Source organism: Parambassis ranga, chromosome 6 (assembly GCF_900634625.1).
Source record: "Parambassis ranga chromosome 6, fParRan2.1, whole genome shotgun sequence".
NCBI lineage: Eukaryota > Metazoa > Chordata > Actinopteri > Ambassidae > Parambassis > Parambassis ranga.
The window spans coordinates 11,389,732-11,623,907 of NC_041027.1; the positions used below are offsets into that span (position 1 = coordinate 11,389,732).

Sequence of the window (234,176 nt, forward strand, 5' to 3'; positions counted from 1 at the left end):
CAGAGCAACACAATGTAGAGCTGCTAACACAACCTAAAATTACAGGAATCCAGTGACATGTCCAGGATTCTGGACATTAAATATTATTAATAACTACTATTCAGAGCATACACTGCTTATTTGATTTTCAAATAATAATTAACCTAATGTTTTCCAGTGCCATAAAAATGTAGAAAATGTGGCAATTTTATGAGCAATAAAACCATATAAATCACATGAAACTTCAAATCATGCACCCCCTGTAGATCATTAGCTAGCTGTTCTATAAAAACATTTTTCTAAATACAGTTACACTAAGAAAATTTAAGATCAAGGAATCAAGCTGCTGACATAAGGATAAGTTCTTTAATGTGCATTAACTTGTTATAAAGTAGGCTCAGAAAATTGCACTTGATTATAAAGTTTGACTGAGCTATGGAAGATGGACAACATGGTTTAACCTTCACTCATTGCCAAAATATCTCACTTATGGGTGCTGCCATGTTGGAAAAAGATACCATCTTGGATCAAGAGTCTGTGCAGTATTGATTGATTGATTGATTGATTGTTGAATCTGCATTGTTGCCGTTAACCTACTGTAAATGCTGCTCTAACTTATACAAGAACAGTTCAGTGTTGTTCAGGTGCTCGCAAATGTACATGGATAACTTGCACAAATTAGTTTTAATCCACACATGATTAACTTAGTTGTGGGTACACAAAACTCCTAAGTGGTTGCTTGAGTTTGTGCTTGTGTGGCTTGATGCCTGCATGTACACCAGGTTAACTTTCGGATGCGGTTTTCTTTCAGTTGTGTGAGCACTAGAAGAACTTTGTCTTATCAATAACTACATGAATTCAAACTGGATTATGTGACTTGCTAATATTCGATTTCACACAATTCTATTCCAGGCATTCATCATTTACAAGCACAGAAATTACACTGTTGTGGTGTCAGTAATTTTCCTTTCAGCGCTTGTGGTTTGGCCTTGTGTATCCAATATTCCCTCAGACCAAATGTCTTGATGTAACGCCTGTGACAGACATTGTGAAAAAGAATCAACATAAACACTTTAATGGTGACCAAATGGCGACACATCGGCTCTCTGTGCTCGGGGGCCCTTCGTGATCACAGCGTTTGCTGGTGTCATTAGTGGACTGAGTCAGCGTGAAGGCTACAGTGGAGGAGGCGCCGCTAAGCGAGGCGGAGCTACGGTGAGATAAAACTCGAGACAAAGTTTGGCCGCTCATGGTGTGTGTTGAAGTAAGCAGGGAGCTGTGAACTGTGGTGCTCGGTGATGTTTATTATTATAACACATTGCACTTATACCCCCCACACCCCATCACTCCGTCTCTGTTCTCACTCACTCTTGATGCTACATAATGAAATCCAATCCATCCATCAATTAGGAGGTGTCGCAGTTTGCTGGAGAATATGTGTGTGTGTGTGTGTGTCATTGTTTTGTCTTTCAAACTGGGGCTCAACATATGACAAATATTAAAGTGTGTATACAAAACAAAAATGGGATGAAAGCTTTGTGTATGGCTCCAAATGCACATGTGTGTCTGCCCACGTATGTGAGCATTAACACACACAGATCAATCACCCCCACACACATGCAGCAGTAGGGTTGTTTTTGTTTTGAGAGGAAGAGGGGTTAATTACTTACATTCTTCAATCGGAACCACCTTTCCACCTTCCCCCTATGAGATTCAACAGCTTCTTTTTCCAATCTACACTCTAAAAACAGTCTGAGGACACTTAAAAGATGAGTTTCTCTAACATAAAAGTTTCCCTGCTAACATTGACTTAATAAAAAAGATATTTAAAAGAATCTTCTGTTGTTTATGTAGGTCTGTTAACCCGTTGTGGAAGGAGTTGTAAAGATTTTTGGAAGGATTGTGTTATTTTTTTTTTTTTTTTTTTAGTGTAAGCTAACGATGTAAAAAGGGGCAAAGAAGAGGAGATGAGAGGGTTAAAGTCCCAGGGAGGCTCAATGGGGACCAGCTGTAGGGTACTGGGCAAAGGCCAGGGAACGTTCCGGATGGATAGAAAGAGGACGACATACCCCCAGGAAAGGAGAGGAGGAGAGATTGCATTGAGGAGAGGTATTCTGAATACCGGTGAGAGATCACCAAATCCACAACTTTGGTACACACATCTTGGCTCAAATTGTACAACTCTGACTGAGCTTTGCATCTTTTCTGTAAAAAGTTGCAGTGCTGATTTTGCAAAAGTTCATTAAAGTGTTGATTTTGTTTTTTTGCAACACAACTCTTTTCTTTCTCGAGGCTCCGACCACCTCTGTACAGCTGCAACACAAGACTGCTGTTGCTCTAGGCTGGGATTATTGCTGTTTTCTTGCAGGAGGTGTCTGCAAGTTGGTATAATCCACACTGACACACATTTGTTGTTGCACATTTGGATATCTAAAATCTTGTCAGGACAAATCATGCGGAAGGAGGGTGGAGAGCTCATCATGAAGTGTCTCTTTATAAAGTGATGCCATGTATTTTATCTCTTCTTAAAATAATGCTTAGAAAAACATTTTCATGGCAGATCAACACATAAAAGTGTGAACGGTCCCTCCTCCATAGCCTGAGCGTGTCCTGGTTAACTCTATTTCAGGTCAGACCACACAGGGAGATACACAAGACCTTCTTGACGGCATCCATCAGGCATACGTCACCGAACATGTACGCTCAAAGGTAGAGTTAGCCGGCAGCTAACTATAAGATGGAGCTATGCAGCTTGTTATTCTTTCAGCAGATGTTATGGCAGAACCAGCAAAGAAACCACAGAGAAGAAGAATCTTGCCTGAGGAGACAAAGATAAGGACGTGAGAACTGAGAGAGGGAAAGGGTTGCTAGTAGCTTTCATAGCTTTAATTTTGAGATTATTTGACGTTCGACTAGGACAGATTGTACATAAAAACATGAAAGGCGTGATTCTACCTCTGCACAATGTGCAACAGTGAAGCCAAAATATCCCCCTTATGGGTGCTGCCATGTTGGAAAAAGATGCCATCTCAGAACCGGGGGCCTAATTCACAAAGATTTGTAGAATTCCCTTTTATCTTAGCCTAAAAAATCTTAGTAAGAACTCCTAGCTTAAAAGTGATTTAAGAACATTCTCAGAGTGACTTAGACACGCCTCCTCACTAAGATGAAACTTTTAGTCTGCTCCTTCCTCATCGCTCTGAAAATGTTCCTAAATCACATTTAAGATAAGAGTCCTTAGTAAGATTTGTAGTCTTCATAGTCAACCACAAACATTATTCCACTCGTTCTAATCTAGAGCATTTTATGAGTTTATAGCGTCATTCATAGTTTGAAGAATGTTTCTCCTCTGTCGCTCATGCCGCATCATGTTCTCCCTGTTCAAGGAACTATTAAACCTCTTAAAAGTCCTCCTCTCCACTCTTAACAGTTTTTTTACCTTAAGACCTCTTTTATCTTTACTAGGATTTAGTCTTAATTATAAAGGGAAATTCTTAGAAAATGTCATAATTCTAAGAATTTTCCTAGAATTTCACCACTAAGGGAAACTCTTAGCGCTAAGAATCTTTGTGAATATGGTCCGAGGTCAACACATGTCTCAACTTTTTGCTTAACTTGGTTGCTGACTGTAACAGGGACAATCGAGATGGTTTAGCCTCGCATTGTGGGGTGCTGTCAAGTCGTCTATCTTTATACACAGTCCACAGGTTGTGTTAGTGATGTTGTCCACTTCAAGTTATGGAGTGCTTTAGCCAGTATAATAGCCAGTATAAAATATGTATATGTATATCATACATACTGTTAATACGCTTATGCCATACTCATTGGGGAGGCTCCCACTGCAGCAAATATTTATAACAGTGCCATTACGCAAATTTCCCATTAAACTCCAATGAATTGCTTTAAAATCATTTTTCCTCTGTATGTATACAAAGGGCTGCATAGTCTGGCATACAACAGTTTAATATCAATTCCACATTGCACCTGTGTTAGGCCCTGCGTGGTGGCCTTACCCTCCTTTTCCCACGTGTGTGTGCACACTACTCAACAAATGTATTTTATCAACTGCATTTCTCACATTTGGTAGATACTAAGAATACACATGTTTTCACCTCTGAGGGCAGCTTAAACTTTAAACAGCCAGGAGGAAAACCCTGCTTTACCCTGAACATTCCAGTAAGAGCTGACAGCTCGCTAAAGAAAACAAAGATACGTCAACAATACCTGAGCTAAGACGTCTCACCATCCATTATGTAAGCAGCCAAAACACATAAGCCTGAGGTCAGCCTCTTGACTGTTCAGGTCTAACCATTTATTCTTCTAGCAGCACAGCTCTGTGGCAACATGTTCACTGTATAAGGATGGTGGATATCTAAATAAACAGCCGTTCACCGACGACAGATTTATATTGTTGGGTATTTAATTTGTGGCTGATTTGGCCGTCAGTAATGACAGATCATGAAAAACTACATTTCATCACAAGCCACTCCTTCACAGAGCCAGCGAGAGAGAGATCTTTATCTCTACCCCTGTGAAAATCAGCGTCCTGGTTAATAGCTAACCTGGAGATAAGATGTATGAGGGTTCAGCAGACACCACTCTCTTTGTGGAGCTTTGCTGCCACCATGTGTTATGTACACAACACTGCAACCATGGTCAACAACACACTCTATCCTGTCCGCTATTGGATGATAAAAATACACCCACTTTAAGACACTTGCTGTATTTCTGGTAAATAATTACTCCATATTACAGATCCAAGTTCTTCATGAGTTGCCATCATTGAACCTGACTGAAAAACAAGTACAGATATCTAAGGAAAGGACTTCAATTCAATATTTTAATGTCACATATATTATTGTTCATATCACAGGGATCCTGAGGAGTATGGAATTTAATTTTAGTAAGTCTGAATATGTTTGTGATTTCAGACTTCTGAAGTTTACAATACTAGGGGCATGCACACAATTCATTTGTGTGTGCATACATGATCAGTCTTGTATATTGTGTAAAAATAAACTTTTTATGCCAACTTTAAATGAGTCTTTTGCACAAGAATGACTTTTTGAGTACTTTTATGAGCAGAAATCTATTCAGTTGCACGAACGTGAATCCAACTTAGTCGAATCTTTTACCCTCAGCAGCCTGGCCTGAAAGAACAACACTGATGCCATGTATTTAAAAAAAAATGTGATGAGCAGACTTCTACCAGTTACTGTGCCGTGGTCTGCTCAGGGGAGCAGCAGCTGCGCCAGCGCAAGATGAACATCTTGGAAAGAACTTGGAGACGTTTGAGTCAGTACTGAACCGGAGGTCACTGAACAAACTGCTCTCCATCATGGGCAATCCATCCCACTCACTGCACAGACAGCAGACATTATTCTCAAACAGACTCATTCAGCTATAAGAATACTGCAGGAAATCAATACTATTGCATTAACACTGTACAACAGCTCACCTCTATGTGAACAGTTAAGCACTACTACTACTTTGTGGGCTTCTGCTGTAACAAAATTACCCTTGTTAGAAAAATAACGTATATCTATCCATCCATCTATGTGGCTATTATACTTCTATCACTTGTTTTTGACTATTCATTTTCAACTTTCTGAGTAACTTCCTGTCTGTGTACATAGACACAAGAGGCACTAACCAGTCACACTTTAGCAGGCTGTCTCTGCAGGTGAGCAGTCCCATGTGGAGTCCATCATCATGAAATTGATCACTATAATCTTTGTTGTTTTGGTGTTGCTGGTTACACACTACTCCCTGTTTTTTTGCCACACACACACACACTGTTCACAGTCACAGGGTCCTCACAAGGATCTCGAGTCCTGATCTGCAAATTGAATGAGTTGTGATGATGTAAGAGACTCTTTACTAACATCAACATACAAGACACTTCTGATAACTCTGCTCCCAAACCTGTAAACTCAAAACCTGACATGTGGTGACACCTGCTGACTATTTGCAGTATTACATCCAGCACTTATGGGAAGCAGTGTTTAAAATGATGTACTAACCTGATGGCAAGCTTGTAGGAAAAGGTCTGCAGGGTCTTTTTTGACAGGCTTCTTCTAAGCCTGGATATGTTTCTACAATCCCAAAATCATTTTTTTGTGTGGGCAGACCTCAAAATACCACCAAAAAAATCACCCCTGTCTTTTATGCCACAGGTCACTAAAACTGAAATAGAGCAATCAAAGAGGTTTCTTGTAATAAAATGCCAATAAATGACGTAAAAAAACAACTGTTACAATCGGCTTAGTCTGTATCTCTGACACAAACCCACTCCATCCTTTACACCCTCACTACTATTTCAGCAGGCGAGACTCCATTTCTGAGAGTACGCCCACCACAAACCTACGGAGACTCTGCGTATTGATGAAGGATGGATGCACTCGCTGCTGCCAAGATGCAGCTATTTTTAGGAAACACACAGAGAGCCTGGGAATGTCAACCAATGGAAGAGAGGCAACTTCAAACAAAAACACAGATCTATCAGGATCTTTCACTCACACACTGTACAGCGTCACAGTGTAAAACAAGTTAGCTGCTTTGCTAACTGCTGTATGTGCATTACACAAGTACTGTAACCACTTATTTAGAATAAAAGCAAACATCATACTGCATGGTTTCCTCAAATGTGCTTTAGTAAAAAAGTGGGACTAAAACAGCTTATACAACTGAGCTACAAACCTTAAGTGTTAAAGGTAGGGTAGGAGATTTTGAAAACTCAGTGAGAGTCAGCCAGATTTTGAAAGTAAACACACGCCCCTTTCTCTCGGAGCTCACCTTGAAGCCACGCCTCCCAATCACATGGACGCGCATTACCTGAAGACGAGCCGCGGTCTGTGACTTCAGCCATCATGCACGTACCTCTCTGGTGCACAGAGCAGGAAGAGAGTGACAACCAGCCAATACTCCCTGCAGGGTCCACCCGGAGGATTGGCTGATTTTTTTAGCGTTTTTTTATAGCTTCCACAGATTATTAATATTCTTCGTTTTAATGCGAAACTGCCAACTAATTGGTTGCTATCGGATTGTAAAGAGAAGTTACACTAATTTAACAAAAAGCGCATCAGAATAAAATCTCCTACCCTACCTTTAAAAAATTCCAAGTCTACTATTCAATTTTCTTTGCATTGGAGTTGAATTGAAGCAGCGGCAAGAAAAAACTCCCCTTTAACAGGAAGAAACCTTGAGTCGGACTCCTGGTAAAGAAGGAGAAGACAGACACAAAGCTGCACAATGGATCACGCTGGAATCGCCAAGCAGAGAAGGCTTACGCTGGGCTTAGATTAGCTTTTGTTAGAGATGAAGGTTTGAAGCTGAATCTTGAAGGTTGTAAGGGTGTCTGCTTCCTAACCTGGGATTTGGTTCCACAGCAGGGGTGCCTGATAGGTAAAGGATTGGCCTCCTGTTCTTGGAAGAAGGCCTGTGCTCTGAGAATGGAGCATACAGGACTTGCAGTCTTTTTTGGATTTAACAGGGGGTCAGTGACCTTTCTTGTTGACCCCTGTCAGGACTTTTGCTGCAGCATTTTGGACCAAGGTTTCAAGCTTACTAGCCAACCTAGTGCTTTAAAGCCGTATTGTATGAAAACATAATTCATGGTTAAAGTCAAAAGATAATGCATCACTACAACACGATATAGACAACCAAACACAATGCTGGACAAATTGATTTCTATGTCAAGCTGGCCGTGAGACCGGAGCTCAGACTGCACACTGCTAAAGCGTCACAAATGATTGAAAATAGAGTGCCTTTGTTTTTCAAGGACGTGCTCCAGTGCACATTCAGGCTTTCCAGGAACAACTTTTTGCAAATTTGCTGGAGCAGATAAATAGAATAAGTTGAGCAGTGCTTAAACTGAATGAAAAGACATCACAGTAGGAAGGCGGGTCACTATTCAATGCAGGTATCAAGAGTCCCAGGGTCGCAATCATTCGGCTCAGTCATCAGAATATGACACAGAGTCTTGGTTTCAGATTGCCTCCTTCAGACTCCATGTGTTTCAGAGGTGGTTGACACTAATTTTAAGGTGTAGTAAGATGTAGTGGTGGAGCTCATGACTTCATACATTTAAACAGGAAGCACAATGCAGAGATAGTCTGCGACCCCTGGGCACAGAACAGTTAATTTTACATGTTAGAGATGCTCTTTGAGTGTTTCTATTAAAAGGAAACACAGCAATCTTTTCCCAGGAAATGATCTACTACGATTCTGCCCTTGCATCAACACAGCAGGTCTTAGAGTCACTCCCTGGTCTTTGGAGGGAAAAAAGCCTGTGCTATGAGCAAGTGATACAGCACAACATTTGTCTAAATTCTGGGAAACTGCCTAATAATTCTGGCAAATCTCATGACTGACTCATGGCTGACAGAGCTGGCACTCTTCTTTGTCCACCCTTTCCTCTCCTCGAGGGACACAACACTCAGCCACAGGTCTCGCAGCCTTTTTAACCATTGTCACTCCTCAGGGAACACTTCAGAAAAGTCTGTCTGTCTCAGATGATTTCCCCCCTTCATTCCTTCTGTAGTGAAATTCTTCAGGGCTCTTTCACTACTTTTCTCCATGATACACCTCTAGCTATTTCCTAATGGCTTAGCACTCAAACTTTTAGGAAAGACTTTACTTACACACTTGAGGATGTGCAGACCTATCCATCCAAGTACTTGAGTGTAATGTTACGATTTCTACATGTTTACATATATGCTGCAGACATGATAAGAGAGAAGTTTGAAGAGCTGCACCTTTGATTCCTGGAACAACCTGGGGTTCCTCAAGGAACTGTTTTAGCTGTTTGTGCTCTACCAACTTCAAGTATGTGCAGAAATAGTTGGACACAGACAGACAGGAGTACATGGACCTGAAGTGTTCTGTGACTGAACACTTCCTAGACCTAGGACACCTTGGTGGATTTCCAGAGGTCTCAACCCTTTCTTAATCCATCCACTGACACTGAGGTTTGTCAGACATACTGTACAAGTAGTAAGGTGCTCATGTTCACATACTTTACATCCAGCCAAAACAATGAAATACTCGGATAATACTACCATTCAATATTCATCAGATATTGGTCAATAACATGGGGGCCTGAGTTCTTCTCTGACTGAACACCTGTAAGACCAAGGAGATACTGGTAGATTTCCAGAGGTCTTACCCTCCTGTGGACATTGAGGTTGGTCATTTTAAACAAGCTATAGTGGTGACTTTCCAAAGTTTATTGTTTTCATTAGAAAACATAAATGCCAGGAACATAAATGCCAGTATGACACTGAAGTGTCTGACAAACTCCACACTGATGAAAAAGGTTAAATGCCAGTTTAAAACTAGTTTTTCTGTTCTTGTGCATCTCATCAACATGTCTTTCAGTCATTTCTAACAAATTCTGACAATAGCTTGTTTCCAAAGACAACCTTAACAAAAGGACTCGACAAAGAAGTTGGCAACGTGTCATTGGCAGAGCTGTGGGTTTCAAGTGTGATTCAGAAAGCATAGCAACACTCGACGTGATTAAATTACCATAAATAACCTCTGTCCGAAGCCAATGAAGGATTTATGTTTTCTGAGATGGATCATGTCTCTTAGTCCAAGCAGTTTTTCAAGAGCACAAGCAAAGGGGTCATGGCCACCCTCTTTTCATTTTGAATGGTTAAAAAGAAGCAGCACTGCTGCTACTGCTGCTGCTGAGATTAGTGACAGAGTCAATTTCACACACCTCACACCTTGTGATAGAAGAGGACCTGGAAAAACACCACATCACAACCTCACACAGCATGGTAATCACCCAGCTTTACAGTCTGTGATTAAGCTTCACAAACACCACAAAAAAAACATGACGACTACTACACATGGCAATCTCTGCTCTTTTAGTGTAGTTTATTCACATCCAATTGCTACTTTGTCAGCGTTTCTGGCAATGGAGGACCAAATCTGAGCTGTAGTAAACTTCACTTCATAGCCACCAATGATAAAACACCAACAACATTCAATTTATTTAGGGTTTAGTTATTGTTTAAGTCACTAGACACACTTTGGACTAGTATGCAGTCCAGGATAATGTTAGCTTAAAAGCAAGTTATAATATTTGCCTGTTCAGAGCATTTAAATAGAGACGTAAGCCTTGTTTGAAAGCTCATGCATGTCATTTAGTGTCTGTACTGTATGTAATTCAGTGACAGCATGATTACAAATGGAGCCATTCATCCCAACTGTGTGACTCATCACCCCTCCACTCCTGCTTCATCTGATTAGTATCAATAATGATATCCTGCTGTCACACCTTTTCACAGCCACTGTGATTCTGAAGGGCTTTAATCTTTAATCTGGATCAACGTCCTGCATATGTGTGTACTCTGTTTCTTTTCATTCAGTGTGTCCTTGGTTGTTTTGATGCTCCCATTATGTGGTGATGTTGAAAGATAAGGTTCACAGGTTTACTCACCAGGGAATGTTCCAGCCACCAGGAGCAGGTGAAACTTCTAGTAGAGCAAGCAGGTAGTCCAAACTTTGAAAATAAAAGTCATGGCGTGTGGCTGCGTGCACGGAGGAAACCTGTTAATGTGTGAGGAGCAGCTAGCTCGGTGTACGTAGCCTAGCGTGTGTGTGATTAACAAGACAGCTGATGTAAACACTGGCAGGAAACGGAACGAATACAGGTAAGAAGTTTCAAAATAAAACAGGAAGTGAAAATAAAATGTCTGTTTTTGTTTTTTTTTGTTTTCTCCCGAGCGGCAACATCCGGGGCTCTGACGTAAGCAAATGCGGAAGTGTTGCAGTTCACGCAATGCAGCGTGAGTAAAATAATGAATAAATAAAATAGAAAATTAATAACAAAAAATATAACGTCAATATAATAAAATTATAAAATGTTATAATACAATAATACAAATACTATAAAAGGAGTCTAAAGGTATAGAACATGATTTGATCAATAATTTATTGGTTTTGCACCATAAAGCAATTAGCTGTGTAGCTATTTATAATGTTGTTTTATTGCCTTGTTGTTTAGAGGATAGCAAAAATGTACTGTTTTTGAGAACAATGACTCTATTTTATAGTTCTCTTGAATTTAATTAGTCATGTGATCAGCAAGTGCAGCTCTTCCCCTGTACAATCTTCAATTTAGGGATGAGTCTAAAAATTGCTGTATTCAAGGATATTTTAATGAGCTCAGTCTCAGCCCCCTTTAATTAATCAGGTTTTGTTTTTCAGAGGGGGTACATGTGCAGTTCAGAGGTCTAAGAAGGAGGATAATTTGCATATTATCTGGGTGCCGTGGCTCACGCATTGTTGTCATGTTTGTGACTCTAAAAACAAAGCAAAATCAGCCACTGTAAGTGTCAGCTATCAGGCTAAAAAGGACCAAAAACCCAGCCAATTAGCGCCGCAGCAGCAGCAGCATCCTTCCACGGCATCATTGCCATCACTATCATTATCTCAGTGGCTGTGGCGACCTCCGTGTGACCAGTGTGCGCTGCATTTTTATTAGTTGTGTGCACGGACTGCACTTAGACACCCACTCCCTCTCCTCATCTGAGTCGTGATCATTTGTCTGTTTATACTTTAGAGTATTGCATGAGTCACTGGAAGTAGCTGGTGACAAGTGGGGAGCAGAGACTGATTTCATGGGCGTATCGGTGAGTGTGTGTGAGTGTGTCTGCTTTGTTTACTCATCTGAATTCTGATTTTCTAAGTCAAGTAGATAGTAATGGAACAATAAGGGGCCACTTTAATCACATGACAGCAGCAGATCCAATCCATAATTGGCTTGTGGACACATGATGATGATGATAATAATAATGTGTGAATAGAATCACACATTTAAATGTCATCATAGCAGCTTACATAGCAGTTTCTGTCTATTGACACAAGAAGTAACGTTTCAGGTAATGTCAATTTATATTCCATTTATAAAACCAATCTCTTTAATAAAGGCACCAGTATCAGTGGTTGCCATGGTTTTCTCACTTATGGAAGCATGTTTAGGGTCTGAAAGTGTCATATATATATATATATATATATATATATATATATATATATATATATATATATATATATATATATATATGAAGCAGAGGGTTGCGTTTGGCGTCAACATGGCAGGTTAACCCAGAGACACCATGACTCCTTTTGTGGGCTGTAGAAGGGGCAGGACATGTGACTTTTGCATCTTCTGCTTGGCAGATCTCCAGAGGTCTACAAAGGCACCTCTGTAGTTCCCATAAATAAGCCAATCAATCAATCACATGACCTCTGCAACTGACAGTTTTTCAATGATGTCATCAGGCTATCATTGCTACATATCACTTTGCGAAAATTGCCAAACAAGGAAAGCAGCTAATAAAAACACCTTGCCAGAGCTGGATGAGTTAACGTTAGCTCTGCTTTTCAGGCTAACTCACGTGTTTTTTATTGATTACAGCAAAACATATGCACGCAAGGAACGAAGTGTATGCATATCAATCTTTCCTGAAAGTAGGTCAGGACACCTAGTTGGTTGGGTTGCAGCTGTGTCCCAGTTGAAGGGCTGCATCTTTAAAAGGGCTGAGACATGCATCCGATGTGGGAAGTGTTTAAAAATTGCAGTTCAGATCATAGCCTCTAGGGACTGATCGCCCACTTTCCATAAGGTCTATAGAAATTAAGCAACCAATATGGACACTGTCATGATGACTTTCTCAGTTGAACACACAGTCTGTATATAAAAGTTTGAATGACAGCTGAAGCTGTAGAGCTGATCCTGCAGTCCACACAGGAAGAAGCGTGGGTGGGGTTCCTTTGTGGGTGGGGCTATCCTCCAAATGTTCAGTAAAATACATGTCAAACTGTGATAGAGAAGTATTCAATATGGAGAATACAACATGATTTAGTTCTTCAAAATGACTGTTTTTATTATAAAGTTTAGATAAAAAGACCAGAGTTTGGTGAAAACGCATTGAGGGAAGGAGAACTATAATAAGAATAGTAATTAAAAGGAACTATATTCTTATTCCCAAGCTTCAATCATGATGGCTTATTATAGAACAATGCAAATATACTGGTAAAAAAAATCTGCCTTTATGTCTGTATCTGTGCATGACCCTATGGTCATTATGTTTACATGTGGGCTGCACTGGATGTATAAATTGCTATAAACGATTTCCAATAATTACCAGGGTCATTGATCGTCTAACGAACTGCCTGCGGTGCAAACCAACCACACAGAAGCGGTGGAATAATTATATCTCAGATGAAATGATCGGATGCAGGAATGGATAATTGAGCTTCCATCACCACTGTGTTACTATAACGTTTAATTTTCACAACATATCATTTTATTGGTTACATACAGGTTGCCATAGCGATAGGAGATGCAGATATTGATGCTCGTTCTTTGTCTGTGTGGGTAGAAAGAGCGATCGTGCCTATTTTCCCGCTGTCAGTACAAACTGTACCAGTGAAGGTGAGGGCGTGTAAGAACACTTTTCTTCAGAAACTTTTCCACAAATATAATAATATCAATGCAGATTTGAAATCTGGAAATTCTACAGGTTAAGAATTACATGTAATTAGACCTTGACCACTAGGAAATCTAAGATTATGAGCAGTATGACAAGAGAGAAGTAAAACTAATCTCAGGTTCATTTGATTGATGAAAATCTCAATTTAAAAGGGATTTGGTAATAAGTTAAAGAAAATGTGGTTTGCCAAAAACTACTACTGGTACCAGATACATGGAGAATGTGCCAAATCTGCCCAGAAAGGCACCAGCTGGATTCAAACCAGGTGCCTTTTTGCTGTGAGGCATCACCCTTTCCATGTCGATCCCATGTTAAAAAAGGAAGACAACAAACACGCAAAGTTATCATCCAAATATTCATCATGTATTTAATAAATGGAGCACATCATTGCAGTCAATTAATCAATGATAAGCTCTTGAGACCAAAGCTGATCACTTAAAGATCTGAAGTGAAGGAGGTGTGGTTATTAGGCGAATGAAGCTGGACTCCCTGGTGACAGTGGCAGAGCGGAGATCACTAAGAAAACCTTTGGCCATTGTGGATGATGCCAGTCATCCTCTGCACACTGTCATCAGTGCTCAGAGGCGCCTGAACAGTCACAGGCTGCTCCTCCCCAAGAGCAGGACCAACAGACTCAGAGACTCCTTTGTCCCCCGATCCATCAAACTTTACAACTCTGCATTTGGCAGGAGGGGGAGAATAAAGGAGAATGTGCAATAATCCATCTGTACCATCTATGCTGGTGTGCAATGTTTGTACATAATTCCTCTTATCTTTTATTTTATTATACTATATTCTGTTTTATTGTATTTAATTCTTGCTCTAACTGTCGGTGTTGTATTGCTGCTGGTACCCAAATTTCCCTGAGGGACCTTCCCAAAGGGATTAATAAAGTATATTCTATTCTATTCTATTCTATTCTATTGACGTGATAAAGTGCTTCAAATACAGATTTAATCTTACAGAAACTTTTGTCCTTAGTAACACAACACCCACATCCTGTCTCACTCAATCTCCTCGCTCTTCTCTGCTTCAGGTTCATTTAATGTCAAATTTTAATTATTCACTTTATTTCTTTACTGTGTGTTGTTGTTTTCTTCCTCTCTGTGTCAATTTCACTTATGTCTAATTGTTTTTTTATTGCAGTACATCTATTTATAACCGCCCCACTCCTCCAAACAGGTTACAATATTTATCAGTTTTTCTCATGTTAAACACCACAGTTAGAGTTACTGTGTGTGCAGGCGGGGGGGGGGGGGGGGGGGGGGGGGGGGGGGGGGGAATCACAACCTTACAAATGGAGGAAGGAGAACTTAAAAGAAGCATTGTTCCCTTGGGTGTGCGGGCGGGCGACGTGAGGAGGCGGGTTCAGACGAAGTTTAAAGAAGTAATCTGCAGCTACTTTGTATTTTCTGTATTTTCGCTGCACTTCACACTTGTTACACAGTGTGGGCTCTGCTGTGATGTTCTTTTTATTTGATTTATGGTTAAAGTTTCTGGAGGCGGTGCTTGCTACATTAAAGAGTCTATTATGTAAGATAGTGAGGCCAATTATATCTGGTATCTAGACGCTTAATGGCATTAGGTTCAGATTGCATATTGATGACTGAATGAGTGATTCCTACACTGATTTAATCTGTATTATGAGACTGCCACAGAAATGTGCTGATGCACCATCTCCACCCACTCAGCTTTAGTGATGAGTGACTTGAATCATGGTTTTTCTGGGTGTGATTTAAACTGTAATATTAAAGAAGAGATGGTGTGATATTGATGAACAGACACACAGACTTTTATAAGAGGAGCTGCTAATATACCACTGAAACACCACAGGAAGTCATTCAGAGCAGTGATTGGATGAATTACGGGCAAATTTCAACCAATCACAGGATACAGCTGAACTACAAATATTCACCAAATAGAGATGAGGTCATGTTTTTCTTTGCATATTACCAGTGGTAGAATGTATTTGTACTTCTCTACTGTACCTAAATACATGTTTTTTCAATCAGATGGCTCTCAGCTCCAATAATAGCAGAACTGGTGTTTGGCAGCAGCACAGCAGCAGACTACTAGGCTGTCTAGCTAACCTTACTATTAAACATGGATCCAGTCAGCCTCCACTGAACTGAGCCACCAGGGGGTGTATTTAAAAAGATATGTTTGAATCTAGAGGGCCCAAAAATGATTGGTGGATATTAGTTATGTCCCAATCTGATCACGTGATTGGAAATCGGGCCCGTTTACGTGATTTCAGACTCGATCGGAATCGGACGTTACCTCCCGATCAGGACTCGGATATATATTTATTAGGGCTGTCAAAGTTAACGCCTTCTGTGCAGGGTGGCTCTGTGTCTTGTAGTGTAGGGGTATGACAGTTGCCTTTGGTGCGAGAGGTCCTGGGTTCGAGACCTCAATGAGCTGCTGCGTTTGTGAAATGTCGTAGCTTGGGAAGGCTGAAGCATTTAAAGTTGGCGGCAATGTGTTGCAGGCAGTTTGGCAAAGCATCTACAGTCGATGCGACAGCGATGAACAGTCAGCGTGAAGCACTCTGGACACACACACACACACACTCACTCAAGTTTTGCTTGCACAAATGACTGCAACGAGTGACTGACAACTGATTTGCCTTTGTAGAGAACCCTAAAATTATCCAATCGGGACTCGGAATCGACAGATACTCAAAATCAAATGATTTGGACTCGGACTCGAGGGCAAAGAAACCTGATCGGGACATCCCTAGTAGATATACCAGAGCATTCTGTGTCTGCCTGCTGGCAGGGGTTTACTAGCAGTGACATCTGTAGAGCCAGAAGTATCACCTCAGGAGCTACACCTGCACTCTTTATCAACATGGCCCCACCTAGATATTGAGAGGAGAAGCCGAGGTCACATCCTGAAAGTGTTCATGTTGATGTGGGCAGCATAAGCGAGGCTGACAGGACATGATTTGGCACCACTCACTGCCAGATGGGCTTGACAGCATGAACCTCAAGGCAGCAGTCAACCTGCCAAGGCCTATCTCTGCACCACACCGATTTCCTGTCCATCCAACAGGCCGTCCCCAACATGTTGTGGTGGCCGATTTGGTAAGACTGTGCTGGCAACTTTCCAACACACAGACAAGAAAGAAAGATGCGTCATCTGAGCTAATAAATAACAAACAAATGGCATAAACATGACATAAATGTAGTCATTGTTTTTTTTTTGTTTGAGCAAAAGTCCGTTTAAACCTTTAGTCTCACATCAAAGAACAATTCTTTCTATTTGTGCCTTTTGTAAACAACACATTACAAAGTAAAAATATCTGACATGGAATAATAATATTTAGCTGTGTATCTGCATGCTTATTTATCTTTATTTACAGTCTATGAATTAAATGTCTTTAACAAATCTGTGCACCAGCTAATAATTGCTATATGGGAATGAATGAGCACAAAGGTCAGAAGTGCTGCGACCAGCCCGTTAAACACTGTGTGAATGAGCTCACTAACTTCTAAGGGAGCTGACATGTCCTTCATCTTTATACTGCACAGCAAACATGTGATAAATGGGATGGATGGCCTCAGATATGAGTTACTATGCGATCTAGAGGGAACGAATAACAGAAACTTAATAGTGCAGTGTCTTTATATAATGAAATCATGTCATGTGAACACACACCCCACGTTTAACGACTGCTTCCCACGCCGAAGTCCCTTTGCTGGTCTCACCTCTTTAAAATCATCAGCTCCCCTGACCCACTAGGAATCTGCATTTTGTGTGCATCTGCACACTGTGGGTGGCTGCATGTGTGGGTATGTGTGTCCGCGCATGCCTATCTTCGGCACAAAGCTCCTCATTGTTGCAGAGTGTGAACGGGTGACGGCAGCGCAGCGGACAGTAGCATGTAAGATCTTTCTATAGCGCTCATCCATTCATCCTCCACTTCCACCTGCCTCCACTTTCTTTTCTTTGTGCGTGTGTGCTCACCCATGTGTGCTGAAACAGTCACACTGTCCATTATTAGAGGATTGTGTTATAAGAGTGACCTTTTTCACCAAATGGAGACACAAAGACAACAACCTGTGCCTAGCCACATTTTTGGTAATGGCACAATATCACCTTCACCGTTGGCGTTTACATTCCAGTTATGAAGGGGAATTACATGGGCTTTCTTACAATGCCATTAATTGAAAACTGTGAAATTACATGCATGAGACCAAACCCACTAAAAATATGGTGTTTTTCTTTTACTGCAAATTTGCTGCAGTTGCTCTGATAAATAAAGCAGCGGTCCCCAACCTTTTTTGCACCACGGACCGGTATCATGTAAAACAATACTTTCACGGACCGGCACAGAAAAAAAAGTGCATAAAGAGACAACTTACTCTTATGCTTAATTAGTGGGAGCCTTTGAGCTTTCTCAGCAATGAGGCGGTCCCATCTAGGGATAATGGGAGACATGACACCCGAAGTGTGTTTCTTATGTCCAGTCCACTCCGTAATTTTGTTTTGGCCGTCATTAATTGCTTCAGTCGTTCTTGTTCATGTTTTCTTCCATGGCTTGTCTTTTAATGCAGGGTGCTCGGTCTCGCAGTTTTGAAGGCTTCGTTGCCTCATTTGCGAGTCTGTCGCCACATATCACTCAGAGCGGACTTGGTGTGTGAGAATCACCTGTTGCAATAAATCCGTATTTTAAATAGGACTCCTGATATAGTCTTTTAAATGCGGGTTTCTTTTTCTTTGAAGGGGTAGGCTCCTCTTCTTCTGTCTCCACGTTAGGTCTTTTCCCCTTTCCGAAGAAGCTCTCCAAAGACGTTTGTTTTTTATTCATTTTTGCTGCTTGTGGGCTTAATTTTGGGGCGCCGTGACCGAGACAAGCGTCTGGGCAGGTGCTTAAAGGCATAGGCGGATGGATCTGATCGATTTATAAATGAAACAGCTTTCAGACTCAGATAATGAATAATATATGTTTTGCTCAGTCTTTCTGTGCGGCCCGGTACCAAATGACCCACGGACCGGTACCGGTCCCCGGCCCGGTGGTTGGGGACCACTGAAATAAAGCACAAGTAGGTATATTACTATCATGTTCAGGTCACAGTGAGGAGCAGTAAACTATGAAATACACATCTAATGACTGTGTGAAGTGTAGATAGAAAGGCATCGCCATAGTTACATACAGATACGTGATGGAAATACCGAAGATGATCCAGGTCAAGCAAGGAATCTAAAGTTACAAAGTCCCAGTGCCAAATTTCAAAATAAAAGCTCAGAATATTCAAGAGGTCATTGTTGTATGGGGTTAATAATAACCTGCAATGATATTGGTCTGTCAGTAATATGTAGGAAAAGACATAAGATTAATTATATTTAGCACAGCTGTGTTCTATGTTAGCCAGCCAGCTATAGTTTGTCAGCTGATTCATTGAATAATCCCCATATCAGTCAGGCTCTGTTTAGCTGCAACAAGCCTGACCGGCTGCATCAGCCTTTTTTTTCTTTACAAACAATTCAGCAGTGAGAGCACAAGTGCAATTAGCCATACATTATTAATGACTACATTGTATTTTGTCATGCAACTTTTAGCGTCCCCGCTCATTCTGGCTACATGACACATTTTAATGGAAGCCATCTTTAATGCTTTAAATGCCCGCATTCGTCTAATCCTGCACTGATAAACTGAAAATGTCACCTCTTTATGAGGGATGAGGTTCGGCAGCATTTTGTGGATTTGTAGAGCAACAGCCCGTCTTAAAGGCCAGAAGATGAATCTCATTTGTACTTCTTCACTGAGGCTACACACAGTTAGAGAAATAAACAGGATCTCCTCTGACAGACAGTGTTGTTTTCCACTTTTTTGGGGGGGTACAAGCTGCAAGTGCAAGGAGTTAACCAGGAGTTAAATTAGCAGCATCTCCCACTTTTCTGCCTCCTGGGCATCTGTACCTGTGAGAGGTCAGCTAAAAACACATAATTAAAGCGTATTGTGTATACTGTATGTACAGCTCAAAGCATGCTGTACAGCGAGCCGTCTCCAGAGGAGCATGGCGATTGGCTCGTGTGTCTCGCTTTCATTGTCTGGGAGTAGAAACACAGGAGGGACGTATAGTTAGGGAATGTGACAAAGACAGCTGAGTGTAGCTGCTCAGGAATGACGCACAGGACGAGGTACAACAGCGGGAGAGAGAGGACAAAGAGGAGAGAAAGAGCTACGTTTGAAATTCTTGAATCCTGAAGTACACACACACACACACACACATAGATCAATGATGTCTGCAGGTTCTGCTTCTTTTCTCATTTCTGTGAGCAGTCTTCTTTTTTTTCCATTGTGGTGAGCGTGAATGAGCCACTACCTACGAGGGCGTCTCAGATGCCTCATCGCACTAAATAATGAATTAATATCACTGAATGAGACCACTGAAGAGTTAACCCCGCCTGTCCCCCCCACCCACCCACCCACCTCCATAAAATCACTCAGCAGAGGTAGCCAATGGCATCGTCATATCCCGTCTAACACTTCCCACATGCCCCTCCTCCACCCTTCTGAGGTTATATAGTCTGCGAACGTCGGCATCACAACACACACACACACACAGCACACTCTGCTGCTGCTGCTGCTGCTGCGAGCAGCTCCGGAGATGAGGCAGGAACCATTCATCCATTGATGGACACTGAAAATAGAGCGTGAGTGCTTGTTCTCGGTGCAAAAAAGGATTCTCTTTACTCATCTCTATGGAGACGTAAAAACTGTTTGCCCAGTTTTTGTGTCGTCTTCTTCATCTTGCTGTAAATTTTTTCCCTTATCTCCTGCTCTCTGCACCTCTCCAGTTGCAGGCACATGCTGGCAGCAAGTACCAAGAGCAACAACAACAGCACTGGCATTGACAACACTAAAAGCAGCTTCAAAGAAACCCCCTGTAGCGTCGTAAGCAATCACCGGACCAGGAGAACCACAGCAGCCAACAGGCAGCCTTACTTGCGTTGTTACCCAAGGACAGCAGCTCCGAGATGGGCTGCTCCTCGGGTCGTCAGCACCCGGCCCCGGTTTTTCACCCAGACCTGGATTGTGGGGAGACCAACACCTTACCCCAGGACTGCGAGAACCAGAACCATGGTTTGAACGGCTGTGGAGAAGGAGCGGAAGTGGAGGAAAGTGTAGGTGGAAGGGGTCAGGGGAAACCTCCGGAGTCTCTCCCCACGCTGGAGAGACTTGCCCAGGCCACAGGAGGGACAGAGAAGTCCTGGTACCGCTGTGTGTTCCCCTTCGGCGTCATATCCTTGGTGATCGGCATGGCCGGCACCGGGGTGACGTTCACCTTTAACACTCTGCTCCAGACAAAAGTGGTGTCCGTGGCGCTGCTGTGTGTCGGCGTGGTGATGCTGCTCGTGGCGGCTGTTTGCTGGAGGGCGCACAGAGTGAGGAAGAAGAAAAAGAAGGAGGGGGGATTCTTCACTGCCGATCAGAGCACATTGTGATGGAAGGTTGACTTGATTTTGTGAATGAAAAAGAAGTTGTAGTGCCGTGTGTGGTGGCGTTCCTCTCTGCATTAGAACATGCTCTGCCACTTTAGCAAAGGTACCACCACCACCACCACCCTCCACAGGTTAATATAACCTAGCCTATTGTTATCTTGTTCCTTCCTGTTATGGATTTATCTGGAAATCCAGTGGAGAGCAGATCACACAGTGGATCAATGCTCCTTTGTGTGGCCTCTTTGTGTCAGGGAAAAATGCTCGAGTGACCTCAGGAATAGTCATTTAATACCTCCTGAGCAGCTTAATGGAAAAAGAATAAACAGTGTACGGCTGTCAGGGTAAGTTCAGAAGTGAGCGTTAAACAAACCATCAGGCGTTTGTGTCTGCTTGTGCCTGCCAGTTTAAGTGAGCTGGCACGCAGAGGTAAACAAACCATGGTTTCCCCCGTACGGCAGAAGAGGTGCCACCACCACTCCAGAACTCTCAGCAGGAAGTTTGTGAAAAAAGAGAAGGAGAGAGAGAGAGAGAGAGAATCCTAGAGACACACATGTGCAGCTCAGTGTAGATTTAGTGGTGGCTATTCAAATTCGAAGTCACCGTGCTGTGAAGTATTAATCTTCAGATTGCTTTTAAAATCAATCCCGGACTTAGAAAATCCCATCATAGACCAGCGACCACAAATCTACCCGCCTGACTCGTCCACCCTGCTGTGGAAAAAAACACAGGCGACAGGTGTGAAGGGAACAAATCAATTCCATGCACACTCCATTCTCCGGCTCTCCGTGGGATGACTTGTTTATAAATGAAATGAAGTTTCCCGGGTGCAGGCTTTTAAACATGTTGTCATTTCTTATTGATCAGAGAGTGATGGCTATTGTGAAAAACCCTGTCTTGTGGTGAATATTATAATTTCATCCTCCGCCTTGATGGAGCCAAAATGTAGCATAAAGTAAAGAGGAGAACAACAAGCAGATTAATACCGTCCTTAACAGCAGCAGATGATGTTTTTAAGGAAGACCCAGCAGCTTCTTGTCCTCTGTAGCGATGTACTTGTTATTATTATGATTATTATTTATTGTATTTTTTTTTCATTCAGTTATCACTACAGTGGAGCAGCAGCTGTAGGAGTGTGTTTTTACATATGTGTGAGCACACTTAATCTTTTTATTCTGTCGGATTATCCAGTTTCTTTGCTCATAATAGCCAGGATAATCTAAGGTAATCCCTCTCAGTATTGATGTGTGTGCACACACTTCTCAATGACATATCATCAGTAGATACTGTAGGTGTCTAAATGAGGGTGTAGCCGCCTTTCTGAATGTATGACCATCCATGTACAGAATGTAAAGGCTATTTATGTATCATCTATTTTAGGTAGATGGAGATTTAGACGGTAAGGTCTGAAATTTCTGTTCGCTTGTGATCAGGTGTGTTGCCGTGTGTGTACAGTGTCACATAACACATGTTGTTATTTTCAACACTTTTTCGGATGGTGGAGCTTGTTTTTTTTTTTTTCTCTGAGTGCCTTTTTTCTTGCTATGTCAATATTTCTATGTAAGGTGCAGTCACTGTAAGCCGGTGCCAACAATAGAGTAGCCTAAAAGACAGGTGGAAGTATTGCAGTCTATGTGAGTAAGTACCATGGTGTGCATGAAGCTGCCTTTGCTGTCAGACACACAGTGATAGGGTTCCTTAGTAAAAACTGCTCAGAAATACCAAATATATTTATCGAAAAGTTTATTTTGTGTCTTTCTAAAGTGTGTGTAAGATGTGTGCATTTTTTCTTGTTCACTGTTAAGCTTCAGAAGCAGCAAATTAAATGCAAAGGTTGATTTTGGAAACTCTGTGGTTGTTATTTCTTCACACAATGACAGGGAGATTATTGCTGCTGAGTTACCATTAGTCAGTGGTGGAAAGTAACTAAGTAATTGTACTTAAGTAAAAATAATAGTGCATACTTTTACTCTATTACATGTTGCAGCTGTTACCTGTACTTTCTACTGCACTACATTTCTACAGTGTTTGTAGGTACTTGTTACATGTGATGAACACAGTGCTGGACTGATGTGAGGTCAGACTCTGCATGGAGGTGGTGTCACGCTGCAGCTGTGTTTCTATAATGAGCCTCAGTCATGATGCCGGTGCTCTGGCTCAGTTAGCTAACTAGTTAGATGCTGTCTGCTAACACAGGTCCATCCATTAATGTCTGATTAACATGAATCATAACATGAATCTACAGCAGGAACACTGACACAGTAAAAATGCTGAATGCCTGTTTTTTTTATCACCAGCCTCTCTGTTCACTTGATGCCCACAGCCTGACTCATGACACACAGACCTGTGCATAGCTGCTTCTGGACTGAACATGTACATTAACTACACATGGGCCATTTTAATTTGAAGATGATTTCTTTGATTATTTTAACCTGTTCAGATCCTTTGCAATGGAAATCAATAATATATTTATTACTTTTAATACTTTAAGTACATTTAAAAGTACTTAAGACTTTTACTTAAGTAGGGTTGTTGATGTAGCACTTTTACTTGAGTATATATTTTGCTGGGTAATTGTACTTTTACTTAAGTACCAAGCTTCAGTACTTCCTCCACCTCCTCCACTGCTATTAGTGTAATTACTGAGGTCATTCGCACAGTGTGTATACAGAGCTGAGCTTCCTGCCCGCTGACCTATCTGCTTGTACGCAATGATAAACACTACACATTTGCATTATAGAATGTATATAAAGATGGACAAAATAACAGCTCTTCAAAAAGCGAGGCCAAATATATATTCATTCATATATTCTGGTTGGAGTATAGGAATCAATCATTTTCTGAGCTGATGCTAGTGCTGGATTAAACATGAAGGGATTACATAGCACAGATTTTATGGCAATTCAGTCATCAAACATGATATTTCATTTAAAAAAACGACCTCATGGTGACGTTAGTGGGGAAATCAGGGGATCGTGACCATGCCACAAGCCATCTTCTTGGGGAGCATGTGTATCGAATTTTATAATAATCTAGATGGATCACCAAAACTTTAAGTAAGGTAAAGGGCAATGGTTGCCATAGCAATAGACACACATTTTGTGGAAATCTGGTTTATATCTATTTTTTTTGTCTTTCTTTTATGACAAACTTTCCTTCAAATGACTTCTGGTTTGCTGACAAAATCTTTTCTGTGGAATTCCCTCATAATAAAACTAATAAATCAAATATGTCAGCAAGGCTCAGATTACTGCATCAAAGGACCTTTAATTTCAACACAATATATTTTTTTTCACTAAGGGCAAAGAATTCATCTCTCACTTTTAGCATGCATGAGTACGTTAACCTCTGGTTAGTGTGCTTCATTTATTAGTCACGCCAATCATCCAAAACTCTCTGCGGTGGTGGAGCCCTCCATTGATTTTTCACCACCATCCCAGCACCTTTGTGAGCACAGCTGTCTCTATGAATATGCAAATGAGCACCCGTCCTGAATGCGCCCACGCATTTTTTTCTCTCTCCTCTTCCTCCTCTCATCCACCCATCTATAAGGGATCGTGTCACTCCCACTCTCCCTGGACGAGGCTAAAAATATCTCGGGCTGATGTCGAAAGCAAAATGCAGCAAGAGGGGTGGGCTTCTGGTGTGTATATATGTGTGTGTGGGTGTGTGGGTGTCAGTGAAATGTGTGGAAGCTGTAACCACACAATTTTCATTGGAGTAAATAGCCAGTCGATTATTCTTACACCACATCAAACTCCATTTATATTGACTTCCCCTAACTTTTAATTACGATCTCATAAACTGATCTTTGCACTTAAAGTGGATTTCAATTAAGCATGCAGCCCTGTGCCAAGATGACAATAAGGAGGGAGTCTGATCAGAACAATCCAAGTGCATCCCTTAAAATTAATGAGGATGATGACGGCCATGTTTTCAAGGAGCCAGAAAATCTCAGAGCCAGAAAAAACACTGGCATTCAGCAGCTGAACCTACAGCTAAGGACTAAATCCTCCAAAAGCAGATGGATTCTTAGAATATCTTTGATCTGCTCATAAAATTCTGCAGAAACGCTGATGCAATTAACCAGAAATACGGAAAGTGAATCGTGTTATTTTAGTTGGGTCGTAGTTACAGCAAAGTGTGTACAAGAGAAGTCTTATGAATAATTTCATTAATATACTTTGAAGAAAAAAATCTCTCTAGAGCTGAAAAATGAAGTTAATGCAGTTCCTGAGGTGGCCACTTGAGGGTGACTCACACATCTGTATAATGCGTTATCATAGGTGTGCTACTAAATAACAGCCTCCCCCACAACAGCTTGACAGCTTCACAAATATGAAGCCTAAATATGGCACGCGCCCCCTAGTGGCTTGCCGCTGTATATGTAATCAGTCAATCAACACTGACAAAGGCTACAATCCGGAAATCTGGACGGAAAATTAATACAAAGTACTACAAATGTAGTTGACATATGACATCACGACATCACTACCTTAGCAATGTGGACCATTAGCACTAAAAATGCTAATTATATATAATAATTATTATATATAATTATTATATATAATAATTATATATAATATATATAATATAATATCTTATTTTTTCTTGGTGGAGGTGAGAAAATTGATATTGTTTCTGCATATATAAAGCATGTTTAGCCTAGCTTAGCAATAGGAGGAGGAATATAGGTAGCTCAATGAAATTTACTTAAATAATTGCACTAGTTACACATGATTTCCCCCTGCGTTTGAACGCCCCACCGGAGTGCAGCTTTAGTAAATTAGCTCTAATCACATTTAAATATCACTCCATGCTGATTGCTTCTCTCCGCTCCTCCTCCATCACCTTAGCTTTACCCTTGTCATTTTCTCTCTTCAGTACTTACAGCCAACATCATGAACAAATCAGCTCATTAGCATGCTCTGTTAATTAGCCTGCTAAGGATTCCTTCTGCTTAGTTGCTGCTTGTCTGTGGCAGGTCCAGCGTCCAAGGTTGCTAATTATCACGGCGGGAAGTCGCCTCACATGTTCTGATCAGTCTCTGCCCCTCTGCCTTCTGCTTCTTCTTCACTCACTTTTGACTGTGCAAAAGCAGGTTTGATCATTATAAAAGGTGACTATCATCAACACACACACACATGCACAAGGCTAATGGCACAAGCTCAAATCTAAAAGCTGGGGCGGAGCGTGCATGAAGGGTAATTACAGTATGTAGCAGTGAATGCCTGCATCATGCTCAGCTCAGTCTTCCTCATAGACATCGTGAAGTGAAGACAATGAGCATCACCAAAATGACCAGGAATGCACTTCATCGCCTGCGTGAAGCTTCTTGAAGACGATGGTGCGGGAGAAAAGGAACGTCAGCTGTTTAAAGCCAATAATCATCCCATGAACATCCACCTCATTAGCTTGGCAGCATGACATTAGATCTAAGCAGTTAGAGGGTTAAAATGAGCCTTTGTTGACACAGTTTTTTCTCATTTTCTCATCAGTGATTGTTCCCAGTGACCTTATTTACACCTGATATTGGCATAATGTATTGATGTCACTGTAAATGTCATAGACTAGGGGTCAGCAACCTTCAGCATTAAAAGAGCCATCTGGGCCCCTTTCACACCAAATTAAAACACACTCCGAGCCACAACAAAAGCTATTTGATTATTAAATTAAATATATATTATTGGCAGATTATTTTATTTTAATAAAAGTGAATTTATATGTGCCGTCAATCATTAATTTCCTCTGTGCCATACGTTACTGTTGTCAACCGTCAACCTGAATATAAAACACATTACTTCAGGATCTGAATTATTATATGTGATTTATGCTCCTGAGCGTCACTGCACAGTGTATCATATCGGGGCTGTGAGACATCACAGGTTCGGGAGCTCTCCTCTGTGAGGCTCAAGCAATGTTTCATTTTGATGTAATTCATGATTTAAAAAGAAAAAAAAACCTGCTCCCACAAGTCTGTGGATCCAAAGATCAGCAGGACTCCAAATGCATGCTTATTTATGTCATGGGAGCCGCTGCAGAGGGATGAAAGAGCCGCGGGTTGCCGACCTCTGCCATAGACTGTATATAAAGATGGACGACATGACAGCCTCCAAAATTATTTATGAAATAGTTATTCATTGACAACCCTCACTCTCACTCACATGCTTAAAAATTGCAGACAGGAACTAATTACAAGCGGGGCCGTATAAGACTTGTTCCCAGCCTCATGTATGCCAATAATCTACCAGCGAACTGGGGTGAACGTCCGCAGCCAAGCCTGGTTGGAAAGAAAAGAGTAGTGATGGCTTAGTTCTGAGATGCAGACTGGAGACAAACACACATTTAACAATCTACAGCCATTAAAATGCAGTGAAAGTGCTATGGTATGATTAAGGCCGAGGTATGAATCTTATTCTGATTAAATGCACTTATTCAGCTTCAGGTCAGAGCTTTGCTGTGCATGCAAACACGGTCATTGTTTTTCAGGCCAAGCACTGGCAAGCTTCATATGGAGGAATACATTCATAAAATACACTCAGAACTCAGAACAACGCTCATCAGAAAGTAACAGTGCTGCTGTTGTTGCATTAACGGCCCAGATATCCTCATCCCATGTGGGCTCTTTAAATACACCGGTTCACATCTTTCATTAGAACGTGTCTCGGCACTCGTAGATGGGTTCTGCCGCTCTGTATGTAAATAAATGCAGAGAACGTTCGCGTTTTAATTCCAAGAAGAGGGGAAAAAAACCATAAACCATGAAGTGCTTATAGTGTTTAGTTGTGTTCATTTAATAAGGTGGGATTTATGGCCTATACTACATCCAGCCACCAGGGGGGCAATATTTTACGGACACTTTTGGGGCCAGACTCCTCCTACACCAAAGTTCGGCCAATAAAAAGCCCAGGTCAGTGCATCCTCTCCACACCCTGCACCTGTACTCCACACCTCTACTGGGTGTGTGTGTGTGTGTGCATCACTGACAACTGACATATAAGGACAATTTTAACCCTATCACTGCTTGCTCATCAAGAAGCTTTAATGTCCGACTTATCTCTCCTGAGAGAAACTGACCACACATGCTGCTGCTGATGCTGCGCTAACTGCCAGTGCTGCAAGGTCATTTCACACCTTCAGAACTCATCAATTTGGAACAGCCACTGAGCCCACCCAGGTGTCACTCCAGGTGTTTCTTCGCTGATAATGTGAGGGACATTTTCCCCTCTCTACACAATATGGTGTCTTGTCCATCACCGATGCATTTAGATATTTTCCTTTTCAGTAGCTGCATGAAAAGCAGGTTGCAAATGTGACTTTTATCCAATATTGTGTTGAAAAAATGACATAAGAAACACAAACAAGGTTAAATAAATAAATCACTATTCTTTTTTCTCTTATTCGTTTTTTAATCCCAGCCCAGGAGCTCCGCAGCTTTCTGTATATTTCCAGTCTTCCTTCCCTCTTTATAATTGAATCTGTATTTATTCATTGAACTTTTGAGGCTCCCCCTGTGGATTGTACACATGCAAAAAGTCCCTTCCCGATCTCCAGGATGCTGTCAATAGTGCCTGGAAAAGCCTACAGCAGCAGACATATTGAATGGCTTTATTTTTCTCCCACAGCGACGTGTCATCGATGCCCTCTGTGATGCACTGTAAGGCTTTTTTTTTCCTCCTTTGTGTCCAGCCCTGCATTCTGGCTGCCAGGTTCATTATTTTTACATTAATAACCAGTTGCTTATTTTGCATTTCACCTCTGCAGGTTTTCCAGCCAAAACACCTTTGTTCAGATGACTGATGGAAAAAATAGAGAGACACACAGAGAGAGAGAGAGCGAGAGAGAGAGAGAGAGAGAGATGAGATCTCCTGGCTGGATCTTTATCTCAGCCCATCTTTCTCTGTGTGTAGCATTTGCGTAGGAAAAGCTAATAAAAGTCATGGTGGGATCTGATTCGCTAATCAATGAACATCCTCTCGCTCACTCACATGCCGGACAGTTCAATTACAGGGAGGCTTTGCCTTGTCACTGCCTGCAACTGAGCTATATCTCATATGGCTGTTGGTGCAGATGCACATGGATGTACAGGGGCAGAAGACTATTTGTTTGCAGAATGCACACTTGCACTTGGTAGTACAAGCCGTTTTTTTTTTGTATTTTGACGAGAAGGCTGTAATTCAATTCAATTCAATTAAAAATAGGCATTCACCCTTTTGTACGTGTTCTGCATAAGTACTCCATCAATGTCCCTGCGCTCTGCAGGCAGCAATAATAGCTTTACTTTTTCATTGAATTTTCTCCTGATGGAATCAATATGAGTTTTATATAATGTCATAACACTGTATTAGAAATGGCTCAGCTGTTAGCGTTGACAAATACAGAAATAATCCATCACACAGTGCGGCTTGACATTTTTACAGGTATTCAGTTTTGCTGCTGGACATTCTGCTATAAAACAATCATGACCGTTTTAAATGGTTTAACTCTTTGGTTAGCGATGTCAGCCCAGAACAAGCGGTGAATGTGTTGGTGTTTCAGCACGGCTTTGACTTCTTATTCTTCTGAGCTGATTTCAATCATCTAATTTTTCACTTTAGAAGTGAGCAGCATCTGGAAAATCTGCTTTCAAGGGGCAATCTGGTTTAGAAGAGGGGTTGTATGACGTATCTGTTCAATGAAAAAAAAAGCTGTAGTTTGGTCTCACAGAACACAGCGGTGTGTAGATCACATCAGAAGCCATTTTTTCAATGGAGTCTGGTACCTTTGAGATTAGCCTTTCTGCAAGAACCATTGACAGTAAAAACTATGGACAGAGCTTCCGTGACGTCACCTGTTTGTTTGTGAAGAGTCGTTTTGAGGCTCGGTGGGAGGCTCCGGGACGCTCCGACCGCCGCCATGTTGGCAGCTTCACAGTCCGCCAACACTCCAAATACAGACAAAGAGGGGGAGCACAAGCGGAGTTGAGGAGGTCGGGCGATTGTGGAAGCAGGAAACTCGCGCTGTGATACGGCAACCACCTGTCACTCAAAGCGGCAACACCCATAATTCTGCGTAATTTTTATTCCTACAACTGACACTATTAGAGAACCTATCATTTGAGACCAGAATGTTTTTTTTGTACCAGGCTGTAAACATGTTCATTTCTGCTGTGAAGTCGGCCATTTTAACATGGGAGTCTATGGGAAATTACTCACTTCTGGAGCCAGCCCCCAGTGGTTGTGGCATGAACTACACGTTTTGACACTTCCACATGGGCTGAGCCCTGAAGGCTGCTGCTTGGCAAGAACATAATGAAAATTCATACACTACAATCTGCTCACTATGAATAAGTACCTCATCGCTTCAATGAAACTGAACTGTCTTGTGTAACCAGCAGCATGGCAATGAAGGGAGCTGGTTCCTGTTTGTGTACACCAAGGCTGTGTGTTGTACACTTAGGTTGAAGACCCTCCAGCTAAGCTGCACTGAAGAGTGCAACGACACCTAAAAATACCCTTCTCTCTAAAAGGTACCTCTGGCATTGGAAGGTTACAGACAGCCTGATCTGTTGCACACAGAAAAATAGTATTTTCAGTTTGTTACTATTGGACCAGAGGCACAGTTTAAAGTATATATATCTCATCATAGGAAGACAGCAGAGCTGTTTATAAGCCCTGATTTGAGTCAGCATCCTCTGCCGTTACGCGACCACCTCAAGACATCAGTGATGACGTAATTTCACACCACTAAAAAAAAACTCATTCAGAAACCCAACTGCATGCTGGTGTCAAATATTAGTACGACAATATGTGGACCATCTGCTGCCTTTCTGTTTGAAGAGCTGTTCAAGAGCCTGAAGTGGGAAGGTTGCCATGGATCCTTGAGTAGCTGAAGATAGCATCCAGACTTCTCTCTCCCACTTTTGCTTCCTCTTTATATCTTCGTCTGATTCACAAAAAAATAAATTAAAAAAAAAAAATCTTCCTGCCCGACTGGGATGCTGAGCCTCTTTGTTTTTGGTAACTTCCTCTGCGTCCTTCCCCCTGACATCCAATTCCACCTTCCGCCCCGGAGATGACAGTTTACCCAGGAGGAGGCCACTGGGGTCAGTGCCGAGTATCTGGCATCTGTGTTGTGTGACACACATTTTTGGCACACGGGCAGTGTGTGTGGTCTTGACAGCCTATTAGGGCGGCCTCTTCAGTACACAAATAACACAGCAGATGCTTTCAAAACTTTCAGTTAGAAGGCCTATTCAAACTTGTTGAAGCAGTCTGGTAATGTTTTAGTACTTTTGCTTTTCAATTCAACTCACATGCCCACTTGAGGGTGCCTCCAAAAGTATGTCATGTTCTATAGACTTCAATGTTAAAATATCCAACTTAGCAGCACAAATAAACATGTTTAGACTCATTTAACAACACTAGAACCAGCAAAGGGTTAATTCTACCTGCTGTCTGATAAAATAAAATTCCTTCATGTGTCAGTTCATGACTTCCTAGAAAATAAATATGATTATTTATACCTGGAAACACCGCTGTATATGGCTGTGCTCAACATCCCTCCTGCACCTGGTTGCCTAGCAACGTATATGGAGCTTGGTAAATTATGTGCATTAGCTGACTAACTATAGCTATAAATCCTCATGCAGACATGCTACATGGATACGGAAACATGAGACAGCAGCTGGCGTGTGTGACGAGTGTGAGTATGCTAATCACAGTGTGTGTGTGTGTGTCCTGTATGGTCTGGACACATCCTCTCTTATTCTCAGTGACTTAGCAAAGGTCGTTCAAGTTAACAAAAAAGAATCAATATCAATGTGGTGTCAATTTTTTTCATTATGTGTAATCTGGTATACTTTTGAAATATGTGATTATGTGATCCCTGCAGGCAGAAGAAGAGTTAAACTTTAAACTTCAGTGTGACTCCAAAAACTTGCTGTAAAAATAGAACGTTTTTAGACAGATGATGCATTCTGTTGCATTCCAGCCCCTGCAGGCTCATGATGAGGAAGACGCCATTTCTCTGCACTTATTTTTAAATGATAAGCAGAAACACTTAATGTTTTTTTGCTGGTAGAGAGATTAGGGTTCTTTTACAGTAGCTCATAAATCGGGGCTTTGTTCTGCTGTGATAGTCATCCTTTTAAGAGGATCTATTTTATCTTAATCTAGAGTTTTCCAAACGGACTCCCCGGTGCCAGATTGATTGACCGCTGATATGGAAAAACAGACATTTTACTTCCCTCCCTTTACGCAGCCTTGTCTTGTGTGTAGGTGGGTTGTAATGTGCGCTCGTGGATCGTCTGGGAAAGTGTCACAGGAGACATAGAGGAGCGGTGCTGGAGTTGACATTGATCCTCCTTTTACACTGATCTACGCTGCCATGACTCACTCATTTATAGCAGGGCGTGTGCGAGTGTGGGCGTGTGCACAGCTTCTTGTCCTGATGTGCATTTTAACCTGATTTGATGTACAGTATGGATCCATTTTGTGTTTAGAAGTGTCTCTAATCATCATCAAGTGTCTCCCATGAGCCCGGACTGTATATTACTGTACTGAAATTGGTTGCTCCTCATGGCTCAGTCACAGTGGGAGATGAAAAAAAAAAAGATTAAATTGAAGTACAAGCTTGTAACACTTCACTGAATCAAGCAACGGACACTAAATCAAACTGTAACACCTATTAACAGAACAGATTGTGTGTGAGTAGGAGGAGGGTGTATTCAAAGAGAAAAAAAAAACTCCTCTCCTGGTTTTGCATCATCCCATGCGGGGCAGAGGGAATGGCCGCCCTCGTGGTCCTACCGCACACTCAGCTTCTTCACTGGTCCGCCCACGTGTGCGGCAAGTTAGGTGTGAATTAACATCAAGAGTCATTACCAGCATGGTCCTGTTCTGCCTCGCCAGCATATGTGTCAGATGGTTTCTCCATATGCACAGTGTGACCAAAGATTTGATGGAAATGAAAGATCTTGCAAATTGTTGTTACTGCAGTGTTGACTTTGAGTTTTAGGCTTCAGAAAAATGTTGTAAACTGAAGCGAGGTCAACAAAAAGTGACTGTTATTGTGCATAACAATGCGTCTGCAGAGTGTGTTGAAGCCACTTATGGAGGGATGCTGGCAAAATGTTGTTGAAGCACGGCGGTGGTAGTACCATGGTTGAGGCCTGTTTTGCTGCGTTTAAGCCAGGGTGGAATGAATTATTGATTACATTATACATAAAAAATGGCCGACATGACAGCTCCCCAAAAACACCTAGATTGCCCCCTGGTGGCTGGTTGCATTGTCATTAGTCAATGGACCAGCTAAGCAACACAAAAAGTTGAAGGAGGGGTGGATGTTTGGGCAGAACAGCAACCACGTGGCTCCACCTTTTGACCTCCACTCCGCAGAAATGGTGTCTTTTTCCAACATGGCGGCACCTGCAGTATAGTTTGGCCACACTTTTGTGAAATTGGCAGAGGCAGGGCAACGTCATCCATCTTTATTTACAGTCTATGTATCATACCTGCGCCACCTAAAGGAAAATCTCAACATCTATCTGTCTCACAGTAAAAAACAGTTTAATTAAAAGCTGAAACATTAAGACTACAGCTTGATTTGCTTATACTTAATACTCCCACGTAGAAAACAAGATGGCTACAGCTGCTATCACATGACAGTAAGAAGAAACATCACAAACCCAGAGCTGGTGCTCTGCATCCACAAGCTTATTTTCAGGCTGCTATCATTTTGCAATTTAGTCCTCATCAGTGGCTCCGAGCCACCGTCTCTCCCTCTCTCTCATCCATCTGCCTCCTCTACACCTACTCCCTTTGTTCTTTCTCATACCTCAAGTAGCTCTCATGGACAGTTCATGGCTTTTGTAAATGGCAGAGAGGGAAGCAAAAAACACAGAAACCGTCTTTCTGTGGTTTCATGACACTCACTGTTGAATCACATACATTACTCACACTTTTCATTGAGGCAGCCCAGGCACAAAGGTACCTGCAAACTTTTTATGGACTCTACCCTCTGTGTGAGTCACTGGATAATGTTTGCAAGATGTAAACATGTGTGGTTTGAGTGAGTCCTGACCTTTACCTGCTTTGACTACCGATACTCTCTCAGTATTGACTTTGTACTAAATGGATTGATGATGGCTTAAAGACGATTGGCTTGGATTAAGCGACATTTTGAGCTGTTAAAATAGCCCCAAATGAACATATTTACATACAAAATCAGTTCTGGGATATGATGAACCTGCAACCAAACGTCCATCCTTGCATCACAGGTGAAGGTGAAAGTCAGAGGAAAAAAAGCAATGAGATGGGAGAATGCAGGCGGCCTTGTTAATCACACCTCCTGTCTGGAAGATGGATGTATAATGCAGCCAAGGCTCAGCGGCTCCGCAGGCTCATCAACCCAGGCTCGAGCTTATCAAGAGACACAATCAGATGTATCCATCTATAGCACACAGCATGTTGCCATGTGCGCACAGAACGTAAGTGTAGTTTCAAAATAAAACAGGAAACAGGAAGCAAGGATTAGCAGGATGTTAATTATAACAATACTGTTAGGCAAAAACTACAACAACGAGCTAAGACGCTAAAACTCCAAGCTTAATTTAATAAAAAAAAACAAGCAGCAAAAGTAGGCAGATTTATTAGCATAATTAAATTATTATTATTGTTTACTGGCATATCTGAGCTAGTAATTTGTCCCATATTGAAAAAAGGGGGATATTTGCTTCATATAGATGCATTGAAACACACACACACACACACACAGATGTGTTTTTCATCAGCTTCTTCTGAAATTGCTCATTTTGACTGTGGCAAAAATTGACTTGACAGAGAAAGTGACTAAAAGAAAAAACACAATCTGTGATATTCTGTGTGTGTGTGTGTGAGAGAGAGAGAAAGGGACAGAGGACAGAGATAGGACGGGCTCAGCTGTGATGGATGACTCATACAGTGTATGGGACCCGCTTGTGGACAAATGGGCTGCGTGTTATTTTCCTTCATTCAATCCTCACAGATTTTTTTTTTTTTTGCTTCGTGTCACTTTGCAGCTTCCACATATCATAAATAATGCAGTGTAATGTGTGTGATGTATGAGTGAGGAGGTCATATGATGTGTGTGTGTGTTGAAGTTGCACCTACAGATGGGCGCTGACAGATGTCACAGCCACTTCATGTTTCTGCTCATCTGTGTGTGTGTGTCCACTACATCTTATAAAATAATACCTACACAGTGTGTTGTTTGATGTTTCTCTGCTCTGCAAACTGTTTCATCTGTGCCACGCGTTGGCTTTTTGTCTGAGCCAATTTATGTGAACTAGCGTGGAAAGCAGAGACGTGCAGTCAGGAGAGGCTGGGTGAGGCGGCGGAGTTTTCACATTTCCCTTTCAAATACAGAGAACAGACGCAAGCTGAGCCTCACCTTGGATTGATGTATATAATGTGTGTTTCGTGTGGCAGTAGGTGTGGCAGGCAGTTCTGCAGATTAGGTGACAGCGAGCTAGCAACTGTCCGTGTTTATGAGTCAGGGGTGGCGATTCATTTTTTTTTTCCATGCGGCCCGCCTGTAGGACCACCCGGAGCTGAAGGTTTGCTTCAGACTACGACACAGAAGATTACCCATTTGTACGTGTAAAGAACGCTGATATGAGATATGAAACATAACCCGATCAAATGGTGAATAATCTACTCTGTCAGTGCCTCACCGGCCATGAACCTCTTCGCACATCACAGGTGGAAAGAGGCGGAAGCAACAGAATTGCATTTGTTGAGGAAAATAATAAAAACACAACATTTGTAGTCAAAGGCTGTCCTTCCATTAAGCTCCACAGGAAATGTGGGATTAGAGCTCCCATTGTGGTCGTCTGACCATAAGTGCATATCACTCGAGTGACATTTGTTTCAGTGCAAATGGAAGAGCAAGAGAACCGACAATACTGCCTCAGCATAAATTATTCACACTAGTACAATTCTACCATAAATATGATATATGTACATGTGCTACATGCTGCATATTAATCCCATTATGGCTCTGTGGTGGATGTTGTTGAGTTGGCAGCTCTCACCTACGGACGTAACGATCCCACTGATCCGGCCCTCTCCCAGCTGTTTTCAGCTGCTGAGGACTATGCTGCGTTCAAGACACAGTTGGAAATCTCCATTTTCCAACCTTCAAACATTTTAAGACTTCATCAATGATGAAATAATAATGTTAATGTTGCTGCTAGATGTGTAATTAGAAAACTATTTGTTAAGAAGCTCACCACACATCACGCCTATAATGTGTTTACACTGTGTTCCTCCAGTGGTCACCAAAAATCAATGAATAGACGTAAAGTTCTAAACTACTCACATTCTAACTGGATCATGACACTGCCCTTAGGATTCACTTTAGTACTTCACAGCCAACAAATCTGCCCTGAAACGATGCAGGAGCTGCTAAATATACAGTGTTTGAATCAGTCTCTCTACAAAAGCCTGCTGAGTGTGTTATTGATTCAGTAATGCATCAACAGTCAGTCTTTTTTCCCCTCTCCTCCTCTCACTCTGTTTGTTCTTTTCTTCACAGAATCAAGCTAATTATATCACCGACAGGATTAATGGACGACTCAATGATGCTTCCTTTGTCAGAGCTCCATCTTTTAAATGGTGTTATCCATAATGTTTTTTTTTCATAAGAATTTTTGCCATATTTACTCCTTTAGTGAAGCCTCGGTGAACACACCGTTGTGAGATCCTGTTTGTGTAGTGGGATTTAGCGGTTTGTCAGGTCGCAGCAGGTCTGCGGAGCCGTCACACAGGTTTCCACGTTCACACTTCAAAATAAAACAGCAGGTGTCACCACACAAAAATAATGCTATTACTATTTCCTGCACTCTGACATTAGCAGATAATAGGATTATGGTTATGGTTATGTTTAGGATTAGGATTAGGCACAGATTACACAAACTGGGATCATCATGCGGCAGAAACACATGGTGTGATCAGGCTCCACGTGTGTGGGTATTTTTCATAGATGTAAATACCGAACCATCATTTCGAATCTTCATTGACATATTCAGGTTGAACCAGCATTAGCGTTAGCATTAGCAACAATCCGCAGCCGGTAAAAAACGGTTTAGAGAATTGGACACATAGTGGAGACTTTCAAAATAAACACATGAAAACTGACATTTCAAAACAAAACTGACACTGACACTAGGAAAGTCCGTGGGACTCGCAGCCGCCGCCTCCCCTAACGTCTCGTGGCTTCTCTCCCCCGTAACTCGCACAAGCTTAGGTCTGCAGGGCATAGAACTACACCAAAATACACATGTACAAAAGACAGGTCCTCCGGCCAGTAGGTGGTGCAGTGAAAGTGGCATATCAACATATCAATCTGTTCAGAGTCAGCTGTTCAGCATGACTGCAAAGTTTCATCCATATAGGGTGAAGTATGTGGGAGAGAGAGGCAAAAACGCATCCATTGCCTGTGCATTGGCGAAGGGTCAAATTCATGGCGCAGCCACGAGCAGAGCCTGTAATAAAGCTCTGCGCTTTTGTTTTCTGGAATGAGGCGGTACAATTTTCCAATTTTCATGGCCGCAGCTGTTACACTGATTATTTACAAGTTCTAGGGGGCGCTGCAGAGCCATTTGGCAAGACAGTTTAGGGGGTCAAATTTGCGGCCAATGACATGGAAGAAAAATAGGGAACTATAATAATAATAAAATAATAATAATAAATAACCCCTCTCATACATTTCGTTTCGTACTCTGGCCCTAATAACAATGGGAAACCTGAGTACGAATGCTGCACCATTACCTACCTACCACCTAATATTGTCTTTATGCAACGCAGTGTTGGAAAGTCGAACAATGACCCAATTTAACAGATCATCTAATATCTGCCTGCAAGGTATCCGCTCTAAAAATCTGTCTGCTGGTTGTAATTAAAGTCAATTTTACGCCAGGAGTGAACACAGCATAAACAGACACAGCATCACAGACATGCCATGGACGTCACACACTCCTCACCTGACCATAATCATATTCATTTTGCTATCATAGACTGTGACGCTCACGTGTGTCTTTATTAGCGGCTGATTAGCTCCCAGCTGAATCTTTCCTGGATTCTTTGAGAGGTCCTGCTAAGAGCAGAGCCATTTCTGTTCTGTTTAACCACATCATCATTTGCTGTAATTGCTCGATTCCTTCACATAAGTGTCTCTGACTCAGCAGACACATGCAGCTAATTGTTAATTCAACCTAATTTACCACACCTTTATAATCGTGTTTACAACAGTAATGAAGTTATTCACAATTGAGGCCCCGCTCGTAACAGTGATTTGATTTTTCTGTTTGTCTGCTGCAGCATTAACCGTGTCTCCCGTCTGTGTCCTTGGATGCCGTACATTAAGAGCTGTGTTTTCTCCCCATCCATCACCTCCACCACAGCCTTTACGCCGCTGTTACAGGGCGACATTATAGATTACAGACAGCAAAAAGGGCTTTCTGGTGACTCATCCCAGGACTCCAGGAAGGTCTACACTTCTCTGGATTTGGGCAATAAAGCAGAGAACAGAACTGGCTAATTTCTTACTACTTCAACCCCAACATCACTTTATCTAGATCTCTTACTGCTTATCTTCCCCCAAAGTCTGGTGGTCTGCAGGATAAATGCTTTCCAACAGTGCAGAGTGACTCAGCACACGTTTCCCCATGGATGTCACTGTTATAATGCAGACTAGTGGTCGTGTGGCCAGATGGCCAGTGGAGCTTGGCACAAGGGCAACAACAGCACTACAGGAAACTAGCAGACAGCACGGCTTTTCCTGCAGTCAGAGAGGGAGGAGACGGCAACATAATATTTAAGACATGCATCCAATTAAAATGAACAAAAGGTAGCTTTGATGCTAAATGCTCTTCCCTGGAAATATGGGGACAGCTGCTTCTGTGGTATGTGTGCATGCATTGGCCTCCTACCGTAGAAATAAGAGGAGAGGAGCTCTGTTTGAGATTGCATATCCTATTTGGCACAAAAAACACCTCAGGATTTCCCAGGAGGAGTGAGAAAGGCATGAGACATCCTTGCTAAGGTTAACAGATACGGAATTAGGCGCAGAAAATGGATGAATATACACAGACAGACAGACAGACGTGCAAGGTTTTTAAATGAGCTGGAGAGAAATGGATGATTGCAGAGTGTAAAAACACATTATAACACAAAAATGACTTGTTGTTGTGTCTTGCTGTGCTTTAGAGTAAAACAGGAAGTCACTTTTGTGCTTTTATTGTGAGCTGCATCCAGATCCAGAGATGTGTGAGTTACAAATGGACTACGGGACTATTACCGTATTTTCCAGACTAAAGGTCGCACCGGAGTATAAGTCGCAGCCAAAAAATGCGTAATGGAGAAGAAAAAAACATGTATTAGTCGCACCAGCGGGCCAGCGTAGATGATGTTTTTAGCGTAACGTTGCCTCTTGAATTCCTCTTAACTTAAGTGGTGCGGCTGCAGGACAATGAGAGTGAGACACACGCATTTCAACAAGTCCTCACATGGAGAAATGAAGGCAAGGCAGACTACTGTGCGCTCATATAGCTGTCTGGAATTAGCGACCTATCGACCAATCAGAAAATAGAATTCCGTGTTGCCAGGTGAGGTCTGAGGCTCAGCTGCAAGCACACGTTCCATGAACGTGCGCGTCACCTATGCTCAGAATGCAAAGTGTGGACAAGCTGGAGGTGGAAGAGAACCATCAGGAGAGGGACAGAACAGCTACCATGATATTTGTAATGGGACGTCAGGACACAAGGATAAATATTATAACTATATTATATATTTTAATGTATAAGTCGCACCTGAGTATAAGTCGCATCCTCAGCCAAAGGATGAAAATAAGTGCGACTTATATTCCGGTATTTGGCCTCCTTGCAGTGAAGCACGGCAGTGGTAGTATCATACTATGGGCGTCTATCTACTTTAATTGAATGGTTTCTCTTTGTCCTTATTGGCAAATGAGAACACGATGAGAAATCATACACTACATGATGGTCTTTATACTACAAGCAACACAGAGCAGAACTGTGCAATAACACTTCTGTAAGGTGAAGGTAAGACATCAGGGAAATGCCTTGTGAGTTACATCTTAAAGCCAAAAAATTGTGCAACGTGCAGACATATTACCCCTTCTGTCTTCCCTGTAGCTATCAGACGGCTCTCTCTCTGAGACTTAGAAAAAAGTGACAAAGAGAAGTTGGGCTGCTTCAACCAGTGAAGGATTGTCATTGGTTTTGAGCAGCTGGTGGTTGCTGGGGCTATGGGTGGAATTGTAAATGAAGTCTATCCATCCCCCTTTTATTGCTCATCATGAATCATTTTCAGATTACGGGAATAATGATGGTGGAGAATGATTGTGTTTTCAAAGATAATGGCTCTGCTTCCAGTGGGATTTCTTCCTTCTGCAATCAAAGAGCAGACTGCAGTGACAGGAAATCACAGAGACACAAAATAAGATTGAAGGTAATGTTGAAAAAAATCTGAATGTGAGCTGATTCTGCTTCATATATTCCCCAACGTCTGTAATTTTACACAGAGGTAGCAAGAGAGAGCTCCTAATGTCAGCAGAATTAACAGCATGCATGATGATTTAGCTGATGTTAGCTTAATCAGATGGTTGAAAAACTGTCTCTGGCTTCATTATGATACAAGAAAAATGAAGGAGATGATGCTATCGTACGTGCTAACATCTGGGATTGTGAACCATGATACCTTTTTGGACAAATTAACACCATAATGTACCTTGCATTCTCATATAGATGCAGCTAAATATCATAAGCCTATTACGGGGTGAAGCAGGGCTGTGATTGGATAATTAAATATTACTGACCTTTGACCTTCTGCATATAAAATCATCTTCTTATTATCATCTTATTCAATATTAATGTGAAAATCAGAAACTTATTACAGGGTGGAGATTGGATAATTACATGAAATTGACCTTTGACCTTCTTATTAGCATCTTATTAAATATTAATGTGAAAATAATGGTTTTCTGTCATATTTATGAGGCCTGTCTCTCATTTTTGACCTCCAAAACTTGCCTAAACACGACGAGCAAACAACAACAACAAGGCATTAGGAGCACACACACCAACTGGTGATTCTGATGAGAAATTGGTGGAGATGACGAGGGCGAAGCAGCCAATCACAAGGGAGGAAAACAAAAGTTAACTTTGAGACATAATGTCAACATCAGACATGAGATCCAGGAGTCAGAACTCATCATCATCATCTGGAAAAAAACAAGCTAGAAGACACTAAAATGCTCCATATGAATGACAGCAGCTTTTCTGCATTATTAGTCTCAACCATTGTGACTGTCCCAAAGCCTGCAGGGACCGTCTTTATCTTCTGCCTTACAAAACTGTGTAAATTTTACACATTTAGGCATCTGACTTTTCATTATGTTGAGCTGATGATGGCTACAACCTAATTGGATGAAAATCTGCTGTTGGAGTGCTTGCCAGGTGTCTCATTATGGTTGCAATGACTCTCATTCACTGCTAAATGCATTCTCTAAATGCAGTAGGTGATGAGGGAGAGAGAAATGGGCCGATCTTTCTCCATCATCTTGTCATGATATTCACAGAAGCCTGCAGGGAGGGGGGGGGGGCTTCTACACTGCCTGCTGTAACTGCCTCCTCCTCTGGCTGAACAGCATCAGTCATATCCCCTAACATGCCTTGGGTGCCAGCAGCCATATTGTAAAAATGAGAGTGTGTCCGTTTACTGTTCTTTTACTTCTACCTGTAGCTTTTAAAGATTCATCCAAAAACCATGTAACATTCTTGTTTGACTGGCTGGCAGTCAAAAACGCCTCCAGCAGTTTTATAACTGCTCTAAATCACTGCTTATGGTGCTTAGATTATTAAACTAAAAGTCTCATATATCATTAAACTGAAGCTATTTAGACAGCCTAACAGAAGTTTTTATTTTCCTTGGTTGGTAATCCAGCTAGCAGACACAAAGCACTGATGTGAGCTAGGTTCCAATCACCATGTTTCTGTAATGTCTAGTATATGCCAGAAAAATAATTAGTATGTCCCAATATATGGCATATGTAGCACAGCAAAAAACCAGGATGATGTTGAATTTTGTATAGTGTGCAAGCCAAGATAGACACGTCACATGACCTGGTTGCCAAGTAAGTGCATGACAACACCTTGACAAATGTAATTTTGTTTTATGTCAGATAAAAGACATGTGGTAACAACCGGTATTTAAATTATGTGGACAGGAATTATGTGTTCTGAAGCGCCTAATCATGCAGAAGACATGCAACACACTTATTAGCAGTAAAAAGTACAAGTATGGATACTGAAAAATGATCATACAATTGAACAAAAATGGAGGACCAAAGACTATGGCTGTGTTCGAAATCACTCCCTAATCACTATATATGGCCCTATATAGTGCCTTCACCATTTTGTAGTGCTGTCTGAATTCTTAGCGATAAATTATAGACCCCATATAGGGCCCTCAATATATCCCACAATGCACCTTGAAAAGTAGTGTCCATCCGATGGTCACTACTTTTAGCGATATGTCCCATCATGCATTGCGCAGACCGGCTTAAGGAACAGGAACAGAAGTGACGTCACCTGTCCTATAAATATAACGATCGTTTGAAGAATGTAGCATGACCGGCTGTGTTTGTTTATGTTTTGCCATAAAATGTTTATTGGCCTATAACGGCACAAATTAGAACTGCTAACAACAGAGATTGTTTAACCGGCAGAGATCGGCTCGTTTAATTTGGGATAGCAACGACGTCATTTGCGATGACTGAAAATGACAGGTAGTGTCCGAAATGTCCAAAAATGCTTTCACAATGAGTTCACTATAGGGTGCCCTACATTGAACTCCCCATAGGGGAGTAGGGAGTGAGTGAGTGATTTCGAACAAGGCCAAAAACACAGAAAAAGGAACAACAGGTGGAGACAATTTGGGCAGAGCGGCCAATCAGAAGGGAGAGGAAACACACAAGGACCCTGACATTTCAAAATAAAACAGGAAACCCAACTAGCCACCTGGAGATAAAGTTTTAATACAGTCAGAGTGAACCAAAACAGTTAAGGCTGAATGACCAAAACACTGAGCTGAAAGGGGTTAAATCGCTCCATAAGACTGACAGCAGCCACTACTGCAATGGTTATAAATGACTGTCCACTTGATTGATTAGCTCCTGTGTTAAGTTCTACCGAGACCCACCCACTGAGGTCTGCAACCACATATAAACCATGTTTCCCCACCAAACAGTTAGAACTGATGAAGCTGCTTGGATGAGCAGCGAAACGTCTTCAAGAAAACTCTACAAGTCCAGACGCCTTGCTTCAATCGTCTCTACGTATGATGACCTGGATGACTGAGAATCTTCATCAACATGACACAAATCAGGTTTGGTTACAGGTTATCCTGACTGCTGGTGTAACATGCTGTACAATTCATGCAGTTTAATAAAACAGTGTGTTACTCTGCGCTCTGGCTTTCCCAAGACGAAAGGTCAAACTGTAATAAGCGCACAATTTCCCCATGCTATCTGTGAGTTTCTGCAGACCAGCCCGATAATGATGAGGCTCCCTCACAGGTCCGCTGTGACCTGCTGTCTGCTTCATAATAGCATCATCAGCCTGTTTTGTTTCAGAGCTGCATGCAGAGGCTACACCTCTTACACTGCCTTTATTATTAACATGATGTGCAGTGAGCCACATGCTATTCAGAGGCAGGGAGGCATCTGATATTGTTTTCTTTATGCTTTCTCACATCACAGCTCAATTGCACATCACAACTAAATTTTCTCACACAGGTGCCTGGCAACATGTTTGAATGGTGTCTGCATTGTAACAAACAGGAAGTCCATTTAAAACCAAAGCTCTCAACGCCCTCAGTATTTCAACACACTACTTCTTGAAACCTGCGTTTTCCAGTCGAGGACAGAGGCACAAACACACACACATCCAGTCCCTCATTGTCACCTCTATTTTCCCAACCACTTCACGAGCCCTCTTTGACCTCATCTACAGACACAGAAGCACCACTTGGCCACTAAAACAATGACAGCAGGTGCATCTCTTTGAACCTGTATGCATTAAATTGACATTCACCCTCACAAAGTACTTCTCTTATGTACAGATCAGACATAATTCACCGCTGTCTCATATGATATAAGCTGAACTTCCTGTTTACAGCTGAGTTTTTATGAATATTAGACATAAATGTATATTTTACATGTCATATGTTGACCACAATTGATCATTGTCCAACCGATGAGGGATGTTACATATTTGAGACCTCTATCCAGACATTTTCTTAACCCGCTCTGTTCCTATCCCACCTGTCAATGGGCAAAAAACAGGGTATGTAGAACAGAGCGAGCCAATGATGATGGCGACATCTACTGGCCGCTTCATAGAGCTGCCTTCATAATAATAAGGCAAGTTAATAAATATCCTGAAAGGAAGTCATGCACATAAAAGGAGATAATCTAACTAATGTAGTTAAATTAAACATGCAGTCCAGCTGATGCATAAATAAGTGAAATAAATCATCCCCAGTGGATCAATCAACAGAAACATACATGGGCATGGTTCACTGAAGTACATCATAAACAAATACTGTTATCTATCCAGTGCAGACGTGTTGAATTAACATGACGTCCAAATGATTGTGCACTCCAACACAAACACAGACCTTGTCAATAAAATCAATTTTGTCATTTCACCATTTTTGGCTGCAATTCACCTCATGAAATAATCCTGATTGTTTACAGCAGTTGATTATTTTTTAAAACAGCTACACAGGAGGCCTATGTGACCTATCTTGCAAACACCTATTATTATAACACGTGACTTATCAGCCATTACAGTGATATCAGTTCTACACATATCGACAAACATAGTGCATACATGTATATAAAGGCACTGCCTGATGAATTTCCATTTTAACTGGACTTTAAACTTTAGTTGCCGTCCTTCAGGTCAGGGTCTGGGTCACTGGTGAGGTCAGTGAAGGAGCAAGCTTTACCCAGCTGGTAGCAATCCCTTGGGGACTCAGCAGCATCCTTGTCTGAGCTTTCCTGCAGTTTCCCTCTATTTTTCTTATCAAACTCTGCAGTAATCTGAGCCAACGTCTTACCCTTCGTCTCTGGCAAAGTGAGCCCCAGAAACACAGCAGAAACCAAACACACGGCCAGAAAAGGCAGGAAGCAGAAGTTACCCAGGTTTTTGACGATGAAAGGGAACAGCATTCCTAACAAGAACAAGCTAATCCACATGAGCGAGCCGGCCACCATGTACGCTGCTGGACGGGCCGTCTGATCGAAGATCTCGGTCGGTAAGATCCCCGTGATGCCTGCGGGACCCAAACCAAAGCTGAGGATGTAGGCGAACACGCACGCCATGCTGAGGTAAGGCATCCCCGGCACCCCGTGGCTCTGAAGAACCAGAGCTACAGTGAAGACTATAGTCCAGCAAGTCATGAGACTGTAGCCCCCGATAAGAAGGTACCTACGCCCCACATGTTCAATCAGGAAATTACTCAGAATGGACGCAGTTAGCTCAGATGCACCTGTGCCGATGGTCACATACTGGATTTTCTGCTGAGGGATCCCAGCTTCCAGGAAAATGTAAGAAGCATAGAAGTAGAAGGAATCATTGCCACACAGCATCATAGCGCTACTGGCGGCCATGACTGTTCTGAGCTGGGCTCGCAGGTCCGGATCCTTAAACAGGGACCAGGGTGTCTTGGCAGGAGCTGCTGATCCAGAATTTAAGGCTGCAGACATTTGCTGCTCCTGAAGCATTTCCTCAATCTCCAAGACAGGAGCCACTCCGCCACGGAGTCTCCCGAGCGCCTGGATGCCCGCTTCCCTGTCTCCTCTGTCAATGAGGAGGTATCTGGGGCTTTCAGGGAACCAGGGTAGGGTCACCAGCTGGATCAATGCTGGCAACGCATTACTAGCTAGTAAGTAAGGCCAAAGAGGTTCTGTGCCGAGCAGCTCAGTCAGTCCCACCACTTGACCCAGGAAGATACCGAATGCAGTAAAAACAGCAGAGGAAAAGGCCACAGCGCCTCTGAGGTGTTTGGGAGCACTTTCCCCAAAGTACATGGGCTGAATGTTCATGCTGACACCTGAGTTCATCCCCACCAGGAAGCGAGCCAAGGTGATCATCTCAAATGCTTTCGCCAGCCTGCACGTGAGCACAAGAGCAGCAGCGACAAAGAGGAAGGAGTTATTCATGAGGGGTGACTTCTTCCTGCCAAAGCGGACCGCCATCGGCCCCGCTAACAGGGCCCCTAGCAGACCGCCTAGCGGAAATGCTGACACAATATGAGTCCACATCAGGGTCACCTGAGAGGTATCCAGGCCTGTGCCCCAGCGCTCCACGTAGGTGTCATTAATGAAGGTCTGTATGTAGCTGGTGGGAGCGTTGATAATAGAGATGTTGTAGCCATACTGGAAGGTGCCTCCAATAGCAGCAGAGCAAATGGTCAAAGCGAGAGTCCAGGAGCTGCCTGAGGGTTCGGTGCTGTCCTCTGGTTGAGTATCCTCTGAGGAATTCATCTGAAATGTGGCAAAGTTGTGCCTTTTCCTCAGGGTCCTATAGCTCTTACTTAATTACACACGCTGAAATTAGCTAGGGACAGCTTAGCTTAATAAATAATATGTAATACTTATCTTTGTCTTGCCTAGCAAACGTTGTCCTTTGGTCGCTTTGAGAGAGGAGTACTGTGCACAGATTCTGCTCTTGAAACCGGTTTTCAATTGTGCTTTTTTCCCTGAGTAAAACCTGTCAGGCTGCCCCTTTCCATTTACCTACAGGAGTTTTGACCTCCAAGCTAATCTCAGTTGAGGTTAAACCGAGATACGTTATGTAGAATTTTTATTAAATGTCACATTTAATAATATTAAGCTTTGACAACGAAATAAACAAAACTATAAAACGAATTAAATACAAACGTTTCACCTGACAGTCCTAGTTGAGGGAATTTTTTTCCAGTGTTATCACACGTTGTAGCACGTGTGACGTGAATACAGGCTTCTGATTGGTTTACATCAACGCGGTGGTGCGTCATCTTTCTGCGACTGTCACAACGGCGAGTAAGAAAGATGTAAGTAAAGTACGATTTTAGCCAATGTTCCTTACATGTGAATGATTAATTAATAGTTACGTAATGTGCTAAAGCGACAAAAGGTGGTGTATTTTAGGTTTAAATTTGCATGGGGTTAAAAATGCAACATAAAATACGTAAATTAGCTTCTTAGCTAATGCTGTCACGTTAGTGTCAGGCGAGCTAGCTAGCTTGGATACAGTCTAGCAGTTTGCTCGGCTTTGTGATGAAAATGTGCAAAAACGTACAAACGTGCACGTTTTGTGTGTCAATATGTGGTGTACTTAACGCAGCATAGTTGTTATAACAACTGTTATATGAAATATAGCTTAATACCTGGCAGCTTTGCAGGCTTGATGTGTGCATACTGTATTGTATTTATACCTACATGTGGATTAAACTCTAAATGTATTTCTCCTCTTCCAAAAGGGCACCTTCCCCAACAAAGAGGAAGGAGGATGACAAAAGTAAACAGCGTGGTAAAGACAAATCTGGATCCACAAAGGAGGGAGGTGACAAAGAGCGGGGCCGAGACAAAAACCGTACACGGCGCAGTGCTTCCAGTGGGAGCAGCAGGTCAGAAGCTCTTCATACAAAATAAAGTCAAATGCTGCATTTCAACTTGACTTGAAAAGATGCTGCGAGGGAAAGGGATGATTGAAGATGTCTGGTAATCACCTTCCATCTTCTGCTCCAGAATCAAATCTTTCTCTTTTTTTTCTCAGGTCCAGCTCCAGCTCCAGCAGCAGCTCAGGTTCCAGCTCTGGCTCCTCCAGTGGCTCCAGCTCCTCCGCCTCCAGCCACTCTGGGTCCTCAAGTTCCCGGTCCTCTTCCTCTTCATCCTCATCCACCTCACCGAGCCCCAGTCGTCAACGCCACAACAACAGACGACGCTCACGCTCGAAGTATGGAACTAATTGCTGTGAAACACTGAAATGTAGTACAAGTACAGAAAAGTGTGTCTGGGTGTCGTTGATATCTGATTTATTAATTAAAACGTCCTTGTAGGTCAAAATCAGCAAAGAAGGATGATAGGGATAGGGATCGACGACGCAGGAGCCCCACACCCAAACCTACCAAGGTGTACCTTGGCCGGCTGACCAGAAATGTCATCAAGGTAAATTTTTTTACCATAAGTTCCTTAAAAGATTTTAGTGTTGCTTATACTAACATGTTTGGATCACACAGCTGAAAACATGCTCATATTATCACATGATGCCCATAAACTCAGCCTCTGTTGTGCCTTTCAAGGAACATATCCAGGAGATCTTCTCCACCTATGGCAAGATCAAAATGATTGATATGCCCATGAGCCGCATCCACCCTCACCTGTCCAAGGGCTACGCCTATGTGGAGTACGAGACCCCTGAGGAGGCAGAGAAGGCCCTGAAACACATGGATGGAGGTAGGAAGGATGCAGAGGAGCGTGAGATGAGAGACTGTATCGGATCTGTGCTCTGATGCGTTCGCCGATGTCTTCCAGGTCAGATCGATGGGCAAGAAATCACCGTCACGGCAGTGCTGGCTCCCACAGTGCGTCCTCCTCCTCGCAGGCTGTCCCCTCCCCGCCGGATGCCTCCTCCACCTCCGATGTGGAGGCGCACCCCACCTCGAATGAGGAGAAGGTAATCGGCATGTGATGTGATGAGCGGGTGATTAATGCAGGAAATGGCGGAGCTATGGCTCATCTGGGAAACATAATGCTAATTTTAGCACCACTGGTGACTGCTGTCGTATGAGACATTTATATTCTATTACACTGCATATGTGTAATTGATAAGAAGGTGTTTTCTTTTGTTTTTGATCTTTCTTGCTTCGCAGGTCCCGGTCTCCACGGCGACGCTCTCCAGTAAGGCGTCGGTCCCGATCGCCTGGCCGCCGCCGCCATCGCTCACGCTCCAGCTCCAACTCATCCCGCTAGTTATACCCTTCCCCCTCTGAATCCACTCCTTCTGTTTTTGTCCTTTTGTTTAGTGCAACAAAGCAAACAGGCAGTTTTGTGTTTTTGGTCTGTTAATTATTTTTAGTTGTATTATTCTAAGTAATGTATGACTGTAAATGCTAAGATGTTAAAAAATAAGAAGACTTACAGCTGTCCTAAAGTTTTTACATGCTACGTTTTGTAATATATTCTTTATTAGGAGTTTGCTTTAATACTTATTTCCTGTTGTGCTGGTGATTGTGTTTTAGAGGAAGTTTCTCAAACCTTTTCTGCTCAACACATTTATGAAACTTGAGGTTTATGAGACATTTACAGAGAGGTAATCAGTTCAAGCCCAAACACTAAATCATCTCAATTTCTTTGCAGCATCGCAGCACATTCAGGCCAAATGTGAAGTCTATATATTTTTATTTTTATAAGCTGCGTTGCATTTTAAAATATATAATATACAAATCAGCTGTTAATCACTGATCCATGTCCAGTGTCATTTCAATAAATGATAGATTTTATACACACAGTTACTGGAGAGATTTTATATGCAGTAAAGAGATAAAGGGCTGATCCCGTATTTAACATCATTGTTGTAACATTCCTTGAAATCACATGATGAGTCAGAGTGAGGTCAGCAGAGGCGCCGTCTGGGTTGTACATGTATGTTTATGTCCCTCCTCATATTGAAGCCTTTGTTAGTCATTGTGTATTTTTCACTTTATGCACTGCTGTTTCTTTGCGTGGTCGTGATAATAAAGTCGTAGATTTCACCATTAGTGTGGGGTTTTCTGAGGAATTCTTGAGCAATCCTCCTCTAGAACGTCCAATCAGGGACGTTTCCTCATTTTAGATGCATTTATTTAAAGTAAGACATCACACAGAGAGGGTCAAGCAGCCTGTGGTCGCTACGGTAACATCACATCAGATTCGTCTGCTCCCACTCAAGGACCAAAGATGGCTTTCTCCACCTGCCTGGTTTTTATGTGTGCTCTCGGGCTCCAACTTGCACAAGGTGGGTAAAAAAATAATAATAATAATAATAATAAATGACAATAAATGCTACATAACTGATTGATGTGTGTTTACACTGCAGGGAAACGTGCTAGCGACCACGAACTCTCGCCTGTTCATTCCAGCTGCTGTGTTCGAGTCTCAGGCGCCCGAATCTCTGAGCCTGTCAAAGAATGTTATGAGCAGAAGGCACATTCATCTTTGCACTGTAGCCTGCACGCATTCGTGTGAGTTTGATCACAGATGTGTGTCTACTAGTCGTTACCCTGTGTGTTCATACACACCTTCACCTTTTCTTTTGAATAGCTTCGTCACTGAGAGTAACAAGAAATATTGTGTGGACCCAAAAGCCTCCTGGTTAGAGAAAAGGCTCAAGACACTAGAAAAGGTAAGTGTGAAGAAATGTGTTGTGTTTTAATTAAACATAGTTTTACATACTTTCTTTTTTTTTTTACTGTTTTCTCAACAGAGAGGAATATTCTGTAAAGTTGACAGACGAGGCCGAGCGAGGTTTGAGTCATGAGCATCTGAGCAGACATCTCATCATCATGTCACTCTCACCTGTCATTATTCTGCTAACACGTAATCAACTTTTATGTCCTCTGTTTAAAAACATTTTTAAAAATGAAATCTTTAATTTTCTTAACTAATAAAGATGAATCTGAACGCTATAACCTGGAACACTCTGTGTTTTATTTTTTTTTGTGTACATGGCTCCTGACAAAAAATAAAATAATACAAACTCAAAAAAAAAAAATGACGAGAGGACAGTGACTTGAGTCCTGCAGGTCCATGTTTTCTTCATATATGCAACTAAAATGAGGAAACACCCATCACTGGATGAGCTCTCTGTGCAGGTTGCTCAAGTTCCCTTCTTCAGAAAACATCATTCACCAACTAGGCCACGCCTCTGAAGCTCGCAGCTCTATTTGTATAGGGGAATATAGGGAGAGGGGGGGGGGGGGGAGGAGTCAGACAGTAGAGAGAGGAGCAGATGCATCTATATATATATATATATATATATATATATATATATATACACTGCTCAAAAAATAAAGGGAACACTTAAAGAACACAACGTAACTCCAAGTCAGTCACACTTCTGTGAAATCAGCCTGTCCAGCTAGGATCAACACTGATTGTGAATCAGTTTCAGCTGCTGTTGTGCAATTGGAACAGACAACAGGTGGAAATGAGAGGCAGTTATCAAGACAAGCCCTATAAAGGAGAGGTTCTGCAGGTGCTGACCACAGACCATTTCTCTGCTCTCATCCTTTCTGCCTGATGTTTTGCTCACTTTTGCATTTTGTCAGTGCTCTCAGCCCTAGAGGTAGCATGAGGTGGTGTCTACAACCCACACAAGCTGCTCAGGTAGTGCAGCTCATCCAGGATAGGACATCAATGAGAGCTGTGGCAAGAAGGTTTGCTGTGTCTGTCAGCACAGTGTCCAGAGCATGGAGGAGACACCAGGAGACAGGCCAGTACACCAGGAGACGTGGAGGGGGCTGTAGGAGGGCAACAACCCAGCAGCAGGACCGCTACCTCCTCCTTTGTGCAAGGAGGAACAGGAGGAGCACTGCCAGAGCCCTGCAACATGACCTCCAGCAGGCCACTAATGTGCATGTTTCTGCTCAAACTGTCAGAAACAGACTCCATGAGGGTGGTATGAGGGCCCGACGTCCACAAGTGGGGCTTGTTCTTACAGCCCAACACCGTGCAGGGTGCCAGAGAACACCAAGATTGGCAGATTCACCATTGGTGCCCTGTGCTCTTTGTGGATGAGAGAAGGTTCACACTGAGCACATGTGACAGACGTGACAGAGTCTGGAGACACCGTGGAGAACGTTCTGCTGCCTACAACATCCTCCAGCATGACTGGTTTTGTGGTAGGTCAGTAATGGTGTGGGGAGGCTTTTCTTTGGAGGCACAGCCCTCCATGTGCTAGTCAGAGGAACTCTGACTGCCATCAGGTACCAGAATGAGATCCTCAGACCCATTGTGAGACCATATGCTGCTGCAGTGGGCCCTGGGTTCCTTCTGATGCATGACAATGCTAGGCCTCATGTGGCTGAAGTCTGTCAGCAGTTCCTGGATGATGAAGGCATTGATGCTAAGCACTGGCCTGCCCGTTCCCCAGACCTGAATCCAATCAAGCACATCTGGGACATCATGTCTCGTTCCATCCACCAACGCCACGTTGCAGCACAGTCAGTCCAGTTGACTGATGCTCTAATCCAGGTCTGGGAGGAGATCCCTCAGGAGAGCATCCGCCGCCTCATCAGGAGCATGCCCAGGCATTGTAGGGAGGCCACACACACTACTGAGCCTCATTCTGACTTGTGTTGAGGAACTTCCACTCAAGTCGGATCAGCCTGTAATGTGATTTTCTACTTTTATTTTGAGTATGGTTCCAAAACCAGACCTCCATGGGTTAATAATTTTGATTTACATTGATCGTTTTTATTTTATTTTGTCCTCAAACGTATTCCACTATGTAATGAGTGAAGATTTTCAACTGGAATATTTCATTCATTGAGATCTAGGATGTGTTGTTGAAGTGTTCCCTTTATTTTTTTTAGCAGTGTATATATATATATATATATATATATATATATATATATATATATATATTTCAATCATGAGCGACTCAGCGAACTGAATGAGAAAGAATTTATTAATACAATAATTGTGAATATGCATTGGCGTCCTAGACCCCGTCGTGAGGACCACGTCCGAAAGGGGGGAAAGCTCGAGCGGAGAGGCCGCTGATCCGAAGACCCCCCGGGGTCTAGACCTGGTGGTGGTGTAGAAGCAGGAGAGCAGGAGAGGGGAGACCTTGAACCGCATGGATCGGGAGGTGCTTGGGGTGGAGGAGGGTTGCCGGATTCGATCGGGAGACAGCTGGAGAAGAGACAGAGACTTTTAAATCTCTTGCTACGTTATGATTGGGCAGGAGAGAGACAGATCGACAGCTGATTGGTGAGGGAGGTGCCATCTATTAAACACCTGACTATGTGGGAGGTCACTAGACGGAGTGCAGTGCAGTGAAGGAGAGTGCTAGGATGGTGAAGAGGGAAGGGGATAGAGATAAGAGCTGGATGATGTGGAATAGAGTCTTCATGACTGAACTTACGCTGAGAGCTACATATATATATATATATATATATATATATATATATTTACACCTGAACCCAGGTTAGAAACATCATTTATTGTTTTGGTGACATCAGACACAAAGATCACGGTTCCCACAGTCAAACACGGTGGTGGCGGTACAATGCTGTGAGGATGCTCTTTGGTGCATCTTGTCAGGGTTGGAAGGAATCATGAGAATAATTAGTATTTAATTAAAGTCTTTAATTGTTTTTACAGCATACAGTGATACCTAGGTTTTATGTTGTGCTAAGCTAACTAGCTGTTGCCTGAAACAGCATGATAATCACCATAGCAACATCATCCAACACACGTCCAAACTTTACTTTTAAACTGTGATTTGTGTCTCGGTGACTTGAACACATTCCTATTGTGGCGACAGGAAGGAAAAAGTGATGTAATGTCTCGGAAATGCAGCTGTGCTCCTCTTTCTCTCGAAGGGGTGTGTGTGTGTGTGTGGGAGTGTGTGTGGGTGTGTGTGTGTATTCCCTCATTCTGTCAGCCTTATTTATACCCACTCGGTGCTTCACTTCACTGACAAACGTGGGAACAGAGTGTGTAGAATCATGCTGGGACTGAAGATGTCCTCCTCTGTCTGTGGATTTGCATGTTTAGCTGTGATGCTTTGTGTCTTTTCTCAAGGTGAGTGTGACCAGGCTGAATACAGCATGTGATTAATATTCATATTATGATGCATGGTGTGTTTACACTTATAAATTCTCTGTGTTGTGTTAACTGTAGTTCATCCAATGTGTATCATGCCCTGGCTAAGAAGCTCAGGATCCGTCATGCCCACGTGCTGCGTCCAGACCTCCAACGCCACCATTAACCAGCGTGTTGATAAGTGCTTCATACAGAACAAAACCACGTTTAATCAGTGTAACGTTGATGCAGTCATGTAAGTAAAACTAAGCATAGCTTAGCATAAAGACTGCAGCTAGCTAACCATCTTCAGGCTGCATATTTAGCCAGATTAGACCTGCTCTTGATGTTTTTTTTTTTAATGGTTAACTTTCTTCTTAATCCTGCAGCTTTGCTAATAACAAGTTCACCTGGTGTGTGGATCCAAGAGCCTGGTGGGTCCCGCAAAGACTCGAGAAGTTAGCTGAGGTAAGTCAAAATTTCACAAAAACCAGGAATGATGTCATTTTGTAGTCCAGACGTTAGCATCACGCTAAGAAAAAGCCTTGAAATAATCACGTCGGTGATATTTTGATGGCTAACAATCACCGTGCTAATGCTCGATCAAAAGAGCGACGTTAGCATCCACAACTTTTGTAGCAATGCCTCGGCATTTTTGGGGTTAATTCCTGCTTTTAATGCACTGGAGAAATATTCTATATTCTGCTTCTTTTCCCCCCAGAGACAAATATGTTGCCAAATCCTCTGAAGTGCCTTGAAGACGGGACACCATCCACACATTTTACATCAATAATATTTTCTCTCAGCTAACACCAGCATGTTTTGTCTTTGTGCGATTGCACAACAATGTGTGCAGTGTTTGGCAGAAAGGATGTTATATAGTATTTCTACTCCGTCTCGGTACAGCTGCAGATCTTCTGACCTCATCTCCCAAAGGGGGTGATCCACCTCTGCAACACTCCACCTTAGTATGTTACATGTACAAATGAGGAAAAAAAAGCAAACGTATCATTAGAAGCAGATGCTTGTCTGCAGAGACGAGGGCTGTTTTGGGAGGAGTTGTCTAATGATGTGCTGAGAAAGAGGCTAAGAGTTCTGATTTATTCACATTGTTGTTGAGGAAAAACAGCAATAAATTATCAATAAACTCTTTTCCCTTATGATTATTATTGTTCCTGAGTTGCCTTTACCCACAGAAGCCAGTGTATACAACCAACAGTGTGCTCCTGGAACACACACCATGCTCAGGGTAGCATGCTGCCCAAAAGTGCTTCTTTAGGGTTAGGAAAGCAAGTGTTCCATAAAAAAAAAAGCTATTAAAATTACAACTACAAGCTAAACACAGAGGAAGCAATCGTCATATTTTCCTATGGCCCTTGAATGCAGCATTACTGACTTACATTTCACTTTAAAACCTAAGCTTAAAATAACTCCACAACACAACTGGGAAGCCATGACTGCTTTCCTGCTGTGACCATCAGTCACATGACAGGAACTCAGTGAGATTTAGGCTAATTTGGTACTCTTGAATCATCAGGATCAGGAACTGCTGCTCTATTAAATGCTCTGACACAACAGTTTAAATACAAAACATTTATTGAGATGCCAAAAAAAGCATCTCTACTGAACATATATTAGGATTTTTTACTGTATGTACATCATTAGCACTGTGGCCCCTCACCCGAGGCCGCACGTCAAACCACACTGTCCTCCTGCCAGAGTTTGTGAAACTTCTCCATGTTGGAGGGCATCACACTCACACCACTGTGCTGGATACGTTCAGAGCAGCACCGGCAGCCATCAGCGGAGCAGCATCTGGAGTCCCAGATCAGGGTTTAGCGTCGCGATCCGCCTGGCTGGGAGGAGGATCCATCAGGTCTTTGAATCCCAGTTTCTCCATAGGCTCCTTAGTCATCAACTGACTTAAAAAAACACAGTGTTTTACTGAGGGTGTGCACAGCTGATTATATGACAGTGAACTGGTTGGTAGCGTTTTTAAGGTGCTTACTTGTCCATCCGGCATTCCAGGTAGTCTTTGGATTGCAGTCGACACTTGGAGTTGTCGAAGCTGTTGTCTCTCAGACATTTCATGAACTTCTCTTTGAAGGATTTACACTCTCCTGAAGCAATGAGTCAACAAAATAACGAGGATACATTCAAATTATCAATTTCAAAACTCATTTTTCCACCTACATCGACTGCTCGTCAACATTAATTGCTTTTTACTACGTTAAGTTATTTATGTGGTGTAATATTAGCTCATATCCGCCTCATTCCAAGTCATAAAGCGTTACAACCGAACAAAAACTCTGCGCCTTATCTCACCGAAATGGTCCAGCGGGAAGGAGCCTTTGTCTGGAGGTCGAGGTTTGAAACTTTTCGTACCGAAATTCATAGCAGTCGACATGTTTATATGTGTTAAAAGCAGTCACCGAATGTGACCCTGTTGTCGCGCAGTTATGACGTTTTATTTTGGAGGGCCCGTCTCAGCAGACAGACATTAGTAATAGATTAGGATGAATCGATGGTCGAGCGAACTTTTGATGTACCATATATACCACAGGAAGTAAAGAAACGCTTACAAAATAAAAGATTATAAACAAAATGACAATATAACAAAATGTATTTTATTTTTTTTATATATTTTTTTTATCACATTTACAATGATTATGTGCAGATTATGTGTTACTGGTTATATTTATGACAGAAACTTCTACATAATATAGATGTAGTTAAATAAAAAATATATAGAAAAAAATACTAAATAAAATAAAAAAGTTGACAATATAAAATGTCGCCTAATTAAATAGCGCTTAACATATAGTATCTGTACTTTTCGACATCAAATAAATAATAATAAAATAAATAAATAAATGTTGCTGTATTTAAATTTTTTTTTTTGGTGTGTCACCTTTATATTTAGGACCTTAACTGATGGTGTACTTTTTACACAACTAACCTCCACCTTTTGGAGTTTCAGGACGTGAAATGAGCCTTTTCCACCGCTGGGTGTCTCACTTTTGTAAGATTTAAGTGAGGAACGGAGGAGAGAGAGAAGACAGACAGGCAGGGAGGAGGAGGAGGAGGAGGAGGAGGTAACATATAGGCTTGATTGTTATGCAGTCAGTGAGACTTGGTAATAGAGCTATCAGTGAAAAGAGAGGGAGGGATAGAGAGAGAGAGAGAGAGAGAGAGTTTCTCCACACGGATCGTTCAGTCTCGTCCAGTCCTTGTCTCGTGCCTGTCTGTCTCTTCTAGTCCAGCTCAGATTGGAGGCGACAGGTGATCAGCTGGTCTGTCTGTCTGTCTGTCTGTCCAGCAGCGGATGTTCCTGAGCAGCCTTCTTCTTCTTCTTCTTCTACCCACCGCGGTGAGGCTGGACGGATAAACTCACCATGGCGCTGGAACCGGAGGGGAACAAGCTGCTATTGCAAGACGTGTTGGCGAGACCGGGTAACGAAACGTGCGCGGACTGCGGCAATCCAGGTAAGACAACCCTCCTCCTCCTCCTCCTCCTCCACCACCACCACCACCACCACCTCCATCACCACATCCCTCCTCCTGCTGCCTGGTGGAGCCAGTGCATGCAGCTGGAGATGCATCAATACATGTAAGCTGCTGTGCACGAGGCTGTGGCGCGCACAGAAGTCTGAGAGAATGTAAAGGTCCGTGTGTGATGACAAAGGCCTGAAAACACACACAGGCCTGGACAGACTGGACCCTGGACTACAGCCATAAACCCATAAACACTCCTCTGTGTGTGTGTGTGTGTGTTTGGCTGTTGTGATGTGTGCCAACTCTACATTGTGGTTCCTGTGTGTGTGTGTGTGTTATTGTCAGCAGCCTCCTCACTGTGTATTTTTGCATTTCCATGTACTTCCATATGGCACCAATATTTCCACCTGGCATTTTTTCAGTGTGTTCCTTCATCTCTCCCTCCTTGTTCCTCCCCATTTATCTCCCCCGTCCCTCCCTCCCTCCTTCCTCCACACACTGAAATGGCTGTAAAGCCAGTGAGTGGCCGCCGAGGCACCGGTACGGGCTGAACGCCCAGTGCTTTGGAGCCGAGCCCGCCCAGGATGCCCGTTTCCTTGGCCCTGGTTACGGCTCCTCTGAGGACTTGGCTGTGGCAGAGCAGCTTTTGGAGCCGGTGGTACTTTTGCAGCATGGGAGTATGAGAACTGTCCCTCGCTGTGGAACATATATAGCTGTAGCTGACCCCATACAAACTGACGCCTGGCTTTAATATTATCTTTGGTGATCTTTGACCTTTTAAGCAAGCCTTACCTAGTCTTGAAATCCTGGCCAGCCATACCCGTTCACTTGGTATATATGGTACAAGCCATACCGAATCATAACCATTTATATAATCCAGCCTGGGCTTTAAGTGATAAAATATTAAGAAAATATTGGCAGAATTGCTAATAACACCTCAGATTTGAACTTTTTTATAGTCATCCTGGTTGTCGCTGTGCATATTTCACATGTTACAGTGTGTCTGATTGGTTGAATGTCTGTGCAAATGCATAAAGAGGAAGTTTATTCTTCGTCCTTGAAATCCAACTTGACTCCACAGACATTGGATCATTCTTTGTATAGAACAGAAAACATTTAGGATGGCCGGCCAGGCTACCTTAAAGATGGGGAAGAGATACATTCTCAGAGGATGTATCCTAAAACACTGATAAATCACACACTATCACCGAAAGCAAATTATTATATGCATGTTCAGGCGTTAAAAAAACAACTTGGTTAGGTTTAGACTTTTCTTCCATCTGCAACAAGCTTCTCTGCCATCGTCTCGGCCACCATTTTTTTTTTGACCACTCACATGAAGGTGCTAGCTACATTGCAGAAATATTAGTGCTACACTATAGCCATTCTGAACAATGCTAATAATTCCCCAAATGCTAACATCTATCACCTGTGAGTGCTATTGAACTATGTTTAAAGGTAGGGTAGGAGATTTTGAAAACTCAGTGAGAGTCAGCCAGATTTCCAAAGTAAACACACGCCCCTTTCTCTCGGAGCTCACCCCGAAGCCACGCCCCCCAATCACATGGACGCGCATTACCTGAAGACGAGCTGCGGTCTGTGACTTCAGCCATCATGCACATACCTCTCTGGTGTGCGCAGAGCAGGAAGAGAGTGACAACCAGCCAATACTCTACGCAGGGTCCACCCGGAGGATTGGCTGATGTTTTTAGCGTTTCATACCTTCCACAGATGATTCATATTCTTCGTTTTAATGCGAAACTGCCGAACTAATCGGTTGCTATCGGATTGTAAAGAGAAGTTACACTAATTTAACAAAAAGTGCATCAGAATGAAATCTCCTACCCGACCTTTAAGTGCTAATTGGCACATGTTAGCCTGCAGATATGCTACCATCCAGGCTAGAATATGTGGTAACTAAGCACAATATGTTGTCTGTTGGAAGGCAAGAGTATCCATTGTAATCCCAAACAGCCTACTTCTAAAGCCAGGTAGAACCAGCACCTGTCACAGAGAGGAGAGTTACACTAACACAGTCGAAACCAGAAACTCTCATGAAGCGCACCTCGAGCTCAAAGCTGTCCCAGAGGCCTGCTGTCATGGCTACAGCCTCTTTGTCATGTTTGTGGGAACCTGCCACAATAACTGCTGCCAGTAAAGCCTCATTTGACTCTTGGGATCTACGTTTTGATGTCGTTTCCCTGCACTCTTCTGCAGCACACCCTCCGGCTCTGCCACTTTCACCTTTGCTGTGATTGCATCACATTCAGCCTGTGAAGGTGGGGCGGATGTTCTGTGTCTTAGTGGCTGTAAAAATGAAAAGTGTGTGTGTGTTTTTTTGGGGGGAAAGCTGCTGAACTCTGAAACTGAGGTGGAGCTCATTTGATCCATCCATCAACTAAACCCCTTGTTAGTGAGACCCCGGGATTCCCAGGCTCATAATTCATATCTCATAATGGTCAAATTCTGAATTATTGATGCCGGTTCGGTGGCTCAGTCCCAAGATGGCGACAGGATCTTATCTCAGTGGCCTTTTTTTCTGAGAAACAGGATGTCCACGAATGATCTGAAGGCAGCAAACAAACAGTAATATCATCTATAGGCACTGTGATCACTTCTCAAACAGAACTAGACTAACGACCCTCGATATGTCTGCTGCATTACATCATATATGACTGTGTGAAGGGTAAACACAGACTATCACATGATCAGCGGCGACCTGACTGTCCTCCCTCGCTCTTGTCTCATCTCCCCATCACAGATACAACATCCATTAAGCAGACAGCTGGAATTGGTCTGAAAACGCACAAAGCGGCGACACAGCTTGTGCATTTTTTATGCTTAGTCATTCGTACTCTGCCCTTCTTTACCTTTCCCCCCCTTCCTCCTCCTCCCTCCTCCTCCTCCTCCTCCTCCTCCTATATTCGCCCGCCGCGAGCTCGTTCGGCAGGGTTTCTCTGTAGCTCAGCAGCGTTTGTAGTTCTGACCTTTGCTAAGGACGCACAAAGACTTCCAGGTCCCTCTGGAGAGAAGCCTCTGCAGTCCTCCGAGGTGTGAGGAAGGAGTGTGTTGCACAGTGAACACAGCAGGAGCTCTGGTGAGATAAGAGGAGCTTTATGCTTATTCAGGAGCTGTTTTTAAAGCAGGAAATGGCTGTAGTCCTATAAAAACCAGGTTTAGCGACCAGTTGTGTACAGGTGAGGTGAAGGCTACACAACAGAGGTTCAATACGTTAAAAACCGCAGACACAGGGACAGTTTTAACCCCGTGTTTACATGGAGCGAGTGGGCCTTTTGCATTGGATCCATTATAATCCAATATCAATACCAGATGTGTTTGATCAGAAGTATAAATTATCACATTTGAATATTATTCCAAACACACACACACTTTTATGTCACCACGTCACTGTGGAAACATTGTGAGGACCTACCAAATAATGATTACCTATAGATCCGTCTCCATGGTAGCGAAATGCAAGTCACTGCTTTGCACAGACACAAGCGAGCCGATCCAAGAGGCAGCGCTCATGTTGAATACTCATAAACACACGAATGCATCTTCAAACTGAGGTCAAACACAAGTAGAATGTAAAGACGTGAGAGGGTCACAACATCAGCTGGAGCCACCGTCTAGGCGTTAACCCCTGCCATGCTGACTGACTGCTGCATATGTCTAGATATACAAATGAAATGCAGAAAAAAACAACAACAACAACTGCTCCGGAGCACAGGGGCTGGCATTGTGTGAATATAAATGCCTCCTTCATTCATTCATCCTACATCTGCCCCGCAGTAACGCCGCAGGTCAAATCAAACGCACCGTTGTTCTTACTTGTCCTTAACAATTCCTCGGAGCCGGAGCCGGCGTGCACACATTTCAGACTTCAACCTAAACAGCATATGAGCTGTGGGAGTCACACTGCATCACAAGTTACACGACCTGATGCTCACAGCAGAAACATCTTCTACATGTGAAGTGTGTGTGTGTGGTTAGTTGGTTGGTCATGCAGCCACAGTAATCTCCATGAGTGCTGTCTGCTTCTCTGTAAGGCCTGACTCAGACAGTGATGACCTCACCCCTGAATGGCTTGTGTGTGTGTGTGTGTGTGTGTGTGTGAGGAGGAAGAGCTGTGATTCCAGAATAAAGATAACTTGACATTTTTTTAGTATTGTCAAAGGGTTAAAGCCATAAATTGTACTGTAGATGCCAGTAAAACTCCTCTCTTTGCCTCCATCTCTGCTCCTTCACCTCTAAACCTCTCCCCTCCTCTTCCTCCTCTCCTCCTCCTCCTCCTACCCCTCCTCTTCCTCTGTGGCATCCCCACTTATGCTTTCTGCATCCTCAAGAGCACAGAATAACACAGAAATAGAGCTTTCTTTCGTCTTTCTTTCTTGTATGATTCCCTTGAGTAATACACACTACCACTGTGTGTGTTTGTGTGTGTGTGTGTGTGTGTGTGTGCTTGTATGGCAGCTGCACAGAGAGTGAGACAGAGAGAGAATGACGGTTGCCCGGCGCTCTCGGTCACTCTTGGCCATGCATAAGTTATTCTTGTTAACATGTGTAGATACATATTAGCAGTGATACATGAGAATGTGTCATCATCAGCACTGTATTACACATGGTCCTTGAATGCATCATGCGTCCTGTACTGTTGAATTGATACTCATGATATTGATGATATAGAACTAGATGTTTTTAAGACTTAATTTTATATGATTATCTTTATTTTTCCTCTTTGTTTATCTCATCTCATTTATCTTTATCTTGTTTACCACAACCGCAACTATGAAAGCATGAATGACTCATGTAGAATGTTGCCTTTGTGTGTGTAGAGGTCATTAAAATAGAAACATCCAAAGGATGTGGAGCTCCCAGGTTTTCTCAGGAGTAGATTTGTAACACCTGTGGAAGGAGGAGAGAGAGTCCCCGATTGCTGCAGGTGATTTGTGTTTGCTAATTAAGTGTGTGTGTTTGTGTGTGTGTGTGTGTGTGGAAGGAGGGGGGGATCTCACACACCTTCTCTTCTTGCCATTAATGTGCTACTGAGGTGAGGATGAACTGATGATGATTCAATGATCCGACGTAATGATGGGACGGCCGAAGCTTTTCAGCTTTGTCACCCTGTCTCTTTGTGTCTGTCATTCAGACACTCAGTGTCTCACTTCACTCTCCTTTCGTCACTCGTCACATCTCTTGACTTTAAACACTTCATTTGCATGGACAGCATCTGAGGCCATGTGTGACACAATGACTCCTCTGCTGTCCACCCACAGATGCTGCTGCTGCTGCTGCTGTGCCACATTTGCAGAGAGAAAGCTTTGTTTTTGATTTGAGTTTAGTTCTGTTGATTCATATTGTGTGTGTGTGCCAGGATGTATTTAACCTGATAACGATATCAGCTGAGTTCTGATCAGATCAAGTGGTCTGTTTCCTGTCAGTGCGCCAAATAGGATTTCCCCAAAATCATATTTGGCTGCCCTGCTTCTCCTTTTTATGAGCATGGATGCACTCAACCAGAGTCCCTTGTAATATTTGCTTCATTTACTTCTATTCGGCCTTAACAGCTCTGGCATCAGCACTTTTAGTATTTATAGGCTGAACCTTAAGCTTGCTGCTTCGTTTTATGATAAGACTTTCTCACCCCCGCCTCTCTATCATCCTCCTCTTACCCCCAATTTCATTCCACTCACCTCCTCTCCTTTCACCTCCATGTTTACTCTCACTATACGTCATCTGTCTAATTCATCGCCTCCTCCTCCCCCGTGGCTCTCCCTCCTCTCTCCCTCCCTCCACTCTCTCTCTCTCTCTCTCCTGCAGAGCCGGATTGGGCGTCGCTGACTTTGGGTGTGTTTGTTTGCCAGGCGTGCTCGCTCCTTCACCGCAGCATCCCCCACATCAGCAGGGTCAAGTCTGTCCAGGACACATGGGATGCCACTGAGGTGGAGGTATGGTGGTGTTAAAATATGTCAGCACTTGAGACATTGTTTCTCACAAGCTTATCTTAAACTGAGATACACCTAAATGCTGCCTAGGACTCCATAGTGTTACATGGGATGGGGTCATCACACTAGCAGGTGCGATGCAAGTCTAAAAACCTTCATAATTACAATTATTCATCTTCAGAACATCTTCCAAAGGTCTTTAGCAACACAAAATCTGGGCAACAAAGGATGCAAGATGTTTTATCAACTAAAGTAATCCTTGTGATAGAGTATTAATTGAACTGATCCCATCTTTGAAGCATGGCGGTAGTAGTACCATGGTTTGTGTCATGGTTTTGCCACCATTTAAACTGTATCAGTGACTTCTAAATGAGATGGATGTCAAGAGAATGTGGGTCCTGCACAAGTCCTGACCTGAATCTGAAACTGAAATGATATGGATGAACTTGTGAGGAAACCCCCACACACACACTCTGTCTTCTGTCCCATTAGTTTGAGTGGGATCTGTTTGTCTGTTTTCATGAAGGCCATGGTAACTAAACCCTCACTATTGTTTCTATGGAAACAACCCAGTCAGGAGATATTTGCTTAACAATATGACAGAAAAGAAGAAGGAGACGTGTCAAACCAAACCGTTCCTGTAGATCTCACTGCTGACTGTTGTTTCTTGCTTACACAGCATAGAACAACTTAATTTCACTAACAAGGCCACAAACGACTGAAACGTTAAGGGTGTATGGGGGGAAGGGAGGTTTGAAGGGAAGGGATGGAGGTGTCCAGGTGAGGATGAGAGGATGAGGGGTTAAAAGGAATGAATGAGGGATGAGAGGATGAAGGGTGAAGGGAATGAATGAGGGATGAGAGGATGAGGGGTTGAAGGGAATGAATGAGGGATGAGAGGATGAGGGGTTGAAGGGAATGATTGAGAAGATGAGGGGTTGAAGGGAATGAATGAGGGATGAGAGGATGAAGGGTTGAAGGGAATGAATGAGGGATGAGAGGATAAAGGGAATGAATGGAGGATGAGAGGATGAGGGGTGAAGCGAATGAATGAGAAGTTGAGGGGTTGAAGGGAATGAATGAGGGATGAGAGGATGAAGGGTGAAGGGAATGAATAAGGGATGAGAGGATGAAGGGAATGAATGAGGGATGAGAGGATGAGGCATTGAAGGGAATGATTGAGAAGATGAGGGGTTGAAGGGAATAAATGAGGGATGAGAGGATGAAGGGTGAAGGGAATGAATGAGAGGATGAATAAATGAGGGATGAATTCTGGTCAGCTCTGGGCACTGGCTTTCTGGCTTTCTGGTTTTCTGGCTGATACTGACCTCTTATTGGAACAAGAACAGGGATCAATACATTTCATTAGGGAAGTAATAGCCTCACAACCATTTCCAGCTCATCAGCAAGAACCGTCAGAACAGAAAAGCAAACGTTTTGAGATTTTGTCAGCGTCACAGCTAAAAGGCCACCAGTGTTTGGGGACTGTGAGGGAGGTGGCGCTGACGTGAGGCACGAGGAAATTCAGGAGATCGGGATGGAGGTGGGAGGACAGTAATTAGGATTTAACGGAGGTTTGACTTTAGAAGAGAGCAGGGAGTTGTTGTGAAGCAAAATGGAAGGACAATACAGGACATTTAAAGATGGAACCCAAATAGAAGCCTGTATAGAAGTGCACGGTTAAGCTCTGTATTGACAGCGTTTTTATTCATGGATGATTTTGAGATGGTGGAAATGAATGGTTAAGACCCACTGAGCTGTCAAATAAAACATCAGAGAGATGTTTTTCCTTCCACCAATTTGTGTTGTGGATGAATTTTCTGCGTTTGACCTTCACAATAAAATGTCAGCGTGCTGCCTGAGCCCTTCACTGAAGGATAAGGAAAGGCAGTGTAAGGGATGCAGCTGGATTGGGCTCAGGGATTATCTTTGGGTGGAAGGGCAAGAAGGGGAAGGGATTTTCAAAATAAAACACATATGCACCACTATGGATTTAAGAATGGGTAAAATGTACCTCACTGTAGGGTCGTCTTTGTACAGTCAGTGTCCAAATTTGAACAACAATCAGATGAATATGTTGAGTTTCTTTCTTTCTTTCAGTTGGTGGCTGCGATGGGAAACAGCGCAGCCAAGGCTAAATATGAACAGAAGGTTCCCGCATTCTACTACAGACCAACACACACCGACTGCAAGTAAGTGAGTAGCGGAAGTGTAGTTTTTGTGTTACGTCACATTCCTAATAATATTTTGCCACAAACAGGCTATGTTTAAATTTAGCATAAGTAGCTAACAGATGGAACGTCTAGACCCATTTTTACATGTTTACTAAATATTTTTTTTCACTCATGTCCCTGCTGATCACTCATGCATCACTAGCAACATCCTCTAAATGTCACTGTGTGTGTGTCATTGCACAATATAACCTTTAGTGCCCAAAATTTTGCTTTTTCTGCCATGTGAGCTATATAAAACAAAACAAAAATGATACCACAGCAGCTTATTATCATAGTAATTCAGTTATATGATAATGCCTCAGTATCAAAATTCAGAATTTAAAAGTTTTCACTCACCTCATGGGGTCACATGAAGTATTCATTGATGTGAAACCACATTATTATTTCTGTGTGGTGTCTCACAAGGGGAAAAAAAACGAGTGTGTGCACGTAGATCAGAGCAGTTGATGAGTGTGCAATTCACATAAAAGCTAAGTGTGTGTTTTCATCCCGCCTGCAGGCTGCTGAGGGAGCAGTGGATCAGAGCCAAGTACGAGAGAAATGAGTTCGAGTTTATCGAGAAGCAGGAGCCGTACTCTGCAGGTACGAGCGAGCGCGCTGATAAGGAGGATAACGGATAACGTTGTGCTGTACCTGTGGAAAAACCTCATCAGTTTGTATGCAACAACTAAGCCAATCCTTTCTTTATATGATGTTTCAAAATGCTATTCACCTCAATTAATTAATGAAAGGGTTATGATTCTTTGGTAAAATGAAGCTACTGCCAAAGGGCCGTTAGTTTAGCTTAGCATAAATCCTGGAAACAGGTAAAACTCAGGCTACATGTTTCTTAGTTGGGTGAATGGTAATTTCATGCCGATGGCAGGACTTGGCCTTTGACTTGTGGCCTGGAGGCCTGAATATCAAAACAGTCTTGCTGATAGAGGACATCTTGTTTATTTATTCCATCCAGTTGTCTGTCGGTTGCCTAGAAATCTCATAGAAATAGCAAGACTCCTCTGTATCCCCTGAAGGACACGGACTTCCAACTGTGGCCTTTGGTAGGACGCAAAAGTCAAACATTGATGCTTGTGCAGTAGATATGAAGCTATATCCAGAATACAGTTAGCTTAGCTTAGCATAAAGCCTAGAAATAGGGGAAACAATATCTATGCTGGTTGCTGGAAAATCGTTTGGGGATGACAAAATTTCAAGGGGTGTCCTTTGAATGACATGGCCTTGAAATGGTGTCCTTTATAGGACATGAAGGACAAACTGAGTATTGAGATGGTTTGCTGGTAGACGATTTCCAACTCCCATTGATTTGATCAGTATTCCGCTACTGCTAGTAGTAGCTACTGTGGGCAGCAGTGGCTCAGTGGTATAGCAGGGTTGTCCAATAACTGGAAGGTTGGTGGTCCGATCCCAACTTCTCCCTAGTCACTGTTGTGTGTCCTTGGGCAAGACACTTTACCCGCATAGCCTCCAGTACTCACTGGTGTATGGCTCTCTTTGCTGGGCTGCCTTAAGCAATTTCCCCATTGTGGGACTAATAAAGGTTTCTTAATAGAATATAGCCTAGCATAACAGCTGTTTTGGAATAAAGGCCTGGCCTAAGGAGGATTCACCTGCTCTGCTTGCACAAAGCTGCAGTTATGAAACTTCCTGCAATCAAAAGATGACCACCCTGAATGTGACACAGCTCAAAAATAGACGGTGGATTTGCCGTTCAGTCTTGATGCAAGGCTAAATTACAGTCCTGATGCTAGCTTAGCATCTTATTTAGCATTATATTTAAATTAGTACGAAACCAAGTAATTAGCATATTCAAGTGTGCAGCGACTCTCCTCCTTCAATAAAGCTTGTAGGTGGCCACAGAATAATATATGTATCTACATATGTGCACAAGATATATAAAAAACAAAACAAACAAACACAAAAGCCAAGTGGCTGGTGTGTTTTTGTGCCAACCTCGCGTTGTTTACCCCTCAATAAGCAGAACCTTGAAAACTCCTTGGACAAACGTTTCCCACTGGATGCCAGCAGCAGGAATTCAATTACCCTGAAACATCCATTGATGACTTCCAACCGCTCATTTTCATCCAAGAGGTTGTGTGTTTGTTTGCAGTTAAAAGCACATTTAAGCGATGACATCGCAATTGTCCCAGCTGGAGAGCAGAGCAACCACTGAAACAGAGGGTGCATTGGGATGCTGTGTGTGTGCATTCGTACTCGTATATATTTCACATCTTGTTGAAGACGGGGGTCTTTGCTTGGCTTGCAGTGACCTCATCCGTTTATGATTACAGGGGAGAAACGTGCACACACACACACACACACACAGAGGCAACGTAATAATATGAGTCATTCTGTCGTCTCTATTTGTGCTGTCTTCATCATGGTGAGGGACATGACATGTGCACATGCCTGTGTTTATGTGTGTGTGGCTGAGATCGACTACAGGCCGTAACTTGGCCTCCTCTGCGGCCAATATTGATCCGATATGCAAAGGATCGGAGGAAGAAGGGAAAGAGTGTCAGGCAAGAAAAGAAGGCCAGGGTGGGGGGACAAATAAGGCTATTGATCGATGAGGTAATGCAAGTGTGGGTGAATGTTTCATGTCAGAAAGTCACAGACACAAAGAGGAAGCATGAACACACACACACACAGAAAAGACAGGAGTGATAAATTAATAGCAGCTAATAAAGAGGGTGGTAAAGGGTGCACTAAATACATGCAACGCCCCCCTAAGTGTGTGTGTGTATATATATATATATATATATATATATATATATATATATATATAAAATAACACTGCATAGTGAAGCTAATTGAGGAAGAGCAGATTATCAAAGAAAATGGGATAAAATCAAAGACAGGAAGTAGAAACAGATCCAGAAATGAAAGGTATTTTCAAAATAAAATAGGAAATAGGACAGAAACTAACAAAAAATCCCTGATATTCTGCTTTTTAAGCCTTGCTAAAGTAGCAGAAGTCACCAGTTTTGAAGCAAAGTGAGCAGATCTCTAGTGAGCAGAGTGATGCTTTGAATGTGTCAATATCTTTGCTACCACCAAAATGATCTAAAAGCCAGCAGACAAGAACTGTCGACAGTTTCCTGTTACTGTGATACTCTAGATGCTGCTGTTGACACTTTTATAAATATCTTTTTCAGCACTTTGACCACACAAAAACACACATTTGAATTCACCACCATTTTATTGGACGGTTCAGAAACAAGTTATACACTCATTCATTATCTCCAATTAATCCCTTTATTGGTCATTTTGGTCACCTATTTGACAATTAGTAGACATGATGACATGTGACTGGAATCTAAATGAGTCACTTCTTTGGAGCGTTACCTGATTATATTTAGACTTCTTCCGCCCATTCATGCCACAAAAATAGATCCAAATTAGAGTGAAAACACTTCACAGCGGGACAGAAATAGACTTTAAAAGAGAGAAAAGGAGGCAGAGTGGTTTATTGAAATAGAAGAAGAAGAAGAAGAAGAAGACATATCAGGCTCTAAATAGTGCTGCATGTCACTAAGACGTTCCATACACAGAGAAAGTAAAGAGCCTTTGCTGACTCATGCTGCATTTCCTGCTAAATTCTCTCTTCTTCTTTTTTGTTTGCTGGTTTCCTTTTGCCGTGTTGTGGTTTCTCCCTGACACACACACATGGTCTCCTGTTTCTTCCTTCTTGTATAAATAAGATTTGAAATGATCTTTAAATTTCATCTTAACTGTGGTATCATGTTACATCGTCCACTTACAACATCTCACTGTTTAATCTCCTGTCTGCTCTAAAGGGTGTTTGGTACCACCCTCCTAACCACACACACACACACACACACTTTCTCTCTTTGTATCCACCCAGGGTACCGCGAGGGGTTTCTATGGAAACGAGGAAGAGACAACGGTCAGTTCCTCAGTCGAAAGTTCGTCTTGTCGGAGAGGGAGGGAGCGCTGAAATATTTCAACAAGCAGGATGTAAGCACGGATTTTTAGCACGTCAACGGGAAGATGAGCATGTTTACTGTCTGTCCTCTCATCGTTTTTTTTTTTTTTTTTTTTACACGTCTGTGTTTATAAAGGCCAGGGAGCCCAAGGCAACCATGAAAATCGAAACCCTCAACGCCACCTTCCAGCCGGCAAAAATAGGCAACCCCTGCGGCCTGCAGATCACCTACCTGAAAGACAACAGCACAAGGAACATCTTCGTCTACCACAGTGACGCTAAGGTACACTCATATATGTAAATATCCTGTTATTTTCAGTCACAGTAGCATTTATAATAGTAACGGTATGTGGGTGTTCACCTTTAAAGGAAAAACCCACCATGTTTTCATGTGAATAAATGGAAAATAAAATAAATTTACTCTGTTGGTTCCTGTTGGTTTTACTCTCACAACATCTGTGGTTTTAGGACTAAAATAGAAATATGAAGATTAAAGTGAAGAAAGAGACGGATATTAATAGCCGTTCAGTGAAGTTAAAAAAAAAAAGAGGCTGAGGTAGTGGAAGCTCTGCTCCCTCTGCTGGCTGAGTTGCGTCACTGACGGCAGTGACAGGTTCATCAGGTTCATTCAGTGTCGCCGTCACTCACGTTCTGTGGTATTGACATCCACACAACACCTTCACATGATGCCTAAAATTGGACGATGGTATGTAGATTCCAGCAGGTGATCAGGTCATCTATTTATTTTTCTTATCTTTTTTTTTTTGCAGGAGATGGTCGACTGGTTTAATTCCATCAGAGCGGCCAGGTTCCATTATCTGCAGGTGGCCTTCCCTGGAGCAAGTGATGAGGAGGTGAGAGGAAGATGTGATTTTAATCATTCAGACTTAATAATTCATGCATGCTTTCCTTTATAAGGCTCTCGTTTTATGCTTTTTATTTTGATTGTTTGTTTGTTTGTTTTGCTCCAGCTGGTGCCAAAACTCACCCGAAACTTTATGAAGGAAGGCTTCATGGAGAAAACGGGCCCAAAGGTTTGTACGGGGAAGACCTCAGTTTCACAGTTAAATAGAGATTAATCTGGCCCCTCCTCCTGCAGGTACAAATATAAATTGAGTGTATGTCAGCTCGTCTTGTTTTTGCTACAGCACACAGAGGGCTTCAAGAAGAGGTGGTTTACTATGGATGACAGGCGGCTCATGTACTTCAAAGACCCTCTGGTAGGAGAACACATCATGCATCGTGTTGTTGTGTTGTTGTTGGATTGTTTACAGGACTTCCTGTTTTTTTTCCTGTCACCTACAGGATGCCTACGCCCGGGGTGAGGTGTTCATCGGCAGTAAGGAGAACAGCTACACCGTTCTGTCTGGCTTGCCCCCATCCACGCAAGGCTACCACTGGAACCACGGGATCACCATCGTCACGCCAGACAGGAAGTTCCTCTTCGCCTGCGAGACCGAAGCCGAGCAGCGGGATTGGATAGCCGCTTTCCAGAGGGTGATCAATCGACCAATGAGGCCGCAGGAGTATGCAGGTCGGAGCATCTGAGGAGGTTTACCCTTGATAACCTGACCCTGAATATGAACACATCTCCTTTTTGTTTTGCTTGTCTCCGCAGTTGAAGCCCATTTCAAACACAAGCCTTGACGCTGGCAGGAGGCTGAAACTCACCTACACCGGCCTGGTCTCATTCAGATCAGAGACAGCCTGCTGTGTATCCCCATGGTAGGAGGAGGCTTTGGGATGAGGAACTAAGAAACAATGGACTCCAAGTGTAGAAAACCTGGACTCAAGGCCCTATCGCGGGCTGATCCGAGGCCAAAGGGTCGATGATGTCATCACTGTCGCGCCTATCAATCTCGTGCTATACATTAAACCCCCTTCCTTCTCTCCCTCCTCCTCCTCCTCCTCCTGTTGGACCCCCCGCCCTGCGACAAGCCCCGCCCCCCCCCCAGGATTTCGTCTTGTGAATGGTTCGATTCTGCCTGTAATCTAATGTAATTATGTAATCTAGAGTCATTTCACTGGTTACTTAACAAAGACAGTGCATTGTTAATTTATTGAATGTACAGTTTTGATGACAGTGGCTTAATAACGTGTGTGCGTGGAATTGTGACGTTTCGATTGAGGACGCTGTGAGGTTGAACCTCTGCTACTTGAAACCCTGGTGAATCATCAATCTAAGTGCTGTTAACAACAAATATGCATTTAAAAAAACACACAGACAGACACACAAACAATAACACAAGCTCTCAGTGAACAACACCGGCGCTGTTAACATAGCTGATCTGCATCTAGGCAGGGTTCTTTTAAAACCTCAATCTGACAGCTGTTCTCTTTATTTATTTGTACCGTTGAACATACTGAGTCAGTGTAAACAGTTATTGCTGCTTTTAAGGATTGTAATGTGACAGGATTGTAATTTATAAAACACTTCTACAACTGTTCAGTTTACTTTTCTTTTTTTGCATCGGGTTTTAAAGACACTTTGTTGTGTTGATCCTTAAAGAAACACAGTGATAGTTTGTTTCATTATAAAAACATCAACATAAAATCCGCTGGCAGTGTTTGAATTGTCATTTCAGCTCAGAACAGAAACACACTACTGTTCAAAGGTTTGGGGTCACCAGGCATCAGCATAACAGTCTAATCATCAATGAGCCTTTTTAACATGATTAGCTAACACAATGTACCATGAGAACACAGGAGTGATGGTTGCTGGAAAAGGGCCTCTGTATATATTCCATCAAAAATCAGCCTTTTCTAACTAGAATAGTCATTTACCACACTCTACCACAGGTAGAGTAGGAGATTTTAAAAACTCAGTGAGAATTAGCCAGATTTTGAAAGTAAACACACGCCCCTTTCTCTCGGAGCTCACCCCGAAGCCACGCCTCCAAATCCTCATGGATGCGCATCACCTGAAGATGAGCTGCGGTCTGTGACTTTAGCCATCATGCACGTACCTCTCTGGTGCGCGCAGAGCAGGAAGAGAGTGACAACCAGCCAATACTCCGCACAGGGTCCACCCGGAGGATTGGCTGATGTTTTTAGCATTTTATAGCTTCCACAGATGATTAATATTCTTCATTTTAAAGCGAAACTGCAGAACTAATTGGTTGCTATCGGATTGTAAAGAGAAGTTACACTAATTTAACAAAAAGTGCATCAGAATGAAATCTCCTACCCTACCTTTAACAATGTCTAGACTGTATGTCTGATTACGTTAATGTTATCTTCATTTATTTTATTTTTTTTAAATAGAGACATTTCCAAGTGACCCCAAACTTCTGAACAGTAGTGTATATATTTGTAAATGTATATATTTTCAGGGACTAGAATTATCTTCTTATGTAGTAGAAGTGCAGTTATACCGCATTTGCCCAGCAGATGGCACTGTGTTCCACTGCTACATGAAACATGTAGAAATAGTAAAAAGAAATGAAACCCATAGAAGATATCATACAGATTAAAACAGAGTTGAAAGTTGGCACAGTTGAGCTCCATATAGGCTATTCTATATTATTTATACTACCACTCTAAGCTAATCATGTGCTACTAGCCCCTCACCTGTTCCTGCAAGTGCCTGGAATGAACTACACACTGTGATGTCAAAATCAAGATGGTAGTTCAGTCATCTTTATGAAAAACTGATTTTCTTTACTTACAAATTTATTTTGTAAAGTGACATCGTGGCAAAATTTTTGTAGGATCAAAAGCTCATTTTCTTTTCAAAATAAGAGCTATAATAAGGGGCCTTTAAGCCTCTTTACACAGACGTGATGATGGTGGGAACTCATTTCGTACATTTACTTTCATAGTCACCTGATTTTGTCTCAAATCCTGATGGAAGATTATATAAACAACACAGAGTAAAGCTCCAGACTCACGGTGGACGATGCTCATTGGTCACTCCTGTGTGCTGGTGTGAATGTCACCTGATGATCTCGCCGCCCTTCCACACTCCAAGCCCTCACGGACATGTGGCTAAAAATCAATGTCGTTTCTGTCTGGCTGCTTTGTTGTCGTTGGCAACCGGGTTGTCATGGTAAACTGCTGAGACAGTGAGCCACTGAGCTGCAGCAGCCAGGCCGGACCCACACAGGAAGTGTTTAAAAAAAATGGGTGGGGCCTGGGCAGCAGCTATGTTTGTACTGAAGATAATGTAGTCACAAAGTTTCTAGAACATGAAGCAAACATTTGTTGAAACAGTTTGGCCTGCACTCCATACAAAATGTTGTATAGGTCAGTGTGGAGCGCCCCTGATACTGCATAACCCTGTCCAGCTGTGCTGTCCATCAGGACGTGCAGGCGATGGACAGGACAGGCGGAGCTGAGACTGTGAAATTAGCTAATCTCTGCACAGGAAACCCAGCAGGAGCAGCTGTCGAGGTGGAGACGACTTAGAAACACAGCAGCAGTCGAGGATTCTAAACCAGTTACACCCTTTATCTTGCACATGGATTTGAAAATGATCAAACTCTCAAACTCATATGATTGTGTAGAATAATCATAATGTTTATAGAAACAAGTGGAATTTTCACATATTTGCTACAATCCTACCAAAAGAAATGCAACTTCAATGTTTTTATGTGGAAAAAAAGGGGTCTGACATGTTAAATAAGTGCACTTTCACTATCTTTTCACACAAAATATGGGTTGTTCTTCATAAATTCTTCTCCCATACAGCCATCGTTTTGTCCTCCTTAAGGCCTGGTGAGTGTTGTGTAGATCGGCTGCTCCCATCCAGAGGGAGGACTGTGTGGAGGTGGCGCCAAGGCCAGGCTATTGATAAGCGGCGTGGCGTATGACCTGCGAGAGGAAGGAAAGTACGGGTACTGATACAGACCGGCGGGGTAACCAGAGAAAGCGCTGTAGAAGCTGGAGCTCTGAAGGTCAGTGTATTCTGATTGATTGGCGGAAGGTAAGGAAGCAGTGGAGGAAGGGCAGGAACTTGAACCCAGGGAGGTGTACTCAGGTTGGTGTGATGGCGGTGGAGGAGTGGTGGTGGAGGAGCTGTAGTGACCTGGGCTCATCTGCTCAGTTTTGATGTGCATTTTTTGGCTGCCATCCTCATGCAGCCCGCGATTGGAAGGTGAAGTCCCATCCGATGTTTTGGCCGTCCAGGTGGGGACGCTGTGAGAGTGACAGTGGGTGCTGGGTGGGATGAAGGACTCAGAAGGGGCGCTTGTATCCGGTGGTGTTAGGACAGAGCTGCCGTGTGTGTTTAGAGGCAGGTACTGATCGAACTCATGGACGTCAAAACCATCTATGGTGCTGATGACATCAGTGCTGAGCGCCGAGATGTCCACGTTGCTGAAGTCGATGTTCTGACGGTTGGGAGGTGGAGCAGAGGAGCCGGAACTGTTGTCTGCACGGCGGAGGCTGTCATGCTTGGTCCCTGTGTGCAGGTCGGTTTTAGGTGTAGTGGGAGGTGTTGGGGGCCCTGGAAAAAGACACATTGATCACATTGATTGATAAAATATGACTCATGCTCTCGCAGGTTCGACCCCAGCTCCTCCCTAGTCATTGTTGTGTGTCCTTGGGCAAGGCACTTTACCCGCATTGCCTCCAGTGCACTCACTGGTGTATGAATGTGTATGAATGAATCGGCGGAGAGGCCGTAGGCGCACCTTGGCAGCCACGTCTCCATCAGTCTCCCCCTGGGGAGCTGTGGCTACCACTGGTAGCTTACCACTGCCACTGTGTGAATGTGGTGTGAAAGAATAATGCATCTCAATGTAAGCGCTTTGAGTGCCTGCCCAACAGAGCAGAAAAGTGCAATATAAGACCAATGCATTATTATTATTAGTATTAAAGAAAGTTTCTGACTGTGGCATCACCTGTCCTGTCTGGATGGTAATGGTGGTGCGTTTCTCCTGAGCTGGCCAGCCTGGATATGCCTGCTTCAGTTTTCAACAGGCCCTGCTGCTGATCCAGCCCACATCTGGCTTCCCCTTGGCCCAGTTTGGAGGTCTTGCGTCTCCGAGGCTGGTACTTGTAGTCTGGGTAGTCTTTCTTGTGCTGCATTCTGAGCCTCTCAGCCTCCTCAATGAAGGGACGCTTCTCATTTTCAGAGAGAAGTCTGAGGAGGACAGGGAGGAAGTCCATGAATAACAGCAATTCAATATGGACTGTCTGCCATGTGCTCAGTGGAGGCAAAAAATACTATTGAATTTACTAAAATAAAAGACTTTAGCTTGTTTTTTGGAGTTTGTTTGCCATTATGTGTTTTGGGATCTGGACTTGGAAACTCCAAACGGTCTTGGCACATGCAGTATTTCCATCTGCGCACAGAATCTGCTTTTTAATTGAATATGAACCTACGTGAGACACGGTCCTACTCACCGCCACAGTTTACCCAGCGTCTTGCTGAGCTCGGCGTTGTGCAGATGGGGGTACTGGTCCGCCAGCTTCCTCCGAGCTGCTTGCGCCCAAACCATGAACGCGTTCATTGGCCGTTTGACATGAGGTTTGTTTTTCAGCCCTCTCTCCCCCTGGCTGGGCATAGGCACCAGCGACCAGTCGTAACCTTTCAGCACCTGCGACACCGCGTCGCGAATGCAGGCGGGGAAGCGCTCCTCGTCCGGGCAGCTCTCAGTTTTGTGCGTAATCCCCGTCGGGCGCGCTGCGTCCTGCTCATCGGGCCCCAAAGGAGAATTCGGGGCCTCTGAATCCGATCCATGCTGTGACACGGAGCCCTCGCTGTCCTCTGGACTGCATGGATGCTCCGTCAATGACTTGTTCTCCTCGGTCATGTTTGGTGCGTAAAAGGTCTGTTCGTCCAAACTCCAAAGGAGCTATCCAGGTGCGTAAAATGCGCACAGCGCTAGAGGGAAGAATATATCACCGCGAATCTAAAGGTAAAATCCCAGATTCCTTGTCGTGAACCATTCCCTCTCACACCCTCCTCCACAGCCAGGCACAGCGTGACAGGCCCCTGTAATATTTCTACTCTTGCAGTACTTGGATCTCTCCACCCCTCATGTCCTATTGGCTTCTGCAAAGTTTGGCTTGCTCCTAGTTTGACAACCACAGCAGGCGGAGGACGACACAGTAAATGTAAAACTATTTTTTCCCCCTAATTTTTATGTGGCTTTGGATAATGCCTAACTTTTATTGATACACTAGGATATAGTTCACTGACAGAGTTACTTTTTATTCTACTATAAAATATAGAAAAAGTATTAAAAATACCATACTAAAAATACTGAAAAACTACAAGCAGTAAATCTTTAAAATCTCATTTGGAGCAAGTGGTTTACAACAGTAAGAGACCTACAAAGAAATCTATGAATGAAAAATAAATAGAGCATTCATTTATTCCAGTTTATTTTGTTTTATTCTAGAAAATTATACAATTAATTAATAACAATTCAATGTTCTTTAATTAACTTTAAAAAACACACTAAATGTTAAAAAAAATTTAAAAAAAATTCTATTTCCGCGTCTGTTTTATCACGTGACCGTGAGATCAGTAAACATGGCGGCGCGCAGTGACAGTTCAGACGGCTCCGTGAGGAAAAGACGCGTGGACAGCAGGAGGACAGACACAGACTCCGTCCTCAGCAGCGCTAAAAATGAAGCGAACACCAGCAAAGACTGTGAGGAAGAGAAGCAGGAGCTTCTGTCTTTACAGCCGGGGACTTTCTGGCTCACTCGTATTGTGCTGCTGCGTTCAGTCGCCTTTATTTACTGTAAGTTACGTCCACACAGTGAAGTGTACATAATGTATATATTCTGATTATGTTTAGCTCAACTACGTTTTGTTTCATAAAACCTTCACCTCTGAAGAATTCAAACTGCTGCTAGTAGCACGTAATGCTCGTGTTAGCAGCGTCTTGCTAACAACTGCACTGTTTATGTCAAAACATTTGGCTGAGTAGTCACAGATGTGCTTTGCTAGCTCCGTTTTTGCTGCCATTGCTATAACTTTTTACTACGTGCGACTGTATTGAGGATAACTGTTAGCTCTGCTACTACATGTATATGAAACTTAACTGTTTAAATGTGTAAATATCCATGTTTTGATCAGATAACCCTGTGTTTGAATGCAGTATGAACGCTGGATGACACTTTTAACCCCCTCTTTGTCTTCCTTTTTTCTGGTTGTAGTTGTGGCGTTCAGCGTTGCTTACAACCAAAACAAGCAGCTGATAGGCGAGCGTGGTCTAATGCCCTGCAAGAACTACCTCAACAGTGTCAAACGCTACGTAGGAGGAAAGATAGGCCTGGCTGCCTTGGCGTACACTCCCTCCGTTCTCTGGTTCTTGGACTGGAGCGACATGGACGCCAACCTGGATGGCATTGCCTTGGTGGGGATGGCGCTGTCGGCGTTTGTCCTGGTGACAGGAATGGCCAACGTGGTGATCATGTTTGCTCTGTGGGTGCTTTACCATTCACTGGTCAACGTGGGACAGCTATGGTGAGTGTGGGGACTGTGTCCCTCCTTTAGAACTGTGGTGAGAGAAAAACAGCTGTAATCTGTTCATTTCATGGTCAAAAATGAGTATAATTTAGAATACTTAAAACTATAACATACTACTATGTGTTATTAGATGAATGAAAATGTGTTTTCTTCTCTTTCTAGGTACTCCTTTGGTAAGTGAACTTCAAACTAAATCCTCCATGCCTTCCTTTCTTTCTCCTCCATATGAAGAAGTGGATTAGAGGCAGGCAGTTAATCTCAGGGAAGGACAGGTTTTGGTATGATCCATTCATAAAATATAGCATCATTGTGTTGGAAATGTATCCAAAAAAATTAAAGTATCTTTTAGTTCAACTGTCATGAATATAATGGTAAAAACACGACAGAAATAGGAGAGGATAAATATGAGGTTGCATGTTAAACCCCAGCCCAGATAAATGGCGAGGTCAGTGGCTGCTCTGTGATTGGCTAATGACACTTTGTAGTCAGAGACGCCAGGCCTGTGTCTGTGGTTGGGAGCTGTGGCTTCTATTACCCTGAAAAAAAAAAGATTCCCCCCCTTCCTTCTCTCCATCTGACTGTTTCTCTCAGCTTCTTTCTTTTATTTTGGATGGATTATCACACTCTGGCTGAAGTCTGATTGTTCCCAAGTCTAGACTGAAAACCAGAGGAGTTTGTGCTGCTTGGGACATTAGTGGCAGACATTTCTCTGTAATTGAAATCAGTCAGATGTGCTTCCCCCTTTACTATGCTAGCATTATTGTTTAGCTTGCAATATATGATGCGCTGCTCATCAACTGCTCATCTGCACTTATGTTGCAGTACATTCATTTCTGAATACTAATCGACAGGATGTTTGCATTTCCTGTTTTGGTCAGATGTGGAGTTAGCTCTGGCAGATTGACAGGTCAGAGTTCATCTTCAAATTTGAGCCTGCAGATGTGCACTGCTGCGCTGCAGTCATTATTTTAGCATGTTTTATTACTGCTTATGGTCACACAACAGTTTGCGCTGCTGCTCTCATCCTCTTGACATCATGTCTTGTAACATGCCTGCTCCCTGGAGCGTCGTTTGCTCTTCTGTACTGCAGCACACATATTGTGATTATTTGTGCAGGTTGGGAGAGCCAGCTGCTGGAGACAGGCTTTCTGGCTATTTTCTTGTGTCCGGTGTGGACTCTGTCCCAGGTCCCTCGCCTCTGCCCCCCCTCCCTCATCTGCATCTGGACCTTCAGATGGCTCATTGTTCGCATCATGCTGGGAGCTGTAAGTACACAGAAAGGATCACTTTTTTTTGTTCCATGCTACATTTACTCAACATCAAATGAAGACTGGAAGTTTCTTTACAGCAATATACGTGCTATGGTTCTCTTCTGGCTTTGTGGCTGCTATGGTGGCTCCATGATGTTGACAACTCGACAGCCATTTAGATGCATTGCTAAGGTGATCCTCTTACTTTTTCACCCAGCATCAGTTGCCCTCTATGACTATATGACCTGGGTTCACATGTCGGTCTGTCAGAAAATCCGCTCCAGATGCTAAATGACAAACAAAGGAAGCGCGCTGACTGTCTTTGGCTTTGGAAATCGTATAGATTGGTTAGCTTTGAAGCCCTGTTTTGACTGCATGATGAACATTCCTACATCTGCACATACTTGACAGTGGCAAATCCATTACAGAGTATATGAGATTATAACAGAAAAGCTTTGATGTTAAAGCACAACTCCTCAGAGCAAAGAGCTTAAAGTCCAGTTCAAGCCCTGCTATAGTTCCCTCTGTGTTTGATCCGCCCCGGTCACAGCAATTTATCTGTCTGACAGCACTGTGGTTCACCACTGCTATAGAGTTACTGCTTGTGAGCATATCCCACAAGCCCTTGTTTCTGTGTTGTTGCTCTCACATATTGCTTGACAGGTTTAAAATGAATTAAAACAACATTTTTCTCACTAAGCTTGATAAATCTGTGGCTGAATTACCCCACTAAATCGAGGAGAACGTCCAGCAATTAGCTCCAACCAAAACATAACAAAAAATAACAGATGACCATATGTTAAACAGAACCAGACACTGAGAAATGTGCTAATTAATTCATTAATTACCATCATGATTGCCCTCATTAGCACATATGAATGATCTATCATGCACAGTGTGATGGAATATTTATTTGCTGAGATGCTTTTTCTGTGAGGGTAATCAGGCAGAAAGCTGCAAATAAGTGTAGCTAATTAGATTTTTTGGAGACCATGTTGGCTCATTAACTGTTAAATACGGTAACAAAAACATATTTCCCTTACAAATACTGTAAATCAGCCTGTCAGGTAAAGTGTGGTTATTATTTTTGTATTAGGGCTGCTGTGGTTATTCATATTTTTTATGGGCCGCGTGAGTAAAAATACAAAAATAACTCACTAAAAATATTCGATAATCTGCTCCGTCCATCTTTAACTTGTTAACTTATTCACTGATTTCATGTGTTTTCTGGTTATTTTTGAGTTCCGTCAGAGAGCAAAGTAACCAAATTAATGCTTTTCTGGCTCTGACTCTCCTTGAAAAGTGCTGGCACTGCATTTGTGGATTGGATTATACACAGTTTACTGCTGGCACGGACATGTCTATTAAACATTCCTGCAGTTGGAAATGCTCCGCTGGGTGTGGAATTTTGTGCGTTAGAGCGTTAACGGTGAGAATGTGATCATCAAATCTGATTTTCTTGCTGGCATGTTGAGTTCTCCAGAAGAACACCTGGTCAGCTGGAGGAGAGAAGACTTAAAAATACTGCATCTAAATCCTGTTTTCACAGTTGGAATCTAGGGTAACCCTTCTCTTGCCAGTGTTGCCGTGGTTTACCTCCTGTCATATGCATTTGTTTTATGTTTGTTTGTATATCTGGAAGACCGTACTTGAGGTCTGAACCTTACTTTTTGTGGAGTGTGTTCACACCCTGCTGCCATGCTGACAGAACATTTCATGCCTTGAAAAGATTGGTCATAAGGGAAGGAAGGATCTTTATCTCCTTATGAAAACTTCCACAAATCCCTCGACACTCCCTACAGACTGCTGTTTATGTCAGACGTTTGTATATCAGGTTGTAATTGATGACATTTCGGGATCTCATGACTATATTGGATTATCAGCAGCCATGTTCAGGCTGCGCCACCTCAACAGCCAGCAGCCAGGCTTTTATAATCAGAATGAAATGTCCTGATTTTTCTAAATCTGGTTAGGGACGTTAGCGGGCGATTTATTCCACATTCCATGGCAACCACATGACGGGCCGACGTGTCAATATTGACAGTCTCGTGTCCTGGATGGAGCGCTGTTTACTTACTTAAGCTGCTGGAAAACAAGCCCAGAAGGAGGAGACATTTTCTGCTTATTTAAAAGCTATTACTAATAATTATTAGTCACACATACACTGTATGATATATTAATATTGACACTAATATTGCTACTTGTGTGTGTTCTTTGCTGTTGTTATATGGTCCTTCATGTTTTTGGGAATACTTCTACGTCATGGCTTAGACGCCCTTCTCTGTGTGACTGTCTGAACGATGTGTTCAGACAGCAGGCAGATTTGATTTGATCTGAGTGGCTCTCCACTTTATAATAAAGTGTCCACTGAAAGCAGTGTCCCTCACTCAAACTGTGCAGACAACTGTGAGCATGATAGCTGCAAACTGAGACTGATGATTATCAGATGTCCCCAACAAACTCGATGTTCTTTAAAGTCAAGTGAGTTTTGTTGCTATTAGACAATAAAACAAAAAATAAAAATAGCCCCATTAAATTTAAATGTTAAAGTCTATGTATCAAATTAAACCCATCATCAAGTGAAGGGAGAAGTGATGAGAAGAGACAAAGAAGCATGGGTCATACAATGACCACACCAGTGAGTGCACTGGAGGCAATGCGGGTAAAGTGCCTTGCCCAAGGACACACAACAATGATTAGGGAGGAGTTGGGATCGAACCACCAACCTTCCGGTTATTGGACAACCCTGCTCTACCACTGAACCACTGCTTATATGTAATCAGTTAATCCAGCTTCTGATCATTTGGGAGTCTTCAGCGAGTGTCAATCTGCAGGCCGTCCATGTTTTTTCATTGTTTTTGTTTTGCAGTAAATGCTGTGCCGTCGTTCAGTGTTACTGATGTTGTCTGTCTTTTTCAGGGTCTTATCAAAATCAGAGGCGACAAATGCTGGAGAGACCTCACCTGCATGGACTACCACTACGAGGTGTGTGTGTAGAGTGTGTATTTTATGTCCTGTTTGGTTTCATTGTCACTAGCAGTGATGAAATGCTCCACTGGGCTTGGGTTTTGTCTTCTGAATGGTGACAAGGCTTCACCACATCAGGGCAGCACATTACAGAAAGCACTGTTGTGGGTTTCAGTAAATCAGCTTCTAACACGGAGTGTGGAGTTTTGTAAATCCAGTGTTTGTGTTTTTTTTTTTTTCCCTCCCTGTGGGACTCTGAGCCGCTCTGACCCTCTCTGCTCTCTGTTAGCAAGCCGCAGTGGGAGGAAGCTCTTCTTCTTCTTCTTCTTCTTCTGTAATTAACACAGACAGGAACACACCGGCTCCGACGGGAGTGAATGACTGGAGATGACACACAGAGTAGGAATATTCATCCTGTCTGTGGCTGCCATACATACACACTGACTCCGGTGGGATTTGATAACTAGTGCTGTGTGGAGATTATAATCCTCCGTGACGTGAAGCACATATGTTTCCTTCTGTTTAAAACGGTTCTGTGGGAGTTTTTACACAGTTTTAGGATTGTGGGAGAATGAGAGTTCTCAAAGATGTGGAGATGGAATATGAGATTAAAGACTGATATCATAATTATGTCAATAAATAAATCATTTGTTGCTCTAACTTTAATTGATAATTGGTTCTTAGTGAAGTTAAAACAACATATGCATTCTTTTTTTCCATCTTTACTACCGTCTTTGTTTATTTCTGTAGTTATGTGATACATATTTGTGTGTCAGGGAACAGTTATTGATCCAGTATGATCGGTAGTTTATAGCTAATGATTAGTCGGCACGGTTTGCAACGGCTTCCTAGAATAGCTGTGTGTGTGGACAGAGCGGCTAATAACACCTAGAGTCTTGCTTGAATTATATTCTCATTAAAAATGGAGGAATTGCATTAAATGCTTGCATATTGGATCTTTAAATTCTGACTAGTTAGCGTTAGTGTAGCAAGAAATGTGTTGTCAGTTGGCAAATCATCTCACAATGGGGACCTTATACTCCATGCTGGGTCAGTTTCCCTAACTCGGTCCAACCTAAACTGTCAGCAGCCCAAGGGGTTTACACACAGACACACACACGGTGAGCCACCGGAAGCCACTGGCGCCAGGTGAAGCCTTATTAACCCCCTCTGACACACTGCTCCCTTTCAAACCTCCAGATCTCCTCCTGTCCTCGGGGGACTGCGTAGGTGTGTTTCAGCATAGTTGGTGTTTGTTGCAGGCCGTGTGGGGTTGTTTGGTTTGTGTGAGGCCAGGTGTGTTTTGGGTAATTTACAGGTTAAATAACCTCAGTTATTTGTCTTCTATTATGCAAAATAAACAATGAATATATAGATTAGTATGACATCTGTCTTCCACCACCTCACGGTTCCTACACAGTTTACATGCAACCACCTCATGAACACACACTTAATCATACGTCCACTGCGCCTCACAGTATGAAATGTCTTTTTGTGCGTAGGTGTGGTTGTCTTCATTTAAATAAAGTTCTGTCTTTATTTAGACATGGAAATGTTTCCCTCCAAGGTGTGGCACCATAAATTACCCTCTGAGACAAGAGTCTGTGCCAAAGTAAAGCAGAGAAAACTTCCATTTGAGCAGCCTAAGTTTAGAACATGTTTGCTGCAGAAAATACTTTTTATTAGCATAAATTAAAAAAAAATAAATCTTAATCTCTCTATTCAGACCCAGCCAGTTCCCAACCCTATGTCGTACTACATGCACCGCTCGCCGTGGTGGTTCCATCGCTTTGAGACATTGTCCAATCACTTCGTCGAGCTCATCGTGCCATTCTTCACCTTCCTGGGCAGACGGATGTGTACCGTCAATGGAGCCATTCAGATCCTTTTCCAGGTAATGAACACTGAACACAGATAAGATGGTTAGCAATTAATTAAAGTAAATTATTAAAGAGAGACCCCATGACACAGCTGGGAATTCTGTGGATGCTGACTCGCTTCTGGAGTCAGCCTCATGTGGCCACCGCGGGAACTGCAGTCTTCATTTTTCAGTGTGCTGTTAGGTCATACTAGGCTGGTGAATGAAGGATGATTAACCACCCGTGATGGGTAATGGGTGGATAAATGGATCGATCCAAAAATAAAATTACAAAAATGTAAATAAAAATTAGTTTCAAACATGGTTTTTTTTACCCCCAGTTTGAATTCTCTTGTTCAGGTGTTCATGTACTACGTAAAAACATACATATACAAATACATTTCTTCTAATTGATTAGTGCCTCTGGTTGCAAAAAGTAACTAGTAATCGTGTGCCTGCTTACAGTTTAGGGTTTTTTCTCTCTGCCTTGTGTTTCGTGGGCTTTAGGTGGTTTTGATACTGAGTGGGAACCTCAGTTTCCTGAACTGGCTGACCATCGTCCCTAGCTTGGCCTGTTTTGACGATGCGTCGCTTGGCTTCTTGTTTCGCTCTGGGTCTGGAGCCAAGAAAGCGGTGCTGGAGATACAGAACCAGGATGTAGCCGGACGTACACACAAACCTACCAAAGGTACTCGGATTCTTTCTAATCTGTCGTGGCGTTTTTTTGCTTTTGAAATACAGTACAAGTAGAATGGCATGAGTAGGTGGAGAGTCTGCTCATGTTGGAGAGGGAATTATGGGAATAAAAGGGATTAACACTTGGACAGCTGAGTTGCTGGGAACAGTATGACATATGGTTTATTGGAATTTAAAGAGATGTCGGTTACATTTTTTTTTTTTTTTTTTTTAACAATAGAGCCTGCTTAAAATGTGGTAAAAGTGCAAGACTGGCCCCTCTCTAATTGGTCTCATTGGAGCCATCAGTGTTCTTATTTTATTGTAGGATGTTGAATATAAAATCGCCCTGTACCTGGAGCGTGAGCACGCTTTAATCATTTGAACAGACCCAGAAAGTCTGTCTCGGTGAGAAAAGATTTATTTGGATTATCTTGATGTGTTTAACATGCATGGGATAAGCAGGCAGACACAGGTAGGAAGGAAGTGACGCAGACCTGGCCAGCATCCTGTGATCTCACAGTCGTTTTCCACTGACTGATCCTGCCAGGCCGTCCTCCCTTCTCTCACAGGCCAGACAATAACAAATGCCACCAAGATTTAAGCTGTAATTACAGATTTCCCTTTGGGCCTCTCGGTTTCAGTTTAAAATCCTGGAATAAAAATGTCAGATGTATTATTTCGATGGAAGTCTACACGATTAAAACAGTAAATAAGCTTTTAGGAGGCTCCTTGAGGCTAAGAGTAGCGGCCCTGTGCATCATTCTATGCAGTCTCATCAAACCCAATGATCTCCTGTCAGAATTTCTAGGCACATATTGTACTTTTATATCACATTTTTTTCTATCTTTGTGTGTGTCAGGTATGTTTATACGTCGCGTGGTGAATATTTCTTTGGGTGTTCTGATCGGATACCTGAGCATCCCCGTGGTGATGAACCTGTTAAGTTCCAGGCAGGTGATGAACACCTCCTTCGACCCTCTGCGCATCGTCAACACCTACGGGGCCTTTGGCAGGTACAGTGAGGGGTCTTTCACAAGCTGCACTGAAGTTATGAATAATTCTCTACTACAATATTCATCTGATCTAATTTCTCTCACCAGCATCACCAAAGAGCGTACTGAGGTGATTTTCCAGGGCACTATGAGCGCAGACCCCAAGGATCCTGAAGCAGTTTGGGAGGAGTACCAGTTCAAATGTAAGCCAGGGGACGTTTACCAACGGCCGTGCCTTATATCACCATACCACTACCGGCTGGACTGGCTCATGTGGTTCGCTGCCTTCCAGGTGAGACACAGAGCAGCGGAAACATAGTTGAACATAGCTTCTGTGAGCTCATTCTCACCAGGAGAACGTCCTTTTATTTCAGTCCTTGAAAACGGCACATATTCAAAACAAAAGTTAAATGCAGGCGAAAACCAAACTGTCAGGTGTCAGGGGACTCGAAGCTTGCACTCATGACTGTCAACCGCTTTATATACCCGTCCCTAGCAGCCTGTGTACTCTGACTTTTGGTCTCATTTTCGGATGTCAGCCAATACGATCATACGTAATGTATGGCAGGCAATATGACCATATGCTCCGTTACCATGAGAGTATTTGGTGGCTGTATTGTCGACCAAATGTGCCAATTTTATGAGGGCGTGTTGGCTTTTGCACATCAATCAGCTTGGGGGCGGGTCTATGTTTTTATTCTGTCTTAAAGGGACAGTTCCATGATCAGATATTCATAGTTTCCCTCTGGTCTAGACTAGAGTTGTCTTTATCTAGCCATAGACACTTCTGTCTGACTCCTATGTAATGAAACTAAATGGCACTTGGCTTGTAGCACCCAAGAAAAAATCGGTTGAAAAACTCAACAACAGCATCTCTCTCCAGAAGTCATGATTGTGTTACTCAAGAAAATCCACAGTCCTTGTTCTGAGCAGTTCCATAAAGGAACTATTTTCTACCAAAATACACCTAACAACTGATTGTTTTCCCACATTCATGTCTGTGTCTGTGCAGACCTACGAGCAGAGTGAGTGGGTCATACACATTGCAGGACGCCTGCTTTCCAACGACAGCACCGTCCTCTCTCTGATCGACCACAACCCCTTTCAAGGCAGAGACCCACCCAGGTAAGCACTCAGTCGACACCAGCTTTGCCAAGCTGTTACTTCCTGAAAGTAGATCTGTCCTCCTAATAATCGCTTGACTTGGCATGGTTCATTTACACTGTCCTACAGCACCCTCTGGTGAAGCAGTCAGGAGTCTGTTTTCACAGCGCTGCACTCTTCTTAGCATCTAGCATCTGCATTTTTTTTTAAATCTTTGCTTTTTGTGTGTGTGTGCCACTCAGGTGGGTTCGAGGAGAACATTTTATATACAAGTTCAGCCAGCCAGGCAGCGCCAGCGCAGCGCAGGGCAAGTGGTGGTTGAGAAAACGCATCGGAGCCTATTTCCCTGCCGTGGACCTCGAAGGACTCAGGGGCTACTTCCAGTCCAGGAACTGGCCTCACCCACATATTCCAGTAAACAGAAACTAAAGCCAAAAGATCTCAGCGCCAAAAAGGGAAATCATCAGTGTTGTGGTTTCAGTGCCATACTGTTGGACTACTTGGACACAGGTGATCAGGTGTGAACATCAAGTTCTGTGAAGCTAAGTGTATTTATTCCCAAACAATGTGATGGTTTTTATCGGGACACATCTTCACTGATCACAGTTCATTCCTGTCTGAAAAAATCTGCCTTATTTGTACTGTTACTTCTACCATTCTGATACTGAAGAGCACTTCAGATAGGATGTAGGCTGTTTTTCCAGTATCTGATGCTAACTGGGATTTGATGTCCAGGTCAGGACGAACAGAAAGTTTTACTGTTCACAGCACAATAAATGTAGGTCCAGATTATTCAAAAATGTGTGACGTGTGCAAATGTGTTTTTTCCTTGATCTTCTTCCATCGAAAGAACTGGATGACTGTTCCACTAAGATGCCACCAGGTGGTGCTGTTCTCCAGGTAATTCCTACCTTCTGCGTTTTATGCATTGACCACTTATAAAAAATATATTTTTTAAGTCAACTAATATACTTCAAGGTGTGACAGCTCTACAATGTCAACAACACCATCCATCCATGGTAAGTATGAACTAAAACACCACGTCCCTTATGGCAGGCATCATTCAGCACAAAACAATGAGTGCGAGTGTAAGTTTTTTTTTTTTTTAAAAGCTCCCCGTGTGTGACTGTAATCTAGTAAATGGAAAAAAAAAAAACACTCAACAAATTCATCAGTGTTTGTCTCACCTCCAGATCCAACCATGTGAAGCACAATAAGCCATCTGTCTGTACTCCATTTAAAAAAATAACCCAGTACAAACAGTGATTTGTTTCTGTTTATGTGACACAGTGGGTCTGTATCTTTGAGGAATGAGCAGCCGCACCGAGTCTGACAAAGCTATTTTCATCATACTTGCTCCTTAGATAAATGTTGTCAGCATGATGGAGGTGGAACAGTATATTGAGTCCATTCTCTGGATAATGAAGACCTCTTTAACTACTGTGGAGCCTCCTTCTTTTATGTAGCCGCATTGATAATGAAGCTGAAAGCTAGCAAGCCAATTCAGTTCCTGTATGCTTACACAAAACAGTATTTTGCAAAAAAAAAAAAAAAAAAAATTCTCTCTTCTCACTTAATTCCTGTCTCTGTGATAGGCCCTCTCTCCATGGACCCAGCACCTATGTTGGGACTCCCACTGACTTTTATTCAAAAACTCTCTAGTAATGCTTAGCATCATCATTTAACATCTTGTATTTATTTAATAAATGGTCATCTTGATTATTTAATACTGAAGTCCATAAAATGTTATATTGTTAGTGATAAATCAGCTACTTTAAAGGTAGGGTAGGAGATTTTGAAAACTCAGTGAGAGTCACCCAGATTTTAAAAGTAAACACACGCCCCTTTCTCTCGGAGCTCACCCCGAAGCCACGCCTCCCAATCACATGGACGTGCATTACCTGAAGACGAGCTGCAGTCTGACTTCGGCCATCATGCACGGACCTCTCTGGTGCGCGCAGAGCAGGAAGAGAGTGACAACCAACCAATACTCCGCGCAGGGTCCACCCGGAGGATTGGCTGATGTTTTTAGCGTTTTATAGCTTCCACAGATGATAAATATTCTTCGTTTTAATGCGAAACTGCCGAACTAATTGGTTGCTATCAGATTGCAAAGAGAAGTTACACTAATTTTAAAAAAAGAGCATCAGAATGAAATCTCCTTCCCTACCTTTAATCAGTTTGGCTGTAGCAGGAGCTCTGTCATCCCATCAGTGGTGAATGGGTGTGTGCGCTGCTCCCGTTGTTATCTTCTCATTGCCCCTGACAATGCACCACTCACACAGCATGGATGTTTTTAATAGCCTCCTCCTCAAACTCACGTCTGCTTCCTGTTTGTTGTGTTCTTTGCGTCTGGGCTGAAAATAAATTTCCCTGCTGAATGGCTCCTTTCATGAGACTTTGATGGTTAACTTAACGGATCACACGGCCATGCATTGTGTAACACACAGCGGCCTCTGATATAATATTAAAAGTGGAGGTGTCTCTGCAGCGATGCTCTATGATGACCAACGATGGATGTGGGTTGTCAGTTCAAGTCACTGCTGGGGAAAATCAGTCCGGAAACAAAGGAATGAATCACATCACTGATGCACCAGTAATAAGAATAGAGTTCCCTGACGTGAATGTTTCTAACTAAAGAAGGTTGTGACGGGCACCAATGGTACAAATGAGTCACCTGTGCAGTGGATGGAGGCAAAAACATGCAAACAAATGTGCATGAGCTACTGTAGATACTGTATGTGACAGAATAAGAAGCTGAAGGCTGATGGATTTTCTGCATCTGTGCAATAGAAGCTAACACTAACAGGCACTTTGGATAGATGCTATGAAACTTGAGCTTAGTAATGCCTCTTTTCACCCAGCGATTTTGGGTTACCACGGCATCTAACACCCAAACATCACCTCTGCTAAAGCCTAACCAAGTAGTTTTTGCCGTTTACTCTGCACGTCTGTGTTTTCTGACCAACCCTGACAACCAGTGACTCTCAGTGCTTCAGTTACATCATCTGTAGCCACTTGGGTTTAACCAGTTCCTTTCTGAATCCAATTTCCTGCTCTCTGCAGTCCCATCTGCTTTGTGTGCACCTGTGTGAGAGTGAGCACCGTTATACACCAAGTCCCACCTCTTCCAGCACGTCTGTCTGATGACATATCAGCTGGACTTTGTGCACTGTATCCAGAGGAGGGGCTGTTTGAATAGACCAGCAGAGGGATGCAGCCTTGGATTTCAAAGTGTCTGTGGAGAAATGGAAAGCTTCTTATTACAAGCTGTCAAGATTCTGAAAGTCTGAATCAATACCAACAACTAAGTGCAGCTTTTAGAGGAAAAACACACCCCAGAAACTGAATTTGATTTCTGTGTTAATTTTTAGGATGCAAATATGAAAAGCGAAATGCACTCATGTAACAGCATGATGAACTATTTAGCTCATCTTTGTGGTCATTTTAATTAGATGTTCAATTTGAGTAAATGAGTTTTAGGGTGGATTTTCTGCGGACGCACCATGCCATCCGCTCCCAACGTCTCACTGCGAGCGAGAGTGTGTGTGTGTGAGAGACAGAGACAGAGAGAGAGAGAGAGAGGCGGGGAGAGACTGCTGTTTACAGTGTGAACAGACCTCAGCTTCAGAGTCATCCAGCTGCACTGCCGGGACAACAGCTGCCTCTCTTTATGGCCAGTTTTCTGTCCGTGAAGTACCAATTTGCGCTTTTACGCACAATCATGATTTTGACGCGCAGGTGAACTTCTTTCGCCTCAACGACCAAAAAAAAAAAGGAAAGTGTTCCAACACTTGAAAGCAAACCCGTCTCATTTTTTTTAACCCTACACTCTCCTCACTGTGTTAAGCGCTCTGTTATCAGAACCATGTCCAGGAAGAAGGCAGTGAAAGGCAGAGGGAGCTCCAAGAGCCCCAAGTCGTCTCCAAGCAGCGGGAGGACGGGGAAAGGTCTCGCCGCAGCTGCTGCTCCGTCCTCCGGACTGGTTTATCCCAGCAGACCGTCCATCAGCAACAGCGGGGAGTTTTACGATATCGCCTTCAAGGTGAGCAGAGAGGATCAGACGCTGAGGTCTCATTACTCAACGCTCGGGGCTCTCCGGCTTGTATTCAATTAAGCTGATCAGTCAGAAGATTGGGTGAAGGGGTGACAGCAGCCAATTAAAGAACTTTAAAGAAAGTGGAGGCAGCAGAGGTGATGGCTGCTTTGAAGAAGTTTAACTACACACTTGTGTGGTGGTGGTGATGGAGGGATGTATTCTGAAGCAGGGAGCAGCTCAGATGGAACATCTGTGAATTGATTGTAATTCTGTTTTATGTATTTAATCAGTTTTACTTAAAATGGCATCACCTGTTTTGTACACATAACTTTTTATCTACAAACTCCATATTGTTCTTAAAATGGAAAAATAAAGCAGGATACACACAGGCTTGCATCACTGCAGAGCTTTTGAGAGTTTAAGTTTGTTCATGAGCGTCATAAATACCCACACGAGGCTTTGAGTTTGATCCCCTCCTCCTCCTCTGATGTCTCAGGTGATGCTGGTCGGGGATTCAGGTGTGGGGAAGACCTGTCTGCTGGTGCGCTTCAAAGACGGAGCCTTTCTGGCTGGGAGCTTCATCTCCACCGTGGGCATCGACTTCAGGGTGAGCAATGAAGCTTCGTCAGGTCACTGATGATCAGTCTGCAGCAGGTCTTTGTCTCAGACTGGGCCTGTTTTTTTCTACGTCACTGAATGTAATCTTAATGGTTGTCAAGGACAGTAAATGCACCGTCACCTCAATTAAACTTATTTTTCACACTAACCCAAAAGCCAATGGAAAAACTGGCTTTTTGTCAATTTAACTCACTTCCTGGTTGACCTACAGAAATGTTTCATCCCTTTGACACCATCTAGCTGAAAAACAGTTAAGTTTATGCTAACAGAACATGTGGACATTATGCTACATTTACATTAACAGAATATATGATGGTGTTGAATATGGGACCCATACAGCCACAAAAGTCAGAGCCTGAAAGTGTAAGGAGGTAGGTGTGGTGTGTGGAGGAATGGTGGGTGTACACTGACAGACTGTTAAGGAATCTGAGGTTCGAGTCTCCCTGACACCGTGAGCTGTTTTGTTTTCACCTGTGCTTAAAGGTAGGGTAGGAGATTGAGTCAGCCAGATTTAGAAAGTAAACACGCCCCTTTCTCTCGGAGCTCACCCCGAAGCCACGCCTCCCAATCACATGCACGCGCATTACCTGAAGACGATCTGCGGTCTGTGACTTCGGCCATCATGCACGTACCTCTGTGGTGCATGCAGAGCAGGAAGAGAGTGACAACCAGCCAATACTCCGCGCAGAGTCCACCCGGAGGATTGGCTGATGTTTTTTAGCGTTTTATAGCTTCCACAGATGATTCATATTCTTCGTTTTAATGCGAAACTGCCGAACTAATTGGTTGCTATCGGATTGTAAAGAGAAGTTACACTAAGTTAACAAAAAGTGCATCAGAATGAAATCTCCTACCCTACCTTTAAGGAATCTGAGGTTCGAGCCTCCCTGACACCATGAGCTGTTTTGTTTTCACCTGTGCTTAAGATTTGTTTTTAATGACGGTTGGATTTGGAACGAAAAACTACTGGTTAAGGGCAGACATTAAAAAGAGGATCTGGCAGTCGCCACTTTAAGATAACCATCAGGACGAGTCTCTGCCCCACATGTCAAAAATATCGACCTCATGTTAAGAGTCATACATGTAAAGCAGCAGACCTGTCTCACATGACTTGGACTACTGTCCACAGCTGCAGAGGACACTACTGAGCGACTGCAGTGCTCTCCTTGAGGAGTGGACTGACCTTCATGTGTTAAAACACTTCCTCTTGGCAGTGAATTAATTATTAAGGTCAGTAGCTGCAAATGGGAGCAGCTGAGAGGGACATTGTCCTTTGACTGAGAGTGACTTTAAACAAAGTTTTAGGAGGCTGCAACACACGTAAACTGAGGTGATGCTATAACCCAGTTTCTGCCCATTGTGTCCGTGGGGAAATTACAGAGGAGGGTTACAGTGCCAGTGAAGCCACATTTAAAGTGTCACAGCTGCGGACCAGAGGCAGTGACCTGTTTCAGTCTTTTACTGTCTTGTTGTTTTCCGCCAAGCTTGATCCCTGTAACTGCAGAATCTGACACAGCTGTTTGGAAAAACGTCCCCTAAGAGGCGTTCGGAGCCTCGCGCTGTCATCCAGAGCAGCTTACTGTAGAACAAGTGTAATAGCAGAAATGCCAGGAAGAAGCACATAAGCTGTAGACGCACTTATAAACGCTGCCTGGCTGGATGTCAGGGGGATGCATGGCTGCTTTAAAACATTCATATTGTGGTTGCTGCTTTACCTGAGTCCTCACCTGTGAGGGGGTGAGTCTTAAAGGGACAGTACACCAATCAATTTCAGTTGTTTTGAGTGACATAGCTTTGGAAATATTGACAATGAAGTACAAAAAAAGCAAACGTTCTCTCCTAAAATCATGACCTGGTTACTCAAGAACATCCACAGATCTTATTCTGAGGAATTTACTGAGGAAAGAAACATCAGCAGCTTTGAAACAATGCTGGTTTCCTGCGGCAATGATGGGAAAATAGGACAGTGATGTGGAACACAGCATCATGCAGCAAAAACTGTTTAGACTTTAAAAGCAGAGGTAAAAATAGATAAAGGACTTTTTAAAAAAAAAAATCTGCATTCATAGAAGAACGTCTGTGCAGCAGGAGGAGCTGGGTGTCATCACTTATCTCAGCAAACCGGACGAAGTCAGTGTGATCAGCTGATGCTTTGTCTGTTGTTGCCATCAGTATGACTGAGAGGTTGTGGCGGTGTGAGCAGATTTTTTTTTTAGGTGATTCTTTGCCGTTTAAACACAGCTGCAGTTCCTCGGGTGGCCATTTGAGGCTGCCTCAAAATATGAGTCAATCCACATAGACCTCCATGTTAAAATGTCCGACTTTAACAGCAGAAATAAACAAATACTAAATAATATATTTTGCTTTTTACTCACTCGTCTTCTTTCAGATATTTAGATGAGAGGATTTATGGCACTTTGTAGCAAGTGGCTATCTACGTAAGAGTGGCATCAAAGCTAAGAATCTCAGCCAAGTGTTTTTGAAGACGACAGCACACAGACTTCAGTTATTATTAGCAGCTTTAATGTCTGGATTGAAAGAAACAGTCCAGACTTATTGAACAGATGCTCGATGATGGCACTTTTCTTATCTAATAATAATTGAAAGCTTGTAAAGTATCAGAGTTAATTTTACTTATAAAATCACATGCTAATGCCACAGACAGGGATGTGATGCCAGCCACTGACTGATCTGAACATTTAGCTTCTGGTCCACTTTAACCCCGGTGTATTGCCACTTTACCACCTGAAATGCCCAGATTTGATTGGCTTTATCATGTTATCACGTGGGACGGCTAAACTCATATGCAATTGGTCAGTGCGTTTCCTCATGCGCTAAGCCAATACCGTAAAGTCAATGAAAGCTGCGGCAGTTAAAATAGAAGCGCCCCATCAGGTTTTAAAGAATAACCTGCTGTTTGGACTATAAGTTCGGGTCCGTATGGGACGGCTTCTGGGTCTGGATCCGGACCGTGGTCCGCCATTTAGTGACCCCTGCAGTAGACTGTATATAAAGGTTGATGACATGACGGCTCCAAAACATACGGCTTGCCCCCTGGTGGCAGGTCATAAACCCTGCACACACAGACCCCACTAAACTAAGGGTTCTCCTCAAATAAATGTTTTCCATAGAGCTATAGCTAGCTGTTAGCGTGCTGAATCTGTGCTTGAATGCTTTTTTTTTAGTAACCTCGTGGTGAGAAGTTGGTGTTTGGTCAGAACAGCATTCACGCATCTTAACCTGTGGTTCCAAGATGGTGTCTTATTCCAACATAGTGAAATATTTTGGCCATACTTTTGTACAGTAGATGGAGGCGGAGCTGCGTCATCCATCTTTATGTACAGTCAACAGGCTGTAGAACTGTTTCTGCTGTAAAGTCGGACATTTTAACATGAAGGTGTATGAGAACTGGTGCTCTTCTGGAGCCAGCATCAAATGGCCTACATTTTACTCCCCTACTTATAGACTTTAGTCAACTTTCTTTTCACAGTTATGGCTGGACAGTTCACTTTTCTTTTGTTATTTGTTTCATAGTAAGTTATAAAATCACCCAACAACACAAAGCCCTATCAGGAGGCTGACAAAAGGAGCTTGTTATCCATGTAAACACAGGCTCCTAGGGGCCAGCAGTGCAGCCTTTCAGTCCATCACGTAGCAGCTCTGAGAACCCACAACGCCTGAGTGTTGTTATGTGCTAAAAGTTGACACTTATTGTAGCAGTGAGCGACAAAAATCTAAGTTTCTCAGCACCGTCAGCAATGTGACCTTTTGCATACAAGACAATGAGGAATATTCAACACCCCGTGAGGGGAAGAAGAAAAGTTTTCAGAGGAGGGCACAACTTGCTTTTTCCATCTATTTATATATTCCTCCTGACGGAGAGAAATGATGAGTCAGAAATCAGACTTCAGCCGACGCTCTCCTGATTTCTCTTTTCCTGGGAGAAATTTGGTTGAATATCTGATGAGATGTGGAAGAATTGGTGCTGTTTTCCAATTTCCACTGTATGTGTGCATATCATTATGTGTGCTTCCTCTCATTTAAATAGTATGACTTTTGTCTCCCTTTCACCACCCATTCACTGTGCATGAAGTGATGCTGCACAGCGCCCGAGCTGTTAATCATTAGACAAACTGCTGCATAGCTCACACCAACACAGATGGTTTACTGTGTGTGTGTGTGGGGAGCACACTGTTGACCACCCTGACTGTCCTTTTAGAGCCAAGTGATAAGGTTAGCTTATCGCATGGCTCTTTATGGCCAGGTTAGCTTGATAATATATGTACAATGCCTCAAAAAGCTGCATACTGTTAAGTGTAGAATGAATAATGATCTTTCCTGATAGATTCTGGTGTTAAAATCTCAAGGTATGGCAACCAATACCCATGTGGATGTGTATCCAATGTTGGATAAGGTATTAAGGTGCCCAAAAAACAATGTACAAAGAGGACAACATTAGGTCACATTACATTATACGTCACATTGACACATGTTCATGCTAACGGTGACTGAAGCAGCTAAAGAAATCCTCTAATGGGATGCTTAATGAAAATTTAATAACATGTAATGTAAGCAGTGGCTCAGTGGTAGAGCAGGGTTGTCCAATAACCAGAAGGTTGGTGGTTCGATCCCAACTCCTCCCTAGTCATTGTTGTGTGTCCTTGGGCAAGGCACTTTACCCGCCTCCAGTGCACTCACTGGTGTGTGGCGCTACTTGCTGGCAGCCTGGGATTATTAAAGTTATAGAAAAACTAAATATATAAATAAATGATGTGCTAGCTCAAAGCTAAGTTGGATGAATGCTCAACCGCTAGCACCACAATTCATCCCAGTCTCACCAAGAAGACGTCGTGTGGTCTAACCCTGTTTTTCATGCTTAACCCCAACTGGGAGTTAAAAGGAAACTTAACTAATTGATTTATTATCGATGAAATATGGGGATGTGGGGTTGAAAGGGTTAAACAATTCCACACAGGCATGGAAATAGTGATGGGTGTATATTTGTGTGTGGAGGTTCCTCAGAGAGTTACACCACATGGACCCCAGCATGTTCAGATAGCTTTCTGTTTTTGGGAAAAAAAGGGGGGTTAAAAGCTGGGTTGCTTGGTTTTTTTTTGTCATCAGACATAGCTCCTAGTTCCTAAACGAGGCAGGCTGTCAGAGCCACTACACTCTCAGTGGATATTTTCCCAGCTTAGTTGTTGCAGTGAACATTAAGCTTGTGAGATTAGGCTTGTTTTACGAGACAATGTTCCTGGGAAATGGGTTAATTTTAGAGCTGGCAGGACGAGTGGTGTGAGAGAGAGCTTTTTTGGTCTCAGTAATTAAATGAGTTAATTTGATTTTTCAGTCATTGTATGTTTAGTTTATGTTCTTAAAGTGGCCCAAATTGCCTACAAACAGGTGCATCTCTGTGCTGTTTATGCAACAGGCACATATTTGCTGTGTAAAGACACACTCACTCAATCAGTCAGAGCAGAAGGCATGATGAACACAGCGAGTTAGATGTAGCTCCCAGATGTGCATTGATCCGGGATGCTGTCAACAAATCATAAGGACTTTCTAACTTACCTCTGACCACACTGGACAGTCGTCATAGCAACAACAACGCACAGGTACATTAAAGCTAATTTTCTGTGCACGATGTAAAAAAAAAAAAAAAAAAAAAAAATAGTGACAGCCGGTCTTCATTATGCATGCACTGGCACACACACATCCACACACAATGCCAGATGCAGATTCACACACACACACACATGGTCGTAATTACACAAATTAGGACACATATGCTTCTGCCACAGTGTTTTTCTGGTTTAGGGTGAATCATTGAAATCTTCAGAGCATAGAAGAGATTTGTGGACTGATGTCTGTGACCTGAATTATAAACATAAGGCCACTTTGTCAGTTTATATCATGGGATGTAAACTCATCAGTGTAGTTAGAAGGGCTGTGGTCAGACAGCACAGGTCGGAGATGATGCTGTGTGTACTTGTACAGTAGAAAGGCCTTTTTTTCTGTGCACAACCATATTCTGCAAGAAGAAAACCTCATTGGTCCTGGATTGCATGGAGAGTTCTCTCTGTCTGTTTACCTGCTGTGCAAAAGTAAGTTCCTGCTGTTAAAAGGCATTGATTTTATAAAACTTTCTTCTGTTGCATCACGCTTTTTATGTGCCTAAAACGCTTGCAAAGTGTTGCATGAGAGTACACATAGAGTGTATGATGTACTGAAGCCAAGGAATACCACATCAGCTTCTATATCTAACTAAGCAGTTCGTACTTGGAAGCTGCCGGAGGCCGGGAAGATGCATCAGGGACTTTCTGCAGTTCGAACCGTAGCTTACTTGATGACATCACAGCCGAACGCTTATGGTTTCAGCCATAATTGTAACGCATCGGGTAGCAGTAGCTGTCCTGGCCGGGAAGCCCTACCTGGAAGATGGAGGCAGATATGGTCATGACATTGTACATTTAAACAATGTCACCTTTAAATTAGGTTCAGTCAATAGTGCCGCCTATCATTTATAGCAGTTAAGCTAAAGTTCCGGGAGTCCTGTGGACACTACATAAAGTCTGAGGCTTTTAGGCCCAATTGCACCTTAATTGAACCATTACTATTAACTAATTGCATTTTCTATTAGCAGCATTTTCCTTACCCACGCTGCCATGGATACTCTATATCCATCTTTCTCCTCTAACAGTTTGCTACTATTTCTTAATGAGTCTCAACCCAAGCAAGCCTTATAAATCTTAACCAAAAAGTAAAAAAATCAACCACAAATCACTTGCTTTGCACAAGATGGCAAATTTATTTGGGATTAACGGTCATACACGACCTTAGATTATTACAAATTACCAGGGCCCCCCAGTAATACTGTTGCTGAAGTGTACCAGCAGCAGCGTGATAATGTAACTAGATTATCGATGCTTATTGAGATAATTTCCCTTTATTTAAAAGCCAAGCACCAAATCACTAAATATGTATTTATAGAAATTTAAATGAATCATCTGCATCACTTTTGTCAGTTGAAAGCTTCCAGTCGGCGTGCAGCGGCGTGCTCCTCTCCAGCAGCGTCTGCTGAAAATAAGCCATAAGTAGATGCACTTCAATATTCATGAATAAGCACCATGATGAAACACACTCATGCTAACGAGCTGCCACGGGACAACGGCATCAGGAACAGCACAAAGTCAAAGGCACATTTTCTAAGGTCTTATGTAACCCATCATTCCTGCTCCTATTCTTTCCTCCATTTTATTTGACTTCCTTAACCGTCTGTGTTAATCCTGTCATCTTATTGAGCGGGTTTATACTGGTTATTTGGCACAGTGGACACATAAAGAGCAGAGAAAGAGTCCAACATGCCGGTCTGCCTGGTTTTTACCTTTTCCCTTTTTTGCATCACATGACTCCTCCAGTGCTTGTTGCGCTCCCAGGAGACCGTTGTTATGGACCAGTAACCGTGACAACACGGCAAAGCAATGAAAATGTGGTAACTGTTTCTACCAGATTCTGCTCTTTCAGCTGGCAGATGGCTTTCAGACTTTTTTTTTTCAAGCTTCAGGGTTGACTGAGGTCCTCAGCTGTGGGGGGAAGTGGGGGGGGGGGGGGGGTGTATATGATTGTTTTGGTTGTTTCTTGAGCCGCAGCTCGAGCCATGAAATCTGCATGTGGTGACAAATTTACAGCTGGGGCCTTTTTAGACCGGCAGGTTGGCCCAATAAACACTTAACTTCACACTCTCACAGTTGACTACTGTCAGGATTGGAAGCATTCCAATTCAATCAGTCTTCCAGAGATGGATATATATATATATATATAAACTTTTGCAGTTTTGTGGAAGGCGCACATTCATAGGTGGAAGTAGACGGAACTTGAACACATGTTTCTGCAAAGCAAGTCATGCAAACCTTACAAGATGAGTTGAGGAGTGTATAATTATTTGTGTTTTACAGAATTTTGTTAGCTGAAAAGCCATTTTTTAATATATTTATTTAAAATTGAGACTTCAAGAATAAAGAAAATTCTGTTTTTTTTTTTATTTAAGGACCAGCTCCTTATAAGCCACAGCTGTGTGTAACCTTCACGGTTTTGTCGAAAGCTGTATGAAAAACACAACTTTCCTCTGAGTTGCCTCAGAAGGCAAAAGAAAGAAATCATCCTACTTCCCTTCGAGCTGCACAATTCAATTACTCGTATCCACAGAACCCAGCTGGGAGGTACGAAGCTCACCGCAGTCATAACTGTTGAAGCAGAGAAACGCACTGCCCCCCACCCTCCTCCTCTTCCTCCTCCTCTTCTTCCTCCTCCTCCTCAGTCCAGGGATCCAAACTGGCAACTTCCATGCCCTTGTGAGTTTGTATTTCTTTTGGCTTTGAGGATAATATTCAAACATGATTTTTATAAATACATTCTGGAGAAGTCTAAAAGCTGACCCCTGAGGTTGTTGTCATCACTGTTGCGGATGAGTTTTTATAATTAGAATTTTTTATGGTAAGAAAGTGGAGCGCTGGGAAATAAATCAAATGTGTGTTGAAGGATGACAGGAGCCGTTTTTCCGGGTGTGAAGAATCGGTTTTGTTTGTGCAAGACAGACGGACAGAAAGAGCTGTTAACACACTGCTTCATTTCAGAGCGTGTGGACGGAGTTTGTAATTTGTCACAGTTATGAGGAATCACAACACAGCTGTATTCTCTTCTGTTCGCTCCGTATGGATCCATATCTCATCTGAATCAATCACTAGGGGAGCACAGCTTTACACACCAGTGCTTCCATTCACTTTCATCAAATTATTTACACAGACATTACACTCGGCGCAGGATATTTAGGCAAATGGATACTGAGACATGTTAGGAACTCGGTTTAATTTAATATATAATTAGACTGCATGGCCAAATTGTGCAGATAATTATGTGCAGATTAAAGTCACAAGTAAGAATTTTACACAAAAGTGAGAATCATTTCAGACAAAGGTCCATTTTAGACATAATTATAATGGCTGACCAGGAGAAGAGTAATTAAAAACCCTTTTCTCTAATTGGAATGTTCAATTATACCCTATATACACAAAAAATGTCTCTGGTATGCAAGTAAATAAAGCTGCATAATGGCAGCATGTTGACAGGATCCATCATTTACATGCCACACATACAATGTGTTGTGCCCAGCATGCTATGAATGGTAATGTTCTCTGTACATTACCTTAACAGGAGGTGGAAAAAGCAGCAGCTTTGTGTGTCAGGGGGGCCCAAACATGTAGAAATGGTAAATATGGATCCAAAATAAAGACAAATTTATACAAGTAAACTCATTATTTTGTAATGCAACCACATTTTGGAGATATAAGAGAAAGACTCATCAGCGTTGAAGCAGTCCAGTCTTCCCTCACAGCCCTTGAGATCATACTGTTTCTAGTCCAGAACCAGTTTTTGGTCCTCTGATCCTTGGTTCTGATCCTCTGAACATCAAATTTTCTTTAATGGTCACCTGAGCATTCCTCACCCATCCCTCCACTCTTAAAACAATCAGCCCACACACACACACTCACACTCCCTCCACAGCCTGACAGCCTATGATCAGTGTTACAGATCTGACAGCGCCCATCGGCTCTCATCGACTATTTAAGAAGTCTCCAAACTCCTGCTATAGAAAGTCTTTGGGCTTTTCATCACTCAGAATGAATGAATTATTCTGTGCTCGGATTTAGTGCTTCTGCCACCAGACACTAAATGAATTCAGTGTGTAGTAACACTTATTTAGTGCAGAGTAAGAAAAAGTGAAGTGTGATCGCCGTGCTGCCCTTTCATGTCATAGATCAAACGTCCTCATATTTAATTCCTATTATTAAAGGAGCACGATGGAGCCTAGGTGATCAATTAACATTCCTGTGAGGCGTCTTCCATGGAAATAATGTAGTCCCCGCTTCGTCCGCTTGTCCCCACCATAATGAATCAGCCGTAATCTCGTAATGATGATGTTCACAGAGGGTCATATTTCTTTCTTTTCTTTATTTTTTTATGTGAATATGATCCTGAAGTTTGCACAGGTTGAGGTTTTAATTTCCCTCTATCTCTCCCAGAAAGCAGCAGTTTGTTACAGGAAGTAGAATTATGTGTCATGGTTGTGTGCCTCCGCCAACCAGAAGTCTGTCCGCACTCATAAAATATGTGATGTGTGATGAGTTATTAAAGTGTAATGACAAGAAGTTATAACTACCCTATGGAGCACACTGTTGCCATCGCTCACAGAGGATCAACAGAGAGATCTGTGATGCAAATTAGCTGGTAATGGACTGAGATCAGAGGTCACGGTGACCTTTAACCTTTGTCCACCAAAGTGTAATTCATTTAGACTGTGTGTCAAAAGTCCCCTCTGGATATTACTAAGATACTGTGTTCACAACAATAGAGGAGCATACAGCATACCATGGATGCTGATGTTCAATACTCAGTCATCTGTAACCAGTGTGACAACATTTAACCCTTTAGGTTGATGAACAATCCAGCGCTCCCCTCCTCACACATCATGTCTTACAATACAATACAAACCAGTGTTACTACACACTGAATTCATTTGTTTTGATTACACCTTTTTTTTTGCCTTTTTTCAGATTTTTATTTCTATCATTCTTACTTTATATCTATTTTCCTTATAGAGTTAAAAAGTAATTTCAAGAATTTCCTTCCAGATTAATAATCTTATCTTATCTTATCTTATCTTATCTTATCTTATCTTATCTTATCTTATCTTATCTTACATAAATTTAGAAGAAATACAAAAAAGGGGGAAATTATGAAAAACAATGGTTGTTAATTAGCTTTCATATTAGAAGTGTTGAGTCACTAAAGTGCAGAATCTGTTTGTGCAGCTTTCTTCATGTCCAATAGGACCTGACATGTGTTACCTGGTGTTGATGTAGACCAGCAGGCTGTAATTTGAAACCTCAGACCACTTTATTGTGTGTGTGCGTGCGGTGTGTGTGTGTGCGTACCTTCCAAGCGGACAGACTGACTGCACGCCATGTTTTCACAGCTTACGTTTCAGTTTTCATAAACTGAGAGCACAATCACTGTTGTTGATTTTTAATATGATTTTTTTGTTTCTTTGATTACATTTTAAGCCTGAGAATAATTCATTTATTATTACTTTAAAAACCTTCATGTCAGGATATGACGTCCTCCGAGGTTATGATCTCAAAATATCAATATCAGGTAGCAGGAAACAGCTTCTGCTGCAGTGTTTGAAGAGCAGCTGACACTGATTACATGGGAAAGAACGGCATGTTTGGAGAATGACAGGAAAATAGCACATTTCAACACATTGCCCTGTCCGCTCTATAAGCTGCCCTGTTTTTGTTTTTTTGCTATGAAAGTGATGAGATCAGTGTTCTCTTCAGTCTATAATAGGTAAACAGTTGTTTAACTAGTGACGGACAAGAGCAGCAGTAACTGTGGGTGCACGAGGAAAAGAAATAGAAGAAGTATTTGATCTGAACAACGAGGGCCGAAGCTCAAAGCTCTGACAGGCACATCAACATACTGCTGAAAATAGTTTGTTCTGTGCTATTTCAAGGCTAATACGGCTCTGTGCTCTGCTCTGTGGCTATAGCAACATCCTGTCTACCCTACAATTTACTGTATGTTTCATACTGCGTGGTACACCATCATTTGACCATCCACACAATCACACAGCAGCTGTATTATCATCGTTTTATTGAATAATTTAAAAACACATTTATTCTTTATGTTAGGGTTCGATAACAGGGTTTGTGACAGTATCAGAAATACACTTACTAAATATGAATTTATTTGTTGTTCGTTTGTTGTTTGTTCATTTTATATACAGTATGGTAGTCCAGATGTCCTTCAGAGACAAAACCTTGCATTGTGATTGGATGAAGCCTCCTTGTCCTAAAACACATAACTTGAAGCAAGATGGACGTTTAACAGGTTTAAATCTTTATGTTTTGAACGGCTGGAAGGCTCCTCTTGACTCGATTTTACCCTTTACGATTTCCTGTCGGGCAGAGTCTGCACCAGTCTGCACTAGTTTGGGGACAGTCGGGATGTGTAGTCGGCAGTCTGCAATCTGTTAGTGTGTGAGGGGAACAGACCTGAGCCGACCTCAGTCGCAGTCATTCATACATGTTGTCAACAGCCAATGAAAAGAGAGGGTGGGACACGGGAAGACGACGGGAAGTAGCGGGAGTATCAAAACATTGATCGACTCCTTTGCCACTTGATCCAAACCCGGTTTGTCTTCTTTGTGTGTGTTTTTTAGAGCAGATAGCTGCACAGACAGCAGCAGCAGTGTTTGTTTGTTTACTTCTTCTTCTTTGAGTTTTTGGCAGTTAGCAAACTACAAACTAATGCATTACCTGATGCCACGGGCTGGTATGTTTTATTTGTTGAACTGTCGCCATTGTGAGAGTTTGCTGCGTTCTGTTGGCTGTGTTCGGTTTGACAAACCCTCACGTCTGTTAACCCCTTATCTGGGGCAGTTGTTGTTGTTGTTGTGTGACCCCCCATCCTCATAAAAAAATCTGTTAGTGTGTCCTCCTAGTCCCCTCAGTCCCCTCCTCAGGCTATGCCCAGAATCACCCACTTACTGTGTACAGGCCACTTATTATCTGTGGAAGTCTACAGTGTTAATTGCGTCATTGCTTTCACATAATTAAAACACTGCCAGAGAAACAAGGATTGAGTGCGGTGCATAATGGATTTGCTAATGTAGTGTCCAATACTTTTCACAATGCATTGTGGGATACAGTAAGTGCACTAAATAAGAATGGAGTTGCTTCAGGAAGTGGACGTTCATCATATAATTCATGCTGATGTGAAGAACAATAATAGTCACATCAGAATTTATGTCGCTTTTTGACTACACTGACCTTCAGCAGCATGTGGCCTCACAGTGATGATGGATGAATGGATGTGCACATGCATGATGTCTTCATAAATCTGATGCAAAAAAAAAATGGAATCTGAACAAAATGGCTTCTAATGTGAAGGTAGCTGAAATTAGAGATCATTTTCAGTCTTTAAAAAGATGGTGGCATTTTCCTTTTTGTATGTTGTCCTGCAGCCCCCTCCTCCACCATCATGTCCTTGTGGGGTAAAAAAACAACAACTCTGAAGTCTGAAAAAGCTTTTCAGGTGGACATACTTTATGAAATGAATCACACGGCACAGAACTCAGGAAAGCAGAAGTGATTGCATAACAGTGTGCATGTTCATGTGTGTGTTTGGACTGTGGCTGCCTTATCACAGCGCCCTGGAAATTTAGGGATAAGGAACAGAACTGTAAGCTGGGTCAGAGTGCATTACACACACTGTACATACATAAATATATACACTCAAAGCAAGAAAGCAACAAACTTGAGCGTCCAGCGGGAGTACATTCCCATCCTCTGTCCTCCCATATGCTTTACTTCTTTTGATTTTTCCTCTTTACAGTCAGACTGCCTCTCTCTCTCTGCTCCTGCTCCTGAAAGTGCAGCGACAAACACCAGCACAACTCAGTAATCACGATAATCAAACTCTGATTTGTGAGAAAACAAAGGCGCAATGGATGAAGTGAAGCAACAGCTACGGAGACGTGAATCTAATTTACTCTCCAGCTTTTGATTATCAGACGCAAACACTTTCCCTCCTACACGCATACAAGCCTAAGAGGACCGCGTCTAGAAAAACAGCAGGCTTTCCAAAGCTTTGTCAAAACGGCAGAGATGCACAGTGACTATTCATCAAGCTGTCAAGCCTTTACATTCTTTACTTATAACAATATCAAAGCCCGGACAAAATGCTGCAGTACCACACGGCGCTCTCTGAATACTTTCCGGGCGTGCAGACTGTGTCCTTTAAAAGTTGAAGAGATAACATTTGGGGGATTAAGCAGAAGTTCTAAAGCCTAGCAAGCCTTTTTGGAAGAACACAACACGCCCTAATAGGATTTCCAGCCTATTGTTTGGATAATACTATTACATCTGGGAAAGGACTAAATGGTTTATGGGGGCATTACATGCTGCACCCTCTAGAATAGGAATTTCTGTATTTTAATGCTCAAACAGACCCAGTAAGCACCCAAAGGAAAATGTTATGTAAAACATTTCATTATGATCCCACAGACTATCATCACCTAATTTTAACCCCAGCACTATGGAGCATTTTAGCATCTTTAGGCTAACTGTTTTGGTGCCAAAACATATTTTGCAGCATGGATGTTTGTGCATTAAGTCTGCATAACAGACAATGGACCAAGTATTGATCCTTGTGGGACTCCACAGGTCACATCGGCAGCAAAATTCCTGCAAAAACACAAAGAGGAAAACAAACGTTTACGCACGGTTTCTCAGTTCGACTTGTTTTTTTTGAGTATGTGTGATAAGCTCTCATGTCTGTTATCTCGAACATGCAGACTATTTAGTCTTTTTTCTGTATGGGATCAATGACCGCTCTTCAGCAGTGAGGTGAAAAAACTATTCTATGATTATGTATCTTTAATTATAGGAAAACGTGTAACCTGGATTCATGAGAACTCTTTTTATGTGAGATCAAAGACATGTAAAAGCCAGATTTCATACTTTGAAATTACCCTAATCGATGCAATGGAGACGCATCAGACACAACTACTGAATATCATATTAGTGAAACTTCACATTCTCTCACTGCAGCAGTGATTTTCACTGAGATGGAAAGAGAAGACAAAGCCAAGCTTAAAATGGACAAGTCAGGCTCACTGTGGTTGGCTGCACCCTAATCTAAATCTTTGCTGAGATTTGTGACAGTGAGACTAAAGAGGGAAGGAGAAGGAGATGGATCTCCCCATAGGTCTATGAACCTGAGGCCAGACAGCCAGAAAGACATTTCTCATTTTACTTGTCTACACTGGGAATAGCATTTTTAAAAAGGGATTATAATCTGGGAAGACTTTAAGAGTTGATGGGCAGGTGGAACTACAGGAAAACCCAAGAGGTCAGGATGGAGCACAGCCTGAAGGGAACAAGGATCAAAAGCAGGAAAATGTGACGTTTAGAAAGGGATGGGGAGCAAATGGAAAGTTAAAGAGTTAAAAGGCACATACAGGAATGAAACGGATGGATGAAGAGTAGAGGGGAGAAACAGAGGGTGACAAATCCAGGATTAGCTGGTCTTATTGGCAGATGCAGGATGTGAGCCGTTCAGTGGCGAACCGCTGCAACGTGAGTAGAGAGGAAGAGGTCAAGAAGAGGAGGCAAGGGTCCTTAGACTCCAGCGGCAGAAGGCTCAAAAAGCTCTGACAAAAAACTACCCACAACCTACCCAACACTAAACCCCTGACAGAGGAGCGTAGCACTTAGCTAGTGAAAACAGTTGAGGTGCGATCACCTGTGGACCCCAGAGACAGGGTGGAACCTCAAACAAAGCTAAAATAGACCACATGTTAGGAGGACATATGCAGTGGTTTGGACCAATCGGCATCCACTGAGGAACTACAGGAAGGTGCGGGTGTATGAAGTGAATGATTAGCATATATAAAAACATATATTCGGTTCATCCGTCTGCAGTTTCCAAGGACAACCTCCAAGATGATTATGTGTTTTCATTTTTAAAATAATTCAAATTATTAAGGACATGGTGAGAAATATAATTAAGGTAGGCATGACAAAGAGGAATTTAAAAGAACAGAATCCCTCCACGGCTGCCTTTCTGCAATCCAAATCAGCAGGGCAGCACATTATGCTGATTACAGCCCGAGCGAGAGCCATTGATTTCATTTCGGTCCCCCTCGTCAGTGAAACAGGTCCTTCATTAGGTGTATTTCCATCCAGTCTTTGTCTGAACCATGTTTCTGTGACGGGAGAGCAAAGTGGGTGTTCACGGCCCGTCGCTTTATAGGAACCCACGGCCAGTGAAAGGAAATGACTCTCTTTTATTTCTAAAAATTTGATTTTGACACAGAACACAAATGAACGCCTACAGTGTTACTTTTTTTTTTCCACTCTGGGTACCAACGTTCCTCCCCGAAAACTTGACGAGCCAGCAAACTAACATAATTAACTCTCATTAAGTCTGCGCTAATGAGACAGAGGGCTGTGTGTGTGTTGTTCGGAGTTCGCTGGCTGGTTTATTGTTTACCTCCCGTTGAAGCTGAGGGGGGGGAAATTAACAGCAGCTGAAAAGCTGAATGCTGACGCTCTTGTTTGTATGTGAAGTTTGTATGAGCTGCTAGAATAAATATTTATTCGGCGACTCAATGTTAAAATCCTGACAAAAAAAAAAGTGCAATAATGTGAGCCGAGTCAATAAGAGCTGTCCTCTCTTGCTGTGTAATACTCAGTAACAGTAACCACTTCTATGCTTCAACGACTGCGGTTTTGATTAAAAGTACAAGTGTCTCAACTCACTGTGGACTACACGGACTAAAGCAGATGACCTTAAGCAAGTTGTGTGTGTGTGTGTGTGTGTGTGCTTTGACATATTCACCGAAGGTTCTGGCTTTTCTGTGTCACACCACATTTAGAGCATCCATCCCTGCTAATTAAATACCGTATGGTCGAAGTATCACGTCACCATGTTGGCAGTGTCATAGTCTGCCTGAACTCCCAATGCAGGCAAGAGATGGACTAGAGCCTGTCACTAAAATGTAGCCATGTCCTTAATTATGCAAAAATTTAACTCATAATGAGTCACTTATATATACATTTATAGTGATATAAAAATTTAATCCCTAACCCTAAACCCTTGGCATACGTTTGGAGCCCACCCCCAGAGGCTGAGGGGAGAAGTGCATGTAGACTTCTTTCTCCAGAGGTTAACCTCTGGTGAACTCAAGGAAAACCTAATATGGGGTCTACGTTGCTACCGTAGTCGTACTAATGTGGACTTTTAGAGGTGGTGCGGACATCACTACATCCCGTGTACAGGAAAATATCAAGCCCAGATGTGCCTTTCTGGCCACCTGGCATAAACAGATGTTGTTTATTTGATTATTGATTACATTTGTTTATCACTGAGGATGTGTTGGCCGTACTCGTGCAACGGTTGTGTAACTTTTACCACTGGATTACATCTAACATCTATCACATTAGGTAGGATTTAGAAGTCTTTTTTAGGTGTCACAGTTTCAGGGTTGCTGCTTACTGCTGTATACTTGCTTTGTGTTATTGAATTTTTCTGGGTGGCGCTTTAAAATCATAACCTTGGATTCTGAGGGATGGTTTTGCTTGATTATATTTCTTGAATTCCAACCTCACCTCTGAATAGAAATTCTTTAAAAGTCTTTTTTTGTATTATTTTAGGTACAATAAAGTATCCCAAAGAGACACAAAGGAACACATTTCACCAAGTCTGATAGAAACTTGATGTTTGCCAGAGTTAATGTTTTGCTACAGCTTCACATGGACGTAAAACATGTTACCTAGAGTGCGTTGTCTAAGCGTTTAAGGTGTGTTGTAGAGTTCTGGTTTCTCATATATATTCAAAGCAAAGGCCGGTTCACGTGCCAGGATGATTGACAGATAGCTTAGGGCTGTCTGGCTGCTGTTGAATATTAATGGTCATTTGTCAATACATCAGGATTGTGTGTAGGCGTTTGATTTTGTGTGTGTCGTGCATGTCCTTTTGTATAATTGTTTTGCTGCCTTTTAATTGTTCATATGTAGATGTTGTAGAAGAATCTTTTTGAGCAATATGAATGCTGGTATTGAAATGTGTCAGTCTGTCAAAAACTTGTTCTTAAAACAGCCTCGACAGGCTTTGAAGATGGTTTGTTGGTTTATGTCTGCTGTAAAGTTATATATTTTAATATAGGAGTCAATAGGGATACACTCAATTTTGAAGCCAACCCCCAGAGGCCACAAGGGGAACTGCAATTTTTGACACTTCTGCATTGTTGCTGCTCTAATCTTCACTCTGTTTGGCATAGTTTGAGTTAAAATGAAAAGGGAAAAATTAATCTCCAACAAACTTCTCTGCCCTCTTTTTCTTCTCCTCACTCCATACATGTACCACACACACAATTTTCAGTTGTATAAACATATTAGAAACAAAGAAAACACTGTCATTAATTTCACCTAGTTTTGAAGTGACCTCTGAGACTGTCTGATGTAACAGATGGCACTTTGTTTCACAAAGTTATAAAGAAGAGAATATCCTTTATAACAAAATATTGCACATATTCAGTGTTTTGCACCTCTCTTCTAGTTCCCTCGCTTTGGTAATTGGGCAACAACAACAAGAAGAAGAGCGACAGAGAGAGAAACAGAGATAGGTCAAAGGGACAATGAGCAAAAAGAGTGAGGAGACGAGATGGAACTGGAGCAGCAGGTTATTGGAAAACCATTACCAGCGCAGCCATGCAGATTATTTCTCATATCTAAGTTTGTGTGTTGTACTTTGATTTGGATTTGCCTCTTAATATTTATGGTATTTTCTCCAAGACGTGAGGCCAGTTTGGCAGACCTTTACTTCTTGTAAAGACTTGGACGATGAGTGTAGGAAGAATGAACAGATCTTAAGAACGTTCTTGGCACATTATTCACTGGTGAAGAATTTGTAGTCAATTTTGAAGCCTGACCCTGTAATTATCAAGTGTATCAGATCAGCAGATGGTTTCACATGGACTCATCTGGGAAGTCGTCCTTGGAAACAGGTTAGAAGGGGCAAAGGCTTGGCGACCGGACTGGTCTGTCACCATCTATCACCAGCTACCTTTGACCAAGCAAATGACTTCTCATTGTCGTCACCATAGCTACCCGTCGCTCCTCACAGGGTTGGAACTGAACTCTACTCCTTCTACCTCTTACCACAAACTGATAAGCTCCCTCTCATAGAGAGCTTTTGAGATTTCACATCAGAGCCGAAGCGCTCTGCAGGATGATGTTCTACACTCACAGTTATGTAAACAGCCTACACACCGTGCTGTCTTTACTACAGTTAAAGAACATTAGTAACACCGTGAGTCACGCTGCTACTTTGATCCCTGTTGGCCTCGCTGCAGTCAGACGTTACACAGACTTTTCCCTCATGGCTTTTGGAATGTTTAAAAGTGTTCAGCAGCTCCTGTGAGCTGATTGGTGACCTGTGACAGTTCTCTTCAGTACAAGGGCAGGAGTTTTCAGCATTTTGTTTTATTCAAGTTCAAAAGGTAAATATATTGCTTTTTGCACTTAAAGCGACATAGTTATTCATTTCAGTTGTGCAAGTAAAATGAAATATTCAACATTTGAAACATTTCCTTCGATTTTAAGGTGAGTTTCTTCAGTCTGTCTCATTCAATGTCAAATGTAGGCACTGAAAATTACCACATAAAAAATAAAGGCAGACCAGAAAACTCACCTTTACAATGACACAACAAATACCCACAGCTGTCCTGTCATTAGAGGAGGGAGGGATGCTGCTTGTACCCCTTACCGTGCCAAGAGTCATTCACATTCGATGGCCATTCACATTCTGCTATGGTTGTATACGTGGACGTGTCTAGCCAAAGCCCCCTTATGATTTGGGGCGATATTTTATTTATTATTATTATCTTAGTATTTCCTTCGCAGTCAACCATGTTGTATACAACATGAAAGCGTATGTCTTACAAAGCATGTCTGGGTGATGTAACCCGGCTGTATTGTTCTATGGGCAAGTCAGTGTCCAATCGAACCATCGAGCGATATCACGAGGGGCTCAAATATCCAATTGTAGAGCCTTGTGCCTCTGACGTGGTATATCAAAGGTCTTCTGAAGACAGGAGAAGTATCTCCACTAACTAGCTGAGTCGCCCTCACGTCTGAAAAGCCGCTCTGAACGCAATAATAGATGCGTATCGGACCGTTATCTCAGCCGGAAAGTGCGTTGTTCTGTATACACTGTTATACACTGTTATTTCTTACTGGAAACTTCTGACTTATTAGCGTTACTATGGTTTGTTGCGCTTACCCGGAAGTTACGTCGAAGATGTTTCGGGTGAACAGGAGAGATATCGCTCTTAGACGCTCAAAGTAAACAGCGCTCCTTTGATATAGCGCATCTTGATTTTTCAACTTTTGTGAGAAGCCCTCTATGGGCTAAGCCCCCCCTATCTGTCAACCCTACTGACGTCCATGGTTGTACAGAACTTGTGTAGCTCTTGTTTTCTCTTGGTTGTTGCTCCAGACTACTGACCGAAGAGCTCGCTCTTTAATTAGCTGCCTTTTAAATACATTCAGGCCTTTGTTTGCCAAGTTTGAAAGGTGCTGAAGTATCAACCTCCAGCCCTGAACAAATCATGCTTAGATAAAAAGTGCCACAAATCTACAGTATGTAAGCAAACCTTGAAAATACTGTTAGACCTGTAGTTAGGATGGTATTCCTGACAGCACCAGAAAGCTTCTATGTGCATAAACATCCACAGCGAGTCACTTTTTCTGGGCATAAATGCAGCCAAAGGGAGGCTTATGAGCTTGTAAGTGTTCCCCTTTTGTAAAGTAAACTAACTCTAACAACATGCCCATGCAATATGGATGAAATGCATTAGGAATGAGGGGAGTGAGCGAAACATATTAGGGTTTACTCTATTTATTCTTGTGATAATCCTATTTTCACGCATTGTGTAAGCCACTCTGTGAGCTGAGTGCCTGCACAGTGACTCATTCTCTAATATACTCTGGCCTAACCAGGAGTTCAGTTTAGTGTAATCTTGTGAAGCTTGGCGTGCTTTTAACACATAATTTCCTTTATTACTGAGCACTTCTGGCTGTCTGGCTGGTGTTTTGGACGGTTTTAATCACCCACTGCAGACCCACATCCTATGCTGGTTTGTTGTATATAGTGCTTCTATTGCTCCTCTGTCATCTTGATGCTAGCCTCTCAAGTTTCCCCTTAAGCTGTGTCTAAACTTCCTTTTGATGTTTGTTGACTGCCAGTAGAGCAGATACAGTGAGGCCTCTTTTTTCAGTGTTTCTTGACCTTAATTCAGCTTCTACACTTGTCAAGCTTTGACGAGGCTGCTGGGAAAGTTGGTAAAGACATTGTCTTTTTTTGCAGCTGAAATGATCACAGTGAGAACAATTGTTAAAAAAACAAACATTTCCTTATATAAAAAGACCAGTCTACACTACACCACTACAAACCACAATAACACTGGCACATAACATAGTAGTATATGCTAACAAGTATTAATATAAACAGTGTGTTTCTTCAAATATAAATGTGTTGTTTTTGTAAAAAAAACTGTAGTGTGATTGCCAAGTTACACTCTTGCTGCTTATTTTTCACCTTTCATCAATCACCCTGCAATTTCTTCACAAATTGCTCATTGTAGTTTTAAGGCTCTCCATACTTGGAAACTGCTGTACTGTAAAAGTTTGTAAAATATTTTTTTTTTTTTGCCACAAGAACACAATTCTGCTGATGCAGCGGAGGAAAATCTGCAATCACGCTGGCATTTTTTCATGAATTGCACGGTCTAGATTTTGTCTTGTTTCTTTCTGCATCCACGTGTGGCTGCATAGCTTTGTTGTATCAGTAAAAAAATGTTTTTGCACCTCCATCTGCTGCCACTGCCTTGTTTCTCTTAAGGCTCTCCATAATTTACTGCAAAACTTGAATTTTCTTTTTTTTTTTTCAACCAGAACAACACGTTCTGCTGATGCAGCAGGGAAACTCTCTGCAGGTTTAACCCCTCAGAGACCCCAAAACGTGCAACTGAATACCAAATTCTGTGGCGCTCATCAACAAAGGAGCGGTATACGAGGTGCCCTTAGCATTTACATTCAGCCTACTCTTTTCTGCTGTCACCCTAGGGGAACCTGCAGGGGATGACTGTCTGTCAGGATGGAGCAAATCTGTAAAGTGTGCAGGGGGCTCATCATCATCAAGGGCTTCATTTCATGAAGCGTTTGGGATGTGCTGAAATGTTGAAAGTGGGTTTAAAATGTGGAATATTATGCATTTCTGCCTGTATAACACATTAGATGGGGTTACTGATATTGAGGCCACTGTGCTCATCCATCTTGTTTGCCAGTATTATCACTTCCTCTCTGGCAACGTTAGATCTGATCTCTCTTTATCTAAAAGAAGAGCATGAATAAAGCAGGAGCTGACCCTCGCCTTGGGTTCAGTTTGAACAGACATGTCACCTATCAGCTGTTTTCCTGAGATACTAAGAAGCCTTTTGTATCTGACCGCTTGACAGCTAAGATGTTGGTAAATGATGCAACTGCCTGAAACATCAAAAGGGGTGTGTATGTGTGTGATGGTGTAGAAAGAGAGCTCACATAATAATAATAAAGGATTTTGCACCAACTGTGGTCACAACAAACCAACCACGATACATCAGCGTCTGCATGCACAACTGGATTTTACTGTCTGAACTCCTGTTAGCAGTCCCTGAAAGCATCGTTAAGTCTTTCATACAGCTATATATAGTATATTTGTTTTTTCTTTTCTGTTTTTCAGAATAAAGTTATGAGCATCGATGCTGTAAAGGTCAAACTGCAGGTAAGAACCATTATATTATGTGTGTGTGTGTGTTTTAAAATAACAAATCACCGACAACTGTTTCCCATGATGTAAAATACCTCCCATACATCTTTACTGCCTGCTGTGGGAGGGTGAAGAAACTCAAATGATGACTTAATGAGGCCTTGGTTAATCTCTATCAGTCAATTAGCCTGCTGCTCTGCCTGACTGAAGACACTAAAGGGAATAGCAGACTTTCCATCAGATTATCAAGCCTGGAAGTTATCAGCCAGGCAGGCAGGCAGAGATGCAGATGAGTCTTCATCACTCAAAAAATGACATTAGATACCGTCTGATGAGTTTTCCACCTCAATTACACAACGCTCACGACCTCCCTCCCTTCATCTGTCTCTCCTTTAATCGATCTGTGTTCATCTGTCTGTCAAACGTGATATTTCAGGTGATAATTCTGAGCTGAGTTTAATGAATCTCTGCACCTATAAATGACTGTAGCACTTAATGATATAATTATGTAATAACAGCATAAGTGAAAATGTCATTGCCAAGTCTAGGACGGAAGCATTTGCTGCCTTTCCATCACCCTGCATTTAACATTTCAGAAGTAGAGGAAGGCTGAGCAGCAGTTTCCACTGACGGCATTTATGTTTGACCTAGCAGTCAACATGGCTCAGACGACAAGGAGAACCTCCCCAGTTATAAACTAAACCCACCAGACCTGGTGTGGATGGTACGGTCACAGTATTGGAGGTTATTATGAAACACACGTAGTGTGTGGTGTCTTAATGGCGCTTGCTACCTGCTGTAAAATGAAATCTTGAAAAAACATGACAAAAGCAGCTACACAACGGCTGCTCTGATTAAGAGAAATGATGTCTGTCTACTAATTTGGTGCACTTAATATAACTAATGATGAAACATTGTCTGGATGCGCTTTTTCCCGCTGAATATTTCTACTTTTTTCTTTCTTCACTCTTGACATTATTTTATATGAATACAAATTAATGAAGCAATAAATCAATAAACTACAGAGATTCTCTGGAGCTGTTTTTGGAGAGAGTTGCCGCAGAAGGCTTCAAAGATTAAGACGTGAATGACATCCAGATTCCCCCGAGTCTGAGTGTTATCTCTGTGACTGTGACATTCAACAGTACAAAGCACAGATAATTAGTTGTGGTGCAGGTAAATTTGACTCCATTTTGCAAATTAAAATGTAGCTTATTAGTAGCCTGTAAGCCCTTTTCTATAAGATGGAAATCTAAACTCAGCAGTTGTGAAATATCGACAGAAAATAAAATATTTGGGCGTTACTAAGTTTTGGTAGTGCTGCAAAGGTGAGGAGGAGAAGTTTGGAATGACCCTGTGGAGGAACAGGAAGGGTTAATAGCCTGCTAACTGTACATGCTAATGATTGTAGATTACATTTTAACTATAGGTAAGGTGAAACCATTCTGTTTGATGCTAACGTCCTCCTTTTTCCTCCTCCTCTCAGATTTGGGACACAGCTGGTCAGGAGCGTTTCCGGAGCGTCACCCACGCTTACTACCGTGATGCCAACGGTATGATTCCTCCACTCATGTGTTGCCCTGTTTGATTGCGACTGACATCTTTCCCTCTATGACCTCTTTTTACCCAAATTGTTCTGACTGACGTTTCCTAGCCTTTGTTGTCTTCAAACGTGTGATTGACATCAGCAAGCTCCCCGTTGCTTCTCATTCCTGTTGTGATAGCAAAAAACACTCAAGATGCAGCTGGTTCGATAGACTGGTGTGTGTTTGTGTGTGTGTGTGCGTGCAGGTATTCACCAGAGGTTTGGTGCTGTGTGCAGGTTCCCTTAAGCGAGAGGCTAACCACTGGGTGGGAAAATGAGCCTGCCTCTCACGCAGTGGGGGGTGGGACAGCTATGAGCTGTTCCCACATCGAGTGTTTGTGTGTGTGTGTGTTTGCCAGTTATATCTCAGCAGCCCCACTGAGTACAGATAGCACTGTGCCTGAGGCCAACCTGAGTGAGCAGGTGTAGTGGAACACAGGGACACACACACATTCCGCTGCACTGACATTATCTCACACACAAATCTGCATTCAAAACAGCACTGTCATGGGAGGCTGTTGGAAACATGCACCTGCTTTTTGTATGAGCATGTGTTCGATCACATGTGTGCTCATGTTATCTATTTCTTCAGCGTGTGAATGTGGACATGTGTGTGTGTGTGGCTGGCCAGTTCCTCACTGTTATTTCTGATCTGTCAGAGCAACAGTTTATTCTCGCTGATCTTTAACAAGATGCCCAGGGAGCCTGGAACCAGCTCCTCTGAGTTGTCCGTCTGTTACTGGCTTTTAAATAAAGTTCATTCAGGCTGACAGGCAGGACCAGGGGAGAGGATGCTGCCCGAATGCAGCTGTCACGGAAGCTGTCGATTCCTGTGAACTAATGGACAGTTTTTCGTGTCTAAGACTTTGAAATGTAAAGATCCAGCGGTCAGAGGGCTCCTTCTGAGCATCGACAAGAAGTAGATAATTATAGTGCCTATACTGACATCATGGACACTCCTGCATTTAGATGTGCTCCCTTTTAATTAAATCCATTCATTCTTGCTGTGCCTCATCACTACAATCATCATCACTAACAGATAGCAGGCTTATATAGGTGACGTTTCAATGCCTTCTGCTGATTCGAACATGGTGCAAGGTTGAAAACTGTCACCAAGTCTGCATGTAAATGTCAACGAACAGCCCGACAGCCACAACCCTCAGCTATTACAAGTAACAATGAGTCATAATTGACCGTCCTTACTGTCACACTGTAGTCAGACAGTCATAGCTGGCAGAAATAAACTACTAGTTTGGGCAGAAAATTTGGTTAGGTTTAGGAAGAAAGTTTGTTGATGTTCCAACCAAGCAGCAACATGAAACTGCAGTTCCCTCTCCATCCTCTGGGGCCTTTAAATAGCATTGTACATTCAATTTTGAGCTCTAATGATATATTTTTTATAATACCTTTTTGTCTCAAGTCCACCTGTTTAAATGCAACTGCCTGCCCACCTCAGATGTACTCGCTCTTTGCCTGTATTTGGATTAACTGTAAATTAGGCAGACTAGCAAAGAAAGGCCCATCCATGAGGTGGCTACACAGACAATAGCCATCCTAAAACTCGGCCTTCATTATGGTGTGATAGACTGTATACTAATAGACTATAGCAAAGGTGAGACCTTAGCCTCTCGGTTCCCCCCTGGTGGCTGGCTATAGTATATGTCATAAATCCTGCCTCCTCCATGTTGTGTGGAGGGCACATAGACTCTGAAAAGTTGTGTGGAGGGGTAGAACAGAAACAGTACAGCATCACCTGACCAGACTCTGGTTCCAATATGGCATCTTTTACCAACATGGAAGTGCCTGTAAGTGAGATATTTTGGCGATGGCTGGAGGTGTAGTTGCGTTCGTTTTTAATCTCAACTGCAAAGCTGCTGTCATTTTTGTGGATGCATCTGAATAGATATGATGCAATTGGTTCATAGACTGACATTTAAACAAATTACTAAATGACTAAATGTTGCTCTGATGACACAGACTTATAAGGTAAACAGCTGCTATATTGGCACAGCTGGTAAAATCACAGGAAGACATAACCCATAGAAAGATACAGTTACATATTGAGTGCCACAGTTTAGGCTAATCCATAATAATGTGTGCCATCAGCCTCCATCATCCTGGAAGCCTAAAGTTTATGTATAGTTTTTTTTATCAAATCTGTTGCCTAAGTCAGTATGTGCCCCTTGGACAACTACTGATGTTTGCTTTATTCAGCTTTGCCCCCCGATCTCAGCTGTCGTTAGGCCCGTAATGAGAGAGCAAGAAGATCCAGACAATCAGAGCAAATGAGCGGGTGGTTGGAGTGAGCCCAGTGCAATCTGCCAGGCCCATCTGCTGTAGAGGGCGCAGCCGAGGTCCAGCTGGGTCCAGAAACCAACCACAGACTTTTTTCTTTCTCCTCGGTGCAGCTGACAGTTTGTCATTTCCACAGCGTGGAGCGAAACCACAGGGTGCTCAAAGCAGAGTCTGTAGGTGAGGTGATGGAGACACAGGTGAAAAATGGAAAAATGTTTGAAAGGAGGAGTTTAAGAATCAAACAAAACATGAAAAGAAGCAGTCAGAAATGTTGTGAACAACTCGCCCACAACTCCAGAATGGAGAGGCAACTAGGTCAGGAGGTAAAGCTGAAACACTGTAGAAGGAGTTAAAGATGAATGGAGCTCAAGGTTTTTATTAGAGTGCTTTTATTGTGGCCCCTTCATGCATTTATCCTCTCTGACCAGTGAAGGCATGGTTGGGACTCTTACAGAGATGTTGACTCATGTCATCAGTCTCTATTTGCAGCTCCACATTTTGCCATCCCCATTACCTAACATGATGAATTTAATCACCTCTGTGGAACAGGTTATGGCTGCTTTACACATGGTGCTGTATGATTGAAAAGGTTGTTCAGGCTGTATTGTTGAAAAAGAGGTGCTTTGGCGGCTTCCATTTCTCTGTAATGGCCTCCTTGCTTTCTGTTCTCTCTGTGGTAGAAAGAACAGGCAGTTCGAGGACACAGTGCGATTTTAATGCTGTAGTAATGTGACTATTTAATTAGATAATTAGTTAAATGTGAATGTTCCTCAGTGTAATTAAGGCATTAAGGAGTGTTTCTTTATTTCAGACCATATTTATGCTGCTGCAAGTCTCCTACAGCCTCTAAGAAACACTATGAGTCCCAAACTAAGGTCCTAGACCCCTTAGATCACCCTAGCTCTGTGATAGACTAGCACCCTGCCCAGGGTGTACCCTACTTCAGCTCTAGCTCCCCCATACTGATGTAGTACAAGGCAAAGCAGGTTTAGTAAAAGGAAGAAGAACCCTCCATTGATGAGTTTGGTTAGCCAGTGCTACATGTAGCATTGAGCCTAACCAAGTCAGGTGATGTTCCATCTCCCAAGAGCCAGATTCCACAGTGTCAGCCAAGGCCAGCTACAGACCAGGCGAAAATCTGTCTATGAGGTTTTAATGGAGTATAGTGATGAAGAGGGCTGATCCAGAAGACAAGTATCCCATTTTACCCTACCGTCACTTATAGTCATGAAGTTAGGTTAAGGACTGAAACGACTGCATGTGGATCTCAGCGATTTAAGTAAGAAGTTCGGAAAAACCAGGGTGCTTCCTGTGTGACCTTAGAGGTGTACCAGGCACAGCCATCTGCCATCTAGGTGTCAATAACAAGGCAGACCAAGACAAACTGGAGGATTTACATATCCTGATTGGCTTGGGAACAGCAGGGGATACCCCAGGAGGAGCTGGGAGGTCTCTGTTCCCACTGTTGCTGCCATGACAGTGATTAATTAAGCTGCTTGAAGGATGGATGGATGGTGCAAGTGCACACATACCGGGGCATTTGTTAGATGCAGAAAGGTTGATCCAACACAGCTAATATCTTACAAAGATTTAGAAGTTTTAACAACAAAAACAAAACAAGGATATCATGGTGTTCAAGTATTAGGGTTCGCATGGGGATTAAGAACCAACTGTAATTGGCTCAGCTCACAAAAGAGTGAAAAAGCCACAAACATTTCTGCAATGAGGTCCAACAAACATGATGAAAGAACAATAATGTTATTGGTAGAACCTCCAGAGGGTAAACCTATTCCATTTTAAATGAGTCATTAGCTCATTATGTCGCTGCTCCGCTCGAACTCATCCCATCTCACCTGCACTTCTCATTCCCTCCGTCCCGTCTTCTCCATGCCCCATCACTAATGAGCTACTGCAGGCCTCTATCAGCAGCAGCATGTGGGGGCGACTGGAAGACGGACAGCGGCAGGAGGAATGATAATCAAGAGATGTGCAGAGAAGCCGCCAGGGAGATGGTAGAAAAGAATAGAAGAGGAGGGAGAAAGAAAGGAAGGGAAGGAAGATGGATGGAGAAACAGCAATTGGAAACAAAACATTGAGGGCATTGCTGCACTATAAGGAAAGCCTTGAGCGGTGCGATCCATCATCAGACTGTGTGTGCTTGTGTGTGTTTGTAACACACACCAAAACTCACACACTTGACACATACCTTTTAGCTTCTTGCATATTAAAGTAGATGTGCAAGGTCACAGTCAAAGGCATTTTTGAAGCTCTTTTCTCACATTTGTGTGAAGTTTAGAGGAAGAGTGTGTCTCCACTGAACACACTTATTATCAGCAGCACACTGTCTTGGCTCACTTAACCATTTTCAGTTATTGAGCCTGTCAGTTCTTTACCTCTTCACATCTCGTTGTAATGTTTTCTGGAAAGAGTGACTTCACATATTAATACATTCAGCTGTCACTGCACGGATTTTAGTAATCACTTGCAGTTCTAATTGATTCTCCTCTGTCTAAGATGGATACCCATAGAATGGAGCACTGTGGGTCGCACTAGGCTAAGAGAACAGGTCAAATTCAATACTAACCTAAATCGGAGAGCAGATGGTTAGCTTAGCTTAGCAACAGCTCAGATTGCTATGTTGGAAGATTTCATAAAATGAGTTTACAACACCTTTAAATTTACTTATTAGAGTGTTCTTCCATATTTCTAGGTTTTATGCAAAGCTAAGCTAATAGCTAACCTGGCTATAGATTCATATTTAGTGTAAGGTATCAAACTTCTCATCTCACTGTGGCTAAAATTATACTATCAAAAGAAAAACCCTCCAAACCCCACAGGAGAATGTTTAGACGTTTACATACGTCTGTGTGGATTTCTTGTTTATCTTAAGTCTTATACTCAAGTGTAAGGAGAGCAGGCAAGGTCAGTGGGTGATTATTGACATGCGTTACCATCTAAGGGATGATGGATGGTAGTGCTCTTTATGGATCACTTCACTCCATCACACTCCCATCTCTTCCTGGTGGTGCCTCGCAAAGTCAAACAGTCATGTTGTGCTGCGGATGTTTTGCTCTGTGTTTTCATTCACATTCACAGTGCATATATTTGCAGATTGCTTTACTCAGGTACAATTCTTGTTAAAATTTAAGCAACCTCAAATCTGATTACTGTGCACATGCACTTGTACAAAACTTTATTTGTCTCTTCCTCTGCACTTATTCCTTTATATATATATTTATTTATTTGCAACCCCTGATAACAAAACTGCTGTGAGAAAATTCTCTTGCTTCATCTGTCTTGCTCTTGGCATGATATAATTGGATTAGGGGAGGGTGAAGGAAAGCAACTCCTTGTGGTTCACTCTGGTCTTCTCCTGGTGGCAGATAAACACTGAGAGAGGAAATTAACTCATGGGGCAGAGAGAGTCTCTCTCTCTCTCTCTGTGTCTCTCTCTCTCTCTTCTCTCTTTTTCTCCACTCTTCTCCATCCTCCCTCTTTGTGTTTGACAGAGGCAGACTACGCTCATGGTGATTACAACTCATTAAACACCCTTCACGGATTCGTCTGTCTGGAATAAATAAACAAAGGATTTTAATCCAGGCGAAAATGCGGTCACATCTGAGGGGTATAGGGGAAGGTTGGTGAAATAGGGATGTACATAGAGGATAGAGTGAGATGTAAGTATTGCAGAGTGGAGGGATTATATGCATTAGGAGGAGAAGAGGTGCTGTGGAGGTAATTAGCTTTAGCTAATTCTTCCATGTGAAGGTTGATCCAACTGCGAAAATGAACCACAATTGCCCTCCTCGTTGGTGTAATGATTTTTTTTTGGTCCGCTGACAGAGCTGTTAATGCACCCCCTCTGGCTTGTGCTAAAAAGTACCTGAGGTGATATTATTCTCTATGGCAGCACAGTGCAGTCGGAGGTAATTAGAATTCACAAGTGGTTGTCAGTGTAATAGAAAATACCGTCGGCTAACAGTGGAAGCCATTTTATTCCAGTGTTTCTGATGAAAACAGTGGAACAAAAATCAAAATCATATATCTCTATCTCCAGAGGCACATCTCCTGAGGAATCCCAGGCAAATTCTGTCTCTCCTGTCCTGGCATGGACCCTGGTGTTTACACAGATTTTCAATCAGATTTAAGTCACAACTTTGTGCAGGCCAGTCAATAATGTTCACTTTGCTCTCCTGGAGAGATGTATGCTTTGAGAAAACGACACAGATACACAATTCTTACTTCCTGTTGCACTGAAGCATCTGCACAGCATTGTACTACCACCAACGTGTTTGACTGTAGAAATCATGTCTGTAAAGAACCCTAGTTTAGCTTGGTCTGACCAGATGACACACTGGGGATTGATGCTGTAATGTGGTTGCTATGTTCTTAATTACCTCTTGAAGTCAGATTTTATAACACATAGTTTGGTAATGACAGTCAAATGTTTCCTTTTTTCTCTCCCCAGCTCTGCTTCTTCTGTACGACGTCACCAACAAAGCGTCCTTTGACAACATACGGGTAAGATCACACTTCTCTCGGCTTCCTGTCACTCGACTCTTGATCAGTTTGGGGTTGTGTGGATACTGTGTGCTAGACCTGCAAAGTTCTAAACCTTAAATGTGGCCATGGCCAGTGGTGTGATGGTAGAAACAAATGGATGCAATGAGACCCTTTGAGAACCCCAACCCTTACTAATTACACATCTGCCCAAACACAGAGGATCCTAGTGGGTTTATTTCATCTGGTTTCGAAACACCTCTTTGACCTCAATAACGAACTGGACATATGGAGCTGAGTGCACCAGCTGGGCAGAAAAAAAGTAGAACTTACTCCTACGCCTTTCCTAGTATGTAATTGGAATAATACTGTGTGCACCATGCCAGACTTACCAGGGTCGTAGCTGGCCCTGGTCTTATGATGTGCGTCCTTGTGCATACACACACGATCAGGATTGAAAAATGCAAATCAAAAGAAAAGAAAAAGAAGAAAGTTGTTACTAAGAGAAAAAAAAGGCTGTATGCAGAGCAGAAGAATCCTCCACAGCCAAGGATAGTTTTCTAACAGCCCGTCATGCTGCTGTGCGATGTACATGGATCATATCTCCTAAAGTACTGTGAAAGGCGCCATTTGCATAAAATCTGAATGCAATCAGCAGCTGCGGAGTGGCGACAGAGCTGCTTTTCAGCTCAAACGGGGTTGAGTTGTGAAGTGAAACTTCTTTTTTGTTTAAGGTTGTGTGATCATTAATTGTCCGTTGTTGTTGCCGTGGATATTAGGATGAGTTTCCAACTCACGCCTAGGCGTAAAAGAATGCTCATCAGATATTAGGTGAATGCAACATCCATACTTGTAGATGCATCCCTTTCATACAAACAAAGCAGAAGCTCATGTTCCTGCCTATTGAAGATTTGCTAGTTATCCTATAATGTTCATTCACAGCAGGGATTAAAGAGACAGCCATCAAACGTAGGGAGGTAAAGAAACAGCATAGTGGTGCAGATTAGAGCTCATTTCCCCCCTAAATGGCCTTCTTCTTCTCTTTGTAGTCGCGGCCTGCTCAGCCCCTGTTGTGATTTTCCAGCCATCTCTGGTCCCATTTGGTGCCACTCCCCTCTTCCTTTTGTAGGTGCATCACTCTCCTTTGATTAACACAAAAGATGGCCATTAGAGTGTCTAACACATGAAGGAGAGGAATGACTGCACAGCCATCTGTCAGGGCTGATCCACTTACATCTGTGTGTGTGTGTGTGGCTACCTGCGTGATCTGAATGTGCATGATGCAGGTGTGTGTGTGTGTGTGTGTGTGTGTGTATCTGCTCCTTCATTAACCTAAAGGGAGAGCAGTCCCTAGAGACAGAGCTTAGCTTCTGTCCAAACAGCTGGCCGCCATCATTATACATTTAATAGTTTGCAGTAAATCGCTCTGGATGCTCTATGTGTCACTGACACCAAATCAACACTGTATTGATCTATCATTTTGTGGTTCTCCACGGGCACATTCCATGAGACATACTGAGCACTATGGCATTCAACTGTTGGTGTGGCCACGTGGGATCTTATTTCAGGTGCCAGTGCATTTCTGAGATCCACAGGAGCTCCTCCAATCAGACTGCCCGGTATTTCAGCAGCAATCAATGACTAAAAAAATCAGAAAGCTTTTATTGAAACCAAATCCTGGGTTTGAAATATGAGAGGTGAAGCCATGATTGTGACATCATTTGCACTGATGCTGCCGAGCAGGTGTAAACACAGAGGGAGACTCGTGGACAGTCGGTGTGTGTGAGTGTGTGTCCATGTGGACGGTACAGTGTATGAGCGGTAATCCCTTCGGAGGACTGAGGGAGAACACCTGTTCCACACGGAGAGGAAGCACAATCTGAGATACACACACAAAGTCAATTTAGTTTTGTTAATCAGTTCTAATTGCAACAGTGGAAGTACACACACGCACACACTGCCTTGGGGCTTATTTTTGAATACTGGTATGAAGACCACCTTTGCATGAGACGTGGTGTTGTGTTCTTCTGTCATGAGTGAAGTAGCACAGTTTGTAATGATAGTGTCAATCTATCTGAGCATTAGCTTTGGCACTGTTTTTCAAAACAATGTAAATGTGTCAAGAAGCTAATTAGCGTAGCATAAAGGCTTGGAAGCTAACACAGTTAGCATTCCTTTCAAAGCTCAATGATTCATCTGCTACATGTTTTTTCATAGCACGTGCTACCACTCATGCTGCCTAAGCTTAACTCATGCTCCACCTCTTTGCCTGTATTTGGAGTTAAGGCAGAATGTGATGCTGCCAACATGGCGACAGTTGGAGCAGAGACTCAAAGCGTGTTGTCACAGTGTATGGTAAAGATGTGGTGTTGCCTTCACTTTAATCTTCACACAGGTCACCAGCATTCATTCATGTTTCCTTAGCTCTCTTTTTAGCATCATCATAATTTCAATTGGCATAGAAACATACCCCACACCAGATCAACAAGCAGCCAATTTGGCAAGCAGCCATACAGTTAGCATTAACAGCTGTTCGCCTCCTACCAGTCAGCATCAAAATGCATTCCTTTACTTTATTATTCAGCAGTTAGAAGCATGACAGATGTTAACTGTCAGATGTAACATTTTTTTGTTTTTTTTTTTATTTTTAGCCTGTCACTTTGACTATCATGATGATTGACAGGTAGCTTTGAGTCTCTTTTCCTGGCTAGCTTTAACAGATATGTTTGCAGCATCATGTCTGTCCTGTCAGTCCTTCTCATTCTGTTGATAATTTTAGGTATGACATATTGCATGTCTAGTTGCTACTTGGGCTACGCTGTATCAGCAGACAGCAGAGTCTCCCGTGGTGTGAATCTATTAGCAGCAGAGCCTCGGGGTGAAGACTGGAGAGCAATTGGATGATAAAGAGATGGAGACACAGTGCCCAGTGCTGTCCATCTCTCACTCTCTCTCATTCTGTCTCCCATGTGCTTCTTTGCTCTTTCTTTTAAGCCTCACCACCATCTGTAACCACGGCTACAGCCACTGCTGGGTTCTCTCTGACTCTCTTTGCTGTCTCCATCCTGCTTTTCTTTCTGTTTCCAGAAGCAAAAAGTCTCTTTTCACTTCTCTTGGACAGACAGACATTTGACCTTTATGACAAAATCAACATATCTCCAGGTTAATAGCTGTTCCTTTGCCTGTTTAGAGTCAGATTTTTTTCTGCCATGCAGACACAACCCTCTCTAGGCTGGCTAATGATAATATCTCTCCCCAAACCTGAGTTTGACTTAAAAAGGAGAGAAAACCATTTACAAATGTACCCAGCATAGACTGTATCTAAAGATGATCGATGTACAAAACTGAAGCCAAAATATCAGGTGCTCCATATTGGAGCCAGAGGCTGACACTAGAATAAGATAAGATAAGATAAATAAGCATTATTTTTACTATTAAATGCAGTTAGGTACAGAGTATAAGAGTATGTGAGTGTCACTAAAATCCAAATCAGAGTACAGTACACAGTATGAGCACAATATATGATGCATGGATACAAATAGAGACCAGTGGAGGGAATGACATTGATGCATGACATGATCATCTAGCTCCTCTCCCTACAGAAAGGGGAGGAGTTATACAGTCTGATGGCCACTGACCTCCTGTGGCGTTCTGTGCTGCTCCTCAGTAGTCTCAGTCTACGGATGAATGTGCTCCTGTAGGAGTTGAGTCTGTTGGTGTCGGCCGTCTTCATTCTGCTGCCCCAGCACACTACAGCGTAGAAGATAACGCTGGAGACCATGGAGTGGTAAAACATCTGCAGCATGGTCTGGCAGATGTTGAAGGACCTGAGTCTCCTTAGGAGATACAGGCGACTCTGCCCCTTCTTGTATATTGCCTTTGTGTTTGTGGACCAGTCCAGTTTGCAAAAGTAAAAGTTGCTCATTGCTCTCCCAGTCAGTAAGACCGATACAGCAGCCAGCCACCAGGGGGCAGTCGAAATATTTTTGGAGAGCTGTCATGCCTTCAAACTTTATATATAGTCTATAGGATACACTGAGCTATGCTTTAACAGCAAAATGTGTCAGAAGGGAATCAAGTGATGCAGCCCATGAGATAAAACACATTTTTTTACTAAAGTCATTAATTTCAGATCCCTGATGCGTGTCAGTTCCAACATTTGACACACAGATCCTCTGTATGCATAAATGAAGCGGCTGCATATTTTTTAACTGTCTATTTCTTCCCATCATGCCGCTGTTTCATCCTCACCCTATCGCCTTTTGCTGTTACATCCAATTGTGTGCAAAACACTCTTTATGTGCAGCTGACTGGGAGCCTTCATGTGACGCGGCCTTCATCTGCAACAATATTCAGCACATAATATGTAAATATGGAAAAGGCTACGCTGCTACATAACCTTCTGTAATTTCACAAAGGTTCCTCGCCACTGAAGGACATGGCGATGATGAGTAGTGGTGCTTTACTGGTTGTCATGCCAACCGCTTCTGTTCCTTTTTTTTCTCCATCATCATGTCAACTTGCTTAAGTGGCCTCCACAGTGGTCAATGTGTCCAGTGAAAAAAAAAAACCTTAATCACCGATAAACAGGAGCAGCCAAATAATAGCTTTTCAGGCTAGCCTGCGTTGTTAATGGTAGGTGCTTTTATTGCATGTACGTAAATAGTAATAGTAATTTGCAATGCTGGCCTTGAATCCTTTACAACCTCGTATCAGGGCTTCGCAGCTGCTGCCGCGGCACCCCATTAACCACAGATTTACACTCACATGCCGAAAACGCACGTGGACAAACGCAGCGCTCAGACACTCACAGGCAGGTTTTATTGGTATTGATCAACACGCTCGAGCACACAGAAAAAAATCATTATATCTTTAAATCCATGAAAGCCTTCTCGCAGCGTGGAGGCTTTGTTGTTCAAAAGATTCCCTCAACAGTAAAGTAAAAATCAATGCGATGTACAGCCGTTGTCAGCTGGCACACGGCCAGCTTAATGTTTAGAGAGGAGGAAGAAATGGAGCAGACTATGGAGAAAATATATTAAGAGCCTCTGGCAGTCTCCTTCAGACAAACCCTGGAGGTCACATCTTTGACCTTTCTGGATCCATTGAAAGGAAATCAATGGAAAAATGTCATCCTAATGTCCATCCCTAATTTCTACAAAGGATGACTCCTTTACTTTTCTGTGCCCACTCTGCTGTCCTGCACCTTCAGATCAATTTGCTCAGTGACATTTGAAGTCTGAAAAACAGCAGCATCTTCTGACATTTGTCCTGAAGTTTGTCACGATTTCCTGGCTGCAACTTTCCCGTCCCCAAATGTAAAACTTTTTTTACAGGCTTCTTGGCTGCCATAGAGATGATATCACGATATTCTCTTGACCACCAGAGGGCAAATAGATATGTAAACACAAGCCTTAACCATCACGGAAGCATGCATGCGTAAGTGTCTTAGGGTTAGACGTAAAGTTGCTGAATTGTTGCCACACGACTGTTGTTTGTAGCAATGTTATTCATGGCTTTCCAGTTGCGCTAAAAATGCAGAATTTTGATATTTTTATTCTGTGTTTTTATTGCTAACATTTTTTTTATGGCAAATTTTTAAATGTGTCATTTGATTATGTTTTCTGACTTAGCTAAGCTAATTTTGCTAGCCATTGATGTCAACTTATAGCATTCAACTTTAATGCATGTTTTGTGGTAGGCTAGTTTCAAACTTCATATATGGCCACGTTTACAAAGTCTTCATGATACAAAGCATAAAAAAATCTATCTATCTATCTATCTATCTATCTATCTATCTATCTATCTATCTATCTATCTTGCATTTTATATATATATATATATATATATATATCGCATGTTAATGATTGTGAGCTAAGGTGTCACAGCTGGTCAGAGAGCCTCTGCACTGCAAGCTTCACCAGTGATTTATGATAAACACATTCATAGCCATAACTTCATCTAACAGAAGCCTCAGTAGGAGTACTGCTTACAGTAACCAGAAACACTTTGCACTCTAGGCTGACAGCTTGAAAACATATGTGCCCATCCTAATGTTAAATGCTTACACACTAATCATCTCTGAGTCAAGAAGCTGGTCACGTCATAAAATAAGACAAACGAATTGGGCTAAAAACATGTGTTTTTGTAATCATTTCTAGCACAGCCTCTCTAATTTCACTGCCAATTTTCATAACTGAGCTGCACAAATGCCAAAAAAAAGCTTTTGGGTGAAAAACAAAATAAAACAAAAAAATAACAGTGTTGATTGGCAGGAGAGGGTGCTGATGCTCTGCTCTGCTCTTCAAGGTCCTTTCCTCACCATGCTGGAAATTAACAATGCGAACCCGCTCTGCAGCTCTCTGCCTGTTTATAGCAGCCAATCAAATAAATGTTTGTGCTTCTCTTGTTTCCACAAGCATATTTGCTGATTTCCTCCATCTTTCAGCGCACACACACACTGTCTCTCTCTCTTACTGCTTGTTTATTTGTCATGCTTTCTCCCTTCTGTCAAGGCTACATCTCCCTCAAACCATGTTAGCTTCTCACTCCTGTGGTAACAGTGATTTCATTTTTTTTATTTTTTGGCTAAGAAAAAAAAGTTCCCACTGTCAGCGCAGCTTATCAGACCACAGTGAGAAAACAGCTTGAAAAGGCCACTGTGTGTCCCATGAATATGTAAAAGACAAGGAACGGGCAATTAAGATGTGAAAGGCTCGTGGTGGTTGAACGCTAATTGGTTATTCAGCCTTACAGGGGAAACTTTAATGGTTCCATCTGTAGTTGCAGTGTGTGTAGGACCTGGAAGAGGTCCACACACACTGTTGCCCTGTACACACTGACTCACAGTCCCACAGTGACAATCACAAATACACATAATGTACCAAATAATACACACAAAATCAGATGTATAAACATGTTGCAGCTCATATTTGCAGATGCAGAACAGCCACAGTCCTTTTTTATCAGCTAAGCATTCAAGTGGAACATTTTTTAGAGGGAAAACATCCACCAAACATCCACCTATGTTCTGTTGATCTACATAGTTAACAGATGCTTTACCCTGAACACAGTCTTGCAGGCAGGTTTGGGGATATCACACATTTTTAGCATCGCAGGAGTGATGTATGGAGGCACAAAATACCTTCAAGTGTTTACAGCTGCTTATGTATACTCTGAAGTGGTGTAGTGATGGCGCGGGTTCATGCAGCTAAGCTAAGTATAGGCAGAGTTGATATGATTGCACTTGCAGACCTGAAAAATAGCCGGCTTCCACAGTATAGAAAAGCATACATATTACATATACACATATATTTAAATGACACTGTTTCCATTTTCTTGGAACACGTGCATATTTTCTGGCCATGCTGGTCTTTATTTCTTTATATTCTGCCAGTCAGTCAGTTTTACGCCTCAACCCAGGATGCTCTCACGCACAGAGACGCTGGACTAATGCTATGAAATGCTTTGTATCTCCAAAGTGACACGAGTTGGAAGTACTGAGAACAGTTTATATAGATAAAGTTCAATCAATATGCAGATGACAGCCACATTTATCTTTATAAAAAATAGATAGGTTTGAGGTTAGGAGTCAGTTTTCCACCTATTTGGCAGTCTGAAAACCCCATTTTACTGTGAGAGGGTTCTACTAGAACCTGTGTTCACTCCCACTTTCTGCTGGTCTCCTAAAATCCAGCTAGAGTAGCATTGAATCCGGTTAGCCTTTAAGCTGGATACAGTTCAAAAAGCAGTTTTTTCCTTTGTAGCCCTGTCAAAAATAAACTTAAGGCAAAGCTGTCGTAGTTTGGCGGTTGTTTACATACAGCTTTTGTACACGACCCGGACACTGTCCCTGTGAACCAGAAGTATTTCATAGCTAGCAGGATTCGCTAGCCACATTAGTGTTCAGACCTGAGTCACATTTGAGCCAATCCGGCTAAATCCACCTCCAAGAGGTGGATTGAAATCAATCCGATATATCCACATTCACGTTGTTCAGATTCAGAAAAAAACTGTATCCAGATACGGCCTGAATCCTGCTTTAGCCGAATTGATTCCCCCAGTGTAAACAGGGTCTTTGATTCTGAACTGTCTAATTCAGCCACATTGAACCTCCTGGCTTTTCCAGCCCACTTTGTTCTGATTGACTAGCTCCACACTCAACCAGTGAAGCTTCATAATGGACTGACACACATACCTGTGTGATTTGTATTAGATACTCTTGATGTGTATTTGGCACTCACACATGAATTTAAACACTAACATGTACACACACTGATGCACACTAACACACAGTCAGAGTGCAGCAGGCTAATAAGTGCCAGTCTGTTCTTTCCCCACCGCTCCTCGCTGAGGGATGAAAAGATCTCTTCCTTTGTGCCTTTTTCATCTTCCTCTCCGTGTTCCTCTTCAGAGTGCATCCAGCCATCTCATTTACACTCCTGGGACTTTTGTTCCCTTTTTTTCCCCTTCAACTTTCAGTTATTAATTTCACAGTTTGACTGAAAACTTGTATCTAAGCTTCACTAAAGCGTGTTTGGAGCATCTCATTCCAACTCAACAGTGTTTGATCCCTCCACTCACATCATTTAGAGGTAAATATAACCTCTAAGATGCATTAAAAATAACAATGCGGGGATGCAGCATGTTTGTTTACAATTTCAGGTGCTTTATTTTCATGTATTCTCTTTGGATTTGTTGAATTCAGTACACAGCGAACCCTGAGGAAAGGGGAGATCTTTGGCACAGTCCCTCCCCAGGTTGGCATCTTCAGCTGGCTTTGTGTTTGGTCTGTCCTTGGGGGTGGACCATGGAGCAAGATTAGTGGATTAGCAAGGTCGGTTGAGCCTAAAGTCAGAGTTAGAAAGATCACAAAGCTGGCTCTCTGTTAACCTTGCTGCATTGCCACAGTAACTTATGGTACATGGTTTGGGAATGATCATTTATTGCCTTTTTTGCCCAAATGCAAATGGTTGTGTGATTATAATCCTCCTCCTTATGGTGTTGCAGAGCTGTCATCTCTCTAAGTAGTTAGTTGATGTCTTACTGTTGGAGACAAAATGAGGAATTCCTGTTTGTAGTCTGCACACTTTAATTGTATGTGAAGTATTTTTGTACTAAAGCTACACACTCTGACTAAAATCTGTAAGATTCTCCTCATTTTTCATGCACAGAGCGTGTGGTCTCTGTGTTTACAGTGTATGGGTGGTAGTCTGCAGCCTCACCTGCCTGCAGTGTAGCTTCCAGCTTTCACTGCAGAGATCTTTCTGCTCGGCACCCAGCAGCACATCTCAGTGGACCAAACCCAGACTCACGCAGCAACATCCAAATATTGTACTTTATGTGGTTCGTACAGCCAGCGCAGTCTGACTAGATTAGTACTATATTATTTGCATCTCTCATTGGCTTCATGACAGATGAGATTAACAAAAAAAAAGTGACGAGACAGTAGCCAACAAGTAATTAGCAGACTACTGATAAATCGTAGCAGTTAGGCTCCGTTCACACTAGGCTCCGAGCGACACTGGAGAAAAAAAACGCATGACATATGCGCACACATGGTCCTACCACGGCCTCAACGAACTCTGTATATTATGAGGCGCCACCTAGCGGTTCGGAGGACAACAAACAAGCCGGGTTAAGCCGGATTGAGTGCGGACACACGTGTGTAATAGCCAGATTTGAAAATGGGTCTGAATGTATCTAGCTTTGGATTGACTTTCTCCAGTGTGAATGGGGCCTTAGTGAGCTACTGAATGAGTTTGGCCAAATAATTCTCATGTCTTGCTCTGGATATGTAATTAACTCGCTAGTCACTAGCATCCCGAGGCTAGCAACAAAAGGCTAGTCATTTAAGGGGCAGTTTGTAAGATAAAGTCCCAACTTGAACTAAGGCTGGTATATGAATTAATAACTTGATGTTATGCCCTACAGCCAGTCTTCACTAGGAAAATGTAACATGAGGTCGATATTTCAGACCTCGAAAATGGAACCTATGATGTACATTGTTCATTATATTATACATTTAGATAATACTGTAATAAACTGAGGTATAAGCAGAAGTGTTGAGTCTGTATTTTTGCAGCTTTTCATACATAGAAAGAACATATTTATTGAGTTTTCCTAGTGAGTTCTCCATCAGCAGGTGTTCCTTTAAGATTAAACTTTTCAAGTTTCTCCGCTCATGCATTAAGTTCATATTGCAGACCAGACTCGCCGTGTGCATTCACAGGTTGGACTCTGCTGCACTGGCAGTGTGTGTGTGTGTGTGTGTGTGTGTGTATCACCCAAGCACCTTTCCTACTTACAAGAAACATCTGTCTCTGCATCTTTGATCGCTTTGAAAACTTGGTGATTGTAACTAGCTAAACATAAATCACTGTATCCGTTTTCTCCGTCAGCAGGTGTTCTTTTGTGATTAGACCGTCTGTGCGGTTTCAGCTTCCCCACCTGCATTAAATTAAACACCAGTCCAGCCCACACACAGGTTTAACTTTGCACCCCTGCACATTGTGTGCGTCTCTGTCAGGCAAACACACTTAGGTTTACACAAGCATTGTGCTGTATATAATACGGAGCTGCAAAGCAGGAAGTGGAGCATAGCAGCAGGATTTCAGCTGAAAGCCGAGGCATCAGACCATATGAGCTGCTGATAGAAGGAAGAAATATGGATTTTCACCAAAGAAGGGTTACACTGTCTGTACACTCACACAGCTTCACAGCATCACTATTTGCTCCATCAAATAAGCATGAACCATATTGAGAGTGTTCATTGATTTAATTAGCTATGAATACGTTCTTCGTACTTACTACTTTATTCTAGCTTTGGATTGTTATGGTGAGAGTTCAGGTGGACCCAAACGCACTCAAACAAACAGGATGAAAAAACCCACAAGAGCAACACATAGACACAACTGGTAGGAAAACAGCACAGACAGGACAGTATGGACTGACAAGGACAAGACACAATCAGGGCGGGGCACTTAATAGAACACATGAGGAAGTAAAACACAAGGATATACACAAGGAAAACAAGGACTTTCAAAATAAAACAGGAAACATAACCAAAACCCAGGAAAGAGACAATTACACTAAAATACCCAAGAAAACCAAGGATTTAAATGAGACAAAACCAACTGAACAAGTGATCATGACATGGATAAAAAGTAAAAAACACAGCAGGAGTCTCAGATTTATAGTTATTTCAGCTGATCTGGGAAGAGTTTTTATTTTATTTACATGTATACATTCAGATTTAATGCTTTTAGCACTAACAATTAGTGAAATTTAATATACTATAAAGGCAATTATACATAGAACTTGGAGCAACATGTATTATTTCCTACACATCTAAACACCCAGGAACTGCAGTTCTGTGAGTGGCCACTTGAGGCAGGCCCCATAAACTGACCCCAAAATTGAGTCTATCCCCATTGACCTCTATGTTAAAATGTCCAAACCAGAAACTCTATATAAAGATGGACTACTTGACATAACATCTTCATAAGTCAGGCCCAAACATCGTGGTTGCCTCCTGGTGGCTGGCTGCAGTATGGGTCATAAGCTCTGCCTCCTCCATGTTTGTGGATGCTAATCAGACCCAACTAAAAACTGAAATAATTTTTTGAAAATGCAGATGCAGAGACCAAAAAAAAGTCACAAAAAAGGAAGCATAAAGGCGCTGACACTCAACTGTTTGCTTTAGTACAGGAGCTGGAGAAGTGTGTTTGTAGTCCTAAGCGCCTGAGGTGAAGCAATAGGAGTATGGCGTCCCATCCTCGGGAACACACTGTACATGTCTTCTGGTAAATAGTGTAGCCTGCTGCTCTCTTCTCTCAGGTTTCTCATCCAGGGAAGTGTGGGGTGGACCTCTGCCTGTCGCAGCTGATGTCAACATTCAGGCTGGCTGAAAAAAGAAAGATAGAAAGAAAGAAGAGTGGTCATTATTGGCTTCAAGCCCCGCCTCCTCTCAGCACATCATGATAGGAAATCAATCAAAGCTAATCAGGATGTTTTCTGCATGTTTTCTGTTGTGGATCATCTTCATGTGAAACAGTTTTCATGCGTTTCATCTTCAGGTCATGTCCCTCACAAGTTTCCCAGTTTTCCAGTTTGGTAGAATCTGTGATCATTGATTAATACTCACCAGTTGTTGTAGCACATGTGCTGCTGTGTGCATGTTTAGGCTTCATCACAGTGCTGTATATATTTTCGTCTCTCTTGGATTTAGTTCGTTGGTGTGAGTGAGCGATCAGCTGGGCGATCTGTCTCGCCATGATGGTTTTTTCTGGAACAGGTGGTGGTATTTTCTTCACCCTCTTCTCCTTCTCCTCCTCCTGTGGAGTCCCCTCGCTGAAGACGTCATCCATTTCATCTGAAAGCTTTATCGGACGGAGGCGCAAATTGCAGAGCTCCTCCAGTGTCAGCGCGGCTGAGGAGTCAGAATGGTGACGGCGGAAAGGTTTGGGTTTGAGGGGAGGTTTGGTTTTAGGGGAAAGCTCGGGGGTGCTGAGAGCAGGGATGACGGGCAGGGGAATCTGCAGAGACAACCTCTTGGCACGACTTTGGGAGGGGTTGTGCATCGAAATAGGATGCAGCTTCCAACCTAGAGGGTCGGGGCCTGTGATGACAGATGTCTGAACAGGAGAAGATGAGGAGCAGGAGGAAGAGGAAGAGGAGGAGGAGGAAGACCTCGGTGAGTTAAGGATCCCGATGGCGGGGCAGGAGTAGCGTTTGGATGAAGGATGTGATGAAGTGTGTGGGCGAAGGAGGGATACACCACGATGAGGAGGCTCCGGCTCCTTCTTGTTCTTCTTCACAGCGATGCCAGAGGAGGCCCCGAATGACCCGTGCCGCTGATGAACGTGAGGGGTCACAGGAGAGAGGGAAAGCGTGGACAGAGGGCGCTGCCTGGGCTCCTGGCGATGTGGTCTGAGGTGACACTTACTACTCATCTGAGCAGCACAGGCTGGGCCAGCAGGGCTGCATGTATTCATCTTGGTTGATGGTGTGAGAGAATGACACTGTGGAGGAAAACAGAGGGACGAGGGTGAAAAGAGGAAGAGCAGACGCCCATTTCAACTTCTCACATAAAGTTCCACATGTTGCACAAATGGCACCTTTTCACCTAACGGCTCGTAGCTGCTAAGTCAACACAAAAAACAAGAAAAAAACACACATTTTCTACATCTAAGCATTAAGTACATCACTACTGTTTAGGACTCATGAATTTTACTCATTGTGAGTGTGTGTTGCCTCCACACGTGTCACAAAATACTACCCGAATCTGACTTTTGTGTCCAAAACATGCTATAAAACATCAAATGTAAAGTTGTTGTTTACCTGCAGTGTTGTTGTGTTCCAGTCCGGACTGATGCCTTTCGATCATCTGTGTCTTAATATCGCTCTCTGTGTGTTTTACCCTCCCAAATCTGCCCACAACTTCCCCAAAAACTAACGCCCAGAAAACCACAGAGTCCTCATTTCACACACACACCCTCTCTCGCTCACACACACACACACACACACACAAAGACAAAACAGCTGTTTTCATAATGATGTGGAGTAAGAGCAGTTTGTGAAAGACAAAACTAAACTGGCAGTTTATGTACAACTCCTATGTTCATGACCTCAAAGGGTCAATCTATTATTCCACCACCGTTGATGAATATTTCACAGCCTCTTCACTGCTTTTCACTGACACACAAATAAAATCCCCTCCACAGAGTCACTGTGTGTGTTCGATTGGGGGCAGTGTTGCCGCTTTGTGTTTTGAAATGCCTGTGATGGAGTGCTCCCCTATTCACTGATAAACGGTCTCAACAATTACGGCCATTTGTTTTCAGGCGTATCATAATTAAGCGCTCTCTGCTTCACACACTCGGCTGCAGCTGCAAGCAGGCACCACAATAAAGGTGGATGTCAGTGTCGCATCTTTGGTCCAGTTTTCATAGATTTGTGCTAGCATGTGTTTATTTGTGGTTATGAGTGAAACATTGTTGTGTTAAGTCTCATGATTATTCTTATTTTGCATCAACCTTTACATGAGCTCAAAACACAGGTAGCTTAGGATGATTAAGATTAATGTATGGGAAAACATATAATATTAGCAATAATGCAAAATATAAAAGCTAGCTCGCTGATGCTTACAAAAATACACCATCATTCTGTGACTGTACTTTGTGTTAGCACGCTGACATGCTAATACCTTAACATTAAATGCACTTGTTATGTTAGCATGCTGACTTTAGCAGTTTGTGTTATATAGGTGCTAGCATGAAGGTTGCATTAATAAGAGACATAAATATGTTGAATTCAGGATTTAGCACCCACTCTGGTGACAAATCCACATCATCAGTCTTATCTGAACTGTAAAGGTTAAAGTGGACTGCTTATCTACTTAAGAGACCCACAAGATTCAGGAAGCAATATGCAAATGAGAACATGGTTATCTGGTGACTTCTAGAGTTGATCACACTCTCTGAAAACTAAAAATAAACATCCTTCAAAGTGATCACATGACTTCATCTTTATGTGGTTAATAGGCTGCCTTTGTGCGTGGTGGTGATGCGGCACCCAAACCTGCACCAAGGCCATAAATCTGACTACGTTGTCACAAGCGATCACATGCACACTAACCCCTACACGTGTCCTCCTCCCATGCCTCCATGTACTGTACCGTCGCTGTCGACAGCGAGCCCTTTTGAAGTTTGATCACTTTCAGCTCAGAAGCTGTGTTCCTTCCCTCACCGCTTCCCCCGTAATCCGTCCACGCGCTGCTGAGATCTTTCAAGGCTGTGTGAGTAATTGGCAGGTTCACATGTTGTTGGGAATCGGGGCTGCTAGGTGAGGGCTCAGTGCATTAATCTCAGCGTAATGAAGTGATGTAAACCTCACAGGATACTGTAAACCTGCAACATGAACAGGAGGGATTACGTCTGATCTGAGCAGGCTTTGTGTGATGATGGAAGCACACTGTACGCTGTGGGAGAGAGATCTGACCTTGCATCCAAAAAAAACAAATCAAACATATCCTTCTTTGCTCTCTGCTGGTCAGAAGACAGTCGATGTGTGCTTATAGAAGCTGGAAATGTTAGCAGCACCTCTTTGCCCAGCTGGCTGTGTCTACTTATGGTACATTTCTTTTGTATAGCACATCACTGGTAACACCCTTGCTGCGAATGTTTCAGTTCTGTTTTCACTTCTATAAAACTGCTACAAAAAAAAAAAATCTATGTTCTTTGAATGGAAACAACATGAGATCCAGCCCAGGGAAACACAGCAGTCAGAAAAAAAAAAAAAAACATCTAAAAGTTTTCGTTTGAGCGCAGAACGGGGCTCAGCCGAGGCGTGCGGTTTGGCTCTGGAAACACCTGACCTGGCCTAATGTTGTCAGGCATCAGATGATGAAATATTTTAAGAAACTCGGCAGACTTTTTAAGGAAAGATTCAAGGGTGTGAGTACAAAAGCAAGAGCGTGAGAGTTTAGAGCAAACATCCTCATAAATGAATGCCGTGTTTAATTCATATCTCCCAGACACACGTTCATGCTTTTATTTCCAGAATGGAACAAATGGACGTATGTCACAAGATCTCGTGATATAAGACAAGTCCACATAAGGAGGTTGTTGGATGTTTAACCCTGCAGTGGACCTTCCCTCAGGTGTTTAGGGTCCCGTCCCTTCATGTTCATAAATGATTTGGCATTTAACACTAATGGTTAAACAGGGTTAAGTTTAGGTAAAGGTCATGGTTTTTTTATTAGAATGCACCTAAAATCAAACACAGACCTTCCTTTTTGGCACCGCCATTTTCAGTTACCATGGTGATGAGTCCCACCCCCCAGGTGACAGATTCGGTTCTTTCAAAGACTAGAAATATGAAGGTTTCCTGGTGATGACCTGGAAAGAGTTCAGACAGGTCTTGTGTGGTTTAACCCTAACTTGAGGTCTGTCACCATTTGGTCCCCATGCCTGAGACTTACTGTCCACGCATGGCCCCGCAGGAGAGAGAGTGGTTTTTACACCACCTTCCTCCATCGTTTCCTTCACAAACTCAAGCCGGCTGTAAAGTTATTACAAATCCTGTGATCCTGTGTGTCTCATTACTTCTTTGCTGTCTTAAGACTTCGTTCTGATGCACATGAACATTACAGCTTTTTAAGAACTTTAAAGGAAAAAAGCGTTGGAATTAGATTCAATCATGCACTCTTAAGCTCATGCTCATATCTTCTGAAAGAATAATTACCATAACCCAAATGATTTTTGTAATCATTTCAGGCTTATTACAAACATGGAAGTAGGGCAGCTTTGCAGCTTTAATATGAACGATTGTAGCGGGCATTCATAATCCTATTTGAATATGAACACATGGTCATCGTGAGAAGGCAGGTTTTAGAAGGAAAAAATAAGGTGTAAATCCAGAATGAGTTATTGCCACATGTAGCGGCTCTGCTAATTTTATACATCTTTGGATATGCCAAGGAAATGCTAATATTAGTGAATTTTAATAATGTGGAGAGTATTCATGTCTCTTATTTGAATCTTGGGTCTGTGTCCAATCACTAACATGGAAGAGGTGGGGTTTGTGGCCTGTTCTGCAGTCAGCCACTAGGGGGCAATCTAGATAGTCTGTCCTCTGGCTGTCATGGCGCCCACTTTAAGTGTCCTGAAAGTGGGAACATGGGAAACAAACAATAACATCTAAAGACAGCTTATATGTGTGTGTGTGTGTGTGTGAGAGCCCCAGTAGATATTAAGTGTTTTCTAACCAGACCAGGTAACAAGAGTCAAGAGACCACTGACTGTAACTGGAGGCAGATGGATGGAGATGCAGGAAGAGAGGTGGAGAGGTGAAGAGGTGGAGACAGTGAACAGCAAATGAATCTTTGGTCTTTCTCTTTAGAGCCATCCGTCTCCTGTCATCATCTTTTTCTTTTTTTTTTTACTCTCCTGTTTTGGATCCCTTCACCACTCTGTGCTCTCTTTCCAGGCGTGGCTGACAGAGATTCATGAGTACGCTCAGCAGGACGTGGTCGTCATGCTGCTGGGCAACAAGGTGAGACCTTGTTGCCAACGCTGGGAAGATGGATGGACAGATGGACTCATAGAGGGTGGGAAAGAGGGATCAGGGAATGAGGGAAGGGAGTTGTGGAGTGTTCAAAATGGATAGAGCAGAGAGGAGTACTTTATTATATTGCGGCCACAGCATCGTGTTAAATGCATAATTAGAGCTTACCTGATTAATATTTCTATTTATACTGTTGTCTAATCTCATATTGACTCACATTTAACTGTTTAGTATTGTAGCATCTTTTAGTTTAGCTTTTAAATGTAAGTTTTTGTGCAACTTAGCTGCTAAAGTGAATATAAAGTAATATTTTAACAATTTTATATTGCATATAAATGATCAAAAACACGTCTCTCTTGCCTTATTTTTTTGCAATTTTGTTTTATTTTATTTTGGCAATCAAATGATTCTTTACTGTTACTAGAACTTACTAACATCCTTGGCTTGTTTAAAATGTGTGTAATTCATGGCGACACAAAAAAACACCATTGACAACCATTCATATTTCCAGTGGCTGAACCAGAGGTTGTGTTGTTCGGAATAAAATCTACCTAAAACCTGTGTTCCAGGCTGACTCCACACATGACAGGGCGGTGAAGCGAGAGGAGGGAGAGAAACTGGCAAAGGTGAGCGTTCTATACGTGCAGTTTGGGCCATCCTCATCCGCTTCCATTAAAGTGTGAGTTATTCTGTATTCATGGAGGCACGTTCATGTTGTTATTGTTCTCTGAATAAATGACGGGGAGCTGGCTAACTTAATTTTCCAAGCTGTTTGGCTCAGATAAGCTCTGAGAGGTGTGTTAAGAGTAAATATGAAGTGGTCTCGTTGGCAGCGTATTGAGACGTTCACACAGAGCCCCTCATCCACTGCCACTCTGCTCTCGCTTTGTCTTATAAATCGCAACAAAATGGAGATAAAATGAGTTCTGAAAGGCTGAAATCTGCCTGAATTACTGGTATTGATCAGCATCTCTCTGCAGGTACTTTAAGCCACAAGCTCCCCGATCTAAATAAATCATACACCTCGTCTTTCTGTGCAGACACACACACACACGTCTAATAACAATGTTTCTCTGTGCAGGAATTCGGAGTGCCCTTCATGGAGACGAGCGCTAAATCTGGACTGAATGTGGAGCTGGCCTTCACTGCTGTGGCCAAGTGAGTCACGCACACACACACACACACAGCACAGAACAGTCCCTGGCAGATCCATATGTTACACCACATGACCAGAAAGACACACAATCTATATATTCTGTTTCTTTTTAGCCTGTCTTGGTCTAACAGAGCCTTGTGTTTCCTCATCCATTGTGAGTGGACAATAAGATCTAAGCACTAACAGCCTTCGGTTCACTAAACACACACTACACATGTGACTTTAAGGGTCTGTCAGATAATTGATGGGAGAGTAATGTGATCCATTAACAAGCACTGTTAACAGCTTATTGACCGTGAGTGTGTGGGTAATCTACAACGTACACTAACATAAATGAAAGACAAAGATGATATTTAGTTTGTCACATTTTTAATAATAATTTAATAATAAGAGCAACCCATTAATGATAAGGGAGTTTCTCTCAACAACAGGTTCAATAACAGGAATAATAGTGTGTGTGTGTGTCTGTGTGTGTGTGGTGTTGGACGGTTTGTGTGGGAGCTGCTTCACATTTATATCCCTGTTAGGCTGGCCTGGTGATGTGTTACCATGAATAGTGCACAGTCTGCCACACAGTCACAGACACAGAATATAAAAGCACATTTTTTATCCTGTAGCTCATGGTAACACGTCTTCAGGTTGTTCGTCTCGTTTACATCTTTCTCGCTCTCTCTGGTGCTTCTCACCTGTGACTCGTCCACTTCAGTGCTGCTTTTAAAGCACAAAACAAACAATTGTGTAGAAGCAGCAAATAGCAGGAAAAACATGATTTACATAGAAAACATCGAAATCCATCCATCTTCTATTAACCTGCTTCATCCTTTAGTGCAGGGTCATGGGGGGCTGGAGCCTATCCCAGCTAACTTCAGGTGAGAGGTGGGGTACATCCTGGACAGGTCACCAGTCCATCACAGGGCAACATACAGACAGACAACCATTCACACTCACACGCACACATATGGGCAGTCTAGAGTGACCAATTGACCTGACAACTTTAGAATGCGGGAGGAAGCCGGAGCACCCGGACAGAACCCACACAGGCACAGGGAGAACGTGCAAACTCCACACAGAAAGGCCCCAGTTTATTTTATTTATTTTGGTGGAGGATTTTCAAACTCTTTTTCTGTTAATGTTGTATTAACAAATCCTTAATTCAGCATTCTGTTGGAGCTCATTAACTCGCTAATTACAAACAGGCCCAGGAGCCCAAAGAGTCCAGGAGCCAGGAAAGTCCAGGATTGGACTGAAAAGTAAAGGAAGAAAACTGCAGAGTCAAAAAAAGATTTAAAACCAAGCAAGTGCCAAGACTTAAAAACAGCATCAAGAAACACAAAACAACTATAAAGAACAACTATATATATATACAACGACACAAAAAGGAGCAAAAAAAGCAAAACAATTACAAAAAACAATAGGAGAAAAGGAAAAAACGACCACAAAGAGACAAAGTAACCACAAAGAGATACCAAAAAACAAGAAAGACAAAAATAGGCAAAACCCTAGACACAGAATAGCCCCTGTTGTTTAGTGTCTCACTAAACAACAAGACAGTCTAACAAAACAGCCACCAAAGAGGTGCAAAGCCACCACAAAGAAACAACAACAAGAAACAACACAACTACAACAAAAATTCAAATTAGCCATGAAGAAACACAAAACAATAAATAAAGGTAAAACAGCCACAAAGCAGCGTGACTGGGATGAAAAACAAAGAAAAACAAGCACAAGCACGACACAAAATCACCACAAAGTGACCACAGAGGAGCAAACAGGACCGCAAAGAGGCTTAAAGTTAGATGGAGCAACATGTAATATTGCAGCCACTCGTTCAATTTTGTGTTGACATTGTGTGATTGTGTCCCGCTGTGTGTGTGTCTCAGAGAACTGAAGCACAGGACCATGAAGGAGCCCGACGAGCCCAAGTTCCAGCTGCAGGAGTACGTCAACAAAGAAATGAGAACCGCTGGATGCTGCCGCTCGTAGACCACATCCTATGAGTGTGTGTGTGTGAGTGTGTGCGAGGGAGAGAGAGAGAGAGAGAGAGAGAGCCTGTTAATAACCTGGAGTCAGTGGAAATGAGCCTCGGTGTTTGTCATATTTCTCTGTGGCCAACATGGCCGCTCTCCCGACCCACCTTTCCTCTGCAACTGTGAATGTAACATAACCCTGTGCTTGCACATACACATGCATGTCCTCACACAAACAGCCCTTCTGTGCAGTGATGTGCATATTTTAAATGTGCTTGTAAATGGCCGTTAAAGTATACATGTTGAATATCAGACATTCTTAAATTAATAGGAACACATTTGTACATATTCACACCTGATGTGAGCTGTGAAGCGGCACCGTGTGCTGCTGCTGTACAGGACGTTTTCATAATACTCGTGTGTGTGTGTGTGATTTAAGCTCTTTATACACACTAAACAATCATTTAACTAAATGAAATGTACAAAACAACATCATCAGCAAAGTAACTGCACGGCCTCCACTGCTGTATACTGGGCCCCTAAAGATGAGAGGATAGACACACTATGGCTACGTTCAGACTGCAGGTCTTAATGCTCAATTCGGATTTTTTGGTGAAATCTGATTTTTTGGTGTTTACAAAAAAATATGCAACTGCTACCACTCTCCTTTGTGAACGGACTGCGGCCCTGAAGTGACGCGCATGCGCAGAAGAGGATACAACGTCACACAATGTGTGCTTGTGTGGCTTTGTTTAAGTTAATGTCCGATTGTAGCCAACATAATTACAACCAAATAATATTAAGAAGAACGCTGAGAAGGAAGAGAGCAGTAGCTGCAACGTCTGTACAGAGATGTGTGGGTGCGGAGTGGTGGGATAGTGATGTGACTGCTTTTAGCGACACTGACTTGAATGAAGTCAGTGTCGACAAAAGAATGACGAAAACCTTTGAATACGTCTGCGAGCGCCTTCATTGCAAGAGAATCGACATCTCCCTCATCTGTGAGCAAGCGCGATGGAGTTGGGCTCTACTTCCTGGCAACAGGCGCTTGTTGCTAACAACACCGCTTGTCTGCCCGCTCCTGTGTCACAGAATATAAAAAAAAGGGTCACATTCGTGCAAAAAAAAATTGGGTCACTTTAGCCTGCAGTCTGAACGTAGCCTATATAGAAGCTTTCTTCCAGAGAAGTGACTTTCCGTATGTTCATCAGCAGATCACACACAAAAATATCACAATAAAACAACACAACGGTTCACAATCAACCTCGTACTGACTCAAACTCATCACAAAGAGACAAAAACAACCACATCCAGACTGAATAAGGCCACAAAGACCCACAACTGACAACACCCAGACTCAAAAGAGACACAAATACAATCACATACAAACAAAAACAGGAGACACAAGTGACCACAAACACTACACCCTGACTGAAGAGAGACACACAACCACGCAGACTATTTAGGACCACAGAGTGATACAAATGACAACACACAGACTGGAAGGAGACACAGATAATGACACAAAGACTCAAAAGAGACACACAACACACATCACCCAGACTCAAGTCACAAAGAGACACACACTAAGACTGAAAACAGACGACAAACCACAAACACCACAACACAACACAGACTCCAAATAGACACAAACAATCACACATGGATTAAACAAGACCACAAAAACACACAAACAACAACAACCAGACTCAAAAGAGGTTCATAGAGACCCACAGACACAGACAGGCCTGAATCAATGAACACGATTGATTGATTTCATATTGATCCATCCACTGTTAATAAACCCATGAGCTGTTATATCCAGTGTTTGAGGTTCGTATTGCTGGTCAGCGTGTCAGTTATTCTCTTACTCTTTGTACACGTTGTGTAGCCGTTGCCGGTCATCTTCGCTGAAGAGTTGTTGGGATGGGGATTTGGGGGGGGGGGGGGGGGTCAGTGGTGACGCAGTGCTGCCATCTAGTGGTGGTTTGAAGAGTAACCAGCATTATCGCTTCTGTAGGATTGTTTCTTTTTTTATATATATTTCCTTCAGCAAAGTAAGTTTTTACAACAAATCCTCTTAATCAGATTAAAATAATAATTTATTGTTAACTGTACACTGTGTCTGAACTGATTTGTAATGTATCAATCTCTTGTGTTCTGAATAAAGAATCAATCATAAGAAGTGACTGTATTTTTATGTGTGTGTGTGTGTGTGTAGCACCACCTTTTGGCAGCAGCTTGTAATTACAACATTTTCTGATTGCTCTGACATCATCTGAAACCACCTGACGCAGGCATCATCATCAATCCATCCATCGCCTGTTTCTATGGTGACGTAACTGCTGCTCCTAAAAGGTTACACTGAATAGTAACAGTTCACAGACACAATGTCGTAGCTCATTTATTAATAATAAGACAAAACAAAGTGCTGTGCAGAGGTGATGGGAGCTGAAGAGTTAAACAGCGAATGATGCTGTATGTGACTTTGAATGTGAAACAGGTGAGCTCTCACAAAATGATGTTTTTTTATTTTATTATCTTCCATTTCTGGAATAAAATAAGCGGCTGTGCGTCATTGTGGCCTCCTCCAGCTGCACCACATGGATGCTAATTAGTCTCTTACTTCAACCACCCGCAGCTGATCTGATGTTAATTTGATTGCTCTTACTTGCAGTGTAGCCGAAGGGTATGTTTGCAAGGTCTGATGGGAGTTTGTGGGAGGTGAGTGCGATTTCTTGCATATTTAAGGGGAAGTTAATGTTTATTATATGTTGTTTCTGATCATAATACTTAGTAATAGCTTCTGTCTTGAGCAACAATGAGACAATTTACAATGAGAAGACAGTAAATACAGTGCAAATATCGGAAAATAATTGGATCAATGTCTCTATTTGAGGCTATTTAAGGCTTGACAGCCAGTCAAAGGAGGCAGGAAGGTGTGTGTGTGTTTCTTTTGCCTCCAGTGTAATGTCTGTCTGATAATTTTTGAAGAATGTCTCCATCTGTAGATAGACAGGAGGAGTTTTTCAGGAGTTATTACAAAGGCCGCACTGACCCAGAGGAATGATGTGCAGGGGTAACGCAACATAGGGACACGTTAACCTGAGTGCTTTTAATTTGATTGGCTTTGAAAAATGACATTCTGTAACAGGGCAACACAAAGCAAAAAAAGAAATGGAAACATCAGTAGGAGGAACAGATGGCATGGGATGGGCCGGCAACAGGAAGCGTCATGTCGTACAGGGAGAGAAGATCAGCAGGAAGAAAAAAAAATCTCATTTCTTTTTTACAGATAAAAGAGACAGATGTGCATTATTTGGAGCTGGAAGAGAGTTAAGAACATCAAAGCTATTTTTTAACTATTGGATGAACTGCAATGACATTTAAAATACTTGATCACTTCCTCTGCAACAGTTTGCCATTCATCCTTATTATAAACTGTTAGCATGCTAACGCTAATATGATGGAAACCGCTATACCTCCAATAACTCCAATCACGGTGAGCTTCTTAGCAAGCATTAGCATTTAGCACAGTGTCATCAGTGAAGTACCACCTGCTAGCACAAATGCTACATTTAGCTTTTAGCATTTTGAATATTGTCGCTGTGAGCTTATTAGCAAGCATTAGCATTTAGCACAGTGTCATCAGTGAAGTACCACCTGCTAGCACAAACGCTACATTTAGCTTTTAACGTTTTGAATAATGTCACTGTGAGCTTATTAGCAAGCATTAGCATTTAGCATAGTGTCATCAAGAAAGTACTCTAAAAAGTACTCAATGCTAAATTTAGTAATTAGCGCATAATAATAAGAATGCCCCTGCACCCCTGTTGTGATTTGCCATTTGTGCTAATTAGCAACTGCTAGCATGCTCATGCCAATGTGATAAGAAACATTAAAAGTCCAAAACGTAAACATGGCATCTTGTCACTGTGAGCATGTTAGAAAACATTAGCATTCAGCATAGTGCCATCAGTGTACTTCAACACTTGTTAGCACTGCATTTAGCATTTAGCACAAAATGGAAACAAATTGACAGTCGGACAAAACAAAAACAAAGCCCTTGGATGCCTGCAACAATTTTCCATGTGTGCTAATTGGCAATTTTTAGCATGCTAACGCTAATATGATGGAAAGTGGACACTTTAAGCATGTTAGTGAACATTAGCATTGTGCCCATTAGCACGTATACAATAAACAATTTTACAGTCAGAAGGATGTTTACAAAACCCATAAGAAAACAAAGCAAACAAAAGAATTCATTTTTGCTGATGTGTTGATGGAGACGTGTTAAATCCATGTTATATTCTGTCCATTTTTTATTTTTATTTTTGCTCCTTCAATCGAACTGGAAACAGAAAAACCGTGTTTCCATGCACGTACGTACCTCATCAACACTGTGTGCTCAGACAGGCTGTGACTCACACTCTGACTAATAGTTATTCCAATTTCCTTAAAACAGTCTGGTCTGGAACACAGTGACACTGACACTCAGAAATGTGCCCTAGTCCATCTCTCTTTGTTCTAGTTTAAGTGCTATTTATTGAGCTTCATATAAAAAAAAAGCTATCTAGTTTTTTTTGCTCTAACACTATGTCTGAGCAACAGCCCATATATAAAAAATGTCTTTACTTTCTTACTGATATCATAAAAATGATGACTTGGATCTATGTGTTTACAAGTTAGGACAAGGTGTAATGCAGTGTTTGTCCAGCAGGGGTCGCACAAGCATCACACATTATCTATGCTGCAGCACTGGTTTACTGGGACAACAAGGAGACAACTGAATGTTTAGTTATAAGATAAAATAAGACAAGACCTTATAATCCTATAATAATCTTTAATAATCTTTGGTGGGAAGTCTGATTTTCATTGGTCAGTTTTATGGTGTCTGAACTTCTACAACATCTCATTTTGTTACAGTGCAGTGTGACCTCAGAGGCCTCATGCTTGTTTGATAATTGCGCCTACATTAAAGGCCCTTAAAGTGCACACTGTGTATACGTCAATACCACTCTTATATCTGATTTAATGGCTACATCTATTAGCATAGCTTAGCATAAATCACGCAGGGAAAATGTGCACATTTGTCTTTTTTTTTTACAGTTTTTGCATGCATTAAAATGTGGCTATTAACTGCCATTATGCTGATTTGCTGTTAGCGCAAGTGCAATGTTTACTTAAGAGACACAATTGTCCCATAAAGCTCTGCAAATAATAAAATGTGGAAACATTTCCTGTGGCCGGTGGAGCAGGCTTTATAGTATTTTTTTTCCTTTGCAGCAATGTTTCCATTTTATTTTTATTTCCATACATGGAAAAAAAAAACACACACACACAGGCGAGCGGAGGACAGAGGATGTGTCCGCTGTGTGTGTGTAAATGTGTAAATATGTGCAACGGTGTGAACGAGCAAACAATAGACAGTCGTCGTGATGCCGCTTTCTAACAGAGGTCATCACATGACTTGGCGAGGGCCATCTGTTGCACCGGTTGCTCTCTGTGTCATTAGCCCTTAGCTAAGGGCGCCGTGACCTCGTTGGCTCTTCTGTAGTGGTCAGTGTGCGCTCGTGTCTGATTGTGTGTGTGTCATTGTCCTTCACTAGTTGCCAAGAAGCAACCCAATCTGCTGCGTTAAAGTGAGCAGGATCCCCAAACAAAGCCATGTGGCGTGTGTGTGTGTGTGTGTGTGTGCATGTAGAATTGCTAGTTTCTTTCTCTTTAGTGTGTCAAGAAGGTAATAATGCCTGTGGAAAATTCTACAGTGTACACTCACCGAATGCCTACCTGTGCTATCCTAAATCAGAGTGAGCGTGATTGCCTGAAGGAGCATCACCTCAGCCCTAAAGTGAGGAGGAGGGACTGTCTTGATGCCTTTTGTTTGGGTTGTGTTGATTCTGTCTCCTTTTGACTCACAGACCGTGTCTAGTAATTGTCATTCCTTTTAGCAGCAGTTCGTCTTAAGCCTTTTAACTCTGCTATTGTTTTCACCTTGAGGATGAGTTTTAGAACGTAGCTCCCTCCACCCGGTCTGATAGTGACCGGGTCACAGGTGACCCAATGAATCCAAACTCATCAAATCTGGCAGAGAAATTTGACATTTCATCGTGTTCTCTTTGGCGTCGCTCTCACTCACTGTCCTCCCCCTCAACAGCTCGACAGCCTCACAAATATGAAGCCTAAATATGGCATGCGCCCCCTAGTGGCTTGCCGCTGTATAGGTAATGAGTCTATCAACACTGACAAAAGCTGAACAAAATGACAGAAATTTGGACGGAAAAATAATTAAATATATCTATAACAATATATTAAAACTTTGTTTTTACAAGAGCATCTGGGCCTTATAGTGTCTGCTGAGAAAAATCCACCCCACCCTTTTTTCCCCTCATGTGTGGTGCCAGGTTAAAGGCTAAAGGTGATGGATTGGGTTGGTTTAGACTGGGAGACATTGACATTAGTAAGACTAGATTCAGTTAGGATGAAGTGAGCTGGACCCGGGTGGACTACATCGTCACTGGGATTTGGACTGGGCTAACATGAGATGAGGGATGGATAAAGGTATTGAATGTAACAGACTGTGCTGTGCCGGCCTGAGACAGGAGACAGAGAGAATCACTTTAGAATGGCTGCAGTTGGGCCAGATTGACTCGTATTAGATTAGACTGGATTAAATAAATACTCCCTTTATCTTTGTGTGAGTGGTGCAGCATGAGGTTGCACACGTGTGCGTTTTGTTATGGCGACCACCAGCCTCTCACCTATGCAGCCCTATTAAGATAAGCCGCCTGTCCACTCAGCCGAAGAGCGTCCGTCAACACACGGTGAGGAAAGCCGCCTGCTGCGACTCACACGTTCTGCTCTGTTTGTTTACTTTTCTGTCGAGTAGGCTGAAATTCGCTCAATAAGACGAGGCAATAAATGCAGAGCGGGGGGGGGGGGGTGTGACTCACGGCCAATGATTAAATAACAACATGGAGGACATGATCAGTGGCCTTATTATATTGTTTTTATTGTGGGTATACTTGTCATTATGAGCTAATGTATTCACAAGGACAGACTCAAGCACACAGGGAGAGTAAGGTGGTAACAGGACAACATGTTATGACCCCCCCCCTCCTCTTCCTCCAGTGTCTGTCCATGTGAAACTGAACACACAAAACAAATGATGTAAGAGGAGGAAGAGTAACAGAGTAACAGAACCCTAAGAGGCAGTAATAGGTCAACATTAGTCAAGTTGTGTGTTTATTGGTGTGGCTGCTGCCCTCCTACAGGTGGACTGGTAACCATGGAGACCAGATTTGGTAGTAAGCAATGGTGTGATGTCACATGACCAACCAGAGCACATTGTCATGGGTGTCAATCACACCAAGTAGTTAACGAGCAACTTTAATCACGCGCTGTATATAAAGATGGCTGACGTGAGAGAAGCAGGGTTTTGACCTCCAGCCACCAGGGGGCGACGTAGATGTTTTGGCCGCACTTTTGGAGGACTGTCATGTCGTCCATCTTTATATAAACAGTCCAGGCTTTCAACAGTCCAGGCTTAGTTGATGTTTTCAAAGACTTATGTCCCCCCGGAGGCCAACTGTGGTACTGCAAAGGAAAAACGTGACAGTGTTTTTAATAAAAAATATTGCATCTTTCTTTTTAATAATATAAATAACATGGTGGTATATTTATATACATTAGGATAGCATGTCAGTGAGCTTGCCAGCCTTTCATAATAACAGCAGCGATGGCTGAATCATCATCGTGGGCTCCTTTTGCCGTCTGTAACAGTTTCCACTGAAAGCTTTCATCTGGCCTGCTGTGTCCTTCAGCACTCAGGCCATTTGTGTTTATTTGTAGCATCTCCAGTTTCTTGCTGGTCCTCCAAAAGCCCCGCTGCTCTGAAACGAGGTCTGCATGGCGCTGGAAGTAGGTTACGGTGTGATTGTGCCACTGTGGCACCTCAGTCTCGTACTGATTCTGGAGAGGGGGAGAAAGCATTCTCTCAGTGCCATGTCAATGGGGCATGATGTCACAGGCTGTATTGTTAGCTCTGTGTTTGATGAGGGCTGTATAGATTGTATACATTTATAGCCGGATCTGGTTCGCGTACTGTGGAGTCATATGGTGGAGGAGTGATTCCTGCAGGGGGTTAATGTATCTATAGATCCAGCGCTGTTATGTTGCTAAGCTTTTACCTGTGTCCAATTTAAGGTGCAACTATATATGTGAGGTAGATTTTCATGGTTTTACAAACTTCAGGTTTGTACTTCCTCGTTTTACAGACGTCATCACTGTGGCCCAGTTATCCTGTTTACTGATGAGCTAGAATTCAGTGGGTTATGTCAAGATTCTACATATTTGTGCTATGAGACATTAAGGGCCCCCAGAGGATGAGTACCAGTGTCTTTTAATATCACCTCATGCATTTTTTTTAGTCCAAATGTTGTGCACTTATTGCTTGCCAGAGAATGACCCCCACTTTTTTCCCCTCATTTGTGGTTTTAAAGCCAAACTACATAATTTAACTTTCAAATCTTTAAAACTACTGAGTGTGTCATGTCACATGCATCCAGCAAACATTCTGCTAATCTCAAAAACTAAAGCTACATATCTTTTCATGTCTGTATGGACTGATCAAATCTTCAGGGAGTGATGGTAAATCTGATATGTCTGATTCATGGTCATGAAACATAAATGAGAGCAGACATGTTGGATGTGTTGAGGTCGTTGACCTACAGCGGCGGTGGAATCTCTGTCTGGAGCTCTGAAAGCATTAATGTGCACATGCAGAATATAAGAAATATAAACTATCTTTCATTATTTGTTTTTGCCTTCTCTGTTCTGTTGACTCGGTGGATATTACACTTTTAAATCTTAGTTTATTGCAGATAACAGATCTTCTTTGTGTTTTAGAGCAGTTGCAGATGTTATTATATTTCATTTTTCTTTTGTATTCTCCTTCACTTCAGCTCTTTATACCTGCTAAACTACCATGCTACAATTAAAAACCTTTGTGAGGACCTTACTGCTTCATGACCCCACTCATGCTAATGTTCTTCCACTTTCTTGTTAATGTATAAAAATGAATGAAAGAGCACAGATACAGAAACAGCCCTGAACCACTGACTCCTCTTGAACCGCGTACTGAACACTGCAGGTCAGCTTACAGTGGATGCACATATGCATATGATGTTTCATAATATAAACACTGTTCGACTCACGATTTAGCAGAAATACTCTGGACATGTAGCAGACTTACAGTCATGCAGGTCAAGCTGAAGCATGCTGACTTAGACAGCTGCTGAACCATATTGAGATGTGAGTCACAGACTGGAATGTGTTGAATAACGTTATCATCAGCCTCCTGGGGCCTCTTTAATTTAATAATACTGTCTGGTTGGATTCCTAAAGGGAGCATGGGGAGTTGTCCCACGACAGTGAATGCAACACAAGCCTTAAAAACCACTCTGAGGTATTACTATAGGAGCTGGAGGATGCTGCCTGTCTGTGAACAAACAGCAGTCTGCTGGTTAGACGACGTCCTCAGGCACGAACACATGGTGGACTTTGTGCTGTGAGCGAAGGTGTTTGGCAGATGCTGTTAATCACAATGTGAATCACAATCCAACATTATAACAGCTGTCTGGTGCCGATACATTGTTAGCTGCCGTCTCTAAACCTCCCACCTGGAACCAGCCTCAGGTGTAAATATAGACGGTGGCCATGGCAACATCTGTACAGGTGGCTGCAAATGTCCAGAGATGCAGGATTACAGACGCTGAAGTTCATCTTCTCCGTTGCCACCTTGCAGTTTGAAGAACAAGTTTCCTAGCATGTCAGATGTGTTATTCACTACAGATTTTACCAGAATATTTCTGTGGAAATGCATTAAAAATAGTCCAGTTTGAGTGACAGACAGAAGATCGGCCTCGCCCCGCATTCACGGCCAGAGTTTGGATGTCACTGCGCTGCCCAGTAACACAAGCCAGTGTGGGGGGATTACCCACTGAGAACACAGCAAACCTGTTAACCCACAAAACACTGTAGTGATTCATATATCCATCACTCCACTAAATACAAAGCAGACGTCGGCTCTGGAGTTTCCAGCTGTCAGGTTGCATCATGGCAGCATCTCTGTTCTAAAGATCAGCGAGTACAGAACACTCGATTAAAGTAACACTCTCTCTCTGTTTCTGGCAGCTTTTGAATAAAGTGAATATGAACTCGATCTGGTTCACCATGTCTGACAGGAGAAACACTCTGAAGCACACTTAGAACCCAATGAACCCCATTACGAATGTCAATGGAAGCCCAGGGATTAGTAAAATGGCTGCACCTGGATGTACTGAAGCTTCTTTATTCTCAGTGTATGTGACTAACAGTTGTTTTGTTTCGTTTTGTTGCAGCACAGTTTACTTAATATAGAATAGGTTGAAGTGTGCACTGACATCCAACCAAGGGTGGCTTTCACGATGATCCTGCATGCCTTGTGCCTTGTGAATATGCTAACATACTAGTTTCATGTGTCATCCCCGGGCCACAGTAGAGCATACTGATACGATGGTGATGGATAAGGTTGGAGAGCAGGGAAGGGACGGGGGGACGCTTGGAGCTGGCATGGATCTGGTGGTGCCAGGGGTGGAGGAGGATTGTCGGAGAAGCGCGGAGAAATGAAAGGTTTTAAATTTGCAGCTAAGCCATGATTGGCTAGGTGAGCAACGGGGCAGCAGTTGATTGGTGAGGAAGGTGCTTTCTATTAATCACCTGACCAGAGTAGGAGGATAGAGAGAGGGGGAGAGTGTACTTTTTGAGTATTTTAGGAGTCAGGATGAGTAAGTTAAAAACAAGGCTATATCCGGCTGCTTTCTATTAGATATGTGCTGTGAAATTCATCTTAATGTCTTATTTCCTCTTCATTTCTATCTTTGTCCTTTTATCTGAGGTCATATTTCCTTATAATTAAACAAAACTGTAGTTCTTAGAAGCCCAACATTGCTCTCCTCAGCACAGTCATCGCTATGGCCACCGCTTCCACGGCAACGAGGCCTATATCACTGAAGCAGCATGATCTGACCTCATTAAAGATGAAGGCACAATGTTAGCAGGAGCTACTTTCGATTCATGTGATGGCTAAATGTGTGCACCTGTGCTGAACTTGTTATGTTTTCCACTGTGTGCTCACTAACAGCTCCCAGAAGTTTGAATCCGCCCATGTACAGTTTTCTGTCTAACCCTCAGTTATGATTATTTTACTGTTCCTGATCGAGCCTCCCAGAAGGAAAAGATCCTTCATATTTGTTTTTCTTTTTTCTGAAGCCACGTTTGATCTGTCAGATCTGTTGTGTGTAGCCTAGCCTGCCTTGAACACGACATCTCAACCCAACGCAAACATTATTGTTAGCTAGCATCACTGACGTGTTGTGTGGCTAATCATGCAGACTAACAGTGACCAACAATTTTAGCAATTGAAGGACCTTATCAGTGTCCTGGTGGTCCATTTGAAAATGATTGGTGGGATGAATGGAGGGCATGATTGGTGTGATTGACAGGTCAGCCCTCGAATCACTGACAAGCTGTTTGGTTCTTGTCTCCTCAGTCAGATCTACCCTTGACTCCTTTCCTAGCTCCGCCCACTCATTCTTCTGGTTTCTAAGATGGCAAAAAAAACACAGGTCCACAAACTAAAGGGTCATGAAGGCTTTAATATATAGTCTATGGGAACAACTGGGACAGAGAAGCATAACAAACAGAGACTTCCTCAATGCCCAGTCAGACCTCTAGTGGTTATTACAGGACAGTTGCAATTGAGTTTGCTCTTATTTCCTGTATCTGTGAGGGACATCAGGTCTACTAATCAGTAATGCTGTGTTTAATGACCCATTTCTTGTATTAAATTAAGGGAATTCCACAATACAGACGCCTTGTTTCCAAATTCGCTCTAGCATGAAGCAACATTAAAGCATTTAATACGAACTCTGCTGGTGCTCTCACCTTGGAAAGTTTCAAAGTCGTTCACCTGAGAAATGAATGAAACTTTGAATGAATGAAAGAAAGAAAAGTTGGGCCATTGAATGAAGAGGCGGCTATTTTCCCACAAGGCGAAGACAGAAGGGCGCTGTAAAGAAAAGGACAAGAAACGTGGAGCTGGGAAAAAAATATTGATCTTCAAATGTCAAAATGAAGAGGTCAAATGGAGAACACGTGCTGAAAACAAAGGGACCGCTGTCTCGCTGCTGGGATTACACGTGCTGATCCTCACAGAAAATAATATTGCATCCTACCCACACACACAAACACACACACACAGGACACTGTATGCATCCAAACACACAAATATACACCCACACTGTAAACAAGCTCCTTCTTCTCATCTGATTAACGAATTAATGAAAAACTAAGTATAGTATGTGAGCCGTAATTAAACTCAGGGATCCCACAGTAATGCAGAAAGGCGTCAATGAATACGAAACAAATTTCACCATAAAAGGAAAATCAGTCCTTTTCCCCTGCTGTAGCTCACCTACAACCGTAGCAAGAAACGCAAAGATGCTGCTCAGTGGGTTGGGCACTGAGAGGTTTGTGATGCTAACAAAGGCTCCAGGGATGGAAATGTTTTGTTATTTTTAAACTAAATGTACAGAGGGGATATTGATACAAATGAGTCATTGTTTCCCATTGGAGTTATCACTTTTGTCATCCTTTGTTGTTTCCTAGCAACATCATCAATAGCATCACAATGACATTTACATTAGTGTTAGTTGATTAGCAAATGTTACTTAAAAAAATAAATGATGTTCACCTGGTAGGATCCTTTTATAGAATTTGTATTTTAATTATATAATTATACATAATTATCAGCTAGTGCGTTTGAGTGACAGGCAGGTGCCCTATGACAGCGCGGGCCTCCTGCTTCCGTGACTGTGTGCCAGCTAGACTCACACTCCACCTCCTGTACTTGGAGTTTAGGTGGACTGTGACACTGCCAACATGATGACCATCAGAGCCTCCCGAAGCCACCAATCGGGACAATTCTTCAGAAACCTACGGGTGACATCATGGAAGCTCTAGTTGTCAGGAGTCTAGGTCCACAGGCCACTGGTGGGACTACAAAGATGGCGGCTTGCTACCTCCTGGGACCCGGAACTTCCAGCCACGTGCCAGACTCCCGCCAGTTCCCATGACCCCCTGGAAATGCCAGCCTATTTGAACTGCCGCATCTCACTGCCACTTTGCCAGATCATCTTGTGATTATTCTCATCGTTCCAGCGTTTTTCCGACCCAGCTCCAGTGTTTGACTTACCTTTGCCCCCCTGTTTAGATTACCTGTCTTACCCCTGTCGGTACCTTCGCCCCGTTGGACTGTTTGTGTTTTGAACTGTGGCTCGGACTTTTGACTGTGTTCGCCTGCTCCTTACCGGATACCTTACCTGTGTACCGACTTGGACTGTCATTAAACTTCCTGTTATTCGTCCTGCACTTGAGTCCTCTTCCTTGTGGCCCTGACACTAGTAACATAATGGTTGCTGGGGGCCCTGTGAATTTGTACCTAGGGCTTGAGCAGACTCAACAAAGGCCAGTGGATATTGATGCTTTGAAAACTACAGTATTGTGACACAGTTACTAGAGGGCACATCAGAAAACACCCACCACCCCCACTGCAATGCATCTTTGTGTTTCTGAGGATGTCAACAAATCAGTGCTCAACCAGCAAAGAAAAACACTCCAGGCAACTTTTAGGCACAAACAAACACCCTCTGAGGATGACAAGTGTCTGTAAAGGAGTACAGTTTTGGCCTTTGATTTATAGACTGCAGCTCAGCATGTATAAGCAATGTCTGACCAGCATTTCTGTTACTAAGTTCTGGCCTTAACCACACTATGGCTGACAATCTGTTTGGTAGTTCTAGTGATAACTTGAGGCAATATAAGCTTGCAAATGGTTTATAATAACAATTTATTAACGCTCTAGTTTTGTATTTTGAATGCAAACTTTGTTTCCTCATTTAAAACACTCTGCAGGACGTTAATGCTGCTTGTTGCATGAAAGCATGGCCCGAAGGCCTTTTAAAAGCTTCTATCTGACTACTTTCAAGTGAAAGGATCTATCTTATGTACATGATGCATGCAGGCAAAAGTTCACGAGTCGGGACTGACTTTGTTCTTTAACCCGCGGCATGCAGTAGCTACCTAGTTGCGTCAAAGTATTCTTCTCATGTGAACAAGGGGTCAGGAGAATCATGCTTGGACATTGTCCGGACTTACCCTCAGCTCATGCAACAGATCTCTCCTGGGAGAAAAGAGGAAGAGTCAGAGAGATTACTTCTGTCTTATGTTATTTTTGTCTCTTGTGGATGGAAAACATATTGATTTACTTGTTGTATCGCTCCATCCATTCACTTCACAGCAGGGTGGACGCTATTGGCTCAGTATTACGGTAAGAGACAGTAATTGGTGGCAGTCGCCAAATGTAAGGCTTCATAGATAGAGAGACATGCATGAACAACACACCTACATCACGTATGATTAACAGCAGCTCTGGTATTGATTTGTAGAACCATCTTGGCCACTTGTTGGCCTGTCGGCTCCGAGCTGCAGGTCCGCAGGCCGCGGTGGGAAAATGAGATCAGGAAATGAGAGACGAGTTCACAGGCCGTGGTTATTGCGAGGGTTTGCCTCAGCAATGAAAATAATGAAAACAGAGAAGCTAAATAAATTCAGTCGCTGACACGCCATATTAAATACGGCACACATGACTACCATTGTATAAACTACAGTACAGATTGTATCGTTATCAAAACAGTAATCAGGAAATGGCCTGTTTTCTTCTACGCATGCGACTTTAAATAAGATTACATGTCTTTTCCTGTTAAGATGAGTCCTCCATAGTAAAACATTTTGGTTAAAGATGTTTATTTTTTAGCATCTAATACAACAAATGTGTCTTGCATTCTTTTCTGCATGGCGTTATGATGGCAAAGAAGATGTGACCATGTTCACAAAAGTACAGCAAATCTGTATGGAAATAAACTTTTCAAAGGCTAATCAAGCTAATGCTAGCTTACTTGTGGCATCTTCAACAAAAGCAGACCTGCCCTCACTTTAAATTTGTATGAGGGGTCCTGCACAAAACTGGTTGGTGGCCCCTTAAATATTTTTTAGTGGGGTAAGTAACACTATCCCTGTAATCAAAGGCACAGACGCATCCTTGATCAAGTATACATACACCCCCCAGATGCTACACATGAGTCCATGGTTCTGACACCACAGGGTTAAGTTCCGTTTTTCCTCAGAGTTGGAGTTAGCCATTAAAAACAAAAGGTAAGAGGTTAGTTTAGGGGTTACATGGAAAATAATTTCCTTCTGTGGGTGCTATTTTGGTCTACAATCCCTGCCCCTATAAACAAACAGTGATACAGTCTGAGATATACTGACTTACTGACTTACTGTTCTGTTTGCGAGAACCGAAAGATGGACCTCATGTTGCTTTCAATATCCACTTGATAGAAAAACAAGAATTTAACCGTAGGGTTTCCAAACTTTATTTATGCATTTCATGTTCTGCAGCAGTACCTCACAGAGGTCATTCACCTGACCAATGTGGGTGTTCTCATCACCACTGCGATCATTTCAGTGTGTTCACTGTATCACCCTGTGCCTCTCTGAGGTCTGATGTCACAGTGATGCTATTTTTGTCTTGTTTTTCCAAACATCAGACACCTCGGATGATGATTCATGACATCACCCAAGGTTACGTAAAGGTATTTTCTTGCTTCTTTCCTCTTCTGTGGAGCTTTAATGTAGGTTTAATTAAAAAATGGTGACAGATACTGAAGGTCAAGATGCTCGCTGGACCAGTCTTCCAAGGTTTAATTTGCTTATTTTGTCAAATGTACCCATTTGATCCCCAAGAAGTCTGGATTAAGTCTGGCTAAGATGTTCCTAACTTATACAGTCACATGCTGTCTTTTATGATTTAACTGGGTTTCTGCGTGTTCCTTCTTCCCTTTATTTAAAAGTGTTTTCATCACAGGAAGCTGATTAAATTGTTTCTTAATACAAATTGTAACAAAGAGTTGATTTCTCCCAGCATAGTAGCAACGCAGCAAGACACAACATGGACATAAATGACCACTGAGCGTTAAGGATAATTGGGGTGGTGGTGACCGATATGTCAGTCCTTAAAACCGGACCATGTGTGCCTACTTCTCTGGGGACATATGTGGTAAAATATGTTTAATATGTTTACAAGTTTATTCATGTCAACCTTAATTCAAAACTAAACCTCACAGCAGGTGAAAACAAAGCAGCTCATGGTGTCAGGGGGGTCGAACCCTGAACTTCAGAGTGAAAGTCGGCCATGTTGCATATACACACAGCCTTCCCAGCCTATACAAACCTCCTTTGGTGACTGTGTCCACACTTATACAAGCTTATATTCCATTAGCATGAAAAAAAAAACGATCACACATATTGACCTAATGTATGGTCAGTGAGTTCATGTATTACTTTGTTTGTGTTGAGATGAACAAGAAGGGAGGGATTTTGAGGCACTACCTTAATGTATAAAAATGCCGGCATGATCTACCTGTGCTGTGTTTTGTAATGGATGTAGCGCAGCTCTTTGTGTTCCTGACTGATTAGAGGATTCTGTATGCAGCTCTTAAAGATAAGTCCCACACTGACACAATGGCAGCGTCACACTGTGCAGCTCCTCTGCTCTGTACAACAGCCACGGCCTCTCAGTCAGCAGTCTGCAACGCTGAGCACAACCCCCCCCCCACCAACCCTCGCTAATCCTCCTCTGACGTAGGTTAGTACCATACAGTTTGTGCTTTCAGCGGTCATGTGTTTATAAACTAATTTCACATGGAGGTTCAGCATCTCTGTTGCATTTTAAGCAGTTCGTCTCATGTCTTTGCATAATCGGGACGGGGTGTTTGTTTTTAAGCGGATTTCACACAGTCTGGTCTGCAGATATACAAGATCAGACAAGGAAGTGTGTGTGTGTGTCTGTGTGTGCGATGCTGTTTCATGAGCAGTTCATTCAAGATCCATGGGAGCCACTGGCGAGTGAGTGAGTGAGTGAAAAGCCTGGAGCCTGGTTCGAGTCTGACTGGGGCCTGGAGTTTGCACGTTCTCCCTGTGCCTGCGTGGGTTTTCTGCAGGTGCTCCAGCTTCCTTCAGGTGAATTGTTAAGTCTGTTGGTCACTCTAAGTTGCCCATCGGTGTGAGTGTGAGTGGAATTAAAGAAGGGTCAATAAGTGAGAGTGAAAAAGTCTGCAGCTAAAAATCGAAGGTGAGAGAGCTTACAAGTGCCTGATGGAGAGATGAGTGAACGAGTGAACAAACATTTAAGTAAAAAAAAAAAAACACCAAATACTTTCAGTGAATGAACACCTGAATCACTGTGAGAGTTTGAGGCCGACCGGCTGGGAGGCCCGTCGATCTGTGCCGCCCTGTGTTCTTATGACTCACTCTCCCTTTCAGACTGGCAGCCAAAATTAAAGGCCACTTTCACGAACACCCTCCGTCACTGCTGCAGAGGCCTCTGGTTGACAGACTCATAAAATTACTATGATCACATTAGAAAACCATGTTAATCTCCTTCCCTGGGCGGACTGAAGAGGGACTCCCGCAGTGAAGTGACGCATTTTTCCTGGTGAAAATGTAGGTAACAAGCAGGAAGAATAGGCTGCTTCTTCTATCACATTCAGTGTTAATGGATGGATATTCAGGGGTGTGTAACTATAACAGGAGCCCTCTTCAAGATATATATTGGGGACTGTCTATTAAATCTCAAGACTCACACTGTAATAACTTCTCTCCTAAATCTATTTATAGTCCATTGGCTTTCTGCTCATAGTGTTGGATTGAAGGAGCGGGTGACTGACGTATGCAGGCATCCTATTTATTTTTTTTTTTACAGTGCAGTTAATGATCCCACATGAGACTGGTTGTCATTTCCCATCAATCTGCGGCTACCATCACGAGGCAGCCATCACTTGTATCGATTTACGCGGTCACAGGGTGACTCGTTGTTTACATACAGAGTTCAGTCGCCTCATTAACACCATAATGACAGGACAGGCGGAGAGGATGGAGGTAAAAGAGAGGGTTTATGGGGAGAAAAGAGGAGGAGGAGGAGGAAATGATGTGGGAAATTAGCTGAGGATGTTTGGAAAGGTGTCAGAATACTTTAATAAATACAGATGCTGTGAGTGACAGTGACTTGTTCATGCAGATTTAGGCCACTATTGATCATTTCCAGTCACATTTAACCTGCAAAAAATGACATTAAAAGTCAACAAAAGTGGATAAATTGGGCACATGGATAGAGGACAATGTTAGAGTTAGTGCAGGATAAGTGATCATTTTAAAGAAAACACCTATAAAACCATTAATTCGTCATTGAACAGGTGCTGGTGTATAGGCGAAAGCGCCAAATATATCACAATATATAACATGTAATTTGATTTGATTAACACATGTTCCATCAGAGTAATGTTTGCCATATAATTACTGATGCATTAGTGTGCGCCTCACTCTGCGTCATCACCACTTTGCACCACTTTGTCTTATTTTATCCTAATCTTCATATATCACCATTTTGTTGCGTAGTTGTTGAATGTCATGTCATGTGTTGCTGGTGGAGAAGCAACTATAGCAGAAAATGCATTGTTTTTTTAATAGGATTTAATACTTTCCAGAAGCCAGAAAGTCCAACAACAAGTCTTCAAACCTTCTTTAGTGTCTTTAAGCTTTGTTAACTCTGTGACAATAGCGTGTATAAAAGAGAGCTTGACAAAGAAAATCAAACACAGCCATCAACACAGCATGTCTAGAAGCTTCTTTTTTCTTCTGTCATTCTTTAAATAATTGTGTTTTCTGATTTTAGTAACAAGCTGTTTAAAAAAATAATGAAAAAATTCACATCCTTGTACGTGCACGCTACTAAAGCTGCATTCAGAGGTGGCTGATCATCCAGGCATCAAGGCTTTGTTTGAGCATTCCTTCAGTCACAATTTATTGTGAAATTGTCTTTTTCTGTGCATGTGTACACAGATTGTTTCCCCTGCCAAGGTATAAACTTGAAAGTGTGCATTGCGAGGGGTGGTGGATGGTTAAAACCTTTACCCACAATCCCCTGGTTTGGTCCCCCTATGCCCCGTCCCCTTTATTGTAGCATACTTCCATCTCATTTTTTAGGGTTTAAAAATAGGCAGAGGTTGTTGATTGTTGTGTGATGATAAGTTGTTTGTTTTTATTCATCTTTCTCCCACGAAGGCAGAGTTTATTTGACCTTTATTTACCCGTTGCTATAGTTGCATGGGCTGGAGAGGCTGCATCTAATGTCCCTTTTTGTGCTGCTGCTGCTGTTGTTACTATTATTTTAACGGCCCATTAATGCTCTTTTTATGCAAATGACTACTGTGTTGTTGTGTAGCTGCTCGCCACCAGTGGTTAAGAAGCTGATTACACACTTTAAAAAGAAAATGTAGCCATCACTGGACGCCAGCAGCAGCAGCGTCAACAGCCTAATCCTGATTTCCTGTTCCCTGTAAACAAACAACAACATCATCAGTCTGATGCTCTTCCTCCTGGATTACACATATCAGAACATCTTATTGGCAAATATTACTGTAATCCAGAGCATATAGGGGTCGGTGTGTTCTTTGCGTCAATAAGCCCTCTGCCTAATGACAACACATGGTTACAACAGCTCAGTGGATGAGGTGTAAAGTAAGTCTGATGACTTCTAAGATTTTGATCTGTGCTAATCCAGTCACGCTGATGGCAGACAAAGGGGGGTCCCATTTATAAATCTGTGATTCTTATCAGTTTCCCGTACTATGATCAGATCTACTGCACTGGTGATCTAACTGTGCGCAATGGACTGCCAAGCAGGGAGCAGGGAGCACAGCAGGCTAAAGCTCATAATGGCCCTGAGAGAACAGACTGGAAACATGACTTAGCACTGCTCAGATTTTCATAAATGGCCACAGATGGAGAGGGGGGGGGGGCGCATGAATGAGCAAGGAGTGAATGGACTCATGGATGCAGGAATGGATTATTGTTAGCTGGGTAAATGGCTGGGTGGAGGGATAAGTAGCTGGAAAATTGATTTACCATGCTAAATATGGCTCCATGCCTGAATGAATGGACTTCAGATGCCTTCTGTGCAAATTGAAAATCTAGTTATATCATGTTTTTTGGAAGCAAAACAGCTCTGGCAGAAGAAATAATCCTCAAGTCCAACATTTGATTTTATATTTTAGAGATGAAGAAGAACCCTTTGTGGCTTCACCCATTTTTGAAAGGAGCAGTTTTTGACGCTCGGCGTGGGTGGCAATCGCCGTCTTAGCAGCGCCAGACTCCAAATGTTGGAAAAGAGGTGAGACACGAGTGTCGCTGAGGTGGGCGTACGGCCTCCTGGACCCTGCACCCACCTGCCAATCAAAGCCCTTAATTGAATAATTCACCTCTGTATAGAGGGAAAGTGTTTTTGTACTAGACATGAATCCATCTGCTACCTCTAATCAAGCTTTTGTTCAGGCCAAAGAGTGGAAGTGTACATGAATACACTGTGAACTCATTCTCCTGTCAGCTTTCAGCACACGCAGGGACGAACCTGTTGACTGTCTGCAGCATGTCTGAAATCCGTACAGCACAAAAAGACAAGCCGGTGAGGATGCTTGTCTTTTTTTTAAAGTCTCATAAAGTGCACTGAGGAAATGAAAGCGAAGGGACCGAATGGTTCCCATGACTGAGAGCGTCTCTCAGTCACGTCATCAGACGGATTATATCACGTTTTTATCACACATCCTGCAGCTTCTTAAAATCCACCCCTTCTCCATTTCTCTGTGCTCTTCACCATGTTATGTATTAGTCTCATAAAAAACTAATGTATTCAAATGAAATGACATCTAATGAAAGTCTGTAATTATCAGCGTGTATTTATGAGCTGCAGGCAGTTCAGTCAATGAACAGGTTTTTTTTTGTTTTAATTAGTTTTAGAGGCGATGTAAATAAGCAGGTGTGTAACATATTTAGTTTGTTTTGTATAACAGCACGAACAGATCATGTTTTTTCAATCATGAGAGACTCAGCGAACTGAATGAGAAAGATTTATTAAGTACAAAGTTGGAATGTGCATTGCCGTCCTAGAGCCCGTCATGAAGACCACATCCGAAAAGGGGGTAAAACGCAAGAGGAGAGGCCGCTGGACCAGAAGATTCCCCTGGGGTCTAGACCTGGTGGTGGTGGAGAGCTGGAGGGCAGGAGATAGGAGGCCTTACTGGTGTAGATCTGGTGGTGTTTGGGGTGGAGGAGAGGCTGGAGAGGAGATGGATACTTTACATTTTCGTGCTACGCTGTGATTGGTCAGGACAGGGACAGAAAGCGACAGCTGATTGGTGAGGGAGGCGCTTTCTATTAAGTGTCTGACTAAGTGAGCGGAAGAGAGGGGGAGCAGTGGAGTGAGGGATAGAAGAGAGAGATTAGGAAGCGGATCGGGATAAATGGTGAATGATGGGAAACAGGAGCTTATGACTAATACTGCAGGCAGCCACCAGGGGGCAATCCAGAGGTTTTGGCCTCACTTTTGAGGAGCTGTCATGTCATTCATCTTTATACACAGTCTATGGTAAGGGCTGGTAGTCAAAAAATGGTGGAGAAAGACACTCAAATGTCTAGTTTAAAATTTATTGAAACATTTGATTGATAATTAAAGCTGAAAATAGACTGCAGAGTGTGTCAGAGTAACCAAAATAATGAGCTGAAAGACACTAAAATCCCATTTTAGGGGATCATGTTTTTGAGTCACATGACTGCAGTTCAACGTTGTTTTTTACATCAGATGCTTCCTTTGTACTGCTGAGTGTCCAACATGTGCACAGGATGAGACCGGTAACCACTTTCTGTTTCCACTGTGTGTCTTTGCAAAACATAATATTGATGTGTGTTTTTGAATTACGTCAGGCTTATTTGTTATGGGCTTCTGGTGATTCAGCGCCATGGCTGGGGGCGGAGGAATTGTGGGAAAGCAAACGCAGAGCCTTTCCGCTCGCCGCTCTTCCCACTCGGGCTGTGCCTGCTCTGCTTTAGAATCAGACTGTAAACAGGAGGAAATGATGTCTCAGAGCTGCTGTTTGGATGGACAGTGTTTACCTGCACAGAACACTGTGTGTAAAAACAAAAAAAAAACAAGGGGGAAAAAATTGCTCAAGATTTTCACACTTGAGTGATTTGGTGCCGTCTGTTGTTATTATTTGAAAAAAAAAAAGAAACCCCATCATGTTCTGTCTGTTTTTAACCTGCTAAGAACAACCACAGTCTGATTTCCTGCTGCACACATTGTGTTAAAGGGAACTCCAAAGACCCTACACTTCCCTCTGACATTTCCAAAAACGTGCACTATCTCTGGAAGAAGGTCTGAACACTGTCAACTAGATCAAAATGTCAAAAAGTAAACCTGCCTCTGATTCCTCCTGACAATGGTGATAATAAAGAAACATGTATTGTGTTGTTTAACTTTCTGTTTTATTTTGGTAGCGCTCGTTCCTCGTGTGTTTCTGTTTGACTTCCTATGTAGTGGTTTTCCTCCTCTCGTCACCCTCTGCTTCTGCATGTAAACCAATATCTACACCCTCGTGTCGATCGGTTCGTCTGCGTACCTTATCTGTGGTCTTACCCATAATTCTCCTGTGTCCTTGTTCAAGCATTTTCTTAGTGTTCGTCATCCAGAGACAACGTTATCTGAGATAAAGAAGTCATCTGACCACTGACTTGCATTTTACATGTTTTGCACTCACACAATCTCAAGAGGTCACATGGCTACATTGATCCTACAGTAGTTGTGCACATGCAAATGTTTCAGTTATGGATGCTCCAAAGCACACGATCACGACTAGCACTCTGCATGCAAGAGAAACCTCCACAGGGCCGGCCCAAGGCATATGCGAAATATGCGGTCACTTAGGGCCCCCCAAGAAATGTCCATGATAAAATATTTATATTATATTTAAAAAAATAACATTGATTAATAAAAACGAGGTGATATTACACATTCAGTAGCGTGTATTACACACAGTGCAGCCTATAGAATGATGAAGCATCTGATGCCGAGGTGGTGGTATGAAATTTTGCTTAGGGCCCCATAAAGGCTTGGGCCGGCCCTGAACCTCCAACATGCTTGGAGGTAAATGATACTCAGGAAAATCTCAGTGAGAACTAAGCTGCATTATTTTGGCGAGCAGCTTTTAAAACTGTGCACATATGTATGGCGAAGCAGTCCAAAATACACTCACACAACACATTTCCATTGTGTAACAGATGTTGACACAGCACCTTGACTGAGTGTCTGTCTAACTGACAGACTTTGGCAGCGAATGTAATCACTTCAGCGTGATGTAAGAAGGCAGAGTCCTCAGAGGCTACATTGATTGAAGGACATGATGTGGACAGGCTGATGGATTCTTTGTCCTTGTGTGTATAACTCCACAAGTGGAACATCTTCTTGTCGTTCTGGTGGCTGAGTGTTTTTTTTTTTTTTCTTCCCCCAGACAGTATGTGTGTTTAATGTGTGTGTGTGTGTGTATTGTTAAAACACAACACACATACCTTTCCTGTCCAGTTCCTGGAAAAACAAACACAGTCAGCTGCCTGAATGTTTAACTGCATGTGGAAATGTTTGTGTGTTCTGTAAACTGTACAGATAACTGAGTGTGCATCTCTGTCAGTGTGCAGCCAGTCGGCCCAATAAGAATGTAATGGACACTATTGTTATTATCTGTCCTTAATCTGTCCTCCATAAAAACAGAAACCCCTCTTGGCCTAGTTTTCACACCCAAAAATTAATTTTTCAACCTCTAAAAAAAATCCCTCATTTAAACAGACCTAATATTATCTCATATAATTAGTGCCCCATCCCAAGTGTCACTTGGAATTCCAAAATAAAAGCCCATTGAAATCTTACTTCTATTTTCTATATTTTCAAATTGATATTACAAGAGTTAAAAAAACTGTTTACACAGATTTATTTCTCTTCATATTGATACTATCCCACTCATTGTGTCACACACAAAAATAATCACAAATTTCAAAATAAAAGCCCGTTCAAATCTCTTTTTTTTTACCATTATTTTGAAATGACCTTGAAGTGTGCGTGGCTGCACTTCAGCTGCATGCCTGAAGTGGATGAGCTAATCACCTAAGCGAGAAAAAATTATATTTGTCCTGCTGAGAGGTTGAGTTTTTCATTATATCACAAATAATAGCTAGTTTGAAGATATTTATTTTATTACTCTCTCAGTGCAGCCTGTGTCAAGGCATAAGGCTTCCATGTCTGCAGCACATCAGTCATCAGTGTTCTTGTTATTCTGAACCAAATACCTTTTAACCTGATGGGATACAGAGGCTGAGCAGTCTGAATCAGTTAAAGACTAATTGAGGTAGAAGAAAAGTAGAGAAGACAAAGAGAAGAGAGCAGGAGAGAGTTTTAAATTACAGCCATAATCTTCATCTGCTGGCAGGATGTCATGCTTGTTTTTTTTTTTGTTGTTTTACATGACGACGTTCTTGCCTTGATGAACGGACAGTATGCTCAGTCAGGGAGCTGCACGGCTTTTACACACTACATCCATTTTTCCCTCTGCATGGGGTGTCTTCTCCTTAACTGACTGAAGCCAAACAAACAGCAGGGAAGATGGAGTGATGAGCAGAGGGACAGAGGAGCAAAAGGAAAGATCAGAGGGAAAGATCAGAAAAATGAAGGGCAGGAAATAATTAGGATATCAAAAAAAAAAAAAACGCAGGAAATGAGGAAGAATACATAACAAACAAAGAAAGGGCAAGAAAAATACACTGTAAACAAAAAAGAAAACACACATTTGGAAACATAAAACGGGAAAATAAATAAAAAAAAATAACAGAACAGCCAAGTACAGGATTGTAAAAGATAAAAGAAAAAAATAGACGACAGAAAATGAGGGAGAATATTAAAATATAGCCTAGGGAGCAGGAGAGAAGGGAGGGTTTACAGAAAATAAAGGAAAAACAAACAAGAAGAGATGAAAGAGAAACAAACAGGATACAGAAAAAACATTGAGGGAGAAGTGATGAAAGAAAGGAAGGAATAAAAAAGAAGTAAGGACAAGAAAAAAGAACAGATAAGACAAGGAGGGAAGGAAAGAAGAACAGGAGGAAGAAGGAAAAGAGAAAAGAAGCTGAGAATAAAGGGATGAAAGGAAGATCTACCAACCCCATTGAAGTCTGTAAAATATATTAATATTATATTCAATATATTCAGCAGATGTCACTGTAGAGCATATTTATCACCCCCCCCCCCCACTTCAAAAACACAAACATGAAGGAATAAATCCCACAGATCATCGTGTCAAGTGAAGATGAACTAGATTAATAAATAAAGTGGTCTACATCCATTTCTGTTACAAGGAGCAGACGTGTTATGAGAAACACCTTTGGAACGCCATTTCCCAGAATGCACCTCGCTCCAGGTTAGAGGTCAGGTGGACATGAGTAGTTACCTACAGCAGCAGCAGCAGCCTGCTTCAACTGAAAAATTAGACCCTTGAACTCTTTATTGTGCAACTTCTGTTATCTCACACACGCACAGGTGACTGCTGGTGGTCTGCCAGCGTTCACTCCGGCTGTGTGTGTGTGCGTGTGTGAGTGTGTGTGTATGAGTGAAAGCGCCGCCGCCGCCGCAGCGCAAAACGATAATCCGGCTACAAACAACCACCGAGTGCCGCTGGACTGCTGCGGAGGGCTCAGCAACGTCGACTATTCCAAGGTACAACAACAGTTAAGTTATTTTGCTGCTCAGGCTGACACACACGGCGCCGTACAGCAGGGCAGAAAGGCCGTCAGTGCGTCGGTTTGACCGAGTGAACCGTGCTGCTGCTGGAGCTCGAACTACCGGAAACAACCGGTGATGTTCAATATTTTCAAAATAAAAGCACAAATAATTTCAAATCTTTGGAGCAGTACATTCAATACGAAAAGGAAAGGAAAATTCAGCTGTCCACTCGCTTACATTAGGAACATAAAAAAGCCTGAAAACACAAAATCTAAACAGAATCTGTCATTGCAAGGTTGAATGCTCATCTTTGCTTTGATTACTATCAAATTACTATTACTACTTATGGACTGACGATATATGTAGATATCCATCATCTTGCTTGTCATGTTTGCTCTGTACTGTATCATGTTTGCTGCATGTTTGCTCCTCTCTCTCTCTCTCTCTCTCTCTCTCTCTCTCTCTCTCTCTCTCTCTCTCTCTCCTTCATCCTCTCTGTCCTGTCCCCCTCTTCTTCTCCTCCTCTACCCAGCCGACTAGCAGCAGGACTGGTTTCCCCTTAAGTAGACGGGTCCTGCTCAAGGTTTCTTCCTCTTAAAGGGAGTTTTTCCTTGCCACAGTGCTCTTAAGGGGGTTCAGGCTCTGGGTCTGACGCTCTGAGTTTCTGTGAAGCGCTTTGAGACAATTTCTGATTGTAAGATGCGCTATATAAATAAAACTGAATTGAATTGAATATAAATAATAAGATAAAAAAGAAGGAGATAATTGATATATAAATGGTAAATTATGGAGGGAAAGAGTCAGAAAACAAAAACAGTCTGAAACTCTGTATGTTAGTCCTGGAGACAAGTCAATGTGCAGGCATGGCATACATTAATAAAAGCGTGGCCTTTTAAAACCTAGTTCACGAAGCTGCCATGAAATTTGCAGACCTCATCTTCTCTTTTCTTCTGACTCTTCTTGTGACTTGTAATACTTTTGATTGTTTTACCCCTCTGGGCTGAACACTGTGAAATAAACCATCCAAAGCAAATTGAGCGCCTAAAAGAAATCCTCTTCATCTCTGGCGTCAGTGGGTATGAAGAGGAAAAAAACCACACAGAGGACTCCAGTGTGTGATGTCAAAGAAAATCCATCTGCATTGCTTTGTTGCACTTAAAATGTGCTACATCAATACTTTCCCGGTCTTCATACACAGTGAAAATATTCTATGAAAACGTGATGCGAATGTTTTCTGCACGGATCAAATGTCTAAAGCAAATAGCCTTCCTCATGGTTCTGTGTATTAAACCATATGTGGCTGGTTCAGCGTTTTTTATTGTGGCATGTGGTTTATAAACGTGATTATCTTTTGGAGCACACCATTATTCACTTTAGTATATTCATATTTTACATGAGGCCCCAGGAACTGTGGAAAAGGTCATAATTTGGCATTTGATTTCCAAAATTGCTTGAGACCTCTGTTTTATAACAAGCTTTTATAGATTTCCATTTTATTTTTGCTGTTTTTTGTCACAATCTAATTCATCACATGGCTTCATCTTCCAGATGGACCTGACACTGGTGAAGGAACTCCTAAAACACATTCAGCTCAATGAGTCCAGCTTTTGTATCGCTGTGGTCGCCATCATTTTTAACCCTTTGTTCTGGAATGTGGTAAGTACCGCTTGTATTATGGATATTAGCCACTAAAATAGGACTGCCTAGCTTCTTGTTGCCTGATCAAGCAGAGCAGACCGAGCTGGAGTTCTTGGTGGGAAGACTTTCTGTCCATTGTTGTTGAAATACTGCCAACTAGTGGTGTGATTGAGGTTCAGCAGTACATGTTTGTCCAGCTTGTCTCTGTTTCACTTGATTTTCTTGTTTATTGCATGGTTACAAACTGCAGCCGTAGATTCTATGAGCAAAGGATTTGGGGTTGTATATCTGTGGATGCTCTCATTCATCCAGGTCATAGTCTATACTCCAAGAGTTTAAATCGTGGCAACTGGACTCAAGGATTGTTTTTTGAAGATGTTTCGCCACTCCCCCAAGTGGCTTCTTCAGTTCTGCTACTGTTCTGGTTTGGGGTTGTGTGTTCATGACACAGTGCATGGCACAATAATCCCATGTTCATTAGGGCTGGCCATCAAGATTGATGATACAATGTCATGTCAGGATGGGGAGGCACCATTGAACCATTGAAAAAAGTGTTTTTACTGGAGAGCTATGGCAGACAAAAATGGCATTTTCTTGTAAAATGTATGGTTTTTGTAACCCATAACATAATTTAGGAGGAAAAACATGGTGTCAGTGGTGTCTGTTGAGACTCAAACCTGGGTGAATGTCTACTAGTACACCCGCAGCCCATCAACCAGCCCCATTGTACATGCTAATTTCAGTGTAAAAATCGTATGTCATATGGTTTAATACACAGAACCATGAGGAAGGCTATTTGCTTTAGACGTTTGAAAGGCCTCTTCAAGAATATCTGGCAGGTCCATCCCCATCTGTCACCACAGAGGAACACAAAAAGCCATTGAATTAAACTCTTATAGTGCTTAGTAAGAGTTAATTAGTCAGCGGCCCAGAGACAAAAATGCTTCAATCTATCGTACTCACAAAATGACCTCTTAGATGTCAGAATTTCATGTCTGTGTGTTTCAGGCCTCATGAGTTAGTACACATATATATATATATATATTTGTATATATATATATAGAGTAGATAGCATAATGTGATTGCATGTGAATTCTCAAAAGACTCATAGAAAATGTTCTCTTTCTCTCAGAGATGCTCCAGATTTCAAGTGCTTAGATAAGAGCTTGTAGGCTGTATACTAATCAGAGCTCTCCCATTGATGGTGTTAATTGAGATAATTATTTCACTGTAGATTTACATAATACTGCAATTAAGCTTCTTTCTGTGTTCAGTTTAATCCTTCTCACATGCTCCATTAGTCCTCTTGTGCTCAGTCGAGGGATCATGTGTTCTGTTATGATCTGGCACTATATGGAAAACAAAATGAAATCAAATTGACCTTCTTGGGCCCCCCCCCCCCCCCCCCCCAATATAATGCTAGGGAAAAACACTTTTTTATAATGATCTCTTGAGTTGTTTAAAATTACACAATTGGCATCGTTTATCCTGTGTGTTTGAAATAAGTCTCCCAGATGGTCATTTGATTGACCTTTTTTTAAACCATGACTCACTCGCTCATTGACTCAGTTCACCATCACATCTGCAGCACAGCTCAGCAGGACACATGTTCATCATACAGAGGAGGAAAACTGCAGCCAATTATTTGCAAGTAAATGTCAGAAAGGTGCTCCTGGCCCTGCGCATGATCCCAAATCCCCCTTTTTAAGCATTGTGCTGGAAGACCAGCTATAAGTGGCTGTAATGGGGGGGAGAGTTATTCTGGCATACAGCATTAGGACTGATGGAACTTGCTGACACAAAGGTAATAAAAAGATCTTTTTTCATCCTGTCAGATTATGGCACTATATTCCTAAATGTTCTAAGAAAAACCTTTTTTATCCCACTGATTTCTAGTCACATGTCTGCCACGTGCAGCTGAGATGACCACTGATGGGATTTAGAAAAGAAATATAACTCATTAGGCCTTGTTCTTGTTCAAATGGTCTACATATTCTATGCTAATGACAGTGGTGAAGTACATATCACACTGTCATGTCTCAAGTCAGTTTCATGGGAACTGGTGTGCTGGATGTGCCGTGCTGTGCCGGCACATCCGAAGGTCTGGCACAAAAAGGAAAGGATCACCTCGTGTCAAACCAGTTTCTTCTTTCAGCACATTTCACCATCAATTTTCTCCAGAAACAAACAGTAATGTTTGTTATCGACAACCTCAGGAAGTACATCAATCCTCACTTTTTGCTTTTACCTTTTAGCTCTGAAGCAGATAGTCATGTATTAGTTCAAAGCTTCCTATAGCTCTTCCTGTTTTATTTATTCATTGCAGGTAGCAGTTAGAAAAGGAGCTGCGGAAGCTCTGCTGGATGAAATGACCTGTAATAAACATCTAGCTGCTTTTTTTAGGAGGGAGCTTAAATTATGGCTCATTACTTCTCTGAGATGGTGCTAGTCGTCAGAAAGGCGGAAAGGCTTTTTGCTCAGGTGTAAGGACAGATTCATGCTTCATGATACTGTTCAGCACAGTTTGGGTGTCTCTCCCAAACAGGTGTTGTTGTTTACTGTTTTAGAATGAAGTTTTCTGTGCAGACCGCTGAAATATTAAAGATGCGTCCTTGAACTGACTTGCCTGAGTGTCTGAGGACTGTCAAAGTCAGCAGCTGTCAGATCCAGATGAATGGTTGAATGGTAGTTCACTTCCCTTCTTGTACAACTTTGTACACCAATTCAGATCAATGAATTATGACCTATAACCAAAATCACATTGATATGATGAATTCATAAGCCTGAATAATGTCTTGGTCAGAGTCCTCCTGTGCATGCAGTAAATCCTTTTTTCCATCTTCACCCAGCTATGGTACTTGACTAGGAATATACCAGAAAATGTGTTTGGGTGTCTCTCCTAAACACATGACATGATGGCTTTAACAGTAGTTTCCTTGGTAATAGGGTAGGGTAGGGTAGGGTAGGTACAAATGCAATGAGAAAGGGACTCCTCTCCTGGTCATGAATAATGGAGGTATACTCTGCATATTGCACTGAACAAAGTGTTCCTACTAGAACAGCGATACACCAAAGTCTTCCCTGTAGGTTTGTGGCTTGTGTGTGTATGTGTGTTTGTATGGGCACAGATCAGGATGTACCAGGCCCCAACTACCACCGTTTAACCTTTTATCATTTCACACGGACAGGAGAAAAGTGTTGTGAAGACCAACACGTAGACAGACATAAAGTCTATGAGTTTAAGCCATGATCCTAGAAAATATTAAAAAAAAAACAGAGGTAGGTCAGTGGAGGTTTTATAACACTTTTTAACAAGGAAAATAGAAGTAGAAGTATGACACAGGAGAGCTGTAGGATAAAATTGTGTGCTCAGTGACACCAGAGCTTCGGAGGCTGTGACACACTGACCTTATTATTCAACACGGCTAATCCTGCAGTGAAAGCCACAGTTTTTTTGACCAGGTACGCCCACTTTGTTCCGAATTTTCCAATCTCTGCAGGCTCAACGAGTCTCAGCAAACACCTGCACAGTGTGGGCTATGAGTGTGTCTTTGTGTGTCTCTAGATGGTCCACACTGGCAGAGTCTCTCTAAGCCTTGGGAAAGGCAACCATGCTGTGATTGGTCGGAAGTGATTGTGGGCGTGATGAATGTGGAGAAGCGCAAGGGCTTCAGGTGCAGAACACACAGACAGAAGGAGGAAGTACAACAACGATGGACAGTTTAGATGAGCTGCTGGCAAACAGCTCCTGGAAGGAGAAACACGGCGCACAGAGGAGAGTGTCTGTCCAAAAGGTGGCGATATAAAAACTAATCCCAGTATTGATCACAGTGTTACAGTGGCTCGCGCACAGTAAACACCGGGAGACGGGATGTATTATTGCAGACAGTCATCCACACGTTCACAGAATTAAACTCACACAGACCAGAGGTCTGCTACAGTCAGCTACACTGATCTTCTATCTATTGTCATGCTGTACGCCCTCTTCCCTGAACATTATCAGCTCGTTAGGCCAGGTAACCACGACTGCTCACAATTTACAATACAACTGCATTGTCACCCTAGTGTGACGTGCACTGCGTGGGAGGGCCGTATGAGGAGTTCTGCACACACACGTCTCGCAGAGTATGGTACCTCCGTGCCGAAAAGAACTTTTTTTTTTATCTCTTACCACCCGTGGAGCGAGTTCTCTGTTCTCTGTCTCGCGGAGTATGGAACAGCCTTAAATATCACAGCTTCCGGTCAGGAAGTCACGCATAATGTATTAAACTGCATTAATGTCATATGAGGGTTTTTGTGCAATGTATGAAAGCCCATTTTGCTATGAATAACAGACCATTGGTATGCATAACAGACTGCTGCCATCTGTAGAATATATAACCTATAACCGCCTGATCACTGCATGAAACACCACATCAAATCATCTACAGATGTTGATTAAAACACTAAAACATGTGTTGTTTCCAATGCATCTTAAGGTAAAGGTCATTGCCAATCACAGCCTGGATGGGGTAAGAATAGACAGTCACAGTGAGTGTGTTTTCATCAGCCATCTTCCTTGTGTACGCCATATTCCGGTTTTTCTCATTTGACTTGCACCATTCTCTCTCTCCTCCTGCTCTTTCCTCCTCCTACAGCCTCTCCTGCTGCTCCAGCTATCACAGGGTGTGTCACAGGGATGGTTAGTGAATCACACACTCTCTCGTTCCTGTGTGACGAAGCTTTAATTTCCCCTCTCAGCACAAACTAGGTCTCTCTTTGCTACATATCCATCATCCTTAAGCCCAGTGACACACAACCTTATGCCTGCTAAGTAAAATAATTTTTTGCAAAACTAAAGTTTTGAAAAAACAACCTGTATTCCTGAAGGCAGATTAATAAACACACTGAGCTCACTGAATCTACGCTGCGTGACAACCTTGTGATATGTTATGAAGGACTATTTTTTTTTATTGTTTATGTAACAGATATGTTTTTTTTTGTCTTAATCTCATTACTCACTACTATCTACACCAATTATCAGCTGGTTACATAAACCTCTTTCTCTGTGTGTGCTCTGGATTGTATTGAGAAGCTCCTTTCTTTCTTTTTTTTCATGCTTTCTGAACTTTTCATTAAAAAGAATAAAATGTTAAATCCTTGCTTCAGTTTCACTTTAGGGAAAGAATTGCCCCATAACAGCCTAGAAAAGGCAGCTGATTGGACATCGTATCACTGATGATGTGTAAAGTTGTCTAAAACACACAACCAATCATCTATTTTCAGATGTCCCCCTCTATCCTCTGTGTCCTCTTTTAGCACATCTATACCCCTCCTCTTTGGCCTTCCTCTTCACCTCTTGCCTGGCAGATCCATTTCCAGCATCCTTCTACTGATATAACCACCATCCCTCCTCTGCACGTGTCCAAACCACCTCGATCTGGCCTCTCCAACTTTGTCCCCAAAACAGCCAGCCTGAGCTGTCCCTCTGATGTGCTCCTTCCTAATCCTGTCCATCCTCATCTTTCATCTCTGCTGCCTCCAGCTCTGCCTCTTGTCTTTTCCTCACTGCTGCTTCATACAGCATTGCTGCTCTCACTACTGCCTTGTACACCTTACCTTTGATTACTTTGACTCTTCTGCCACACTTCTGGATAAACATAAACCCTGAAATCATCCCTAAAAATAGGCTTTGCATGAGGTAAGAAATGTGCAGGAAATTTTAGATCCACAAACCACCTTTAACACAAAATGTTGCGGCACCAGTTTTCCAGCCTGTAAAACATTTATTTAATGTGGAAAATAGCCGTTAACACAGCAGAGTACCTTCTGCACTCTTACGTGACACTAAACTAAAAGCATTAGGGTGAAAATGAAAGGTCGGTACCACAGATATTATAAGTTTTCTTTTTGTGGCATTTTCTTTTTGTCATTTAGCCCTTTGTCAAGCAGTTACCATGGCAACAGGCATGTACAGTATTCCTGCATTTGGTGATTGGAGAGGTAACAGATCTGTTGTACGTCACATTTGCTTAGATAACAATTATAGTATTTTGGGAGTGAGGATGATACCAAATCTTTTTCATATATCGCAAAAAACCATCACTGCCGCACATACCTTACACAACTTCAAAGTCAGATATACTCCTAAATGAGATTAGATAGGGGCCCAGAGCTGCATTAGATAGATGTCAGTGTGACATCTATCTAATGCACAGGGAGGAAAGTGGTCAGCCTGTTCTGACTTGTTTTTATCTCACCACATTAGTCTGACATCGCAGCTACAGTCACGTGGACACAATGCCAGGTTTTAGATAACTGGATGTGTGTGCTCTAAATACACAATGAAGACTGTTGTGCAAGCTGTATTTTGCTGACCTTTAAAATGATGATCCAGTCTAGTAGCAGCGGTGAGTAAATTGTTGGAGTAGTCGGTTTGGAACATAACTGTGTTTAAAAAAAAAAAAAAAAAAAAAAAAAAAAGGATTTCTTGAAAAACTGAAGACTAGATCGACCTTAGAAAATTTAGTAGAAAACAAATGTCCCCAAATGTCCCCACTATCCAGTTATTAACACCAACCTGAAGGGTCTGAAAATTAAAGCCAGTATTGTTCATTTAAAAATGCAGCTCCTTGAACAGGGCTGCCTCCACATGAGCCAATCACCATAGATCTCCTTTGGCTTTGAGTGACAGGACCAGCTGTGTGCTTAACCATCACTGTCCAAATCCCCTTTTGTTGATTTTCTGCAAGCTAGTGTTGACCAAAGCCTCCACACCATACACTAGGATTGTCCAATAACCGGAAGGTTGGTGGTTCGAACCCAACTCCTCTCTAGTCATTGTTGTGTGTCCTTGGGCAAGGCACTTTACCCGCATTGCCTCCAGTGTGTGGTGCTCCTTGCTATGCAGCAACAATTTCCCTGATGGGATTATTAAAGTATTTCAAAAAAATTCAAAAAAAATATATACAAATGAATAACACAATACCATAGCCAGGCAGGGGAATCCAGATGTTTTGGCCTCACCTGTCCTGTTGTCCATGTATACATTCTGTGTTCCACACTAAACTTTAAACTAGCTCTTCAGCAAACCTATGGGATTCATCCAGCTAACTTGCTAGGAAGCTAACAGATTAATTTTAACAGCTAGCTTGAAGTGACGTAATCTAGAATAGTTAAATATTTGCATCTGCACCTGTTTTAGCTTAAAAATGAGGAGAGTGTGTTCATGCTGAAGAAAGTGCAGGAATGTTGTGTGTTGTGTGTTATGAGGTCCTGCCTGAGTGAGCAGAAACAAGCGTGGGGGGCAATGTGAGTCATGACCACTGCACAGGTGTTTGAGGAAAGGCCACGTGTTATCATGCCAACCTGACCTGCAAGTGAACCCATTGCGGGGCATGTAGAAGTTGTTGCATCTAACAGGGGGGCCCTGGCAAGATGTGGGTGTGCTAACTGGGGCACTGGGTAAGATAAGAGTGAAAATTGCAACGTAAGGGGAAAACAACCAAATAGGGACACCCTCAGAGCCATATGTCATTTGTGGGTTCTCTACAACAGTGGTCCCCAACCACCGGGCCGGGGACCGGTACCGGTCCGTGGGTCATTTGGTACCGGGCCACACAGAAAGACTGAGCAAAAAATATATTATTCATTATCTGAGTCTGAAAGCTGTTTCATTTATAAATCGATCAGATTCATCCGCCTGTGCCTTTAAGCACCTGCCCAGGCGCTTGTCTTGGTCACGGGATACGGCACCCCAAAATTAAGCCCACAAGCAAGCAAAAATGAATAAAAAACAAACGTCTTTGGAGAGCTTCTTCGGAAAGGGGAAAAGGCCTAACGAGGAGACAGAAGAAGAGGAGCCTACCCCTTCAAAGAAAAAGAAACCTAAAAGACTATATCAGGAGTCCTATACGGATTTATTGCAACAGGTGATTCTCACACACCAAGTCCACTCTGAGTGATATGTGGCGACAGACTCGCAAATGAGGCAACAAAGCCTTCAAAACTGCTTTGGCACTTAAGACCAAGCACCCTGCATTAAAAGGCAAGCCATGGAGTTTTTTGAAAGAAGAAAACGTGAACAAGAAGGACAGAAGCAATTAATGATGGCCAAAACAAAATTACGGAGTGGACTGGACATAAGAAACACACATCGGGTGTTATTGTCTCCCATTATCCCCAGATGGGACCGCCTCATTGCTGAGAAAGCAATTAAGCTATTTAAGCATAAGAGTAAGTTGTCTGTTTATGCACTTTGTTTTTATTTTATTTATTTTTTTCTGTGACGGTCCGTAAAAATATTGTTTTACATGATACCGGTCCGTGGTGCACAAAAGGTTGGGGACCGCTGCTCTACAACACTTGGGTGAAGATGAGAAGGTGTGAGGTGGCTTCATAACTGTGTAAAAGGAGAGGTTTCGGCTTTGCTCCTTAGTTTTGCGACCTGTCCCTAACTCTGGCCTTTTTGCTTTTTGCTACAGATATTTTTCGGACTTGAATGACTGGTGCAGTCGATTTTTGTCACACAGAAGCAAATGTGTGTTTAAAGTGTGAGAATTTGCTTAAAGATGTGCAGGGGGAGGAAAAGTTACACAGCACATACTGCACAGAGACTTAATGAATCACTCATTATGTCTTTTACACCCGGTCACAGCTGAGGCTGCGGCCAACTAGAGGAAAATTAACTAAAAAACAGCCAATGAAATAACACGTAATGAATCATGTCATTAGATACCACACATGCAAGTGTGCAGTGATGTAATACTCCCATGTTGAGCTCCTTTTCTTAGAAGGTCTTATCTGGTGTGAACAAAAGGGAAGTGCAACGTGATGTCAGCGTGACCTCCGTGGTTAATTTACAAACACTGGGAAAATCTGTAAATGCATACTGTACATGTGAGGACGCCTCATGTAACTTATTTAAGTGTCCCCTCTGAGGAGGATATAATTATGTTTGGGAAAAAAAAGCAGCAGGAATGAAAGAGACGTCAAGACTCACATGGACAAAGACAGAAAAAGAGCTGCACGTAGGATGTGCCAGCTTCCTCATCTGTGTAATATTTGCTAAAATACTTAAAATTCAGCTTTATTCGGAAGGCCAAAAATTTTATTCCAAGATAGAAATGGAACAATAATTATAATCAGAATAGAGCTCTCTCTTCAGGCACAATCATCTATCAACATTCAGATTATATTTGTAGTCTGAGTGTTGCGCACACAAAAGCATAATGTCTGTCTCAGAACACAAACTTGGTGGCAGTTATATTTAGGATCATTAATAGCCTGCCTGCGTCAGCAGAGGACTGTGCATTAAAGTGTCAGAGATTGCATGCTAAAGCTAAGTGTGTGCATATCTGTCAAGTGCAACTTCTGGCTTTAGAGTGACTGCTGTGCCTCAAATGAACTGGCTATTTTTTTTTGACTTCTTATATATCAGTCTTGTATTGTGTTCATTAGGCCTAGCTTAGTTACTTCTATCATAGCCCGTCAGGTGTTTCAACTGAACACTGCATGTACCACACTCCATACTTTCACCGTTAGAATTGATGGTTGATTTTAAAACCTGATTTCTTGAATTGATCCCCAACCATCAGCTTGATCTAAACGTTCAATCAGAAGTGGTTGCAAGTCTGTAGGTTGCCGAATGGGAAGCTGACCCCTTGGCCGTAACTCGGGAACGGAAAGGGCTAGAGATGTGGGGCCAGGTGGCCCTGAAAGGTCTCAAAGAGCACTACGGTATATGTGGGAACTGGACCAGTGGAACCTTGTTTGGGCTTTGGGCTCCAATCTCTCTCAAAACCCACAGAGGCCATCAGCGGCCATTGATGCTTAGACCCTTACCCATTGAAGCCATTTTTAGCCCAGAAATGGTCCTTTTGTAAACCTGACCAAGTAGCTTCAATGCTGCCACAGTTTAGTTGTTGATTTTTTTTAAGGTGGATTAAAGATAACTGGAGAGTGCTAGCAGGTGTATTTTAGACTGTATTTTCAAAAGGTGGGACCGGTATGTTCAACTCGAGCTGTGCTCCGCAAGCCCCACTCAGACTGCAGCTGCATCCTGCACAGTCATCCACAACAAGTCGCTCAGAATGCAGGCCACAAAGTAAACTGGTAAGGCATCAGTTTAATGAAATATAACCATCGTTTTTAATGGTGCATTAGGAGTGCTTGTTGTAATTTATGATCAGTAGTTCATTAACATTCTCATCATGTTGATTTGAAACTTACGCTCGTTGTAACTGCTCTCCATATTTTCTGACCATGTTGGTTTTGCTTCACTTCACTTCAAACAATGGAAAAAAAACATTTAACTATATAAAATCTGCTACTGTAGGCAATAACTCAGCAGGCTGCCCATTTTTTTCATTAGTTGCACAAACAATATGTCTCCTCTCACTCTTCCGTCACATTAGAGGTCAGACCAGGTTGAATAAACAGATCACCCCCCCTGTGCACACCCCATCAGTCTGCCTGTAATGTGGAGCTTTAGCTGACAGAGCAAACAGCATATTAAGCAGCATATTAAGCATCATCTGATCTTTTCCCTACATATGGAGAGGATCTCAGTCATCAGGTCCACGCTGCCCAGTGACCTACATAAAAGGAAGCAGAAGCTCAGGCAGCCCACTCCAGCAAGTCGTCCCAGGCAGCTGAAGTCAGCTAAAAAAACAGCAAGAGATGGACACATTTTGCAAGTCCTCATAGCTCATAGCAGGATTTAATGTGATTTATGCAGTAATATGTTTTTGTAGGAGGGCAAAGAGAGAGAAAACATTACATAGAGTTGTTTTTTTTTGGTCTCATGTTGCTTCATCAGCAGGACGCTGCACTTGTATGAACCTGTCAAAATATCATTAGGGTTCCGTGTTTTGGAGTCTTTCTGTCTGGTGGTCAGAAGTCACATATGCAGCTTGACCTCTGATGACTGTGATGGTGAAGATAACACGGTCCTGTATTGTCCAGGTGCAGCCAGACATTCAGATATGTATTCATGACTTCAGTAGAGAACCAAAGCTTCGGTTCATTGCTCCGATGTTTTTATTCACTGGACTCAATTACACTGATTGCAGAGGTGATGTGACCTCAAGTGTACTCACATGGTGTAGGGGTGTGTGTGTTGGTGAGTCATGCCAGTGGGCACTGGAAACCATGTGGAGATCACTGTTGTGTTTTCTTCAGATTAGGTATCACCTGGAAGCCAGCTGCTTGTTTGTTGTGCATATTTAATACACTCTGAAGTCCATCCTGCACTTTGAGGACAAGCTGGAAGACACTGGTGGTGGTGGAGACTATTTTGTGATTTTTGTTGACGACCAATTTGTCGTACGTTCATCATAAATGAAAAAAACAGCCATCTGTATTTCAAATTAAAAGCCTTTCGGAGGTGCTACAGGGTTTTATTTTGAAAATATTTTACTTCACATAGTACTATATATATATATTCCCTTATAATAATGTCACCATACAATAATCACAGTTAAAGCATATGATCAGCATCAAGAAGTCTGAAACTGCAGGGCATTTTTAACTGTGTCCATAACAAACAAACAAGCCACAATCAGAGGATCAACCTCTGTGGTTGTACATTATCAGCTTAGAAGTACACATGCGTATTTGTTTGCTCTGTCTGGTTCATTTTAGTGTCTGTAGGACCATTACTACACAAGGAAGGCATTAATGTCCATAATACTATAATCTGTATGTATTCCTTCTGTATTTTCAAAGCCTGTAAGCAGTATAGATTAATCAGTGTGTGTGATGTGCGAATCTGTTCTACCACTTGCCTTTGGGTGGAAAGGGTGTAAGGTCTGCTGAGGGAAGCTGTGATCAGAGGGCAGTTACTACTGTACTGTATTCTCCTAAACTGTGTTATACAAACGCAATGAAGCCTTTCAGTGAATGCAAGATTGACAGTGAGCTCTTGTTTTTGGATTATTATGATTGAGGGGATCGCCACAAGAGTTCATTCCTTGAGGAGCTTGAACTTAAAAAGAAAGAAAGAAAAACGTTTGATACAGACAAATCTTTTGTCCAGAGTTCACGTATTTTCCCAATGAAGCCCCGAGTGATGGATTGTGATTTCTTGGAAATATGTTTTATGATGTTTTGAGGCAGGCTCAGTGAAAGGAAACAAGAAGTATCAGTATCAGTTGATGTTGCTGTGTTTGTCCGAAGAATTCAAAATTTAAATTAATTTTTCAGAAGAAATAGGAGAAAAAAATGTGCTTATATCCCATGCTAGGTGTGGCATTGACATGTTGCTCCTCCTCTCCTGCGTTGACATAGGCCTGATTATTTTATGTATTGACAACTTCTGTATTAAATATTTAGCATCTCTGTGATGCATTTATTTCACAAACCAGCCATGATAATGAGCCCTTTGTTCCTTAAAGGTAGGGTAGGAGATTTCATTCTGATGCACTTTTTGTTATATTAGTGTAACTTCTCTTTACAATCCGATAGCAACCAACTATTTAGGCAGTTTCGCATTAAACTCTCCGGGACGACCCTGCACGGAGTATTGGCTGGTTGTCACTCTCTTCCTGCTCTGCGCGCACCAGAGAGGTACGTGCATGATGGCCGAAGTCACAGACTGCAGCTCGTCTTCAGGTAATGCACGTCCATGTGATTGGGAGGCGTGGCTTTGGGGTGAGCTCCGAGAGAAAGGGGCGTGTGTTTACTTTCAAAATCTGGCTGACTCTCACTGAGTTTTCAAAATCTCCTACCCTACCTAACACAAATGGAGAGACAATCAGCTGTATACAGACAATTTATTTAAATGTTGCCTATTGTTATCATTATGTAGGTGCTAATAATACACAGACATATGTTCGAAGTAAAGATGAAACAAGCTCTGGAAATACATGAATAATCATTACTATATATCTACCAATGATCCCCTACACCCCGACTATGTGCCATGTTTGTTTAGTTTGAAGGCTTCTGTAACCTTCAGGCTTTGCCTCAGCATTGATATCAGTTGCATGTAGATGTCAGCCATGTTGCTGGTTGTTGGTTTTGTCACTCTGTCGATGTAAGTTAGGCCAAAGTGTTCCTCTGTAATTCAGGCTTTGGTTCAGCGGTTCAGCATCTTGGAGCTCCCAAAAAGCGATCCCCAGTCTTGATGCTACATACTTTGTTACAAACTTATCAATCTCTCTCACAGATCAATTAAACAGGAAAAATAACCTTATTTAAAATAAATATAGTTGTACTTCCGGTAACACACTGAGGCAAAAGCTTCATCCTTTGGGAACCAGAATTCTTCGGGTTGACTTTCATTCCTCCCGATCTTAAACAGATTCATATGTGTGTGACTTAATTTGTTCCACTGGACAAATTAAATTAAACAAATTGTGTGCTTCCAGTATTTCTTTTGCACCTGACACTGTGCCCATTAATGCCGAGATATTTACATATTCAGCAGTGCTTTTTGTAATTGTGCATGTGATCTATCTATGTTCTTGTTCCCTTTCTCTTCATTACTCCGGCACAGCACACTTCCACGCATTCATCTACTCAGTTGTGCCACTGTGCAGGTTGTCCTCTATTACACAGCTGTACATTAATGCAGCATATAAACCATCTAGCTGATGACAGGATCACAGGCTGAGACTTTTTCCCCTTGGGGTGTGTGAAAAAATCCTTAGAAAGTAACGGTAGTCTTTTCTGGCTGTATTATCTATAAGTGATGATGAGGATGAGCTGGGGCTACTTTTAGCTAGATTTTCCTTGTGCTGCTTTGATGTTCTTCCATTTAGAAACATTCGATGTCACAGGTCCGTCTCCCCCACACACACACTTTCAAATGTCATCCTAATGTTCTGACTTTGAGTCCATTCAAGAGCCTGCTTTTCAGATTTAAGTGGGCTGATGGAGACGCAGGAGAAGCCTGTTACCTAAGGCCTGATTGAATTTGTCTCCAGGAGCTGCTACTCCTGGCCAAACAGGCGCCACTCACCCCCTGCACTCCCCTCATCTTATTTCCATGGCTTGATTGGTGATTTGATAACAAAATCAGAAGTCGTGTCTGCAGAACACCTGAGTATTTTTAGTGTGCTCCATCGCACCGGCACATGGTTGTAAATCTTGCCGTCCCAACTGCTAGCTCAGAATAGAGTGTACGAGCATAAACGGCCTGCTAGGAAAATCTCTTGACAGAAGACTCCTTCATCACATGTACTCGTACATGAGAGGTTTATTATGAGATGTATCATCGGAGCACATCTTATTACTCTGCGGGAACACACCAAGCACCCTCCAACCTTCACCCACATATACGGCACAGCTTTTTTTCATGCATTTTTTTCAGGGTTTCCCGCAGACAATCAAGATGTAGTGAAGATGGTGATGGGGACGGGGACAAGGGGGGTGATTGCATATAGGCTATCCTAATGAAACAGATGTGATAAGAGTGGCATGTTTCCTTTAAGAAACTGGGCAGTACGTGTGTGTGTGTACCTCGGAGGGTACGTGCACAATACCCCAATAGCGAGTTGTTTGCAGCAAGAATTAAATGTACGGTACACAGTAACACAATAAAGCTGCAGCTCTGCAAGGACATATTTAATCCACAGATTAAAATGATTTGTTGGGGGTGTTTGGCTCTTGTTAGCATGCTAATTACTACAAAATAGTGAAAAAAGAAGTAGCAGTTGGCATTTTGAATCTTCCAATGCTTGGAAGTGCTAAATGTGGGCATGATTGCCATCAGCACATTGAATCATCGGGGTTCCGATTGGTTGTTGGCTGTCCGCATTAAGGTTTACATTTTGGTTTCTGTACAGATCTCAAGAAAAAAGGGTGGGGGGGGGGGACACAACAATGCACAGTTACACAATGGCCAATATCAGAGTTCACATGGACTGACACACGAGCCATCTGTAGGAGGCGGAAAACTAAAGAAATTGTTAGTGTCATTGTCCTTGACAGTGTTATTGTCATCAGTCACAATATGTTCTTTGGGGTACAGTAATACATTTTATATTGAAAGCAATTTCCCTTTCTTCTCATATGAGTAGCCAATCACTTGTCTCTGTATTACTGTATGATGAGGGTACTTGAATTGTTACATAATATATGTATACTGCTCAAGTCTTGGTTTACCAAGCTGCCGTTCATCACCCACCTCTTAACAAGGACCTCTGTCATCTGATGGTATCCAGCAATACAACCATATGTTCCTTTAGCATAAATGTAACCATGTATGGCACGTGAGGACATGAACACCTGTTCCCACTTGCAAACAAAAAAATAAAGCAGCGACTAGCAGATAACGATAACCACAGTGCGAAGAAAAAGGAGACCTTGTTGGGATGCCATCTGTGGGTGCACCACTGAATTTCTTTTCTCCCCTCCACCATGTAAATTTTGACTTCTTTCACCTTTTTTCATTTACCTTCCCTTTTCTCCTCTCTCACCTCTTCTCAGCTTAGAAAAGGTGTTACTATGACAACATTTGTGTCTTTTTTTTTGCTGTTTTACAGTCATCTACGCACTTTCTCAGCCCACACTCAGTCAGTAATTTGAGGATTGTCAATCATTTCATAAACAGCCTTTTCAGCCAGCATTGACACAGACAGGTCCATCATATGGACGGACAGGCTGGCAGGCAGGTCAAGACACTGGAGACAGAAAGTTTCTACTTTAAAGTGCATTTTGAGAAAACTGTCTATGGCCACTCAGATAAGATCTGATGCTGTGCATGCTGCAGAAAACAAAACAAGGGGCACCTCTGCTTGTAGAAACTATTTATAAAAAACAGTTTCCAGGTAAATGATGAATTAAAATGAGATAAACGAAACACTGGTAGTGTACCAGGCTGTAAACTATTTTATTTCCACTGGAGAGTAGGACATTTTTAAATGGACATCTTATGGGGATTGACTCAATTCTGCAGCTAGTAGAGGAACATTTTGTGTCAAATGAACTCAATATGAACTTAAGCTTAACATCAACAAAATAGACTTTCCTTCTTTTCTTGTATCTTCTTCTGCCGATATTGAGTAAGCTTTACGTATTGATTGTTTTTTCACAAACACTAAGAATGAAACAGAAATATCTGAGCAAATTAAAAATACACAACCATCTGCTGACCAAGATTTTAAAGTAAAAGCATAGCACTTCTATCAAAGTATTTTTGAATGTGTGAAAGTAAATATAAGCTACAGCTTAAGCAGCAACACATGGATACTGTTGTGTTTCTACAGAAGAGTTGTGAACAGGAAACTCTACATATTGAGTAAGACGATAACATGTCATGTGTGATTCCCAGGTAGCCAAAGTTTACTGATGTAAAAATGCAGTGTGATGTTTTTTTTAATGTGATATGACATCATCTCATGTCCTCTGTTCTCCGTCATTTGTCAGGTGGCGAGATGGGAACATCGGACGCGGGGACTCTCCAGAATGTTTGGCAGCCCGTACCTGGCCTGTTACAGCCTGGGATTCATCATCATTCTGCTCAATGTTTACCGCAGCCACAGGTAAATCTCACATCTGTTTTTATGAAGCTTATTCTTTGTGGTGAATGGGTTCATCTTCTGATGGAGGAATTGTACTTAATTGCTGTGATTATGATGATACATTGAGTGAAGACAGTGGCATGATTTTTCTTCCTGCCCACCCCAAACTACTGACTCACCCCACAAAATAAAAGCCTTATATAAACTTAATCACTGATTACCTACATTTTTCTTGATAATGCTAAAATGTTACCTCCAGCAGAGCAACATTAACATTTACTCATTCTGTTTAGATTTTTGCATGACTGTATTTTTCCTCTCTTTTCCTGTTTTGCATGTTACTTCTCCTTCCTCCTCATCCTCCTCCTTCCACCTCTTTGTCCTCTTTTCTCCTCTCTCCTGCCTTTTTCCTCCCATCGTTTTTTATGTGCCACTGTCACCCTACCGCTCGCCCTCCTCCCACACTCCCACGCCTCCCACTGTGGATCAAAACGGTGACAACATGCCCTCAAGCGATATCACAGTATGCCTGAGCAAAAAAAAAAAGGGATGTATGTGTGTGATGTCTGTTTCCAGGCAACAACACTTCTCAGACCAAGCTGCTTGAAAGTGATAAATTGTTTTGCCAATTTTCAACTGTGCTTCTGAAGAGAATGGAGGGGAACAGAAACTGTGAATGGAGTGAATAATAACACGTGTTTAATGAACAAGCATGTGAGAATGCATTTATGTAAGATATTGTAATATTTATTGGAAAGTTCACATTCTTGCACACTTTTCTACATATGTAATAATCCTCAGATGTTAGATTTGAAGGTCAGGGAGGCATTACACCCCATAAAAACACAGAGGACGCCCAAGAGCAATTTTTCCTTTAAATGCCAAAAAAATGCTTCATATGGATGCAGCAATAGCCAATATGATGTTTCAGAAAACAGAACAATAATCAACCCCTTGCTCCACTAGTGAATGTGAAAATATTTTAATTTTAAAGGTTTTCAAAATGGCCTTTGGAAAAGAATTTAACTACTCAGCCTTTAATTCAGCATGCAGCCTGACACTAAGCAACAATGCTCGTAGGGATACAGTGAGTTTAAGCTGTTGACGTCGCCTCCAACTGCCCCAATTGAGCATATGTGGGGTGTGCTGGACAAACAAGTCCGATCCATGGGGATCTTACTTTGCAACTTCCAGGACTTAAAGGTCATAGTGTTGGCTGATATGTGTTCCTGCACTTTTAAACCACATAAATAAAAACACAAGGAAAAGGTTAACCTTTTGGTATTCAGTAGAAGTGTTGGCTGCTGCACTGACCTCGCTTTGTTCTGTAGAACAAGCGCTTAGACTCCCACTCCACCCTGTGGGTACTGAGCTCTTCAGACAAGTTAGCACATTTCCTAAGGATTCAGAACAGGGTCAGTGCAGAGAGGAACTCATCTGAGCCTGAGTTGGTGCACCTGTGGTGGACCCTGCATAAGAATTTACCGATCATCTGTAACCAAATCTGACAGTGTCTTCTTGGCTTTCATTCAATTTAAATGCGAATCATGTAACAGGGTAGGAATATACTTATATATCCACAGCAAAGGCAAAATATGATGAGAGCATTTCCTTTCAAGTAGTTCAGTGCTAATGGCCGTTCCTGTTAGTATTTCTTGCTTGGTCACAGTATGGCAGTTATATGAGGGAAGGATTTAGGTCAAGATCTTTTGCAGCATTTCTTGCTTCGAAATGTGACAGATAAAGGTGCCAGATGTACGAAAAGTCTGCAAGGAAAAGTATCAAACTTGAGCTATATATATATATATATATATATATATATATATATATATATATATATATATATATATATATAGTATATTATTTGAAGAGGCCAAACGAAACCTTCCTGAGAAGCTTATAAATGAATTGCTGATGTGAAATCTTTAGATGTGCTCTTTACTTATCTTTTGAGTCCCAGACCTCAACCTTCACATGCCTCCTACCTCCTGCTTCTCTCGAAGACTTTGCATCCTTATAAAAGAGACTGTTGTAGAAGTTTTAATTCTTGGTTTTAACTGGTTAAACGTATATTTCATCGCACAATTTAGCATTAAGAAAAACAGCACAGTGAAAGTTTTTCTATGTTTCTAGAAACGGAAGGGACTCGTCATTTGGTTGTTACAGTACATCTACCGGTCAGTCCCTCAGACCCACTGACCCCCCTGCCCATGTGTCTTTCCCCAGACCCACTCTTCCATCTCCTTTCCAATCCAAATCCCAGCAGTGTGCCTTGCCAGATCACCTTACTTAACAGAGAGCCCAGCGGCGGTTCTTTGTGTCTGACGTGGCCAAAGAGCGCAGCGCGTCATATTACACTTCATACCTTCCCCAACAATGGAAGATTGCTATAAGACTCACATCACAGACCCCGTAACCCAGTTTTCTCTTTATTAACCCCAAACCTAGTTTTTTTGTCAGCAGGGACTCACACTGCATTCAGACATAAACCCACAGGTGTGTTTATGCGTCCACACACATTTCATCTGCACCTATGTGTGTGTATGTGTGTGTGTGTGTGTGTGTGTTGGTGCCCCTTTTAATTCTACAAAGATTCTCAGCACAGTGGGACACAGCAGTGTTACAAAACTGACTTTTGTCTGACAAAAATGAGCCATAATTAGTGGTGAAACAACAGGGTGCTAAGAGGACAGTAAAATGAGCAGTTCTCTTTTAACTGCTGAATGCACGTACAGCCTGTAAATCCCTTTGCCTCTGAAGTAATCTAGGTGAGTCTTTTATTCTCACCACGTGCTGCAGTTCCCCCATTCTTCTGTAAAAAAACAAATCAAAAATCAAATACCGATGATTTTGTTAAATAACATTTGAATCGAATATTTTTGGTTTAGGATGGACAAAAACATTGTTGAACATTGTCAAAACATCTTTGCAGTACTCATTGCTGATCTATTTATTATCATCATTATTTTATTATACAATAATAAGCAAAACTGTAGATGCATGGTTTAGGGTCCATTTCTAGTATGTCAGCCTTTTCACTACAGATGCATGACAGGCTTCCCGTCACCATCAGACCAGTATTAAATAACAAATGACTCTCCTCAGTGTATTAAGACATCTTACCAAGCATTTGTATGCAAGTTTCTTCAGACTTCTGACTGTAAAATGGTATTTAGAGATTAAAGTAGTCACATTTCAAGTGGTAATGGTCTGAACTGTGAACAGCAAAAAATGTCTCGGAATTTAAATCAATTATCACATTAGTAGTCAGCACTCCTGTCATACAGCTCTCAAAACCAAAATGAGCAGCTTTTAAAAGCTTGTCCTTTCACATGCATTTGACAATATGAATTGAAAATGCTTTTACCATACAACCTCGCTTGCATAACACCTTCACATTAGCATGACGTCAGTGGCGATTAAACGCACTCAGCACAAAGTTTAATGCACATTTCTTGTTATATTATACATATGTTAAGGTGAAATCTGACACTTAGAGTTGGAGGGATGTGAGAACATTTACTTATGCGCTACTTGAGGTGTCAGGTAAGAGCAGAGCAGCTGTGAAACCATTTGCGAAACTTCCTGTATTTAGTCTGTTGAAATTAGGTCAACAGAGTGGTCTCTATGGTGATGAAGTGTCAACAGTTTGAGATGAATTCCTGCATATGTATTTGCTCTTGTTGCATTGTAGTTTGTGTCCTACTGTGTACACTAATGCAGTTATCTTTTTCTCCAGTATGACAGTGGCGATGAAGAATCAGGCCAGGTGGGAGCTGATGGACCGGACGGACGTTTTCTATGTGGGCATAGCTCTCATGGCTGTGGGGACCCTGCTGGTGGTCAGCAGCTTCCTCGCTCTGGGATTCACTGGAACCTTTCTTGGTGAGTAACAAACCATTTTTTTTTCCACTATTAAAGTAGTGAGCTAGTGAAAGAAAGTGCTGTATTAAAGCATCATATTGCTGGATTTGCATGAGATGAGCCATCATATGAGGTGATAAAAGCAGAGCCAGTTCTAACTTCCGTTGAAGCCCCGGTGCAAAATGATTTTCCTCCCACGCACCTGACCTGCGAGCCATGGTAACCGCTTTCCATTTCCGCACAGTCGTACTTTACATTCACAGGCACACAAACAACCCTGGAAGTGGCTGGTAAGCAAAACATAGTTAGGCCAAGAGAGCTCAAGGCACGCACTGCTATCAAAATAGGAAAGGAAAACACAAGCTTACCTTACAATTCAAATTGCTCTTTCGGTTCGATCAATATAATATATCGTTTACTGAAGCCATCTGGGGCACACAACATAAACACAACCACGCTGAGATCTGTGCTACTTTGGGTGAGCTACTTGAGTTGTTTCACTACGAAGAAAACCTTGTATGAAGACCATACATACACACACATTAGTGTCCATGGTCACTGAGTATAATCAAATCTTTCAAGTCTTTAGCACATGAGGACAAGGATGTGACAAAATTCTATTCATATATAAGTGGTGGAGAATGAAACTGAGACGCCTTCCACCTCCTACCTCAACTCTTATATGAGTCACCTATGTTATGAGAAGGAAAATGACCTATAGATACACAAACTGCTTCATATATCAGGCTGTAAAGATGTTTATTTCTGTTGTAAACTGGGTCATGTTTAACATGGAGGTCTATGTGGATTGACTCACTTTTGGAACCAGCCTCAAGTGGCCACTTCAGGAACTGCAGCTTTGGTTCCTCTAGTTGCCCCTTGGTTAAAACAGGAAGCTTGGGAGGTCACTAAACTTACTAGTTACACCGATCTGCATCAGCTCTGCCAATATTTGCGCTACCCCTAGACCAGCGGTCCCCAACCTTTTTTGCACCATGGACCGGTATCATGTAAAACAACACTTTCACGGACCGGCACAGAAAAAAATAAATCAATAAAAACAAAGTGCATAAACAGACAACTTACTCTTATGCTTAATTAGTGGGAGCCTTTGAGCTTTCTCAGCAATGAGGCGGTCCCATCTGGGGATAATGGGAGACAATAACACCCGATGTGTGTTTCTTATGTCCAGTCCACTCCGTAATTTTGTTTTGGCCGTCATTAATTGCTTCTGTCCTTCTTGTTCATGTTTTCTTCTTTCAAAAAACTCCATGGCTTGTCTTTTAATGCAGGGTGCTCTGTCTCGCAGTTTTGAAGGCTTCGTTGCTTCATTTGCGAGTCTGTCGCCACACTCAGAGCGGACTTGGTGTGTGAGAATCACCTGTTGCAATAAATCCGTATTTTAAATAGGACTCCTGATATAGTCTTTTAAATGCAGGTTTCTTTTTCTTTGAAGGGGTAGGCTCCTCTTCTTGTGTCTCCTTGTTAGGCCTTTTCCCCTTTCCGAAGAAGCTCTCCAAAGACGTTTGTTTTTTATTCATTTTTGCTTGCTTGTGGGCTTAATTTTGGGGCGCCGTGACCGAGACAAGCGTCTGGGCAGGTGCTTAAAGGCACAGGCGGATGAATCTGATCGATTTATAAAATGAAACAGCTTTCAGACTCAGATAATGAATAATACACTCAACAAAAATATAAACGCAACACTTTTGTTTTTGCTCCCATGTTTCATGAGATGGACTTGAAGATCTAAACTTCATTCCAGATACACAATATTACCATTCCTCTCAAACATTGTTCACAAATCTGTCTAAATGTGTGATAGTGAGCACTTCTGCTTTGCTGAGATAATCCATCCCACCTCACAGGTGTGCCACATCAAGATGCTGATCTGACATCATGATTAGTGCACAGGTGTACCTTAAACTGCCCACAATAAAAGGCCACCCTGAAATGTGCAGTTTTGTCTCACAGCAAAATGCCATTTTGTTTTGCGATTTGTGAACAATGTTTGAGAGGAATGGTAATATTGTGTATCTGGAATGAAGTTTAGATCTTCAAGTCCATCTCATGAAACATGGGAGCAAAAACAAAAGTGTTGCGTTTATATTTTTGTTGAGTGTATGTTTTGCTCAGGCTTTCTGTGCGGCCCGGTACCAAATGACCCACGGCCCGGTGGTTGGGGACCACTGCCCTAGACCGTATATAAAGATGGACGACATGGTTCCACAAAACTGAGGCCAAATATGTTGCTGCCATGTTGGAAAAAGATGCCAGCTTGGATCCAGAGTCTGCACAGTATAGGGTAATTGAACATAGATCAGAGTAAAAAGAACTAGCTAACAAGCTTCCATCTATTACTCCGTCCATGGTGTAACCAGGAAAACTACCTAACCAGAGATAGTCCTGAGAAAAACCTGTAGTGAGGCCAAACATGCTTAAGTCCAATAATGCTGCAGCAGAATTTAAGTCAACAAATAAGCACTATCCCCTAAATTCTGGATTAATCATCAATTTGTTTTCAGTTTCTCAGGAAATATATAATAACAAATATATCATTAAGAATAACAACTCGATTTTGTATTAGCATGCTCATGTTACCGAGGGAGCTAGTTTAGAATTCACCTCTATGCCGCACTTAATATGAGCTCTGTGTACATGCATGCATGTACATGCATGAGAAATCAAACCATCAGACAGAAAACCTGATCGATCACATGTGGCTCAGGGTTCCAGGGGGACAGACATATGCACACGTGCTACAATAGACACGTGAACACTGACATGCTATAGTCATACATCCCCATTTATCTCTATGCACACAAACATTTCCATGTCCTCACAGACAGATAGCTTCCCATCTGGCCCTGAGACAAACAGGCTTGTTTTCCTTTCTTATGCTACATGGCATCCTTTCAGATTCACACAAGTACAGATCGCCGTTGATGACCAATTGGCACGCGCTGATATCCAGTTTCTGGGTCAGCCAAACGAGTGAATCATCACTAAGAACCAGACTTATTGTCTCGGCTCCATCCATCACTGTACTGAAATGCCCTCAGACTTTTGTTCCATCTTAAATTCATCCAGGAGTAGAAGGGACGTAGGAGGAGACAGGCGTCTGCTCTGTATGCAGATCTATAGTGAACCAGTTATATAGAGACTGCCGGCATGTTGAAGGATAAAGTGGAGACAGGAAAATTATTCCCAGAAGAAACGTGACTTTGCAGCACAGAGTATATATATCCAGTGATTTCAGCCTATTCAGACGTATTTCAGTCGACCTTTTCTAGGTGTTTAACCATGTAACAACTTCAACAGTGGCAGTGAAACAGTGCTCTGTCCATGTTCTCTCTTTACTGCAGCTACATAAAATACTCCAATTTTAGCTTCACCCTGATTTTAAGTTACTCAAGATGTGTGCTGATGTACACAAACAGACACATAGTCAAGATACCCTGTGTGTGTGTGGTGTTGAATGTGTCTTATTTGTTCTATATTAAGCTCCTTGGGTCACTGTGACCTGACGATTCTGAGGCACAGAGGCAGAAAGAAACCCAAACAAAATCTAATTACATGAAGCGTTAACCTGTTTGCCAGCTGACCGCTATGCTGATGGCAGACCCACATCTGTAACCTTAACAAAGTGGAAATTCATAACTACACACTGACGCAGTCAAATGTTTTTGGGAGGGGGAGGACAGGTTAGCGGTAGCCACTTTGGAGGTCAAAAATGAGGTTAGCATATTGTTCTGACAGCCATTTACATGGTTCACTATTCAAAACCAAACAGATTTGTTTATATAATCTCCCATTTTGTCCCACCTTACCTGCAGCGTTGCAATAAGCATACATAATGAAAATTGTTATATAACCTGTGCCTGTCTTTGATAGAAAACAGGGCCAGCAGCACCACATGTGTAATTCGACAGGTCAGTTCTGGAACCCTCCGTGTGTGTGTGTGGGTGCGTGTGTGATATTTGCGTGTAGGTGCACAAAGGAGGCATAAGGGAAGTATTTGAATGTTCATGTCCTGTTACACATAAGTCCCAAAATGGGTCAGATAGATGTGTGCAGACAATACCTGGGGAACTTATTACATAGCGAACTATAGTAAGTGCTCAGGTTACAGGGAGCAGTGTCCTAGTTCAGTTGACCAGAAATTTGCATCACAAAAATCATCATTTCATCACTTTTGTTTTGACTTGGTCAAAGGATACCCTCTTTATATTTTATAGTAATTGCTGTTTTTTGCTGTTTGCTGTTTTGAACACTTCCACTACTTGCCCGCATTTACATAATATGTACTTAACTTGTGTGTAGTTTATAATTTTTTAATAGCTTTGTGTTGATTTAAATTACACACTGACCTCAAGTGACAATTGCAGCATTGAGGTGGCGGCTGGGGAGAGGCAGGTCTGGGTTTCCCCTGCTTGGGCTGCTGCCCCTGCAGCCCGACCCCAGATAGGTGGATGAAAACAGATGTATGTATGTATGTATGGAGGAATGTTTTAGAAACCAGTGCCCTGGAGACAGTTTAGGATTACTTGCTGAGCTCGGTGCGGAGGGGTCATGTGGGTCCACCACCTGCATGGGTGCAACATTAATGCTAAGTAGGAGGCAGAGGAGCAGAAAATATGAAAGAAGAGTGTGTCTCCACTTAAACAGGGTCACAGAGTTAAATGTACCTATCTGGATAAAAAGGTTTGCGTTTCAATATCAAATTCAATCTCTTTTTCTAAAAGAAACTTTGATGAAAAAATGTCCTTGAGCCGTTTAATCATCTGAATGAATTTGATAGAGAAACTGAACATTTAGTTACTTCACCTGGGTCTCCCCGGCCTTTCAAAATGTTTGTGAGGGGAAAAAACCTTGAGCAACAATCATGTCAAGTATTGCTATGACCAGCTTCTCAGTTTTCTCATGAGGTCATACCCGTGCGGTAATTGTTGACCTCAGTAACAGGCAGGTGACGGTGCAGAGCACAGACAGCGCAGCGTTAACAAGACAGTGCGGAGCCAAAAGTCATGTTCCCTGACCTCTTCGAGTCTGACTTCAGTGCTGTGTTGGTTTGTTAGAAATGTGTCAGAAACGGCCATGACAACAGTGTAAAACCGCATGTGTGTGTGTTTTTGTGTTTTTCAGGTGACTACTTTGGTATTCTGATGGATGAGAAGGTGACAGGCTTTCCCTTCAGCAGCATAGAGAACCCGATGTACTGGGGCAGCACTGCCAACTACCTCGGCCTGGCACTGATGTAAGTGTGTGTGTGTGTGTGTGTGTGTGTGTGAGGTATAAACACCTCTCCCATAAACAACAAGACTAATCTGAAGATAATTTCTCTACAGAGATGCGTAGCCAAGACAGGCTTTAATAAATCAGAGAGAGTTATTTTTTACCAGGTTCGTCATTAACCAAAGTAAATAAAACAAACTCCATCCACCTCCTGGGTGGAGTGCTGACGGTGTTCTAAAAAAAATAAATAAATAAATAAATTAGGTGAAGGTTTGTACGAGCAGCACAGATACTAAAAGGCATCCTAAAAGTGCCTCTTCAAAAACTTTTACGTGTGTCTCCTGTCTCTATGGTGACTGTGACCACATTGGAGTGCGTAGTTGCTAGGCAAGTGCTTCAGGGTTGATGAGCCAGGCATCCATAAAAGCTATTAGCCCCCCCCCCCCCCATTTCTTCCTCACATAAAGTCATGTGGACTCCATTCCGTCTTTAGTCCTTGTGTTGTAACAGGTTTTAACCCATTTTCTGGCCGCATTGATCACTTTTCACTTAATTCCGAGCTCTGAGTGATCAGTCCGGCTTTATGTTACTAAAACGACTTCTGGCTCATCTTTTTTTTTTTTTTTCGTCGAAGTCAGCCTCACCTTCAACTTGCTCTACTACTTTCATCCTTTTTTTGTTGTCTTATTTCACCTGAGTCATGCACTGCTAGTAAAGGTTGAGCAGAAAAAAAAATGAACATGATGGTGCTTTTATTTCTCTGACGATTTGATGGAGACTAAAAATGGAACAAAAACACCAGTTCCTTTCCACGAAAATAACATTTTTGTACAGCCTGGTACACAAGAAGTTTTTGTCTTTTATTAGGCTAGAACATCTTTGTTGCCCTGTGGTGCCTGGCTGCTGTAGGTCATAAACCCCCATCTCCTCCATGTTAGGGATGTGGATCGGACATGGCCCCAAGTACTCAAGTAAATTGTTCCCTGAAACAGTTATTGGTTTATTAGCTTGTTTTTATCATGATGATCTGTGGTTGTACGTTCATTTATAATTGGTTATCTCTGGTTAAAAAAAAGTAGGAAGTAATGTCACAGTCAGCAGCCAATAGAACAGCGAATCTATTCAAAAAGCTGAAGGCGGGGTGTGCTTGACGTGGAAGTGGTCGGGCTTTTGATAAAGCAGTAATCAATTAATTCCACATTTGGTTGTTGTTACGATAGAAGAAATACAACTGGCATTGTGCTACTTCTGCTGTCTGTGTTGTCCAGCCCTGATTCTTGACTTGCAAAAAAAATTAATAATATGCACTTAAGAGGCAATTATGCTCAAGCGATGTTTTATCTTAAGTTCTATAACTTGTAGTATTTGTATAGTTAAGGTGTTCAAAGTATTTTTTTCTCGTCTGCTCTGTTTCTTTCTCACTCTTTGAGAGGGCTCCCTCCAGCCCGTTTGTTTTTATTCCCATAACATTATTCAAGGACTTCAAAGTGTGGTGAATGCTGATCTTCGGTTGCATCATAGACCGCAGTCATGTGTTGTGCTTGCGGGATGAAGCGGCATCTCTGAGCCAGAGCGAGAACAATGAAGCTCTGACTTTCAAAAGGTCACTGACCGCTCCAGGTTAAATCACATCTCCAGCGCTCCCAGCCGTGGTTGCTGTTTAGCTGCGGGCACGTACGTGCCGTTCTATGTATAGCTGGAGAGCTTAGTCATACAAACATGCAAACAGCAAAAAAAAAAAACACATCTCAAGGCTGTTTTTGCAGAAAGAGCATAAACGGTGCCAGCAGGCATTTGTGGTGTATTTTAAACCACTTTAACCCTATCACTAGTTATTTTGCTTATTTAAAAAAAAAAAAAATTCTACCATTCTTCGCAGAATGAAAAACAGGCGAGTTTGAATGATCCTTGAATGCATCTCAGCCCTGTTGGAACATACGAACAAGCTTCATATCATGATATTTCATCAAAATGTACACATAGAAGAGCAGTGTCCAATTTTGTGCAGGCATAAATAAAGAACAATGCCTTCATTGATTTTTCTTTGAAATGAGCCATGTAGAGATGACTGCAAGCTGCTGTCCTCCCTCTTGAAGGTAGGGTAGGAGATTTAAGAAAACTCAGTGAGAGTCAGCCAGATTTCGAAAGTAAACACACGCCCCTTTCTCTCGGAGCTCACCCCAAAGCCGCGCCTCCCAATCACATGGACGCGCATTACCTGAAGACGAGCTGTGACTTCGGCCATCATGCATATACCTCTCTGGTGCGCACAGAGCAGGAAGAGAGTGACAACCAGCCAATACTCCGCACAGGGTCCACCCGGAGGATTGGCTGATGTTTTTAGCATTTTATAGCTTCCACAGATGATTCATATTCTTCGTTTTAATGTGAAACTGCCAAACTAATTGCTATCGGATTGTAAAGAGTAGTTACACTAATTTAACAAAAAGTGCATCAGAATGAAATCTCCTACCCTACCTGTAAGGTGGAAGTGCAGTGGAAGACATATGGCATCACAACAGAGGCTCACAGCCCATGGTTTGTGTTTAAATTTTGGTGATAAGAAACTTTGAGCATAAAATGAACACATTTCTGTCTCTGGACCCCGTCCACACCTTCTATCCAGCTACATGCCTGAGATCATTATCAGTCATAGGCAGGGTAATTGTAGGACTTTATAAAGTGCTCCTCAGTCAAACAGTGATACCTGTGTGCCCTTAGGACTGACTCAGTGGATTACGCAGTAGCTGAAAAGCTTTAGCAGACTTTCTTTTAGCGTATTTAAACCCACATGTCCGCTTTGTTACGTTAAATTGGACGTCACCATCGGAGAATATTTCTGCTTCACATCAACCTCATTTCTTAAAAGGTTATTCCAATTACCGTTTCAGCAAATGATACAAAAGTCAAGCTCAACATGACACATGAACTTTTATGTTCTTCACTGATTGCTGTTCAGCCTGGGAAGTGCGTCAGTGGACGGTCAAAGCTGAAAGTTTGCAGGTTTGCGTAATAACTAAGTCATTTTGCATGGTCACTATCAAGGGTAGGACGTCACTTACCCCTGGCTTGGTGCATTTTTTGGCTTAAATATCAGCTTAAATAATCGGTCCATTTTATAAAAATAAATTGAGAGGTGAAGTTCAAACTTAATTCCAGGAATTTACCAGAATCTGCACAGTGTGCACAAATAGTCTGAGGAAAAAAAAAATGCAAAACATCGTCATTACTATCTCAGACTGTTAATCAGAGAATAATAAAGCACTGTTTCCCACTGGAGATAAACTCCTCAACCCATGAGTACTGCTGCCTCCAGATTTCAATTCTACAAATAGCTTCTTTATTCGTAGAAGAATTGGCACACCGTCAGTGCTTTTTCGATTACATAACATTCCTCTGCAATCAAATGGAACTAATGTGGTAAAGGCAACTCTTGGTGATTTCGAACTAACTTCCATTGATTAGGGATAAAATGTGGTGATTGTAAATAATGTTCATGATTCTTTGCCTTAAATCTCCCTGTGGAGAGCCACAAGGCATGGTTCTTAGTCCTCGGTTACTTATTATAGTCAGTTTGTTTTTGAGTTAGATAGTTTGAGAGATGTTATTAAACATAGAATAAACTAGTGATGAATACGTTTCCCCTCGATCTCATCCATTTTGTATTCTTGGAGTTTCTTTAAACTGGGTCTCTCACTCACAATCATACGCATGAGCAGTTTGCGGCATTTGTGTGAGATTCTATGGATCACAGCACATGCAACCCTTGTGCTGCGTGTCAGTCAGGATGGTTGAGTGCTTTGATAATATATTCCAGGAGTAAGTATCTGCCTGCATGTCATTAACCCAGTTTTACAAGAGGGAACTTCCGAAGGTCATTCGGAAATAAAGCCATGGTGACTGATGATGGGCTTTCTGTATTGTAGCCTTCAGAGGCAAAACACATATCAGTTTAGTAAGTAACGTGACATGTGATTACATTTCATAACACTACACTAAAATGGGTCAAAGACATATGCCTGACCATATTGTGCTATCATTTTACATTACTTATTGACTTTATATTGCTACATCCATAATAAAGTACGCTGAGTACTATTGAATGAAATACTCATGGTCCTCAGAGCGTGAATCGTCCTTATTTTGTTGATACCCATCATGTGCTGTGTGCAGATCACCAATATTGAATTTCATATATGTCTTTACTGTATTGTCAGATCACTCTGATTGGTTGACTAGCGTGCACCATGCCCTGCTTTGTTTACAGTTTTTATATATATCCACAGTGTTGGCTCCTCTAGTTTTGTTTTTAAACGACGACACAAAACCGCTGCCCCCTGCTGGTGTGGAGAGTTATTCTCTCTCACACAGGTGCAGTACGATGAAATTTTGTGTTTTGTTGCAGTTCTTTGATGTCAGTTGGGAGTAAAACGTGTAAATAAGTCAACTTCTAAACTGACTTTCTTGTAGTCTCTTGTATTGTAAACGTTATTTAAGAATGTGGGTCACCACATATGTAAGTTCAATTTCTCGTCTCCGGTGGGCATACCTTTGCAGAGTGCTGTCAGGTGCATCTTATTATTTTCTTTTATGAATACTTAACTTTTGCTGCTGTGTGCTGTGTTTAATAAAGGAATGTTAGTGGCCTTAAGCTGTCATATTTGGTATGCTTAATTTTACTTTCCAATTTCTTATAGCCCAGGGGATATCTGCACATACGTGGCCAATCATCCAAAGTATAGAGCGTCTGGAGGCTGATTCATACAGACGGCCCATAAGAAATCACACATGCACATGCTGCATATTCATCACAACAGCCTGTAGACTGAGACATACAGATGCACTCAATGGGGAATAATAATATTAATATAGTATTCATTTATTCAGACATTTATTAACCCAGAGCAAACTGACACCTGTTCTTGTCACACCTGCTTGATCATCCCGTCACATAAAAAACCATGAAAGTCTCAGTGTAGGAAATGAAAGGGCAAAAAGATATGTGTCATGAATAACTGTGAAGGAATACCCTGATTCCATTTCCGGAGACAAGGACAATCAAAGGAGAAAGAAAGAGCACAAAACTGGAGCATCGTGACGCTCCGATAAACGCAGATAATAATCCAACACAGCACACGCAAGTCAGCAAGACCGAAGGTCTCGCTAGTTTGTTTAAAATGTGGGTCAGTTGTAAGTGGAGATTACCATGTGAGGTCCAGTGACTCACGGTGTCAGAGCAGTGTGTCAAAAGCAGTGAAAAAGAAAAAATGCGCATCAAAATCGAGTTGACAAAAGGCGTGAATAGAATCTAAACAGAGTTGTTATTGAACAGATAGCATCAACTGAGAAAAAGGGCTTTTTGTACGGATGGATGAGGGAAGGACCTTCCACTGCTTGTTATTAGAGGGTTTAGCTTAAGAAAAAAGGATATAAAATGCTAAGCTAAATGTCAACGTTGTTTCTGAATGTATGCATGAAACTTGTGGTGTGCATTCTGATCAGACTTCAGCATAAAAGATGGTGGACCTGTGACTCATTCAAAAAAACAAAAAACCCGGAAGGAGCTGAATGTGAGTGGACGTTTTTTTCCTCTCTATTGTCTTTAACAAGGTCAGGGTAGACAGTTTCATAAGCCTCATCTGCAAGTCATGTTCAGGCCCCCCCCCCCCCAGCGTGTTCTAAAGTTGGTTAAAAACGTCAGCACATTATGTGGCAAGAAATTAATGATGTTTACGCAAGCTCATTTTCTGCTGCAGCACATGAGAGGGTTTTTCAGCCCCGTACTCTCAGGTTCATAATTATGTCCACTCCATTACCTCCTCCATACTGTATGTGTTTCCATATGGAGGGCTGGACGCCGTTTTCTTGTTGTTGTTGGTTTTTTTTTTTTTTTATTAAAAGAAATCTGTGTCACTGTGCCACTTCCTGGTCAGGTAAATGTAGGTCAGCATGTTGAGTGTGTCCATCTTTCTCTACAAAGGCTCAATCACAGACTGAAATATTTTAACTCATTTTTGTAAAAGTTATCTTTGTTTTGTTGCCATCATGCATTTTCTTGGACTGGCTTGAAGTGGGTACTTTAGTGAAATGTTTGAAAATTCTTCTGTCTCATGATCAAAACTCTCCTATTCTCTCTCCAGCGGTGCCAGTCCTGTAGGACTAGTCCTGACTGCCATAGTCGCTGTGGTGTACAAGGTGGCCATAATGTATGAGGGGTAAGGCTTTCTTTGTCTAACACCCTGTTCATATTTGTTATTGATGTTTTATTTATTTATAAGTGAAACGTGAACAACAAAAAAGTTACCTGTTACATTTTCGGTAAAAAGTGGGTGCTTTTCACGGCAGAAACAAATGGAAGTTCAGCTTGGGAAAAAGTTATGGCATATTAATAAATTAAAATAAGTCGTCTTTAATATCACTTAATGCCCAAAAAAGTTAAAAGTCGTATCTAAGATATCTTCAGTTACTAGTTGTTGAGAAGAAACAGAACAATAACAACAAAACAGCTTGGAAAAAAATCAAATCAATGTCCAAAACTAATACAGTACATACACATTCGATTTAAAAAAAAATAACCAAGGACCTAAAATTCTTCCTTGAGGAACTCCGGGTTTTAATTGACTTGTAGATCAACAGCACAAATGTGCTTGCATTGTGTCGTCCTTTCATTAGGTTACACTGGTTAAGTAATGGTTTGGATTTTTGTTGGCACCACTCTAATCCCACCTTACTTTACTCCACCTATTCAGGAAAGTGTTAATTTAATAAAATAATGTTTAAAACAGACATTTGACAAGGTGGACATCTTTTTTTTCACTCCATTAACAGCCTTGTTACTTCTTCTGGTGCTTTGATTACGAGGGAAAGGCCTAAAAAACAGTTACGAGTGACCTACTTCTGGACATCTGTCTGGACTGACACATGCGTGAATAAATACACTCACACACACACACACACACAGGCAGGCACACAGAAACCCACCAACAGCTTGCTACTGCATAAGCCAGTCACAAATGAGGCAGGGCTCTTGCTCTGAAGCAGCTGCTATGCGCATTTACTCATCAAACCCTTTGTGTGTCTGTGTGTGTTTCTTCTCATCTTCAGAGCAGGTGTACAGGTGTGTTTTTATCTGTTTGTTGGATTCAACCAGTCACATATCAGTATAATTACATGACTTTCTGTAGAGAACAAAGTAAATGTGCACATGGACAGCACATCGGGAAAGTAACTAATGTACATTTATCGCACACACCACCATGAATGTACAATCTAGTATACCCACATCTTTGCTCCTGCACTGAATCCAAGCTGTCTCGGTGCTTCTGGCCTCCGTGAGTAAAAAGTATATATTACAGCTACATATGAAAGGAGATGTTCTCTGAAAATGTCACCCATTAACTGACACTCGGTGGGAGAGCGCAGGTGTGCATGTCACCGCTACAATTTCCGGCAGCGTTGTGTCATTTAGTCTGAACCTGTGAATTGAAGGAAGGGCAGGTGCCAGAATTTACCACACACTGCGACTGAGAAAAGATCCACATGCTATATTTGTCTGCTACCTTTGGCATAGAGTCTGAATGATCTCATTTATGTTTGGAGCCAAGCATCCCGGGGGATATTACCTCAGACAGTGACTGGAAGAGGTGAAAAGCACCCAAGGACTAGACACAGACGCCCCCCCATCGAGAATGCAAACAAGCTGCTGGCTGAGCTCAGATGACACCCTGCAGCTTTTATAGCTTATAATCCCTAAAGGTACAAAGTGAGACGCGCCGGTGAAAGCTGACGCTATGCTTGGTCCCTCCGAGATTTGGACTATTCATAGACAAAATTATTTATATTAGTCAGCGTAGCTTAACTTGTGGTTTGTGTCTCACTGTCAAAAACCCTTCTAATATTATCTAGACCTTTTGTTTGGTTTTTTTTAGGCTTCTATACTGACATTTTGTGCAAATGTTTACTTGGATTAAAGACCAAACTGATTTCAATTTGTTGGCCAACGGTCAGTGAGACACATCCATCCATCATCTGAACCCACTTTGTCCTGTAGTGCAGGGTCATGGGGAGCTGGTGCCTATCCCAGCTATGGCATTACTGCTTGACTGACAGGCGGTTGCCATATCACAACGCGAGTTTCCTTCTTCCACGATCGCCTGCCCCCCTAAACTCCGCTCATGCTCCCCCTCTTTGTCCATATTTGGAGTTTTGGCGGACGTGACGCTGCCAACATGGCGGTGGTCAGAGCATACCAGGGCCTCCCACCAAGCCTCAAAACGGCTCTTCAGAAACAAACAGGTGACGTCACGGAAGCTCTGTCCATAGTTTTTACTGTCAATGATACAGACAGACAACCATTTACACTCCCACTCACATAGTTTATTGTGCCCTTCTCACAGCCTATCAGAAGGCAATCTGTCACATAAATGTGTACTGGCTAATTATGTCATGTAACATAAATCCAATTACTGTCTGCAGCAGTTACAGATTATGAAACGTGATCAATTCAAAATGCATCCTGTGGTCAGTTTAATGCCGTCTGCCCATTCATGTGCAACAGCGTGAAAGAACATGTGGAGACACAAGGCATGTTAGTGTCTCACACACACACATATCAGAGCAGTCTTACGGTTCAACACACACACAGGCTCCTGGCACCGAGTGGTACGGCGTTCTGATCTCTGATTTATTGTCCCATTACATGTTTGTTCTTCTGTATTTACAGACCATTCACTGAGCAGATCTATCGGGAGAGAAGTCAGCGCCACAAGCATGAATAATCGCCACTTCCTGGTCCTTGTTTGGCCGAGGACTCCCATCCTGTCATGTGGACACACACAGAGTGAGGCGTGGAGATGTTCACACTATTGAACACAAGTGTTCCCTGTATATTTAGACTTGTAATGAACAGAGATGGAGCCATTTTCTTAATATGAGTCTACCACTACTTCTGTGGTACTGTTGCATTGTGGGTACAGCATTGGTGAGACAGTGTTATATAACAATAAATCAGGGAATACCTTAGAGCTGGATCAAGGCGGTAGTTAGCTTTAGCTTAGCATAGACCAAAGCAAATTATCTGGCACACTAGAGACTCCAAGAGTGCAAACTCTGCAGTTCCTCAGATGGCCACTTGAAGGTGGCTTCAAAAATGATTTAATTCCCATAGATTCTCCATGTTAAACTTGTACCATTTTTACTGCTACACTGACTATGTTTAATTGTTTTGTTGTTGGTGTAACAGTAAAGTGAAACATTTTCAGTGTCCTTTGAAGCCATACAAACAACACAAAAAGGTATAGTTGCGCTTTTATACTGAAAAACCAACACAAATGTGACATTTAACACTGATGTTTTATATCCTGTTAAATAAATCCTTTTAATGTCAGATGTTTTCATGGTTTAGTTGGGTCTATGTTCCATTTACTAACATAGAGGAGGAAGGGTTTATAATCTATACTGTAGCCAGCCACCAGGGGGCAATCTAGACGTTGAAAAGATGATTGTTTAGGTTAATCATAGGGTAGGAGATTTTGAAAACTCAGTGAGAGTCAGCCAGATTTCAAAAGTAAACACACGCCCCTTTCTCTCTGAGCTCACCCCGAAGCCACGCCTCCTAATCACATGGATGCGCATCACCTGAAGACGAGCTGCGGTCTGTGACTTCAGCCATCATGCACGTACCTCTCTGGTGCGTGCAGGGCAGGAAGAGAGTGACAACCAGCCAATACTCCGCGCAGGGTCCACCCGGAGGATTGGCTGATGTTTTTAACGTTTTATAGCTTCCACAGATTTTAATGTGAAACTGCCGAACTAATCGGTTGCTATCGGATTGTAAAGAGAAGTTACACTAATTTAACAAAAAGTGCATCAGAATGAAATCTCCTACCCAACCTTTAAAACTGGTGTTTTTTGCGTTAAATTGTGTACCACGGTGTCAGCTGAGGTCGATGGTACGTGTCCACATGTCGCTCTACAACATCACATGCTTGACTAAACAGACTAAACATGTTCGACTAAACCAGGGGTCGGCAACCTTCAGCATTAAAAGAGCCATTTGGGCCGGTTTCCAACTGAATAAAGCACACTCGGAGGCACAAACCCCTAACTACTAATCTACACCTATCTGACCACTAAATTGAAGGTAATGTTAATCTATATATAGGCCTAATATAGATAGATATAATATTTATCTGAACAAAAAATGCCAGTTTATATGTTATTTTGATTTCAGTGTGCCGTCATTAATTTCCTCCATGCTGTAGGCTACAGTAATCAACCTGAATTATGAAACACGTCGTTCTGGGTCCGATATAAAAATATGTATTTTCAGAATAACAGCTTGTGTAATTATTTCTTTCACCTCGTTAATGTAAGTTCTGCTCTGGAACTTCACTGCACAGCATATCGTATCCATTTCAGGGCTGTAAGAGGTCGCTTTGATTTTCACGAAGGATTGAGTTTTGATCTGTGAGGCTGGAGCGATGTTTACTTTTAATGTAGTTCATGATGGAAAACAACAGCTCGCACAAGTATGAGGATCCAACGATCGACAGGACTCCAAATGCAAACATTTCCATATTCATATTAGTGTCAGGAATGTCATTCCATGTAGGCTATCGAACACCAGTGTGTCCGGTGTTCCAGGTGCTGCGTACAGCATGTGACCGTGACGCATATTTTGACAAAATATTAAAAGTTTTAATTTAATGTCACGACAGCATCTCAATCTCCAAAGAAACAACTATTACTATGAAAAAACTAAATGAATACAATAAAATCCATTTAAATTAGACGGCCATTATTTATTCACATTATTATTATTTTTTTCCAAAAATGAGCTTGCCGCCTGGGAGCCACAAGAGAGGGATGAAAGAGCCTCATGCGGCTCCGGAGCCGCAGGTTGCCGACCCCTGGACTAAACAGACACATTAACTGCACCAAAAATGCTTTTACACCTAATGTGCTGTGCTAAAAGCCAAAATGGCAATATGAAAGAAAGAGAAAAAGCCTTCGTTTAATCCTGTAAATGAGGATCCATTGTGCATTTTATTGGCATCTATATTAGAACTCAATCTTGTTTTACAGAGAGTTGGAAACTGTCTTTTTTTCTACCTTAAAGTAGGTCACAGCAACAGCTGCCTTCATCACATTTCATTCCACTTTCTTTACAATCAAGTGTAGACCTTCATCTAAATCAGTGTGGTTCTGCAAATTGTTTTCAGTGGCTCCAGGCTGCGGTTCCTTCTGTTCTTGTGAACTGCATGTAGAAAAGGAGAGAAATGTTGTTTTTTCCTGAATAATTCTGCCATCTGGCTTTTTTTTTCTTTTTCTGTTGGTGCTATTAACATGAGTATGACAAAAACACCAGCTGCATCTTACAGAAGCAGAAGTTGACACACATCGCAACAAAGCATCGCTAAAATCGCAAAGATAGCAAACAAAATACTTAAAATGGCACAGAAAGATTCTAGAATTCTTCCCCTTTGCAGTTTTTTGATGATTTATTTACCATTTACAGCAAGGCCTGTAGCCAGTCTGTGAGACTGATATTTCAGCCCTTGAAAATGGAACGTGTGTGTTCACGAGGACGAGTATCTTTGTAAAATGCATTTAATGTTATGAGTTTGTGTGTTTTAAGATGTCTTCTGCTGCTGCTTCTGCAAAACAGCTTTTGGTGTGAGGGGGGCTGAACCACAGATTCCTTAATGAAAGTACAACATGGTGCCTATCTCTACTCAGACTGTTGTGGCTGCATCGGTCCTATGATTTGATAAAATAATATGATCATATGTTCCATTAGTGCAAATGTAGCATAATGTCGGTTGTCGGGCAGTACGTACATGTGTTCTATTAGCATAAACAAACCATGCGTCGTATCTGGAGGATCTATTATTGCCAAATGTGACCCTAGCTGAACAGGAGTGGTTTGAACCACTCTGACACAACAGCAAGAAGGGATCTGATTGGTTGACGACATTCTGTGTTTATGTTAACTTTTTTTTTAAACTAGTGCCATCGTGTGGTTAAATGTTGAAACAATCTGATGGCTGGTTTGCAAACCTGGCCTTTAGCACAAAACACCCATTCAGAACACATCGACTCCTGCACATATTACTGAAAACTTCTACATCTATTTCATTTGCCCCCACATATTTTTGTTCACTCTATAAGAGGCTTTTATGTACAGTGCATTAGCTTGCTGCGTACCAAAGTGGATTTGCATTAAAACGGATTTCACATAGCAGCAGTCACACAGCTTTAAACCACAGTCTGTGATTTAAAGCTGAAACCTTCTGCGCAATTGATTGTAGGGGGTATTTTATAAACCACCTAGATACTGAATTTCTGTATTTGATGTGTTGGTCTGTGTCTTTTTATGAGCTGCCCGGCAGAAGTCATATTTGCTTGCTGCCTGCACCATTTGTTTTTCCACTCTGCCCTGCCTTTCCTGTTACACGGCTGCACCGCCGTGCTTCCTCACAGCGTCCTTATCTATCTGTTATCCGCTGTTTTCTCATGCGGCCTCTGTCTCATAGCTGCTTCCCACAAAGGGAAACAGTTCTCCGACCTGTCTTTATTAGATCAGAAATTGACATTTTTATGTATTTTTCTTATGTCTTCCAGTCGGGGGGGATTGCAACACACTGGAACATACTGTCACACAAATACAAGAACACCTCCTCCTCTTTGCTGTGCATCTGCCTCCAAGACACTGGGTCATGACTCAGAAGAGAACATAGTCAGACAGGTGGCTGGGTCATGGGACCCTGAGTGTCAGTGTGGCTTTTTTTCCCCCTTCAGCAGAGATCACGACGATCTGAGCAGGACGCCCCAAGGAAGAGGCGTATTAAAGTTAACACAGCCCCTGTGACTCAGTCGGTTTGTTAACCTGATACAACCAGCCACACTTTGGGGGGGGGGGTTCCTTAGTTGGGAACCATGTTTATTTACCACCCAGCGAATCACACGTGGACTTCCACATCAAATACAATGCGATTCTGTGATGTGCCGTGATAGTTTTGACCCGTCAGAAGGTCAAAACTATCTGAATCCAGACGATATCAGCATTTGTTGTGCTCTGCTTATCCGCAGTGATACAGACTCATCTCTGGTCCAGACCCTGTGGTGACTCAAGTGTCTTGGCTGTAAAAGTGACAGCTGTCACTCACCAGGTTTTTAGCATAAATACACGGATAATTGTCAAAAGAAAATGCAAATGAATGTTAAAAATCTAACATCTGATAAAAACTGAAATCTGAAAAACAAAAACATGGTAGCTGTGTTTTTACGTTAAGCTAAAAGTTTCCACAGCTCCTAATCACTCTGTGCTTTTAACAGCACTCAGTCTGTTGTTGTCATTTCCATTTTGTGTTATTATTATTTAAACATAAAGTGCACAAAAACACATGAAATATCAGTCAGAGTCTGGCTGTTAAAGGGACAGTTCACCCCGAAATCAAATCACCATGATGATCAAAAATAAGAATTTAAACTATACAACCCACTCAAAACAATCACACGGTAGATGGCAAAGGAAGGTGTACCTTTTAATTTTGCTAGTTGTTATTAGTTTGATTGCCATGGCAATCAAACTCTTGTTCTTCTACGTCTTTATTATTAGTTTGATTGCTGCAAAGCAATCAAACTATTGTTATTCTACGTCTTTATTATTAGTTTGATTGCAGAGCAATCAAACTTTAGTTCTTCTACTTCTTTATTTTTATTATTATTATTATTATTATTATTATTATTATTATTATATTTTCTTCCGTACACTTTTTGGCTCAGCGTATCTTGGGCATACTTTGTGCTATTGAAACCATTCAAATGTCAAAATGTTCAGCATATTGAGGACATGATGGGTCAACTTTTAGTTTTTTTCAGCTATTTATAGTTTTTAAAATATTAAGCATTTTATAAAATTAATTTAACATTGAAGTCTATGAGAGATTTTTCAACTTTTAAAAGCTTTCAGCGTTGGCATACTTTCAGCTACAGAAACCATTCAAAGATCAAAATGTTCAGCTTTTTCAGGTCTTTTCAGCTATTACTTTTCAGAGTTCAGCTATTTATAGTTTTTAAAATATTAAGCGTTTTATAAAATTAATTTAACATTGAAGTCTATGAGAGAGCCCTTCAGAGTCTTCAACTTTTAAAAGTTTTCAGCGCCTGCATACTTTCAGCTACAGAAACCATTCAAAGATCAAAATGTTCAGCTTCTTCTGCTCTTTTCAGCTATTACTTTTCAGAGTTCTCCTGTTTCTAGTTTTCAAATGGTTAACAGTTTTATACCAAGTGGTTTTGAGGTCTCCTCTGAGTTTAACATTAGTGTGTATTGCGTGGAGACTTCAAAGGCAGAGTGGGTGATGTCATCGCTTAGAGTGCGGGAGGGAAAAAAATTAAACCAGTTTCTGCGTTTCTATCCTGCTGCTATGTCTGCACCTTTTATCTGACAGGGATAATTTGGCCACCAGTTCGAAGGAAAAATGGTCTGGGTTCTGATGGTGTCACTCTTAAAACTCAACACCAAACAGTTTTGCCTGTAGATCGAGCTGTTCGGGGGGAGTGCCGGTCATTCTTCCATTAAGACATAATGTAAAACCAAAAACAGAGAAGCAGAGCTGCCATATTTTCTAACTCGCCGTCATCTCCACATCTTCGACATCCCAGACATAAAAATCGTACCAGTTGTAGAGCAACTTCTTGGAATTCTGACGGTGTTCTTATTTTTTGTCTAAAGTCTTGGGTTTGGAGACACCGAGGCGTTGTTCGGAGGGTGCAACCCCCATTAAAATACATGGGATCTGCCTGAGAGGAGTAAAATTAGAACCACACAGGTGTCTTAAAGAGGGCTTAATTAGGTAGGCAGGGCTGTTACCATGGTGACAGGCTGACACACAGAACTGGCATACAAAGCAGCCATATTTGTAGTCTTTATCCATCATTACGCATGATATGTGCCATATTCATTGCTATGGAGCTGTTTGCTATATATCTACATCAAAATCATTTAGTCTCCCTAAGCCTCAGCTATTATTCCAAGATCAGACAATTCACCTGCTGTTCAAAGCAATTATTCAGCTCCTGTTCAGATTAATTCAGCTGTTTTATGACTGCTTCAGATATTATTTAGATTAATTCAGCTGTTACATGCAGATTTCATATTCTCAAAGAGTTCAAAGCAATCGTTCAAATAAGCGTTCAAAGCAATGCTTCAGCTTCTGCAATCAAACTTGCATTTTCTTCAGGAAATGCTTTTTCTAGTTCTTATTATTATTCTTCCGTACGTTTTTTGGCTCAGCATATCTTCAGAATGCATGGGCCGATTCAAACCATTCAAACATCAAAAGATTCAGCTCATGCAGGACATTCCCGGAAACCTTCAATAATAATTACAAATATTATAATATTAAAAATATTAAACATTTTCCACCCTCAAATTAACATTGGAGTCAATGGGAGAGCCCTTCAAACCATGCATTTTGCAAAATGCTACTGCTCCTACAAATATTAAGTTAGAGAAACCATTCGAGGCTTAAAATACTTCCAACGTCTTGGTCTTCAAAAGTTGTATTCAGAATTTGGAAGTTCAACTCCGTCTTCAAATGATAGGGGATTAAAGATGAAGTGGTTTTTGAGGTCTCTTCTGAGTTTAACATTAGTGTGTATTGCGTGGAATGTTGGGAGCTAGAGTGGGTGAGTCATCGCTCAGAGTGCGGGAGGGAAAAAAATTAAACCAGTTTCTGCGTTTCTATCCTGCTGTCACGTCTGCACCTTTTGTCTGACAGGGATAATTTGGCCACCAGTTCGAAGGAAAAATGGTCTGGGTTCTGTTGGTGTCGGTCTTAAAACTCAACACCAAACCATTTTGCCTGTAGATCGAGCTGTTCGGGGAGAGTGCCGGTCATTCCTCCATTAAGACATAATGTAAAACCAAAAACAGAGAAGCAGAGCTGCCATATTTTCTAACTCGCCGCCATCTCCACATCTTCGACATCCCAGACATAAAAATCGTACCAGTTGTAGAGCAACTTCTTGGGATTCTGACGGTGTTCTTATTTTTCGTCTAAAGTCTTCGGTTTGGAGAATATGAGACGTTGTTCGGAGGGTGGTTTTACATAGGAAATGCATTAGGAGGGGGAAAGAGAGCTGCAGTTAGGGGCAGCTGATAAACATTCCGGTTGCCATGGATGCAGGCAGGCAGGCAGGCAGGCAGGGCTGTTACCATGGTGACATGCTGACACACTAGAAGCATACAAAGCGGCCATATTTGTAGTCTTTATCAGACTTTAAGCATTATATCTGTCATATTGATCATCCTTCAGCTGTATACTACTTTTCCACATTCAAATCACACAGCCTGAGCTTCTTATAGTCTTATGGTATTATTCCACCCTCAGACCTTTCATATGGTATATTCACAGGCTATTCTTTAAGGTCGTGACTTCATACTGTTCTTGTCTTCAGTTGTTTCTCTTTCATATCTTCATAATATTAAAACATTTTCTACTTTTCCAGATAAGAGCTTCATCTTTCTAAATTCTTAACTGTGTTTCAGCAAATTAAGTTCAGATTGCAGATTCTCCAGCAATTCAGAGCAATCGTTCACATCAGCATTCAAAGCAATGCTTCAGCTGCGGCAATCAAACTTGCATTTTCTTCAGGAAATGCTTTTCTAGTTATTATTATTATTATTATTATTATTATTCTTCCGTACGTTTTTTGGCTCAGCATATCTTCAGAATGCATGGGCCGATTCAAACCATTCAAACATCAAAAGATTCAGCTCATTAAGGACATTCCCGGAAACCTTCAATAATAATTACAAATATTATAATATTAAAAATATTAAACATTTTCCACCCTCAAATTAACATTGGAGTCAATGGGAGAGCCCTTCAAACCATGCATTTTGCAAAATGCTACTGCTCCTACAAATATTAAGTTAGAGAAACCATTCGAGGCTTAAAATACTTCCAACGTCTTGGTCTTCAAAAGTTGTATTCAGAATTTGGAAGTTCAGCTCCGTCTTCAAATGCCAGGGGATTAAAGATGAAGTGGTTTTTGAGGTCTCTTCTGAGTTTAACATTAGTGTGTATTGCGTGGAATGTTGGGAGCTAGAGTGGGTGAGTCATCGCTCAGAGTGCGGGAGGGAAAAAAATTAAACCAGTTTCTGCGTTTCTATCCTGCTGTCACGTCTGCACCTTTTGTCTGACAGGGATAATTTGGCCACCAGTTCGAAGGAAAAATGGTCTGGGTTCTGTTGGTGTCGGTCTTAAAACTCAACACCAAACAGTTTTGCCTGTAGATCGAGCTGTTCGGGGAGAGTGCCGGTCATTCCTCCATTAAGACATAATGTAAAACCAAAAACAGAGAAGCAGAGCTGCCATATTTTCTAACTCGCCGCCATCTCCACATCTTCGACATCCCAGACATAAAAATCGTACCAGTTGTAGAGCAACTTCTTGGGATTCTGACGGTGTTCTTATTTTTCGTCTAAAGTCTTCGGTTTGGAGAATATGAGACGTTGTTCGGAGGGTGGTTTTACATAGGAAATGCATTAGGAGGGGGAAAGAGAGCTGCAGTTAGGGGCAGCTGATAAACATTCCGGTTGCCATGGATGCAGGCAGGCAGGCAGGCAGGCAGGGCTGTTACCATGGTGACATGTTGACACACTAGAAGCATACAAAGCGGCCATATTTGTAGTCTTTATCAGACTTTAAGCATTATATCTGTCATATTGATCATCCTTCAGCTGTATACTACTTTTCCACATTCAAATCACACAGCCTGAGCTTCTTATAGTCTTATGGTATTATTCCACCCTCAGACCTTTCATATGGTATATTCACAGGCTATTCTTTAAGGTCGTGACTTCATACTGTTCTTGTCTTCAGCTGTTTCTCTTTCATATCTTCATAATATTAAAACATTTTCTACTTTTCCAGATAAGAGCTTCATCTTTCTAAATTCTTAACTGTGTTTCAGCAAATTAAGTTCAGATTGCAGATTCTCCAGCAATTCAGAGCAATCGTTCACATCAGCGTTCAAAGCAATGCTTCAGCTGCGGCAATCAAACTTGCATTTTCTTCAGGAAATGCTTTTCTAGTTATTATTAGTTTGATTGCCGTTGCTAGGCAATCAAACTCTTGTTCTTCTACGTCTTTATTATTATTATTATTATTAGTTTGATTGCCGTTGCTAGGCAATCAAACTCTTGTTCTTCTACGTCTTTATTATTAGTTTGATTGCTGCAAAGCAATCAAACTATTGTTATTCTACGTCTTTATTAGTTTGATTGCCATGGCAATCAAACTCTTGTTCTTCTACGTCTTTATTATTATTAGTTTGATTGCTGCAAAGCAATCAAACTATTGTTCTTCTACGTCTTTATTATTCTTATTATTATTCTTCCGTACGTTTTTTGGCTCAGCATATCTTCAGAATGCATGGGCCGATTCAAACCATTCAAACATCAAAAGATTCAGCTCATTAAGGACATTCCCGGAAACCTTCAATAATAATTACAAATATTATAATATTAAAAATATTTAACATTTTCCACCCTCAAATTAACATTGGAGTCAATGGGAGAGCCCTTCAAACCATGCATTTTGCAAAATGCTACTGCTCCTACAAATATTAAGTTAGAGAAACCATTCGAGGCTTAAAATACTTCCAATGTCTTGGTCTTCAAAAGTTGTATTCAGAATTTGGAAGTTCAGCTCCGTCTTCAAATGATAGGGGATTAAAGATGAAGTGGTTTTTGAGGTCTCTTCTGAGTTTAACATTAGTGTGTATTGCGTGGAATGTTGGGAGCTAGAGTGGGTGAGTCATCGCTCAGAGTGCGGGAGGGAAAAAAATTAAACCAGTTTCTGCGTTTCTATCCTGCTGTCACGTCTGCACCTTTATCTGACAGGGATAATTTGGCCACCAGTTCGAAGGAAAAATGGTCTGGGTTCTGTTGGTGTCGGTCTTAAAACTCAACACCAAACCATTTTGCCCTGAAGGCCAGCTGTTCAGGGAGAGTGCCGGTCATTCCTCCATTAAGACATAATGTAAAACCAAAAACAGTGAAGCAGAGCTGCCATATTTTCTAACTCGCCGCCATCTCCACATCTTCGACATCCCAGACATAAAAATCGTACCAGTTGTAGAGCAACTTCTTGGGATTCTGACGGTGTTCTTATTTTTTGTCTAAAGTCTTCGGTTTGGAGAATATGAGACATTGTTCGGAGGGTGGTTTTACATAGGAAATGCATTAGGAGGGGGAAAGAGAGCTGCAGTTAGGGGCAGCTGATAAACATTCCGGTTGCCATGGATGCAGGCAGGCAGGCAGGCAGGCAGGGCCGTTACCATGGTGACAGACTGACACATTAGAAGCATACAAAGCGGCCATATTTGTAGTCTTTATCAGACTTTAAGCATTATATCTGTCATATTGATCATCCTTCAGCTGTATACTACTTTTCCACATTCAAATCACACAGCCTGAGCTTCTTATAGTCTTATGGTATTATTCCACCCTCAGACCTTTCATATGGTATATTCACAGGCTATTCTTTAAGGTCGTGACTTCATACTGTTCTTGTCTTCAGCTGTTTCTCTTTCATATCTTCATAATATTAAAACATTTTCTGCTTTTCCAGATAAGAGCTTCATCTTTCTAAATTCTTAACTGTGTTTCAGCAAATTAAGTTCAGATTGCAGATTCTCCAGCAATTCAGAGCAATCGTTCACATCAGCGTTCAAAGCAATGCTTCAGCTGCGGCAATCAAACTTGCATTTTCTTCAGGAAATGCTTTTCTAGTTATTATTATTATTCTTCCGTACGTTTTTTGGCTCAGCATATCTTCAGAATGCATGGGCCGATTCAAACCATTCAAACATCAAAAGATTCAGCTCATTAAGGACATTCCCGGAAACCTTCAATAATAATTACAAATATTATAATATTAAAAATATTAAACATTTTCCACCCTCAAATTAACATTGGAGTCAATGGGAGAGCCCTTCAAACCATGCATTTTGCAAAATGCTACTGCTCCTACAAATATTAAGTTAGAGAAACCATTCGAGGCTTAAAATACTTCCAACGTCTTGGTCTTCAAAAGTTGTATTCAGAATTTGGAAGTTCAGCTCCGTCTTCAAATGCCAGGGGATTAAAGATGAAGTGGTTTTTGAGGTCTCTTCTGAGTTTAACATTAGTGTGTATTGCGTGGAATGTTGGGAGCTAGAGTGGGTGAGTCATCGCTCAGAGTGCGGGAGGGAAAAAAATTAAACCAGTTTCTGCGTTTCTATCCTGCTGTCACGTCTGCACCTTTTATCTGACAGGGATAATTTGGCCACCAGTTCGAAGGAAAAATGGTCTGGGTTCTGTTGGTGTCGGTCTTAAAACTCAACACCAAACAGTTTTGCCTGTAGATCGAGCTGTTCGGGGAGAGTGCCGGTCATTCCTCCATTAAGACATAATGTAAAACCAAAAACAGAGAAGCAGAGCTGCCATATTTTCTATCTCGCCGCCATCTCCACATCTTCGACATCCCAGACATAAAAATCGTACCAGTTGTAGAGCAACTTCTTGGGATTCTGACGGTGTTCTTATTTTTCGTCTAAAGTCTTCGGTTTGGAGAATATGAGACGTTGTTCGGAGGGTGGTTTTACATAGGAAATGCATTAGGAGGGGGAAAGAGAGCTGCAGTTAGGGGCAGCTCATAAACATTCCGGTTGCCATGGATGCAGGCAGGCAGGCAGGCAGGCAGGGCCGTTACCATGGTGACAGACTGACTCACTAGAAGCATACAAAGCAGCCATATTTGTAGTCTTTATCAGACTTTAAGCATTATATCTGTCACATTGATCATCCTTCAGCTGTATACTACTTTTCCACATTCAAATCACACAGCCTGAGCTTCTTATAGTCTTATGGTATTATTCCACCCTCAGACCTTTCATATGGTATATTCACAGGCTATTCTTTAAGGTCGTGACTTCATACTGTTCTTGTCTTCAGCTGTTTCTCTTTCATATCTTCATAATATTAAAACATTTTCTACTTTTCCAGATAAGAGCTTCATCTTTCTAAATTCTTAACTGTGTTTCAGCAAATTAAGTTCAGATTGCAGATTCTCCAGCAATTCAGAGCAATCGTTCACATCAGCATTCAAAGCAATGCTTCAGCTGCGGCAATCAAACTTGCATTTTCTTCAGGAAATGCTTTTCTAGTTATTATTATTCTTCCGTACGTTTTTTGGCTCAGCATATCTTCAGAATGCATGGGCCGATTCAAACCATTCAAACATCAAAAGATTCAGCTCATTAAGGACATTCCCGGAAACCTTCAATAATAATTACAAATATTATAATATTAAAAATATTTAATATTTTCCACCCTCAAATTAACATTGGAGTCAATGGGAGAGCCCTTCAAACCATGCATTTTGCAAAATGCTACTGCTCCTACAAATATTAAGTTAGAGAAACCATTCGAGGCTTAAAATACTTCCAACGTCTTGGTCTTCAAAAGTTGTATTCAGAATTTGGAAGTTCAGCTCCGTCTTCAAATGCCAGGGGATTAAAGATGAAGTGGTTTTTGAGGTCTCTTCTGAGTTTAACATTAGTGTGTATTGCGTGGAATGTTGGGAGCTAGAGTGGGTGAGTCATCGCTCAGAGTGCGGGAGGGAAAAAAATTAAACCAGTTTCTGCGTTTCTATCCTGCTGTCACGTCTGCACCTTTTATCTGACAGGGATAATTTGGCCACCAGTTCGAAGGAAAAATGGTCTGGGTTCTGTTGGTGTCGGTCTTAAAACTCAACACCAAACAGTTTTGCCTGTAGATCAAGCTGTTCGGGGAGAGTGCCGGTCATTCCTCCATTAAGACATAATGTAAAACCAAAAACAGAGAAGCAGAGCTGCCATATTTTCTAACTCGCCGCCATCTCCACATCTTCGACATCCCAGACATAAAAATCGTACCAGTTGTAGAGCAACTTCTTGGGATTCTGACGGTGTTCTTATTTTTTGTCTAAAGTCTTCGGTTTGGAGAATATGAGACGTTGTTCGGAGGGTGGTTTTACATAGGAAATGCATTAGGAGGGGGAAAGAGAGCTGCAGTTAGGGGCAGCTCATAAACATTCCGGTTGCCATGGATGCAGGCAGGCAGGCAGGCAGGCAGGGCCGTTACCATGGTGACAGACTGACTCACTAGAAGCATACAAAGCGGCCATATTTGTAGTCTTTATCAGACTTTAAGCATTATATCTGTCATATTGATCATCCTTCAGCTGTATACTACTTTTCCACATTCAAATCACACAGCCTGAGCTTCTTATAGTCTTATGGTATTATTCCACTCTCAGACCTTTCATATGGTATATTCACAGGCTATTCTTTAAGGTCGTGACTTCATACTGTTCTTGTCTTCAGCTGTTTCTCTTTCATATCTTCATAATATTAAAACATTTTCTACTTTTCCAGATAAGAGCTTCATCTTTCTAAATTCTTAACTGTGTTTCAGCAAATTAAGTTCAGATTGGAGTTTCTCCAGCAATTCAGAGCAATCGTTCACATCAGCGTTCAAAGCAATGCTTCAGCTGCGGCAATCAAACTTGCATTTTCTTCAGGAAATGCTTTTCTAGTTATTCTTATTATTATTCTTCCGTACGTTTTTTGGCTCAGCATATCTTCAGAATGCATGGGCCGATTCAAACCATTCAAACATCAAAAGATTCAGCTCATTAAGGACATTCCCGGAAACCTTCAATAATAATTACAAATATTATAATATTAAAAATATTAAACATTTTCCACCCTCAAATTAACATTGGAGTCAATGGGAGAGCCCTTCAAACCATGCATTTTGCAAAATGCTACTGCTCCTACAAATATTAAGTTAGAGAAACCATTCGAGGCTTAAAATACTTCCAACGTCTTGGTCTTCAAAAGTTGTATTCAGAATTTGGAAGTTCAGCTCCGTCTTCAAATGACAGGGGATTAAAGATGAAGTGGTTTTTGAGGTCTCTTCTGAGTTTAACATTAGTGTGTATTGCGTGGAATGTTGGGAGCTAGAGTGGGTGAGTCATCGCTCAGAGTGCGGGAGGGAAAAAAATTAAACCAGTTTCTGCGTTTCTATCCTGCTGCCATGTCTGCACCTTTTATCTGACAGGGATAATTTGGCCACCAGTTCGAAGGAAAAATGGTCTGGGTTCTGTTGGTGTCGGTCTTAAAACTCAACACCAAACAGTTTTGCCTGTAGATCGAGCTGTTCGGGGAGAGTGCCGGTCATTCCTCCATTAAGACATAATGTAAAACCAAAAACAGAGAAGCAGAGCTGCCATATTTTCTAACTCGCCGCCATCTCCACATCTTCGACATCCCAGACATAAAAATCGTACCAGTTGTAGAGCAACTTCTTGGGATTCTGACGGTGTTCTTATTTTTCGTCTAAAGTCTTCGGTTTGGAGAATATGAGACGTTGTTCGGAGGGTGGTTTTACATAGGAAATGCATTAGGAGGGGGAAAGAGAGCTGCAGTTAGGGGCAGCTGATAAACATTCCGGTTGCCATGGATGCAGGCAGGCAGGCAGGCAGGCAGGCAGGCAGGGCCGTTACCATGGTGACAGACTGACTCACTAGAAGCATACAAAGCAGCCATATTTGTAGTCTTTATCAAACTTTAAGCATTATATCTGTCATATTGATCATCCTTCAGCTGTATACTACTTTTCCACATTCAAATCACACAGCCTGAGCTTCTTATAGTCTTATGGTATTATTCCACCCTCAGACCTTTCATATGGTATATTCACAGGCTATTCTTTAAGGTCGTGACTTCATACTGTTCTTGTCTTCAGCTGTTTCTCTTTCATATCTTCATAATATTAAAACATTTTCTACTTTTCCAGATAAGAGCTTCATCTTTCTAAATTCTTAACTGTGTTTCAGCAAATTAAGTTCAGATTGCAGATTCTCCAGCAATTCAGAGCAAGCACTCACATCAGCGTTCAAAGCAATGCTTCAGCTGCGGCAATCAAACTTGCATTTTCTTCAGGAAATGCTTTTCTAGTTATTATTATTATTATTATTATTATTCTTCCGTACGTTTTTTGGCTCAGCATATCTTCAGAATGCATGGGCCGATTCAAACCATTCAAACATCAAAAGATTCAGCTCATTCAGGACATTCCCGGAAACCTTCAATAATAATTACAAATATTATAATATTAAAAATATTAAACATTTTCCACCCTCAAATTAACATTGGAGTCAATGGGAGAGCCCTTCAAACTATGCCTTTTGCAAAATGCTACTGCTCCTACAAATATTAAGTTAGAGAAACCATTCGAGGCTTAAAATACTTCCAACGTCTTGGTCTTCAAAAGTTGTATTCAGAATTTGGAAGTTCAGCTCCGTCTTCAAATGACAGGGGATTAAAGATGAAGTGGTTTTTGAGGTCTCTTCTGAGTTTAACATTAGTGTGTATTGCGTGGAATGTTGGGAGCTAGAGTGGGTGAGTCATCGCTCAGAGTGCGGGAGGGAAAAAAATTAAACCAGTTTCTGCGTTTCTATCCTGCTGTCACGTCTGCACCTTTTATCTGACAGGGATAATTTGGCCACCAGTTCGAAGGAAAAATGGTCTGGGTTCTGTTGGTGTCGGTTTTAAAACTCAACACCAAACAGTTTTGCCTGTAGATCGAGCTGTTCGGGGAGAGTGCCGGTCATTCCTCCATTAAGACATAATGTAAAACCAAAAACAGAGAAGCAGAGCTGCCATATTTTCTAACTCGCCGCCATCTCCACATCTTCGACATCCCAGACATAAAAATCGTACCAGTTGTAGAGCAACTTCTTGGGATTCTGACGGTGTTCTTATTTTTCGTCTAAAGTCTTCGGTTTGGAGAATATGAGACGTTGTTCGGAGGGTGGTTTTACATAGGAAATGCATTAGGAGGGGGAAAGAGAGCTGCAGTTAGGGGCAGCTGATAAACATTCCGGTTGCCATGGATGCAGGCAGGCAGGCAGGCAGGCAGGGCTGTTACCATGGTGACATGCTGACACACTAGAAGCATACAAAGCGGCCATATTTGTAGTCTTTATCAGACTTTAAGCATTATATCTGTCATATTGATCATCCTTCAGCTGTATACTACTTTTCCACATTCAAATCACACAGCCTGAGCTTCTTATAGTCTTATGGTATTATTCCACCCTCAGACCTTTCATATGGTATATTCACAGGCTATTCTTTAAGGTCGTGACTTCATACTGTTCTTGTCTTCAGCTGTTTCTCTTTCATATCTTCATAATATTAAAACATTTTCTACTTTTCCAGATAAGAGCTTCATCTTTCTAAATTCTTAACTGTGTTTCAGCAAATTAAGTTCAGATTGCAGATTCTCCAGCAATTCAGAGCAATCGTTCACATCAGCGTTCAAAGCAAAGCTTCAGCTGCGGCAATCAAACTTGCATTTTCTTCAGGAAATGCTTTTCTAGTTATTATTATTATTATTATTCTTCCGTACGTTTTTTGGCTCAGCATATCTTCAGAATGCATGGGCTGATTCAAACCATTCAAACATCAAAAGATTCAGCTCATTAAGGACATTCCCGGAAACCTTCAATAATAATTACAAATATTATAATATTAAAAATATTAAACATTTTCCACCCTCAAATTAACATTGGAGTCAATGGGAGAGCCCTTCAAACCATGCATTTTGCAAAATGCTACTGCTCCTACAAATATTAAGTTAGAGAAACCATTCGAGGCTTAAAATACTTCCAACGTCTTGGTCTTCAAAAGTTGTATTCAGAATTTGGAAGTTCAGCTCCGTCTTCAAATGATAGGGGATTAAAGATGAAGTGGTTTTTGAGGTCTCTTCTGAGTTTAACATTAGTGTGTATTGCGTGGAATGTTGGGAGCTAGAGTGGGTGAGTCATCGCTCAGAGTGCGGGAGGGAAAAAAATTAAACCAGTTTCTGCGTTTCTATCCTGCTGTCACGTCTGCACCTTTTATCTGACAGGGATAATTTGGCCACCAGTTCGAAGGAAAAATGGTCTGGGTTCTGTTGGTGTCGGTCTTAAAACTCAACACCAAACAGTTTTGCCTGTAGATCGAGCTGTTCGGGGAGAGTGCCGGTCATTCCTCCATTAAGACATAATGTAAAACCAAAAACAGAGAAGCAGAGCTGCCATATTTTCTAACTCGCCGCCATCTCCACATCTTCGACATCCCAGACATAAAAATCGTACCAGTTGTAGAGCAACTTCTTGGGATTCTGACGGTGTTCTTATTTTTCGTCTAAAGTCTTCGGTTTGGAGAATATGAGACGTTGTTCGGAGGGTGGTTTTACATAGGAAATGCATTAGGAGGGGGAAAGAGAGCTGCAGTTAGGGGCAGCTGATAAACATTCCGGTTGCCATGGATGCAGGCAGGCAGGCAGGCAGGCAGGCAGGGCCGTTACCATGGTGACATGCTGACACACTAGAAGCATACAAGCGGCCATATTTGTAGTCTTTATCAGACTTTAAGCATTATATCTGTCATATTGATCATCCTTCAGCTGTATACTACTTTTCCACATTCAAATCACACAGCCTGAGCTTCTTATAGTCTTATGGTATTATTCCACCCTCAGACCTTTCATATGGTATATTCACAGGCTATTCTTTAAGGTCGTGACTTCATACTGTTCTTGTCTTCAGCTGTTTCTCTTTCATATCTTCATAATATTAAAACATTTTCTACTTTTCCAGATAAGAGCTTCATCTTTCTAAATTCTTAACTGTGTTTCAGCAAATTAAGTTCAGATTGCAGATTCTCCAGCAATTCAGAGCAATCGTTCACATCAGCGTTCAAAGCAATGCTTCAGCTGCGGCAATCAAACTTGCATTTTCTTCAGGAAATGCTTTTCTAGTTATTAGTTTGATTGCCATGGCAATCAAACTCTTGTTCTTCTACGTCTTTATTATTATTATTATTATTCTTCCGTACGTTTTTTGGCTCAGCATATCTTCAGAATGCATGGGCCGATTCAAACCATTCAAACATCAAAAGATTCAGCTCATTAAGGACATTCCCGGAAACCTTCAATAATAATTACAAATATTATAATATTAAAAATATTTAATATTTTCCACCCTCAAATTAACATTGGAGTCAATGGGAGAGCCCTTCAAACCATGCATTTTGCAAAATGCTACTGCTCCTACAAATATTAAGTTAGAGAAACCATTCGAGGCTTAAAATACTTCCAACGTCTTGGTCTTCAAAAGTTGTATTCAGAATTTGGAAGTTCAGCTCCGTCTTCAAATGCCAGGGGATTAAAGATGAAGTGGTTTTTGAGGTCTCTTCTGAGTTTAACATTAGTGTGTATTGCGTGGAATGTTGGGAGCTAGAGTGGGTGAGTCATCGCTCAGAGTGCGGGAGGGAAAAAAATTAAACCAGTTTCTGCGTTTCTATCCTGCTGTCACGTCTGCACCTTTTATCTGACAGGGATAATTTGGCCACCAGTTCGAAGGAAAAATGGTCTGGGTTCTGTTGGTGTCGGTCTTAAAACTCAACACCAAACAGTTTTGCCTGTAGATCGAGCTGTTCGGGGAGAGTGCCGGTCATTCCTCCATTAAGACATAATGTAAAACCAAAAACAGAGAAGCAGAGCTGCCATATTTTCTAACTCGCCGCCATCTCCACATCTTCGACATCCCAGACATAAAAATCGTACCAGTTGTAGAGCAACTTCTTGGGATTCTGACGGTGTTCTTATTTTTTGTCTAAAGTCTTCGGTTTGGAGAATATGAGACGTTGTTCGGAGGGTGGTTTTACATAGGAAATGCATTAGGAGGGGGAAAGAGAGCTGCAGTTAGGGGCAGCTCATAAACATTCCGGTTGCCATGGATGCAGGCAGGCAGGCAGGCAGGCAGGGCCGTTACCATGGTGACAGACTGACTCACTAGAAGCATACAAAGCAGCCATATTTGTAGTCTTTATCAGACTTTAAGCATTATATCTGTCATATTGATCATCCTTCAGCTGCATACTACTTTTCCACATTCAAATCACACAGCCTGAGCTTCTTATAGTCTTATGGTATTATTCCACCCTCAGACCTTTCATATGGTATATTCACAGGCTATTCTTTAAGGTTGTGACTTCATACTGTTCTTGTCTGCAGCTGTTTCTCTTTCATATCTTCATAATATTAAAACATTTTCTACTTTTCCAGATCAGAGCTTCATCTTTCTAAATTCTTAACTGTGTTTCAGCAAATTAAGTTCAGATTGCAGATTCTCCAGCAATTCAGAGCAATCACTCACATAGGCGTTCAAAGCAATGCTTCAGCTGCGGCAATCAAACTTGCATTTTCTTCAGGAAATGCTTTTCTAGTTATTATTATTATTCTTCCGTACGTTTTTTGGCTCAGCATATCTTCAGAATGCATGGGCCGATTCAAACCATTCAAACATCAAAAGATTCAGCTCATGCAGGACATTCCTGGAAACCTTCAATAATAATTACAAATATTATAATATTAAAAATATTAAACATTTTCCACCCTCAAATTAACATTGGAGTCAATGGGAGAGCCCTTCAAACCATGCATTTTGCAAAATGCTACTGCTCCTACAAATATTAAGTTAGAGAAACCATTCGAGGCTTAAAATACTTCCAACGTCTTGGTCTTCAAAAGTTGTATTCAGAATTTGCAAGTTCCGCTCCGCCTTCAAATGACAGGGGATTAAAGATGAAGTGGTTTTTGAGGTCTCTTCTGAGTTTAACATTAGTGTGTATTGCGTGGAATGTTGGGAGCTAGAGTGGGTGAGTCATCGCTCAGAGTGCGGGAGGGAAAAAAATTAAACCAGTTTCTGCGTTTCTATCCTGCTGCCATGTCTGCACCTTTTATCTGACAGGGATAATTTGGCCACCAGTTCGAAGGAAAAATGGTCTGGGTTCTGTTGGTGTCGGTCTTAAAACTCAACACCAAACAGTTTTGCCTGTAGATCGAGCTGTTCGGGGAGAGTGCCGGTCATTCCTCCATTAAGACATAATGTAAAACCAAAAACAGAGAAGCAGAGCTGCCATATTTTCTAACTCGCCGCCATCTCCACATCTTCGACATCCCAGACATAAAAATCGTACCAGTTGTAGAGCAACTTCTTGGGATTCTGACGGTGTTCTTATTTTTTGTCTAAAGTCTTCGGTTTGGAGAATATGAGACGTTGTTCGGAGGGTGGTTTTACATAGGAAATGCATTAGGAGGGGGAAAGAGAGCTGCAGTTAGGGGCAGCTCATAAACATTCCGGTTGCCATGGATGCAGGCAGGCAGGCAGGCAGGCAGGGCCGTTACCATGGTGACAGACTGACTCACTAGAAGCATACAAAGCAGCCATATTTGTAGTCTTTATCAGACTTTAAGCATTATATCTGTCACATTGATCATCCTTCAGCTGTATACTACTTTTCCACATTCAAATCACACAGCCTGAGCTTCTTATAGTCTTATGGTATTATTCCACCCTCAGACCTTTCATATGGTATATTCACAGGCTATTCTTTCAGGTCGTGACTTCATACTGTTCTTGTCTTCAGCTGTTTCTCTTTCATATCTTCATAATATTAAAACATTTTCTACTTTTCCAGATAAGAGCTTCATCTTTCTAAATTCTTAACTGTGTTTCAGCAAATTAAGTTCAGATTGCAGTTTCTCCAGCAATTCAGAGCAATCGTTCACATCAGCATTCAAAGCAATGCTTCAGCTGCGGCAATCAAACTTGCATTTTCTTCAGGAAATGCTTTTCTAGTTAGTTTGATTGCCATGGCAATCAAACTCTTGTTCTTCTACGTCTTTATTATTAGTTTGATTGCTGCAAAGCAATCAAACTATTGTTATTCTACGTCTTTATTATTCTTATTATTATTCTTCCGTACGTTTTTTGGCTCAGCATATCTTCAGAATGCATGGGCCGATTCAAACCATTCAAACATCAAAAGATTCAGCTCATTCAGGACATTCCCGGAAACCTTCAATAATAATTACAAATATTATAATATTAAAAATATTAAACATTTTCCACCCTCAAATTAACATTGGAGTCAATGGGAGAGCCCTTCAAACCATGCATTTTGCAAAATGCTACTGCTCCTACAAATATTAAGTTAGAGAAACCATTCGAGGCTTAAAATACTTCCAACGTCTTGGTCTTCAAAAGTTGTATTCAGAATTTGGAAGTTCAGCTCCGTCTTCAAATGATAGGGGATTAAAGATGAAGTGGTTTTTGAGGTCTCTTCTGAGTTTAACATTAGTGTGTATTGCGTGGAATGTTGGGAGCTAGAGTGGGTGAGTCATCGCTCAGAGTGCGGGAGGGAAAAAAATTAAACCAGTTTCTGCGTTTCTATCCTGCTGTCACGTCTGCACCTTTTGTCTGACAGGGATAATTTGGCCACCAGTTCGAAGGAAAAATGGTCTGGGTTCTGTTGGTGTCGGTCTTAAAACTCAACACCAAACAGTTTTGCCTGTAGATCGAGCTGTTCGGGGAGAGTGCCGGTCATTCCTCCATTAAGACATAATGTAAAACCAAAAACAGAGAAGCAGAGCTGCCATATTTTCTAACTCGCCGCCATCTCCACATCTTCGACATCCCAGACATAAAAATCGTACCAGTTGTAGAGCAACTTCTTGGGATTCTGACGGTGTTCTTATTTTTCGTCTAAAGTCTTCGGTTTGGAGAATATGAGACGTTGTTCGGAGGGTGGTTTTACATAGGAAATGCATTAGGAGGGGGAAAGAGAGCTGCAGTTAGGGGCAGCTGATAAACATTCCGGTTGCCATGGATGCAGGCAGGCAGGCAGGCAGGCAGGGCTGTTACCATGGTGACATGCTGACAGACTAGAAGCATACAAAGCGGCCATATTTGTAGTCTTTATCAGATTTTAAGCATTATATCTGTCACATTGATCATCCTTCAGCTGTGTACTACTTTTCCACATTCAAATCACACAGCCTGAGCTTCTTATAGTCTTATGGTATTATTCCACCCTCAGACCTTTCATATGGTATATTCACAGGCTATTCTTTAAGGTCGTGACTTCATACTGTTCTTGTCTTCAGCTGTTTCTCTTTCATATCTTCATAATATTAAAACATTTTCTACTTTTCCAGATAAGAGCTTCATCTTTCTAAATTCTTAACTGTGTTTCAGCAAATTAAGTTCAGATTGCAGATTCTCCAGCAATTCAGAGCAATCGTTCACATCAGCGTTCAAAGCAATGCTTCAGCTGCGGCAATCAAACTTGCATTTTCTTCAGGAAATGCTTTTCTAGTTAGTTTGATTGCAGAGCAATCAAACTATTGTTATTCTACGTCTTTATTATTCTTATTATTATTCTTCCGTACGTTTTTTGGCTCAGCATATCTTCAGAATGCATGGGCCGATTCAAACCATTCAAACATCAAAAGATTCAGCTCATGCAGGACATTCCCGGAAACCTTCAATAATAATTACAAATATTATAATATTAAAAATATTAAACATTTTCCACCCTCAAATTAACATTGGAGTCAATGGGAGAGCCCTTCAAACCATGCATTTTGCAAAATGCTACTGCTCCTACAAATATTAAGTTAGAGAAACCATTCGAGGCTTAAAATACTTCCAACGTCTTGGTCTTCAAAAGTTGTATTCAGAATTTGGAAGTTCAGCTCCGTCTTCAAATGACAGGGGATTAAAGATGAAGTGGTTTTTGAGGTCTCTTCTGAGTTTAACATTAGTGTGTATTGCGTGGAATGTTGGGAGCTAGAGTGGGTGAGTCATCGCTCAGAGTGCGGGAGGGAAAAAAATTAAACCAGTTTCTGCGTTTCTATCCTGCTACCATGTCTGCACCTTTTATCTGACAGGGATAATTTGGCCACCAGTTCGAAGGAAAAATGGTCTGGGTTCTGTTGGTGTCGGTCTTAAAACTCAACACCAAACAGTTTTGCCTGTAGATCGAGCTGTTCGGGGAGAGTGCCGGTCATTCCTCCATTAAGACATAATGTAAAACCAAAAACAGAGAAGCAGAGCTGCCATATTTTCTAACTCGCCGCCATCTCCACATCTTCGACATCCCAGACATAAAATCGTACCAGTTGTAGAGCAACTTCTTGGGATTCTGACGGTGTTCTTATTTTTTGTCTAAAGTCTTCGGTTGGGAGAATATGAGACGTTGTTCGGAGGGTGGTTTTACATAGGAAATGCATTAGGAGGGGGAAAGAGAGCTGCAGTTAGGGGCAGCTGATAAACATTCCGGTTGCCATGGATGCAGGCAGGCAGGCAGGCAGGCAGGGCTGTTACCATGGTGACATGCTGACACACTAGAAGCATACAAAGCGGCCATATTTGTAGTCTTTATCAGACTTTAAGCATTATATCTGTCATATTGATCATCCTTCAGCTGTATACTACTTTTCCACATTCAAATCACACAGCCTGAGCTTCTTATAGTCTTATGGTATTATTCCACCCTCAGACCTTTCATATGGTATATTCACAGGCTATTCTTTAAGGTCGTGACTTCATACTGTTCTTGTCTTCAGCTGTTTCTCTTTCATATCTTCATAATATTAAAACATTTTCTACTTTTCCAGATAAGAGCTTCATCTTTCTAAATTCTTAACTGTGTTTCAGCAAATTAAGTTCAGATTGCAGATTCTCCAGCAATTCAGAGCAATCGTTCACATCAGCATTCAAAGCAATGCTTCAGCTGCGGCAATCAAACTTGCATTTTCTTCAGGAAATGCTTTTCTAGTTATTCTTATTATTCTTCCGTACGTTTTTTGGCTCAGCATATCTTCAGAATGCATGGGCCGATTCAAACCATTCAAACATCAAAAGATTCAGCTCATTCAGGACATTCCCGGAAACCTTCAATAATAATTACAAATATTATAATATTAAAAATATTAAACATTTTCCACCCTCAAATTAACATTGGAGTCAATGGGAGAGCCCTTCAAACCATGCATTTTGCAAAATGCTACTGCTCCTACAAATATTAAGTTAGAGAAACCATTCGAGGCTTAAAATACTTCCAACGTCTTGGTCTTCAAAAGTTGTATTCAGAATTTGGAAGTTCAGCTCCGTCTTCAAATGATAGGGGATTAAAGATGAAGTGGTTTTTGAGGTCTCTTCTGAGTTTAACATTAGTGTGTATTGCGTGGAATGTTGGGAGCTAGAGTGGGTGAGTCATCGCTCAGAGTGCGGGAGGGAAAAAAATTAAACCAGTTTCTGCGTTTCTATCCTGCTGTCACGTCTGCACCTTTTGTCTGACAGGGATAATTTGGCCACCAGTTCGAAGGAAAAATGGTCTGGGTTCTGTTGGTGTCGGTCTTAAAACTCAACACCAAACAGTTTTGCCTGTAGATCGAGCTGTTCGGGGAGAGTGCCGGTCATTCCTCCATTAAGACATAATGTAAAACCAAAAACAGAGAAGCAGAGCTGCCATATTTTCTAACTCGCCGCCATCTCCACATCTTCGACATCCCAGACATAAAAATCGTACCAGTTGTAGAGCAACTTCTTGGGATTCTGACGGTGTTCTTATTTTTCGTCTAAAGTCTTCGGTTTGGAGAATATGAGACGTTGTTCGGAGGGTGGTTTTACATAGGAAATGCATTAGGAGGGGGAAAGAGAGCTGCAGTTAGGGGCAGCTGATAAACATTCCGGTTGCCATGGATGCAGGCAGGCAGGCAGGCAGGCAGGGCTGTTACCATGGTGACATGCTGACAGACTAGAAGCATACAAAGCGGCCATATTTGTAGTCTTTATCAGATTTTAAGCATTATATCTGTCACATTGATCATCCTTCAGCTGTGTACTACTTTTCCACATTCAAATCACACAGCCTGAGCTTCTTATAGTCTTATGGTATTATTCCACCCTCAGACCTTTCATATGGTATATTCACAGGCTATTCTTTAAGGTCGTGACTTCATACTGTTCTTGTCTTCAGCTGTTTCTCTTTCATATCTTCATAATATTAAAACATTTTCTACTTTTCCAGATAAGAGCTTCATCTTTCTAAATTCTTAACTGTGTTTCAGCAAATTAAGTTCAGATTGCAGATTCTCCAGCAATTCAGAGCAATCGTTCACATCAGCGTTCAAAGCAATGCTTCAGCTGCGGCAATCAAACTTGCATTTTCTTCAGGAAATGCTTTTCTAGTTAGTTTGATTGCAGAGCAATCAAACTATTGTTATTCTACGTCTTTATTATTCTTATTATTATTCTTCCGTACGTTTTTTGGCTCAGCATATCTTCAGAATGCATGGGCCGATTCAAACCATTCAAACATCAAAAGATTCAGCTCATGCAGGACATTCCCGGAAACCTTCAATAATAATTACAAATATTATAATATTAAAAATATTAAACATTTTCCACCCTCAAATTAACATTGGAGTCAATGGGAGAGCCCTTCAAACCATGCATTTTGCAAAATGCTACTGCTCCTACAAATATTAAGTTAGAGAAACCATTCGAGGCTTAAAATACTTCCAACGTCTTGGTCTTCAAAAGTTGTATTCAGAATTTGGAAGTTCAGCTCCGTCTTCAAATGACAGGGGATTAAAGATGAAGTGGTTTTTGAGGTCTCTTCTGAGTTTAACATTAGTGTGTATTGCGTGGAATGTTGGGAGCTAGAGTGGGTGAGTCATCGCTCAGAGTGCGGGAGGGAAAAAAATTAAACCAGTTTCTGCGTTTCTATCCTGCTACCATGTCTGCACCTTTTATCTGACAGGGATAATTTGGCCACCAGTTCGAAGGAAAAATGGTCTGGGTTCTGTTGGTGTCGGTCTTAAAACTCAACACCAAACAGTTTTGCCTGTAGATCGAGCTGTTCGGGGAGAGTGCCGGTCATTCCTCCATTAAGACATAATGTAAAACCAAAAACAGAGAAGCAGAGCTGCCATATTTTCTAACTCGCCGCCATCTCCACATCTTCGACATCCCAGACATAAAAATCGTACCAGTTGTAGAGCAACTTCTTGGGATTCTGACGGTGTTCTTATTTTTTGTCTAAAGTCTTCGGTTGGGAGAATATGAGACGTTGTTCGGAGGGTGGTTTTACATAGGAAATGCATTAGGAGGGGGAAAGAGAGCTGCAGTTAGGGGCAGCTGATAAACATTCCGGTTGCCATGGATGCAGGCAGGCAGGCAGGCAGGCAGGGCTGTTACCATGGTGACATGCTGACACACTAGAAGCATACAAAGCGGCCATATTTGTAGTCTTTATCAGACTTTAAGCATTATATCTGTCATATTGATCATCCTTCAGCTGTATACTACTTTTCCACATTCAAATCACACAGCCTGAGCTTCTTATAGTCTTATGGTATTATTCCACCCTCAGACCTTTCATATGGTATATTCACAGGCTATTCTTTAAGGTCGTGACTTCATACTGTTCTTGTCTTCAGCTGTTTCTCTTTCATATCTTCATAATATTAAAACATTTTCTACTTTTCCAGATAAGAGCTTCATCTTTCTAAATTCTTAACTGTGTTTCAGCAAATTAAGTTCAGATTGCAGATTCTCCAGCAATTCAGAGCAATCGTTCACATCAGCATTCAAAGCAATGCTTCAGCTGCGGCAATCAAACTTGCATTTTCTTCAGGAAATGCTTTTCTAGTTATTCTTATTATTCTTCCGTACGTTTTTTGGCTCAGCATATCTTCAGAATGCATGGGCCGATTCAAACCATTCAAACATCAAAAGATTCAGCTCATTAAGGACATTCCCGGAAACCTTCAATAATAATTACAAATATTATAATATTAAAAATATTTAACATTTTCCACCCTCAAATTAACATTGGAGTCAATGGGAGAGCCCTTCAAACCATGCATTTTGCAAAATGCTACTGCTCCTACAAATATTAAATTAGAGACACCATTCGAGGCTTAAAATACTTCCAACGTCTTGGTCTTCAAAAGTTGTATTCAGAATTTGGAAGTTCAGCTCCGTCTTCAAATGCCAGGGGATTAAAGATGAAGTGGTTTTTGAGGTCTCTTCTGAGTTTAACATTAGTGTGTATTGCGTGGAATGTTGGGAGCTAGAGTGGGTGAGTCATCGCTCAGAGTGCGGGAGGGAAAAAAATTAAACCAGTTTCTGCGTTTCTATCCTGCTGTCACGTCTGCACCTTTTATCTGACAGGGATAATTTGGCCACCAGTTCGAAGGAAAAATGGTCTGGGTTCTGTTGGTGTCGGTCTTAAAACTCAACACCAAACAGTTTTGCCTGTAGATCGAGCTGTTCGGGGAGAGTGCCGGTCATTCCTCCATTAAGACATAATGTAAAACCAAAAACAGAGAAGCAGAGCTGCCATATTTTCTAACTCGCCGCCATCTCCACATCTTCGACATCCCAGACATAAAAATCGTACCAGTTGTAGAGCAACTTCTTGGGATTCTGACGGTGTTCTTATTTTTCGTCTAAAGTCTTCGGTTTGGAGAATATGAGACGTTGTTCGGAGGGTGGTTTTACATAGGAAATGCATTAGGAGGGGGAAAGAGAGCTGCAGTTAGGGGCAGCTGATAAACATTCCGGTTGCCATGGATGCAGGCAGGCAGGCAGGCAGGCAGGGCTGTTACCATGGTGACATGCTGACACACTAGAAGCATACAACGCGGCCATATTTGTAGTCTTTATCAGACTTTAAGCATTATATCTGTCATATTGATCATCCTTCAGCTGTATACTACTTTTCCACATTCAAATCACACAGCCTGAGCTTCTTATAGTCTTATGGTATTATTCCACCCTCAGACCTTTCATATGGTATATTCACAGGCTATTCTTTAAGGTCGTGACTTCATACTGTTCTTGTCTTCAGCTGTTTCTCTTTCATATCTTCATAATATTAAAACATTTTCTACTTTTCCAGATAAGAGCTTCATCTTTCTAAATTCTTAACTGTGTTTCAGCAAATTAAGTTCAGATTGCAGATTCTCCAGCAATTCAGAGCAATCGTTCACATCAGCGTTCAAAGCAATGCTTCAGCTGCGGCAATCAAACTTGCATTTTCTTCAGGAAATGCTTTTCTAGTTCTTATTATTCTTCCGTACGTTTTTTGGCTCAGCATATCTTCAGAATGCATGGGCCGATTCAAATCATTCAAACATCAAAAGATTCAGCTCATTCAGGACATTCCCGGAAACCTTCAATATTAATTACAAATATTATAATATTAAAAATATTAAACATTTTCCACCCTCAAATTAACATTGGAGTCAATGGGAGAGCCCTTCAAACCATGCATTTTGCAAAATGCTACTGCTCCTACAAATATTAAGTTAGAGAAACCATTCGAGGCTTAAAATACTTCCAACGTCTTGGTCTTCAAAAGTTGTATTCAGAATTTGGAAGTTCAGCTCCGTCTTCAAATGATAGGGGATTAAAGATGAAGTGGTTTTTGAGGTCTCTTCTGAGTTTAACATTAGTGTGTATTGCGTGGAATGTTGGGAGCTAGAGTGGGTGAGTCATCGCTCAGAGTGCGGGAGGGAAAAAAATTAAACCAGTTTCTGCGTTTCTATCCTGCTGTCACGTCTGCACCTTTTGTCTGACAGGGATAATTTGGCCACCAGTTCGAAGGAAAAATGGTCTGGGTTCTGTTGGTGTCGGTCTTAAAACTCAACACCAAACAGTTTTGCCTGTAGATCGAGCTGTTCGGGGAGAGTGCCGGTCATTCCTCCATTAAGACATAATGTAAAACCAAAAACAGAGAAGCAGAGCTGCCATATTTTCTAACTCGCCGCCATCTCCACATCTTCGACATCCCAGACATAAAAATCGTACCAGTTGTAGAGCAACTTCTTGGGATTCTGACGGTGTTCTTATTTTTCGTCTAAAGTCTTCGGTTTGGAGAATATGAGACATTGTTCGGAGGGTGGTTTTACATAGGAAATGCATTAGGAGGGGGAAAGAGAGCTGCAGTTAGGGGCAGCTGATAAACATTCCGGTTGCCATGGATGCAGGCAGGCAGGCAGGCAGGCAGGGCTGTTACCATGGTGACATGCTGACACACTAGAAGCATACAAAGCGGCCATATTTGTAGTCTTTATCAGACTTTAAGCATTATATCTGTCATATTGATCATCCTTCAGCTGTATACTACTTTTCCACATTCAAATCACACAGCCTGAGCTTCTTATAGTCTTATGGTATTATTCCACCCTCAGACCTTTCATATGGTATATTCACAGGCTATTCTTTAAGGTTGTGACTTCATACTGTTCTTGTCTTCAGCTGTTTCTCTTTCATATCTTCATAATATTAAAACATTTTCTACTTTTCCAGATAAGAGCTTCATCTTTCTAAATTCTTAACTGTGTTTCAGCAAATTAAGTTCAGATTGCAGATTCTCCAGCAATTCAGAGCAATCGTTCACATCAGCGTTCAAAGCAATGCTTCAGCTGCGGCAATCAAACTTGCATTTTCTTCAGGAAATGCTTTTCTAGTTATTATTATTCTTCCGTACGTTTTTTGGCTCAGCATATCTTCAGAATGCATGGGCCGATTCAAACCATTCAAACATCAAAAGATTCAGCTCATGCAGGACATTCCCGGAAACCTTCAATAATAATTACAAATATTATAATATTAAAAATATTAAACATTTTCCACCCTCAAATTAACATTGGAGTCAATGGGAGAGCCCTTCAAACCATGCATTTTGCAAAATGCTACTGCTCCTACAAATATTAAGTTAGAGAAACCATTCGAGGCTTAAAATACTTCCAATGTCTTGGTCTTCAAAAGTTGTATTCAGAATTTGGA

At 42.0% G+C, this 234,176-nt stretch overlaps 9 protein-coding genes and 1 pseudogene across 15 annotated transcripts; 6 read left to right on the forward strand and 4 right to left on the reverse strand.

Annotated features, from left to right (window-relative positions):
• Nucleotides 1-44,763: 44,763 nt before the first annotated feature.
• LOC114437587 (solute carrier family 2, facilitated glucose transporter member 11 pseudogene) lies at nucleotides 44,764-46,758 on the reverse strand (annotated as a pseudogene).
• Nucleotides 46,759-47,016: 258 nt separating this feature from the next.
• Nucleotides 47,017-49,756, forward strand: LOC114437303 (RNA-binding protein with serine-rich domain 1-like). The gene is made up of 7 exons (XM_028407924.1): nucleotides 47,017-47,080; nucleotides 47,510-47,656; nucleotides 47,806-47,985; nucleotides 48,089-48,197; nucleotides 48,332-48,485; nucleotides 48,564-48,705; nucleotides 48,902-49,756. Coding segments are annotated over exons 1-7 (834 nt in total). The 5' UTR covers nucleotides 47,017-47,078; the 3' UTR covers nucleotides 49,002-49,756.
• A 105-nt stretch (nucleotides 49,757-49,861) lies between these two features.
• Nucleotides 49,862-50,695, forward strand: LOC114437304 (eotaxin-like). Its single transcript, XM_028407925.1, has 4 exons — nucleotides 49,862-50,025; nucleotides 50,107-50,251; nucleotides 50,331-50,412; nucleotides 50,494-50,695. Exons 1-4 carry the CDS (start codon nucleotides 49,968-49,970, stop codon nucleotides 50,545-50,547), a joined length of 339 nt encoding a protein of 112 aa, XP_028263726.1. The 5' UTR covers nucleotides 49,862-49,967; the 3' UTR covers nucleotides 50,548-50,695.
• Nucleotides 50,696-52,866: 2,171 nt separating this feature from the next.
• On the reverse strand, nucleotides 52,867-56,303 carry cox19 (cytochrome c oxidase assembly factor COX19). 2 transcript variants are annotated; one of them, XR_003670930.1, is made up of 4 exons: nucleotides 56,145-56,303; nucleotides 55,828-55,939; nucleotides 55,580-55,741; nucleotides 52,867-52,925 (listed from the first exon to the last, which is right to left on the reverse strand). XR_003670930.1 is itself a non-coding variant. In XM_028408587.1 (3 exons), the coding sequence occupies exons 1-3, from the start codon at nucleotides 56,224-56,226 to the stop codon at nucleotides 55,648-55,650; spliced, it is 288 nt and encodes a 95-aa protein (XP_028264388.1). In that variant the 5' UTR covers nucleotides 56,227-56,303; the 3' UTR covers nucleotides 55,398-55,647. The 2 variants fall into 2 exon arrangements, 1 of the variants encoding a protein (XP_028264388.1); XM_028408587.1 differs by lacking the exon at nucleotides 52,867-52,925 and having other exon boundaries at nucleotides 55,398-55,741.
• Nucleotides 56,304-57,187: 884 nt separating this feature from the next.
• Nucleotides 57,188-71,847, forward strand: LOC114437724 (arf-GAP with dual PH domain-containing protein 1). 3 transcript variants are annotated; one of them, XM_028408585.1, is made up of 12 exons: nucleotides 57,188-57,305; nucleotides 61,664-61,710; nucleotides 63,138-63,265; nucleotides 65,363-65,454; nucleotides 65,996-66,078; nucleotides 69,362-69,474; nucleotides 69,579-69,725; nucleotides 70,213-70,296; nucleotides 70,414-70,476; nucleotides 70,591-70,662; nucleotides 70,748-70,976; nucleotides 71,061-71,089. In XM_028408585.1, the coding sequence occupies exons 4-12, from the start codon at nucleotides 65,375-65,377 to the stop codon at nucleotides 71,087-71,089; spliced, it is 900 nt and encodes a 299-aa protein (XP_028264386.1). In that variant the 5' UTR covers nucleotides 57,188-57,305; nucleotides 61,664-61,710; nucleotides 63,138-63,265; nucleotides 65,363-65,374. The 3 variants fall into 3 exon arrangements, with proteins under 3 accessions (XP_028264386.1, XP_028264385.1, XP_028264387.1); XM_028408584.1 differs by lacking the exon at nucleotides 61,664-61,710 and having other exon boundaries at nucleotides 57,215-57,305; nucleotides 71,061-71,847; XM_028408586.1 differs by lacking the exons at nucleotides 57,188-57,305; nucleotides 61,664-61,710 and adding an exon at nucleotides 62,007-62,259.
• A 2,210-nt stretch (nucleotides 71,848-74,057) lies between these two features.
• Nucleotides 74,058-76,349, reverse strand: sox8a (SRY-box transcription factor 8a). The gene is made up of 3 exons (XM_028407848.1): nucleotides 75,791-76,349; nucleotides 75,286-75,527; nucleotides 74,058-74,888 (listed from the first exon to the last, which is right to left on the reverse strand). The coding sequence occupies exons 1-3, from the start codon at nucleotides 76,198-76,200 to the stop codon at nucleotides 74,149-74,151; spliced, it is 1,392 nt and encodes a 463-aa protein (XP_028263649.1). The 5' UTR covers nucleotides 76,201-76,349; the 3' UTR covers nucleotides 74,058-74,148.
• Nucleotides 76,350-76,914: 565 nt separating this feature from the next.
• On the forward strand, nucleotides 76,915-87,965 carry lmf1 (lipase maturation factor 1). 3 transcript variants are annotated; one of them, XR_003670905.1, is made up of 13 exons: nucleotides 76,915-77,139; nucleotides 77,558-77,867; nucleotides 78,033-78,043; nucleotides 78,987-79,135; nucleotides 82,040-82,105; nucleotides 83,814-83,981; nucleotides 84,453-84,633; nucleotides 85,483-85,636; nucleotides 85,724-85,907; nucleotides 86,628-86,740; nucleotides 86,962-87,237; nucleotides 87,570-87,619; nucleotides 87,698-87,965. XR_003670905.1 is itself a non-coding variant. In XM_028408104.1 (11 exons), exons 1-11 carry the CDS (start codon nucleotides 76,926-76,928, stop codon nucleotides 87,146-87,148), a joined length of 1,737 nt encoding a protein of 578 aa, XP_028263905.1. In that variant the 5' UTR covers nucleotides 76,915-76,925; the 3' UTR covers nucleotides 87,149-87,519. The 3 variants fall into 3 exon arrangements, 1 of the variants encoding a protein (XP_028263905.1); XR_003670906.1 differs by having other exon boundaries at nucleotides 86,962-87,229; XM_028408104.1 differs by lacking the exons at nucleotides 87,570-87,619; nucleotides 87,698-87,965 and having other exon boundaries at nucleotides 86,962-87,519.
• rab26 (RAB26, member RAS oncogene family) lies at nucleotides 87,210-143,054 on the forward strand. Of its 2 annotated transcripts, XM_028408107.1 has the most exons (12): nucleotides 87,210-87,229; nucleotides 87,570-87,619; nucleotides 87,698-87,738; nucleotides 90,570-90,764; nucleotides 91,255-91,365; nucleotides 113,784-113,825; nucleotides 115,297-115,363; nucleotides 122,159-122,211; nucleotides 139,180-139,245; nucleotides 139,827-139,883; nucleotides 140,339-140,415; nucleotides 142,294-143,054. In XM_028408107.1, the coding sequence occupies exons 3-12, from the start codon at nucleotides 87,736-87,738 to the stop codon at nucleotides 142,394-142,396; spliced, it is 774 nt and encodes a 257-aa protein (XP_028263908.1). In that variant the 5' UTR covers nucleotides 87,210-87,229; nucleotides 87,570-87,619; nucleotides 87,698-87,735; the 3' UTR covers nucleotides 142,397-143,054. The 2 variants fall into 2 exon arrangements, with proteins under 2 accessions (XP_028263908.1, XP_028263909.1); XM_028408108.1 differs by lacking the exon at nucleotides 87,210-87,229 and having other exon boundaries at nucleotides 87,581-87,619; nucleotides 90,584-90,764.
• Nucleotides 133,409-135,631, reverse strand: LOC114437430 (uncharacterized). Its single transcript, XM_028408106.1, has 3 exons — nucleotides 135,532-135,631; nucleotides 134,336-135,212; nucleotides 133,409-134,095 (listed from the first exon to the last, which is right to left on the reverse strand). The coding sequence occupies exons 2-3, from the start codon at nucleotides 135,183-135,185 to the stop codon at nucleotides 134,034-134,036; spliced, it is 912 nt and encodes a 303-aa protein (XP_028263907.1). The 5' UTR covers nucleotides 135,186-135,212; nucleotides 135,532-135,631; the 3' UTR covers nucleotides 133,409-134,033.
• A 24,840-nt stretch (nucleotides 143,055-167,894) lies between the features above and the next one.
• Nucleotides 167,895-204,754, forward strand: pemt (phosphatidylethanolamine N-methyltransferase). The gene is made up of 7 exons (XM_028408031.1): nucleotides 167,895-168,184; nucleotides 169,739-169,846; nucleotides 186,179-186,294; nucleotides 190,013-190,158; nucleotides 195,280-195,391; nucleotides 201,510-201,584; nucleotides 204,092-204,754. The coding sequence occupies exons 1-7, from the start codon at nucleotides 168,074-168,076 to the stop codon at nucleotides 204,144-204,146; spliced, it is 723 nt and encodes a 240-aa protein (XP_028263832.1). The 5' UTR covers nucleotides 167,895-168,073; the 3' UTR covers nucleotides 204,147-204,754.
• The last annotated feature ends 29,422 nt before the right edge of the window (nucleotides 204,755-234,176 follow it).

Bases quoted from the DNA above. Each gene is read 5' to 3' on its own strand.
- sox8a (XM_028407848.1), bottom strand. From the start codon at position 76,200: ATGACCGAGGAGAACAAGTCATTGACGGAGCATCCATGCAGTCCAGAG. The intron at 75,528-75,790 runs GTGAGTAGGACC...TGTCCTCCTCAG, and splicing joins ACGCTGGGTAAACTGTGGCG to ACTTCTCTCTGAAAATGAGA. The intron at 74,889-75,285 runs GTGATGCCACAG...GTCTTTTTCCAG, and splicing joins TTACCATCCAGACAGGACAG to GGCCCCCAACACCTCCCACT.
- LOC114437724 (XM_028408584.1), top strand. From the start codon at position 57,215: ATGGCGCTGGAACCGGAGGGGAACAAGCTGCTATTGCAAGACGTGTTG. The intron at 63,266-65,362 runs GTATGGTGGTGT...TCTTTCTTTCAG, and splicing joins GGGATGCCACTGAGGTGGAG to TTGGTGGCTGCGATGGGAAA. The intron at 70,977-71,060 runs GTCGGAGCATCT...TTGTCTCCGCAG, and splicing joins GAGGCCGCAGGAGTATGCAG to TTGAAGCCCATTTCAAACAC.
- LOC114437303 (XM_028407924.1), top strand. The intron at 47,657-47,805 runs GTCAGAAGCTCT...TTTTTTTCTCAG, and splicing joins GCTTCCAGTGGGAGCAGCAG to GTCCAGCTCCAGCTCCAGCA. The intron at 48,706-48,901 runs GTAATCGGCATG...CTTGCTTCGCAG, and splicing joins CCACCTCGAATGAGGAGAAG to GTCCCGGTCTCCACGGCGAC.
- LOC114437430 (XM_028408106.1), bottom strand. From the start codon at position 135,185: ATGAATACATGCAGCCCTGCTGGCCCAGCCTGTGCTGCTCAGATGAGT. The intron at 134,096-134,335 runs GTGAGTATTAAT...TTCTTTTTTCAG, and splicing joins CACATGTGCTACAACAACTG to CCAGCCTGAATGTTGACATC.
- rab26 (XM_028408107.1), top strand. The intron at 91,366-113,783 runs GTGAGCAATGAA...TCTGTTTTTCAG, and splicing joins CCGTGGGCATCGACTTCAGG to AATAAAGTTATGAGCATCGA. The intron at 122,212-139,179 runs GTAAGATCACAC...CTCTCTTTCCAG, and splicing joins CGTCCTTTGACAACATACGG to GCGTGGCTGACAGAGATTCA.
- pemt (XM_028408031.1), top strand. From the start codon at position 168,074: ATGAGTGAAAGCGCCGCCGCCGCCGCAGCGCAAAACGATAATCCGGCT. The intron at 186,295-190,012 runs GTAAATCTCACA...CTTTTTCTCCAG, and splicing joins AATGTTTACCGCAGCCACAG to TATGACAGTGGCGATGAAGA. The intron at 195,392-201,509 runs GTAAGTGTGTGT...TTCTCTCTCCAG, and splicing joins TACCTCGGCCTGGCACTGAT to CGGTGCCAGTCCTGTAGGAC.
- cox19 (XM_028408587.1), bottom strand. From the start codon at position 56,226: ATGTCGACTGCTATGAATTTCGGTACGAAAAGTTTCAAACCTCGACCT. The intron at 55,940-56,144 runs GTGAGATAAGGC...TCATTGCTTCAG, and splicing joins CTTCCCGCTGGACCATTTCG to GAGAGTGTAAATCCTTCAAA. The intron at 55,742-55,827 runs GTAAGCACCTTA...TGTTTTTTTAAG, and splicing joins CTGGAATGCCGGATGGACAA to TCAGTTGATGACTAAGGAGC.
- LOC114437304 (XM_028407925.1), top strand. From the start codon at position 49,968: ATGGCTTTCTCCACCTGCCTGGTTTTTATGTGTGCTCTCGGGCTCCAA. The intron at 50,026-50,106 runs GTGGGTAAAAAA...TTTACACTGCAG, and splicing joins CGGGCTCCAACTTGCACAAG to GGAAACGTGCTAGCGACCAC. The intron at 50,413-50,493 runs GTAAGTGTGAAG...TTTTCTCAACAG, and splicing joins GGCTCAAGACACTAGAAAAG to AGAGGAATATTCTGTAAAGT.
- lmf1 (XM_028408104.1), top strand. From the start codon at position 76,926: ATGGCGGCGCGCAGTGACAGTTCAGACGGCTCCGTGAGGAAAAGACGC. The intron at 85,637-85,723 runs GTACAGTGAGGG...TTCTCTCACCAG, and splicing joins ACCTACGGGGCCTTTGGCAG to CATCACCAAAGAGCGTACTG. The intron at 85,908-86,627 runs GTGAGACACAGA...GTGTCTGTGCAG, and splicing joins TGTGGTTCGCTGCCTTCCAG to ACCTACGAGCAGAGTGAGTG.